Raw genomic sequence first — 263748 nt, forward strand, 5'->3', positions numbered from 1 at the left:
CTCATCCTGGAAGACCTGGTGAGTGTCCGGAGGCCACCCATAAGGGGGGGGGGGTAATGTCACGACCAGGGTTTCTCAGCATGGTGGTCAACAGGTATTACCTGTGAGGTCACTGTGGCGGGGGGCGTCTGGCAGTGGTGCTGGTGTGTGGTGAGGGGCATTGGCTGTGTGTGGTTCTGCGCGGCCATGCTTTCACGTTGGGCTGGTGAGGCCTGGCGGTGCTTCCGTTCTGTTTGGCATGGGCGCCGCCATCTTACCTCCGGCCATGTGATTTGCTCGCCCAATCCTGGTTTGTCACATGCTCTCTCTTGCCAGTCACGGCACAGCACTTGGTATTTAGGGAGGTTCAGAGCCTCACTTCATTGCCAGTGCAACGTGTTTCTCAGCATAGCTGAGAGAGAGTTCCCTGTGCTCACCACCCGTTCCTGTGAAATGCTACCTGCCTGCCTGCTTGTCTGCTCCAACCCCTCTGGACTACCCTGCATTCTCCATTACCTTCCCCTTGCCTGAGTACCTGAGTCCTGCTGTTCACCCTGCACCTTGCCTCCACTGACACTCTGCTGGATATTTCTTCCTCAGTCTGCATACTTCATTAATCAGTCACCACCTGGACAGTTCCCCTTGTCTGCCACTACCTGGACATTTTCCATTGCCTGTCACTAACTGGACTTTTTCCTATTACCACCCCGAGTCCACACCAAAACCAGAACCTCACACCCTGGAAGTTACTGTACCAGGGTCCATGATTTCTCTTGGCAGCCCTAGCTGGACTATAGCAGCATGCTGCATACTCTATATGCAATTGCAAGACCACATTTCATTTCTGCACAGTAAGCATAAAACACGATTAAAGCCTACACACATCCCAACTAATCCAATTTTAATGGGTCAGTCCTGATAGTTTTAATCAAAAGTGGATGTTTCTTGGTGTATAGGGGCGGGTTTTCGATGAATCAGAGGCATGGCTTATTTTGTCTTGGTTTTGCATTTCTAAATGTTGGAATGTATGCATTCATTAATAGTCTGTTTCTCATATAATATAGCCTACTATGGGCCATATTCAATTAGCGGTGAAAAGTCCGAGGTCCGACTTTTCGCCATCATTGCCATTTTTCCTGGGGATAAAGTACCAGGCGCATGCCCGCGTATCCCTGTATTCAATTAGGAATCGGGGAAAACGTGGCCCGGCGGAAAGGTAAGTATTGAAAAGTCCTGTCACTTTTGGGGAAATCAGCCTGTCACCCCCCAAAAGATGGTCTGACATGGGGGATCACTATGGGTACCACCAAATTGGCCAGCCTAAGGTATTTGTGCTTTTTAAACGGTGTCGGCAGGTGCTTTTATGCGTCTTTGTAAAGGCGATGAAGAATAGAATTTAGCAACATTTTTTGGGGAAAACAACTAGTCCCATCAAATCCGGGTACATGAAAATGGGTGCAAGCATATTATGAAGTCCCTAAAGTGAACTTTTAAAATTCTTCAAAAATTTACCTGCCGCAACGAATCGCATTCTAGAAAACACCAGCCGCATACTTGCATACTGCCGCATACTCGCTAGTTTTTTAGTTTGTCCCCCAACTTTTTTTTTTCGCCCCCAAAATGAAACCACTTTTTTTGGGACGTCTTATAGAACTTTTTAAAAACATTTTGACACAGATTACTTTAAGGAGACATTCCAAGGGGTGCAGGGTACTCTTTATAAGTCTGCACCTCAAAACCTCAATTCTGCACTTTTTTTCACCACCTATCCCAGGTTTTTGACAAAGACTTTTCGCATCTGCGAAAAGTCTTTGATATTGAATATGGGGATAAGTGAAAATGGCGAAAATGACATCATTGGCAATAAATTATTGCCGATAATGGACTTTTCGCTCCTAATTGAATACGGCCCATATGTTCTAATGTCACCAAATAAGATAAATTTAACTACAATCCACATCCAGGTAACGCAAAACCACATATATGAACCATATAGACAGGTAAGTAAAATTGCTGCAACATTTTTCACAAATCGAGTTTTGTGGAACTACAGGCTATTACTGTATTTAGCAGTGCACAGCTCCAGCAATACAATCCTTGCTTCTAGTTCTTTTTCGCCATTCCAGGTAACGTAATTCAAAACTTTACTGATACATTTGTATTTCCAGGACTTTACAGTCCGTGAATAGAGCGAAGTAACATTGTTACTGTATCATTCAGCTGTCTGGTATGGTTGGGAAAGGACTGGGGTAATTATGGACATTTTCTTGAATGCAAAATATTGAATATTTCTCACCCCTGTATAGCTAAGGTGAATATTTTTCAGAACAGCTGTGACCATTTAAATCATGCCCTTTTAAACCTGGCAGGCAAAATCTGTATAAATCGAGGGTTTTTTAAATCCCCTGCTTAGTAGATATGCCCCTATATTTGCTGATTTGGCAGTGACTTTATGCTTAATACTTTATGTACTTTGTACATAGCAACCTATTTTATGTGCCACATTATTACCTGACATGTAAGGGGTTACATCACCTGGCTGATCTAGAAGGTGGAGCCAGCATGCAGTGCCTTCACAGGAGAAATGTATATCTGCATCTGTGACTATTCATCAAGGTGTGTGAGAATTTCAGAACTGCATAAGAGTGGTTTTCTGAGTGCCCGATAAAAAAACTCTCTTAAGATTTATGGGTGAAATACTGAAGAAAGAACATCATGCTTTACTTAATCAAGGGGAGGAAAATGAGATGGTAAGTTTGAAGTGTTTTTAGTAGGAGAATTCTCCAATTCTTTGTAGGATAAAAAGGAACTAGGGGTATATTTACTAAAGTGCGGATTTAGAAGTGGCGATGTTGCCCAGATTCTAGCTATTATCCTCTAGAACACATGTTCTCATACTCTGTCCTCAGGACCCCAAACAGTGCATGTTTTCCAGGTCTCCTCACAGAATTGCAAGTGATATAATTAGCTCCACCTGTGAATCTCTTCTCTTCTCCCAGAGATTGGTTAAACTTTTATTTCTCTTCCATGCTGACAATATCTTAATAGCTTTTCAAACAATTACATATGTTATTAAATATATTGACTCACCATTAAGCATTCTAACCTTAGCATGCCACATGTCAGCTTGAGGAGGTCGGATGTGAACAGCCTGTTCTTGCTTGTTGTAAAGAAATGTGAAAGCTGGTTTCGGATCATTCAAATATTTCATGCTTGATTTACAGTCTGTTTGTTAGTGGTATGAAAACACTGGTTTTATTAAGTATTTAAACCTATTAGCCATTGCTATAGAAACAGCATTTTTGGAGTAGACTTTGTACTTGTACTGGAAAACCAAATTTGAGTTTTTGTTTGTTTAAGTTACTTTACTTCTGTTTACCTGCTCAGGAACACACTAGACCAGTTTAAGATGAATCTGTCTCTGCAGTCTCCATAAATGTATTGTCTGAGTGGTTAGGCACGCCTGTTGTGTGTTTTACAACTCAATACTAATGGAGTTATCTCTGTCTATACACCTGTAAAACTCTTATTTCTTATTAGAACTCAAACTGACCCATTCCATCCAGAAGGTATTTGTCTGCTTTCAAACTTGGCAACAGCACTTTTCCTGAATAAAGGTGCCCATCCACTAGGTGATTAAATTGAACGATAACTATATCGTTATCGTTTGCAAATTGTTTAAAAAATGTCTAAAATAACCAGCAATGCGCGCTCCCGCTGGTTGCTTAGACATCTATCTTCGGGCAAACGTGCTGGACAACCTGACGATAACGTCAGGTTCAGCATGTTTGCAGATGATTGATGTGCCTACTCTGACTGACTGCTCATTCAGTGTAGGCTCATCACAGACTGACAAACAACTGCACGGTTACAATGTCGTAATCGTGCAGTCGTTTTGAGGTCTGCTAGTGGATGGGCAGCTTTAGGGTTCGATGTACTAATAAATGTTGTACTGCCACGATTATTATGTCAAGTAACTCGCCGGGGATATTTGAGATTTTAATAAATATATCCTGGCTATGTACTGCGGGGATCTCGCAGGGTCAGTGGTTGCGTTAACCTCCTGTCCCTGCGAGTTATATCCCCAACATTTAGGAGAAGTCTTTCACTGAAGTGAGAGACTTTCCCGGGTGAATCTGACACTGCGTGTGGGCACAGCGTCCGCTTCTGGGACTGGCCGGGGGCTGCGGGGGAAAGTTAGAAAGATCGCTCTCCTGCCCTTGGAGCGCCCAAAGGTAAACCGTAGTTTACACCATCTGAAGATGGTATAAACTACCGGTGCTAAACTCCGAAAAGCTTTGCTTTTTGGAATTTAGTACATAGGGGTCAGATGATAGTCCACATTGATAATAATAGAGATGGCGAACTGAAGTGCCAATTAGCACTTTGCCGTAGATTTCTGTGAAATCTCCTGCATTGTGCCATTAGTACATAGGATTGCTACATAAAATGATGCAGAAACTGCAGTTTCTGCAAAGAGTTTTAAAACCTTGTGGTTTCTGACCAGGAAAGTTTTCTGGAGAAAATACAGTGATATACAATTACTCAGCGTAATATGGAGCTGAACAGCAAAGGCTGTGACCTGGTCATGCCATAATGATTCCTGTGTTAAAGCACTGCATGCATTGTTTTGCCATCAAATTGCTTTGTGGTGACAGGCCCAGAGTTCCCTGTCCACTTCCATTTCACTGAGTGAAAATATCTCAGTTTAGAACTCAGATTCCTGGTCAGAAAAATCAATATGTTCTAAAATGCCTTCTAGACCGACCTCTTAACCTGGGTTCAGTTATTGCATCATGTAAAGGGCTTGTTTTATATTGGTTAATTAGTTTGGTACAAATTTACTAAAGTAATACTGATTGATCAATTCTGAATGAGACAAATATATCTCAAATAGAATGAGTTAGGTAAACATTTTTATGTATTCTGGAATAAACTAATGTAGATGTTGTTTTCTAAGTAACATGATGTGCTCTAATTCACCAAAATATATGCTACATTCAAATTCCTTACTTGCTGAAAAGATTAGCAGCTTTTTTATTGTTCTACCACTACTTTATTTCAGCATTTTTCTGGTCTTCCAGCTAGTTGGGCATAATTTAAATCAAAAGTGCATCAATATGGAATGTATGTAGATTAAGCTGAAGACATGCTCAGTTTGAAATGGTCATTTAAAGCATTATACGAATTAGCCCAGTATTAGAAGATCTTGTAATATTCACAAATTTGTTTTCAGCAATGATTCTATGGTGGACCTGTAGACATTGGCTCCTAATCTCAGCCTTCAGCAACACCATTCACTAAAGCTGGGTACACACCGATCGATATATCATCCATTCCATAGAACAGGCGATATATATCTATAGTGCATCACTTGGTGTGTACAGCAGATATGTCTATGGACGATGTTGTTCAAAGACCTATCTGATCTTCTGTGCAGCACAGAAGATGGCTGATATATCTGAAAGATATATCGGTCATCCAGCGGCGTCACTTACTTTGCTGACACATGGTGCAGTTGGTAGGACAGTGTGCATGCAAGGGGCATGGCCTCGCTCCACAAAGCTATTCCTCCTTATGTGTGCCGATCTTGGGGGCGTGACCGCATGTCACGCTCCCTGTTCTTGGCACACAGTGGGTTTATCCAGCTCTCCGGCAGCTGCTAGGGGCAGCCCACAGCCTCTTCCCTGCGCCTCTCTTGTTGTGGCTGCTTAGTGACACCATCCAATGGATTGAAACCAAAATACCAGAGCAGCTCGGACCACACCTCCTAGTGACGCCAGTGCGGTCATCTGCTGGTTTGTACAGGCGACCCGCTGAAAGCCCGTACACATGTTGCAGGGCTCTGGTAGTGATTGATTGCTCAACTGGGTTGGCAAATTTAAATGCCCGCCCAGTCAAGCCTGGCACATCGGACAGACGATTGATAAGTTTGTATACACTTGCCAATCGTTGGATGGGTTCGCCTGGTGTGTACCCAACTTTAGTCTTCTGTGCTCTGTGTAACATGTGCCTTAGGCAAATAAAAGGAATGAAGCAGAGAAACTGTAAATACTGTTCAAACACACAGTGTATAAACATGTGCACTGTATTATCTTGGTCACTCCATTGACATGGATAAAGTATGTTCTAGACACCACCATAACAATTATATTTGATGACTAGTGATATCACAAGTCAACAAAGATAAGGATATCTTTCCTCTGTTTATTCAGATCACTCGTATTATTATCGACTTTCAACTACTAAGAAAAGATTGGGGCAGTATAAATCTGTTGCATCCTTCTTAGATTTAGGAAAAGCAGCGGCAATTTATTTTGCACATGCTGAAGGCTTTTTTTTACTAATATTACTGAAAGGTGTGAATTTGCAGTGGACCATAACAGACATTTGCGTTAGTTGTCTTATTGTCACTAGACGCATGAAAGACTTATTGTTTTAACCGTAAACCTACTTGTTTCTCTCAGAAGGCTTTTCATGAATAGGTGCATTTTAGAGGAGTAATAGTCACCAAGCAGTGGCTGTTTCACCATAGAGAGTTATATGTGGTATCTCTATGCCTTTTTAGTCTGGCTTCTGTGATGAGATCTAGCCAGAGTTTTTGATTCACCCAAATGGTTATGGAGGCGCTAGAATGTTGAGGTGTGAGAAAAGCGACCTCTAGGATGGTTGTAGAAGAACTGTAAAAGGTAAAGAATGTGTGAGCAAGCTTAAGTATGATTAGAAACATTGTGAAAGAGTTGGTCATATAAGGTAAGTGTTAGAATAGAAGGAACTGGAAAGTAATGCCAGGTACATACTTGGTCAACGGATTGGTCGTTCGGGCGATTTTGGTGTTTATGCAGAGGTGCATACACACTTATCAACCGAACTTTGTCTGGCCAGAGAAACCGGTAGTGATGTCATTGTCAGTGGCTCCTTCAGCCAATATATGTGTCAGTCGTTCACACCGTCTGTGCACACAGATTTGTGCGATATATCTAAAATCTATATTGCCGTGTTGCACGGACAACACAATATATCTGTGAATGACATTGTTCACAGATGTATCTGGTTTACACACTGGCCGATGGTCAGGACAATTATATTGTACGTCACCTGTGTACACAGCATAAGAGTCAGGAAAGAAACAGAGTAGAAAATTATTTTGAGATGGGCAGGATTATAACATAAGGTAAGTGCTAAAAGAAATGAAAAAATTTAATGCATTGTGGTCACTTCAATAAGTAGTATTTGGGAATGATGATCACTTCAAGTAGGATGGGGGCGCCGAATGTCCTTGCACCGCCCCTGCAGGGAGAGCTTCCAATTGGAAGCCTTTGTCACTGCTAGGCTGTCACTGGGTGGCAGATACTGAGTGGGCTGCAGCCACTAGGCAAAATCTGGCACTTTAATTATATGTAATATATTAGTACTACTGATGGTGGTAGATATGATCTAAGGCTGTGAAGAAAATAGTAATGTATGGGTAAACAAGAAAAGGTGATGACTGTTGGCAATATGGGTTTGTGATATGCAATAATGATTTGACATAAAGGGCTTTAGTGTGCAGGATATGGATAGTACTGTAGATAAATATGGATATGTGTAGAAAAATGTGTTGCAGTAATATGTAGCAAGCAGGTAAGGAATGAAAATGGCACAATGAAAATTTAAATGATCTACAGCACAGGTTCTCAAACTCTGGGCCTGATTCAGACCCACTCGCGAGCGGCTGTCCGCTCGCAAGTGGGTCGATGTTATGGACTGAGCATGCGCACGACGGAGGGAGCTCCGTCGTGCGCATGCGCCAGACGCGATGAGCGAAGGAAAGTCCTTCGCTCGTTGTGTCCGATCAAAGGGGGCGTGCTGTCAATGTTGATTGACAGCACGCCCCCTTTGGTGGGCGTGCCGGGGGCGTGCCTCCCTGACGGGGGCGTTCCCACGGGAACGCCTCCCGTCAGAAGCCGGCCCACTGACATCACTAGTGATGGCAGTGGGAGTGATTTTGGCTCTGATAGAGCCAAAATCACTCCGGAGCTTGCGGTTGAAAACCTCAACCGCAGGCTCCGGCTCGCAATTTCGATGGTCGCGATGGTCTCGACCATCGCGGCCATCACAAAGCACGCTCGTATAGCCTGTGGGTGGTGACCCACAGCTATACGAGCGTCCAGGAGGACGCTCCATGAAAATGGAGCCCGGCCCTCATTCAGAGCGTGCGCTCTGCTCAGAGCGTACGGCTCTGAATGAGGGCCTCTGTCCTCAGGACCCCAAACAGTGCATATTTTCCAGGTCTCCACATTGAAACGCAAGTGAGATAATTAGCTCCACCTGTGGAACTTTTAAAATGTGTCAGTGAGTAATGACCGCATCTGTGCACCTGCTGGGTGACCTGAAAAACGTGGCCTGTGTATGGTCCTGAGGACCGAGTTTGTGAACCACTGGTCTACAGTAATGAATGAATAGTATAGACCAGTGGTTCTCAAACTCTGTCCTCAGGACCACACACAGGTCACATTTTCCAGGTCACCCAGCAGGTGCACAGGTGTATTCATTACTCACTGACACACTTTAAAATATCCACAGGTGGAGCTAATGATTTCACCTGTGATTCTGTGAGGAGATCTTGAAAACATGCACTGTTTGGGGTCCTGAGGACCGAGCTTGAGAACCTGTGGTATAGATAAATGGCAGAAAGAATGAATAATTCAAACTGTATAAGTAGTTTTCAGTTAGTGTGACAGGTGTGTGTCTAACACGTTTTGCCTACTAGTTTGTGCCTTCCTCAGTAGGGGGTAAATTTACTATAAAGGTGCGTACACACGGGACGACTGCACGACGATCAGATAACGATCGTTGTCTGATCGTGCTGCATGTGTTGGATGAGCACTATCAAACATCCAACACATGCATTAACCTATAACGACCGGCGATTAACGTTCGCGGGTCCCTATAGTAAACAGGCTAACATGGTCAAAATCGACCATGTATGCCGGTTTGCCCGGGCAACAGATGATGGTCGATAATGACCATTCGTGCCCACGATAGGATCGTTATCGTTGAAATCGTCCACTTTATCTGACCGTGTGTACGCAGCTTAAAGCTTCTAAAACAGACAAGTGGTAATGTTGCCCATAGCAACCAATCAGATTCTAGCTATCATTTCTATATTGCATTCTAGAAAATAATACAGAGAATCTGATTGGATGCTCAGCAATTGTCTATTTCAGAAGCTTTAGTAAATATACCCCTAGGTGTTCTTTCAAGAATGGCATTTTAGAGTAACACTGCGCTGCCTCCAATATAAGGATGGATTAAAACGGGGACTAGAAATAATTATAAATTCACCCAACTAGTTTCGACAAAGAAAGAGGATCAAATTGTATGTTGGACCCCATGTATGAAATTTTACTTATTATAATTCTGATAATAAATGTTGATATTGAAAATGTAGCTGTATATTGCCTAAAAATTACCAGGAAGTCCAATAATACTGTTGAATGCAAAAGATAACTTTAAGACATATTTGCAAATATGGTCTATGGTCAGAGAATTACTGTACTCACAGGTGTGTGTGTGTGTGTGTGTGTGTGTGTATATATATATATATATATATATATATATATATATATATATATATATATATATATATATATATATATATATATATATATATAATATTTTTTTTTTTTTTTTTTTAGGATGTCTTTGGATACAGAACAAGCACCTGTCGTGAAGTTTTGTGCATTTTTGGATATATATTCTCCCTTGGATTCCTGTTGCTTATATTCTACTGGAAACCAGAATGGCATGTGTGGGCAAATTGTGTACCATGTTCGTTACGAGAAGCCAATGTTGTGTTGCTCAGAACCACAGTAAGTTTTCCTATTTAGTTTTTAAATTTACTAAGCAGCCTTATTTAAAAAATAAATAAAACAAAAATACAGTTATAAACATAGCCTGTAAATCAGTGGTTGGGAATAAGCGGCCCTCCAGCTGTTGCTGAACTACACATCCCAGCATGCCTTGCAACAGTTTTAGCATGGTAAAATAGCAAACTGCTGCAGGGCATGCTGGGATATGTAGTTCTACAACAGTTGGGAGGCCTCTAATTGCCCAGCCCTAGTGTAGAGCCTAGACCTTCTGTATGAGTACAAGTGGATATGATCTAACGTTCTATTAAATGTAAAAGGATTATTGAGCAAAAATACTAATGGTATTTTCAGAAAATATAAAGTATTCTGGAAAAAAGGGTGTAATTTGTTTTGTTACTATATAAAATAATCAGTGATATTGATGTTGGAATGTGATGAGTGCTCATGTGGGAAATGGCCTCAGCGCAGAGGTGAGAACCCTCAGCAGCGAAGAGATTAAATAAGCCCCACAGAGTTTGTGAGATGCATTCCATATAGTGATGCATCTATAAAGGGTGCAGGGTGTGCAGTGCACACAGGCCCCTGCTTCATACATGCATACTCTCCCGGAAGTCACCGCAGGCTCCCGATTTTTTTCCAGGGCATCCCCGGTAGAGTAGGCACTTCTCCCTCATTCTGTCCACATCCTAGTGAAGTAGGGAGAATTTCCGCGGCGATCATGGGTCCCCGTGTAGGGGTGGGGCTTAATGACGCGATTCTTCATTAATTGTGTTTTTAGCCCTGCCCCCTTTAAATTTGCGCCAATTGTGGTAATTTATCTAGAAGGGGGCGGAGATTAATTACACGAACCATCAGGCCCCGCCCCCATAACAGCCTACCTGCTTCCTCTTACGGACTTCTCTTGGGGAGGATAAAAAAAAGTAGGCAAGTATGCCCTGGGTCCAGGGAACCCCACCCAGTACACCCTGCACCCAGTGATTCCATAAAAAGCTCTTATAGCATCATATGAGTGAAGGCTTTCTCTTTCATAGCAGTGCTGTCAATTTTTTCTGACCATACAGAAAGATTTTTATCAAGGTCAACTAAAATGAGAAGGCAAGCACTGACCAGACCATAAACCAGGTGTTGACTGTAAAGTCACATGCACCTAATATTTGCACAAAAGTAGGCGGGACATTTCATGGCACTGCCTGGCACTGTGGACTATGGGGGAGATTTATCAAAGCCTAGTGAGATAAAGTGAAGAGAGAGAAAGTACTACTAACCAATCAGCTCCTAACTGTCATTTTACAGGCTATGGGGGAGATTTATCATAGCTTTGATAAATCTTCCCGTATATCACTAGATGTTCAGATATAGGGTTGTATGTAATAGGCTGCAGACTTCAAGCACTGGTGAGTCCCGTGCAAGACTTCCCCATTTTTTTTGAAGTAGCAGTCCAGGGCCGCAACTAGGGGGGGGCTAGAGGTGCACGTGCATCGAGTGGGGATTGCGGGGGGGTGAAAAAGCTGACTCGGCCATCTGAAAATGGCCGCTGCCAAAGAGGAGACTAATGCTAGAGGTCCTTACTGGACCTCTAGCGTCTGTCTCTTCCTTGGCGGCGGCCATTTTTGGATGGCAGTTTTCAGCAGATTCCATGCGGACTAGCCGTCCGCATGGACTCTGCTGAAAACGGCCATCCAAAAATGGCCGCCGCCAAGGAAGAGACAGATGCTAGAGGTCCTACTGGACCTCTAGTGTCTGTTAGCAGAGCGCAATGCACACAGCGTTCCCAGAAGTGCCGGGAACGCTGGCGCTGCAGGGAGAAGATGCTCAGAGCTGCATCTTCTCCCTTCAAATCCCCTGGCAAGGAGCATGGAACCCCATGGCAAGGAGCATGGAACCCCATGGCAAGGAGCATGGAACCCCATGGCAAGGAGCATGGAACCCCATGGCAAGGAGCATGGAACCCCATGGCAAGGAGCATGGAACCCCATGGCAAGGAGCATGGAACCCCATGGCAAGGAGCATGGAACCCCATGGCAAGGAGCATAAATCCCCTGACAACAAGCATGAAACCCCCTGGCAACGAGCATGTAACCCCATGGCAATGAGCATGTAACCCCATGGCAACGAGCATAAACCCCCTGGCAACGAGCAGGTAATTTTAAAGTAATTAGAAGCATTACTGTGGGGCATAAAATGGTGTCGGGCAAATATGTAAGTGTCACTTTGGTAATAGGCATTACAGTATGTGGCATAATGTGTAATGGGCATTATGGTGTATGGAATAATGTAAGTCACTATACCAGGGACGTCTGAGTAATGCACTGCTTTATGGAGGAGCAAGGACAAACTCCAGGTACAGGAAGGGAGGGGGCGCAAAATTGCTGCCTTGCACCGGGTGACAGATATCCTAGTTTCGGCCCTGAGCAGTCATTTAAAAGTTGAAATCAACCTGGTTTTGCCTTTTAAATGACTGCTGCTTTAAAACATTGGGCACTGCAGTCTCGCACGGGACTCACCGATGCTTTTAGTCTGGGGTTAGATCTTTCCTTCATTCCTAAGGGGTGTATTTACTAAGCAGTGTTGGGAGACAGAGTGAAAAGTGATAAGGTACCAGCAAATCAGATCCCAACTGCCATCTCACAGGCTGTGTTTGAAAAATGACAGTTGGGAGCTGATTGGCTGGCACCTTATCACTTTCTTATCACTTTTCACTCTCTCCTAACACTGCTTAGTAAATAGACCCCTAAATGATAGAGTGTCTTTTCAGCATTACTTTAAATCCATAATATTATAGGGTGCATTTAACAACATGTGAAATATCCTATTATACATATCAGAAGAGGGGGGAAAACTGCAGGTACACAAAGGCACCATTTGTTTGATATATTATATTGCCACTTTTTTGCTGCTCTGGGGGTTGTGGATTTCTTTGTGACCTATTATTTCCATTGACCTACTTCCCTGTAAACTGATCCATCTTGTTTCTAGGATGCTTTTAAAGAGCATGCATGGAAGAACGTGCTCTTAATCCAGTTATCGGACTATGGGTACAAGTCATTAAATTCCAGTGATTCGGTCATCAAGAAATCCGTGATAGAACCAGAACTTTGTGTAAGTTTTTAACCTCTTTTATTATTGAAATTGCTGCATATTTGCATCATATATACATAAGAAGCATGTGGTATGACATGAATGTTGACAGTCAGAGGGTTGACATTGTCATTAGGTTTAAAATGTCAACATGTTCAGAATGTCAACATTTAACATGTCAACTCCTAAATGTTGACATGTTGTTTTTCTTTGGTTATTTTAGCCTAAGCCTAACCCTACAAATAATAAAAATAAAAGTTGACATGTTGTTGTTGACCTGTTAAATGTTAACATTCTGAACTTGTCCACATTTTAACCATGACAACCTAAATGCTTATGTAAATATTGATTTTCGTCACTAATGACTTGTCGACATTCTGGTGTAGACATTCTGGCCAGAGGGCCGAAACAGCAAGAGAGCATCTGAAACTGAGGTTTGGAATGAAGCAAGTCACAGAAAACACTGTTCTGCTGAGTGAGTGAGTGACTGCTGTTGCTGCAGGTCCGAGGGCTCTCTGAGTTAGTGAGAACCAATCTGAGATAGCAATGTGTCCTGTTGCTAAGCAGCAGTCTAGAGAGGGGAGGGAGTTGGGGACTAAGCAGGGTCACGCCTGAGGCAGAAAGAGAGTGAGAGACAGCCTCCAATGAACCCATGAAAATGCCCTGGTGCAGACCATAAAGCCAGGAAGGAGTCAGGGGATGCAGAGCTATCAGAAATAAAAAAAACGAAACAACCATCGTAACACCATCAAATGATTTTCATCCGATGGTGGCAAACATGGGACCACCACCATCAAATGGTAAAAAACTACCATCGGAATAAAAACATTAATGGTTAGACTCCGGCCACCACTTCTCCAGCGTGATTTTCCCACTCACTCTTGACAAATAGGTGCCTGTATCCGGGAACAGCACTGACTTCCCATGGAAGTCAGCACTGTTTTTGGACATGGGCACAACGACGAGAAAGCTCAGCAGAAATCTGAAGAAATACAGGGTACATTGTGCAAAGAGGACATTGCTTATCACAAGCTGGGAGGGTTGTGCATGGAGGCATGCGCATTCCACCGCCCCGGGGACATGCTGCTGATAATGCTTACAGTAACTGCAATACAAATCTCTTATCCATGATCCTCCTGCCCTTCCCAGCACATCCTAGTGGCCGAGCCCTAGTCAGCTGCAGGACCGCAATAGTAGGGGGTTGTGACACTGATGAGATGTCAGGGAAGAACTGAGAATCGGGGGTTGTGGTGAGATGCAGGGGACTGTGGTGACATAACGTAGGATGTTATAAGATGACCAGGAGGCTGTGGTGAGATGAAATTGCTCCCGTGCGAAGCCAGGGTAGGCCGCTAGTTACTAATAAAATAATGACCTATTGGACCCTAAATTAACAGATGCTATGTTGTATTACCCTGTAGCTGGTTACACTGCCTTAACATACTGTACATATAAGTGTAAAGAAAAATGGCTAAAATGACACAATATCGGTCCTTTTTTTATTTAAGATTTTCCATATAGCATCTCTACATTTATAGCTGCAAATTTAGCAGTTTAAACCCAGCAGATGTTCTCTAAAGTGTGTTCAGTATGACAGGGATGCGGTCATAATCCCGACTCCGGGGATTTTGGTACTCAGAATGCCGGCGCCGGAATCCCCACACTTGTTAGAAACCCAAAGGTAAGTAGCGTGGTTAGGGCAGGGGCGAAACTAGAATGAGTGCAGAGTGTGCGGTGCACACGGGCCCCTGGGTGTCTCAGCCCTGCACAATTTTCCCAGCATTTTGCGCATGCGCAGTGAGGTAACTGCCAGGAAAATGATGCGACCTGCACAAAGTAGTACCCAGAGTTTACTACTGCTGCGGTCGCTGGTCAGCCATAAGTCTGCTGCCGGCCACTGGGAAGAGGGGAAGGTGCCCCGGACAGGGAATGCACAGGAGTCCCCTCTCTCAATACGCCCCTGGGTTAGGAGGAGGGTTAGCGTTGGGGTTAGGGTTAGGTACTAGGGGGAGGGTAAGGTTTAGGGTGCGGGGAGAGGGAGGTTTGGTTCAGGCACCAGGGAGGGAGGGCTAGTGTAAGAAAAGGGGGAGAGTTGGGATACCAACTGACAGGTGTCGGGATGCCGGCCTTGGATTTCTGACCACCGGGATCCCGAGCGCCGGCATCCTCTACCCAACCTGTATGACAGGTGACCTCCTAAGACTTTAGACAAATTCTCTTATTTATATATAACAATATGGTGTACACTCCTTTTCATGTGTTGATTTAATTATATTTATTAGGTTTTTCATGTTTTTGGTTTATTTCTCTAATTTTACCTAAGTGGCTGGCTTTATAATAATACATGAGTCATCTTATTGTTGCTCACACTATAGCAGTGCAGATATTATATACTTCTTTCAAACTTTTGTGATTTTTATTTTATATTATTATTATTATTATTATTATTATTATTATTATTATGTTACTACAGGTGGAGTCTCCCATATCCATATATTCCGAAATACGGAATATTTTTAGCATGACTGAGAAAGTGAAACCTTTGTGTACATTGAACCATCAGAAAGCACAAATTTATTAAAATACAGTATAAAATAATCTTCAGGCTGTGTGTATAAGGTGTATAAGGTATATGAAACTTAAATGAATTTCATGCATGTACACAAACTTTTTTTGATGCACAAAATTATTAAAAATATTGTATAAAATGACATGCAGGCAGTGTGTATAAGGTGTATATAGAACATAAAAGCATTCTGTGTTTAGATTTCGGTCCCATTCCCAAGACATTTCATTTCACTGGTTCTCGCCTGTTTCAGTGCTTATGTAAAAAAAGGCTGAGGTGTTGTTCCCATGGGGCATATCACACTCTGAAAAGCTTGGTCAATGTTTTTCCTGATGTTTAGGCGTCGGCAGGAGGCTGGAAATATAGGGAAACAGGAGGCTGGAAAGATAAGAGGGGAAGGTAGCTGGAAAGGGATGCCGTCAGTATGCTGGCACTGAATCCCAATGCATATCACAATCCCGGCACCGACATCCCAAACTCCGGGATACTGAAGGTAAGTAGCGGGGTGGGGGGGGGGTCAGGGTGTGGGGTTAGGGTTAGACACTAGGGGGAGGGTTAGACAGTAAGGGGGGAGGGTTAGGTTTATGGTGCGGGGAGGGGTGGTTAGGTTCAGGCACTAGAGGGGAGGTTAGGGTTAGGCACCAAAGAGGGAGGGTTAGCATACCGCTCAACAAATGTCTGTAAGCTAGCCCTGTCGGGATGCCGGTGTCAGAATTCTGACAACCAGGATTCTAACTGCCGGCATCCCATACCGATTCCCATGCCCCCTTGCCTTTGAAACCGGGAGGTTTGAAAGGCAAGGGGGCAGGAGACTGGAGTGCTATAAGGCAGGAAGCTCAGGTGACATGGGGCAGGAGGTGATACAGGGATCAGGAGGCTAGAATGACACGGAGTAGTAAGCTTGAATGACACAGCAAGCTCGAGGTGAAACCGAGTTGGAGGCGACACAGGGCAGGGGCAGGAGAGATACAGGAGGCTAGAGGGGATATGGGGCTGGAGATGACATTGGGAGCTGAAGACGATATCGCGTAGGAGGCTGGAGAGACACAGGTGGATGGAGGGGACATGGGGCAGTAGGTGACACAAGGAGCAGGAAGCTGGAAGAGACGGGGCTGGAATGGCGCAGGGATCTGGAGGTGACACAGCGAGCAGGAGGATGGAGGAGACACAGGGCAGGAAGCTGGAATGTTGCAGGGATCTGGAGGTGACACAGGGAGCAGGAGTCTGGAGGTGACAGTCAATAGGAGGCTGAAGATAACAATGGGCACTGGGCATGTAGCTGGAAAGACACGGGGAGAGATGAGACACACAGCAGGAGGCCGGAGAGGACACAGATGGCGAATCTGGTTGAACCTCTGTTGTATGATAATGACACTAGTTATATTCCTACACAAACAATGGGATTTCCAACATGAATAGTGAAGACACCGTCTGCCCAGGGAGGATCAATTTCTTCAGAGGTTCCACATCGCATAGAGGGCCCGATTCAGACACGTTCGCTAAGCTGCGGACGCACGGTATGGGCGATTATCGCATGTTTCCGTCCGGTAATCATGCGCTCATAGTACAATGACTGGACGCTACTTTGATTGACAGTGCCATTTGTGGGTGGTAACAGGGGAAGGTGCTTGTGAATGGGGGAATGGTCCTGCGAACGCAGGCGTGTCTGGCCATCAAAACTGAGTTTTATGGGTGTGCATAATTAGCAAAGATGTGTTATTGTACACGTCACTTGGTTGTATTTCAGCCTACAGTGATCGCAGTGCTTGCGGCGGGGTAAGGTCTACCGCAAGCGCTGCATACAGCTCCGATGGCTCTTGATGGTTCTGATTGTTCATACACTTCCTGGAGATGACGTATGTTAAGAGAGGAAAGTGGGCGTCTTTATACCGGCATGTGTTCGCTCTGCTGTCGCTCTCTAAGACCCAGAGGGCATCCTTACACCAGACACTGCGATCGTGGAATTTGCATACCTGGACCATTTTAGCTACGAGAGAGCGCAGCTTTGCGTCTGGGTCTGAATGAGCTCCAGAAACCACCAAATAGGTAAAGCCAGGTGTATTTTTATTTTGTATTCACATGCTGTGCCTGTGCCAAATATGTTATAATTGCACATAGTACATGAGCCAGGGTTTTGGAATTGCAGAGAGAGAGTCCAATGAGCTGCAAAACAAAAGATGTGTAAAAGCAACTCCACAGATGACATATTTTGTGTTGCAGATCATTGCTCTGTTCCCTCTCTACAAATCAATAACCAATGCAATTCTATTTGGCACATATACGGTACTATGCAAACAGTCCAGTCACAGTGACCCCACCCCCCCCCTCCCATCTTTCTTATTGCCCCCTTATCATTTTGCCAAGTATCCACCACCATCCCAGTGTCTACCCCCTTCCATCTCCAACCAGCCCACTGCCCCATAACAAGAACCCCTCCCAGCCAGTCCAATCAGTGTCCCTCTTCCTGGCGTCACCCACTGCTTCTACCTGTCACCCACTACCTCACCCTGACTCCCTATTTCTGGCATCACCCACTGCCTCTCTGTCACATTTATGTCTGATGAGAGTATTCTCATCCAAACCATAGATTAATTGTAAAAGTCACCAAAAGCTGAAATAATACTGTCTGAATTTTATGTCACTAGAATTTTCTCTTTAATATGTATGGGTTACTCATAATGCTCTGTTTTGTAGGTCTGTCACTAGAGTGGACACTGTATTGTAAATAGGTCACTATAATGCTCTCTGGGCCTGATTGAGCGCTCGCAACCGGGTCGATGGTGGCCCAGAGCGCATGCGCAAGACGGAGCTGGCTCTGTCGTGCGCATGCGCGAGACTCCGATAGCGACGGGCAATGTGTCGCTCCGAGTCTCGCACCAAAGGGGGCGTGCTGTCGATGTTGAGTGACAGCATGCCCCCTTTGGTGGGCGGGCCGGGGGGGGTGGCTGCCCAAACGGAGGCGTTCCCATGTGAACGCCTACCGTTTGGGGCCGGCCCCACTGACATCACTTGTGATGTCAGTGGAGAGATTCCGGCTCTGTTAGAGCTGAAATCTCTCTGGGGCTTGAGGCAACGAGATCCTACCACATGAGTCTCGTCGCAAGCCCGATGGTCGCGATGGTCTTGACCATCGCGACCATCTTCATGGCCGCTCGCTATAGCTGTGGGTGGTCACCCACAGCTATGCGAGCGGCCAGGAAGCCGTTCAAAAAAAAAAAGAAAAAACGACCGGCCCTGATTCAGAGCGAGAGCTGTCAGAGCATCCGGCTCTGAATCAGGGCCTTTGTTCTTTATATTGGTCACTGGAATGCACCTTGTACTATATATCTGTCACTAAAATACTTTGTGGATTGTGTAGAGGTTATTGTAATGCTATCTGCAGTGGCGTAACTAGGGTAGGGCAGGCGGGGCACGTGCCCTGGGTGCAGTGGGACCAGCAGCATGGGGGGCGTCGCCAGCCACTGTACCGGCCCAGCCTAGTTACCCAGTGTAGTGCCGACCGCAGTGAGTGCGGTCAGCGCTACTCATTTACACAGGACCGGTGCTAGGCTTCGCTGCGCCCAGTGCCGGTCCTGTGCTCCACAGCTGATCCCCGTCCCTCCCCCTGAGTGCTTACCCAATAGCGCCAGGCGGATGGTGGGTGGCCGACTCGGGCTGTGCATTTTTACACACATCACCGCCAGTGCAGCGGCGATGTGTGTGTTAATCAGCAACCAATGAGTCAGACATTGACTGCTGCAGCGCCGACTGCAAGAGCTGGGCTGGAGCTCACTCATGAGCTCCGCCTTCCGGCTCCTGCAGGGGGGATGACTACTACTGGGGGCACTACTGGGGGGGAACTACTGGGGAAGACCTACTATTGGAGGCACCGCATCGGGAGGGGGACCTCTACTGGGGAGGACTACTACTGGGGGCACTGCATCGGGAGGGGAAACCTCTACTGGGAGGGCTTACTACTGGGGGCACTGCACTGTGGGGACTACTACTGGGGGCACTAAATAGGGAGGACCACTACAGGGGGAACTGCATAGGGGGGGGATCACTACTGAGGGCCTGCATAAGGGGGACCACTACAGGGGGCACTGTATAGCGGGGGGACTACTACTGGGGGCACTATATAAGGAGCTTACTACTGGAGGCACAAGGGCCACTGCACTGGGGGGGACCACTACTGGGTGCACTAAATAGTTAGGATCATTACAGGGGGAACTGTATAGGGGGCACTGCATAGGGGGGACCACTGCTGGGGACACTAAATAGGGAGGACCACTATAGGGGGCACTGTGTAAGGGGCACTGGCATAGGGGGCCCTGCATAATGGGGACAACTGCTGGGGTCACTGCATAGGGGGAGGACTACTACTGGTGGCACTATATAAAGGGCACTGCATAGGGGGTACCACTACTGTGGACACTGCATGGGTGGGACTATTACTGGTGGCACTATATAAGGGGCTCTGCATAGGGGGGACCACTACTGGGGGCACTAAATAGGGAGGACCACTACTGGGGGCACTGCATAGGGGGGACTACTACTGGGGGCACTATATAAAGGGCACTGCATAGAGTGTACCACTACTGGGGACACTGCATGGGTGGGACTACTACTGGGGGCACTTAACAAGAGGCACTGTAAAGGGGCACTGCATTCAGGTTCAGAGTGAGGAGAAAGGTGTGTGTCATGTTGACATGCACATTTTTAAGTGACCATGCCCTTTTGACCACGCCCATTGTTCACCCCGTGCCCCCGCGGCGCGCGCCCATAGGGGGGGGGGCTCCATTTTTACATTTGCCCTGGGCTCCAAATACCCTACTTACTCCTCTGGCTATCTGTAATTTTATAGAAGTCACTGGTAGAACAGCTGGGGCCACATGCTTGTGCTTGCCCACCCAGGATGAAAGTTGCCAACCAGCCCCTGTGTGTGGCATACTATGAATTTGGGGTACTACTGTGTGACATACTATTAAATGGGGTCAGGAATGGGCATGTGGTGGGATCAGATGGGCCTGTTGGAGGTCTGAGCGGCATGTGGGGTGGTCTATACATTTTTTTCATAGATTTTGGCAGGGGATGATGGTTTGACTCCTAGGGGCCTATGTAATAGGTTGCGAGCTACAGCCGCTGCGGGAACTCTTTTAAAGGCAAAAGCAACCTGGTTTTGCAGATTTATTATGAAAGTACCAATATGTAAAGGAAAAGGGGGGAATTTTAACTGAACTGTACTCCTTTTTTGGAATGTAGGGGAATAGATTGAAATTTTTAAATATCATTGAATAAACCACAATTTACACTATATGTGGGGAACGAAGAAACACCCAAAGAGAAGCGAGAGGGAAGCAGGCAGTGAGAGATGCAGGGAATGCGAGAGGGAAGCAGGCAGTGAGAGATGCAGGGAATGCGAGAGGGATACAGGCAGTGAGAGATGCAGGGAATGCGAGAGGGAAGCAGGCAGTGAGAGATGCAGGGAATGCGAGAGGGAAGCAGGCAGTGAGAGATGCAGGGAATGCGAGAGGGAAGCAGGCAGTGAGAGATGCAGGGAATGCGAGAGGGAAGCAGGCAGTGAGAGATGCAGGGAATGCGAGAGGGAAGCAGGCAGTGAGAGATGCAGGGAATGCAAGAGGGAAGCAGGCAGTGAGAGGTGCAAGGGAGAGGGAAGGCAAGGTGAACATGGGGTGAATTTCCTCACATCATACTGTATACTTATATATGTTTTATATTCTACTACATGGTGATAAAAGCATCTAAAATTAAACTCATTTTATCAAAATGCCTAAAGCTGCGGGGAAGGGGCGGGGATGTTGAATTTAAGAAATTAAAAATGCTGCTTGCATAAGTATTGAACACATGCAGACTACTACTTGGTAGAACAAAGGTAAATAATCGAAATACAATGCCAGGGGTGTATCTAGGAGTTCGAGCGCCCCTGGCAAAGTAAGGGACTGGTAGTCCCCATGTTTTTGGAATAATTACAGTCTGTACTTATAAACTTCCTACTTGAGGGCACACTGAAGTGACCTGGGCCTGCCTAATTAAACTTACAGCACCCTGGGCCTAATGCCCAGGGTCACTTGCAGTGGCACGGGCCTAATGCCTGCCTATCAGTGCAACGGACCTGAGGCCTGACTAACCCCATGGGCCTATTGCCCGACTACCCTGGTGGTTTAGGGAGAGGTTATTTTATATAAAGGCCTCACACATGGCCTACCTGTTACACTGGGAGAGAGTGCTGTGGGGGAGCTTTGTTAGCTCTTTTGCTTCTCCCACTAGCAACACTCTCCGGTCCTCCGCTTCTTGCTGCATCTGCTGGCTCGTCCTGGCCAATGGCATCTTCCCCTCTTCTGTGGCTGGCTTTTCCTTCTTCTTTTCTTCAGAAGATATTTTTTTGCTCCTTCTGTGCTCCTCTCCCTTTACAGCACCTCACCCCTCTTCTCACATCACAGCACCTCTCTCAGCTTCCCTCACAGCACCCATCAGATATTACAATACAGCACCCCTCTCTGTTCCCCTCCCAGCACAGCACCTTCCCAGCACAGTGCCCCTCACCCATTACAGCCCAACACGATTCCCGTAACTCCCCTCACAGCACACCTGCTAACAAAGCAGCACAGCTTTCCTCACAGCACACCACACCTACCCTCACAGCACGCCACACCTTCCCCTCAGAGTCCTCGGCAGCATTTTGATTTGGACCGCTGCTTGCCAATCATGGCTCGTGGACCAGCAGCCAATTGGGGATGGCCACACATCTGCCCGTGATTGGCTCACGGCTGGTGCCAAATTTAATATTGCCACCGATTACCCCTGATTGGCCGCCGGTTCCGAACCACGGTTGGCTCGCGGCCGGTGCCGAATATAAACAGACGTCCGCAGTCGCTTGTTGACCGGCGCTGGGACAGTGATATACCGGCACTTCACTTCAGCAGCTGGTACTGACATACTTTATTCTAAGGAGAATAAAGATTTAAAAAGCCATGTACTCTGCTATGGAAAAGCACCTGTTTTAGATGCTTTTAAAACATATTGTGAATAAATTATAAGGTACAAGTGTATAGCATATTTCTGTGAAGGTAGCGGCAAGACCTTTGTAAGGTAATAGAATAGTAATAGAAAATTGAATTCTAAAATACCCCTACTTCTTTACAATTTCTTATTCTGACCCAGACAACTATTCTGCTCTAAACTCTAGGTGACCTTGGGCCTGATTCAGAGCCGTTCGCTATTTGCGGTCGTTCGTTCAAAAACAAGGGGTGGCTATTCAAATGATCCGTTCGCAAATTGCAGTCTGTTCACACCTCTAAGTCTGAACGAGCGAGCAAAACATACGCTCGTTTATTTGATAAAAACGCCCCCTGGCCGCACGCACCATACGTCATGTCCGCTATTTATTAGATTAATCGAGTACATCGTACAGCGTATGAACTGCTCGCTATTCTTGTGGTTGGTGTTTTCAACCGCTATTTTGCGAGCAGTTCTGAGTTAAAAAAAACCAAGTGACGTGGTCAATGACGCTGCTGTATTAATTATGCACTCCCTTAAAACGCCCGTTTTGACCTTTAAGCACGCCTGCGTTCGGATCTCCACTCCCCGTTTTCAAGCACCTTCCCCTGTTACCACCCACATACGCCTCATTCTGTCACTCAAAATAGCAGGCCCTCGCTATATTGCGTACCAACGATTTTCAGCCGCACTGACTGGTTCGCGCATGCGTACTAAAAACCGTACGCATGCGCAGATGTGCGAACATCGCTCGGAACGAGCGTACTGCCGCTAGCGAGCGGCTCTGAATGAGGGCCCTTGTTTCTTGATCATAGAAAAGTAAAGTTCTGCAGGTCATTGCATCACATTGCTATGTCCTTAAGTAAACTATGTATCCTTCAATAAACTGTTACCATTAATGTTTCTAATTGAAGCACACCTGGATTTAGAGCCATAGATTTGCTGTAGGAAACATCTTGACTGTCGGAAAAAAAACAGGGAAAAAGTGGGAGCCTGGGGAAATATGGGAGGATTGAATGGCATCAATGTGATTTAGTATTTTCTGAAAACAATACATACCTGTGAACAGCCCCAATTTATGACATGCGAGAAAAAGGACCTTGATTTTGCTCAATATGGGAATGGTTTGGGTACAGTTTGTACAGAACTGGAGTTAACCTTAAAGCCGTTACACACTAGACAATGTCTAGTGTGTACTGACCGCGTTAGCTTTCTATTGTGTTGTATATTATCCCAGTTTTTCAATATATGTGGGTATTAGTGACACAAAGAGCAGGGAAACTAAGGGTGTGCAACAGAGCGCAGGACTCTGTGGGTGGCGCCATGATGCTCGACGGCTCTTGCTTTTTGCTAGCAGGGTGCCTGGAATGGCACCCTGCAGCCAGGATCACAGCTGCGGCACCACTGAGACAGGCACCCTGCAGAGGATGCTCCAGTCAGTGTTGCATTTACTGTTGCTGCCAGCCCCGCAATGTAATGACGTTATGCTAAGAGGGCGGGCCGGCGCATTTAAGCCCTGTCATGGCTCTGACAAAGAGACTACCAATGACAGGGCCATAACTAGGGGTGTGAGAGGGGTGCCATCACACAGGGTGCAAGGCCCTAGAGCCAGCATAGTCGCTGCCCCAAGGCACCAGCATGTAGCTTGCAGGTTTCCTGGAATGGCACTCTGCAGTTAATAGCACTGCTGCAGAGCAGCCTGGAGTGTCCAAAGGGGCGCTCAGAGCAGGCAGCCTACAGAGCGTCCTAAGCAGGGCCGGCTCCAGGGGTTGGAGCACCCTGTGCCGGCTGTCTACACTGCGCCCCAACATCCGAGCATGACCGAAAATGAGTGCGTGGCCTATTTACCATAGACCACGCCCCCTACATTACATTATTTGTAGGCATGCCTGCATGGCACGCCTGCAAACAACGTCAAGCTGGGGGGGAGCCTCATTAGATGGGCTTCCCCTAGTCCTCCCCCTGTCACTGAATGGATGCCGTGCGCATGCGCGCAGCATCCATTCAGACACCGAGATGGGGCACAGCTGCTGCAGTGGGGGTCTCCAACCTCCCGATTTGACCACCCGCAGGCCACTTTGACCCATGGGTCGAACAGCAGGACAGTACTGTCCCACTGAAATCGGGATGTTGGGGAGGGGTGTGCCCTCTATGGGTGGCACCCCTGTTTGACTGCACTGGTCGAACACCCCTAGAGCCGGCCCTGGTCCTAAGGGTTTAGTGGCGGACCTGGCACAGGTTGGCATAGAGCCCTCTTTGGCCCTAAACTATTGTGATATTTTGCACACCATGAATTTTACTTTTTATATCTGTCCTCTCTAATGACAGCTACCATCATGTACTCTCTGAGCAGGTAGCACAACTTTTACAGTGCAGAAATTGCTGTGCGACCGTTAAAATGAAGATGCAGATAGAAGCATTATGACTTTCAAAGAGTCAAAAACTTAGGGGAGCTTTAACCACTCTTACAGTACCTTCCTTTTCCCACTATATCTGTCTAGCAATATTTCTTCATGTGAGTGCTGTCACAAGATTACGTGTGTGTGTGTGTTGGAGTGGAGTATAGAGGGCAGGATAACATAACCTACATACAGGCTTACATACTCTCCTGAAACCTCCTGGAGACTCGTAGTAGAGAAGGTCACCCTCCTGTATCCTGACCACATACTAGTCAAACAGGTGACAGGAGGTGCATGGTGACACAATTCTCAGTGAATTACAAAATCATACAGTAGCCTCACCCAATATGAATAAAGTTTTGATTCACAACATTGCATCATGGGTCGAGGCCAAATGACACAATTCGCCCAGAGCCCCTCCCTCAGTGTCGTCCTGCTTCTCCCTCAGGGCCAACAACAAATGTACCCAAGTATGGGCAAAGATAGATTACATCAGCTCTGAAAATGGAGGTCATATACCAATTAAAAAATTTATAATTATGCACTCTTTAATTAAGATGCCAATTTTTATTTTAAATATATTTTTATGGACACTCTTATCTGAGATTTGGTTTATTTATTTATTAATTAACCGTTCCTTATATAGCGCCAGCATATTCCATTGTGCTTTACAATCGGGAACAAACTAATAAAACGAGACTGGGTTATAATAGACAGACATAGAGGTAAGAAGGTCCTGCACACAAGTTTAAATTTGTTAGTGAAATAGGCATTGATACATGAGGATAAGTGCTACATATTGCATATTAGTCCATCCAGATTGCAGGGGCTCTTGGTGGGCTGTATGATCCAGTCTCCTAGGGTCAGTGGGAAATGAAAGCAAAGAAAGGCATAATATGGAAGTTATGTGTGGAACATGGCTGTCGGAATGGTTTTATGTTTGGGAGGGCGATATATCATTTAATTTTGGCGCCCCCCCCTCTCTCTCCAAATTAATTTTTGCTGAGCCGCCGCGGCACAAAAACTACTGATTTTCCTAGCCAAAATGTTTTTCCCTAAACAAGATGACAGCTGCCCAGCATGGAACGTTAATATCAGAGTGCACTTGCATGACATGGTTTCATTAATTTAAGGATATAACATGATGTCACGTTGGTGCTCCGTAAGATGTTGCAAAATGGATTACCGCCGTGTCTGTTAACGGAGTCATGAGGTAAAGTAATGTATGTGGTGTATGTAATTCGCAGTCATCGCCATTTTACTGTTGTACCTGGCAGATTGACCGGACTACGAACTCTAACTGCAGGATACTCCAATAAAGTGGCCGTGATTCTCCATATTACTGAGTGGACAATGAAACACTGCCGTTGGCTGCCGCTGAGCTGTGTCCAAGTCTCATACCTACCCATGAAGCCACCTCCAGTCCTAGCAGTCCATAATGAGACTCCACCTGTTATTGGCACAGCCAGCCATCTTTATCGCTGACGCTGCCCTCTCATAGGGCGGGAGCAACAGCAGCCTCTGCCCTATGTGTGAGAGCTCGGGGCTGCAGGCATTGGATGTTGCATAACGCACAGGGGAGTGGGAGGAGCAGCTGTCAGAGACCCAGTCTCCCTGGTGCCTTTCAAATGTTTTGGGTGTGCCACGAGCCCCCCCTTGCCCCCTCCCCCCTGTTCTGATGATGCCCCTGGTGTGGACTGTATAGAAGGGATATAGGGGGTCATTCAGACCTGCTCGCGAGCAAAGGACGCTCGCAAGCGGGTCGATGTTGCCCCACTGCGCATGCGCACGACTGAGGGAGCTCCGTTGTGCGCATGCGCGAGACCCGGATAGCGACGGGCTCTCCGTCGCCCATGGGAACGCCTGCCGTCTGAAGCCGGCCCCACTGACATCACTAGTGATTTCAGTGGGAGTGATTTTGGCTCTGATAGAGCCAAAATCACTCCTGGGCTTGCGGCAGCGAGACCCTACTGCAGGGTCTCGTCGCAAGCCCGATGGTCGCGATGGTCAAAGACCATCGCGACCATCTTTTTGGCCGCTTGCATATGCTGTGGGTGGTCACCCACAGCTATGTGGGCGGCCAGGAGGCCGCTCCATTTTCAGGTAGGAGGGCACTGGTTCAGAGCGAGCGCTCTGGTCAGAGCGTTCAGCTCTGAATCAGGCCCATAATTGGGTAGGATAGCTTATGTTGGTTATCTGGATGGTTCTGAAATTCGATAAGCTTGCCTGAAGAGGTGAGTTTTCTGGGAATGTAGGTGCAGCCCAAAAAAAGTCCTGTAACCAGTGAATGGAAGAAGGTAATGATTAGTGTGTATGAGAGACTGAGAGCTTGTGCAGAGCAGAGAGGTCAGTTTGGGAGATTTTTTGTGATAAGAGAAGAGATATATGTTGGTGTGGTTTGGTTAATAGCTTTATGTGTAAGTAAAAGTGTTTTATGTAGAATACAGTGGAGGGACTGACAGAGCAGAGCAACAGACAGTGAATGTTTAGCGAGGAAGATTGGCCTCACAGCTACATTTAAAATGGATTGTAGTGGTGAAAGTCTGTTTTGGGGAAGACCAGTAAGAAGACTATCGCAGTAATCAATGTGGGATATAATGAGTGCATGTATTAGTTTTTGCAATGTCTTGTGTAAGATATGAGCATATTCTATTTTTTAGATGTATGTAACAGGATTCGGAAACAGATTGAATGTGGAGAACAAATGACAGGTCAGTCTAGGATGACACCTAGGCAGCGAACATGTGGGGTAGAGTTGATTGTCGCGTTATCAACAGGGATAGAGATATCTGGTTGGTAACTACTATTGGCTATTGGGAATTTTATTAATTCTGTTTTGGACAGATTAAGTTTGAGGTGACGAGATGACATCCAAGAAGAAATGACAGAAAAACATTCAGTAACACGAACCAAAATAGATTGGTCACAATCTGGAGAGGATAGGTAGATTTAAGTATCATCCATATACAGATGATAATGAAATCCAAAAGACCTGATACATTTGCTAAGAGAGGTGGTATAGATTGAGAAAAGCAGAGGACCTAAGACCAGGGACGTATCTATAATGGGTGCAGGGTGTGTGGGGAACACTGGCCCCTGGGTCCAAGGGGGCCCCGCACCGCACACCCTGCACCCATAATATTACTTACCTCTCCGGAGTCCCACGTCGGCGCGGGCGTCCGGCACTGTAAAACGACTGGGAAATGGCCACTGCAGCCCTTTTTCCGGTGACCTGTGCATACACTATAGACTCGGGGCACACTCTAGTGCCCAGAGTCTATAACTCCAGCTCTGGCCGCACACAGCTCAGTGCGCTGATGGCCACCGGGCAGAGAGGAGGGGGCCCGTGTCGGAGACTGCACACTGGCCCCCTCCTCTCTAGAAACGCCCCTGCCTAAGACTGAGCCTTGCGGTACTCCAACTGATAAAGGAAGCAGAGAGAAGGTGAATTCAGAGAAATGAAGACTGAAAGGGAGATTTCATAAGTAGGATAAGAACCAGGATAGGACTGTGTCCTGAAGACCTAGAGATTGTAGTATTTGTATGAGAAGAGAGTGGTCAACAGTGTCAAATGCAGTAGAGAGATCCAGAAGCATAAGTAGCGAATAATGTCTTTTAGACTTTAGCAGAGATTCAATCATTCACTACCTTAATCGGTGCTGTCTCTGTAGAGTGTTGGGAATGAAAGCCTGACTGAAGGGGGTCCAATAGGTTTTTGTGAGACAAGAATATGTGGCGAGTGTAGGCAAGTCTCTCTAGTATATTGGAGGTGCATGGAAGCTGAGATATGGGACGTTAATTTGAGAAAGAGTTGGGGTCAGAATTCTGTTTTTGTTTTTTTCAGAATAATAGTAATCATTGCATGCTTGTTGAATGATTATGGAAAGATTCCAGTAGAGAGAGAGATATATTACAGATTTTAGTTACGTTTGGGATGAGCACAGGAGACAGAGCTTTATTGATTAGTGAGGATATAGGATAAAGAGGAGAGGAAGTACAGTAGGAATATGAAAAGAGTGTAGAAATGTCATCTTCATTTGTGGGATCAAATGAAGAGATGGTGCCTGAGGGTTCAGGGAATGAAATGAGCAGGTTGTTGGCTGAGGAAGATCATAGCAATTCATTTAGGACCTTATCAATTTTGTCCTTGAAATAGGAAGCAGGATCTTGTGCACTGATAGTAGCTGGTGGGCAGGGTGTGGGAGGTGTAAGAAGTGATTTAAATGTATTAAAAAGTTGTTTGAGCAGAGATGATTTTAAATCTATTTGGCAGTGTCAAGAACCTTTAAATAGGGGTGATAAATAGTATTATATGTTAGGAAGTCACTCCAGAGTATGCGATTTATACTACTGATGTTCAAATTTACATGAGTTTTTGTAGGTGCGGTGTTACATTAGAATACCATGTTTGACAGCTAAGTCTATGTGGAGTGTGATGGGTAGATGGAGCCACTTCATTAAGGGCTATTTCTAGAGTTTGGTTAAGGTGTGATACAGCAATCTCAAGAGACGTCAATGTAGAAATTGGTGAGAGCAGTGTTTGCAAAGAGGTGGAAAGTTGTTGAAAGTTATATTTCTACAGGTATAAGGAGGCTTGGTAGAGCTTAGTAACAGTGAGCTTGAAGTAATGGAGGAGAGCATCTACTTTGATAAAGTTGTGATTGGAGATGGAAAAGCACTGTTAAAGAATTCAGATACTGAGCACAGTCTGATTAAGGCTGTAGCCATCATGATGAGTAGAGGAGTCAGGGCCTGATTCAGGAAGGATCGCAGTTGCTTATACATATGCAATTGGTCGATTGCGCACTGCGATGCATACGCAGAATGCAACAAACTAGCTACTGTGATCGGGACTGCGATCGCAGAGGCTACGCAGACCCATCACAGAGTGATTGACAGGAAGTGCCATTTGGGGGTGGTGATGGGGGAGGGTGAATGCAGGCGTGCCAGTGTGTTTCAACGGTGTTGCAGGGGCGTGCATATATATTCACTGTTACAGCCTACGCAACCTCATAGTGTGTGTGGCTGTTAGCAATTTCTGAGTGAGGTCAGGGTTTATGCAAGTGTGCGTATGGGTCCGATGTTACCAATTATTTTGCTATATTGCAAAAGTACTGTATACGGTTGTGAGTAAGGGGAAGTGGGCGTCCTTATGTTAGGCTGCGATAGCAATGTGAATGCAAACAACTGCATATCACCACTGATCTTACCAACTGCATTGCATGCGTATTAGCAGAATAGCGATCCTTGCTGAATCAGGCCCTCATTTCACCGGGAGAGGAGGTTACAGTAGTTTGGAGGCACAATGTGTGGACTATCACTAGGGATCAGGGCTGGCTCAAGGGGGAGCTGCGCCCTGTGCAGGATGGGACTCTAGCGCCCGCTACCGTGTGCGGATGAAAACGGGGGAGTGGCCTAATTACCATAGGCCATGCCCCCTAAATGACATTATTTGGGGGCGTGCCCATATGGCACACCTCCCAGCAACGCCAGGCAGGGGGTGAGCCCAGCACTACGTCAGTAGCTGGGCTGCCCCAGCTCTTTCTGTCCTGAAAGGTGCACGGCATCCATTCCTCATCTCTAGGGCCAGCTCAACCTCCTGACCGCCCATGGGACACTTTGTCCTGAGGGTGGAACAGCGGGACAGTGCCCAAAAAACAGAACTGTCCTGCTGAAAGCGGATTGGCTTGGAGGGGTGCGCCCTATATGGGGTGGCAGCCCTGTTCAACCGCACTGGTTGAACATGACTCGAGCCAGCCCTGCTAGGGATATTAAAATCACCCATAATGATGGTTGGGATGTCAAGACAGCCAGGTAAATAAATGTTCAAGAATTTGTGTGAGCCATGTTTCTGTTATTGCCAGAAGGATGAGATTGTTTTTAGATAAAGAGGTCATGGATGGCTGATAATTGTTACAAACAGAGCAAGCATTCATAAGGCACATTTACAGTAAGTGATTTTGAGGGTGTTGAGAGCCACGTAATGTGTATGAGGTTTAGCTGCATTTCTATACTGTTGAGGATCAGCTGTATGTGGGTGAGGCCTGGATTTGGTGATCTATCAATCGATCACCAGCTAATAGAAGCAGAAGGAGAGAAAAATAAAGATACAGATGTGTCCACCTATATCTTATCAATGTGTGTTCTTCGCAAAGCAAATCTGCATGTTACAGTGACAGCGGCTGTGACACTGTAATGTAGCATTTCGCATGCAGATACAGCCGCATATATATACATAGATTATATATATAGAATATATATATATATATATATATATATATATATATATATATATATATCTATCTATCTATCATGCCGGATATAATTTCAATCAGCAGAAGCTGCTTGTGTGTGCTATTTGTGTTGCTTTGAGAATAAAATGCATTTGAAGGAAAAGATTTGCATTAAGACACTCGGTGCTACAGAGTCACTCTCCATGGCAGTAGGGCTGTTTAATGTGTAGGATAGTAAGCTGTATGTGGACACATCTGTAGGTGCATGTGTGAATGAATGTTTCTTTGTAGTGACCGCTAACAGGTTGCGGATGTTATAGTCAATGTACAAAGATAAGATGGCAGTGGATTACTGAGGCTGCAACTTGCACAGAGGGGTGAGATGCAGGAATTTTGAAGGATGTTATAGCCTAAAGGCGCATATCCACTACACAACATAAATGGCCAATTGAATGATTACAACATCGTTATAGTTCATTAATCGTGCAGTGAATATGCCGGCACCAACCAGCGCTGCGCGCTCCTGCCGGTCGTTGCCGGCATCTGTCATTGCCTAAACATGCAGGCCATCCTGCCGATATAGTCAGGTTGTGTATGTTCGGGGATGAGGGAGGGTGTCTGCACTAAACGACATATCATTCAGTGTGGGCACTGCACAGCATAATGAAAGATTGTACGATAATTATGTAATCGTACAGTCAGTCATTATTCGTGTAGTGGATATGCACCTGTAGAGGTGATACCATGGAGTGATGTGAATAAAAGCAGTTTGTGATACATGGCTATTTATAAATAATATAAGGAAATGCTAAATTTTAAGTTGAAATTACCTGATCTTAGATGTTGTTCACTTTTAGTATAACTGCTAACTTATACACTTTTGTGTTTTAAACGCTTTGGGGTAAATTTACTAAAGGTCTATTTAAAAAAAAAAAAATAAATAAATAAATCTGTTAGTAAATGTGTAATTTAGCCCTGAAACGCAACATTGGTGTTGATCTATTTAGATCGGTTTTTAACTGAATAAAGTAGGTTTAGGCATCCCTGGGGGGATTTAGGGTTAGGCACCCGCTGGGGAAAGTTAGTATTCGGCTAGGGGGAGGGAGAGTTAGGGGTATGCACCCCGGGGGGGGGGGGGGAGATTAGAGATAGGCACCCCCCAGGAGGGTTAGGTTTAGGCTCTCCCAGGGGGGACTTAGGGTTAGGCACCTCTAAGGGAGGGTTAGGGGGTGAGATGGGTAGGGATATGGACTTACCTGGTTCGTTGGGATTCTGACTGTTCGCCGGGATTACATACCCAACCCATGTTTGAGGTCAATTAAAATAGGTGCGAGTTTAGGCCTGTGAGACTTTTTTTTTTTTTTTTTTTATTTGCACCCCCCTGAGCAGATGAAAAGGTTGGAAAAATCTTTATTTCAAGGTGCACCCCTCCCAGTGAATAATCCTGCACTTGGAGGAGTTTAAATAGCATAGTTTGGCAAATAAAGACATTAGTTTTCAGGTGAATTTCTCTAAAAACCTCAATAATGGGTTAATTGATGTGGGACATATAGTGAAGGTGTAAAGGATGTGGGACGAGTATGCAGAGGTATGTGGAGTTGTTGTATTTATGGGAGTGTTTTATTCCAACTTTTTTTCAAACAAAACAATATTAAAAACTATCAAAAATGACTAAATCAACATATTTCCGTAGTCCAAAATGCTGGAAAGACAATTAAAATGCTTAGAAATGATTGCTGTTATTTTTCATCCATTAATTAAAAAGTGCAATAATCAGGCATTTGACAGCTTTTTGAGAACCTTCCATACTTTTCTTATGGCCACTAACAGCATATGATCATGCTATCGCAGTTGCCGTTTATTGGGAGGTCCAGGATGGTTTCCCCACTTTCTTATGCATTTCTCCAAGGTCGTTTTTTGTAGAAAAGTTGTGCAATCTCAACCCCGACTACCGCAAATTGGTGTTTGTAATGAATCTTGCATTTTTCAGCTGCATACATTCATGAGAAACTCGCTCCTAAGTAGCAGGCCCGCCAAGAGCCGTGTCGGGCCCTGGTAAGAGGGGGCATGGTCTAATCACAGAAGGCATGGCCATGCCCCCTTGAGCAAAAAAAAAAAACCAAGGATTTGGAAATCCCCCCCCCCCCTTTCAAAATCCTGCGTTTGCCACTGATCCTTCTCCCCTGTATCTGGAGAGGAAGTCTTGGCCCTCATCTGGTCCTTCTCACACCCCTTCCACCTACCCCCTTGAACCTATCCCTTCCACCCTCCTCCAATACATCTCTCCTTCTGCCTGTTCCCATCTTGCACACCTCCTCAATTTCTCCCCCTCATCTGGCAGTATCCCTTCTGCATTCATGCATGCACTTGTCTCCCCGATGCTTAAAAAATCTACCCTTGATTCTAGCGCACTCTCCAATTATCGACCCATCTCTCTCCTTAATTTTGCTTCCAAACTCCTTGAGGGTATTGTTTACAACCACCTTACCACTTTTCTTTCTTCCCACTCCCTCCATGACTCATTTCAATCTGGCTTCCATTCCCTCCACTCCACTGAACTGCACTCATGAAAGTCATCAATGAGCTCCTTACTGCCAAATCAAAAGGCCATTATTCTCTGCTGATTCTCATTGACCTATCTGCTGCTTTTGACACACTGGACCACCCTCTCCACCTGCAAATCCTTCACTCACTTGGTCTATGTGACACTGCCATCTCCTGGCTGTCCTCCTACCTATCTCACCATTCCTTTTTGGTCTCCTTTCATAGCTCCTCTTGCCTGCCCCCCCCCTCTCCTTCAAACCACACATTCAGCACCTCTCGCAGTTCTGCTGTTTTTCATCTCAAAAATATTTCTAGAATTAGACCCTTTCTCACCTTCAAGGTTACTAAAACCCTCATCCACTCACTGGTCATCTCCAGCTTGGACTACTGTAACCTCCTCCTAACTGGCCTCCCAGACTCCCACCTCTCTACTCCAATGCCGTCAATGCTGCTGCTCGGCTCATCTTCCTCTCCAAACATTATACATCTGCCTCCCCTCTCCTTCAAGCCCTACACTGGCTCCCTTTCCCCTTCAGAACCCATTTCAAGGTTCTTACACTCACCTACAAAGCCCTCACCCAATAGTCTCCCATTTACCTCCCTGACCTCCTCTCTCTTCACACTCCTGCCTGACCACTTGGCCCAACAATGTATGCTGCCTCTCCTGCCAACTGATTACTTCTTCAGCTCTCATCCTAACCCACTACTACATGCTCTTTCCTCCCTGTCTACCCCATCTGTGTCACGCCTGTTTGTCTGCCCCTCCCCTTTAAATTGTAAGTTCTCACGAGCAGGGCCCTCTTCCCTCATGTGCTTCTCTTTTATACTTTCTTCTACTCCTTACTCCCCACAAGGGCATCAAACACTTGATTGCTGACTCCCTGCTGCTTAATTTGAGTGTTCTAATTGCTAATGCAGCATAGCCTTGTCCTGTAATGTTCTGTAAGTCACTGGTTTCTTGTTCAGTTATGTTTATGTACTTTGTAAGGTGCTGCAGAACACTTGTGGCACCATATAAATAAAGGAGGAGGATGATTATAATAAACAAATCCAAAACCTACTAGACCCAACTGACAAATCAAATACTATTCTAGTATCTATACAATAACACATTTAAAATCAGACTCAGAGGTTTATTTGCTATTCGGCTGGTTTTAAAACCTGGTGCTTCTGCTTCTGATTGTGTTTATGCCCAAACTTTAAAAGGACAATGCTCTTACAAAACATGGTTAGTAAAATCATTGACCTTTTAGATTTCGGGCATAAATATAAATCTAAGCACAGAGTTGAAGATCCTGACGTTTAGTATGTAAACCCAAAATCTGATCGTACCTTCTCGCTCATTAAAAAGGATATGTCAGATCTAACCCCTATTGTTTAAAATCAGACCCCATATTTTAGTATGTAACTCTGGGGGCAAGGGGTTTAGGTGTTTGTTTTTGTGTTAGATTATGCTGTAAGATTTGTGTTGTTCCTTTTAACACCTTTTGTGTTATAAAAATACTGTAAATGATCCATCAGTACATGTAAGACGCTCCAGATGCATAATAGTCCTTTTTGAATGTGGGCAACAGCTGTGGTTGATCAATGTGCTGATTTTACTGGTCACCTCCTTTTTTGCTTTTTGACCTGGTTTATAATGTTAAACCATTAATCACTTTGTAACACAATATGTGTAGGTCTAATGGCATTTTTTTTCTGTGTACAGAAGCTAATTGTAAATAGTCTTTTACAGCATACAGTCAGGTGCATAAATATTGGAACATTGACAGAATTTTCGAGTTGATAGTCCCATTACTTTTGGCCCCTTTAAAAAGTGGGAGGCACATATAGAAACTGTTGTAATTCCTACACTGTTCACCTGATTTAGATGTAATTGCCCTCAAATTAGATCTGAAAGTTTGCAGTTAAAGCACATCTTGTTTGTTTCATTTCAAAGCCATTGTGGTGGTGAATAGAGGCCAAAATATGAAAATTCTGTCAATGTCCCAATATTTATGCACCTGACTGTATATGGTCTATACTAAAAGTACACTTTGTTTTATTTATGCTCGTTCATCAGGGGCACCTTACTAGTAATTTCATATGTACTGTATATTCATATCAGAAAAGGTGTCTCTAAGCTATAAAAAGAATTGTCCAGATTGGAGAAATACACAATGTGCACTACAGATTAGACATAGGGAAGGTCCTTGATTAGACCGTATCGGCAAGCTATAACATCTGTGGTAGAAAACATAAATTCTTACTGCATTCATGTACAGCTAATAATATAATCAATGGTTCTTCATCTTCAAAACACGTAATAATGGCACTCACAGGCAGAGATATATAGTCAAATAAGATGCTAAGTTCATCTTAAAGTATTAGTATTAGAACTTGACACTGTTAGCACTGTTACAATTGTATTTATTTGAAACAAAATTGAATCTGACTGTATCCAAGCAGTTTTTTCTATTACTAAATTTTTCAAGAGCTTAGAGATTTGCTATACTGAGAGTACAGAATACTTTTTCATATATTTGCTGATGTGTTGCACCCGAACTACAGATATTTGTATTTAATCACAATTATAAAGCGGAATGATATCAATCCATGCATATTGTTGATTCCTTTTACATACCGATTTATATTTATCCAGTTTAGGTCATAAATGATCATACATGAGATATATTAGATTTATGTGAAACTGACTTGAATTAGGAGGTACTTTGAGTGGAATCTGGTGATTTCCCTAAGTAGGTAGAGCATAGGTGATAGGTGATAGAATAAATTATTGCTTGTTTTTGCTGCCATACACCTATTACATTAGTAAAATTTGATTTTGTATTTAATTAAGAATCTTGTATTGGTACCTAAAGGGAAACTATTTGATACAGAACCCAGTAATATTTAATACTTGTTTTATTGACACACTTTTCGATATACCTCAACTTTGAATCCTTGGGACTATTTTAAGGGGTAGTATCTATTAAAAAACATATTTTAAAGCTTTAATTACTATTTTGATTAATTATTTTAAGTGTGCCCCCATAAGCCATTTTTTTTTATCCTTCTTTTTTTTCTTTCTTGCAAGAAAATGGAATAAAGAGTTTAGATACTTAATTTTGGGAGTGCCACCAACCAAGAGCTGTATTATACATGTCTTAAAAGACAGCTAATATGTTGGGATCTATTAGATAATTATGTCCAAATTGATCTTGTGCGGACTCAACTTTTGTATATGAAAGGTCCTTCAGCTCTGTCTCCTGGCTAGGGAAAACTCTAAAAGTCCACCACAATTTTTGAGGAACCTTAGCGCTTGCCTTGAAACTTTTGGCTTAGTAATTACGTCAGAGCTCACAGACTGGAGAAAGCTTATAGCACATATTTGAAGGAAGCTTTCACTGAAACCTTCTGAATATAGTGATGATCATACAGGGAATGTATGTTGAGTGCTAGCTCTTAAAATAAGGTTAATAAGGAACCATTATTTTAGGAATGTATACATTTATTGTTTGTTGAATAAAACATTTATTTGATATTCAAAATAATGTACAAAGTCTATGAGCCATAAAGTGTAGAGCACATAATTTTTTCAGCCCAGACACTGCATAGTATCTTAATGTTAATCGCTTTAAATTATGTCTCTTCTGCCCAAAAAGATTAAGGAGGTTGATGAAGTTCACTTGAAACATCTGCACAATTTGAGACACCTGTGCATCGGGATTATAACAGGCATCTGTATCTTGATGCCTGTCATAAATCCGTAGCTGGCATTCCGGCATCAGGATACATTCCGTATGCTTGGTAGGAGCATACTGTAGCCACTCTATAGTAAATTTATCAAGAAGCTGTTTTCAGAGGTTTTAAAGCTGTTGGACAGCAAAACCACCATTTGCAAACATTACTTGCCACAAATTACCATCCTGATTGTTGCGCTGCAGTTTGACAAATGGTTGGAAAACCCACTGGAAATCCTGCCAAACAATACAGGTGTCTCTGATGGGATCTACGCCGGTCACAATCCCGACGGAGGAATAGATTCTACAAGGACGATAGCAACTTACTGGGTACACAAGTCAGGCCATGGCAGAGGAACTAGGAAAAGCAGCAGAGGAGATTAATCCTCTCTTCAGACCTTTTACTAGACATTACGTATCTTCAGTAAGACATTTATTTTGTTGTATTTTCTTGGGACTATTAGGGGTGATATCTGCTTCGGTCTCCCTCTTTCTAGCACATATTACTTGGGCATGTCCTATTCGTTATGACTATGATGGTGTCTGATAAAGAAATTAGACACTTTCAGGGTACAATTAGCTGAGCCAGTGGTTGAATAATTGGATCTTTAGTAGATCCTATTCCAGCGTATTACTGATATCTTACGGTAAATCAGGTGACAACTGAAAATTGTGCTCTGATGTTTGTTTTTAGTTTCTTCTTTCATACCACGCTGGGCATTTATAGTCTAATTGCTCCCACCTATCAGTGTGCAATACTCCATGCTAATGGTAGTGTTATGTTTGACATATAGTCAAAACTTTTGTATGAAGTGACAGGGTGTATGTACAGCCTAGGGCCACAGATTATCCTAATCCACCACTGCTTTTCTGCATAACTATGGGCAGGGGCGGTTTGGGAATTTAAAGTGGCCCTGGAAAAATCCTGAAAGTGGCCCCATGTGCGCGCCGAAGGCGCGCACCTGAGAAAGTGAGTGCGGCCTTGCAGCAAGGGGTATGGCCGCGTGTGAAATGCTATGCCTGCAAGCTACTCCCCTTGCTTTTATCATGCTGGGGGCATGCCCACTGCTGTGGGAGCTGATGGATATGCCCCCAGCACCTCTCTCCAGTGAATAAACGCAGCATGTGAATAAGTGTTTTCTTACCTATATGATTTCTCTGCAAAATGGATCCTCTGAAGAATTTATCCTCCCTGGACAGACTGTCTTGAGTCGGTTTTCACTATTCATGTAGGAGATCACATGGTCCTGAAACCGCCTGTTAGTGTATGAATAAAGCCAATGTCATCAACATGCAACAGAGGTTCTCGTCAGTACCATCCCCCTGTATCTCACCAGCACCATCCCCCTGTCACTCTCCAATACATCCCACTGTCCAGCTCCAGCTCCTCTTTGCCTCCAAGGCCATCTCCTTTTTGCCCCAGCACCATCTCCTCTGTGCCCCCAGTGTCAACCCTCTCCCTACATCACAACATCTTCCCACAGCACAGCAAAATCCTCTCCCCTCACAGCACTCCTCACAGCCCTTTACACCACAGCCCCCCTCATAGCACTGCCCTCCACAGCTCAGCCCCCTCATCACAGCCCTTCACACCACAGCCCCCCTCATAGCACTGCCCTCCACAGCTCAGCCCCCTCATCACAGCCCTTCAAGCCACAGTCCTCCACAGCTCAGCCCCCTCATCACAGCACATCACACCACAGCCTCCTCTGCACAGTACCCATCATAACACATTCCTCCAAAGCTCATCCCCTCATAATAGCCCTTCACACCACAGCCCTTCTCAGGACAGTCGCCCACATATGACAGCCCCCTTCACAGCATAGCTCCTCACAGCTCAGCCCCTCATAACACAGCCTTCCTCACCAAAGCCCCCCTCATCACAGTATCCCTCATAGCCCAGTCTGCCACAGTTCAGCCCCCTCATCACAGCCCTTCACACCACAGCCCTCCTCAGCACAGCACCTCACAGCAAAATCTCCCACATAGCACAGACCATCACACAGCACATTCCCCCTCATATGACAGCCCCCCTCAGAGCACAACACCTCACAGCATAGTCCCCAGCAGGCCCTTAGCACAAAATAACCCCACCCCACACAGACAGATAATCTCTCCCTAGTTCAGCAGAACCCCCATCCCACCACAGACAGACAGTCTCTATTCTCATCATCAATCATTCCCTCCAGGGCCCCCACCCCAGACATCCCTCTCTCTAAACTCCATCTCCCAGCCAAATCAATTTAATATGTCCTACTAGAACATAGTATGCAGCCTGTACTGTTAATATACCCCACTGCACTAAACCAGATACAATATTACAACACTCACCCCACCTAACCCCCCACAAAAAAATGTTTGTATATAAAACACCACAATACATTTACATTGCATCCCAAACCTACGTCCCCTACCAAATTGATTACTCCCTTGCCCTGATAATTTACATCACCTAACCCACCTCACCCCCCTTGATAATTTACACCTCCTAACCCCCCTCACCCTGATAATTTACACGTCCTAAGACTGTCGACCATAGGTCCAGCAGGGAAGACGTGCCTGTCCTGAACTGCACGGGAAGGTGCCCCCTGAAAGGGTCTACCCACCTTCCCCCCCCCCGAGCAAGCCACCTCATCCACACCCTACCCCCGGGTCTTACTCCCAAGCAGCATTGTGTCTACTTATTAAAATATTTGACCCTGCACCTCAGCGTCAGTCTCTCATTTCAACATTACACTGAACACAAACCACCATCTCCCTACCCTGCACAACTAGAGAGCGCACCTTACCCACCCTATATACAGTTCACCTCTCAGGTAGAAATCTGTACTCCCACCTCAGGTGCAGCACTCTCTCCCACACCCCCCCACCCCACACTTCAGTTATACACCCATACCAACACTCTAACCGACCCCCCCTCCACACACAACCTTACCACCACCACCACCCATTCCTTTTATCCCCCCTCCTCCCCCTCATCCACTTACCCACCCGCCCCCCTACTTTCCCCACCCATGAGCACCAGACACACCACATGAGCACGGTTCACCTACAATTAACTGCCACCTCACCCCCCCCGATAATTTACACCTCCTAATCCACCTGATAACTTACACCTCCTAACCCACCTCGCCCCCCCTAATAATTTATACCTCCTAACCACCCTCACCATGATAATTTACACCTCCTAACCACCCTCACCCTGATAATTTACACCTCCTAACCCACCTTACCCCATAGCATGAATATATAGCAATCCTTTGGTACTTACCTGTGTTTGCTGCACTGTAGGAAGCTCTGTCTTTCTGCACCCTCACCCACCGGAATCTGTGTGGAAGGGAAAAGGACAGTCCTTGCAGAACAGAAGGGGGCAGGGACTGGAAGGAGGCAGGGAGTTGGAACCTCACAGTGCTGAGAATATTCCAGGCACAGCAGTAGGGGACGGGGACTCGGGGCGGGGACTGGAAGGGGGTAGGGAGATGGGACCTCAAGCTGTTTGCTTGTGTCATGAGTACATGCCAGGAACAGCAGGAGGGGTGGGGACTCAGGGAGGGGAGAGGAGACCTCTTCTATCCCTAGCAGTGCAGACATCGTGCATACTAGGACTCGGAGGAAGTATATGGTCACTGACAGTGAGTGACACATTGGATAGGTCGGGCAGTGTGCAGAGACATGCTCAGCACAGGTGGTGACTGCACTTAAGTGGAGCAGTGATGTAGCCTCTGCGGGCCACAAATATTGTACCGGCCGGGGACAGTGGACTCAGACAGAGAGGGAGGCATGCACACTCCGTTCAGATAGGAAGTAACCAGTACAGTTACCAACCTGGCTCCCTGCCAGGCCTGCGAATCGATGAGCAGGGGTTGGAACTGTGTAAATAGCTTCTCTGCAGTAGGCTGCTGCTACATGTCGTCATACAGTGTGACAGGCGCAGCGGCAGCTGTAACAGCAGACTCAGCAGCAACTTACCCCCGCGGCCACGCCAACCACCGACACTTCCTCACCCCTCGATGATACCGATGGCAGGCTGGGTGGGTGGGGCTTTAATAGGCTGGCCTCTCTTCTCGCGAGAGAGGCTCAGCCGCAGCCAGGTTGCCTGTGTAAAATAGTCTGTACAGGACAGGAGCCGGATGACGTGAGTCGGGGAGTGGTGCCTCAATTGAAAAGCGGCCCCACAACCAATCGGCCCACTGGGATTCTTCCTGCAGTAAGTAACGGCCAATCCGCCACTGACTCTGGGACATATGAGCATAGTACAGTAGGTGTATGGGGGGAAGTGGTATGTTCATGGGTACAGGACTAGTTGAAGGATAGAAGACAGAGTACCTATTAATGGGATGTGTTTAGACCTTGCTAAGTGGTGTACCACAGGAATAAATATTGGGCACTGTCAATTTAAACCTTTTTATTATTGACCTGGGTAATGTTTCCACATTTACTGAGTACACTAAAGTATGTAGGGTTATTAACAAAGACCAGGACATAAACTTGCCAAAACATGGCAGATGATATTTAATGTAGATGTAAGGTAATGTACTTAGGATGATACACAGTAATAATAACCTATGCTACAATAAATTGAATACATCACAAGAAAGAAGCCAGGGATGGACAATTTCTTACAAAGTCCAGTTTATATACATATTTTAGCAGCACAAAGTGCCAGAGAGCTTTTGTAAAGGCAAATAAACATTTATGGTTGCTTAAAAATGGTGATAAATGCATTTGATTTAAACTACTTCTTGAGTGTAGAGTACAGTTTTGGGTACCACACTGTGCAGGGGATGAGAAGAACTAGAGCAAGTTCAACCATATTAATAAAAATAATGGAAATGCTAAATTCTAAAAAGAGGTTAGACAACGGGTTAATTTTGATTTTGAGGGGAAAAGTTATTTATTTAAGGAAAATATATAATGATTAGTCTCAGGCACTATTTGTTTCAAATGTCATCAATTGCAATTTGCATAGGAAGGGATATTTTACTTTAAGAGGCTACTATCACACAGCATGGTTTAGTACTTCTTTCTCTGGATTATCACAATTAGAGTTAATAAAAGGCTGATATTCATGGTTCTGTGTATTTTATATTTTTTTTTTATGCAGAAAATTCAACCTTAATAACTGTTTAGTTAATGGCACCATTATAAGTATATTTTTTTTAACTCCTGTTTTATTAAAAACTAGCTGGGATACCTGGTGTTGCCCAGGTTTAAGACTGGACCCTGAAGTACACCTGCAGCCTTTATTTGTTTACATTGTCCTCACCTATAACCCCATTCCATAGATCCTGAAAGAACCCCACTGATTGCTAACATGCATGTAAACAGTGGTGTAACTACTGTGGGTGCAAGAATTGCAGCTGCTATGGTGCCTGAGCTGCCGCTGTGATCGGCCACTCCCAGAGCTGTAACTAGACATTTTGGTGTCCTGTGCCAGAAAGAGCATTGGCTCCCCCCCCCGCCCCAAATACTTTCAATGGGACAGTGCATGGTGGCGTGATCACACAATAGTACCATTTCAGATTATACAACCTTGTTTGCATTACTTGGCACAGCAGTACCCCTTATTCATGTTACGCCACATAGTATTGCCCCCTATTCACGTTACGTCACACAGTAGAGCCCCTTATTCACGTTATACACATCACGCCACGTAGTAGTAGTTTCTCATCTCACAGAAACGAACTTCACCCCCATAAGGGCTGAAGTTGTTTTTTTTTTTTTTTTTTTTTAAGACTGAGACAGTTCTGTCTCCATCTCTACAGTGATGTTGAGCCGTTGATATAATCTGCCGCACATTTGCGGCAGCTCAGACAGAGGGCTCTGCTCTGATCAGAGCTCCGTCTGGCAGCCACGCCCCTGGCACGCCCACCAAAGGGGGCGTGCTGTCAATCAACATCGACAGCACACCCCTTTTGGTGCAAGACCCGGAGCGACGGAGAGCCCATCGCTATCCGGGTCTCGCGCATGCGCACGATGGAGCGCCCTCCATCGTACGCATGCGCAGTGGGGCAACATCAACCCGCTTGCGAGCGTCCTTTGCTCGCGAGCGGGTCTGAATGACTCCCTCTGTTCTTTTCAGTGTTTGAGGGGAGCTACCTGCACTCAGCAGCTGTGGGAGCGGGCAGCACTTAGTTGCACTGTGCTCCAGAGTGGTCGCACTTAGCTGCACTGTTATGCAGCAGAAGTGTGCCAGGCAGATGGGGGCTTCCAGGTATAGATGTTGAAGAGTGTATGTATTGTGTTTGTGCGTGTGGTTGTGTATGCATGCATGCATGTGTGTACTGTATATACATTGTATGCATATATTTGTATGTGTGCGATAGTGTATGTGTGTGTGTGTACAGTCAGGTGCATAAATATTGGGACATTGACAGAATTTTAATATTTTGGCCTCTATTCACCACCACAATGGCTTTGAGATGAAACAAACAAGATGTGCTTTAAGGCCCTCATTCAGACCCACTCGCGAGCGGCTGTCCGCTCGCAAGTGGGTCGATGGTCCCCACTGCGCATGACGGAGGGAGCTCCGTCGTGCGCATGCGCGAGACCCGACGAGCGAAGGACTTTCCTTCGCTCGGAGTGTCTCATCAAAGGGGGCGTGCTGTCGATGGAGACTGACAGCACGCCCCCTTTGGTGGGTGTGCCGGGGGCGTGCCCGCCAGACGTAGGCGTTCCCAAGGTAACGCCTACCATCTGAAGCCGGCCCCACTGACATCACTAGTGATGTCAGTGGGAGTGATTTTGGCTCTGATAGAGCCAAAATCACTCCTGGTCTTGCGGTTGAAAAAACCAACCGCAGGCTTTTGCTCGCAGTTTCGATGGTCGCAATGGTCAAGACCATCGCGACCATCATCCTGCATGCTCGTATATGCTGTGGGTGGTGACCCACAGCTATACGAGCGTCCAGGAGGACGCTCCATATTAATGGAGGTGGGCCCTGATTCAGAGCGAGCGCTCTGGTCAGAGCGTCCGGCTCTGAATCAGGGCCTAACTGCAGACTTTCAGATTTGATTTGAGGGTAATTACATCCAAATCAGATGAACGGTGTAGGAATTACAACGGTTTCTATATGTGCCTTCCACTTTTTAAGGGGCCAAAAGTAATGGGAAAAACTAAACAATCCTAAATCTAACTTTCACTTTTTAATACTTTGTTGCAAATCCTTTGCAGGCAATTACAGCCTGAAGTCTGGAACGCATAGACATCACCAGACGCTGGGTTTCATTCCTGGTGATGCTCTGCCAGGCCTCTACTGCAAATGTCTTCAGTTCCTGCTTGTTCTTGGGGCATTTTCCCTTCAGTTTTGTCTTCCTCATGTGAAATGCATGCTCAATCAGATTCAGGTCAGGGGATTGACTTGGCCATTGCATAACATTCCACTTTTTAGCCTTAAAAAACTCTTTGGTTGCTTTTGCAGTATGCTTCGGGTCATTGTCCATCTGCACTGTGAAGCGCCGTCCAATGAGTTCTGAAGCATTTGACTGAATATGAGCATATAATATTCCCCGTAACACTTCAGAATTCATTCTGCTGCTTTTGTCAGCAGTCACATCATCAATAAATACAAGGGAACCAGTTCCATTGGCAGCCATACATGCCCACTCCTGAGACACTACCACCACCATGCTTCACTGATGAGGTGGTATGTTTTGGATCATGAGCAGTTCCTTTCCTTCTCCATACTCTTCTCTTCCCATCACTCTGGTACAAGTTGATCTTTGTTTCATCTGTCCATAGGATGTTGTTCCAGAACTGTAATGGCTTTTTTAGATGTTGTTTGGCAAACTCAAATCTGGTCTTCTGTTTTTGAGGCTCACCAATGGTTAACATCTTGTGGTGAACCCTCTATATTCACTCTTGTGAAGTCTTCTCTTGATTGTTGACTTTGACACATATACACCTACCTCCTGGAGAGTGTTCTTGATTTGGCCAACTGTTGTGAAGGGGTTTTTCTTCACCAGGGAAATAATTCTTCTGTCATCCACCACAGTTGTTTTCCGTGGTCTTCCGGGTCTTTTGGTGTTGCTGAGCTCTCCGGTGCGTTCTTTCTTTTTAAGAATGTTCCAAACAGTTGATTTGGCCACACCTAATGTTTTTGCTATCTCTCTGATGGGTTTGTTTTGATTTTTCAGCCTAATGATGGCTTGCTTCACTGATAGTGACAGCTCTTTGGATCTCATATTGAGAGTCGACAGCAACTAATTCCAAATGCAAATGTCATACCTAGCACCAACTCCAGATCTTTTACCTTTTTTAATTGATAATGAAATAACGAGGGAATAGCCCACACATGTCCATGAAATGGCTTTTGAGTTGATAGTCCCATTACTATTGGCCTCTTAAAAAGTGGGAGGCAGATATAGAAACCGTTGTAATTCCTACACCGTTCACATGATTTGGATGTAATTACCCTCAAATTAAATCTGAAAGTCTGAAATGAAACAAACAAGATGTGCTTTAACTGCAAAGACATTGTGGTGGTGAATAGAGGCCAAAATATGAAAATCCTGTCAATGTCCCAATATTTATGCACCTGACTGTGTATGTGTGTGTGTGTATATGTATGTGTGTGTGTGTGTGTGTGTGTGTGTATATGTGTGTGTATATATATATATATATATTGCAACTGGAACAGTAATTATAGGGATCTAGTGTAGCAAGGACAGTGTCTATTGTTATATTGGAAAATAGTTAATCAGCATAACAGAGACCACTTATTCCATATTTAAAACATTACTGGGACTCCAGTGAGTACAGAGAATATACACAGTATGAATTCCTTTTTAAGTGACATACATTTTTTTTTTTTTTTTTAAGCATTTCTCTTTTGTAAAGGTCAGGTCTGTGTAGATGCAGCTCATATTGCAGAAAGGTGATCTGAGTGTGTGTGTCTGGTGGAGAATAGGTGTATTTGTGAAAAATGTGTAATGCTGTGAGGCTCCTGTTGTTCTGACGCTGGTTCATTTTGGAGCATGCATACTGCAGGGATAGGTGGTGCTGTTAAAGGGCGAGTGCAGCGGGGGAGCAATACTGAAGGTTCTGCTGTTCAGTGAGGGGGAGGGGGAACACAGCGCTGGGGGGTGCAATATTGAAGGAGCTGCTGTTCAGGGGCTGTAGGGGGCTGATACTGAAGGTGCTGCTGATCGGATGTGCGTGCATGGAGAGACAGTTATTTACCAGCACTGCTGGAGCAGATGTCTGTCCTTCTCTTCTGTCCCACTCGCACTCCTACAGTCAGCTGTTGCCCTGCCCACCCCAAACACTATTGGTCTCTGACCCACTTCCCCACTGCTGCCATTGGCCCAGGGCTCTGTCTGGGAGACAGTACTCTGGAGTGCATAGATGAAGCCTGGGTGCACCGCAAGTGACATGCGGGTACTCTGTAAATATACAGATTGTGGTGGCGGCCGGTTCCACCCCAGGGCATCCTGCACTCTGTGAGCCGGTATCGGCCGCACCCCCTTAGTTACAGCCCTGACTGCTCCCCCTGCACCCAGTCATGCACACAAGGTGTCATTGGTGTTTATTTGGCCCCGGCCTGCCAGCTGATTACAGCTGGCACACCGGCAGAGACGGTGCTGTCGGTTGCAGGGCAATCAAAGCTCACAGACCGGCAGCCAATCGGCAGTGGCAGCTCCTGATTGGCTGCAGGTCTGCCAGCTTCAATTGGCTCATGACTAGTGCCAGATTGAAATTGTGCTGTCTGTCCATGTCTGCTGGTGCGCCAGCTGTAATTAGCACCAAATCCTCACCACCTGGCTGCTGATGACACACGAGGAGGTGAGAGACTGCTAGAGGGACACAGGTAGGTGAGTTGCTGCAGGGGCATAATGTGTAAGGGGCATTACTGTGTGGCATAATGTGTATGGGCACTACAGTTGTATGGAATAATGTGTTGTATGGGCCACTACTACTATGTGGCATAATCTGCAAAGGGCATTACCTTGCAGTATAATGTGTAAGGGGCATTACTGTGTGGCATAATGTATAAGGGGCACTACTACTGCATGGCATAATGTGTGTATAAGGGGTACTACTGTGTGGCATAACACAGGTTGGAATGAAAACCTGGTAATGTATGGGAGCAAATGACAGTTGATCATATGGTTTTAAACACTGGAAAAAAGACAAAAAAAATTGTTCAAATTGGTTAAATTTGTGTGTTTTAACCAATTTGTCTGAACAACCATTTTTGGCTGTTTTTCAGTGTTTGTGAGCAAATGGACAATTGTCATTTGCTCCCATACATTACCAGGTTTTCATTCGAACCAGCCAGACTGGACAGATATCTGACAGAAAATTGTATAGTGGATGGCCAGCTTTACTCTGAATTTAATATGAACTTGCATGAGTCATAAAGTTTGATACTTGCTCAGACTGTGAAAGGGATACTTTTGAGCTTTCACTGCCAATTTCCACTTGAGCCAGCTTGGCAAACCTGTGTAATTTAATTTAAGAGTGTCCCCATTTTAAGGGATTGTGTGACAGTGTGTGTCCCTGATGATGAAGTTCAAACCTAGGAAAAATCCTAATCTTGGTCAAACTACATCACCATGCCATATTTGGTGGAGCTAGGTCCAAAACTGTCGCCGTGTATATAGGAGACAGACGGACTTTCTCACTTATTATATAGATTAGTAACAGGTTTTAAGAGATTGCAATTAACCCACTGCAATTAGTATTGATTTTTTTTGTTCCATTTTTCTTCCAAAACATAGTTAAGTCTAGGCATTCAGACAAGTTAGGGCCTGGTTCAGATCTGCACGCAAATGCCAAAGCCGCTGCGATTTCATGCAGAAAGCGATTGCGAAATGTTAATGACTTGCTTGTCATCCACTGCATAGAGACACCTGCTGAAAGCGTCTCACATCCGATGCTCAAGCACAAAACTGTATGCAGATCAGGTGGCCATCAGCCATCTGAATACGTCTAAGCTGTCGCAGACCTAGCAGGTGTCCAGTCACACAGAGGGCTCTCCTGCCAAGAGCAAGAACACATTGACTGACTAATGGACGCCCAGAAAGCAGTGTTTTAAATGGTCAGACACTCCTGTGTTTTTCTAACCTCCCCCCCCGTTACCTCCCCCAATTGCTGACTACCTGTCATTCACTTTGCGAGTGCATCCTCTGTGTGAGCGTAATCACAGTACAATCACTGCACATGCGCAGTACGGCGTCCATGTATACACAATGGCTAACTCCTCTTCTCATACTCCTGAACCATTTCTTGTTTCTCAGCCTTACCTCCCTGCTCCCCAACCACAACATATTTTCCTTCAGCTTCATATTCCCTCCTACTCCACCACCCCAGCCCCAAATCCCAATGCACATGGCAACAACTAAATACCCTTGCCCCAATTCTCTTCTCATCTTGACTAATACCACTCCAGTCTCCTATAACTACCCTTTCTGAACAACCACTTTCTGCCCTGATCTGACTTTTTTAAAGTAAGGCTATATACCAAATAGTGAATGGATACTGTGTCCCTTTATTTTCAGATCACTCATTTCCTTGTGACACAATGGGTGGGCTTATGTTATGATATAATACACTATGGGCCTCATTTACTAACTAGTTTTATCACCAAAACGAGTGATAAATGTCACTGTGTAAGATAAATGGTGCTCCAGCCAATCAGCTCCCAACTGTCAACTGTTAGAAAAATGATAGTTGGGAGCTGATTGGCTGGAGCACCATTTATCATACACAGTGACATTAATCACTCGTTTTGGTGATAAAACTCATTAGTAAATGGGGGTCTGTATGTTTTCATGTATTTTTTGAATGGTTGTCCTGGGTCATTGTGAGGATACAACTCCTAGCGCTTATAGAAACTATTTACTAATGTGATTAGTATAGATAAGTTTACTGTGGTAAATTTATTAGGTGTTTGCTGTAAGTATGTTTTTCTATGATGTGCTTATATTCTAAAATATATTTGCTATTATCACAGCAGCACATTGTGAGGTTTGAACGTATCACTTTCTTTGATTACTCCTATTAGGCACCTATCTGTCCACCCTGTAGGTTTTTTTATTGCATCAACAAGACTGATTTAATTCTCTTTCGTCGCATATACTTCATACTTCTCAAACCTTATCTTCTGCTACTGATCTGTACCTCGCCTCCTCTCTGATAACCATTTCACACTCTTGCCACTTATGGAATTGCCTAGTCAGACTTTCCCCCAGCCTTCATGTATTTAAACAATCTCTGAAAACCGTCTTTAATCTGGTATTGTGTGTACTTTATTGGAATCGACTCATAGATGAAATGGCAGCTGGAAACACTGAGGCTAATATTAAATTAGTTTCTAATGTATCATATTTCTTAGCAAAGTTGTGTAGTCTTAATCTATTTTTAAGTGGATTTTGCAGCATTCTTCTGAAATTTGAAAAGAAGATACTAGTGTATGTATAGTAACTAGAATACACGTGAATAATAGAAATAATTATGACTGAGTAGATGTTCCAAGAGTGTGGATAATTGTGCATTGATATGTTTTTTTCTTGCTTTTGTTAAAATTTTGATGTGCAGGTAATCACATAAATAATTGTACACATTGAAAAGGCAAAATATTGGACACTGAAATGTACAATAAAAAGTTTACTCCATCAGGAATATATATTAAGTGCCGCAGGCCACAATTGCTGTGTTTACTGTATGTAACATTAATGTGTTTTATACAATAACATTCCTTGTGTACCTTGAAATAAAAAGAAAAATACATTGTTAACTTGAAACTCTGAATAAACCCAGATTGGTTCATTGAAATTTCATGTGTGGCAGCTTTATTCCTTCTTAATACTTTGCTAACATTATACTTCTCTGATTTCCCTAAATCAAGAGAAGTACAAATTCACCTTGTAGTACATAGATTACACATAATTTATGTATCCTATATGTTATATATTGTGTCCACATTTATAAAGAACAATGCTACCAGCAAAACCTGCAGTCTAATTTAGGGAAGGTAGACAAAACTGCATGTCCAAACGGAAAGTGTCCCTACATCATTAGAACTTTAGGGGCCTATTTATAATCACTGTTCGTGTTTTTAGTAACAGGTCTGTTCATTATTATTATTAGGAGCCCGATAGAGCTTCCTATTATTCAGCAAACTGAAGAAACTGAAAGTTCTTGGAATTTGCCTGCAAGAACCAATGCCATCTTCAGATAGCATTAGTTCCCAGGGCCACAGAGCTTGGTCAGATCCCTCTCTGGTCAGATCCCTCTACATTGAGTGTCCTGCAGCCGTGCACATGTGTGAACTTAGGTTATGCATGTGCATTGAGGATCCGCTAGGATAAGTATTACCTGTGCGGCTCCCTACCTTTTGGAACTCTCTCCCTATCGGACTCCTCACCTCTCTACAAATCAAACGAACCCACTACATCATCAAAGCCATCCAGCTCTCATCCTAATCCACTGCTTCACGCTCCTTCCTCACTGTCTACCCCATCTGTGTCACCCCTGTCTGTTTACCCTTTCCCTTTAGAATGTAAGCTCTCACAAGCAGGGCCCTTTTCCCTCATTTGCTTCTCCTTCCCTCACTCACACGATCATCCCCACAAGGGCACCTTACACTTGTTTGCTTATTCCCTGCTAATTATTGAGTGTTATGATCGCTAATGCAGCAATGTTTATAAACCATGTTCTTGTCTTGCATTGTTTTGTACTGCAAGTCACTGTTTTCTTGTTTGCTCATTTACATTGTAAGGTGCTGCTAAACCCTTGTGGTGCCATATAAACAAAGAATAATAATAATATTATTTTATTTCATTTTAACTTTTTGTCTACATATGGTCTTCTTGGCAGAGCATAAAGCAAAGTTCAACCCAACATAATTTATTCTAAAATATATTTTAAATTGTAAACCTAAAACTTAACTAGCATACAAATGATCGTCAGTATATATTACAGTTTTGCTTAAATATAGAAGCTCTGATGAGGTTTTGTACATAATGTAAACTTGTAAGCTATATTTGTATTTAAAGTGACCCTCTTTAAACTGCCTTTAACATACAATAAGGAGGCACTTCTAAAACAAACATAATATACAGTATTGCAAGTTTGTATATAAAGGTAATTATTAATTAATAAAAAAAGTTTCTATTTGATTGCAGTTGCTTCTGCCCATATGGGATTCCTAAATAACCTGAGGTAATGAAGCACTAAATTGTATGATAAAATCCCTGAACCACACAGTTACTAAAATATTTGACTCTTTAAAACTCCTTTCCATTTGATTTATTTGGGGAATGGCTATAGGAAGACTATAGCAGGGCCTGAAACAGAGGCCAGGGTTTCATTTAGCCTTAGTGGTTGGTTGTGACTTAGCTGCTTGTTGCTGTATTTTTTCATATGTATAATATGTCTGTGCATTGTACTTCTGTTTAATTTACTTGAAAAAAGTTTTTATCATTCTATATTAATCTGATAAAATATTTTTGCTTTATATAGGTTAGATATATACAGGTGCAGAAAATCCGCTACATATGGGATGACTATGAGAAGCAGTTTACTAAATCTGGGTATGTTTGTGCAAAATTTATACTTTGCAAGAAATTATCACACTTTGCCTGCATTATCCATTTATTATTATTATTATTATTATTATTATTATTATTATTTCAGTGTCCTGGAAGATCATTATACTTGTGCATCTATACATGAACATTTTGGCCATGGGTTTACAAAAGAAGAGCAGGATGTCAGGTGAATATATTTAGTTAATTTGCAGTATGGCCATTAGCCTGCCATTTCTGGAGCATGAGAATAAAGAGTGATTTAAAGGTAATAACAATCTTATATTTCATTTTAAGAGCTAGAATCTTGTAAATATTCTAGAAATACAAATGTTGCAGAAGACTTCTGTTAAATCAATAGGCATCATACACAGAGCATCTAGTAGTTTTCTGAAGCTTAGATATCAAATACATTAGAGTTATTTGTGCCTTCAAAACAAACGCTCTATATTGCCTTAAACGTTCAAAAAAACATAACTGCTCCTAGCATTATGGACCATTCGCAATTATGCTTAAATACTGTAGTGACCAGATGGATATGCTGCACCATTGTCATATTTATGGTTAGACTGAAATCTCCTACATTCCGCTACAATCCAGTACAGAGGAATTGCAGGAACATTTGTAGCATTGCATTATGTCATGGTCTTTACATGCTGGGAAAAGTAAAACTGTCAATTCTACGTTAGGTTACTACTGAATGTCTGGGACCATCCTTTAATCATAATACGTTCTTAGGTTCTCTCCCATGGTGCTAGTTTTTTCAGCTTCATTTAGTATGTCCTGAAACTAAGGTGACATTGGCGTTGTGTTGTTGTCATGCTTCATATTTCTACAGTACATTTTATTATTTCATTGGGCTTTTTGCGTACATAAATATTCTTTATTATATATAGTACCCATCAATGGAGCCAAAACTGTTTATGGAGAGAATTGGTTGGTAACCAATCAGCATAATCTCTGAAGACATACGATCATATTTGCAGAGTTAAAAAGACTTCTACTAACCAACATGTGCAATTTGCACTAGTTAGAGCTCATTTAAGTATCTTGTCCTATAGCATGGGTGCAAAGTAGAATCATTTTTTGTACCTTGCCCATATACAGCAAGGAATACACCCATCCACCCAGCTCATTTTATCAACATTGCACGGCTAGGCTATAGTCAGTATTATGGTAATGTGTTTATCCATGCAAGCTTCTGTTGCTGTTATATTTCATATGTGAGTACTGAGTGTGTCATTCAATATACAGCACAACTATAAATTGTACTGTAAGTTTAATGATTGATACATTTTCAGTTCACATTTTTATTTTCAATGTGATTCCTTACAGGAGATTTATCTGTGGACTCAATATCATCGATGTGGGAGTTGTTCCAATATGGAAACTACTTTTTAAAGAGGTGATATTATCTTTATACCTCTCTTTAAAACTTGTTTGATCTTGTTCATTAATAATTAATTAAACAAATATACACACTAAAACCTGTAATTATATCTTCATATTCCTAGGTGCTTATCATTTAAAAGAACTGTGCCCATCCCTCTCTACTGCACAGTTTCCACATACTTATGTAATGACAAATCTTCCTATAGGACGTCACATAAATTCTTGGTCCTGTTCACACAGAGTAAATTACTGCAGAGATTACCACATACCAAAGAGGAATATGGTTATTGGCGAGTTGGGGGTCCTAGTATTAGATTTAATATTACAAATAATAAGGCCTGACAACAAGGAAAAGCACCAGGGACACACTGACATCTATGACTTGCAAGGTTTTCTCATGTGGTCTTTCCAGAGAGCGCCTCCAGTAGAGAAACAATTGAGCTATTTTGGAGTAGAACTGAGAATTGAGGATGTGGTGTAATTGTACATACTATGCAGCCCCCAGGACATAGGTGGCACCCAGAAAAGATATTGCAGGTACAGGTCATACAGCATGTATGACCGCTGGGGAAATACTAGTCTGACATTATATCAGCAAGGCGTGACACACCATATTAGGTTTTCAAGATTACAATTGGGAAATAATAGCACAAAGAAAGAATGACAAACTGACACAACATTTGTCATATCTACTGAAGCCAAGAAAACATAAATTTGCTAAGTTACCGTACAAACAGTATTGAATCAGCATTAGAATCCCATTTTATTTATGTATCTCCAAGTCACAGTCATTACAGTTATACTGTTTGAAATTTAATGAACTGTTTAGATTTTTCAATAGTATAAATATAATATCTTCATATTACAATTTAATTTCCTTTTTCTTAGGTGCTAAATCCTTTCTACGTGTTCCAGCTCTTCAGTGTATGCCTTTGGTTTGCTGAGGCGTACATTGAATATTCCGTGGCCATTATAATCATGTCGCTAATTTGTATCTGTCTGTCTGTGTACACCCTGAGACAGGTAAGTATTTTTATTTGTTTTTCATGATTTTGCTGTGTTGTTCTGTAGGGAGGCTAGTTGTTTTTTTTTTTTTTTTTAGACCGTTCTTAGGAATTGTGCTGATATACTATATACTAGATCTTTGTTTTATTTATGTAAACTGAATAGTGACTATTATTATTAAGTAATAGTGTCTTTATGATCTAGAATCTATGCATGTGAAATATTTATTTTAACCATAATACTGTATATTAAAAAGTGTGTGTGTGTGTGTATATATTATATGCAGTCCTTTGCCCGGCACTCCTATTAAATGTATAGATGCTGGGTGCTCCTTCCAACAGTCCTGAGACTGTAACAATATCCGCAGCAAAGATTAGAAAGGCACTCTCAGACGTATATGTAAATAAACCATCAACACCGCATACACATGCGGTGTTGATGGTTTATTTACATATACGTCTGAGAGTGCCTTTCTAATCTTTGCTACGGAGATATATATAATTATTAGTCTTGGTCAATAAGACTTTTTTAAACTGTTTTCCTATTACCTGACAAAGATCTTCCAGACAGTAATTGTATTACAGTATATACCTTGCTTTTACTCATCTAACGTCTCGCACGTCTGCTTCCCCCTATTTACAGCAATCTTTTAAACTGCACAAACTAGTTGAATCTCATAATAACATCAAGGTTTCTGTATATGGAAAACAGAAAGGTGAGTTATGTGCAGGAGGAGAAAAACACTTTTACCTCAGATGTTGTTTTTATTTTTTTATACATTTATTTAATTATATTTTAAAATGCTGTTAATGTTAACAGAAAATGCCTTGGCTTATTCAAAGCTTTAAGAATTTCTAATTATATATACTTTACAGTAACAAATGAAGTAGTGTAGTATATTCAAAATGATTCAGCTTTTACTTTCTATATAATGCACTCCAGATCTGGAACTAGAGTGTACAGTAGTTGGGCTGTAGAGCCCGGCATCTGAAGCTGCTCCTATATCAGCTAGCATAACATTTTGAAATTAAATGTAAAAGTAGAAGAATAATTTTACATCCAATTAACACTGGTTAAACCATTCTATAAAATATAGAATTTATTTTTTTAAATGAACATTAAACCTAAAATAAATGTATTTATTAATATCTCTGGAGATGGCATAAGAAGCTGGAGGAGCAATGATGAGCTGCTCAGGGGCAGAAGTTAGGCGAATGGAGTAAGCGTAGCGCTGCAGCTGTCAACCCAAGAGTAGTGCCAAATGCCAACGCAACAGTGTAGGGTTACAGACCAAGACCCTAAAATTACTAGACAGCTGGGTTTATATACTAACTAGACATGTGAGCAGACTCCTCGTGTTTTTGTGTTGGTTCTAATTCATCAATGTGTTTTTGGTTTTGGAAAAACCACTTTCAAGTGTTTTTGTTCAGATTTGGTTTTGGATTCCTTTAAAAATAGATGAAAAATTGATGAACCGCTATTTTGGACCTGTGTACATGCAATCCAAAACCAGAGTTCAGTTTTCTGAACTGACTGCAGAACCGAACCGGGGGACTCTTCGACTTGGAACTCCAAGTGATTCCCAACCAGGACTCTATTAGACTCTGAACCCCTAAGTTCTGGTATGTTTGTATTTCAGGAAAACTGAATCGAATACTAACATTATGAGCAGAGATACAGATGTGTACACTGATGCTAGAGAAAATGTACTGCTGCGATTCTCTTATTGCGATAGCATGTCGAGTATGGAGGAAAAAATGCTTTATTCAAACAAATAATTTTTTTTAAAATACACATAGTTTTTTTCTTTTTTATATTTTATTTTACTACTTTTTAAGCATATTTATTTTTTTTGTACCACAAATCCAGGCTTCCAGACCAGGGCAAATGTGTGACTTGGCAAAGCTTATTTCTGCATTCTCATATGCATCCATATGCACGGCCGAGGAATCTGTTAAGCTGGGTACACACTGAGCGATGTGTACCCTGCAGATATGTCGAGCTGACATATCGGATCATGGGTACACATCATAATGAGGTAACACAGACGAAACAAGGTATTGTTCCATCCTTCCATTACCTGCAACAGGGCAGCTTGCAATATCATCCGGTTGGATGTGCAGCACGACCAACTTAACAATGTCACAAGTGTCCGCGGGATCACACATATTGGCCATACACACTGAGCGATGCGGACGATATGTCATTCCGAATCGCCCTGAAGCAACATAACATGCCGACAACGCTCCAGTGTGTACCCAGCATAAGTTAAGGCTTATTGCAGCCAGCCAGTATCTCCTGGGAGCTGCGGATCATTCAGGTAACATTTTCTTTTTAAACTGCAGTGATCAGGCTGAGTTTTAGATACTCAACCTTATTGTCACAGACTAATTAATAAATAGACAGGAAGAGGAACTTAGTTTTTTTTTCTTTTCTCTGGAGGTATTCTGTGTCAATGGAAAAATATAAAAATATTGTGGGATAGATGCACAGGGCAACACAATCTCTGCAGGATTACTTTAGATAATAATTTAAATAACCACATGAATGTAGGAAGTAAGCTTGGTAAATACATATGACAACAATGCTATAGTAAGCAAAAATAACTATATGTATCTTCCCTATGCTGAACTTGTGGGCAAACCAGCATTTGTTTCTATAATGACAAAACAATTAAGGAATGTCAAACAATTTACAGTGTCTCATTGCCAGTAGAGTAGATATATTGCTGAGTGGGAAATGTCTATAGCAGGATCCGAAGCAATCATACAGTACATAGGTATACCCTCTGTATGACTACACTACTAAAGTTGAAATAAATCACATTATGTTTACTACATTTATAATTACAGGGCCAGATTAAAGGGGGGGGTGCAACAGGGGAAGCAGCCCCGAAGCCCCCACACACAGTAGCCCCCAAAGAGAGTCTGTGTGACCCTGCCAAGAACAAGTGTCCAGTGGCACCTATTTCCGGATGGGAGGTCAGCTGCCGTGACTGTTCTTCAGTGCATGCAGCAGCACAGAGCAGCTCCCGATTGACTGAGTCCCCTCATCTGAGTCACGTGGCACGTCACGTCAGTGACACTGAGGAGGGGGGTAGGGAGCAGCTCTGCCAGAATTGGAAGGATGACCGAAAAATAATCAGGGGAGGGGATGGAGGTAGTAGGGCTCCGTGTGGCTTTGGGGTGTGGTGTGTGTGTGTGTGTGTGTGTGTGTGTGGGGGGGGGTGTTTGTGGGCTCCATGTGGCTTGAAGGGGCTCCCGCAAGCTTTAATCTGGCCCTGTATAATTACAATATATAAAGCTAGGTTCACATTCAGAACACTTGCTATAATAGTATGTTATAAACCGTTTGCAAGCACAGGGAGGGGAAATATAGGAATTCACAGTCTAAGTAGAAGTAACTGTAACAGGACAGAACAGTGGTGTAATGGTTGGCTCTGCTGCCTCTTAGCACTAGCACCATGGGTAAGATTTCAACCAGGGTCCTTTCTACATGGAGTTGGTAAATTCTCTCCATTCTAGTTTGGGTTTCCTCCAGTTACTTCCCAACCTCCACAAAACATAATGGTATCGCACTGACTAATTTCGTGTGTACAATGCCCTCCCACACACAAACTGTTTCTGCTGAAAATTAACCTTAGTGTATATGTGTGTGTACATCATGTGATAGGCACGGCCGGACTGGCCAGCTGGCAATTCTGGTTAATATCAGAAGGGCCAATAGGCTGTTCTGTCCATCTGAAGCCCTGGGCAGCTTGGTCTCCCAGCACTCTGCACGGTCAGGATGCTTAGATAAGGTGTGTGGAGATGCCACGTCCCCATGATGTGTGGCCATGCATTTGTCACATGGCCACACTCCTTTTTCCATGCTCGTGCCCTGGATGAATGTTAGCCCCAGTCTTTTCCTGGTGGTAGGGAATATACATTTTAAACTCTACTGGGGCAGGGACTGATGTGAATGATTACATATTCTCTGTAAAGCGCTGTGGAATATGTGTGCGCTATAGACCTAAATGGTTATAAATACATATTTTATTTGCTATACTTTGTATATAGGTTTCCATTATTGGTGAGGTAGCCTAAATTTTTGTTAGAGCTACAAGATGCTTTATTAGATTATTCATCAGCACCTACAGTTTAATAAACAGATGTAAGTGATTACTGCAGGAAGGCACCTACAGTAACTTTCTAGGCAGTGTGATTTTGTGCTGTGTTCCTTGCTTCTCTGTTTCAATGTCGTGTTACAGACAAGTCATTGTATTACAGTTTACACTGTGTACCCGGAATACATCTGAGTTCTTGTTCATGAAGTGTATCCTTTTGTCCTCAATTACATAGTATTTGAACTTTCTGATTAGTATTCTAATATTTTTATAGTCCCTTTTTTAAAGTCACCCATTTCAGTAATGATCCGTAAGATGTGTGATGAAATACATAAGAGCATTTAGATTAATCCATTTGCTGCAGAGGACGAGTGGGGCTCATCCTCCACAGTGATGGGTACCTGAAAGGAAAAAAACTAAATCCAGATGACTAGTGGGTACTTGTGTAGCTGTGGCCAGGCATTGGGAAGTGCCAAAGTTACCTGCAACAGCAATGCCATCACTTTTGTGAAGGAAAAAAAAATAAAGAAACTAAAAAGGTGGAGGGAGGGACTTTAGGTCCCTATATCTCCCTCACTCTGGCACCTCTCTCTGTCAATGCGGTAGTTTTTCTAGTTTAATAAGGTAGCCCAAAAAAATCCTACCATATTATAATCTCTCATCCACAATCATTACCTGTTCCCATTTACAGTTACAGGACTTTTTCAGGCTACACCCTCTCCATGCAATAGCCTTCTACACAAAACAAGACTTTCTTCTACCTCCAAACCTTCAAGAGTCCTTTTGAAAATCCATCTCTTCAGGTTGTCTAATTCCAGAACCACTAATGTAACCTCCATAAGCTATTCTACTAAATACCTGCCCTCTACACAGTCTAGACATAACTTTACAGATTTCTCTTTCTACACTCACACATGAGTGTACCCCAGGCCAACATTCCTGAGTAACAGGATCATAAAGCCCACCATGAGAATCTGCAATCTGGCTAGACCAATATACAATACAGTATATAGTACTTATCCCTGTATATCAATGCCTATTTCCCTATAGATTGTAAGCTTGCGAGTAGGGCCATCTAACCTCCGTGTCTCTGTTATTACCTAGTCTTGTTTTATTACTGTTCGATTACGGTTTTCTTCCAATTTGAAAGGAGAAACAGAGTTTACTGGTGCTATATGAGTAAATGTTAAATAATAATAATAAACATGGCAAGCATTAAAGTGAAAAGTCCACTGAAAAAAAAAAAAAAAAAAGGTATGAGTTGTGTGAGTATTGTATAAAAGAAAAAAAATCAGTGATATTGATAATGGAATGTGATGAGCAAAAACATAAAGTGACCTCAGCACAGGGTTGAGAAAACCCTCAGCAGCAAAGGGGTTAAATTAAAAATGGTAAAAAAAAAAAATTGCAATTACAAACCAATAGATTAATCCTGATACCTAATTAAAGCACAATGTTATATACTGTACTGACACAGTTTATAATTGTTTCATTATTTTATTTTCAACTTTATTTTTATACTCCTTATGCACTTTAAAAAAATCTGTTTTATGATTTGGTTGCTATGGGCAACATCTCCACTTCTAAAAACTCTCACTTTAGTAAATTTACCCCTTTTGTCTTTCTACCAGTAATCTAAGCATTAACTACCTAGTGGTGTTATTATTCATGAACTAGTATTTACTAGTATTAAAGTAGTATTTGGACCTGGGTTACTTCAGTTTGTCCCTTCAGCTCCCGTCCCAGTCACTCCCGCTGTTTTCCTGCCCCTCCCTGCTGCCACCCCAGCCCCCTGACCACAGTCGCCCAGCCCCCTCTCTATTTTAATACATTTGTTACAAAAAAGGTAGTCATTTTAAAACCCTGTATTATTTTATACATTAATTTAATTGTATTATAAAACTTTTGAAACTATAATTTTTGATTAATGACTGTAAAATGTATAAATCACCAATATATGTAAAGATTTAAAAGTTTAAAATGTTAAATTATGTTTTCACCAGATCACTATAAAGGGTATCAAAGTTATGTAGTTTTGGAATCTAAAGAGCCTAATTATGTAAAATTGTGTTAAAATGCTCTAATTTCTCTCTGTAGGGCTGTAAATAATCAGGTGAAATTTTTTTAAAACTTATGTTATACCGGAATGTTATATGTAGTACTACCTCTAGTGAGGATCCTTCTACAAATTCTCAACTTGATTAGCTGCCATGAGACAGCACTCTTGTGGTTCACCTCTCACTCCTTCTCTTTCTCTACACATGTCACAATCTCCTCTCTACCCCTTCCCTTTGGTGTCCCCAAAGCTTCTGTCCATGGTCTCCTCCTCTTCTCCACTAATTAACTCTTCAGTCGGCAGACTAATCCGCTCCTTCAGCCTTCAAAACCACCTACAGTATCTGCCGAAGACACCCAAATCTACTTCTCTTCACCTGATATCTCCCCTTCCATCCTCCCCATCACCAGCTGTTTATTGGCTATTTCCTCTTGGGTGCCCAGATTATCCTTAAACTTAATGGGCAAATTTACTAAATGGTGCGTCCTAAACCCCGGTGGTTTGGTGGTGATTTGGCGGTGGCTTTGTTATCTGCAGATTTACTAAGGCCAAAATCACTGCAAAACCGTCACCAAAACAAATTTTTAGAATAGCACAGGGCTGTCATTTAGAAACCGCCACCAAACTGCCGGGTTTAGAACCGTACATTTTGGCCAATATCTCTAAGACCGAATTCATTGTCTTTCTACCAGCCAAGATCCCTCTCCTCCACCCAGAGGTGTAATAACACCTGAAGGGACCAGGGAGCAGAGGGCCCCTCCTTTGCGCATTGCACCTGCTATACATTCTGCTGTCTGCCTTATTGCAGGATGTATTATCAGATTCAGAAAGATTTTTAAGTGCAGAGGTTTGCAAAGGCTCTGGCACTGTGCTAGACTTTGATCTCCTGTGCCATCTTTCTAAATATATCACATAAAAAGAAGTCGGTAAGCAACCGGTTAGCTAAATTTGGCATTTAAAGCATTAGAGGTGAAACTTTGTCTTCCTCTAGATCAACACAATTCTAATTTTCTAAAAGGATAACCTTGATGAACTGATCTTTTCTTTTCTCCAACCCAAACAGTTTAACTTATTCAATTTGCATGTCTCTACTTACTGCAGGTGTTTATGAGGAAGAATCTCGTCACTTGGCTCCAGGTGATATCTTAGTGATTAAAAGAAACACAATCCTGCCCTGTGATGTACTTCTCATTAGCGGAGGCTGCATAGTAAATGAAAGTATGCTTACAGGTACAGTTTTCACTCAATTGTAATTCAACTTTTCATATTTTGGTCCTCCGCCATATTCTCAAGCAACATCACACTTGGCTCTGTACTGAGCTTTCTACTGTGCTGCAGATGGGTGTGGTCACCTTTTTCCTATCCTTGGGAAAGGGATGGCCATCTGTGGACAGTCCATTGATGTCACCATAGATGGTTCAGTGATTACTATTGATGACACAAAACCCCCTATGATGAATCATTGATGGTTTGCACCCCTCTATGGCCACTGCTGCCGTAGGGAATGGTGGCCTGCGGGTCAATTAGAATGGGGTAGATGGCAGAGAATCATTGGATCTCTGCCATCGAAGGCAAAACAATTGCCCATCGGTGGTTAACGATCGATTATTAACTATCAATGGTCGATGGCCATCCCTACCTTGGGGAGGACTCCAGGGCATGAACAGGTTGTAAACTAGCACCAATTAATCTGTAACTATCATATAGTATACACAACGCATACATCCCTATGCAAGAGGATTTCCACATATTTCCATGTCCTTATGAAAAAAATTTTTTCACCCCATTATGTCTGAATTTAAGGTAATTGGACTGGTGAACTCCAACAGTATAATAAAACTACATCATAAAGTAACATAAACAAAGCACATTTTTATTCGCCACTTTAATCCTGTCACATGATGCATTCTCATTCTGCAGTGAGGTTCTCATTACATGTAGGTCCTTGACACTTATAGCAGTTGTAATCCGGTTAGCTCAGTTTTGGTCATGTCTTGTCACACAGTTTATTTAATAAAACAGAAATACCCAATATATGAAATATGAACAACTGACAAATCTAAACTTTTGCAGGATCACATAAATACACATACAGGGCTGCTGAGATGACATGCGGCACAGTTGGGGGGCATGGATCACCCTGTAATTGACTCTGGGCCTGATTCAGACCCGCTCGCGAGCGCACAGCTCTATTAGAGCAGGAAGTTCACTCGGGCTTGCGAGAGCAGAGACCCTACCACAGGGTCTCCTCGCAAGCAAGATGGTCGCGATAATTGCGACCATCGCCAGGCCGCCCGCAAAAACTGTGGGTGGTCACCCACAGCTTAGCAAGCGGCCTGGAGGCCAAAAAAAAACAAACCCTGCCTTGATTCAGGTCGCCTCTGAATCAGGCCCTCTGTTAGCAGTGTGCGTGACGTTGCTCAATAATTGGTGCATGATTATGCCTCCCTTACTTTCCTGAGTCCTGAGACCCTGAAAAAGCAGAGTATTTTGTAACTGCCAACAAACACTGACTAAAATGGAGCTGATATGTTAAATATTTAAAGACTATAAACCTATAAAATACCAAAAAGATTCTGGGCCTGATTCAGAGCCGCTCGTAAGCGGCCGCTCGTTCGTTCCGAGCGATGTTTGCACAACTGCGCATGCGTACGGATTTTAATACGTATGCGTGAACCAGTCAGTGCGGCCGAAAATCGTGTGCTCGCTAAATAGCGAATGCCTGCTACTTTGAGTGACAGAATGAGGCGTTTGTGGGTGGTAACAGGGGAAGGTGCTTGAAAACGGGGAGTGGAGATCCGAACGCAGGCGTGCCAAACAGTCGAAACGGGCGTTTAATGGGAGTGCATAATTAACAAAGCAGCGTCATCGACCACGTCACTTGGTTGTTTTATAGTTAGAACTGCTCGCATGATTGTGGTAGGAAAAACCAACCACAAGAATAGCGAGCAGTTCATACGCCGTCCGATGTACTCGATTAATCTAATAAATAGCGGACATGACGTATGATGCGAGCGGCCAGGGGGCGTTTTTTCCAAAATTACGTTCGCATGTTTTGTTCGCTCGTTCAGACATAGAGGCGTGAACAGACTGCAAAGAGCGAACGGTTAATTTAAATAGCCAGCCCCCTTTTCTGGACGAGCGAGCGCAAATAGCGTCCGGCTCTGAATCAGGCCCTCTATTCGGTTCAGCAGAAATGCATGTACAACTTCTGTAGTTTTATATGAGTAAAGACAGAAATAAAAAAACAGGGAATTGCTCTCCACTGATATGAATCTTAGTGGGGATATAAAGCACAATAAAAGCTTACATAATATATTTTGTAACTGCCCCACCACCAAATCTCTGCCCATGTGTACCCTTGCATGTGTTTTATGTCTGTACCATGCTTCTACAAAGATTTGACTAATAAATGTCTGGCATCATTTCATGTTATGGTCGCCAGATTCGAACAGGAAAGGGAGCTGAGCGCATATGTCATTTAAGTTTCTACTAGAGCTTTAAGTCGCGTATCCACTACGCGATGTTACTGAGCGATTGCACAATTTTGACATAGTAATCAGGCACTATCATGTCGGAAACGACCAGCGATGCGCGCTCCTGCTGGCCGTTTCCAACATCAATTATCTACTGAACATGCTGGTCAATCTGCTGATAATGACAGATTGCCCATGTTCAGAGATGATTGATGTGCCTACACTGAACGATCAATCGTTCAGTGTAGGCACTGCAGGGTAACAGCAATGATGGTACGATTACAATATTGAATGTACAATGTTGAATGTAAACTCCTATGAGCAGGTCCCTCTACCCTCTTGTGCTTCTCCTTACTCTACCTTCATCTACTTCTTACTCTCTAACAGGGCACCTAACACTTGATTGCTTTGCATTGTTGCTTATCTGGGTGCTATGGTCGCGAATGTAGCAATCTATATTATCCCATGTCCTGTAATGTACTGTACTGTACTGTAAGTCACTGTAAATCAATCTGTTTTTTTATGTACTTTGTAAGGTGCTTCGGAACACTTGTGGCACCATATAAATAAACAATAATAATAATAATCGTACTGTCGTGCCGCCGTCGCCTACTTGATGTGCGGCATTAGACATTTATGGTATTAATACTTTATGTACTACTTATGCGTTTATATTTATATACTATTTTCAGATAGTTATTTATTAGAAATAAACATGGGTACTATTGTGTTTGGTGTTTGTTTTAATTTTCTTTGTGCTAGCATGCCTGTAGTGCACATCTGTGTGATATTATTAATATCTTTGTTTTCATTAATTGTGCATATATGGTGATGGATATTGCATTATATTTGTAAGAAATGCATTTTTCTCTGTCTATACCTAATTTGTCATTTCATGTGAAATTTGCATAACATGCCTGGTGTAAAACATCTTAGTTGTACTGAGTTATAAAATATTGAGATTATTAGTTGCATTTGCCTGGATTGTCTGAGTCAAATGTTGTGGGTTCCACCTGTATTAGTGGCTAATTCCTTGTAACAAGGCACTTGACTCGAGCCTTTAAATGTTATTAAATTTCTAATTTAAATGAGATTTACTGTATACCTGTCTTTAATTATAAGGTGAAAGTATCCCAGTTACCAAGACACCACTGCCAAATACAGACAACACAGAGCCGTGGAAGGTTCATAGTGTGCATGATTACAAAAGACATGTCCTTTTCTGTGGCACTGAAGTTATCCAGACAAAGTCTGTGGACCTTGTGAAAGCTGTCGTAATGAGGACAGGTACTGTTGTAATAATCCCTCAGACAAAGACAAATGTATATCTTATGCTCAGGCAAAATGAAATGAATAAAATCCTCAAATTATTGGTATAAATTTAATGAAATGCTTTTTACTAACAGTGTACCCAGAGAAAATACAAATTAACCACCAAAATAAATAAAGTTCTGGAAAATTAAATTTGTATAATAGAGACATATGTTCTTATTGTATTCTAAAAATATTTAAAATAGAATCACTGTTGATCTGAAAGCAATGGGTTAAATGAACTGCCTGTGATAAATAGACACTGCTTATACTTAAGGTCAGAGGTGGAGCCTGTAGCCCAGGCAGTATACAATCGGGAAGCCGGCTGCCTTAATACCAGCAGACTGCTTCCCGACTGTCATATCCCGGCGAGGGATGAAATGCCGGGCATCTAGATGTAGACGCCTGACATTTCCCCGACGCCGGGAGACCGGCGCCCGGCATACCGATCGAAGGGATGCCGGGCGCCGCGAGCGGACAGCCGCAGGGGGGAGGGTTAGGTTTAGGGCACCCGGGGAGGACTTAGGGTTAGGCACCCCCCCCGGGAGGGTCAGGCTAGGGGGAGGGAGGGTTAGGCACCCCCCCGGGGGACTTAGGTTTAGGTAGCGGGGAAGGGGGTGTGAGGGTTAGGCACTTGGGGGGGAGGTTAGGGTTAGGCACCCCTAAGGAGGGTTAGGTTAGGTTAGAGAATACTTACCTATCCACGATCGGGATTTCCAGCGCTGTCGGGCTTCTGCTGCCGGGAACTCTGTTGTTGTCGGCCAGGCGCAGACTGGAATCGAACCGATTCCGCCCAGTCACCTGGAGCATACGTGTACTAGCCCCCCTCCTCCTCCCAAGTATGCCAGGTAGGGGGCATGTCCAGCATGTAAGGTCAAATTAAAGGAAAATAAAAATAAACATTAGAGGCGGTATCAAACTCTGGCATGGTGGGCATATATATTTCAACCCACTAAAGCAATTTTACTAAGAAAATATATACATCAGTAAAATAACCTTAATATAAGCAATGTTACATTATATGCACTGTAATATAATGCCACCAATTCACATTAAGACACATATAGTGCCCAAAACTCACATGCCACACAATAGTACCCCGATTCACATTACTGCACACAGTTTTGCCCCTTATTCACATTATATTAGACAGTAATGCTCACAATGCAAGTTGTGCCACACAGTAATGCCCCTTTTTCACGTTCAGCCACAGTAGTGCCCCTTAATTGCATTATGCCACACAGTAGTGCCCCTTATTCATATTATGCCACACAGTAGTGCCCCTTATACACCTTATGCTACAGTAGTGCCCCTTATACATTTTATGCCACAGTAGTGCCCCTTGTGGGCATCAGTGCAGACAGGCCTCACCAGACTCACTGCTCAGGCTCTTCCCAGTCACAGGCGCCATGACCTGGGCTCTTATTCACAGCACTCTGCTCAGGCCTCCACTAAGCAGCAGGGACACAGTCCTCTCCTTCTGTGTGACTGATGCTCAATTCATGCGACCCAGGCCAGCTGCTATCCATGCCAGGGTGGGAGGTGGGACCCAGTTAAATGGAGACAAAGAGCAGGAGCTGGGGCTGATGATGGGAGGGAACCACCTCCTCCCTCTTTATTATCATCCTCTGATGAAGATTTAATGAAGAGGGAAACCTATTGGATTCTGGCACTGGATACTTTAATACCGAATGTTCTGAATGAAGGGATAGAAATTACCCCCTTTTTTAAATAATGAAGTTTATTAAATAGCATATGCAACATTTTAGAATAACTTCCTCTGCATAACCTATGAAAAGCTGTATATGTATTAGGATATGTATGGCGTAGAGGATGGAAAAATAATAATTGTAAGTGTTTATTACAGCTATATTATAATAATTTTTTTAATATATTGATTTGTAAAACTTCCTTTTTTATATATGTATAATTGTATAATGTATAGATTTATATGTTTTTTTAGTTCTGAGCATGCGCACATTGCGAATAACTGGAATTGGACGAGTAGAAACTGTGTCCGCCTAGCACATACAAATGATAATGAATGAAGTTGAACTAGGAGGGTGTAAGCATAGTGGTGTACACCCCCCCGCAATGATTGGCTAGGTCAGCCTTTGTATAGAACGTCGTGAAGCACCGCCCTCTGACGAAGTCTCTGACGAAACGCGTTAGGGTGGGGCTTCTGTGACGTCAACTACACAGACCCTCGGCGCTCTGTGCACTTGATCGGGAACGCACAAGGTCCGACCTGCAGCGGCCTAGCAGCAGTGTCCAGCGTCAGGGTGTGTGAGCCCGGCGGACTTCCAAGACAGTGTCCATAGCAGATATCTGGTGGAGTATTCTTATATCAAATCACGTGGTAACCAGCCCACACTGTTTTTAATGAGGTACGAGCGGTACCATGTGATGTCTGTTATATTAGCAGCAGATGCTTTATTAAACCAATGTTTACTTTGCACTATGGAGCGCTCTTCTTTTATTATATAGTAACAGATCTATTGGACCTAGACTCTGGTCATTTAAAGGAGAGCTGCGGTCCCTGGACAAACAGATTAAGGACCTGGTGTTATTATATAAGATTTGTTACACTAGGAATCATTCCAGTGTTTTCTTGCTGGACTCAAGTGAGACTTAATGTTTGTGCTACAGTGCATGGTTTATTTCAAGCGTAGCTTCTGATATATATAGATATATATCGAGATAGATATGATATGATTTCTCTTAGATCTCCCCTCCTCACACAGAGTGCTTTCTCCTTACTCTGCTCTCCTCCCCTCAAACACACACAGCACTCTCCCTCACTTGGATCCCCCCTCACACAGACCTCCCCTCCTCACCCAGACCCCCCTAACACACAGAACTCCCCACTCACTCAGATCCCCCCACACAGCTCTCCCACCTCATATCACCTCTTTCACACAATACTCCCTTCCTCAAACACAAAGCTTTTCCCCTCACTCAGACCCCCCTCACCGCTCCTCACATAGACCCCCCTCATACACATACAGCTCTCCCCCCTCACTCAGCTCCCTACTTTTATATAGCTCCCATCCCTTCAAACACACACAGACCTCCACGCTCACTCAATTCTCCTCCACGTCTACTCTGATGTCCACAGTCACATGGTTGCAGGACACAGGAGATCATCTATCTGATGGGGATGGATCACCTGCTGAGCCTGAAGCACATAAAGAGATCAGTGCCTCTATACTGGGGGTGTGGTGTGGGCGGAGCCACAAGTACAGCTCCTCCCATGCCATGCCTCCTATCTGGAGGCACTGATCTCTCTATGGGCTTCAGGCTCAGCAGGTGATCTGCCTCCCCCCTGTTGGATGGCTTGTTTTATCCTGATTAAACCTTGGTACAATCCTGCCTATACCTTCTAAATCCTGCCTATACCTTCTAGAATTGTTGCAATTTACGTAATGAGTCGCACAGTAAATAAATTTCTTCAGACTTTGAATGGGTTTCCAAAGCACAAAAAGTTATTATTCAACATAAAAACAGATGGTTACATGCTGTGATCTAAAGACAATTAGCGCAAATAAATCATACAGACCCAATGTACAGTTGTTATATATGCACGCGCTCTGGCCCAGATATCGGCATACGCAAGAAACCTCCGTCAACAGCATCAGCAAGAAGACTCCCGACTGGGGTCAGAGAGCGCACATATATACCCTTGCAGGGATTTGCAAATACAATAGATAAGTTTGGCATTATTCCATTGGTTCTTCTTAAAGGTGTCTTGGTTACAGGATCATTTATTGGACAATTTCAAATGGACATAAAGGCCTCCAACCGCCCTTTGTATCCTTTTTCCCCCTGCATGCAAATCTAAGCTGGTAACATTACAGAGTACATTTTTAATGTTTTAACTCTCTATAGTCCATAGTTTGCAGACGCAGGTTCCGATCATCTCACCGATGGTACCGGAAATCTGTGGAGACACAGTGGATCAGCACAACACCAGACACGGTCTGCTTATCATGTACTAAACCTTAGATAGCAAATAGTGATTATTAATGTTGTGTAATAAAGGTTGAATAAACCTTGAATATTACACTTTAATACTACCCTTCATGTAATTTATGTATGTGTAAGTGTAAGAGAATATTGCATTAAGCTGCTAATATTCGTGGTGTGTTTATTTGCAGAGTGAAACAGCGCAACTGTGCGTAATGTGCGGTGTTTATGCATGTGAGTCTGTGTGTGTGTATGTTTTATACATGTAAGTCTATTTATGATGGATTTACTATGTGTGTGTGTGTGTGTGTGTGTGTGTGTGTGTGTGTATGTATGTGTATATATATATATATATATATATATATATATACATACATACATATATATATATATAATATGTGTGTGTGTGTATGGCAGCACAGACGGTGTAATGGTTAGCGTTACTGCCTCACAGCACTGAGGTCGTGGGTTCAATTCCCACCACGGCCCTACCTGTGCGGAGTTTGTATATTCTTCCTGTGCTTGCGTGGGTTTCCTCCGGGTACTCCGGTTTCCTCCCACACTCAAAAAATATACTGGTAGGTTAATTGGCTCCCAACACAAATTAACCCTAGTGTGTATGTGTGTGCGCATGTGATAGGGAATATAGATTGTAAGCTCCACTGGAGCAGAGACTGATGTGAACAGCCAAATATTCTCTGTAAAGCGCTGTGGAATATGTGTGCGCTATATAAATAACTGGTAATAAATAAATAATATATATCCCTCACTAACATATATTTTTAAATCTATAATGCAAGGTGTTACAAACAGCTAGGTTCACTTTCAAGCAGGGTGGGGACCCCCAGCTGATTGTCGTTGCCACTGCATCTGGTAAGCAAGACCTCTGACCATTGTTAGCTCAGACAAATTCAATTTTGCATATCAAAGTCTGGGTTATATTTCAATTGCCACAGCCATACTTGTAGGGCGTTTACCAATTTATATGTAAAACACTCACAGTATCCTGGTGTATTGGTTTTTTTTAATTACTTTTCTCAGACATGTATACAGGAGCTGTTTCTTGTTACTAACTAAACCCTGCATGAATATTGTATTTGTCAGTGTGAGAGTGTTGTATATTATTCACTATTAAGTGTTGTGCGAATGTGTGGATACGTGCACACACTGAGTGCGCGCGCACGCAATGTTACATCGTGGATTGTACCAACATAAATCGGGCAGCGGACTACCAAATCGTCCGATAACAGTTGAATTGCGGTCGCATGCAATCATTCGACTTCAACAGTCCACCCTTTGATAGCCAATCAACTCTGATTTTAAAATTAATTTAGGCTTACATTATGACATATCATTTTAATGTTATATTATGGGATGGCACAAGGTGGTTCTTAATCCATCAATAATGTGTTTCTAGGAGGGGACATACAACTACCATTATACGCACACTGCGGATCTTGGGAGATCATGGGAAAGATGTGGGGATGCACCAATCCTATAAAGGAAGTCTTGAGGTGGAATAGGGACTTACATTATTTGGAATGTTTTAAAATAACATTTTAACAATACATTTTATGCATGTCTAAATATAATACATTATACGATAGTATTTCCTAGTTCAGGGTTGTAATGCAGTTCTACATTTACCTCAGTATTCATATTGTCACTACTGACCACCATCATAATTTCATTCTTCCGGTTTACCTTATCTTTACATTTTTTACACTTCAACACAGTAGGAACACACCTGACACATATGCCAATTACTATGATGACAACCAGTATGAGGATCAGAAGTTTACCTATGCTTGCGATCATTTCCTGGACCCACTCTCCTAGACCTGAGAACCATTTCACTGGGTTCAACCATGAAACCCATTCCTCTACCTTCTCCTCTATTTCAGCCACTGAAGCATTATGGTTTTTTCGAAACTCCCGTTTTAGCTGCAGAATTTCATCCATCTTGTGGTCTATTACCTCCTTAGGGTCGCTGGTATCGTTTGTAATATAAGTGCAACACTTTACTCCAAATTGGGTGGCCAAAGTTACGCAATACTCTCCAGTGACAGCTGTTAAATAATTTTACACTAGTCTGTGTTGCACTAGTTCTTTCTTGTACGCTTGCAACTCCCTACCTGTATACCTGTATGTGTCATCATACAGCTCGGTGATATTATCTATTAATTTATCAAGATCTTGGATATATCTAAAATTTAGTGTACCCCGAGCGATCCTGGTGGGATCCAATGCTACTAAAACTTGAAAGCCAGTTGTCTCACTGATTAACTGAGTGGCTTTATGCACATCACCAGGTATCATATTTCTTTTGTCTCTGTGTTCATACTGTGTATGAAGATATGGTGTTGGTATGTTTTTATGAATACCAAGCATTTCAACATGTGTGAGGGTCATAACCTCTGGGACTACTCTTTCCAGATAACACAAACCTTCGGAACTCTGAGAGAGACACTTATACGCTTTCCTTCCACATATAAAATATACATCATCGGGGTGAACATAGGGAATAGTATGCATCATGATCATCAAACACATTTTCCTCACAAATGATCCTATCTAAGGTTCTCCCATCTGGCAAATACATGTTTCTGGTTGTATAATCTTAGCACAGTACCCTTCTGGTATTCTACCAACCATTTCTTTGGTGTTACTCAGTGTATATTTATACCGGAAGTATCTTCCACCTGACCTAATTTTGCGTAACAGTTCATAATTCATAGGCTCATGGTCAGCTCTTAGTGAGAAGGTCATCGTCTGATTATTCCCAGTCACCTCCCAACTTCCTGGTGCATTGGAGTTGGTGATGTTTAAACATAAGTGATTTGTCTACTTGATACTGGTGGAGCTTAAAATGGGGTGGTTTGGTATTAAGAAATTTTCCGTCCAGTGTCTTCCCTTTTTGCAATTCTAGGATTTCAGAGATATTTAAAGGAAAGGGCACTAATCCTACATTATGCTGTCCTTGTGGCATGTGAGAGCACACCCAACGGTCGGTTTGGTTCAAAATTTTGCCCACCATGGTGTGATAATCCTCTAAAGGATACCAATCCCAATACTGATTATACTTGGGTTGACACTGTTGGATGCATCTCTCATCAATTACGGACCCACAGAACTCACACATAAAATAATCCTCAGACGATAGACCTTCACACTGTCTCCAAGTATCCAAAATCAGCAGATCTCGTAACAATTACAGTACTAAGATTGGTCAAACACTCCCCTGATTGGCATAGCACTCCTCCTTTCGACCCTACTCCATTAATTCTGCCATTAGCTCTCATCTCCTCTATCAGTCCGCTGTCACAGAAACCAGAAATCCCCGAACAAACCAGGATGATGGAAACTTTGGAAGAGAATATAAAAATGAACACAGCAGACCAGTCCATCACTGCAGCAAGGACCTGCAAATTTATTTAGCTCAGGTATCTCACTACAACCTTTTTAATCCTCCCGGAACAAGCTTGCGATCGTCATGTCCTCATTATCAGCCTCATCTCCGCCTTGTTTCTCCACCGGTTGGTTGACCTTTTTGCAGTGAGTGGAATGGACCCAGGTATCTCTCTCGGCCACCTTCAAAGATGTGGTACTCATCAGCAACACCTGATACGGACCCTCCCAACGATCAGTCAAACAACCTGAATGCAAGAAATTTCTGATCATAACATATTCTCCAGGTTCAACATCATGACCATTTGTTTCAGGCGTATCAAGTGACAACAATTTCAGTTTCTGCTGTTGCTGTTTTAACTGTTTACTCATTGATATAAGATACTTTACAGTTACCTCGTTGTTGCCTTTCAAATCTTCCTGCGGACTTATAATCAAATGAGGTTGTCTACCAAACAGTATTTCAAAGGGGGACAGATTTAGAGGGGGTCTAGGAGTGGTCCTTATGCTATGTAGGACCAACGGTAATGCTTCTGGCCATCCTAGTCCAGTCTCTGCCATGATTTTACTTAGTTTGTTTTTAATAGTTCCGTTCATCCTCTCCACCTTGGCACTGGCTTGTGGTCGGTAGGGGGTTCGAAGTCGACTATTAATACCCATCAGCTTACACATACTTTGAAAAACATCACCTGTGAAATGAGTACCCCTGTCACTCTCGATAATTTTAGGGATACCGTATCTACACACAAACTCCTGAACAATTCTTTTGGCAGTGGACGCAGCAGTGTTAGTGGCAGCTGGGTATGCCTCAACCCAATTGGAAAACATGTCAGTGCACACCAATACATACTTGAGATTCCTGCAGAGTGGTAATTGGATGACATCAATTTGTATTACCTGGAAAGGTCTGTCAGTTGGAGGAATGTGAGATGGTTTAGTAGGGATCGTTTTCCCAATGTTTTTCCTCAAGCAGGTCAGACAGGACATTGCTCTCTTTTCCACTTGAGAAGAGAAACCCGGTGTCCACTAGCATGCTCTCACCAATTTGCACATACCTTGCTTTCCCAGATGAGTCAGACCATGCGCTGCCTCAGCCAGGCTGGGGTAGTATGCCTTGGGAGCCACTGGCTTACCTTTTTCATCCCTCCAGAGCCCAGAGGACTCTTGCTCACATCCCTTGGACCTCCTGACTGACTTTTCCTGGGTAGAACACAAATTTTGCATCTCAATTAATTTCAGCATATCAATTGTTTGGAAAGTCATGATTTGTTCAGTTGGTACATTCATTTTTAACCCTGCTGCCCATTTTGCAGCTTAGTCTGCCCTGTTGTTGCCCAGTAACACCGGCTCATTTTCACATGTATGGGCTTTACACTTAATTACTGCCACTGCCTTTAACAATTGGATCGCTGTTAATAGTCCTTTTATATGTTTGGAATGTGCTATTGGTGTGCCTGCTGCTGTCATAAATTTTCTCAGATGCCATAAGGCACCGAAATCGTGTACTACTCCGAAGGCGTACCTAGAATTGGTATAGATATTAGCAGATTTACCTTTCGCTAATTCACACGCTCTTTAGTGCCACCAGTTCCGCCACTTGTGCCGAGTGTGGTGGGCGTAAAGGTTCAGCTTCTATGATGTCTTCGTCATTTACAACAGCATAACCTGTACATAATTCTGTCAGTCTGTCTATGACAACTCCCATCCATGTAAAATGTCACATCTACATTTTCTAAAGGTGTATCCTGTATGTCAGGTCTTGCAGTAAAGGTCTGATTCATATATTCCATACAGTCATGTGCATCAATATACCTGCAGAACTCACCTGCTGCCAGTGGCTCACCTCTCTCCACTCTTTGTGCATCATGTTGCACATATGGTAAATACGAAGCTGGATTTAAAGTACTGCACCTTTTGATGGTGATGTTTGCACTTGCTATTAAGGCTAGTTCCCATTTTGTGAACCTAGCTGAGGAGACATGTCTGGTTTGGGCAGAGTTTAGCAAAGCAGATACAGCATGGGGAGTATAAACAATCATATCATGGCCTAGTACTACATCCTCACTCTTACTGACCAACAGAGCAGTTGCTGCTACACTTCTTAAACACGTTGGGAGTGATCTTGCCACAGTGTCCAACTGTGCACTGTAGTATGCTATGGGCCTACTGGCATCACCATGTTTTTGTGTGAGGATGCCTGCTGCACACCCTTCAGCTTCCATACAATACAAATCAAAAGGTTTTTCATAATCAGGTATTCCCAATGCAGGTGCTTTTGTCAGACTCTCCTTAAGATTAATGAAAGCCTGCTCTGATTCCTCTGTGTGTATGACATGATCGGGCTTTGAGGAAGAGACTAAGGGCCTGATTCTGACCCACTCACGAGCGCTAAGCGCTCACAAGTGGGTCGATTGTGCCCAAGTGTGCATGCGCACAACGGAGGCGCCTCCGTCGGGCGCATGCGCGAGACCCGAATAACGACTGGGTAGCCGTTGTTATCGGTCTCACACCAAAGGGGGCGTGCTGTCAATGGTGATTGACAGCACGCCCCCTTTGGTGGGCGTGTCGGGGGCATGGCTGCCCAGACGGAGGCGTTCCCATGGGGAAGCCTACCATCTAGGTCCGGCCCCACTGAATCACTAGTGATGTCAGTGGGAGTGCTTTTGGCTCTGATAGAGCCAAAAGCACTCCTGGGCTTGCGGTAGCGAGACCCTACCGCAGGGTCTCATCGCAAGCCCAATGGTCGCGATGGTCTTGACCATTGCGACCATCATCATGGACGCTCGCATAAGCAGTGGGTGGTAACCCACAGCTATGCGAGCGTCCAAAAGGCTGCTCCAATATTAGGTAGGAGGTCTGGTCAGAGCGTCCAGCTCTGAATCAGGCCCTAAGTCCTGTAATGGCAAGGCCAAAATGGAAAAACCTGGGATCCACATTCTGCAGTATCCACACATTCTCAAGAAGGTACGAATTTGCTATTGGTTCTGCGGCAGTGTCATGTTCTGTATGGCCTGGATTCTGTTGTTTGTGAGATGTCGTAACCACTGAGTTAGGCAGTGTCCCAAATATTTAACCCTGGACTGGCATTGCTGTAGTTTGTCCTTGCCAACCTTGTGTCCTGTTTGCGAGAGATGAAGCAGCAAAAGTTTAGTATCATTTAAACATGACATAAATGAATCAGAACATAACAATAAATCGTCCACATATTTTATTAGAACAGATCCATTGGCAGGTTGAAAAGATTGTAAACAGTCATGTAAGGCCTGGGGAAAGATACTGGGGCTGTCTATGAAACCTTGGGAAAATCATGTCCATGTGTACTGTACACCCCTGTATTTAACGGCGAATAGGTACAGTCAGGATGAAGAGGCACAGAGAAGAAAGCAGAACAGAGGTCAATGACAGTGAAATGGGTTGCATTTGGTGGGATCTGCATGAGAATGACGGCTGGATTTGGCACTACGGGAAATTGGCTCTCTACCACCATATTAACCCTCTAAGGTCTTGTACCAGCCTATAACCCCTCCCACCACTCTTCTTTACAGGAAAGATGGGACTGTTGGCTACACTAGCTGTAGGAACTAAAATTCCCTGCTGTAACAATCGCTAAATTATAGGATAAACCTGTAATTCTACCTCCTGTTTTAATGGGTAATCCAGTGTCCTGTCCATCCTTGGTCCAAAGTGAATCTGGAATGTGGGACAACATTTGATCTACCTGAGATGGATTTTCACTTAAACTGGTATAGTGATACATTATCCTTTGCGGAGTGTTCAGCATATCCCTCACCTCATGCGCAACTCTCTCTGGGATATCTAAAAATACACCATCAGGGGTACAATATATGACACATCCCATCTTACATAACAAATCCCTTCCCAGTAGGTTAGTAGGAGCTGCTGCTGCCAGGAGAAAAGAATGTCTGGTATGCAATGGCCCGATAGTGACCTCTGTGGATTTTGTTAAAGGATAAATTTGCACTTTACCCGTTATGCCCATTGCTGGTACTGTCTCATTGGTTACCTGTAAATTAACGGGGGATTTTATCACTGACCTGGTCGCCCCAGTGTCTACAAGAAAAGTTATTTAGTACCAGCTACATCAACCATCATTACCGGTTCTTCCCTAGCACTTCCCATTAACCTGACTATCTGTAGACTACAGGTATGACCTGGCCCCTAGCGTTGACTCCCACTCTCCAATAAAGCATTAACGGCCACAATTGGAGCTGGTGCCTGTTGGACATTTGCTGGTCTCTGTGTATATCCCTTATGGGGATATCCAGGTACTCCTGGATATCCAGGTGGTGGTGGGTATGGGTAAGGATATTGAGGGAGATATGGGGGTTGTGGATATTACGGGAGTTGTGGTTGTGTGTGTTGAGTGGGGTATGGCTGTGTTTGCGGTGGTGATGGATTAGTGAGGACGTGTAGCTGTTCAGGTGCAGGTGTGTCTGCTGGCTGTGATGTTACAGTCATTCCTTCTAGAGCTTGAATACTAACAGCCATTAGTTTCTCGCTCTGGATCTCTCTCTTTTTAGAGATGTTCTTGTCATGTTAAATTGTGGATTCTATGAGGGTGTCTACAGTGACTCCCCTCCAGTCAGACTGTGAGGTCTGAACCCGGGTCTTTAGGTTCTCTTTAAGACCATCCATGAGTACAGTGACAATCATTCCCCTGTGGTGAATGCTATCTTTAATATCTTCTAACCCAGTGTACTGGGTGATAGCCTGCAGAGCCCGGTTACAATAATCTACTGCAGATTCACTCTTTCTGTTTTATGGTGAAAATTTTTCTCCAGTTAACTACCACTGAAAAATATACACCCAATTGAGTTACAATGCGGGAAATGTTACCTTGGTTAATTTCATCTGTTAAGGGAACATCTCCATCCAATACACAATCCGTGATAAATTTTGTCACGTCGGTATTGTGTGGAAGACAAGCCCTTAACACCACTCACCAATCTTTGTTGGTTGGCTCGTGAGAACAACCCAAATTTTTCAAAAATCTTTGACATTTGGCTAATTCCTTTTTGGGATCGGGGAAATCATTCATTAAGGAATTTAGCTCCGCTTTTGTCCAAGGACAATGCATTGCTACTTCCCTTGTGGGCACTACACCGTTTGCATCCGCATTCCCATTTGGAACAGTTATTGTCTAGATGGGATGCAGACCGGCCGCACTGCTACTTTTGACCTTATTACCTGGCGGGGGGTTTAGTCTGTTACTGCTACGTATAGAGTTAACAACTTCCTCTACGGGTGCAGTGGATGTTAACACTTCCTGTACTATCACTGATGGAGATGGCGGCACCACTTTGGCTTGCCGTGGTGGAGCATCTAATGTGTACAGCATGGGAAATGGCAGACATAACAATAGGCTCATCATCCACATCATAAACATTTTCCTTATGGTTACTTAAGAGAGGGTACAAATTACTTGTTACATTTTTATGTTTTTTTTTTTTCAACAACTGTACCTGCACCCCCGTCAGCATAGGGCGGCAGTGGTGCGTGTGAACCACTGGCAATACCTTCCACAATGCTACCATGCTGCACGTTTGCGCCATCTTGTGGCTCGCATGCACTGCAATTTAGCGCTGCGGGTGTACTTTCTGGTAACGTGCTCGCGACGCTTGTTTGCGTCGCTTGCACACCTTTAAGCACACATCTCCCTCATGCTGCGATAATTTTAAACATTCGTTATATTTTACCTTTTTCACTCGAGAACGCACCAGACTGATGGTATCTCGGACATTGTTCAATACATCCTTATCAAACCTACCAATTCTGGCAAACGGTCTAACACTCCTCATCGTCATCTTAAACCATACATCACAGTACCTAATTGCATAAGCACCATACTTAGTATGCATAATATGGTGTGCCGACCCAAGCGGCGCCTCCATTATTAGCACATCATTGTCTAACAACTCTACTGTTTGCGTGGCTCCCAACCTGGGACAACCACTACGTTTTTCAATAAATATTTAAACCGGTGAAAGACACTCAAGACACTCTTGACCTGTGGACGTCTTTGAAAAAGGGTGTATCCATAAACCCTATGGAAGACCTCTAGACGCCTCACTCACCTATGGAAGAAAAGCTGCTTCCACGCAGAAATCCCTTTTTGACTACCTTTCAACTGCTAGGGAGTAATACTTACCCTTTGTTTTCCAGTTGATTTCGTCCACTCTCTCATCAGTTCACAATTTAGCCAAAACTATGTGGTTCAATTACAGTGCTCAAATAAGCCTAACCGATTATTGAATACTGTAATCACACAGAGAGCCGAACCCTAACAAAGATAACAACCCATACACCTGCCTTGTGTATAGTAAATGGTAAGCTGCTACCGAGTTACTAGGCCGCTCCTTACGCCTAGCACTTAAGGGTCCTACGATAACCTTAACATTTAGGAACCGTGTTACACCCTAAACAAATACTCACTGTTACACACTTCTTTCCTGCGCAGAATATACACGTTAACCAAGCTATTGGCAACACTTGAAAATGCAATTCAATGGCTTTGTTTAAAACACATGGCAGCAAGGCTGGAAATACGTATACGCTATTGTGCGACTAGTCGCGTACACAATAATGCGACTACTACACAACACATATTATGACTCTTACGCTATAATGCGACTTAGCCGCATACACAATAATGCTACTTCCCCTTTTTAACACAATACAAAAATACAAATAAAACCTATCGATGAAGGAAAACAAACTTTTTCCTCCCTCGTCCCTGGATTCTAATCAGCACTCCTTTTCCACAATAACCGGCAGTGTGCTCTCAGCTCTCGATGGCTAAATGCTTCTCCTGTTATGGCACCTCCACCCCTTTGCTGAGAGACAACTGATCGAGTGTTACCGTGTATCAGATGTGATTCACTCAGCAGAGCCCCCAACTGTTATATCCTGATTAAACCTTGGTACAATCCTGCCTATACCTTCTAAATCCTGCCTATACCTTCTAGAATCGTCGCAATTTTAGCGTAATGACTCGTACAGTAAATAAATGCCTTCAGACTTTGAATGTTTTTCCAAAGCTCAAAAAGTTATTATTGAACATAAAAACAGATGGTTACATGCTGTGATCTAAAGACAATTAGCGCAAATAAATCATACAGACCCAAGGTACAGTTGTTATATACGCACGCGCTCTGGCCCAGATACCGGCATCAGCAAAAAACCTCCATCAACAGCATCAACAAGAAGACTCCCGACTGGGGTCAGAGAGCGCACATATATACCCTTGCAGGGATTTGGAAATACAATAGATAAGTTTGGCATGATTCCATTGGTTCTTCTTAAAGGTGTCTTGGTTACAGGATCATTTATTGGACAATTTCAAATGGACTCAAAGGCCTCCAACCGCCCTTTGTATCTTTATTCCCCCTGCATGCAAATCTAAGCTGATGACATTAGAGTACATTTTTAATGTTTTAACTCTCTATAGTCCATAGTTTGCAGACGCAGGTTCCGATCTTCTCACCGATGGTACCGGAAATCTGTGGGGAGACAGTGGATCAGTACAACACCAGACACTGTCTGCTTATCATGTACTAAACCTTAAATATCAAATAACCTTTATTACACAACATTAATAATCACTGAATAAACCTTGAATATTACACTTTAATACTAGGGAACCTTTCATGTAATTTATGTAAGAGAATATTGCATAAAGTTGCTAATATGCGTGGTGCGTTAATTTTAGAGTGAAACAGCGCAACTGTGTGTAATGTGTGGAGTTTATGCATGTGAGTCTGTGTGTCTGTGTGTGTTTGTGTGTGTGTTTTATGCATGTAAGTCTATTTATGATGGATTTAATGTGTGTGTGTATGTATGTATGTATGTATGTATGTGTGTATATATATATATATATGTATGTGTATATATATATATATATATATATATATATATATATAAATTATATTAGGGGTGAGCGGGTTCGGATTTCTGAAATCCGAACCCCCCCGATCCGAGTCAGGCTCGACTTTTCCCGCCTGACTCGGATCTGAAATCGAGGCAAAACGTCATCATCCCGCCTTCCGAGTCTCGCGGGTTTTGGATCCTATATAAGGTACCCGCGTCGGCGCCATTTTCTCACTCGGCTGTGGACAGTGAAGAGGGAGGGTGGGAGTTAGGGCTGTGTAGTGTAGTGTACTGTAGTGCTGCTGTTGTCCACTACTTCAAAGTCCATAGGGGCTGGCTGTGTTGTGCTGTGCTGCTGTTGTTAATAGGGGCTGTGTCCACTACTTCAAAGTCCATAGGGGCTGGCTGGACTGTGTTGTGCAGTCAGTTCTCCATAGGGGCTGTGTCCACTCCAAAGTCCTGTGCTGTGTCCCAGTCCTAAAGGGGTGCTGTAGTGTTGTCCAGGGGGTGCACTGTCCATCAGGGGTGCTCCCCCCCAAGTGCTAAAAAAATAATATATTTTCTGTGTTTGTGAATTGTGTGCGCAGTAGCCGCACGTGCATCAACAAAGTAGTGCCAAGCGTGCGCCTGTGTCATAAGTAAAGGGCCGGCTGGCTTGACCGTTAAGGGTGCTGTAACCCCCGAAAGTACACTCCAGTCCAAACCAAAAAAAAAATTATTTTCTGTGTTTAGCCGCACGTATATATCAAATTGATATAACATAAATGGAGGACCAAACTTTCTCCGATAAAAATAAAATAGAGAAAGATCAAGAACCACTTCCTCCTAGTGCTGAAGCTGCTGCCACTAGTCATGACATAGACAATAACATGCCATCAACGTCGTCTGCCAAGGCCGATGCCCAATGTCATAGTAGAGGGCACATACAATCCCAAATGGCAAAGTTCAGGAAAATGACCTTGAAAAAGACATTTAAATCAGCTGAAGAGAAACGTAAACTTGCCAATATGCCATTTACGACACGGAGTGGCAAGGAACGGCTAAGGTCAATCCCTAGTATGTTCATGACTAGTGGTTCAGCTTCACATGACGATGGAAGCCCTCCTCCCACTAAAAAAATCAAAAGAGTTAAGCTGGCAAAAGCACAGCGAAGAACTGTGCTTTCTAAGAAGATATCACAAATCCCCAAGGAGAGTCCAAGTGTGGTGGTGGTTGCGATGCCTGACCTTCCCAGCACTGGACGGGAAGAGGTGGCTCTTTCCACCATTTGCACGCCCCCTGCAAGTGCTGAAAGGAGCACCCACAGTCCACTTGCTGATATGCAAATTGAAGATGTCACTGTTGAAGTACAACAGGATGAGGATACTGGTGTAGCTGGCGCTGAGGAGGAAGTTGGCGAGGAGGATTCTGATGGTGATGTGGTTTGTTTAAATCAGGCTCCGGGGGAGACAGTTGTTGTCCGTGGGATGAAAAAGCCCATCACGGTCATGCCTGGGCAGAAGACCAAACATTCCACCTCTTTGGTCTGGCAATATTTCTATCCAAATCCGGACAACAACTGTCTTGCCATATGTACCATATGTAAAGGTGAAATAAGTAGGGGTAGGGACGTCAACCACCTAGGAACATCCTCCCTTATACGGCACCTGCAACGCGTTCATAAAAAGTTACTGTCAAGTTCAGAAACTTTGGCTAAGACCGTAAGCAGTCCAGGGACACCTAAATCCCGTTGTCCTGTTGTATCCAAGCGCCTGCAAACCACACCGTCAACTCCCTCCTCGTCAATTTCCTCCTTAGTCAGGATCGGAAGTAGTCCTGCAGGCCATGTCACTGGCATGACTGACTCTCCTATCCGGGATTCCTCCGGAGGATCCTGCATTGCTACGCCTACTGCTGCCGCTGCTGCTGTTGCTGCTGCTGGGAGTCGTTCATCATCCCAGAGAGGAAGTAGGAACACCACTACTTTTACTAAACAATTGACCCTCCAACAGTCCTTAGCGAGGAGGATGAAGTACGACAGCAGTCATCCTGAAGCAAAACGTATAACTGAGGCCTTGACTGCTATGTTGGTGTTAGACGTGCGTCCGGTATCCGCCATTAGTGCAGTGGGATTTAGACAATTGATGGAGGTAGTGTGTCCCCGGTTCCAAATCCCGTCTAGATTCCACTTCACTAGGCAGGCGATACCGAGACTGTACAGAAACGTCAGAAAAAGTGTCCTCAGTGTCCTGAAAAATGCCGTTGTACACAATGTCCACTTAACCACGGACATGTGGACAAGTGGAACAGGGCAGACTAAGGACTATATGACTGTGACAGCCCACTGGGTAGATGTATCACCTTACGCAGCAACAGCAGCAGCGTCACCAGTGCCAGCATCTCAGAAACGCCAGCTCGTTACAAGGCAGGCTACGCTGTGTATCACCGGTTTCAGTAAGAGGCACACCGCCGACAACCTCTTAGAGAAACTGAGGGAAATCATCGCCCAGTGGCTTACCCCACTTAGACTCTCCTGGGGATTTGTGATATCTGACAATGCCACCAATATTGTGCGGGCATTACATCTGGGCAAATTCCAGCACGTCCCATGTTTTGCTCACACAATAAACTTGGTGGTGCAGAATTTTCTGAAAAGCGACAGGGGCGTGCAGGAGACGCTTTGGGTGGCCCGAAAAATTTCTGGCCACTTTCACCATTCAGCGACTGCGTGCCGAAGACTGGAGCGCCAGCAAACACTCTTGAACCTGCCCCGCCATCACCTGAAGCAAGAGGTTGTGACGCGGTGGAACTCAACCCTCTATATGCTTCAGAGGATGGAGGAGCAGCAAAAGGCCATACAAGCCTATACATCCACCTATGACATAGGCAAAGGAGGGGGTATGCACCTGACTCAAGCGCAGTGGAGAATGATTTCCGTGTTGTGCAAGGTTCTCCAGCCCTTCGAACTTGCCACACGTGAAGTCAGTTCAGACACTGCCAGCTTGAGTCAGGTCATTCCCCTCATCAGGCTTTTGCAGAAGCAGCTGGAGAAAGTGAAGGAGGAGCTAAGACGGAGCGATTCCGCTCGGCATGTGGGACTTGTGGATGAAGCCCTTCATTCGCTTTGCCAGGATTCCAGGGTGGTCAATCTGTTGAAATCAGACCACTACATTTTGGCCACCGTGCTCGATCCTAAGTTTAAAGCCTATGTGGTGTCTCTCTTTCCGGCCGACACAAGCCTGCAGAGGTGCAAAGACCTGCTGGTGAACACACTGTCAGCTGAAGCGGAACGTGACACGTCAACGGCTCCTTCTTCATTTTCTCCCGCAACTGGGGCTGCCAGGAAAAAACTTAGGTATCCTAAGCAACCCGCTGGCGGTGATGCAGGGCAGGCAGGACCAAGTTTGAACATCTGGTCCGGACTGAAGGACCTGGCAACAATTTCTGACATGTCTACTGTCACTGCATATGATACTGTCACCATTGACAGAATGGTGGAGGATTACATCGGTGACAGCATCCAAGTAGGCATGTCAGACAGTCCATACCTGTACTGGCAGGAAAAAGAGGCAATTTGGAGGCCCCTGTACAAACTGGCTCTATTTTACCTGAGTTGCCCCCCCTCCAGTGTGTACTCCGAAAGAGTGTTTAGTGCAGCCGGGAACCTTGTCAGCGAAAGGTGTAGGAGGTTGCTTCCACAGAATGTGGAGAAGATGATGTTCATCAAAATGAATTATCAGCTCTTCCAGGGAGACCAGCCTCCAGAAGGTACAGAGGGACCTGTGGTGGTGGATTCAAGTGGGGACGAGTTAATACTTTGTGAGGATGAGGATGTACACACTGAAGAGGGTGAGGAATCGGTGGATGAGGAGGATGAGGATGACATCTTGCCTCCGTAGAGCCAGTTTGTGCAGGGACACATTAATTGCCAGCTTGTTTTGTGGGGGCCCAAACGAACCAATCATTTCAGCCACAGTTGTGTGGCAGACCCTGGCGCTGAAATGATTGATTTGTTAAAGTGTGCATGTCCTGTTTATACAACATAAGGGTGGGTGGGAGGGCCCAAGGACAATTCCATCTTGCATTTCTTTTTTTTCTTTGCATTATGTACAGTTTGGGGCCTAGTTTTTCAAACTGCCATCCTGTCTGCCACTGCAGTGTCACTCCTAGATGGGTCACGTGTTTGTGCCGCCCACTCGTGTCGCTTAGCATAGTCATCCAGCTACCTCGGTGCAACCTTTTGGACATAAAAACACTATTGTGAGGTGTGAGGTGTTCAGAATAGACTGGAAATGAGTGGAAATTAAGGTTATTGAGGTTAATAATAGCATAGGAGCAGAAAAACCTACAAATTCTGTGATTTTAGCTGTTTTTATGCTTTTTTCAAAAAAATACAGATCCAAAACACGGAAGGGTGGTTTTGGCAAAACCAATCCAGATCCAAAACACGAAGAAAGATCCAGATCCAAAACCAAAACACAAAACACGAAAAGTGGCCGGTGCACACCCCTAATATATATATATATATATATATATATATATATATATATATATATATATATATATATATATATATATATATATATATATATATCTATATCCCTCACTAACATATTTTTAAATCTATAATGCAAGGTGTTACAAACAGCTAGGTTCACTTTCAAGCAGGGTGGGGACCCCCAGCTGATGTCGTTGCCACTGCATCTGGTAAGCAAAACCTCTGACCATTGTTAACTCTCAGACAAATTCAATTGTGCATATCAATGTCTGGGTTTTATTTCAATTGCCACAGCCATACTTGTCTATATACAGAGCTTCCCAATTTACATGTAAAACACTCACTGTATCCTGGTGTATAGTTTTTTTAATTACTTTTCTCAGACATGTATACAGGAGCTGTTTCTTGTTACTAACTCTAAACCCTGCATGAATATTGTGTTTGTCAGTGTTAGAGTGTTGTATATTATTCACTATTTAGTGTTATGCGAATGTGTGGATACGTGCACACACTGGATGCGCGTGCATGCAATGTTACATCGTGGATTGTACCAACATAAATCGGGCAGCGGACGACCAATTAATCCGATAACAGTTGAATTGCGGTCGCATACAATCATTCGACTTCGACAGGCTCCACAGGGACCACCCTCACTATGCCCCTGCTTAAGGCAGAGTTTATTATAGTCCATTACATCATTTCATTTTTTCAAATACATTTCTGAGTGCAACTCTTCCAAGCATTAATTATAGTTATTCTAGATTTCCCCAATCCTAATAGTTGAATATCTGCTAATAACATATGAGGTCTATGGATTGTTTGTGTATACAATTAATTTATACTACAATAAATGTAGAAATGTTTTACTTATAGGCCCGTATTCAATTTAAGGCGAAAAGTCTGGATCCGCTATACTTTTTCGCCGATTACCTCATTTTCGCCTGTTTTGCTTTTACCCCGTATTCAATTTGAAAGACTTTCCACCTAGGCGGAAAGTCAATGCAATGTATTAGGCGAAAAAGTTTTGCCTATGAATAGCAGGCAGAAAAAGGTGCAGATTTGGGGTTTTGGGGTGCAATGTTGCGAGAACCCCCTTGCAGCCTTCAGACAGTCCCCCAAAGGTAAACTGTCAAAAATTGAGTTTGAAAAAGGGGGCGAAAAAAAAAAAGTTGGGGTACAAAGTTAAAGACTAACGAACTTGACTCTGGGGGTTCCCCAAGTATGCCCCAAGTGTGTTTTTGATTGCAAGTGCTTGTGGAAAGTGGATTTTTCAAGATTTTTTCAACTTCACTTTAGCAACTTTTAAATATGCTGACCCACATTTTCAAGTACCCCAAATTTGCTAGGATAAGTTATTTTCTGGAAAAAATACTCCTGAATACTATTCTGCACCACAAAAACGCTATTTACCAGCTATTGAGCCCGTTTAAAAACTCCAAATACCTTCAGCAAGCCAAATCGGGGGGTAACCATAGCTAACCCCCATGTCAGAGCATCTTTTGGGGGGTGTCAGGCTGATTTCCCCAAATCTGACAGGAATTTCCACTTGTTCAAGTTTCGCCGGGTCCCGTTTTCACGTACTTTCAAATTGAATATGGGGTAAAGCGGGCACACGCGCGATACTTTTCCGCCTACAAAACAGGCGAAGTAGGCGAAAAGTCCGGGCCGCAAAAAAGTATCGTGGCTTGGTTCAAATTGAATACGGCTCATAATGTTAAGTAGTCATTAAAAATATGAGATATGGTAAGAACTTAGCCTTGTTATCTCTATTTCTACGAAGTCCATAGGGTTCCACAGGATACCTTGGGGTATAGGTGTGACGTCAGTCGCTGGGCACCATAGAGTTAAGCTTTTCAGCCTCCCAGGATGCACTAGGGTCCCCCTCCTATACCCCGCCACCGAGCCAAGGCACCTCAGTTAGTTATCAAGCCATAGGCCGGAGGAGGAGAAGGAAAAGAGAGAAAAAAGATCTGGACACATACAAGAATCACGTTCTCACCAGAGGGAGACGGAAAACCGGTGACCAGAGTAAAGCCCATCTGCAGTACAGGTGCGACAGGGCGGGAGTCCTGTGGAACCCTATGGACTTCGTAGAAATAGAGATAACAAGGGTAAGTTCTTACCATATCTCATATTTTCTACTTCAGGGTCCATAGGGTATCCACAGGATACCTTGGGGATGTCCCAAAGCTGTATCCTTTAAGGGTGGGGACGCTCCTGTGCAGAAAGGAGAATCCGCCGCCCGAAGGAAGCATCCTGAGAGGCGAAGGTGTCAAACCTGTAATACCTCACGAAGGTATGGACAGAGGACCACGTAGCAGCCTTGCAGATCTGGACTGCAGAGGCACCACGTCGAGCTGCCCACGAAGGACCCACAGACCTAGTGGAATGAGCCTTCAGAGAAAGAGGAACCGGTAGGCCTTCAAGAAGATAAGCTTCAGAAATAGCCATACGGATCCAGGCTGCCAAAGTTTGCTTTGAAGCAGGCCAACCCTTTTTACGGAAGCCATAGAGGACAAACAAAGCGTCCGACTTCCTAAACAAAGAAGTGCGGTCAACATAAGTCCTTAAGGCCCGCACAACATCCAAAGAGGCCTCACCCACGGAAAGACCCGGTGAGTTAAAGGCCGGAACAACGATTTCCTCGTTAACATGAAACTGGGAAACAACTTTGGGAAGAAACTCGGGCCGAGTGCGGAGCACTGCCCTGTTCCCATGAAAAACCAAGAAAGGGGGTCTACAAGAAAGAGCCCCTAACTCAGAAACACGTCTGGCCGAAGCAATAGCCAGAAGGAAAACAGTCTTAGCTGTTAGCCATTTAAGATCCACTGAGCTCAGAGGTTCAAACGGCGGTCCTTGGAGAGCCCTCAGGACCACAGCCAAATCCCAAGGCGCCACAGGTGGAACAAAGGGCGGCTGAATGCGGACAACACCTTGCATAAAGGTGCGCACATCCGGGATTGTAGCAATCCTACGGTGAAACCAGACAGACAGGGCCAAAACCTGTACCTTCAAAGAAGCAAGGCAAAGCCCATGATCTAGTCCCGCTTGCAGGAAGGCGAGAATCCGAGACAGATGAAACTCCCGCGGTGCATAACCTCTCGGTTGACACCACTGGAAGAACGTATGCCACACGCGATGGTATATCCTCGCGGAAGACTGTTTCCGAGCTCGCAACATGGTACGCACCACAGAGCTGGAAAACCCCCTGGACCTCAGCATGGCCGTCTCAACAGCCACGCCGTCAAAGACAGCCGAGTCAGGTCTGGGTGCAGACAAGGACCCTGAGACAGAAGGTCCGGTCGTAGTGGCAACCGCAGAGGACCGTTGTCAACAGGACCCAATTTGGAACCCAGAACGGACGTCCCTTGTTGAGGTGGGTCGTCTGTAACCACCAAGCAAGGGACAGGCGAACCTCCGGGGTGAGCACAATCGTCTGGGACTTCAGAGACTGAGTCAGCCCGTTCCACTTGGACAGGATCAGGTGCTGCAGAGGTCTGGAGTGAAACTGGGCGTATTTCACCATGTTGAACACCGACACCATGGAGCCCAGTAACCTCATCGCCGAGTGTAGGGACACCCGGCGGCTGTGCAGACAACTGCGCACCCTTGACTGTAAAGCAGAGATCTTGTCCTCCGTCACGAAGATCCTTTGCTGTCCCGAGTCCAATAAGGCTCCAAGATGCAGAATCCTCCGAGACGGGATTAGAGTGGACTTCTGCCAGTTGATTAGCCAGCCGTGCCATTGCAGCAGTGCAATGGTCAGGTCCAAGTGGCGTAACAGGAGCTCTGGAGATCCTGCCACCAATAACAGGTCGTCCAAGTACGGCAACATGCGGACTCCCTGCAGCCGCAGAGAAGCTGCCATGACCGCCATCACCTTGGTGAAAACACGTGGTGCTGTCGCCAGGCTAAAAGGTAACTTCCGAAACTGGAAGTGGTCGCTGCGGATTGCAAATCTGAGGAACTGTTGATGGCACAAAAGAATAGGGACATGCAGGTAAGCGTCCTGTATGTCCAATGACACCATGTAGTCCCCAGGTTCCAGCGCCAGAATGATGGACCGTAGGGTCTCCATCCGAAACTTCGGAACCCGCAAAGACTTGTTGAGTGCTTTGAGGTTGAGAATCGGACGATACGACCCATTGGGTTTCTGTACCAAAAAAAGATTTGAATAGAAACCCTGGCCCCTCTGGGAGAATGGAACAGGCACTATAACTCCAGCCTGGAGCATAGTGTGCAATACCTTCCACAGCTCCGTAGCCTTGTTCCGGTCTGATGGTAGACCCGTGGTGAAGAATCGAGCCGGGGGTCTGTGCTGGAAGGAGAGAGCGTACCCGTGGGAAACCACCTCCAGAACCCAAGTGTCTGTCGTAGTGGCTGACCAACACTGGGCGAACTGCAGCAGGCGGCCTCCCACCCTGGGATCCCCCAAAGGGAGGCCCGGACCGTCAGGCCGCAGGCTTGTCATCTGGCTTGGGGGCCGTACGTCTGGTACTCCATGCCTGCTTCCGGGGCTTGGCCGATTTCTTAGGGCCAGCCTGTCGAGGAAACGACTGTGGTTTGGACCTGCCCTGGGCCCTAGATGACCGAAAGGATGATGGCCAGAACCAGAAGGAGCAGCGGCCGACGGGAGACAAGCCGATTTGGCTGCCGCCAGCGTGGCCACAATCTTATCCAGATCCGGACCGAAGAGAACTTCTCCGGTAAACGGCAACGCCTCCAGACCCTTTTTGGAATCTGCGTCCGCCTTCCAGGATCGCAGCCACAAGGTGCGACGAGCAGCCACCACTGCTGAAGAAATTCTAGACACCAGAGTACTAATGTCTAGGGCCGCCTCGTTGATATAAGTGGCCGAATCACGGAGATTGCCAATCAACTCCGCCTGTTCGGCCGGACAGTCGGAATCAAAAGAAGCCTCTAATGAATCCGCCCAGCGCTCCATCGCTCTGGCAACCCAGCAAATGGCCATAGCCGGCCGTGCTGCCCCCCCCCGCAAGGGAATAAGCGGACTTCAGGCAGATCTCCACCTTGCGGTCCGTAGCATCCTTAAGGGAGAACATAGATGGCATCGGCAATGTGGCACTACGGACAAGACGGGTCACGTGAGAATCCACCTGTGGAGGGGATTCCCGCTTTGCAAAATAATTATCCGCGAACGGATAAGCCACCGCCAGGCGTCTCTGCGGCTGGTATCTTTTGCCAGGCTGTTTCCACGCCTCCTCTAAATGGTCCACCAACTGACCCGAAAGAGGAAAGACTGTGGCATCGCCCTTCACATCTTTGAAAAAGGCATACTTAGATTTAGCCGCTGGGGGAACTTCGTCCTCAATCACCAAGGCTGTGCGGACCGAGTTAACCCACGCTGGCTCCTGAGAACCCGGGAGCGGGGAAATAGGGAGACTGTGGGGTACCACCAATTGTCGTGGGAACCCCTGCATGGGTGACGACACCACTGACTGCTGGGACAAACCCATCGGTGTAAACGTGGGCTGCGGAGCTAACTGGCCCACTAAGGCTGTAAGCGCTTGAGCGAAACAAGCCCAGGGCTGCTCCTGTACCAGTGCAGTAACCGTAAGAGGCCGCGCCATAGACAAACACTGCCGGCAGAGGCCCTCCGCGCTAACCCTCCCCCTCCGCTAACGGTACTTTACACGTAGTACACTGTAGCCGGAGGGGAAAATCACTATCAGACATGATGGCACCACGTATGTGACCCCTCTCACCAATTGTATATTTAAGAGGCGAGAGACCACCCTGCAGCACCGCACCGCACCGCAAGGGCTTAGCAGAAAAAACAGGGACAGTATAAAGCTGACAGTTTAGAAAAAAAGTTACAGGCAGCAGCGCTAGCACAGTCACATACAATGCAAAGAAATATCAATTCCTGCACTAACAGCGCTGATCACTCAACTACACAGACACAGGGCCTGGTAGGACACAGCGCTGCATACACAGACCTGACCCAATCGGAGGAGAGGTATGCGGGGGGACCCAGACCACGATGCTTCCAATGCAGGCTTCCAGCAGCGTTCACCATGCTTCAGAAAAGATGGCCGCCGAGGAGCAGAGAGAAGGCTGGCCTGGGGGAGGAGCGCTGACACAGGGCCAGTCAGCACAGTGCAGAGAGGGCTGTGTGCAGCGGGGGAGGCGCCGACTGTGAGACAGGGAAGGCACGCTCCCCTGGCATGCATTTAACCCCTGGGACGCCGCAGCGCTACCGCTCTGCTGCGGTCCGCTGTCCCAGGGGGTAGTGGAAGCGCAGGTTGGGCGCCTGGCTCCACGCTGCAGCCAGTCCCCAGGGAGCCCCCTGCCTGGGGACTTAGGACCATGTGATCAGCGGGCACCCACCGCGGGACCCCGCTGCTTACCTCTGTCCCCCTTGAATCCGGCCATGGTCCGGAACATCTGGGGTCACCGCTAGCTGTGACCCCAGATGCCCACCAGCATCACTGGATCAGTACCGGCGTTCTGGTACCGGCGGGGTGTAGGGAAGACAGCATGGACGTCAGGACTGACTGTCCATGCTGTTCATCCAGATGTGCAGCCACAGCTGCATGAAGAAAAAGCTTCAGGGGCTCTTCTAAGCCCCCCTCTAACAGGTGCCTCCGACTCCGGCCGGGCACCAAACGAAACTGAGGTGCCTTGGCTCGGGGGCGGGGTATAGGAGGGGGACCCTAGTGCATCCTGGGAGGCTGAAAAGCTTAACTCCTATGGTGCCTAGCGACTGACGTCACACCTATATCCCAAGGTATCCTGTGGATACCCTATGGACCCTGAAGTAGAAATACTCTTTAATATCAATAAGAGATGTACAATGCATCTCGTATTCTGTGCGATCACCCCGACACTTATTGCATGCATGGTGACATTTATTAACACAGATATGCATAAATAATTGCACAAAGGATCGCTCTGTCAGAGCTGCACTTTGCATTGTGAGGACTACCAGGTTTATGACCCAGGAGTCCTATAGTGCATGTATGGCTGTTGTCCTGTGCATGCGCAAGCAGTGGTTTTGTGTGGAAAGTACGCCATAGGCTTCTATAGGCAATGCCATCTATAAATGGCATTGCTTATAGGCTTCTATAGATCATGTTGCCTATCTGGTACAAGCTCCAGAATGTTTCTGTTTCTGGAGCTTGATACATTTGGGGATTGTGGCCAACCTCGCACTTTTTTGTTAGTACATCCCGTCTTAATTGTTTTAAGAACAGGCACAAGGTTGCACTTCAGCTATAATTCTGCAGGCTGATTGTTGGCCACAGACATAAAATCAATATAAAATGCCTTTTGATAGGCAAGTTCCTAAAATGTGAACTTTATAGGGGAGAAATAAGTTGTTGTTTTTAATTTTTTTAATTACTGTATCTATTGTATTATAAATACATACAAATCACACCTTCAGATACTAGAAGTTTCATCAGAAAACTTTTTATAGCACTGTAAAAATAAATTTAGCATCCGTTTACTCATTATTAGTCAAATCTAAGAATCAGGGTGGATATTATAGTTTGTTTGACTGTCAAATTATATTGTTTGAGTCTCACAATCTTGCCGTAGAGTGGGTATGAATAGTAATAACTGATGAGCACCTACTCATGAGTGACTCCCAAAGTCTCAAAGATGCATGGTGCAGTATACAAAGCCAGATTAAGATAGATTGATTTTTTTTTTTGGGGTGTGAGGGAGGGGGCAACTAATTTGTGGGAGCAGATACCAATAACATTGTAAAAATGATATATTGGAGATGTTTACAATGGTGATTCCTGAACTCCCCTCCCGATTCTCTCACAGTCCCCCTAACAGTACATAGAACATCCCTGTGACTGCGGTACAGTAAACAGAGCATCCCAGTGACTGCCACAAAGTAGAGAGAGCATCCCCGTGCCATACAGTAGACCAGTGGTCGGGGAACAGGGGTAAAGTACCCCACATGGGGTACAAATAAAATTCCTAGGGGTAATGGATGGACAGCCGGGCATGCATATGAATCATTCTGTGCATGCCCGGCTGTCCGTCCATTACCCCCGGTTGTGCCGAAGGGAGGCTCTAAGCCAGATGCCTGCTGAAATGTTATTACCAGCGGGCGTCCGTCTCCTTCCATGCAGCGCCACGTTAGCTGGAGGCTGAAATTCTCTTCTGAGCTCCAGCTTCCACCTCTCTCCATGTGCATTATGGGAGAGACCTCATGATGTCTCTCCCATAGTTTCGAGGAGCAGCCGGGCAGACAGGACAGCGGCTGATGCAGGAGCGGGGATTAAGGTAAGTGTTTTTTAATTTTTTTTATTTGTACAAGCGGCACTACAGGGTCGTTATATGGGGGCACACCTACAGGGGCATTATATGGGGGCACTACTACAGGGGAATTATATGGGTGCACTGCTACAGGGGCATTATATGGGTGCACTGCTACAGGGGCATTATATGGGGCACTGCTACAGGGGTGTTATATGGGGGCACTACTACAGGGGCATTATATGCGGGCTCTGCTACAGGGGCATTGCAATGGGGGCACTACTACAGGGGCATAACTATGGGGGCACTACTACAGGGGCATTATATGGGGGCACTACTATACGATTTCCTTCCTTTCAAATCAAGGGGGTAACGTTGGCGTATCTAGATGTATTTTGGGGTAAAAGGAAAAAAGTTCCCTGACCCCTGCAGTAGACCGAACATTCCTGTAACTGCTATAGAGTACACAGAACATCACAGCAACCACAATGTCCCACACACAGCATCTCAGTGATCGCCATACAGACTGCCATACAGTACACATAGCTTTGAAGTGACTGTCATACAGTACACACAGAACCCCTTGACTATCATACTGTACACACAGCATCCCATCAACCAGTATACAGTGCATTGACTCACATTGCAGAAGCCACAGCTCACAATGGTATTAGAAACTCTTTTTGTACAGTTAATTATTCATGAAGTGACCTGATATTATTTGATTTATTTATTTTTTAAATGTGAAGTTGTGTGAAAAGGGCTTATGAGCTGTGAAGAATACAGAGTCAGACAAACATTTTAAAATAACAGCTCTACATGTAACTGTCACAAAAAGGCCAGGTATTTGTTTCTGCAGGATATATGAACAAGACCAGCTTACCTAATAGGCATCTTCAGTGAGAACCTATACCTGGCGGCATGAAGAGATATATATGTTCAGAAACAAAAATTGCTATTCCAAATGGAATGCAACAAATGTATCTCAAATATTGATACTTTGAGCCATATTCAATTAGAGGCAAAGTTTTCGCCTGTCCGACTGTTCGCTTTTTTTGCCTGTTTCAGAGACGAATTTATTCCGTGCTCATCCCCGCTTTTCACCTAATTCAATTGCAAAACCGGCAAAAACGGAAATGGGCGAATGCGGAACAGGTGAAAAGTACTGAAAGAATTGGGGAAATCAGTCTGTACCCCAGAAAAAGATGCTCCAACATAGGGAATCAATATAGATGTGTACTAATATCCCTAATAAAGCTATTTTGCATACTTAAGTTGTGTAAATTGCTTGCTATTAGCGTCTTTGTAAAAGTGGTGAAGAATGGCATAAAGCTGTATTTTTTGGTGAAAATAAGTAGTCCTGTCAAATTTGGGGTGCTTGAAAATGGGTGCAAGCATGTTTTTATGTCTCTAAAGTGAACTTTTAAAAAACGTGAAAAAATCCACCTGCTGCATGCACCTGCAATCCCAGAAACACCTGACCCATATTTGTGGACCCCCAAGAAGTCTTTTTCGCTACTTTTAATGTTTATCCCCCGACTTTTTAAATTTTCACCCCAAAAATGACATGTCTTTTTTGGGGTGTTCTTAGGTTTTAGTTTCTGTTTTTTTTGCGTATTTGTCCTTTGGGGGGCTGTCCCAAGAGGTCTGAGTTGTTTCCCCACGTTTGCACCCAAAAATAAAGATTTTGCATTTCTTTTCACCAGCTATTGATTGGAGAATCATTTTTGGAGAATTGTTTCCACTTAGGCGAAATTGTCATGGAATTGAATTTGGCGAAATTTTTTTTTTTAGGCAAATTTTTCACAAAAAAACAGGCGAATATGGTTTATTGCCTCTAATTGAATTTCCCTCTTAGGGCGGGATGTAATAGAGGTAGAGTCTGCTGGAGGTGCAGGATGCAGACTGATCTCGATCGTTTTTTTAAGTTGCAGTCATTTACAAGACAAAGCAGAACTGGCTTTGCCTTGTAAATGACTGCAACTTTAAAAAAACGATCGAGATCAGTCTGCATCCTGCACCTCCGGCAGACTCTACCTCTATTACATCCCGCCCTTAGTATATTCACACTACCTGAAGTTCAGTAAGTTTGCTGTAATAGGCTTCTGATAGTATTGCACATATCTCTTCTATTATCAGACACACACTGTTATTATAAATGATTAATCGTCCGTATTAGTCTAAAGGTGCATACACACGGTTAGATTTGACAGATGCACGATTTTACAAACGATTTGAACGATTTTTGACTGAAATCGTCCAAAACTGACTGCAAACACATCAGATGCCAGATATTGTTATCTGACCATCGGAAACGCGCATCCTTCATCGTTGAAGCCTCACATGTCAGATTTTCCTTCAGATATGAACGATTGAACGATTTTTAAAATCGTTATCGTTCAGATCTGAAGAAAAATCCGACCGTGTGTATGCACCATTAGAGATATGCTCTCATATCAAGGTTGCCATACATTTAATCAGCGTGCACATCATCTGCTAGATTAGGATAGTGTGTGTAATAAATTGAGAGATATCAAATATTCAGCCTTTCATCTAGCGTGTGTTTGAAGTAAGTATTCACCCTTTAAATCTACATGTATATTCATATAGCTGGATGCATTCAGGCTGTAATGGGTAAATAGTTGCAATGTTAAATATATCTATTATTAAATTGAAGGTTCCAACACCTATTCAGCCCTTCTCCTAACAGAAAGTTGTCTGCCAGGTTAATACGGTGTGAGTGAGCCTGCACAACATCCGGCCCCATCTCAGTCTGGCTGAATATTGCATGCTGTATAGTCGCAGTGCGTGTAAAGGTGCATATCCACTACACGAGTGTAGACCGACTGTACGATTACAACATCGTAATTGTTCATCATACTGTGCAGTGGGTAATGTGCCCACACTGAATGATAGTTATGAATTCCGATGCCTACTCCATGTGACACCCCAAGAACCCAGCTAGCGAGATTTTCCGCCAATAACAACCGCCAGTTGTTCCCTTAGAACTAGGATCACCAGTACTTAGGCAGCCGCCTGGACTTTTGCTCGACGGAGATACAGGGGAATTCAATAGGTAAAGAATGTACAGTTAGGACTGACACAGTTGATGATGACAAGGATATCGATGGTACGGATGTTGTGAGAGTACAGTTTGTTTTTTTGGACAATAGCTTGGGAGCCGATGGTGTGCCGATGGTGCGGCAATAGCCGTAGATGAACAGTCTAGGGTTAGCAAATGGCTGTGAGAGCCAATGGTGCGGCAACTGTGCCGATGTTGCAGCGATGGTGCCGATGTTGAGGCAATTGCCGTAGATAAACAGTCTATGGTTTGATAATGGCTTTGAGAGCCGATGGTGCGGCAAGTGTGCTGATGTTGCAGCGATGGTGCCGATGTTGAGGCAATTGCCGTAGATAAACAGTCTATGGTTTGATAATGGCTTTGAGAGCCGATGGTGCGGCAAGTGTGCCGATGTTGCAGCGATGGAACTGCTTAGAGTGGCTAAGAAGCCAAATGAAGATTGGTGGTAGCATGGGAGCTACAAGGAGCGGCTAGGAAGCCGTATGGTGAACGTTGGCAGCACAGAGGCTGCTGGATGTGGCTAGTAAGCCGTTTGGAGATTGGTGGTAGCACGGAAGCTACTTGGAGCAGCCAGGAAGCCATTAGAAGATAGCTGAGCAGAGGGCAGCACGGGGGCTGCTGGATGCAGATAGGAAGCCATGTGGGAGTTCAGTGAACAGGAGAACAGGAACAACCTGACTCTGCAGCCAGGCTGAGGTAACTAACAGACACTCTATAGTCGGCACAGGTGCAATAGATCAGTGAGTATAAATAGGCTGAAGTCCCAATCAGGTTTGCACTTGTGGACTACACATCACTTCCTGAGTCATGCCGATCTCCTAGCAACAGGAAGAACTGGAGTAACCCCCATCCTGTCTGGGCATACTGTCAGAAAGTGTCAAGTTGTGACCACAACTTGTAACAGTACCCCCCTCCCCCCCTTGACATGGGGTTGAAAAACCCCCAGAACCTGGTTTGTCTGGAAACTCCTGAAAGAAGCATCTTCTCAACTTTGGAGCATGTAGTGCAAAATTAGGAACCCAGGAACGTTCCTCCGGACCATAGCCCTTCCAGTGGACTAAAAATTGTAGACGACCCCTGGAAATTCTAGAGTCCAAGATTTTCTCCACTATGAACTCGTGTTGACCATGGACCATGACCGAAGCATGCCTGGAAGAGGACCGGTTTCAGCAAGGAACAATGGAAAGTATTATTAATATGGAGAGAGTTGGGCAATTGAAGTTTGAAGGCTACTGGGTTCACCTGTGAAATAATTCGGAATGGACCAATAAATCTGGGACCCAATTTCTGTGTGGGCTGACTGAGCTTGATGTTTTTGGTGGAGAGTCAAACCAAATCACCTTTCTTAAAACAACATGACCTCCGATGCTTGTCAACAGATTCTTTGGAGCGGAGAGATACCTTCCGTAGGCTTTGATGAACCTTGCCCCAAATATGTCGGAGCCGAGAGACAGAAGAAGAAGCTGGCAATCCGGAGTCGAAGGCATTTGACCTTGGATGTTGTACTGTAACACATAAGAATGGGGATACAGAAGATGCAGAATGGCATGAATTATTAAAAGCAAACTCTGCAAGCGGCAGATGAGATACCCAGTCATTATGACACTTGGAAACATAGCAGCGTAGATATTGTTCCAGACACTGATTAACGCGCTCAGTCTGTCCATTCAACTGAGGATGGTAACCTGAAGAAAGACTAAGCTCAATGCCCAGAGAGGAACAGAACACTCTCCAGAACTGTGCCACAAATTGTGATCCTCGATCTGACACGATATCAATCGGTAAGCCAAGTACCCGAAAAATGTGTTTAAGAAACAGCTGGAGAGTTCCTTAGTGGAAGGAAGTTTTTGCAATGGTATGAAATGTGCCATTTTGCTAAACCGGTCCACCACCGTCCAGATAACAGAACATCGAGCACATAGTGGAAGGTCAACGATGAAATCCATGGCGATGTGAGTCCAGGGTCTCCTAGGTATGGAAAGTGGAAGTAACAGACCAGAAGGAGCCGCCCGAGGTGTTTTATTATGGGCACATACCTCACATGCCAAGACAAATTCATGCACATTTTTGTTCAAAGACTGCCACCAAACAGAGCAGGAGAGTAATTCTAAAGTCTTACTGATGCCAGGATGACCAGCAACTCCAGAGGCCTGAAAATCCAGAAGAACTGCTCTTCTAAACTTCTCTGGGACAAACAATCGACTAGAAGGCTTCTCTGGAGGTGCTTCCGATTTGACATGCCCGAATGAGATCTACCAGATTTCGGGTGAGTGCACAGTGGAAGAAAGAGTCAGGAATGATAGCTTCATCTGACCTGGATATCTGTTGAGTAGGTCCAAAACTCCTGGAAAGGGCATCAGCCTTGATGTTCTTGGAACCAGGTTGGAAGGAGATGAGAAAGTTGAACCGCGTAAAAAATAAAGCCCAACGTGCTTGCCGGGAATTCAACGTTTTAGCGGACTGAATATAGGACAGGTTCTTGTGGTCAGTAAGAACCAACATTTGGTGTTTGGCCCCCTCCAGCCAGTGTCTCCAGTCCAAGAAAAACCATTTAATAGCTAGTAATTCTCAATTTCCTACATCATAATTGCATTCGGCAGAGGAAAATTTGTGAGTAAGTTGCACCCATGTGCATTCTTTTCTATCTGCAGGATCTTTCTGTGACAAAATGGCTCCAGCTCCTACTTCAGAGGCATCTACCTCTAAGATAAAAGGAAGGTTAGGTTAGTATCAGGATGTCGAAGAACAGGTGCCTGAGTGAAAGCAACCTTGAGAGTTTTGAAAGACTGGATCGCCTCAATTGGCCAGTTTAAAGTATCCGCTCTTTTTTTGGTCAGATTAACAATGGGTGCCACAATGCTGGAAAAAGATGTAATAAATCGTCGGTAATAGTTAGAAAAGCCGAGGGACCACTGGATGGCCTTAAGGGAAGTTGGTTGGTCCCACTTAAGTATGGCCTCGACTTTTCCATGATCAATTGAAAATCCCTGGGACGAGATTGTATACTCCAGAAAAGAAACCTGAGTGATGTCAAATTCACATTTTTCCAACTTGGCGTACAGATGGTTCTCCCGCAATTTTTGGAGAACCTGTAATATGTGGTGGTGATGATGATCCAGTGAATGAGGAAAAAATTAGGATGTTGTCCAGATATACGACCACAAATACCCCCAAAAACTCACGAAAAATGTCATTGATCAGGTCCTGAAACACAGCTGGGGCATTGGATAATCCAAACGGCATGACTAGATACTCATAGTGTCCAGAATGAGTACTGAAGGCCGTTTTCCACTCGTCTCCACTCTTGATTCGAATCAGGTTGTATGCCCCTCAGAGGTCAATCTTGGAGAAGACATTAGCCTGATGCAGTTGATCAAACAGTACCGGAATGAGAGGTAACAGATATGACATTTTTACCGTAATGTTATTGAGTCCTCTATAGTCAATATAGGGACGAAGAGATCCATCCTTCTTGCCCACAAGGAAAAAACCAGCTCCCAATGGTGATTTTGAGGGACGGATGAATCCTTTAGCCAAGGCATCCTCAATGTACTCTCTCCTAGCTTTGTCCTCCGTTATAGAAAGGAAATACAACCGGCCTTTGGGTAACCGCCTAGACCACAGATAGGAATTTCTTGTTCCAAAGGGACAGCTGGTACTCCTAGAGTGCGAAAGAAAAGAAAATCCATAAAATTGCCTGCTGCCCCGTTATCCAGGAAGGCTGAAGTAGACAAAGTGGAATTGGCGAGCTGGATGACTGCTGGGATTAAAATAGAATTTTTGAAGGAAATGGACACCAGGCCTAAGTGAAAATCCTTCCGAACACTTAGGCCTTGTCTTTTACTGGTCTGAGTGGACAGTTATTCACCGTGTGCCCCTTGTCACCGCAGTACATACAGAGGCCAAGAGACCGTCTTCTGCGTCTCTCTACTGATGATAGGCGAGAGGTGCCAATCTGCATAGGTTCCTCTGTGACCAAGGATGGAACCCAAGTGGGAGAACGAGGCGATCTGACTGGAAGATCTTGTTTGCATTCCCATAACCGCCGGTCAATCCTTATGGCTTGTTGCATGAGGTCATCCAAGAACTCAGAAGGTGAATGTTGCACAAGGATGTCCTTGATGGCCTCAGAAAGACCAAGATGATATTGGCTGCGTAAAGCTGGGTCATTCCAACCGGAGTCAGTAATCCTCTGCCCTCTGGCCCTGTTTGAGAGCACGCAATTTGGACAGCCAAAGCAGCATGGTCCGGGTCGTCATACAATACGCCCAAGGCCGTAAAGAAAGCCTCCACTGACTGTAATGCCGCGTGAGTAGAAGGCAGTCCGAAGGCCCAAGTCTGTGGGTCCCCCTGAAGGAGAGAGATTACCAGTCCCACTTGTTGCAACGGTGTCCCTGAAGAGGCCGGACAAAGTCGGAAATGGAGCTTGCAACTGTCACGAAAGTTTAAAAACTGTCGGCGATCCCCAGAAAACCGATCTGGCAAATTCATCTTAGGTTCTAGATGAGGAGCTGTGTGCACAGGAGAACGGTTCTCTTCAACTCGTGTAGTGAGTTCCTGGACTTTCTGGGTAAGAGTTTGGATCTGGGCTGCAAGCATCTGAGCAAGATTCTGTTCCTGCTCCATGAAGCAGAAGCTACAAGTCCGACACAACACTTTCTGTAACTATATCCTAGTGTATCAACTATTATTGTTTGGGCCGACTATAATGTTACGAATTCCAATACCTACTCCATGTGACACCACAAGAACCCAGCTAGCGAGATCTTCCGCCAATAACAACCGCCCGTTGTTCCCTTAGAACTAGGATACATTCACCGGTACTTAGGTGGCCGTCTGGACTTATGCTCGAGGTAGTAGCGGCTCACATGGAGATACAAGGGAATTCAATAGGTAAAGAATGTACATTTAGGATTGACACAGTTGATGATGACAAGGATATCGATGGTACGGATGTTGTGAGAGTTCAGTTTGGTTTTTTGGACAATAGCTTGGGAGCCGATGGTGTGGCAATGGTGCCGATGGTGTGGCAATGGCCGTAGATGAACAGTCTAGAGTTAGCAAATGGCTCTGAGAGCCGATGGTGCGGCAACTGTGCCGATGTTGCAGCGATGGTGCCGATGTTGAGGCAATTGCAGTAGATAAACAGTCTATGCTTGGAGCGGCTAAGAAGCCAAATGAGGAATGGTGGTAGCACGGGAGCTACAAGGAGCGGGCAGGAAGCCGTATGGTGAACGTTTGCGGCACAGAGGCTGCTGGATGCGGCTAGGAAGCCGTTTGGAGATTGGTGGTAGCACGGAAGCTACTTGGAGTGGCTAGGAAGCTATCTTTACCGGATATATAGTTGGTGAAATATAATAAAATAAAATAAAGAGAGAAGTGAAAAAGATAAGAAAATGTGACTTAAAAATCTATTAAAAAGAAACCTTTTTGTGTTTCCAACTATATGCTTTTGAAGTAAGTTTGGGTATGTGTTTATCCGGTAAAGATACCGCTTTATGAGTCATCCCTCTCTGTTTCATGTGAGTAGGGTACGTTTTCTTCCTGTGTATCCCTGAAGTGTATATGATTTCTCTGAGAAATTGGGTTGAAAAGAAACTGTTATAGGTTTCATGCCACACTGTTTATAAGTGAGTGTGGTACGTTATTCCACTATCCTATTGAAATTTTATTACGGAATTTTGTGGTTACTGCATACAACTCCTCAGAAAACTATTCTACACATTTTTGTTCTTGTCCTTTCTGTCGTTTTATATATTGAGTGTTTGAAGAGGATCCTCCGAAAGAAAAAAAAGCGACAAGCAAAAATAAAGTGACAAGCAATTTAAAGGACTACTTTCCAGCTTAAGTATATTGTGGTTGATTAGCGCTCTTATGATACTATCTATATTTTATTACATGTAAATTCCTTCTTGTATTGGGCAAGATCAGATAAGATCTTAGAGCTGCTTTTTGGAATCTGCGCCGTGAGTGTTCCAATAGAAATTTTTTTACGTAGGTATATAACCTGACTGTAGTTGGTATTTGAAAAAGATGTAATAAAAATAACTGAATTGTGGTGCCACCCTGATATTTGGGCTACCCTCACTGAGTGACAGACCATCTCTGGAGTCCATCGCTGTCTGGCATACGGCCACCGTCCACTACAGGCAGCCCCAGTCATCTGTGACACGGCAGCCGGCTCCTTCCAGCAGCGACTGTACCACAAGACGGGCTGAGCCAGGATGGACATCGGCGTGGACAAAACACCTGAAGGTTGTACTATCACTTTTTCCACTCCACCTATTGTGCTAATTAGCGTGACTTCATTTCACACTGGGACTCCAGTAGTGATTCAATTCACAGTAGCGGAATCTAGCTACTCAGATCATTCATCTGTGGAACTCTGAACTTAGCCCATTCAGCCACATTGTTGCATTTATCAGTGGTGCTAATCAGATACTTTGTGTTGTGGAACCTCAGTTTTTTATTGCTACACAATTCAGTTATATTTATTACATCTTTTTCAAATGCCAACTACAGTCAGGTTATATACCTGCTTTAGGTCATTGAGATACATTCACTATTCACATGCATGTGGTATAATAGTAGGTGTTGTTGTTGTTGTGGTGGTGTGTGTGTGTGTATATATATATATATATATATATATATATATGTGTGTGTGTGTGTGTATGTATATATATATATATATATATATATATATATATATTAGTGTATCGCTTTGTATTTATTAAACTTTTTTCAAATTATCTTCACAAGCCTCCGGTTTACTAACAGACAGCAAACCTGATGTAGATGTTTAAAATTTATTTCATATTATATCATACATAGAGTGATTAGACCAATGTGCATTTTGCGCCTTGGCTTTGGGCCTGATTCAGAGCCGCTCACAAGCGAACAGAGCTCGTAAGCGGCTCGATGTTTGGCCACTGTGCATGCGTCGCATCTGGCGTGCACATGCGCAAGTCCCCCCGAGCGACTGAACTTCAGTCGCTGCGGGACTCGCTATCGATGGTGAGTGACAGCTCGCCCCGTTTTGTAGGGGGGGGTGGCTGCACAAACGCAGACATTCCCTTAGGAACGCCTGGCGTTTGTGGGAGGACCTACTGACATCACTAGTGATGTCAGTAGTGAACTTCGTGCTCTAGTAGAGAAGGGAGTCCACTCGGGCTTGCGGCAGCCAAGACCCTACCCAAGAGTCTCGTCTTCAGGCCGATGGTCACGAAAATCGTGACGGTCTCCAGCCTGCTCGCACAAGCTGTGGGTGGACACCTACAGCTTTGCCAGTGGCCAGGAGACAAAAAATAAATAAACGCCCGCAGACCCTGCGAGCTGCCTGCGGCAGCGAGCGGGTCTGAATCAGGGCCTTTGTGTATTACCAATATAGGAAGTTTCAAGTTATACACATAGCAGATAAGAAGTAATTTGTTTTTAATAGATTTTTAAGTCACATTTTCTTATCTTTTTCACTTCTCTCTTTATTTTATTTTATTTTATTTTATTTTATTATATTTCGCCAATAAAAATTCTTGATACAATACAAGTCTTTTAAGAAGTAAACATTAAAGGTTATGTTTTAAGAAAATGCTGTAGTACATGTCCTATTTCATAAAAAAAATTGTTACAGTAATACTCCAAGAGTGCACCAAGAAGTCTCATTCATTTTTTTTTCTCATGTGATAGATACAGTAAATTATGAACACAAGCTGTATGTTCTGTCTTCACAATTTGAATTACTGTAGCATAAATGAGGTTAGATGTGTAAGAACTGCGTCAACAAGTAACCGACTTTCTGCAAGTGGCATTTCACAGAAGTGAAAATGGAATAGGTACCAAATAAATGGAAGTATTTAATGTGCAGACCCAATATCCACACTGTTCCCTGACCTGTAGGGATATGCACTTGGATAGTCTCTAGCTTCTGTATAATGTATTGAAAATACATAATAGGGTGAAATAACAATGACTAATGCCATCTATTGAAACCTAGACTTCTGTTTAATTTAAAGATTATATGTGTAGTGTGTGACAATGTAAGGCACACAACATCATACAGTGTATCCGGAAAGTATTTACAGCGCTTCACTTTTTCCACATTTTATGTTACAGCCTTATTCCAAAATGGAATAAATTCATTTTGTCCACAAAATTCTACACACAGTACCCCATAATGACAACATGTAAAAAGTTGTTTTTGAGATTTTTGCAAATTTCATAAAAAAACAAAGAAATCACATGTACATAAGTATTCACAGCCTTTGCTCAATACTTTGGCAGCAATTATAGCCTCAAGTCTTTTTGAATATCATGCAACAAGCTTGGCACACCTATCTTTGGGCAGTTTTACCCATTCCTCTTTGCAGCACCTCTCAGCTCCATCAGGTTGGATGGGAGCACAGCCATTTTCAGATCTCTCCAGAGATGTTCAATTGGATTCAAGTCTGGGGTCTGGCTGGGCCACTCAAGGACATTCACAGAGTTGTCCTGAAGCCACTCCTTTGATATTTTGGCTGTGTGCTTAGTGTCGTTGTCCTGCTGAAAGATGAACCACCGCCCCAGTCTGATGTCAAGAGCGCTCTGGAGCAGATTTACATCCAGGATGTGTCTGTACCTTGCTGCATTCATCTTTCCCACTATCCTGACTAGTCTTCCAGTTCCTGCTGCTGAAAAACATTCCCACAGCATGATGCTGAAACCACCATGCATTACTGTAGAGGTGGTTTTGGCCTGGTGATGAGTGGTGCCTGATTTCCTCCAAACATAATGCCTGGCATTCCCACCAAAGAGTTCAATCTTTGTCTCATCAGACCAGATAATTTTGATTCTCATGGTCTGAGAGTCCTTCAGGTGCATTTTGGTAAACTCCAGGTGGGCTGCCATGTGCTTTTTACTAAGGAGTGGCTTCTGTCTGGCCACTCTACCATACACGCCTGATTGGTGGATCGCTGCAGAGATGGTTGTTCTTCTGGAAGGTTTTCCTCTCTCCACAGAGGAATGCTGTAGCTCTGACAGAGTGACCATCTGGTTCTTGGTCACCTTCCTGACTAGGGCCCTTCTCCCCCGATCATTCAGTTTAGACGGCCGGCCAACTCTAGGAAGAGTCCTGGTGGTTCCGAACTTCTTCCATTTACGGATGAAGGAGGCCACTGTGCTCATTGGGACCTTCAAAGCAGCAGATATTTTTCTGTACCCTTCCCCAGATTTGTGCCTCAAGACAGTCCTGTCTCGGAGGTCTACAGACAATTCCTTGGACTTCATGCTTGGTTTGTGCTCTGACATGCACTGTCAAGTGTGGGACCTTATATAGATTGGACATGATTTTGAAAGGCATACACCTATCAACTGAATTTACCACAGGTGGACTCCAATTAAGCTGTAGGAACATCTCAAGGATGATCAGTGGAAACAGGATGCACCTGAGCTCAATTTTGAGCTTCATGGCAAAGGCTGTGAATACTTTATGTACATGTGATTTCTTAGTTTTGCACTGTACATCACTCATCAGTCTGAGGGCTTGGGGTTGCCCCTTATCACTTATTTATCTCACCTCTCATCATTTATCGCTACTCATACTGTACATCACAAACCTGTTTTATTCTGACGAATGTTGATGATAATGTCAACCCTGATTTTGAAGTTTGTCCAATTTAGGAAATCACTTAATTTCACTTTTTCTTATGTATTTCTTCCTTATTACATTTATTTCCGATCATATATTTTAATTTCCATTATAGGCTTTAATACAGCTAAAGGTGACCTGGTGCGTTCCATTCTCTACCCTAAACCGGTGAATTACAAGATGTACAGAGATGCTTTGATTTTCCTTTGTACTCTGATTGGTCTATCCATGATTGGAATGATATACGCTATCTGCGTATTTACTCAGCATGAGGTACGGTACCTTTTTATATTTCTTGCAACCTTGAGATGGAACTCTACTGTGAGTAGGTTATTCTATATAATGTACACTACTCTAGGAGTTGCTAGGATATCCTCCCTCTTCTCACCTACTAAGCCAGCAAGGTGGGTGGGGCGGGTGATGATGTGATTTGATGTGAATCACCTCATCATTGCTTCATTATTTATTTATTAACAGTTATTTATAAAGCAAACACATATTCCGCAGCGCTTTGCAGAGAATATTTGTCCATTCACATCAGTCCCTGTCCCAGTGGATCTTAGTCTATATTCCCTACCACATGCTCACACACATACATACTAAGGTTAATGGGGCCAATTAACCTACCAGTATATTTTTGGAGTGTGAGAGGAAACTAGAGGAATGCATAACAATATATTATGCTGTGTTCATTAAAATAAAACAAATGCAAAACAATTGTGCATATAGCAAACTTAATGGAAGATAGCATAGCTATAAATGTCAAAAGTTGACCTAAACTAGAGTTATATAGCCACACATGCAAACCAAGTTGTTACCAATTTATCAGTGTCTTAAAAGGTTTCTTAATTTACAAACAGTACATAGTGGATTTTTGAAACTGTATCTTAAGAGTACTCCCATCAAACTGCCCAGTTATCCATTGAAATGACTCCAATATCTGTGTTTTGATGGCAATTGTACTTCCAAGTGCGAATGTCTGTGCTAGTGTCTACCTAGCAAGGTGTTGGGATAACAGAGCCTCAATTGAACACATTCCACCAAACACTGAGCAGCGGTTTCTTTTCTTTTTTATTAATAATAATAATAATAATAATAATATTATTATTATTATTATTATTCCTTTTTTGTTTGTTATATGTGAATAATCTCTTGCTGATTCCATGTAAGCTGTTTTTTCAATCTCAAACAGGAAGACGCTGGAGAGGTTGTGAAGAAAGCGCTAGATGTCATTACGATAGCTGTTCCTCCTGCCCTGCCAGCTGCCCTCACAGCAGGGATTATCTATGCCCAGAAAAGACTGGAGAAATCAAAAATATTCTGTATCAGTCCCCAGCGTATCAACCTCTGTGGAACTGTTAATCTATTCTGCTTTGACAAGGTACCACATTAGGCCTTTTGTGTGAAAATAAATAGCAATATTGATTATATATACAATATGACTCTTATTTTATTGCAATTTCTATTTAGTTTAGAGAAAATACACTGGCCTGATACGGAGTCGGTTGAAAATTGGGCATATTGGGTAACTTTCGTTGTGTGCCTGGCAAATAAACTGTGCACCTGCCGCTTATTTGTATACTTTTTTTTTACTAATCATTATCTGCGCACACTTGGAGCTACCCTATAGTAGGTGCAAAAGCTACAGTATGCCTCCAGGTAGGACTGCTGATGGTGACCTGCTGACAGGTGTAAGACTGTACTTAGTAGCTAACTGTGCTTCTTACACCTTCAGCTGCAATTGCAGTTTAATCTTTAGTAAGAATCTACTTTGGTAAAACTGTGCTGACTTTGCCCACATTTACTGTGTAATGCTCGCCCATTCATGGAACTATTGTCCAAGTTCCATCAGGCTCTACATGATTCTGAGTAGCATGGATCTCTCTTTACAGAAGCTAATGGCAAGTTTTTACATACAGCACGTGCGCAAAAGCAAATTTACACATCTTTGTATTTCGGGGAGGGAAGTTGTACATAACCACCCTTACTTGTATGACTGTCATGGGAGTTTTGTGGTAGTGTCTGGGTGTGTATTAAACTTTCCCTGCTTATGGGGAAGGGCAGATTGTTTCAGATCCTGGGCCACCTTCATGGGGGTGGCAGGACTACCGAGCCCGTAGTCCTGGGCCCAGAGAGAGCGGGTCAGGGTGGCAGCAGTGCAGAACTGCAGATATCCACCAGCAGCCAGGGTGGTACTTCAAATATGGCATTGGCTATGAGCCAATCACAGATTGCGGACCGGCAGCCAATCGGGAGCGGCCAGTGCCATGATTGAAATGCAGCCGGCACTGTTTCTAGCTAGCTGCCGGTGCATATCTGCACCGCTGCCACCCAGGCCCCCGCTTTTTCTGGACCAGTTGAAGAAACCAGGTAGCTTGGTAAGTATATAGTCCCTATCCTGTCCTCCCTCCACCTAATCCAGCCTTTCCTGCCCTGTGCCCCCCGCCATTAAGGTCCAACCTTCCCCGACCTGTGCCCCCCCCAGGGGGCCCTGCCTATTTTATCAGTACTGGGCCCCACAATTTCTGGTTGCAGCCCTGGATGTATCTCCTGCACATGGGGCTGGTGCAAGTGCAGATACTAATGATGACAGTTGCGGTGGCCAGTATAAGATCGCAGCATGGGTTTCCACTTGTACAGACATGATCCCCTGCATTAGTTGAACAGATACTCGTATAAGGTACTAAATTTAGGCTAACACCGTTACCCGCAATTACGGCCAATTTATGTGCGGGTCTGAATCCGCCCCTTTTTGTGTATTATTATGAGTAAATACCATCCTAGATAATTCTGAATTATTATGGTCCTGTGTATGGACCTGAACAATAATCGTTCACGGTCAGAAAACTGCTGAAACACTGTCAGAATCCTTTTTTTTGGTTATCAGACCTGTCCAATCCTCCCGACTGTTGTTCAGCTAATGCCAGGCAGTGAGTGGAGATCGCCTCCATAGATGTGGTAAAATTTGGATCCTTCACCAGTTTCTGTATCTGTGGGCCGTCAAAAACCTCTGCCTTTCATTTTTCAATACTAAGAGATGAAAATGTTCGACAAATTTACGTGAAACAATCGCCTGACAATGCTTTTACAAATTGTTTAACTAAACCCAGTTTGATATGGAGAGGCGGCGGTATGATTTTTTTTCCTGTCAATTAAGGGTTCATGAATGATGTTGGCTTCTCCTACAGTTATAACTTCTCTTGGAGGCCATACGGTTTGCTGCCAGTGCTTTTGTTTTGCATGACTATCCCATAAGCATATGTGACAAGGATACTTAGTATATCCACTTTGCTGCCCAAGAAGAAAGTTTACCATTCTTAAATCGACACAAACAGACCACCGATGCTGAGAATAAGCAATTTTTTCTAAGACTAACTTGATACTTTCATGCTGTTCCTTAAGTTTTGTTGAATGACCGATCGACGCAAATGTATTCCCATTGTGCAGTAATACGCATTTTAATCTCCTTTTAGAACTATCCAAAAAGAGCCGCCAGTCTTCTGCCGATATTCTGGTAAACCCATCATCCGGAGAAGTTCCGGAATATTGTTGCAATACACAAGATTGTTATCTTGGCTATAGAACAGCAGTATGGCTTGCTCTCTATTTTAATACGCCGTTATAGTAACATCCGGCTCAAGACAGTGCTTTTCTTGAAGTCTGGATGCTAAAAGCTCAGCTCCTTTTTTCAATAAATTCACGTCATGAATTAAATAGTTTAGTTCCTTTTGAGAAAATTTGTGTGGAGTAGAGGAACTTTCTTCAAACTCACTTTCATCTGTGTTGTCACTTGCATTGGATGAAATTAACATTTCCACATCATCGCATTCAACTTTGCGCAAAGAACTGAATGATGGTACAGGTAAATCTTTGATATGTGGTATCGGTTGTTTTGCAGAATTCATACTTTGGTATTCCCATTTACGTTTCTTATTTGATTCATACCCTTCACATTTACAGCACAAAAATAGCAGTCACTCAAGTGATCTTTGGCTCACACCACATCATAGGTATGCCGAAATTAAGTCCTTTTCGATTACCTTTAGTCCAATTGCGGAGTGATTCCACATAGTTTTTACAAACTTTGTGGGTCACCCAAATCTTGTTTTGCTGGCGTATGTGACGTCCAAAATAAGCCTGATATGCTTGTTTTAAGAATACAGTTATGTTTTTTCTTTCTTTTGCAACACTATATTTGCCACAAATATAACAAAAAACATCAGGATTGTTAGTACACCGCGAAGAACTAATTTTTACAACAAAAATGTTTTGTTTCACACATTCAGTGCTAACTTCCAACAATAGCCGAGGACGTACTGAACAAAACAAGCCCCACTGGCTGAAAATTGGTTGTGGTGGGACAGAGGGCCGAACAAAGGAACAGGAGGCGTGGAACAGCTCTTCTCTGTATCCTGGAAGGAGGCATGACTGTGGTCTGAGGATGTCCCAGCAGGCTTAGCAGTGCATTGCCACGCCTCCTCCCAGCGTCCGTGAGGAAATTTAAATGTGTTGTGTCTCAAACGTGGCTACTTTATACGTTATCACAAATAAAACAATTCTTGTTATTGTTGAAAGAGGGTAGTGGTTAAAAAAGCAAAACTAAGTCGATTCTGTTAAGTAAAGCGGCCTAGACTAGTAAGGTACTTCAAATGGAGAAAATAATTGAATTTTATAATTTTTCATTTCATTTGAAAACTGGAACCAATTCAGCTATAGCGAAGATCTAATGCGAAAATAGGACCTGCGAGTACTCTCAAACCAAACTTAAATCCTTGGCAAGAAGAAAAATATATTTTTTTGTTCCCCAGTGTAATACATCTGCCCCTGTGTTTGAAAAATGACAGGAGCTGATCTGGTTGGTAATTTTTCATTCTCCAACTTATCACTGTCTAGAGCTTAATACATCTGCCCCACTGTGCAGAAGTTGCCCTTATCATTCAATCCGCTTTCTCGCATCGTCTAACATTTATCTAGCACAATCTATAAAATGACAGCTAGAAGTTGATTGGTCGCTATGTTCACGTTATCTCTTTAGAAGATTTGATACATCTCTCCCTAAATATGTTAATATGTATTCTTTAGGTCTGTTTATTTTATGTAACTGAAGCTAATTTCACCTTCATGGTACCCCTTTACACGGTTCTTCTCTTACTGACACTTTTTAAATATTCTAAAAGCGCAAATAAAATCATAAAACATTTTTTCTCCTGTTTGACTTGTTTAGTTGTGTGTTTTCCTCTTCTGTATTTCCTTAGACTGCAATTTATTAAGGGAAGTCTATTGAGACCTTACCCACTTGTTCATGCCCTTTTTTTGAAAGCCAGTGCCTTTTTTACATACTCGCTGCCTGCTGGGGGGTGATGCATGGTCACATTATCCGGGTGCCCGGAAAAACCTGGGTACTGTGTACCAGTTGCCCCCTCTTCTTATAATTGTCATATTGTACTTCTGCACATTTTCCAGACTTTATAAATAAAGCTTATCAAAATGCTGTTATCCATGAGCAAATTCATATAAGCTGGTAGTGTGGTATTGTTTATAATGCTAATGGAAGTTGTCTATCCATGTGCATTTGCTTTAGGTTTTGCATTGTAGTGTGGGTAAAGTTATATATGCTGATATTGTTGTGCTAATTTTTTCTAGACTGGAACCTTAACAGAAGATGGTCTGGATCTCTGGGGAATAGTCCCTTCTAATGGATATAGGTATGCTGTTAAAAAGTGCTACCATGAATTAACATTTTCTCTTTCTAATAATAGAAAAGTACAGTATGCTATTCTGGCCATTAGTTCCACCGAAAGTTATTCTAATCGGTTTCTTTCCTTTCTTCTGACAGCTTTCATAGCACTGTTCTGTACTGAGAAGTATTACCTCTGCCAGACTGCTGTGAGAGGGGGTTGAACAGGGGATTACATTGGTTATGTACTTTATTTAACACTGTCATCTGGACAAATCCTTATTTGATGATTATTTGCATTCACAGCAGGTCCTTAAACGAAATTCATGAAAATGCAAAGTAAAAAAGTAATCCAACATAATACACAAATGCAGTGAGAACCTTGTCTTGCTTTCAGTTAATATATTACAATAAGTATGGGTGATATTTATGGAAAGTGGTGCAAACATTTTAGCCCTTAGTAATCAAACTGGTATTTTTCAAGCACTGTCTAACAAAAACTAAAACAAATATTTAAATGCTGAAACACACAGGATGTAGTTATGTCCCATTCCAAACACACAACATATTTTTATTGTGCACAGGTTTTCAGAAATTCTTCCTTTTGCTCCTGTAAATTGTTGATCAAATGGAGACATACAGTATCTGTTAATTTTCTGCCACCTATGGCATTGGGAATCCTGAGTAACTACTTATAGCACATAATATTTTTTCTATCTACAACACCACAGTTTATAAATGCTATCCTTAATCTGACAATTGTCTGCTGTTCAATGATCCTGCACCTGAAATAAATGCAGTCTCTCTGCAGTGTACAGTAGTTGGTATATTGCATCCACTGCAGATGAATGTAAGGTTACCTGTGTGAGCAGATTCAGGAAAAACCAGTATAACGCTGACTGCAGGAATGCTTTCATCTTTTATCCTTTCTACGTACGTATATACTGTATATAAAATGTTGCTTGAACAGATGTCTCTGCTGCAAGAAAGCATTTAGTACATGTATAGACTTGTTGAGATTTGCTACTAATAAGATTTGTGCTGATTTGTGTGCATGTTATATTTGTAGGTTTAGGTTGCCTGCTGTAATAACACCATATGTGGCATATGGAAAGTACAGCTACAGTAACCCGCTGACATGAATTCTTTATTTTGCTTTTTAGCATTACTGATTTCATAATATATATCCTTTTTCTTATGCTGGCAGTTGCATTCAAAATGTGGTCCTCTTAAAGCAGAGGATGCAGTTCGGAGGGAAAGATACCTTCTACCATTGTTAATTTAGGGAGTGACATGCCAGAGGAGGGACCTTATTTGATATGCATCAACCCTTTTTTTATGTTTAAGGAAAATCCTGTAATAGCACTGTTTGAAGGGCAGTGTGTGTCAGCATACTACATACAAGCAACCACTCTGCACTTATGAGCATATGCAGGAGTGAGCGCATAAGTGGTATTTACTAAGCGTCAGTTTTGCTGTCAATTTGAAATCAATTGGTATCGACGGCAGATTGTAGTCTTAAAAAACAGTATTTATTATGCATCTGTTTTGACTGTCATTTTTCATCCACAGTCAATATCCCTTGGATTTCAACCCCCTATTACGCCACAACTCTGACGTAAATCCACTGTCAATCTGCAGGGGGTCTAAAGCACTACACAGATCACTATGATCTATGCAGGCTTTGCTTTTTGAATACCAGACCTTGGCCTCAGAGCCTAGGCTGGCATTGAAAAATAACAGGGGAAAACAGCATGCCCCCCCGTCTATCTTCAAGTAACCAGCACTAGGCTGAACCAGCCAGGGCTGCTGAGGCTATAGCAGGGGGACACACAGTGTTGCGTCCTACTGCCATAACAGCAACCAGCCCAGGGCTGAAATAACTAGGGAAGTGGGAGCCCCCAAAAAATGGGGTCCCCCCAGCCCTAGCACTATCAGCTCTACTCTGCACCCCCTGGGCTTTGGGTGCCAAACCACAAGTGCCAGCATGCCCAGATATTAAGGGCCTGCTGGCACCTGTAATCCATCTGTAATAAGAATTAAACAAAATACAGGACCATACCGAATATTATAGTATTTTATTAAATCGCATCCACGAATCTTGGAAAAACAAAAAATGCTGCTACTGCTCCACCAGGAGCCCTGTTGCGAATGAGAGTCACTTGGGGACACTGTCCATAGGAATGAATGAGGTTGCACTGATTAGTCAGTTTGCCACAGGTTTCACGCTCTGACCAATTAGAGTAAATCCGGGGTTTCTATTCTTCTAGCTAAAAACAACATACTGAGCTGATTTTCTATTGTGTTCTAAAGTCTGCATTTTCGGCGGATTCCCGTCAGATTTGGCTTTAGTAAATCAGCGGATTGCAAACCCCCGGGGATCGCCGAAAACTCAAAATCTGGTGTTTAGTAAGTTTACTCCCAAGCCTTAGTTTGACTGATGGTCAGTGCTGTATATCAGTGGTTCTCAAACTCTGTCCTCAGGACCCCAGACAGGTCACGTTTTCCAGGTCACCCAGCAGGTGCACAGGTGTGCTCATTACTGACTAACACACTTTAAAAGAACCACAGGTGGAGCTTATTATTTCACTTGTAATTCTGTGAGGAGACCTGGAAAACATGCACTGTTTAGGGTCTTGAGGACTGAGTTTAAGAACCTGTACTGTATATTATTCTGCTGACACTAGCAAATTTCAATATAACACTTGATTTTGGCTTCAGTCACTTTTATGTAATCCCCTTACTTTTACTGATGACAAATCAATTTAGAACTTGTTACCACAATTTTATACACTTCTCCTAAATGACTTGTGGATGTGAGACTTTGTTTCAGTAACTTTTCTTGTTACTAATACCCCTTTACACCGGAGCTAAAACCCGGGTTATAGCAGGGTTAACCCGGGCAGCTCCCTGGTGTAAAAGGGGAGAGGGTTGGATCGCCGGGTCGAGTGACCCGGCAATCCAACCCAGGTAACTAGCAGGGCTTAACATGGGCGTAGCCTGTGAAACCCTGCTGGGAGAACAGCGCACTCCGGGTCACGATGACCTGGAGTGCGCTGCAAGCCGGCCGGTTGGTCTGGCTTCAGTGGCGCTTGGAGATGACATAATCTCCAGGCGTCCACTTTCATGCCGGGAAAGCCGTGTCTATGCAGACCTGACTCCAGTTCCTGAGTCGGCGCCGGCTAAATTCTGGGTCTGATCCGGATAGGAACTTTGTTCCAACTCCGGGTCAGACCCGGAATTTTGGTGGAAAAGGGGTATAATTCAGTTCTTTGCCTGATCTGCACATTGGGGCCAATTTACCAATATTGTGAAATCTCGTCCATATTAGATATAATATTTTATAGCCACATACCATGGCAATAATAAATGATTTTAGCATGGTTTATCAGATGTTCCTTGCTGCGACATGGGCTCTGATAACCGCTCGTCCCAGTAATAAAGTAAAGTGGTAGCAAAGGGGAGAACTCAATTCAGTCCGCTGTTGATGGCGCTGGGAGGGAGCTCCCGGAGCTATTCAATTCAGCGCGCTGTTTAGTCTAAAAGAGTGCCGTGCTAAGCCTCGCGGCAGAATAGCTCCGGGAACTCCCTCCTGGCGCTATTCAACTTCCGCTAATATGAATCACCCCTGAAGAGCACTTTACAAATCACCATCCTGATTATTTCACATAAAGAATAAATATAAAGATATTTATGAAGCTGTGGTAGTTGAGTGAGACGAGCTACCTCAAATTGCAGGCATTTTAAGGTTTCTTGTCTCAGCATGTCTAAAACAAACAAAAAAAAAATGTAAATTAAAGCAATGTTAAAAAGCTTCAGTAACAGTCCATGCTACTCAGAATTGTGACTGGTCTCTGAGGGGAGTGTGTTCTGGACAAACGTCATCATCCATTGACTAGGTATTTTGTTGCCAAAAAGCAGTGGTTCTCAAACTCTGCCCTCAGGACCCCACCCAGGTCACGTTTTCCAGGTCACCCAGCAGGTGCACAGGTGTATTCATTACTCACTGACACATTTTAAAAGATCCACAGGTGGAGCTAATTATTATACTTGTGATTCTGTGAGGAGACATGGAAAATATCACTGTTTGGGCTCCTGAGGACCGAGTTTGAGAATCTGTGCCATAAAGCATACTGCTATAAGTAATTCAATGTGCATTCATTGTTTGTGTTTTCTAACAATTTTGATAACTCTTTTTTTTTTTAAATTTAGTTTTCAGGATATAATTTCACTAACAGATGACGCGTCTCTATCCTGGGGGCCTCTGTTGGGAGCGCTGGCTTCCTGCCACTCATTGATTGTGTTGGATGGAAAGGTTCAGGGAGATCCACTGGACCTGAAGATGTTTGAATTCACATCTTGGGTGACTACTAATGTCTCTCTTACATTATCACACTGTAACATTTTCTGGAACATTCTCATTTTAATTTTCTCGAGCTAGGCGAATAGTCTTATCAGAAAATAATGTCTAATAAAAAATTACCCCTTAAGACATAGAGGACGTGAAATAGCTGGACAGTAAAATTAACAACATTTTATATCTGACAGATTATATTATACAGTTGTTTTATAATGTTGTTTTTCAGGATGTAATGTTTTAAACGGTTGCAAATTATAATTTTTTTATAGGTTATTGAAGATGCTCCAGATGATAACTCTGAAGACTCCATGCAATCAATGACTGTGAAACCAGGTCCTGATGCAAACAAAGTAAGAATGCTTCACAGTTGCAGTATTATCCAAGCAGGCTAAAGCTGGCCACACATCTAAAGATTATCTGTCCAACCAGCCAACTAGTTGATTGGTTGGTATGAAAGCAAATGACAATCAGCAATTTGCTCCCAAATGCTGGAAAATGGGCCAAAACTGTTGTTTGAACAAATAGTTTAGATCAAACATTTAACAAACTTGTCTGAACGACCATTTTCATTCGTTTTCTGGCATTTAGGAGCAAATTGCTGATCATCGTTTACTCCCATAGGTTACCAGATTTTCATTCCAACCAATCAACAAGTTGGCTGGTTGGATGCAAGTTGGTCTAGTGTGTGGCCAGCTTTAAGCTACAAGTGTTATTAACCCCTTCAGTGATGAGCACAAGTGGGACTCATCCTTAGCACTGCAGAGGTTCAAATGGATGAAGAAACTTAGCTAAAAGTTCCCCTTAATAATTGCAGTTGCTGGGAATGGGCAGGACTTGCAGGCATTACACTCAAAACATTTTTAGTCAAGAAGTAATGAGAGAGGATTGAAAGTGCTATGCATCTCCTATTCTGTCTACCCTAGGGTCCATTCATCATCACTTAATGGCCCATTACCTAAAATTTGCTTTCGTCATGTGCAACGGGCCATCCATCATCAGGGGTCCGATAGGAACACCTGATATCCAACAAAATCCAAAAACTTAGTGTTTGCCATCTTCAGATGGTGCTAGTTCTCGGAGCCCCGCTCCCTCCTATGGGAAAGAGTTCCGGGGATGCAAATGGGAATCCAAACTGCTCCCTCTGCCGCATCCCCACTGCGTGACCAGCCGCTCTGCACATGTGACCTCAGGTCACACATGAGCAGAGTCCGGCCATGGGGGAGCAAAGTAATCCTTCTACTGAATTAGCAGTGTTACTGATTTTGGGGACAGATGCTTTTCGGAGCAGTTGTCCCTGCACCAAAGCAATGCTGAATTGCGTTTAATAATAATCCCCGTGGCAAGGTAGATACTTAATCATCAAGGGCAGCCTGGCTCCCAATGATGAATAGACTCCATAGAGAAAAACAGTAACTTTTGAGTGATGAAGCCCGGAGTAACTATTCATAAGTTGTAACATAGGACACGAAAAGCTTAACACACTGAACATTTCAGGAGGAGATAATAACAGGATCTATGGATTGGGAAAAGCACTTGGTTCTAGTAGCAAACCTTCCAAGACCTAGAATCTAGGCATAGAATAAAGTGGTTCAATAATAAGATATTGGACCTGATTCAGAAAGGATCGCTTTTGCGATCACAGCTCCGTAACCTCACACAGATCCACTGCGAAAATATGCTTATGATTGCAATCGCAATGCCGTCGCGGCCTTACATTAGGACGCCCACATCCCCTTATGCACATCTGTAATACTTAGCTCAATAGTGAAACAATCGCTAGCATCGAGTACTATTGGTCCTTCACGTAGAATTACAGCAGCCCTGACCTCACTTAGAAATTAGTAACTTCATTGTACGCAGTGGGAGCTCAGACTGTGATTCCTATCGCAATGGCTAATTTATGCACGCCCATGCAACGGCGTTCAAACGCACTGACACGCTTGCTTTTCTTCAACCACTTCCCCGTCACCACCCGAACGGTGCTTCCTGTCAATCACTCTGCGATGGGTCTGGATAGTCACTACGATCGCAGTGGCCAGTTCGCGCACTGAGATGCATGCGCAGTACACAACAATCGGCCGATTGCTTGCGTATTAGCAACTGTTATCATTGCTGAATCAGGCCCATTAAAGCTGACCACATAAGACACTGAATACAATGATGACATACAGTATATTAATGCTGATTAATGTATACAGTATGAAAGGTTATTTGACACCTTTTTAATGCACTGCACATTATATTTTGATCTATAAAACAATAATAAAATAACAAATGTAATATTGATGACTCAATTGCTGCAGTATATTATTGGCAAGCATAGCATTTGAAACTGTTTAGTTTTTCATTCTATATGTTTCAGTTAACAAACTTAAAAAATGAGGTGTACCAGATATACAGTATGGTCTGACGGGCACTTGATTTAGCTACTTAAGGAGGTATTTTTACCAAAGTTTGAGTTTAATAGATTTTGATAGATATCAATGAAAATCGATCAACATCAATGTTGTGTTTCTGGGACTAACTCACACATTTACTAATACTTTAAAAAAAAAAAAATCACAAATTATCTGTTAGTAAATGTGTGATTTAGCCCCAGAAGCACAACATCAATGTTAATCGATTTTAATCAATTTTAATTGATTCTTAAATCGATCAAAAATGATTAAAAATCGACCTTTAGTAAATATACCCCAAAGTATTTACATTTATATATTTTTTTCTCATAACTAACTTGTCCTGGCAAAGTACGCAATCACTGATTCTTGAGGATGTGGGTTATTTAAGTATACTTGTATAAGAAGGGTAGGGGTATTTTTTAAATCTGATGTAGAAAGGATGAGGTGGGGGTAAATAACAGTTTAGTTACCCATGTTGGAATCATTATCTCAGGGTTAACTTTTTACCATTCTGTCAAAGGCCAGGTATGCATTCTGATATGTATCGGAATGATATATATTCTCTATATAGCTCAGTGTGTACACTCAATAACGCGTTTGTGCGTCGTCAGCGGTGTTGCCTCATCTGACGTGCTGCACGTCAGATGGGCCGACCAAACTGACGAAATGGCATGCAGGTAAATGCCGGCCGTACACCATATCGTGTGTACTGCATGGGGTGTCTGATCGGCTGGGATACACGTCATTCTGATGTACACCCTGCCAAAAAGGCTCAGTACACCAAGTTTAAAGTGCGTCATGCCTTCTAAAGCTATGAATTTAAACTTTATTTAATTATTTTCTAAAAGTTTAATTTTGGTGTCAAATGTTTGATAAAAAACCATCTTTATGTGAACAATTACAAGACACAGGGCAGGATGTACTTTGCATCGCATCCGCGATATGATATATCCCACCTCTCATCGGGTACATACCACTGTTGATTACCGCGGTATGTACCTAGAATACCCGATAAGATCTGTTCTTTACGATGCTCCCGGATAGAGGGACTTCCTGATTTAACACCCAGGAGTCCCTCTGGGGCATGCACAGAAGGCCGCGGGGCTGCTGGAAGGGATCGATTGGATCCCACCCAGGGGAGGCTTCCCAAAAAGAAGCCCATAGGCTTTTCTTCGGTAATGCCACCTGAAGATGGCATTACCCACCTGGACTTTATACATATGGAAAATGCGGTAAACCCCCTGAAAACGGCATTTTCCCCTTTAGTACATCCCGCCCATAACATGGTGTGTACTGTATACTGATAACCTCTGAGGATTTTGCCTTAAATTAGTTTTATTCCTTAAACAGAAAATTTATGCTTTCAAGTTAAAAATCCATTTCAGATGATTTGTGGAGAGAATATGCCCTTATATTGTGCCTATAAATGCCTGATTTTAAGTCAACCATCTTCATTTTCTGCTTAAGGAATAACATGCATTTAAGGCATAATCCTGTGTCTACCGATGATTGTAGGTCATACTTGCTTACTTTTCAAAAAGCATTTCAGGGAGATTGTGAAAACAACACCTATGTGCGTAGTGGTGTACTGCGACATGTGAGAGGCGTGTCATGAAACTGACTAATGGTGCATACACACGGTCAGATTTTTCTTCAGATCTGAACGATAACGATTTAAAAATCATTCAATCATTCATATCTGAAGGAAAATCTGACATATCTGACATGCCTGAACGATGCGCGTTCCCGATGGTCAGATAACGATATCTGAAATCTGATGTGTTTGCAGTCAGACTTGGATGATTCCATTCATTTTAATGCAGTCAAAAATCGTTAAATCGTTCAAATCTTTGGTAAAATCGTTCAAATCATTCAGTCGTTCATCTGACAGATCTGACAAATCTGACTGTGTGTATGGTCCATTACATCCTAATGTAAACAAGCCCCAAAGCAGTTTGTAAAATCTATTTGTTGATGAAAACACACTGTAAAACACAATACATGAACAAGCCCTGAAAAGTATCAAGGGCTCAAAGTATGTAAGTGGCCACGAGAAACCTTACATGAAAATGCATGTAGCCATAGGGATCATTGTGCCTTATAATAACCAATGCAGGGAAATGGCACTGATTGTACCATTTGAATGTATTTATTTCTGATTTATTTTTTCCCCTCCAAGTATATAACTACTTCATAATGGGGGTAAGGTGCAATCAGGGATATTGTTAGATTCTTCGGGGAGCTTGCTACTCTTTCAGGGAGTCTCCCTGACAATGAGGGAGAGTTGGCAAGTTTGCTGTGGGTGTAAGCACAAAATGATGTATTATGCACATTGCAGCCTGATGGACACACATAACTTCTATTATGTACTTTTATGGTAACCAGGTCTCTGTTGAAGGCGTTGTCATCTTGCAGCAGTTCCCATTCTCCTCAGGCCTGCAGCGCATGTCCGTTATAACCCAAACTCTCAATGGTAATGAATACGCTGTGTACATGAAAGGAGCCCCAGAGATGGTGGCCTCGTTCTGCAGACGAGACACAGGTAGGTATATTAATTCCACTTTTATAATCTTGCACTTTACTAAATATACCCCTAGGGGCAAGGTTGCACTGTACATGGTAATCTCCATCAACCACTGCAAACTTGTGCTCATCAAGCATTACCACAATTTTGTTCCAATACACTTTGGAGGAAATGTAGAGAGATTTAGATGTGAGAGGGGTGTGTCCAAATTCAAATCAAAATTTCGGTATAAATATAAAGCTGTCCAGCATCTGTGGATTACATGCAAAAGCTGTCAGTATTTACCCTACATGCAAAATAATGAAATGTATTTGCACCCCTTGCATTGCATCATGGTTTGTCCAGGTGCACCGTTATGAAATCCATTGAGTCCTATAACTTTACAGAAGAGGGTTTTGCACAAGGCTTTTGTTTTGTGCTTTGTAAATCAACTCAAACCTATAGTTTGCACAAGGCTGTTGCAGAACAGAAGATGCTTATTCAAAGAATTGAAACAAGTTTCATATATAAACTTTGTGAGGTATTTAACACCACAATCATGCTGCGACAATTGTATAGGAGCCTTGTATTACTACTGTGGCTAATGGAGGAATGTGGTCCTTGCCCTTTGTATGTCTGAATCTGTGGCTTCTGCATGATCAGATATATCTACTTGGATCATGGCATTGACCTAGACACAACCATCACTGCCCTCACAAACACAATCACACTAGTAGATGCATTACTGCCTCACACAAGATCAATACTCTCCTATCTGTACTGCTTTGAATTTTTGATGCTATGGTTGGCTATGTGTTGTCCTATGACTACCCATCAAAACTGAGGGCATGATAGTCAAGGAGGAGTTTTTGTATACTTTCTCAGGGTGCTCTATGGGTGTCTTATGGGTTAATTAGCTTCTGACAAAATGGATCCTAGTTTGGGTGTGTATATGTATATAGTAGCTGTACAGTGCAGCATCCTGTGATAGGTGCTGTGTAATAGTAATACAGGTAATAATTTATGGTATAAAATATCAATGTAGCCCATAAGGGCTTAGAGGAATATCCAGTTTTAAATGTATAGAAAATCTAAGTGCAGCATGTCCTTAGCATTAATAGTAGTAATAATATGAATAACTAAAAATAACAATTAAGAATACATTTATTAATTGTAAATTGTTGTTCTGTCAAACAGTTCCTATCAACTTCTTAGATGAGCTGGAGCTGTACACAAAGCAGGGATTTCGGGTTATCGGTCTGGCATACAAATCGTTGGAGATAAATAATACCATAAAAGTGTCTACTTTAAAACGGTAAAGTTATATTAGTATGTATTATAGATATCTCATACATTGATACACTTTAATATAAATTAGTTTCCACGGAGATTATGGGAATAATATATATCATCTAAACTTCAGTAGCTCAATGCTATTTTGTTTTGGTAATCGAGAAGCACGTGTTTTGTTCCAGAACAGTCCGTTTCCCATATGTGCAATGTTCTGCCAATTAAGTTTTTGTTTCCGTTTTAATTCACCATTCCACTGATTTTTGTCATTTTGTAGAATTATATAGACTGGATAGAGTCAGGAAAATGACCATTTCATTTGTTTATGTGGTATGGTCAGGGGCGGATTGGGATTGAAAACTAGCCCGGGAAGTTTATAGAAGCAGCCCTAATGGGGGTGGGGTCTGTCATGAGGGGCGGGATTCTCCCTCCTCATAGGGCCTGATTCTGAAGGCCCCCACATGGAGTGATATAGTGGCCGATCCAATGGTTTTGAACGGTATAGTCGCTATACTGTTCCGTGTGTTGGCATGCTATCGTCCGTGGTGCGCTCCCATGGGGTAGTCCGTCGCTGCTCTAGATCTTTCTGCATGTTGAATTGATCTGGGGGATCGCCTAACGATCCCATGCAGCGCTATGCAGGTGGGAGAGGGGGGTGCTGGCATATCGGGCGGTCGGGCTGCCCGATATGTCTGCAATCAGATCAGCCATCGCATTGCAAGGTGCATATCACACCGTGTTTGGGGCCCTTGAGTCGGAGGCAGTCGCGGCCTTCCTTGCTTCTTTTGATGCAGTAGCGTCTGCGACTTTATGCTAATGCAGCTACAGTGCCCTTCACTGGTGTACATTTGTGCATTCAAATGTGTAAGGACTGAGACGCTCGCTGTCAGTGTCTACAGAAGCTGTAGAAGCTAGGTGCAGATCATCCGTCTGTGTATGGCCTTTAACATGAGCAATTCAGTGTCTCTGTGCAACCGCTTTCAGCAACATGCTCATATCACTCCACTTTCTAAAACACTACACTACATGGTGCGTGGAAAATGGGGGAGTGAATGTGCGAACGCAGGTTTATCTGTGCGTTCTAACAGCGTTTCATGGGCATGCATAATGAACATGGAAGCGTCATTGTACACATCACCTGGTTGTATTTCACACTGAAGTGATCGCAGTGCTTGTGGAGGGGTAGGGTCGACCTCAAGGGCTGCGAGCAGCTCCGAAGGCTCTCGATGTTACTGATAAAGCATACACTTCCTGGAGATGACGTGTGCTGCGAAGGGAAGGGGCCGTCTTTAGACATAGTTGACGTCCTCTTGCCTGGCTGTGCAATCGCTTCCTATGCATATATTTGCAGCAGAGCGGCTACGTGCAAACGAATCTAGCGAGCGGGTCTGAATCGGGCCCTGAGCCCATGGGCCCCTACAGGAAAACAAACACACACATTACCCTCAATAGGAAAACAAACACAATTGCCCCCACAGGAAAAAATAAAACACATTGGTCCCCGACAAGAAACAAAATTGTCCCCCACGGGAAAAAAAACAAAACACACACAGCCCCCACAGGGGAAATGCACACACATTGGCCTACACATTAAAAAATAAAACACATTGATTCAATTATTCCTCCCACAGGGAAAAAAGAAATAACACAAACATTGATTCCCCCACGCCCTCAGCACCTAATCACCAGCCTTGTCACCTCATCACAATTTTCTGCTCCTCAGCCCCTCACCCCCATTTTTAGCCCCTTGCCAACTCAGCCTCACCATTCCTCAGCCATGTGTCTTCTGCTCCAAACCACCTCTTCCTCTCCCCCTCTCCCTTGACACTAGGCATGCAGGTAGGCAGATTTATCAACGTTTACAATACTTACTGACTGTCACACTACTGTGACACAGTCAGAACTGGCGGGCCGGCGCTGGCTCTTGCTTCTCCGTGACTTCTGTGTGCACTGCCACTGACTGTGCAGGGCTGCAGGGTGCTGCTGTGCATGCAGTCGTGCAGTGAAGGCTGCAAAGGTAATGGAGGCGGGCCGAGGACGGGCTGAAGGCGGAGCCGTCAGTGGTGACTGACGGCTCTGCAAAGGCTTATGGGAGGAGCTGCTGCTGGTGGGCATGCGCAGCAGCTCCCACGGTGGCCATTTTTCTTTAACTACACAGTCACACAGTAACGCTGCGCGATCAGAGCTGGGCTCCGATCGCGGCAGCGGCAAGCGGAGCAGAGCAGTAGTCAATGAAGGGCAGCTACACAGGGACCGGCCCAGTGTCACAGCGGCCCAATTCGCCGCTGGGTATGGTCAGGTACACTGGGAGCATATCCAATTGCGGGGTGAATATTTGAAAAACTCCACGGCACAGGGTTTTGCTATTCAATAAGGTGCCTGAAAATGGTACGCCGTAAATTCTATAGAAACCGCTGCGTCTTTTTTATTTTTTTTTTCTTGCAACCCCAGAGCAAGTCTGATTTTTCCTAAAATCGTTATTTCCTAAAATCAGACTTGCTCTGTGGCCCTGACGACATCCCCCCCAGAGGACTAATTAAGCTATTGGAAGTTTCCAATTAGCTCAATTTAGTCCTTAATTACTCGCCTTCCAAATCAATGTCTTCCTCCAGCATCAGGAGCTGGCTCTTCTGTAGCAGGGTGAGTATGTCAGTGTGTGTGTGTGTGACCCCTCCCCCCCCACTGTAAGGGATGCTGGAAGAACTAGCAACCCTGGAGCCTACCAGCAGCCCCTGGGATTCCCAGCAGCCCCCTCCCTAGTGAGAAGATGGAGGGGAGGCCACCTGGAGCCACAGAGACCCCCTGACTCGTAAATATCTTTTTATTTATTTATTTTCACGTGTGACCACTTTTTTCTTTTTATTGGATACCGCGGGTATCGGGAGCGGCATACCAGCGGTAATCTTAAATTGGGTGCAAGGTTTTTTTTAGTTCAATAAACCTCTCACCCAATTGTATATGCCCCTAAAGCAGTGTTTTTCAACCATTATACCGTGGCACATTAGTGTGCCACAAGCAGTTGTCAAGTGTGCCGTGAGGTCAGTGCAGTAAGAGCTGACTTTACTTGTACTGCTGCCCCAGGCAGTGTTGGGATCTTGTGATTTTTTTTTTTCTCTTTTTGTCTGATGGTGTGCCTTAGTAACTGTAAAATCTTGTACGGTGTGCCGCAAGTTGAAAAAGGTTGAAAATCACTGCCCTAAAGGTCAAATTCAGAATTTTGTTGCCAAATACGGAACAAGTTTGTAATATTTTGCTGAACTCTACTCTGCATAAAACATGAGCAAGATTAGAGAGTTGTCTGCTTTGCCCTTGCCTGAATTGCCTTTTGTGACACTGGAGACTTGTCTATAAAACTAGTGTTAGATCCACTGCACGCAATTCGGTCACTCACTACCCCAAGCTGTTGTATTGTTTATGATTATTCAAAGTAGAGCTTTGGGAGGAGATGTCGGGGAATACTGGGCAAAGGCTTAAACAATGGCATTCTAGTACAGTTTAGCAAACAGAGAGAGTAACATTTTCTATATATAGGTGCTAAGTTAATCTACATTTACTTCTTAATTTTCCACTGCACAAAGCAAGTAGGGTGAGTGATGAACGTCAGGGGTGGATTTGGAATTTAAAGTGGCCCTTGACAAATTTCAGAAAGTGGCCCAACGTTGGGTAACTAAAAGCGCAACTTACTGACTTTTCCTTGAAAAGGGGCATGTCCTTATGAGAAAGGGTGTATTATGTGAAATACCATGGCTGCGAGCCACTCCCCTTATTTTCGTCACACGGGGCATGCCCAGTGCACCAGGAGCTGCTGGGCATGTCCCCAGTCTCTCTCTCTCCAGTGAATAGACACCCTGCGCATGTGCATAATATCTATTCAGTGGGTGAGAGGGGGCTTCCCAACCTCTTCCCGACCGCAACGGGAGCTCTGTCTCACAAGACAAGGATGGTCTCATCTTGTGATGTTAAGAGATCCGCCACAGGCCACTCTGCTTACTATGACAAACGTCAGTACGCTGCCTATCATGCAAGTGTGTCACTACTTGCAGGGTCGGGCCTAGACCAAGTAGAGCCGAGGGTGAAATGTCTAAAATAAATAAATAAATAAAATCTTTACTAATTTTTGTGAGTACTAAATAAAAATACACCTTACCTATATTGTGGTTTCTCTGCAACGGGGAACCTCTGAAGAATTTGATACTTCCTGGACAGGCAGTGTCGGCATTCACTATTCATGCAGGAGAGCACATGGTCTGGAAGCCGCCTGATTGTCTAGGAATAAAGCCAACGTCCTCATCATGCAATAGCGGTTCAACCAGATGGTATGCAGTCGGGATGCCGACGGTCTGCACTGTGAGGCACTGTATAGCAAGAAAGTGGACACATTACTTGTGTTTAGTTGAGATCATTGTCTTAATAATACATGCAATGTTACATAACTGACAAATTGTATATTTTATATTAAAGCGATGAGGTGGAATCTGACTTGTCTTTCCTTGGACTTCTGGTGATGGAAAATCGGCTTAAATTGGAAACCAGGCCAGTATTAAAGGAGCTTTTTCATTCCAGGGTCAGAACTGTTATGATCACAGGTATGATTACAATCACATTTATACCCTGATGACTCTCTCTTCATGGTTCAAATGTTAGTACATGACATTTCCATCAAGAAGAAATGACACCATTTACAGTATTTTCTAATATTTATAGATTGTAGAGGAAAATGATGAAATACCTTTATAGTTCAGTGATATATTATATAGGTGTCTACAGTAATTATAGTATTGTGCCTAATATAACTTCCCAATTTCATACATTCCAGCATTGACACAGGTGTAGAGCAGCCCACAGGGTCCCACTAGTAGATGTATAACAAGAACCTCTCTTCCTTCACTAAGTAGAAGTATATTATAATAGGCCAGGAGAGCACAGGTCATGGAATTTCGCAACAGAGAGAAGCTATTTTCCATGTCAGCCCTGTGGATTGCTCTATATATGGACATGGCAGTCATTGCGGGAACTTGTAGAAATGAATTGCTAGAAGAGAACCTGCTGTTTTTATTTATTTTCTCCAATCATTATTATTTGAAAAATGGTAAAACAGATGATCTTTCTGTATCCAAATATTGGTGATATGATGGTAAAAGTCATTACACACTATGGGGAAGGTGTATCAAAGCTTGGAGAGAAATAAAGTGGAGACAGGGCACCACAGGTCAGGGGGCGCTGTTTGGGCCTGTCAAATTTCTGTTTATTATCATTCTTGCTTGTAGCTTCCTCTTAGTTCATCCCCAACATCTCCTGGCCTCTCCTATCTCTTCCCTGGCCCTTCCCCATGAAGCCATGGACCTTTTTTGGGTGCATTATGTCCCTTTGAAAAATGAGGGGGGCACCAATTCTCTTTCTGGCACAGGGCACCAAAAAGTCTAGTTACGGCTCTGGTTATTGGGTAGACACTGTTGGAAACTGCTGCAAATAATGACTCTCACCATCTCACTATGCTCTGCCTGCCCATGCTGTACACCAGTATAAAGCTGTGAGAAGCTGGTGGAAAGTAGGGGGCTGGTGATAGATAGCAAGACTGACTGCTGTCTGAGTATACTGAACTGTATAATCCTCATGAGACATTAATGTGATTTAGGATTTCTAAATAATTTGAATTTTACTACAATCCTTCTAACTTTTTTGTAATGCATTATTATGTGCTGTCATTGTTAATCTGCATTTTGCCACATTCACTTTTCAGTGTTTGTGTACAGTAACAAACTTGGGTAACATTGCGATGTTTGCTCTTCAGGTGACAATCTCCAGACAGCGGTCACTGTTGCTAAAAAGTCTGGGATGATAAGTGAAGCCAGCAATGTTATCCTGGTAGAAGCCAAGGAGCCCAGTGATTCTAGATTAGCCTCTATCACATGGACTCTTGAGTATGGTGTGAAGCCAAAAAGTTTTGATGATGTGGTAAGTAACGTTGTATTACTGATAACCAGCAACAGTGTTTATATACGAAAAAAAAAACTTCTATAAAATTCCTTCCAAGTATCCTTGTCAACTACTTTCATACATCCTACTAGAGATGTGCGGTTCGGTTTTCCTGAAATACGAACACACCCGAACCTAGGGATTCTGAGTCACCTTGAGTCCCAGTTTGGAATCACTTTGGGGTTCCGAGTCAAACTAAGTCTCTGCTGAGGACAGCTGTCAGTTTAGAACTTGTATTTAAAACCCAAACTCTGGTTTTGGATTGTGTGCAATCAGGTCCAAATTACATGATATTGGCTTATTTGATTGAATTATTATTATTATTTTTTTTTTTTTTAAATGGATGTCTTTTTTTAAGGAATCCAAAACACTCGAGGGTGGTTTTGCCAAAACCAAAACACGATGATGAATTAGAACTAAAACCACAACACGGGGGTCTGCACACATCTCTACATCCTACACATATTAAGGTTATGTCAATGGCATTTTTATGCTGCAGAGCATACATACTCATTGAAACCAACATTAACACTTTTAAGATAAAAGATACTACCAAAAAACTAGGGAGAAAGACAGTAAAACTTTTATATATTTTTATTGTCTGAAAGTACATGTTGATGAGGAGTATACAATAAATTTGGGAAGAAGGTTATACTGTTAGAAAACATTATTTAACCCCTATATGAAAGCTGCACTATCACCTATATATTTCTATTAATGTATTCTTCCACTAGTTTGGGCTAGGATTTTGATTGACTTCCTGCTTACAGTACATTCCATGATAATGACCACATTTCCCTGGGAGATACAGCTGTATGGAGCAGTTGCCAGGACTCTGTCTAGGGGGAGGGTCATGTAAAGATGCCTATCCATTACACGACCTGAAAAAATGAACGTCTAGCATTCAGTCCTTCGGGTCGCCAGGTGCGGTGCCAGCAACGAACGGCGTTCACTGAACGTCTTTCAGTGCAGGATCTCGACCTCCTATCTGGGAACATGTGGAACCTGACTATCGTCGTCAGGTTCACCAGCATGTTCCATAGATAGCCTGGGTTGGCAAGGACCCAGCATGTACGCGCATCGCTGGTCCTTGCCGGCTATCCATTACATGACTTTGTGAATAATGCGATCGTGTAATGGATAGGCCCCTTTAGAAAATTTTTACAGTAGGTGGGAATGCAGTTTCAGAAGGCTGTGCCGTGCTAAATTGTCATGAGTAAAAGCTGCATTATGATATGCAGGAAATGACTGGTAATATATGAATGCATACAGTATCCTCATTAACCAATGTTATAAACAGGAGATATTTACCTAGAGAACAAGCGCTCATCATAGATTGGACTGAACTGATGCAGGTCATTGACAGTTGAGTTTCCACAATATGATTAGTTGATATTTGTAAATTTTTATTTCTCCCCTTCCATAATTGAATTACCTTGTACTTAAAATTTGTTTTTGTTGTATACGTAAGGTACTGTACAGTATATTCTGTATTTGTTAAAGTTTTTTCCATACAGTACCATATGTACAATTTCAGCTGTAGCAATGGTCAGTAAGCACATACTAGCTAAAAATAATTTAAAAAGGAATTACTAAAATAATCGTGTTTAAAAATAAATAAAAAAATACCGTAGACCAATTTATTAAATGCATCGAGAAATGGTGTGTGCCTATGTATTATGCTCGTTTTATAAATTATGTACATAACCTGCTAATATTATAAGCATTCATATTGGATTTATAGGATATTTATATTGACATTCAAGATAAAACAAAGCCGGAAAGTGAAAAGGCTCCCTATTATTTTGCCATGACTGGAAGCACCTATCAAGTTATATTGCAGCATTTTAGCAATTTGCTACAAAAGGTAATTGTGTCTATTTCTAAGACTGGTGGGTTAGGATCAGGATAATTAAGCCATTACAAACCATAATAGATTCCCTGACTGTAACCCTAATTACATTATTAAAACTTGATATTATTTTGTTTGAAAATGACTTGCCACAAAGTTTGCTAGCATATTGCACACCTCTTGAGGGAGATCTAGTGGGTTGATTTTGATAGAACATGTTTATTTTATACTTGCCCTAAAACAGTTGTGTCACCCCATAGAATGCTTGAATTTTACACTTTGCCTAGAAAATATATGTAAGTGTTAGGGTTGGGGACACAAGTAACTATTTTTATATCCTGCTTTGATTGTATATTATTATTTTTGTGTTCCACTATTATTTGCGTCAACTCCTACAGTATGTTGTGTGCTGATTTGTATATTTGCCAATGTGTATTATAGTAGTCTATCTTGTGTGTTGTGTGCATTATACTATGGGCCAATTCCATTCAAGGCGATGTGCTGCCTAGCATCACCGCAGTGTTCAGTTGCGCGCATTTGCACTTTTTATGGCAGCTCAACATCGCCAATGATTGTGCGCACCTCTATGGTGTGCGAAGAAAATGAGCAATGTTTCTGGTTGCCATGAATTCCGCACCCCTACCCCCCTTCCTATATGTCTGGTACAAATACAAACAATACATGCTGTGTGTTAAATATTGCAAATGTGCACTCTGTAATCTATTCTACTGTAGTATGTACAGCTGCCCAGTACTACTGGTAGCTACTGTCATGTTGCATGGCCCCTTTAAAAATACCAAAACAGACACGTTGGCTTTCCATCAGTCAATGTTTCTATGAATGTGAATCAGTATGACCTTGCTTTACTTTAATAGTCATTTAATCCACACATTTCAACATTTTGGGCTGACGGGAAATGGGAATGAAACAGCGTTTTTAAGTCTGTATGTAATGTATAGTACATGCTATAACCTGCTGAATGTGCCTTCTTTCTCCTTTACAGATACTGATAAATGGAACAATTTTTGCTCGAATGTCTCCAGGGCAAAAATCAAGCCTTGTTGAGGAATTCCAAAAATTAGGGTAAATTATATTTGGTTAATGACCTTGTTCTGTCTCTGTAAAATCTTCCTTACAGTTCTAAGTGCAGGGAACACTTGTACTTTACGAGGGGTGTGCAATAAGTTTCCGAAGGTAAAAAAAGTATTATATTTACAAACAAAGTGTACATTAAATTTTTTCAAAGTATTTGCAAGTGGAGTCTATGCAAAGTTGCATGCGCTCAGACCACTTGGTGAAACAGATGGACCAGTCCAAAGCTGATATGTCTTCTACATGCTGGATAAAGGTCTCCATTGCAGCTTCCGGTGACCCAAAACGAATCCCATGCCCCTTGCTCTTGATTTGTAGGTACACAAAGAAATCGCAGGGGGCCAGGTCTTGACTGTACGTCAGATAACCAGGCTTGTGGATGCACTCATGGGCAAGAAAATCCACCACTGGTGGGCAGGTGCATAGTCATGATGGAGAAGGGCACTATGGGCCTGATTCAGACCCACTCGCGAGCGGCTGTTCGCTCGCAAGTGGGTCGATGGTGTGCACTGCACATGTGCACGATGGAGGGAGCTGCGTCGTGCGCATGCGCGAGACGCGACGAGCGAAGGACTTTCCTTTGCTCGTTGTGTCTGATCAAAGGGGGCGTGCTGTCGATGTTGATTGACAGCACGCCAACTTTGGTGGGCGTGCCGGGGGCGTGCCTGCCAGACGGAGGCGTTCCCAAGGGAACGCCTACCGTCAGAAGCCGGCCCCACTGACATCACTAGTGATGTCAGTGGGAGTGAAGAGCCAAAATCACTCCTGGCCTTGCGGTTGAGAAACTCAACCGCAGGCTTCTGCTCGCACTGGCGATGGTCAAGACCATCGTGACCATCATCCTGCACGCTCGTATAGGCTGTGGGTGGTCCAGGAGGACGCTCCATAGTTATGGAGGTGGGCCCTGATTCAGAGCGAGCGCTCTGGTCAGAGCGTCCGGCTCTGAATCAGGGCCTATGACTGCAAGTTCTTGGATGGCACCTGAACATGGCTTCCAGTACTTGTGGCAGGCATTGGTTGGTGTATCAGTCCCCAGTGATGGTGCAATCCTGCTTGAGTGGTATGGTAGCTACATGAACAGTCTTGGCCACAAAAACAGCCACTATCTGCTTGGCACACTGCGCTCATGTCGGAACTTTTGTAGTGGTGCACCTCCATCTTGGGTCCACTGGGCCGACTGTTTGTTCTCCTGGGTCGAAACTGTAGATTCAGGATTTATCGCCACTGATGATCTCCCAGAGTTTGAGTGGGTGTGATATGTGTTACCAGCGGGCGCATGGCCGGCGGTTCAATTCCCGACAGCGGCTACCCGACAGCACTGGAAAACCCGATCGTCCTAAAGGTAAGTATCAACTAACCTAACCCCCCTAACCCTAACCCTCCTTTGGGGTGCCTAAACCTCCCCCCCTTCCCCGGTGCCTAACCCTAACCTCCCCCTGGGGGTGCCTAACTCTAACCCTCCCTCCCCCTAGCCTAACCCTAACCTCCGGGGGGGTGCCTAACCCTAATTCCCCCCCGGGAGCACTAAACCTAACCTTCACCCCCCCACGCGGCTGTCCGCTGCAGCGCCCGGCATCCGCTCGATTGGGATGCCGGGCGCCAGTCTCCAGACGTCGGGCAAATTACAGGCGTCTACATTTAGTCGCCTGTCATTTGTCCCTAGTCGGGATAAAGCAGTCTGGAAGCCGGCGGTCGGCATTTACACCATCGAGTTCCAGACTACATCCCGTTTGAGTGACCGACATCAAACCTGGCCAGCATGTTGCAGCCCCAAGTCACCTGAGTCTCCTTCTGCTCTCTAGTCAGCTGATGGGGCAACCAGCAGGAAAAGATTTTCAGGGAGTATCATGCAGATGGATCCTGATGAGATGCCTATCTCCTTCTCTAAGTGGGCCATGGTCACCCTGGCATCCACCTCAACTATGGCTCGCACGGCAGCAACATTGTCCTTGGTGATGGCGGACACAGGTCAGCTGCAGCGCTCCTCATCTTCCAGGGACCGTCTCCCGTGCCGAAATTTTGTGAAACACTCAAACACAGTGGTTCAGGACAGTGATTCCTCTCCAAAAGCAGCTCACAGTTGGTCAAAACTTTGCTGCTGTTGCAGACCACTCTTGTAGCCATAGAAGATCATGGCTATCCAGTGGCCTCTGTTGAACTCCATAAGGAATTTGGGAAGAAAGTGAACAAGCTGACTTCTTCAATGTGCAGTGCTGCTTATATATGGTTCTGTGCCATGAAATTTCAGAAAGAACTTTAGTCAGAGATTACAGGACCTGAGCCAGACCCGCTCGCTAAGATTCATACTCTCGCTGCTGCCGATGGTATGCAATGTGTATGCATCGCAGTGCGCATGTGCATACCTTAGCGAAAGTTCACAATGCATTAGCTCGCTGCGCATAGTCAGCCCAGCAGAGTGAGTGACAGACGGAAGCCGTTTGCAGGTGGTAACAGGGGCTGGTCATTAAAAATGGGGGAGTGGAGGTGCAAACGCAGGTGTGCCGAGGCATCTCAACGGTGTTTTAGAGGTGTGCATAATTAAAAGACAGCATCATAGCACACGTCACCATGGATCGAAAGAGTGTTCTTTGTCAAAATGCAAATCCTGATGCTGATGCTTTGTAATTGGTGAACTCTAATTGGCTGTTCTCATGCTCTGACCAACCTGAGTGCCTCCATTCATTTCAATGGGAATGACAGGCTCTTTATGCATGTTATTTGCATTGCTGGCCCGTAGGGGCAAGCTGAGCATTGCAGTAGTAGTAGTTTTTTTTTTTTTTTGGTGAAGTCAGAACTTGAATATTACTTGGTCAGAAGTGGACCTTACCATTGGATATGTATAAGTAATAAAAGAGGATGTATGTGTCGGGGTGTTCTATTTAAAGTGTTTATTTAAAGGGACAGATCGGAGCTGAAAGGTATGCAGGAGATGATATCTCTTGCATTATCTTTATAATAAATAGCCCCGATCCTTAACATTTTCACCTACTGTACTTTTGTAGAAATTAAGTGATGATGAATGTACTCCTAAAAGCTCTGCACTATGTAGACACCTATTTTATACTCTGTTGATTTCTTAAGGAAAAAAAAAGGCCACTAGAGGGACCCGTAGACCAAAATATATATTTTAACTTTTAAGGAGCAAATCTTTCTTTGGTCACCTGTATATAATTTAATGTCAGCGCTGCATGTTATAACGCTGAGATAACCAATTGCTCAACTCTTTCTGGTTGCTGGTTCCGTGTATAAATAAGATATTTAAAACACCAAAAGTAAACATAATATCCACATCTTCATTACTAACTAAATATTTAACATTAAAAAAAAAAAGATCTACAGAACTGAATCTTCTCAACCCAGGATGCTCTGTATAGACAGAAATAGGATACAGCTGATTACAGGCACATGAGTGTGTAAACTTGAGGCAACAACACTGCTGTAATATTGTTATGCATGGGAGGGATGGAGTAGTGATTTGCACTATTTACACCTAAACTACGCTGGTTGGGCTAAATATTGATGAGCACATTGTGCTACATTAATAAACTACATATTAAACTCCAACTATGGGCTAAAAGTAATAGCCTTTGAGTTTTCGATGCTGTGGGGCTTTATGCGAGTTTCCCCGCTTACAAAAATGGGGAGACTCATATAAATCCCAGCAGTCGGAAACTCTGAGGCCATTACATTTAGCCTTATATATTTTAGGTGTTATACCAACAAGAGTGGTAGATGGAAAGACATCTAATCTACGGAATCAAATTACAGAACCAGCCCAGATCATTTGGGTTAATAACTGGGGCTTATCACAATAACTATTGAGTATAGTTTATTATATATATTAGTCATACTATACTTAGGAGACCATACTAAAGTGGAGTGTGGGCATTCTTGTGGATACACTATAACACTACCGAACAGGATATATTACCTTTATTTAATATACTATAGGAGACAAAATTAAGTGGATTATGGATATTAGAACTCCTACAGAACCTCTCTGCATTGGATATAGGGCCTGATTCATCATGGATCGCGACAGCATACGCAGATCAGCCGATGGTGCGACCCGCACATGCATATGCACTGCACTGCGATCACCTACGCAGATATAAAGCCATCACAGACCGAGGGATAGGACATCAGTGTTTGGGGGTAGTGATGGGGGAGAGGTCAGAGTAATGTATGTCATTACATGGGCGTGCGATATTGTTGTTCAGCCCCCAAAAGTTCCAATACACAACAAGGGGTGTCACAAAGAGTACATTAAATAAAACACAAAGGAAAGCTCTACTAGGGTAACATATGCATATGTGCATACCAAAAAGCAAATACATGTTCTCTATATAAATCTTGCTTCTATTTTTTTTTTTTACTTGATATCAGGGATGGTGGGCATTGTACCTCCAAAGTAAGGGATATATAGGAAACAATAGTATAGTACTGTACAAGTGGAAAATATTGTAGTGGGTGTATAATAGTGATAGTATGTGTACCAAATGGTTGATACAAATCTTATTACAGTAAAAGTATGGTTTTTATAGATTGTTTCTTTGACAAACATCAATCTCAAAAAAAGAAAACTGGTGTAGTAAATTTAAACTTCTTACAATTTAGCAATTTGTGAGTTTGCTTATGCTGTAGTCTTGCCTATACGCATATGAGAAGAATTCAGTTCATCCCTTGGTATTCCACATATCAAAAAATGTGTGGAGTCCAGTCGCACAGGATTAGATAATAAATACTTATAATTGCCTAAGTCCCCTGTATATACTATTATGTCAAAATTGTATAGAGGGGTGCTACCATTAACACATAAAATATAAGCACACAATGAAAGGACGGGATTGGAAGTGTCAACTGTGGTGCACTAATAGTTAAAATATAACTGTTATTAACAACATTTTAATATATAATAATTTTTTTTTTAAATGAAGAAGCGAAAATTAAGGTAACATTTAGAAAGTGAATGAAGAAAATATTAGTGTGACTCCTTTACTCAGTTTAAATCATATATTTGGACATTATCTTCAAAAAAAGTATATATACAGCAGGTAAAATAAGTATTGAACACATCAACATTTTTCTCAGGTAACATATTTGTAATGGGGCTATTGTAATGAAAATTTCACCAAATGTCAACAACAATCCATGCAATCCACACATGCAAAGAAATCAAACCACAGATGTCCATAAATTAAGCTATGTGTAATAATATGAAATGACACATGGAAAAAGTATTGAACACGCTTACTGAAATGTTGGTAATAACAGCTTCAAGACACCTCCTGTATGGAGAAACTACTGGCATACATTGCTCAGGTGTGATTTTGGCCCAAACTTTCACACAAACAGTCTTCAAAACTTGCTGTTTAACTCAAGAATACACCATACCATGTGACTTTGACTAAGGCATCTTACATGTGGGATTACACTATGATTATTTAAATACAGTACCAAGGTATATTTTCACCGTAATATCTCTTTAATCCTATATAGTAATGCATGTGATTTTAGATGGAACAAGGGTTAATATTGAAAGACACGTGAATATATATATATATATATATATATATATATATATATATATACATACACCGTTTATGAAGATCGTTTAAATCCTATATTTAGACATTGAGTAAAGGCATCACACACAGTGTATTTTCATTTATCTAATATTTCCTTCTTTCACTTTCTAAATTTGACCTTTCATTTTCACTTTTTTATTTAAATATACATATTAAAATGTTAATAAAAGTGATATTTGAACTATTAGTGCACCATAGTTGCCACTTTCAATCCTGTCCTTTCATTGTTTATTCCACATGTCATTTGGAATCTGAACATCTTCTTCAGCATATTTTCATGTACAGATGGCACAATGTTGCAACACCCCCATGGGTAGCGATTTGTACCTTTTTCATAAATTGTGCATCCTATTTGCATCGTAGCCGCATACAAATTCACTCGCAGTGTATGATGCACAGTACATTAGTACTTTTGTTGGAATTGCTATACAGTTGCAGATTAAGCATAACAATATGTGAGGCAAGGCATAGCATGGCTCTTCATTTTGAAATTATTTTGACTTTTTTACCAAGATTCAGGGGCGTTTTAAGAAAGGAGGGGGCCCGTGTGCAGTCTCCATTTGGGCCGCCACCTCTCTGTCAGCGGCTCAGTGGCACTGAACGCTGTAGATTCTGGCTTCATGCCAGAATCTACTGTGCATGCGCGGGTCTCCGGGAAAATGGCGCTCGCGCCAACTTTCCTGGGGACATCTTTTCTGCGCATGTGCAGATCACTGGGAAAATGGCCGCTGCCATTTTCCTGGTGAGTGTTTGCTGCTCTGCAGCGCCAATCCAGCGCTGCTGAGCAGCGCATCGCAATCGGCAGAGAGATAAGTATAATTACCTATGGGTACAGGTTGTGCGGTGTGGGCCCCCCTGGGCCCAGGGGCCCGTGTGCACCGCACACCTTGCACCCATTATGAAGACTCCTATGCCAAGATTAGTGACGTATGGTGCATACACATGTAACGATTTTTTGAACGATTATCGTTAATGACGTCGTTTAGCGTTCAATCGTTGAAAACATCGTTCAGTTTGATGAACGTTTATCGTTCATGTGCATTCCCGTTTGTAGTTCATTCTGACTGACCAACTGAACGAATTTTTTTTAATCTAAGCACTTCAAAGTAATGAGTATGCAACTCATTAAAATGGTTAATCTTGTAATGTTTGCACCTGTGTGTGTGGTGTCCTGATTATTATTATTATTTTTTTTTCTGTAGGTATTACGTCGGTATGTGTGGTGATGGTGCAAATGACTGTGGTGTAAGTAAGAAAAGCACAATGTGTTATGTTTTCCTTTGTTAATAGTCTGTGCAATTCCACCTAAGCAGTTATTCATTCCAGGCCCTGAAAATGGCTCATGTAGGTATTTCTCTATCTGAGCAAGAAGCATCTGTGGCTTCACCATTCACTTCAAGCACTCCCAATATTGAATGTGTCCCACACCTCTTAAAGTAAGTTGTTTTCTGATCTCTTATTTTCTGTACAGAGTTTCTCAATCCATTCAGTCAACCATTAAATTCATGTATTAAATCTCAGTTAAATTCATATTATTTTTTTCTTTTATAATTGTTTAACAATGAGAATAACGCAGTGGTAAATTTCCATTTTCATTCTCTATAATTGGCTGATTGTTGCTTAGGTTGTGGGTCATTCTCAATACTCCAGTTACAGAGACTTGTCAACTTCAGAGCTCCGGGAAATGGGTCAGAGGGCATGGTGGCACCCATGAGTTGTGCCTAGCACTCTGAAGCACTAGACTGCCCCTGTACTCCCTTATCTTCTAACAACCATTCATTGCTGTGCAAACCGGTCTCTATGCAGAACAGTTTTAAAAGGAAGAAATAGTCAAACGTTCTACAAATCTGTCCAGATCAGGGCAGAATTCTCAAGCTCATGTGTGAAAGTTCATGCAGTATTATTTTAATCATGTTGGTATGTCTGCTTCTAATAGCCCATCTCTTTCACAATCACCTTTGTCTTGCTCATTTTAATTAGCGCACTCATAGTTTGCTTGTACTCACCTGTCAGTCATTACCATCCATAGATTATTTCCATGGGTACTACGGCTGTTGCTTAGGATGGGAATGGCAATTTACTGCAAGTCTGCCAAATGGCAGCAACAGCCATGCCCAAGTCTTCAAGAACATTCATTAAATCTGTCATCCTTTTACTGTCATCCATTTAATGCATTACTCTATCAGTTGTGTTTGTGTCCGAGTTAATGAAAATATCTGCTCATTATGTATGGGATGTAGCTATCTGAATTGTGAATGCATTTACATGAAATAGTGACATTTTGCTTTGTGGAATGAGATTACCCAAATTGGATTATGAAAATATGAGAAATATTGAAGGCTGATGAGCATCTGATAGAGGGCAGTAGGCAATGGCAGCTCCAGATGTGGGGCTGCAATACAGTCCAAAATTCAAATAGGGGAGCCACACTAACTGCCAGTGAGTCCTGGCAGCCGATGTTTGGAACAGCAGTTGATGTGACTCCTCTATTTGAATTTTGGACTGTGCTGCAGCCCCACCTCTGGAGCAACCACTGGTGATAAGTCATTACAGAGATTGAAAGCTGTGTGGAAGAAGTACTGGAGACTGGCATGAGAAGAGATTATAATGGAGGAGACAATGTAGATGGGTACCAGCAATTGGAAGGTGAATGGCTCTGGTGGCAGTGGAACTCCAGAAACGGGCATCCTACTGCAAAGACACCAGAAGAGGAAGTCAAATTTCAGCTTTTTAAGCTCATTTGAGGAGAGAAAATAAAAATAGTTTGTGAAAAGGATGGTCTGTAGGTGGAACTCTTGAAGTGACCATTTTACTCTTTCCACCATCATCATGTGCATTTCCAGTCACACCCACAAATGTACACAGTAGTGACAGATTGTATTTCCATGGGCAGTCCACAAAGCCATGATGTAAGCATGCAGCTATGAATGTGCCACAAGGAGAAATAGACCTCATTGTGCACATAGAAAAGTTATTCACATCCGCATGTTTTGTTCTTAAACAACATTTATTCTTACACATTTCTAGCCTCATGGTGGACCAGGTCCTTGGGCATATTCCACAATAAACTGAAACATTAGAACATCCTACAGTAAAAATACAACAGTAAATTCTGACTATTTACCATCATTCATTGACTTATAGCTGTGCTGTTTTTCAGGGAAGGAAGAGCTGCTCTAATTACCTCCTTCTGTGTATTCAAGTACATGGCGCTTTATAGCATGATCCAGTACTCCGGTGTGCTGCTGCTTTACTGGGTATGAATATGAAAAGTTTTGTCAGAAGTGCATACAGGTCTTTACATAAGTAGCAGTGGGCAATTCTACAGTCCTATTTTGTAGCGTTTGGGATCTACAGCCACATCTCATGGTAGTGGTGAAAGAGTTGGCATGAAGTCTCCTATTTCCTGTCTGGGTTGCTATTAAACTTTTATATTCTTTTTCCAGCTGTTAATGCCTTTAAAACATATATGTAATTATGTACCAATACATAGTTTTCACATGATGAATGTTTAAGAAATAAGCCTCTGCCTGGTTCTCAACTAGAGATACATTATTCAGTTACAGTACTCTACTATAAACTGGATTGAATGTTTTAAGTCACTGGTTCCCAAACTGGGTGCCTCGGGTTCGTGGTCTAGTACCAAATAGATGTATTTTTAGTTAGTTTGACAGGCAAAACCAGTGCTAATGACTGCCAATTAAAAATATGTGGACAAAAAGAAGCGCAGCCCTGTCAACCAACACATAACTGAACAAAAGGGTGACATTTAAGCATAATTTGCTTAATTTAATTATTGCTGAGTTTTGGCCCATGGGTGCCAAGGAAACTCTAGGGCGTCATGATCCAAAAAAGTTTGGGTTAGGTCATTGTATCTCGACATTGGTGCTCAAGGCACACAAACAGTCCAGGTTTTAAGGCATACATGCCTACCCTCCCAATTTGGTCGGGAGCCTGCCGAAAATTGGGTGACACTCCCGACCTTCCAGGAAGGCAGGTAATCCTCCCGGCTGCTGCCCACCCCTCCTATTTCCCCCCGCAATTACCTTTGAAACCCCCGCAGCGGGGGGAGGTGGTGACGCGATTCACGCTGAATCGTGACATTTTGGCCCCGCCCCCTGCTTCACAATGCCTGTAATATCGGCATTGTGTAGCGGGGCGGGGCTAAAATTAAGCAATCGCGTGGCCCCACCCACAAATACTTGTAGTCTGGCCAGCCCCCGCCTCCTCTTGCTGGCCATGCCCCCTGTCATGCAGATCTAGCTGCTCCCACCTGGAAGGGGCAGCAAGAAAGTCGGCAAGCCTGTTTTAAGGTCAGCCATACTTGAGCACAGGTGACTTAAATATCTGTGCTCAAGCATGGATATCACTAAAACCTAGTGGTCTAAGTTGCTTTGAGGACCGTAGTTGCGATATACTGGTTTAGGCAAAGCATCTTCGTAGAAACAAGAAGTTGAATATGTAATGTAGATAATCTGAGAAATGTAATTATTACATACTAGTAAAGGGACTGAAGTCACCTCAATCTACCCCAGGTCCTGCCCCACCCCCTGCTCGGTCTGGCCACACCCCTTTTAGCGTCTGCTCTGTCCCTTTCTCTGCTGCTTTGTCTAGAAGATCCCCACCCGCTCTGTACCACATCCCTTTCCATACTTACCCAGGGCTAGATCTGTCCCATCTCCCTAGCAATGGGAACTGTTGGGGTGCATGCTCATGTTGGAGAAAGACTTTACACAAATATTATATAAGATGTTTTTGCTGACAACAGTTTTATTTATCACAATATTTCTACAAAAGGTGTTTCACAAAAATATTAATTACAGGGCAGGTGTGGCACCAGGTGTAAGTGTGTGAACTACTGCTATAAACTAAATAGCAAAAACAATTAAATAATGCAGGTTATATTTTATATGTAATTATCACATATTCTTTTAGGGAATATATGGTCTCATTCAGACCCGGTTGCAAGCGTCAATGCGCTCGCAACCTGGTTGATGGTCCCCACCGAGCATGCGCACGATGGAGCCGACTGTCATGCGCGAAACCCGGCTAGCGGCGGGCGCTCCATTGCTAAGGGTCTCGTAGCAGATGGGGCGAGCTGTCAATGTTGAGTGACAGCTCGCCCCGTTTGCTGGGCGGGCCGGGGCGTGCCTGGCTAAACGGAGGTGTTCCAGTCGAAACGCTTGCCGTTTGGGGGCGGCCCTACTGACATCATTGCTGATGTCAGTGGGGAACTTCCTGCTGAAACAGAGCAGGAAGTTCCTTGGGGCTTACGAGAGCCCAGACCCAACCTTAGGGTCTGGTCGTAAGCCCCGATGGTCGCGATGGTGATGACCATCGCGACCATCACCCTGGTCGGTCGCTAGAGCTGTGGGTGGTAACCCACAGCCTAGCAATCGATCAGAAGGTAGCACTTTAAAAAGTAAGTGGCCGCACTCATTCAGAGCGATTGCTTGCAGCAAGCGATCGACTCTGAATGAGGTCCATAGTTCTGACACTGATTAGAACATAGCTGTAATCCAAAAATGGCATAGAAGTCTGGTGAAAATCAAGTTACTTCTGAAAACATTGTAGTTTAGTCACCATGTGTTATCTGCATCAATCAGGTCATCACAACCGTTATGAGGTGTGCACTATCTTTTTTGCCATTTTTGAATTAATATTACATTAGTGGGGGAGTGAGCGCTGTGGAGTGCAAATTTGTTCCCTAACTCATGGTGCACCTATTTATACAGTATTATTGAATTTAGAGATGACCTATCTTACCACCATCATTTTTCGTAACAAGGCTGTACAGAATTATTATGTAAAAATATCTAAATTTATCAAATTTAGGGCCCCATTTAATAACAAGTCTTATTACCAGCGGCATATTTAGTTTAGTAGGCAGCAATACTAACAGGGCTTAAAGTGGTCCTGAAGAGGTGTTGGAACTCCTCTCTTCCCCCCCCCCCCCCTTCCCCTTGCTATGCTAGTCTGACAGGCCACAACAAGTGTGGAAACTGTTCTTTACACATACACTATTGTGTATAGGAAATGAATACTCTAGGGGCTATGACAGTGTAAAATACTTTTCAGATGCTTTTTTTTTAGTACTCTAGCTATCAGCTGAGACTACAATGTTAGATCACTTAAAAAGAAAAAAAAAAGTTCTATATCAGTGTTATTTATTAGCCGTGCCTGATTTTTTCTTATGGGGTCACCACAAACTACAGTAGTCTGTCACTTGGATGCCTAATGTTTTTTTGCAACCCCTATGTATTCTCTTTGCTTGATTTTTTTCCTTACCTACTGTATATGCTGGTTTGTCTGAAATGAGGAACCTCTGAAGAATTTCAGACTCCCTAGGCAGACAGAGTGGCTCTGTCTGTGGGACTTCTGTACAGGGACTTGGCGGAGGTGGAACTATGGCCCTTAATCAGGGCGCTCTGATTCAGGGCGGGAGCTGGGCTTTTTTGTTGCGGCCTCTTGGCGGCTCGCATAGCTGTGGGTTACCACCAACAGCATATGTGAGTGGCCAGGTGATGGTCGCGATGGTCAATACCATTGTGACCATCGGGCTTGCGACGAGACCCTTGCGGTAGGGTCTTGTGGCCGCAAGCCCCAGTGGACTTCCTGCTCTAGTAGAGCAGGAAGTCCACCTACTGACATCACGAGTGATGTCAGTAGGGCTGCCCACAAACTGCCTCCGTTTGCACAGCCACCCCCCCCGCCCCGCCTTCCAAGCGGGGCGAGCTGTTGATCAACATCGACAGCTGCCCCTTTTAGATGCGAGCGCCAGAGCGAGTGCTTTGTGCGCTCGCTCCGCGGCTCGCGCACTGGGCCACCATCGACCCGCTTGCGTGCGGGTCTGAATCAGGCCCTATGTCCACCTACCATTAGAGGTGACAGAACTCCGTTCCACCCCATTCCTGCCCACTTTAACGGGATGTAGTCTGCATCACGGCATGCGGGATGCCGATTGTCTAAATACCGGCGCCGAAATCCCGACAGGTTGGGATTCCGGCACCAGCATCCCGACCACCAGCATCCCCAAGGTAAGTAGCAGGGTTAGGCATTAGAGGGAGGGTTAGGGTTAGGCACTGGGTAGGGAGTGTTATGATCGGGGTGCGGGGAGGTTAGGTTTAGGCACTAGGGGGGAGGTTAGGTTTAGGCATCGGGGAGGGGGTGTTAGGTTTAGGGTGCAGGGAGGGGGAGGTTGGGTTTAGGCACTGGGGGGGGCGGTTGGAGTTAGGTGCCGAGTAGGGAGGGTTAGGGTTAAGGTAGGGGTTGGGAAAATACTTACCAACCATTTTTATTTGTGTCGGGATTCAGGCTGTCAGGATGCTGCTGTCGGTATTCTGTACAGCGGCATCCCGACAGCCGGCTTTTCATACCCAACCACTAGCGCACGCGGAGGGGGGGGTCTGAGTACTCAGAAACCCCACCTGACCATCCGAAAAAAAAATTCAGAGATGGAGACAGCCTTGTCTCCGTCTCTGGCCGTAGCCAGGATGGTTGCACAGAGCGGAGAATGCTGCTGCAATTTCTATTTGCCGGGTGCCCACTGCAGTGTATATCAGCGGCGCACCCGGCTGTCCCACTGCTGTAAGGGTTCAGTAGGTACATCTACGGTAGAGGATCTATCCACAACCCAGCTGTGAGCTCTGCCTCCCCCGGCTCCCGCATGGCGCACTGGCTTTAAGGGGAGACGTCATGACGTCTCTCCAGTGACTCGCTCAACTCCCATGGTGCATAGGGATCAAGGAGTCTCTCCAGTGACTCACTCAACTCCCATGGTGCATAGGAGGAGCTGTTTGGGTGCGGGAAGGCTGAATGGCACTGAGGCTGACTGCATAATCAAGTCAGGTCAATCTCTTGTTAGTGTTGGCTGGTTAGGTGGTATGTGTGTGCTGTATCTGTGTGATGTACGAGTGTGATGTGTGTGTGACATTGTAGTCCCAGGGGGGAGGGTGTTTGTGATGTGTGTGTGTGTATATGTGTGTGTGTGTGTTTGAAGTCTCGGGGAGAAAGTGGGGAGGGTGTTTGTGATGTATGTGTGTGAGTCATAGGAGTCCCAGGGAAAGGGGGGGGGCTGTTAGGCACCATGGTTGTATAAAATAAAAGTAATATCTGCACAGCCATTGTCAGTGTGGTCCAATTGGCCAGGTGAGTGCTGTGCATATGCAACATCCTGGGAGGGGAGGAGGGTGGGATATAGTAATGCAAAATACGAATAGCTCTGGAGTTTTTTTTTTCTTTGTAAAAAAACTCTATCACTATTTCCCTATTTATTTATTTATTTAATGTGAACATTAATTGGTGAATAATGATGGGGAAGGGTGGGGGGCACCGATAATCTTTCACGCACAGGGCACCAGAATGTCTAATTGCGGCACTGAAAAAGAGGGAGGATCATCACGGCCACCCAGTATCTTGTGTGTGTATGTTATGTGTGTATGCTGCGTGTGTGTGTGTGTGTGTGTGTGTGTGTGTATGTGTATATATATATATATATATATATATATATATATGTCAGAAATCCACTGCACTCGCCACTCCTAGACTTGGGGTGCAGACCTGCACTCGCCATTCCCAGGACTGGGGTGCAAGTGGCCTGTGACCACATTGCTTAAATAAATAAAATCAGAAAACCCAGCACTCACAATGATGTATAAATAAATAAATAAACAAATAAATAAATAATGGGGATTTGGTTCATGGATTGATCAATGCATTTAAGCCCACAGCCCACATCACGGGACCCCACTTTCTGCAGGTCCTACACTATCCGTCACACTGATGGAAACCTGGTAGCTGCTATCACATAGTTTAGACTGAAAAAATGTTACCTGGTTTAAAGCTCACCTGCCAGCTAATGGCTTTTAAAGGTAAGGCAGTCACCTGACATAGCTTCTATCACACTACCAAAAAGACAGCTGACACAGGTTAATATAAATGAGTTTGCACATGGGGTGCATGAGAAAGCTATGATCACAAAAGGTTAATTAAAAATTAACCGCATAAACAAAGTCAGAAATCCACTGCACTCGCCACTCCTAGACTTGGGGTGCAGACCTGCACTCGCCATTCCCAGGACTGGAGTGCAGTGGATTTCTGACTTTGTTTATGCGGTTAATTTTTAATTAACCTTTTGTGATCATAGCTTTCTCATGCGCCCCATGTGCAAACTCATTTATATTAACCTGTGTCAGCTGTCTTTTTGGTAGTGTGATAGAAGCTATGTCAGGTGACTGCCTTACCTTTAAAAGCCATTAGCTAGCAGGTGAGCTTTAAACCAGGTAACATTTTTTCAGTCTAAACTATGTGATAGCAGCTACCAGGTTTCCATCAGTGTGACGGATAGTGTAGGACCTGCAGAAAGTGGGGTCCCGTGATGTGGGCTGTGGGCTTAAATGCATTGATCAATCCATGAACCAAGGCCCTCATTCAGAGCCGTACGCTCTGAGCAGAGCGCACGCTCTGAATGAGGGCCGTCCTCCATAACTATGGAGCGTCCTCCTGGACGCTCGTATAGCTGTGGGTCACCACCCACAGCCTATACGAGCGTGGAGTTTGATGGGCGCGATGGTCGTGACCATCGCGACCATCGAAACTGCGTACAAAAGCCTGTGGTTGAGTTTTTCAACCACAAGGCTTGGAGTGATTTTGGCTCTACCAGAGCCAAAATCACTCCCACTGACCTCACTAGTGATGTCAGTGGGCCGGCTTCTGATGGGAGGCGTTCCCATGAGAACGCCCCCGTCAGGGAGGCACGCCCCCGGCACGCCCACCAAAGGGGGCGTACTGTCAGTCAACATCGACAGCACGCCCCCTTTGAAGAGACACTACGAGCGAAGGAAAATCCTTCGCTCGTCGCGTCTGGCGCATGCGCACGACAGAGCTCCCTCCGTCGTGCGCATGCTCAGTGCAGATCATCGACCCACTTGCGAGCGGACAGCCGCTCGCGAGTGGGTCTGAATCAGGCCCCAAATCCCCATTTATTTTATTTATTTATTTATTTATTTATACATCATTGTGAGTGTTTAAACATGGTGAGTGCTGGGTTTTCTGATTTTATTTATATATATATATATATATATATATATATATAATATATTTTATAGGCACACACAGCATATGGAAACCCCCCCCCCCTAAAAATCCTGTGTTTGCCCCTGCCAACCCCACTTTAACCCCTGGATACTAACATGTATATGCATTTGAAATTACTTACCCCCCCAGTGAGGTTCAGTGACCTCCCTCCTTCTCTGCTGCATACTCCTCTCTGCCGTTGGCAGCCTACCACTGCCTGCGACTGGATACTGTATCATGTGCATTCACGATGGCTTGTCTGCACATGCGCTTTTACCTGGTGGGGACACAGCAAAGACTGGATGGCTTCTCTGAACAAGAAAAGGCTGTTACTGGGTGCCCATTGCTGGTGATGGAGAATGTATTGCTCTTGCCATCTATAGATTGCGTAAGCCAAACAGTGACAAACAGCGGTAATCTTAGTTTCCTGCTGTTTGTTAAATATTGAAATGAGGACATAACCCCTTTCGCGAGTGCTAAAGAGTTCATGTCTTGTTGTTAAATGGTGCTCTTAGTTTCTACAATTTCCTCTAATCCATATGTAAATGGTCAATTGAATCTACTTTGTCCATCCATCTGAGATTTCATATATCTCAGAACAAACTGTGGCTTACAATTCTGTAATAAACAAATGGATTATATTACTTTACTGTACCACACAGGCATGCCATCAATGTTCTACTGTACCATTCCGACATACCATCAATGTTCTACTGTACCATACCTGCATACCATCAGTGATATACTGTACCATGCAGCCATGCCATCAGTGTTCTACTGTACCATACCTGCATACCATCAGTGTTATACTGTTCCATGCAGCCATGCCATCAGTGTTATACTGTTCCATGCAGCCATGCCATCAGTGTTATACTGTTCCATGCAGCCATGCCATCAGTGATATACTGTACCATGCAGCCATGCCATCAGTGTTATACTCTACCATGCAGCCACGCCATCAGTGTTATACTGTACTTCAAAGTGAACTTTGCTCTCACTTCAGTACAAATAATCACACATTTACTTATTATTCCTTTTTAGTTACTTAAAAATGCATTGCATAAAGTAAGCATTTTCATTTGATTTGTATGTTAAGTGATGAAACAGATTATCTTTAATGGGGTTGTTAATGATCTGTTTATTGACTTTGATGCCAATTTTTAACTATTTCCATTTTTTTCCATCAGAAACAAAGTTCTTATTCAAATTACCAGTTCCTTTTCCAAGATCTGGCCATAACTACTATAATCAGTGTGACTAGTAAGTAATATTAAATATATATATATATATTTTTTTCTTTTAATTAGCAACTGTGCCTATAACTTTCCAGTGTACTTCTTATAGTTTATTACACTCTGTTTATAATCAGTGTTAGGTGTAGGTTAAATGATGAATACTTAGGGGCCTATTAAGTTTCCGCATAACTGAAGTAGCGTGCCTATGTATCAGCGCTATCTCTTGCATTAGGCAAGCTAAAGCTGTGAACTCTAGCTCCCATTATTTGAAAAAGGGCTGCAGTATGGGCTGATTTATGAAGGCTAAAAAGTTTTTAGCTTTTCATAGCTTGGCCCTGATAGCTAATGCCTATGGCAGAGGTTCCCAAATGTGGTCCTCAAGGCACTCCAACAGTTCAGGTTTTCGAGAGACCCATGGTTGAGCCCAGGTAGTTAAATCAAATTGACTGAGGTACTAATTAAGTCACCTGTGGTTTAAGCATAGGTATCTTTAAAATCTAAACTGTTGGGGAACCTTGAGAACCATGTTTGGGAACCTCTGGCCTGTGGGCTACAGGATCTGTGCAGAGGGATCTTCCTCTGTGGCTGCTGGACTGTGTGCACACGCTGGATATGCACGTTCAGTGTTATCAGTTCCTTTGCCACTTTGATAAGCAAGCCATGAAGATGCTCTCAATGGGGCCAACTCTCCGGAATTATTGGATGCATTGTTCCATAGTATATTGGTGATAACAGAAGTTTAACAAGCAAAAATGTGAGCAATAATAAGTAGGCCCCTTAAAGTAAATGATAATGGATTGGGAGAATGTTGTATAAAGATTCAATGTTATAACTTATTTGTTCATTATTCATATTGTACTTATATTAATTATACATGTATATTTATGTTAGCCAAATGTCTTTGTAACAGTGAGTCTGAATCATGCGTATCCGAAGCTTGCCCCGTATAAACCTCCAGCACAATTGGTCTCTCCCCCGCTGCTCCTCTCTGTGGCATTTAACATTGTCCTCAGTCTTATTTTACAAATCTGTGGCTTTGTCATTGTACAACAGCAGCTCTGGTACAGAGACAGTAATATCTTCTGGTAAGTTACCATCTTTCAATTCCTCTTTCTTCCTTGCTATTTTCTAGACTTAATCATTTAATTGAATGTATCTAAAGCATATCTAGCAATATTATTTAACTGATTCATAATTACGTTGTATTGTCACATTTTATGTTTACTCTACATCGATGTAATAAAATAAATCTAATACATACATTTTATGGTTAGTGCTCCAGCTTAAATCAGTTTAGAGGTGCAATTCACTAAGGCAGGTTTTTTTTTTAAGGATAGTCAGACTTGAACAGAAGTGTCTTAATTAGTACTGAATTTATTTTGATTTAACCATCTGTGCTCAAGCGTGGATATCACTAAAACCTGGACTCTTAATGTGGCTTGAGGACCGAGGTTGGGAAACACTGCACTAAGGGCCTGATTCAGACCCACTCGCGAGCGGCTGTCCGCTCGCAAGTGGGTCGATGGTGTGCACTGAGCATGCGCACGACGGAGGGAGCTCCGTCGTGCGCATGCGCGAGACGCGACGAGCAAAGGACTTTCCTTCGCTCGTTGTGTCTGATCAAAGGGGCGTGCTGTTGATGTTGATTGACAGCACGCCCCCTTTGGTGGGCGTGCCGGGGGCGTGCCTCCCGGACGGGGGCGTTCCCAAGGGAACGCCTACCGTCAGAAGCCGGCCCACTGACATCACTAGTGATGTCAGTGGGAGTGATTTTGGCTCTGATAGAGCCAAAATCACTCCGGGCCTTGCAGTTGAGAAACTCAACCGCAGGCTCCGGCTCGCAGTGGCGATGGTCAAGACCATCGCGACCATCAACCTGCACGCACGTATAGGCTGTGGGTGGTGACACAGCTCCATTTTTATGGAGGACGGCCCTCATTCAGAGCGAGCACTCTGCTCAGAGCGTCCGGCTCTGAATGAGGGCCTAAGGCCACAGGGACAAGCAGAAGATAAAGTAAGTGGGATTAGAACAACATGTAGCCAATCAGTGTTTAGTAGAGAATAACTGAAATCGGGCAGCACTTGCATGTCTCTGGATATTGTAAATTTTAAGTGCCAAGGGCTGGACCGATATGTAGCCAATTGGAACATCTACCCCATCATCAGAGTAGTAACCTAAATATCCTAGCAAACTGGTGCAGGAACATTATAACACAGGTTCTCAAACTCTGTCCTCAGGACCCCAAGCAGTGCACGTTTTCGAGGTATCCTCACAGAAACACAAGTGATAGAATTAGCTCCACCTGCGGATCTTTTAAAATGTGTCAGTAAGTGAGGAGTACACCTGTGCACCTGCTGGGTGACTTGGAAAACGTGACCTGTTTGGGCTATTTCACACACACTGGTTTTGACCGGGCAGGCAAAAAAACGGCCAAATCCGGCCTGTTTTTTTGCCGGCGATCAGTGCCTTTCACATGCAACTGCTTTAAGAAGTTTTTAATGTTATAGTTTGTTTTCTTAATGTAGTAGGCATGCGCAGCAACTCTATTCAAAGATAATACTAGTTTATAGACCATAATTGAAAACTGTACTACAAATAAAACTACTAACCATATATATCTTTATCCTCGTCTCCCAACTAGAGATGAGCGGGACCTGTTCTCAGTGAACCAGACCCACCCGAACTTCCAGATCCGAGGCGAGAACCGAGCTAGGCTTGGGTTTTCCCGCGTGACTCTGATATCAAAACGAGGCAAAACGTCATCCTCCTGCTGTCTAATTCTTGTGGGTTTTCCATTCTATAAAGGTCCCGGTAATGGGCGCCAGTTTCACTCCGGGTGTGGATGGTGAACTGAACAGACGTGTTGCTGTCACTGTCTGTGTCAGTGTGTTGTCCAACTTGTCCTGTCGGGATCTGGGACTGAAGGCTGGTGCTTTGTTGTTCTTAAAGGGGCTGGGGCTGCAGTATATAAAGGGGGGCTTCAGTGGGTGCTGCAGCTGCTGTATCACTTGTCCTGTCAATCAAGGGGCTGCTGCTGTGTTATTATACATAAGGGCTGTTGTTGTTGTCCTGTCCATCAAGGTGGCTAGGGCTTCAGTCCATAAAGGGCTGCTGTTGTCCAGGGGTGCTTTTCCCCAGTGTAAAAAAAATAAGGTGCTTTTTTTTTGTGCGTTAGCAACTTAGCACCACTATTATTGTTTGGTGACACTGCTGTCCAGACCACAATTTATTGTCAACATATTTGTGACTCTGCAGGTGGTCTGTCCGCACTCTGCAGGTGTGCTTTGTTGTCCATAAAGAAAGGGTGTTGTCTGTGTTGTTCATCAAGGGGCTGCTGCCTCATTCAGGGGTGCTCTTCCCGACTGTGAAAAAAATAAAAGTAAAATTAAATTAATAATATCAATCCACAAAAAAAAAAATATATATTTTTATTTTGTGTGTGTGCGTTAGCAACTTAGCTGCACTATTATTGTTTGGTGACACTGCCGGCCAGACCGCAGTTTATTGTCCAAGTATTGTGACACTATATAGCGCAGTGTGTTATTCTTATTCATAAATCTTGTGACACTGTAGGTCATTGATACCGCAGTGTAATATTTAAAATTGGCATAAATTGATGTGTGTGCTGTACCACACTTCATTCGTTTGGTGATATGGAGAACAACCAGTTAAGACTTGAGAGGAGAGCAGGAACCACATACTAGTGCTGTAGCTGCTGCCAGTGCCACCAGTCATGACGATACTAGTCCATCTACATAATATACTAAAGCCGATGCCCAAGGGAATACAGGGCTTAAGTCAGGGCATCTAAAATCAAGAACCAATCTTTTACAGTGGTAAAGAAGAAAACATGAAAGGGAAAGTTAGCTGCAGAAAGACATAAAATTGTCAATATGCCAGTTTCACCACATGAAGTGGCCTTTATTTATGACTGGTGGTTTTGCCTCTTATGATGATGTAAGCACAAGTGAACATGCTGACATAGAAATCGAGGATGCTTCTGTGGACATGCACCAGGATGAGCAGGATATTCGTGTAGCTGACACTATTGAGGATGTTGATGATGAGGATGTTGTTTGTGTAAATTAGGCACCAGTGGATGAAACCGTTGTTGTCCATGATAAGGAAAAGCCCATTGTCATGCCTGGGCACAAGACAAAAAAACTTGGTTGTGTTGACTCATCTGCATCATCAGTGGGTTTTTTTTTGAGAGAAAGTTTAGTTTTTTTCTCGGCAGATGCACTTGCTGGAGAAACTGAAGGAGAAGCCACCACTGCATCATGAGCCACTTCAGCTGACTATTTGCTTACCAACAACTCTTTGCTTCTCTTAAGATCTGTGTCGGTTGGGAAGAAAGGCGCCATGTCCTCATCCCTTCTGGGATGAAAATCCACTCCCAGCAGCAGCAGCAGGTATATCCCTCAAGGATTCTCAAGAAAGACACAATGTAAGACTTAAACCTTAAATCTTGCATTTGCTCTGTTCGGCTTGTCCACATATCTGTGGCTAAGTGGACAATGGGTACAATGGCATTTTGGAGGCCACTAAGTTTTTTTAATGTCCTTGTACAGGTTGGCAAATGCTTTCTAGGGAAGTAGAATCTTTGCAAAGGATTGTTTAACAGTCAATTGTTTTGAAAGCACTATTAGTAGTCTTCCTGGTTCCCTTCTGGGATGAAAATCCACTCCCAGCAGCAGCAGGCATAGCACTCAAGGATTCTTCTGGGGCAAGGACTGATGTGAATGAGTAAAATATTTTTTGTAAATGCCTCCCCATCCTCATAAATTTGCTTTGGAATAAAAAAATGTAATCAAATTTACTACCAATCAACTCTTCCTGTCCCTGCCTTCAACTACATAAATACTCCAACTCCCTCAGACCTCTTGAATAATGAAAACATTTGTTTTCTGTTGTGCCATGTTGGAAGTTGAACTGCCACGTGTTTGTGCCGCCCACTGCTGTCACTTAGCTTAGTCAGCCAGCTAGCTTGGTGCAAATTTTGGGCCTAAACTGGATGAAAATAATATTGTGAGCTGTGAGGTGATCAAAATTGACTGGAAATGAGTGGAAATGTAATGTTTATTGAGGTTAATAATACTGTAGGAATAAATAAAAAATAAATGATGTGATTTTAGCAGATTTTATCAATTAAAAAAAAAATACAGATCCAAAATCAAAACACACAAGGGGTGCTTTTGGCAAAACCAAATCTAGATCCAAAACACAAGGATATACAGAACCAAAACCAAAACATGGGGGTTGGTGCACATCTCTACTCCCAACATATTGAAATCTTCTTTCAATTCAAAGCAAACCTCTTGCCACACCTTTTTGAGTGGCATTTCTATCTGTTATATATATATATATATATATATATATATATATAATCTATCTTACGTTTTGTCCCATAAAACTGGTCTGGCGTCTACTAATGATATAAGCCTCTCAGTATCTATGTCAAAGTTGTCAATCATGTTGACTTTCAGGTACCACAACATTTGGAAAAGATGGAGTTGTAGGCAAGCTCAGAAAAACCTGGTGTGTGTGTGTGAAAGCAAACATAGCAACATGTACTTCACTGACTTGCAGCGATTGCATGGCAGCCGTCCTTGTCAGCGGATATTCCCGGCTATAACACGGCGACTGTGCCATGACCATGCCGTCTGAAAGGACCCATCTATTTACACAGTTCACTAAAAGTAGTACACTGACGTTTTTTTGCCGGCCGGTTAAAACCAATGTGTGTGAAATAGCCCTTTGGGGTCCTGAGGAGCGAGTGTGAGAACCACTGCATCAAACACACTATTTATATGAAATGACACTTGCACATCCAACGTTACATCCTTTACTGTACTACTTGGCTCCATTGTAGCAAGAACAACCACTGGATCCCCTAGTTGAACATGGGACCTGATTCAGAGCTGTACACAGTTACAAACTGCTACATACACAACTGAACGTCCCCAGATGTGAGCGAGCAAAAGTCTGGCACTCTCTCTTGTGCACCACCCCTCAAACTTTGCTTGATTCTGTGCGATATAGCACGCTGAAAAAGTTGGATCACGTATGCAGTAATTTGTGCAAAAGCAGCCAAAGAACATTTCACAGCATTTGCATGCACCTAAACATCTCTAGTTTGCTGACCTTATCTCTGATACCAACATTCCCTTTGTTCAATTACCAATGTAACCAGACCAATTCAATTTGTTATTGCATCAGACACATCACTGAGTGCTGGCTCAACAACTCTCAGCATACTTTAATTAGTGCCTCATAATTCTAAATTGTTAGTAGACTATTGTTATTCACTGTTTGTTGTACTGAACACTATACAAACACTTTGCATATCTATCTAAATATCTATAGTAAATGGAAAAAATAAAGAAAGAACAAAGCACCTAATAGTGTATACTTTGGCTCGGATTCTGAGATGGACACTAAACCAGTTACTGTTTTGTGCATATCTGATGATTGGAGATCTGCACATGCATAGGATCCACACTGTACAGTACATGTGCAGATCTCTGTATGCAAAGATGGACACAGTGCTCCCTAAGCCACAGCATGATTGCCATACTAATGCATCTTTTGTGGCGGGGAAGGGGTAGAGCTGGTCTGTGTTACCAATAATGGGGCTAGATCAGACAGAAGGCACAGGTGAGAGTCTTTCTAATGAAGATGACACCTGCAGCTTTTGCATATTTTTACTACGCCAACGCAGCGTGGTGTATCATCATCCATCTCTAAATCTACTATGCTGCATATCACCCAGTGGAACTGTGACTGTGCAAACCAATCATCTCTCCGCAGCTTCCTATTGGTCTGTGGGGTCACATATCTGTCAGGCAGACATCTTACGCTTCTCACATATCGCCACAAAAGGGCTGTTTATGAAAAATAGGCCCAAAATTGTCAAAGTCAAAATTAAGCCTGGTAAATTATTGGTAATTTTTCTGTAATACAAAGCCGGAAGCATCACAAAGAGATTAGTCTGTGATATTTCTGACTGGAATCCACTGTCTAAAATTGAGAGAAAAGGCTCTTTTAAATGCTTCTCTATTGTGATAAATACTGACAGCAATACAGTCTAATACCACCTCCAAAATGTCATCTTTCTTATAAATTATTAATTTTAATGTCTTAATATGGGCACAAACACTTTCTAGATAGGGGAAATAAGGACTTTTTATCTATCTTTTACTATTTAGAGTTTGGACAGGATGAAACTTTAATATACATCAACTGCCATAATGTATGTGACCTTTAGGACTAAGCTCAACTGCACACTGTAGCTGCATGTGACTTCACAACAAATACTGATGACATCACACAGCTACTTGTATAGCCAATGAAACCCCTGAAGCTCTGTTTTCAAAAGCTACAAACTGTACAGTCACATTTTGTGATACTGCAAGTTTGTTTTATTCTTGAAGAGCCCTATTGTCTTCTGACATAATATGGGAACAAGTAAGAGATAAAAACCTCCAGACAAAGCACGGAGATGGAAAAACCAAGGAAACTAGGCCAAAAAAGCAGAGGGACACAGAGGAAAGGAGGCAGGCCAGGCAAAGCCAGCCAAGATAGAGGTGAGAATAAACTACACATTTGCATCAGGTTTACAGAGAGGTTGGGACAGGTTTGCTGGATTTTTAAAAAAGAAAAGAGATCAATTCATAAGAGCATGCAGCAGATGTCCCAGATTTTGGCGAGTGAGACACAGGAGAAACGTTGTCGTTGCTGAATATCCAGGGGAGGGGTGCAGTCATTGGGCAGGTCAGACAAACCTTTAAAAAAATAGATGACCAAAAAGAAATTGCGCAAAGCAGCTATACAGATATGCTGGGAGAGGTTTGCTGGATTTGTAAAAAGAAGAAAAATCAATTCATAACAGCAATTAGCAGAGGCCAACCAAGCATCCCACCGGTCCAGCAATGGAGGTGGGCATAGTGCTTCTCTCTTCTGCAATCACAGCACAGACACTGTCCCTTTTAACAGTGGAACAATTTACTTTCCACTCACTGCTTGGAAAGGGAGGTTATGGCAAAGTGATGCTGGCAACAGATGCTATTCATAGGGAAAGAGTGGCAGTGAAAATCTTAAAGAGGAGGGCATTAATAAAAATCTTAAAGAAGAGAGCAATAATAGAGCATGAGAGCAGTTTGGTTGAGTGTTGGGTCCTTGAAATGGCACATGAGAGCATTTTTATGATCCATGGTTATGCAGCCTTCCACACAGAGAGCTATCTATACTGTGTAATGAAATTGGCTGTCCGGGGGGATCTGTTCGATTTTGTGAAAACCTCGCTGGTGGGCCCAACTACAATAAAATGTATAGCTGCTGAACTGGTTTGTGGATTGCAGTTCATGCATTCAAGAGGAATTCTTCACCCAGACCTAAAATTGGAGAACATTTTTGTTAACCACAGATGGTCATGTTAAGATCACAGACTTTGGTTTGGCCCTGTTGAATGCATATGGAGAAACAAATGCCAATGTACTTGGTGGGACCAATGGCTATAATGTTCCAGAAATTATAACTTCCCAGCCATACAGTGGTTTTATATCTACTCACCCTACAAAAGTACCCTTTTAAAGGCGAGTCCGCTTCAGTGGTAAACACAATGATCCTTACACAAGAACCAATTTATTAAGGGATTACTGATCCTGTAAAAAAGGACATTATAGAAAAGCTCCTGCATAAGGAACCATCCCTATGGCTCGGGGTAAATGGCAATGTGTGAAAACACCCCTTCTCTTTAATTAACTGGGCAGCGACAGAGACTGGAAAAACAGCATCCCAGTTACACTGCACAAGGACTCCATGGATCTAGATGAAAAATGGGAAATTCCTTTGTCCCATAGTGAAGTTTTCAAAGAAGCAATTACTACCTGACAGTACATCCCTGGAGATGCACTGTCTGCTGCCTCCCCCAACCTAGTTTACATCCCTGGAGATGCACAGAGTGCCACCTGCCCTGTCCTTGGTTAAGTCCCTGGAGATGCAATGTCTGCTGCTTGCTCAACCTCGGCTACATCCCAGGAGATGCACTGTCTGCCACCTGCCCCAACCTCAGCTATGTCCCTGGAGATGCACTGGCTGCTGCCTGCTTGACCTCTGCTACATCCCAGAAGATGCACTGTCTGCCGCCTTCCCTGACCTCGGCTATGTCCCAGGAGATGCACTGTCTGCTGTCGGCTCAACCTTGGCCATGTCCCAGGAGATGCACTTTCTGCCATCTGCCCCAACCTTGGCTATGTCCCAGGAGTTGTACTGTCTACCACCTGCCCAGACCTTGGCTCCATCCGTCATCCTTGGAGATGCACTGCCTATTGCCTGCCCCAACATCGGCTATGTCCCTGGAGATGCACTGTGTTCCAACTACCTCAACGTCTGCTACATCCCAGGAGATGCACAGTTTGCTGCTTGCCCTGACCTCAGCTACATCCCAGGAGATGCATTGTCTGCTGCCTGCCTCCACCTCTATGTCCCTGGAATGCACTGTCTGCTGCCTGCTCGATCTTGGCTACATCCCAGGAGATGTACTTTCTGCCACCTGCCCTGACCTCGGCTACGTCCCAGGAGATGCACTGTCTGTTGCCTGCTCAACCTTGGCCATGTCCCAGGAGATGCACTTTCTGCCATCTGCCCCAACCTCGGCTATGTCCCAGGAGATGCACTGTCTGTTGCCTGTCCCAAACTCTATGTCCCAGGAAATGTACTGTCTGCCACCTGCCCTGACATCTCTCATCCCTGGAGATGCACAGCCTGCCGCCTGCCTCGACCTCGGCTACATCCCAGGAGATACACTATTGCCTGCCCCGATGTCAACTATGGCTCTAGAAAAGCACTGTCTTTCACCTGTCCCAAAGTCTACTACATCCCAGGAGATGCACTATTGATTCTTTTACTGAAATATATACATTACCCAATTATTAAAGTAAAAAAAATAATGGTGTCTTTCTTAAATATATGTGGATTTACTATGCATTAACCCCAAAACAGGAACATTGTGGAAGGAATAACAGCAAGGAATGGTAGGGCTAAAAGAAGCTTTATCCCTAAAAGGTCAACAGAGATGAGTTTAGTAATGGTGTACATAATATAATCTATTTGAAAACATAGAGGGCCTGATTGAGAGGGGCACACAAGCAGATAATGTTTTAAGTCTGTGCATATAAATAATTTGGGGTCCCCCTCCCAAGGATTAACCAGCCGTAATTCTTGTAGTTCTACAGGTGTCTGCATGCTGGGGTAGGCTTGCTGGGACCTGTAGACCCATCCACTGTAAAGAACAATATTTTTTTCTAACTTTAACACATTAACCCTGCACCAACCACCACCAGGAGTGCAGGGAATAGTCCAAAGCTGGTTAATCCTCAGGAGGGGGACCCCAATTTATTTTTGAGGTCCCTACTTTCTGAGAATTGCCAGCCCAGGGCTGACCTGGATAGGGTTGGTCTACATTATGGAAAAGGGACTCCAACTGTGTGTCTCGCTGCTATAATGTAATGGAAAATAGGATGGACCAAACACCGTTTTTTCCCCCTGATATTCCATGAGCAGACCAGGCTGAAAGGTTCAGGGCTGGTTATGGATTTTTTGGGGAGAAACCACACTGTTTTTCATATGCTTTTAACCTTGAAAAGCCAGCACAAATCATAGTGATCTGTGAATTGCTTCACCCAAAGTTGCCTGCCTCAGTCAGGTCTATTATTTGGGTGATTTATCAGTCAGATTTTTGTTATAATTTTGAGCATGTGACCATAGTTGCAGGAACCTGATTTAGAAAAAAAAGTAATGTGATCACATCCAAGATGGCGGAATTCATGTCCCAGAATAGTGGGAATTGCCAGGAGCAAAACACCAGCCAGGTGTGCAGGTGGATGACCATATACCTGGCCAGGAAAGACACAGATGATCGTGAGTTGACACAGCCTGGTAACAGGGACTCTGACCCTGATGTTTTGTTACATTAAGCATTTAATGATATATCACGTTACCATACGGTGGATCGCGTAGTGTGTACGGAGATGTAATATAATGTTCTATCATTATGCCGTGTTGCTGGGTTGGCACATTGTCAGTTATCCGCTTAAGACTCACTAATTGTGAGTCAGAGGAGGCAGGAAAAGGAGAGCCATGGGGGACCATAGGGTGCCAGGTGTGATGTGGGTGGTGGAGGGTTGATGTGGGCAGATAAAGGCATGACATGGGTACGCAGTGGCAGAGCTTCATGAAGGACCGAGAATTCAGGACAACACTCATCCGGGAGGACCAGGCTTACAGGCTCTTAACAGATTTTACCATTTCTGAAATGTCCAGAGAATTTCCAGATAAGTGGTAACCCTGCCCGGTGGACAACAGACTTTAAGTATTATGGCCCTGCAGCCCGAAATGTAACACAACACATTACATCAGCCTGTAACATACAGGAGTGGACACGTTCAATCAGTATTAGATTGCATGAGAGCATTTAGCAACGTAACAGTATATCACTGTAGTTCACCCTGTTGACTGGTTTGCATATAACATGTCTACATTTTATATATAGCTTGTCAAGGCATCATCCAGTTTGTATAATGGTGCCCAGAGGCATTGCCTGGTTTGGTGACATCTGATGAGGCACTCTCTGACCCCTTTCGCATGTCGAAGTGCGTAGCTCGTGCTTGCAAGACAACGCTGACTGGTGTCGCATTTTGTGGACATGACCGTGTGTCACACCCCATCCTAGTCACTCTGGGGGCTTGCTCAGCACTGGAGCTGCTGGGAAGCCCCTCTCAGCACAGTGTGGATGATGTGCACACGCGTCACCCATCACCCTGCTGCAGCGCTTCTTAGTGACACCATCCGAGGGAGTGATACCAAAATAGCAGAGCAGCTCTGCTATTTTGGTGACACCCAATGTGGCCTGCACCCCCTTAGTGACGCCACTGATAATTCTGTACCATCTTTTATCCTACCTGTCCTCTGTTTTCAGCCCTGCCAATATTACATTGGTGATCTTTCAGAATTCCGTTCTGGCCTCAAAGGGGGAGTGTTTGTTTACTATTCTTTCCCGATTTTAGTAGATCCTATTTAAAAGGTAAATATCGTTGAGGGGACATAAGTTTATTCAAAAGTATACTGTTGCATAAAATATATCGCGTATTGTTGTATTATTTTTCTGTTTATTTCATAAGCTCACTTTCATGAATACGAATACCTTTCACACATAGCCTAAATACCCGACTTTTTGCCTGGGCAGGTGCACCAACCCAGGACTACTGTATAATATGTGTGAAAGGGGCAGACCCAGGTTGGAGTCCCGGATCCACTGCCCTGCTCTGTACCAGGGGTGTGGACTGAGCCCCGTTAAATTAACAGGTTGATAGACCTGTGTATTTCCCAGGTCGTCAGTATGAAAGGGGTATAAGTAAAAATTTGTATATTCCCCTTTCCCTGAGGATGCTATTTATATTGCTCTTGTATTATCTTATCCTCTTTATTTTCTTTTTTTTTAATCTCTTTATTTATCATAGTAAATTTCAAAAATATCAACAGTACCATAACCAGAAACAAATAAAACATTTCTACTAATAAATGGGGGTTATCACTTATATTTTATTTTTATGTATGGGGTCATAACTGTTTATATTAAGAAAACAGTAATTTTTATACTTTCCATGATAATTATTTTCATTCGCTTTTCTTTCCTTTGCTATGTATTATAAGTATGTGTATTACATGTAATACAAGCCAAATTATTATGCAGTAATATAAGCCACATTGAGCAAATGATTCCTCTTATGACTGGTAGAAAATAGTGGCAGGACTAAACACATTTTATGTTTTTAATAGTTAATATCACCAACTGGTCAAAATGGGATGTAGTCGGCATCTGTCTAAATCCTGGCGCCGAAATCCTGGCACCAGTATCCCGACCACCAGAATCCCAAAGGTTAATATCAGCAGTTAAGGGAGGGTTAGGGTTAGGCACTAGGGAAGGGGGGGGGGTTTAGGCACTGGGGAGGGTTAGGATTAGGGTGCGGGGAGGGGGAGGTTAGGTTTAGGCACCGTGGAGGGAGGGTTAAGGTAGAGGTTAAGGTTAGTGCTAGCATACTTACCTATGGGTGTTGGGATGCCGTTGTCGGTATTCTGACCAGCGGCATCCCGACCGCTGGCAATTCATACCCAACCCGGTCAAAATACACAGAGAAGCGGTCTACGAAAAAGGATACTGCTATAAAGCCAGGCGCTCTCCACATCTTGTTGATATAACAGTTGGTATTTGCATTTGGGTGATGCACCATCTTCATGCTTTTCTGTTGCTCTTTTTGTTGGTATTTTGCAAAGAATACCCACAATTTTTGCAGCATCTGTAGACTGACAATTTGTCTGTGAAGACTGAAATCACTGAATAACTGGTTCAGGCCAAAGGATTAAAAATTACGTTCAAAGAAAGCTTACAAGTATTGAAATAATATTAGTGCCTGTTGCCTCTTATAAGTGAATTACCAGTTAAATGTTAAAGTTTATTTGAGTTTTTCCACAGAAACTGCATGCTAACGTGTGCTACAGGGACCTTCTGTATTTTGCGCAGTAAACTTACAAACATGTTTTTGTATTGTTGTAAATGGTGTATTTTTAGATTTGTGTTTTTTTAACCACCAGGCTCCATGAAAGCATATGCCTAAAATTGTATTTCATTCTGTAGATTATTAATTTTTGCAAAGAAAACGTAAATAGAATAAAAAAAATAAATACATACAAATATTCCTATATTGCGCAGTATTAAATATGGCAAATAAAAGTCCTGGTGATATCTGTTTTTTGTTGTCTAGGAGATCTCTTCCCAAAGGTTTCTGTGCATACATAAAAAGAGATCGGAGGTGCACAATGGTAAAGTGCATTTAAAAAGTCAAATCTTACTGAAAAACGATTAAGAACCACTCACATATAAAGTAGTGATATATACAAATATCACAAGCAGCGCATGACTTGATCAGATTTGACTTTTTAAATGTACTTCACAATTGTGGGCCTCCTATCTCTGTTTATGTGTGCACAGAATTAAAAATGTATATCTTTGCCTCCTACAATGGGCTCCATTTCCCATCCATAAGATAGATGGTGATGGGCACAGGGGAAAATTGCAGGACTTGGCAGGTGTGGTGGCATGGCCAGGGGAGAGGGATTCTCCATCTTTGGGCTTCAGCAAGGAACCGGCTTCAGCTGGTTCCTTGTGAAGACCGCAACAGAAACAGAAATGTTACTATACAGTAATTGCACATGTAATCTCCTTAAAAAAATAAACTCTTGCAGGATAAATACATTTCACACAAACAGGACAGGACAGGACAAAATTGTGTTTTTTTGGAGAAAAAAAAGACTGTTCTGCTACATATATGAAATACTTGGAGCTCCATTTATTAGCTATACATATTCCCTTTAGCACTCGCTAAAGGGGTTATGTCATCTTTTCAATATTTAACAAACAGCGGATTACCACTGTTTGTCACTGTATCGCTCTCCTTTTAAATGGCAAAAGCGATATGGTCCCCATGGGGTAAAACGGTCATGCACATACGCAGACTGACTCATGCATACGCATAACATATAAACCAATCGCTTGCAGCGTTAGGCTACCAGCACCTGAGCTGAGGATGCTGATGAGGAAGGGGACATTGCTGGACCTCACCGGCATGGTAAGCAAAGCTGCATACCGGTAGCATGTTTGTTTGTATCACTGTGATACTAAATGAAATATGCCGCTGGTATTTATATGTTGATAAATGGGGCCCTATGAATATCAGAATACTCTATCAACCATGTGTGTACACAAAATGGCCTCAGGCTACAGATGCAAACTTTCTATGAGCATTCCTGCACACTGCAGACCACCACCACCACCTCTAAAAACTATTATATATATATCAAAATATATATCCATATATTATTTATCAAAGAATACACTTACGACTATTAATCACTGACCTTTCCAGAACTACGGCTGCCTGCGCATTTCCTCTCCAACTGCACAATCGAATGCCAGGGCTGTAGCTCCCGACATGGGTGCCTCTACACTCAGTAGTACGCCCCCACCTTAATGCAGTTATTAATGAACGGGATGCAAGCCCCAGCCTGTGGTCCATAACCGCCGTGAAGGCTCATGCTTGCTGAAGATTGCGGCCTCATGATGGCAATGGCACACTGATTGGTAGGTACTATTTAAGGTATGGTGTCTTTGCTGAGACATGCGGGAGTAAACAATGTTCCATATCTTCATGTTACTCAAGGTTCCTTCAGAGTCCTTTTGCAGCAACATTTGCACAATTCATTGAACACTTTCAGTCTTTTGGTTGGATTGTGAACTTTCCCAAGTCCAAGTTTACTCCATATCAAAGAATGGTGTTCTTGGTCTCTTATTCGACACCCACTGTCAGCGGGTATTTCTTCCCCCACAGAAGGTTCAGGACCTCCAGTCAATGGTTCGGTCACTTCTGCATTTGACTTATGTCTCTGTCCTTTGGTGTATGCAACTGTTGGGAAAAATGTCATAAGAAAATACAAATAGGAACTGCCCCTCTGCGCCTTATATTAAAACAAGGAATAACACTTATCTTTTGATTATAAAGTCTGTAATTTTCTTTAGACCACAATATTCGCAATTACTTGTAATAATGGGAAGTGTATCCCGGTAATGGCACATGTAAAAATATAAATATACAAAATCTAGTGCTGCATGTTCACAAGTAATGTCTCTTTAAAACATAAAATTATATATCAGCATCATCTCTCCAGTAAACAACAAGAAATTATTCCAAAAAGAGATGAAAAAATAGTACAATTTAATTGAAGAAAATCCAAATCACGCAGTCCAAGCAAAGACAATGCGATGTTTACAACTGATACATAATGGATGCAAAAATTGTAAATATCGCATTGTATTTGCCTGGACTTGGGATCCCTCCCTGATTTTGCTATGGCATTATTTAGTTCTTTATATGTCTGTAGATTTTGGTTCTTTTTTTGATTCTATACTTCCTCCATGCAGCTTTGCTAAACAAAAACTGAAGAGCTGCTGGAGGGGGAAGGTGGGAGGGGTTAGAGTTTGTTTTTAACTCTTTTAGTGCCAAACACCTTGAGCCACACTCTAACCCAGCTGTAATGCAGTGTCCCCCAAATGCAGATGGACTCCTAGGAAGGGAGTTTACTGTGAGTAAAAAATAAAATTTTTTATTGATTAAATATTTTGCTTGTTTTTGGAGTGTTCCTGGAAAAACAACCACCATTATTTTCCCCCTTTTTCAGGGGAGGCTCCCAACTCCAGGTGTTTTGTTTGACAGGTGCGTGCGGCGGCACAATGAAGGCCACCATAAACATTATCAGTGCCATCAACCTGCACCAGTTACCCCTTTCTCCATGTACTCATCAGGAGTACATCTTTAAATCTAGCATGCAGGAGCAGTCTGCTCTTCTATTCCAAGGACTGAGGGAGACTGTTGCCAAACTGCCTGGTCTGGAAACAGATATGGCAAAAGCCGCACAGCCCTCCAGCAGTAGAACCATTCCCCAGCACTGGTTAGGCAGATCTCATTCATGGCCAGGGCATAAGAAGTTCGCACATGAAGCAGCCCCCTTGCGGAGCTCAGCCTGCTGCGATGCAAGTGACTATACTGTGATTTTTTGCCAGATAATTGCCGAGATGCCACATATTTAGTTATGAAAATGTTGCCATTGTCTTTTCGATCATACCTTCTTGAATCTCACACCAACAGTTTTCTGGTTGTGCTGCATTTGGAGTAGGTAGTTGACAGGCATTTCAAGTGCTTGTTTTTTAATATAAAAAACTTGTTCAAATACTAATTGGAGTGATACAAAAAATATATATATATTTATTTTGAAAACAATGTTGTATGTGTGGTAATACTTAGAATTAATATTGATTTTTGTGCATGCTTTTTCTATAAGGTAAATCAATGTTATTATGTTTGATCATTTTTACAAAATTATAAGGGTTATCTCCATGAGTGTGTCGGTTAAGATAAATTAAGGGCTTTTTTTGTGTATACAAACATACTAGGTTGGGAAACGTGGCCAAAGTATGATGGGGTTTTTCGTGTTATAGACAAATGATTTTCCCCATTAATAAGGTCTGGCTTCACAGGAAATATATGCATCCACAATACTTGTAAGGTGCTGAGAAACGGATAAGAATCACATGTTCCAGACTATTGTTTAAATGTTCACAATTTCTAGATAACATTTGCAGGTAATTTGGCAACAATAGAAGCTTTTGTGTTACTAAAGGAATATTGACATTTCACAGTAACTGTTGGAAATGTGTTAGTACTGTATATGGTTGAATCAAATTGGCTGTTAACATTAGCTTGGTGTGTATAGGAGTCTTTTTTTAGATGCAGAGATCCTGAAGTCATTTTAAATGAGTTAATTACAAATAAAAGATGTTTACAAAATGAAAGCAGAGAAACACTCATATCATTTGTGGGCAATGAAAGTGGTTATAAAACCAATGTATTAGTAAAACAGCAAAGTGAGCTAATAATTGCATCTGCAGTTGTTCGAAGTGCACAGATGATCGATGGTTCACTATATCAATCATTATTTGTGTCACGTTCTGCGTAAGCCCAGAGCTACTCAGACAAGGTGCCTCAAATTTACAACTATAACACGTATGTGCTGTGTTCAGACACACCCATGGCACACTCATGCGAACACTCCCCGACTCCACCCGGAAATTCACAATGGTCTACTCGGGCCTTTACGATGAAAGAGAAATTGTGATTGCCGTCTCATTGTCCAGGCTGCGCGAGCGCAGTGAGGCACTCCTCTGTGTTTTGCGCATGTGCAGTGAACAAAAATTACTCCATTGCCAAAACATCTGTTTAAGCGTACAAGCCTGAATCAGGCCCATAGAACACAGATGCACGTCTTACACATTTTCAGTAATATTAATTGAAATTATTGTATTTTGAAGATTTTGTCTTTTTAAATTTTAGGATTGCTACAAAAATGTATTTCTTAGCTGGAATATGAGGTTTCAGGGCTAAGAATAGGTGTACATTTTGGTCTGCAGTATGTTTGGAGTCAAGATTTGCATTCAGACTAGTAATGTTTTACTTTTTATGGGCTAAAATCAGGGGACCTGAATCACAGGCGCAGGTTATTTGCGTGCGCTCGCTCTGAATCAGCGCATCCCTATTTTTTTTAATTCCAGCCTCCAGGCTGCTCGCACAGCTGTGGGTGACAACCCACAGCTTGTGTGAGCGGCCTGGCGATGGTCGTGATTATCGCGACCATCGGTATTGCAAGGAGACCCTTGTGGTAGGGTCTCAGCACTCGCAATGCCAAGTGGACTTCCAGCTCTAATAGAGCCGGAAGTCCACTACTGACATCACGAGTGATGTCAGTAGGGCCGCCCACAAACTGCAGGCGTTCCTTCGGGATTGCCTCCGTTTTTTCAGCCATCCCCCCTACCCGCCTACAAAACAGGGCGAGCTGTCGATCAACATCGACAGCCACAGCGTTTTGCTGCGAGCTCAGGAGCGAGTGAAGGTCTCACTCGCTCCGGGGCTTGCGCACCGACCCGCTTGCAAGCGCTATGCACTCGCAAGTGGGTCTGAATCAGGCCCAGAGTTTCATCTGATGAATTGCCTGTAATTAAACACATTGAGTTAGGTGATCTAGTAAGTGGATTTGTGTGTGTGTATATACCTTACAGTAAGTGCGGTGCAGCCATATTTAATTAGAGTGGTGGTATACTTGATTCAAGGATATCACCAGGGCCCTAAAGCTTAAGGTCCTTAGTTAATAACAGGGAGATCACAAATTTAGAGTCCCCTGTGTCATAGTTAACACCAGCCCAGGCAGACCAGTACATGGTTGTTGTGGGGCAGTGGCGTAACTAGGATCTTTGGCGCTCAGAGCAAGATTAAAAATGTCGCCCCCCCCCCCACTGTGTGCATGTGCCGAAGGGGTGGGGAGAAAAAGTGGGTGTGGCCATTGAAAAATGGGGCATGTCAACATATGCCACCATTTCTCGTCACTCTTGGAACATTCTTTGCATCCCATATGCACCTTAATGCCCCCAGTAGTAGTGCCCCTTATACAATGCCCCCAGTAGTAGTGCCCCTTATGGAGTGCCCCTTATGAAGTTCCCTCAGTAGTAGTGTCCCTTACACATAAGGCACACAAAACTATACTTGCCTGAATCCCCGCTCCTGCGCTCGCCGCTGTCCACTCCTCCCGCTCAGCACTATGGGAGAGACGTCTCTCCCTTCACCCACTGCGGGAGCTGGAAGACAGAGCTCATGAGTGAGTTCCAGCCCGGCTCTAGCCCTGGGTGCAACAGCCAATAAGAATCTGTCTGAGTCTTATTGGCTGCTAAAAAAAACACTCCGCTGCTGGGTAGTACATTCACTGTCATTGAATGTACTACCTGGCGCCAGCAGCGTTGTGTTTGTTTTACTGTGTAGTGCCACAGAACATATTGATCTGGATGGCGGCCATCACGCCCCCCCCCCCCCCACTCCATGCCACCACTGTATTAACATGAATTATTAACATTGACATGTATTCATTCATGTTAAAGATTTATTTGATTATTTTGGGATTGCTGAACTAACTGATCATTGAATTTGGTGAAAAATCAGTCATTTAGTCCTTTTGTACTAACAGCTGCATTAGTTTTTTCATGCTGTAAAATTACTGTCCCTCAGTAGTGAACACTGGCATGGCCTTTTTTGCACAAAAGACCCCGCCACTAATGGTAGCAGTTTCTACTATCGCTCGCCATCCTAAATCATTATGCCTGACAGAGGCGGGCCTAGGCATAGGCAATCTAGGCAATTGCCTAGGGGCATGCATTCCAAGCCTAGGGCCGGCTCAGCTTGACAGCTAGCAGTGGCGGGACATGGACGGGCGGACAGCGTCAGTGGCTCTCCTTTGGCTGCCTTACCGTGATCGGAGCTCTCAGCTCAGCTCCTTTCAAGCGGCAGCTCATACAGCTAGCAGCAGCTGCAGTGGGGAGCAGATGCAGTGAGGGCAGCAGGCAGTAACAAAAATGGCCACTGGAGGAGGGCTGCTGCACATGCCCAGCCACAGCTCCTCCCATGGGCCTTTGCGGAATCCAGCAGGCTGAGCCTGTCTGCAAAGAGACACACAGTTGAGCTGAGCATAGTAACTGCAAAGTCCAGGGAGACTGAGGTGATGAGATCACAGTTTTATTAGCCAAGTGAGTGCTGCGCAGGAGGTGCGGGGAGGTTGGGGTGTAACAATGTGAGGCATAATGTGTAAGGGGCATTACTGTGTGGCATTGTGTATAAGTGCATTACTAATGTGTGACATAATGTGTAAGGGATATTACTCTGTGGCATTATGTGTACAAGGTGCACTACTTGTGGCGTTAAGTGTATAAAAGACACTACCATGTGGTGTAATGTGAATAAGGAGCAATACGGGGTTTTGTAATTGAATAACTACTGTGTGTTATGGGAATAAGGGACACTATTGTGATGCGTAACGTGTATAAGGTAAAGGGGTACTATTGTGTGGCATAACATGACTAAAGGACACTAGATGTCGTGTAATGTGAATATGGGACACTACTGTGTGACGTAACATGAATAAGGGACACTATCCTGTGATGTAATGTGAATAAGGTTGCACTACTGTGTGGTGTAATTTGAATTGGGGTTACTATTGTGCGGCCAGCACTCGCTGTACCTATTTAAAATATGGGGGGTGGGAGCACCAATATTCTTACTGGCACAGGGCACCAAAATGTCTAGTTACATCTCTCTGGATGATTATTGCTAGAGGGGTAATGGGTGTTGCTGGGTGGAACTAGTGGCAGTGTTAGGGGGCTCCAGCCAAAATCTTGCCTAGGGCTTCAATTGATTTGGGCCGGCCCTGATGCCTGAGCATGATTACGAGCAAAAGACTGACCCCCTGATACAGATTACACATTGTAATTAGAGATGTGAGCCAACCTCCATGTTTTTGTTTTGGATCTCGATTAACTTTTGGATCTGTATTAAATTGGAAAAAAAATCCATGGGGTCCTTCTATGGCTCAACCAGCACCGAGCACCTAAGCTGGTCCTGGTTGTGTAAAATGAGGGGGGAAAACAACATTTATTTTACACAACCAGCACCGGGCTCCTTAGCCATTCTTGGTTGTTTAAAATATGGGGGATAAATTACGCTTTCTAGCTGGGATGTAATGCCACAGCCAGGGGAAACGCTTATATTGTTACCCCTGACCGAAGCATTCCACATCCAGCGGTCTGTTACCATGGTAGTGTCTGCTGGTTGGATCCGACAGTCTGCACTCCAAAACACACAAGAGATCTGACATTGCAAAGGTGTTTTGCCCTGTTTTTGAATCTGGAGCAGGTGAAAAGATCCGAGCCAGGACCCGGATCTACCCAGAGCAGGTAAGTTCGGGTGGGTTCGGTTTCCAGGAAACTGAATACGCTCATCTCTAGTTGTAATGTCCAGTACTGTATTGTTTCAGTTGATTATGGCTGAAAATTATCATCTTCATCTATTGTGCTAGTATAGATGATAAAACCTTAAATAATTCACTTCCCAAAGAACATGGGTAATAAAAAAAAATGCCAGCACATTCTCACGGTGGATAATTGATTATGGTGCTTTATTCAAATTAATGGATGCTACAAATTTGTAGAAACACTTATTTTATGTTTTCTTACAAAATCTTCAAAAATTATAATACACTTTTTTATTTTCTAACCACAGGGCCTGCAATCCAGTTAATGAGACTTACTCGTATAACATAAGTAGTAGTAGTAATTCTACTACACAGGGCCAGCCTGCACAGTCTGAGTTCCAGAGCTATGAAAACACCACTGTTTGGCTGCTGGGCACTTTAAATTGTCTAATTATTGCTTTTGTATTCTCAAAAGGAAAACCATTCAGACAGCCTATATATACAAACTGTAAGTATGACTTCTTATCCAACTGAATGGGAATTATCAAACGCTATTTTAATATAGGTTTCCAGTTAAAAATGCTCCCTGACTACTCTCTACAACTACAGTAGTTTATGTTTGAATATTTATTGGTTGTTTCCTTACAGTGACTGTGTTTAGTTTATCAGCATCAATACACTAGTATCAAGCAGGGCCAGATTAACAATGGGGCAGATGGGACTTTTACAGCCCCAGGCCTCCACATCAAAATAGACCCATCATCATGATAGCATAATGACCAGCCACCCAGCTGGCCACACAATCAGCCATCATTCACAATTATTTAATTTGTATTTCTATTTTCCTCAAAAAATACTGCAATTTTTCTACATACAGGTATTTAGGGAGACCTTAGGACTGACGGTGTAGGAGGTGTATATCATGACATGGCACTGGTCACACCACCTCCACTTTGAACAATAGATCTGTGATCATTTTAAATAATAATACATTTATTGTAGAACTGCTCTAATAAATAATGAATCAAACTGCTAAGGCAGAAATACAGAAGAAGAATAATTTTGATATTTAATCTAAAAAAAATCTACATAACAAATCATAATATACATGTACATAAGCACAATTAAAGAATATATTTTGTATTATACCCCTTTTACACCAGAGCAAAAACCTGGGTTTTTGCTGGGTCTACCCAGGTCGCAGCTCAGTGTAAAAGGGTCCCTGAAAAATAACCTGGGTCAAGTGGCCCTGCAATCCAACCCAGGTAGCTACCAGGGATGGACCCGGGTAATGGTGCAGTGTAAACGGTGCAACCCGGGTTATCTGACCTGGATCATGCCTAAAATTAGTTGATTGGTGGCTGTGGAGCAGTCACCTCCCACTTTTAATGACCTTACAGGTTTAGCAGGGCAGACCTGAGTTCTGTGTGAACAGGGCTGACCTGGGAGTAACCCAGATGAAAGGTGCAGTGTAAATGGGTCTGACCTGGGTCTGACCAGGGTTGGAACCATGTCCAAAAACCCAGGTTGGACCTGGGTTTTTGGTGGAAAAGAGGTATTAGTGTCTTAGATCTTGGTTTGTAGTTTTCTGCATGATTAATGTATGCTTTGTTATACAGGATAATGATAGAGCAATACAGAAGTACCGTAGCATTTAAATTAAGGGATTTGTCAGAAATTACCTAATTTTTTTTTTCTTCTTTTCCAGATTTCTTTGTAATAACAATTATAATCCAGTTTTCAGTTTGTCTGTTTCTGCTATTTGCAAATATTGATAACTTATATATTGCTATGGACGTGAGTATTACAGTATTTTCATAGAATGCACAATACCTACCTACGTGTTTTCATATGCTTTGAGAATTAGAAAACATAGCAAGGTTAAATGTTAAGCTGGCCATCCACTATACAATTTTCTGTCAGATATCTGTCAAGTCTGGCTGGTTGGAATGAAAACCTGGTAATGTATGGGAGCAAATGACAGTCGATCATATGGTTTTAAAGACTGAAAAAAAAAAATGTTCAAATTGGTTAAATTTGTGTGTTTTACCCAATTTTTTTTTTCAGTCTTTAAAACCATATGATCGACTGTCATTTGCTCCCATACATTACCAGGTTTTCATTCCAAACAGCCAGATTGGACAGATATCTGACAGAAAATTGTATAGTGGATGCCCAGCTTTTCTTCTAAATTATTTAAAGTTCAATAATCTACTCCTTTAGTGGAATAGACAAAATAGTGATAAGAACACTGTATAATGAAAACATTCAGAAGGACATTGAGTCACTGAAAGGTCAATTTGGAACAGAATGTCATTAGTTTAAAACTTGATCAGTTGATAAAGTTAGCCGCCTCGGTGAAGTCCTGTTAATGGATTATCATTTGGGCTAACTGCACATAGCAGCAAAGGTTTAAGCAGTCCCCTGTGTGATAATATGGAAAGATATCCCTGCATAGAAATCTTAACATTGCAGATGATGTAAACTGTTAATTGCACATGGACTATAATATGTAGGGGTGTGCACCAGCCACTTTTCGTGTTTTGGATCTGGATCTTTCTTCGTGTTTTGGATCTGGATTGGTTTTGCCAAAACCACCCCTCCGTGTTTTGGGTTCTGGGTTTTGTGTTTTGGATCTGTATTTTTTGAAAAAAAGCATAAAAACAGCTAAAATCACAGAATGTGTTGGTTTTTCTGCTCCTATGCTATTATAAACCTCAATAACCTTAATTTCCACTCATTTCCAGTCTATTCTGAACACTGAACACCTCACAATAGTGTTTTTATGTCCAAAAGGTTGCACTGAGGTAGCTGGATGACTATTCTAAGCGACACGAGTGGGCGGCACAAACACGTGGCCCATCTAGGAGTGACACTGCAGTGGCAGACAGGATGGCAGTTTGAAAAACTAGGCCCCAAACAGTACATAATGCAAAGAAAAAAAAGAGGTGCAGGATGGAATTGTCCTTGGGTCCTCCCACCCACCCTTATGTTGTATAAACAGGACATGCACACTTTAACAAACCAATCATTTCAGCGCCAGGGTCTGCCACATGACTGTGGCTGAAATGATTGGTTTGTTTGGGCCCCCACAAAACAAGCTGGCAATTAATCTGTCCCTGCACAAACTGGCTCTACAGAGGCAAGATGTCGTCCTCATCCACCGATTCCTCACCCTCTTCAGTGTTGTGTACATCCTCATCCTCACAGAGTATTAACTCGTCCCCGCTGGAATCCACCACCACAGGTCCCTCTGTACGTTCTGGAGGCTGGTCTCCCTTGAAGAGTTGATAATTCATTTTTATGAACATCATCTTCTCCACATTTTGTGGAAGCAACCTCCTACGCCTTTCGCTGACAAGGTTCCCAGCTGCACTAAACACTCTTTTGGAGTACACACTGGAGGGGGGGCAACTCAGGTAAAATAGAGCCAGTTTGTACAGGGGCCTCCAAATTGCCTCTTTTTCCTGCCAGTACAGGTACGGACTGTCTGACATGCCTACTTGGATGCTGTCAATGGTGACAGCATCATCTGCAGTGACAGTAGACATGTCAGAATTGTTGCCAGGTCCTTCAGTCCGGACCAGATGTCCAAACTTGGTCCTGCCTGCCCTGCATCACCACCAGCGGGTTGCTTAGGATACCTAAGTTTTTTCCTGGCAGCCCCAGTTGCGGGAGAAAATGAAGAAGGAGCTGTTGACGTGTCACGCTCCGCTTCAGCTGACAGTGTTTTCACCAGCAGGAGACACCATATAGGCTTTAAACCTAGGATCGAGCACGATGGCCAAAATGTAGTGGTCTGATTTCAACAGATTGACCACCCTGGAATCCTGGCAAAGCGAATGAAGGGCTTCATCCACAAGTCCCACATGCCAAGCGGAATCGCTCCGTCTTAGCTCCTCCTTCACTTTCTCCAGCTGCTTCTGCAAAAGCCTGATGAGGGAAATGACCTGACTCAAGCTGGCAGTGTCTGAACTGACTTCACGTGTGGCAAGTTCGAAGGGCTGGAGAACCTTGCAAAACACGGAAATCATTCTCCACTGCACTTGAGTCAGGTGCATACGCCCTTCTTTGCCTATGTCATAGGTGGATGTATAGGCTTGAATGGCCTTTTGCTGCTCCTCCATCCTCTGAAGCATATAGAGGGTTGAGTTCCACCGCATCACAACCTCTTGCTTCAGGTGATTGCGGGGCAGGTTCAAGAGTGTTTGCTGGCGCTCCAGTCTTTGGCACGCAGTCGCTGAATGGCGAAAGTCGCCAGAAATTTTTCGGGACACCCAAAGCGTCTCCTGCACGCCCCTGTCGCTTTTCAGAAAATTCTGCACCACCAAGTTTGTGTGAGCAAAACATGGGACATGCTGGAATTTGCCCAGATGTAATGCCCGCACAATATTGGTGGTATTGTCAGATATCACAAATCCCCAGGAGAGTCTAAGTGGGGTAAGCCACTGGGCAATGATTTCCCTCAGTTTCTCTAAGAGGTTGTCGGTGGTGTGCCTTTTACTGAAACCGGTGATACACAGCGTAGCCTGCCTTGGAACGAGCTGGCATTTCTGAGATGCTGCTACTGGTGACGCTGCTGTTGTTGCTGCGTAAGGTGATACATCTACCCAGTGGGTTGTCACAGTCATATAGTCCTTAGTCTGCCCAGTTCCACTTGTCCACATGTCCGTGGTTAAGTGGACATTGGGTACAACCGCATTTTTCAGGACACTGAGGACACTTTTTCTGATGTTTCTGTACAGTCTCGGTATCACTTGCCTAGTGAAGTGGAATCTAGACGGGATTTGGAACCGGGTACACACTACCTCCAACAATTGTCTAAATCCCACTGCACTAATGGCGGATAATGGACGCACGTCTAACCCCAACATAGCAGTCAAGGCCTCAGTTATACGTTTTGCTTTAGGATGACTGCTGTCGTACTTCATCCTCCTCGCTAAGGACTGTTGGAGGGTCAATTGTTTAGTAAAAGTAGTGGTGTTCCTACTTCCTCTCTGGGATGATGAACGACTCCCAACAGCAGCAGTGGCCGCTGTAGGCGTAGCAATGCAGGATCCTCCGGAGGAATCCCGTATAGGAGAGTCAGTCATGCCAGTGACATGGCCTGCAGGACTACTTCCGATCCTGACTAAGGAGGAAATTGACGAGGAGGGAGTTAATGGTGTGGTTTGCAGGCGCTTGGATACAACAGAACAACGGGATTTAGGTGTCCCTGGACTGCTTACGGTCTTAGCCAAAGTTTCTGAACTTGACAGTAACTTATTATGAATGCGCTGCAGGTGCCGTATAAGGGAGGATGTTCCTAGGTGGTTAACGTCCCTACCCCTACTTATTTCACCTTTACATATGGTACATATGGCAAGACAGTTGTTGTCCGGATTTGGATAGAAATATTGCCAGACCAAAGAGGTGGAATGTTTGGTCTTCTGCCCAGGCATGACCGTGATGGGCTTTTTCATCCCACGGACAACACCTGTTCCCCCGGAGCCTGATTTAAACAAACCACATCACCATCAGAATCCTCCTCGCCAACTTCCTCCTCAGCGCCAGTTACACCAGTATCCTCATCCTGTTGTACTTCAACAGTGACATCTTCAATTTGCATATCAGCAAGTGGACTGTGGGTGCTCCTTTCAGCACTTGCAGGGGGCGGGCAAATGGTGGAAAGAGCCACCTCTTCCCGTCCAGTGCTGGGAAGGTCAGGCATCGCAACCGCCACCACACTTGGGACCTCATTCAGAGCTGGTCGCACAGAGCGTGCGGTCAGTCTGAATGAGGGGAGGACCTCTTGAATTTTCAAGAGGTCCTCCTTTGCGGTGGTAAGGCTGTGGGTTAACACTCACAGCCTTACGACCGCCTAAGGTGATGGTCGCGATGGTCAAGACCATCGCGACCATCGGAGCTTACAACGAGACCCTATGGTAGGGACTCCCTTGTCATAAGCCCCGGAGAGCTTCTGGCTCTGTCTGAGCTGGAAGCTCTCCACTGACATCACTAGTGATGTCAGTGGGGCTGCCCCCAAACGGTAGGCGTTCCCATGGGAATGCCCCCGTTTGGGCTACCACCACCCCGGCCCGCCTTCCAAACGGGTGAGCTGTCAGTCAACATCGACAGCTCGCCCCCTTTGGATCGAGACCCGCTACGACCGGCGCTGTCAGCCGTCGTGCACATGCTCTGTGGGAGGCCATCGACCCGGTCCGACTGCATCGGCGCTAACGAACGGGTCTGAATGACCCCCTTGGACCCTCTACTATGACATTGGGCATCGGCCTTGGCAGACGACGTTGATGGCATGTTATCGTCTATGTCATGACTAGTGGCAGCAGCTTCAACACTAGGAGGAAGTGGTTCTTGATCTTTCCCTATTTTATTTTTATCGGAGAAAGTTTGGTCCTCCATTTATGTTATATTGATATATACGTGCGGCTAAGGTGCACACAAAAGCAGAAAATATTTTTTTATTTTTGTTGGAGACTAGTGCACTTTGTGGGTTACACCACCCTTTAAGAAATGAGCCAGCCGGCTCTTTACTTATGGGACACAGGCGCTGCTTTGTTGATGCACGTGCAGCTACAGTGCACACAATTCACAAAGACAGAAAAAAAATAATTTTTTATTTTTTGTGGAGCGCACTTTGGGGGTTACACCACCCTTTAACAGACAGACGCACGCTTGTCGCTGCTGCTTTGAGGATGCAGGTGCATAGCCCACACAATTCACAAACACAGAAAATATTTTTTTATTTTGTTTGGAGTGCACTTTGGGGGTTACAGCACCCTTTAATGGTCAAGCCAACCAGCCCTTTACTTATGACACAGGCGCACGCTTGGCGCTACTTTGTTGATGCACGTGCTGCTACTGCGCACACAATTCACAAACACAGAAAAAATATTTTTCTTTTGCTCTTGGGGGAGCACCCCTGATGGACAGAGCACCCCCTAGACAACACTACAGCACCCCTTTAGGACTGGGACACTGCACAGGACTTTGGAGTGGACACAGCCCCTATGGACAACAGCAGCACAGCACAACACAGCCAGCCCCTATGGACTTTGGAGGAGTGGACACAGCCGCTATGGACAACAGCAGCACAGCACAACACAGCCAGCCCCTATGGACTTTGGAGGAGTGGACACAGCCCCTATGGACAACAGCAGCACAGCGCAACACAGCCAGCCCCTATGGACTTTGGAGGAGTGGACACAGCCCCTATGGACAACAGCAGCACAGCACAACACAGCCAGCCCCTATGGACTTTGGAGGAGTGGACACAGCCCCTATGGACAACAGCAGCACAGCACAACACAGCCAGCCCCTATGGACTTTGGAGGAGTGGACACAGCCCCTATGGACAACAGCAGCACAGCACAGCACAACACTACACTGCACTACACAACACTACACTACACAGCCCAGCCAGCCCTAACTTCCACCCTCCCTCTTCACTGTCCACAGCCGAGTGAGAAAATGGTGCCGACGCGGGTACCTTATATAGAATCCAAAACCCGCGAGACCCGGAAGGCGGGATGATGACTTTTTGCCTCGATTTCAGATCCGAGTCAGGCGGGAAAAGTCGAACCTGACTCGGATCGGCCTCGGATCGGGGGGATTCGGATTTCAGAAATCCGAACCCGCTCACCCCTAATATGTATGCAGGATATCAGCAATTCTCGTGCATCTTGGTGCAAAATAATTTGACTAGTAATTAGTATATTAAAATCATCTGATCTTTAATATTTTATAGTAATCAGTTAAAATTTTAGTTTATATGTGTTTATCATTGTTTCCTCTAGCTCGTATGTACCCCACTCCTGTGGAGAGGTGTTATTATAATTATGCTGCTCATCATATTGACGGTTTCCTATATTTCAGAGGTAAGTGACCTGCTGAGCCAAACCAAGACACTGATGTACAGTAGTGCTGGTTTCTAATCTGACATGATTCACACTGTGTATATTATTAGGAGAGACAAATCTGGAGAATATAAGTGGAATAAGACAAATACGTACTGTAGATCTATATTTTGCACTTTTTATAGCAAATTATTTTTCTTGCTACAGTAACTGTTAGTGTCCTCTATTAATTGTGCTTGGGCATCTGTTGAGTGACTGTTAAATAACTATGTACCTCATGATGGGGGAGACCTTGGAGAGAGATAAAGTTGAGAGAGAGAAAGTACCAACTAATCAGGTCCTGTCCTTTTTCAGGCTATGTTTGCAAAATGGCAGGAGGTGATTGGTTAGTACTTTATTGCTCTCCATTTTATCTCTCTCCAAGGCTTAGTGCATCGCCCCCAATATCAATAGCTGATGCAGCATAGAATCTCTTGCTCTCCAGTCACCACCAAGGGGAGTTGGTAAATGGCCGCAGTTCTTGTGTATGATGTGCCACCCGGGTGATTGACCTTTTAGGACTGAAATCACCTCATCTAGGGATTTTCATAGTCTTTCACTAATCTGCTACACCTGCTGGGTTCCATGTGCTGCTTTAGATAAGAGCATCAATATTTCTGTAGAAAATACTGCGTTTGTAAGCACGAGCATTGCAAACAATTCTAGTTAAGCTTTACAAAAAACCTTGGGGTCAATTTATTAATGAGTTTTATCACTCACAACGAGTGATAAAACACACTGTGTATAATAATGGTGCTCCAGCCAATCGGCTCCCAACTGTCATCTGTTTGAAAAATGTCAGTTGGGAGCTGATTGGCTGGAGCACCATTTATCATACGCAACAAGTATTATCACTCGTCGTTAGTGATAAAACTTGTTGATAAATGAGGCCCAAGGGGCCTTTTACAGAGCATTAATAGTTCTCAAAGCTTCCCTGCACATATTGCACTACTGTATCTTTACATTATTTTACCAAGTGTTTATGCCTCAGAATGCTGCAGGTAACATCCAAATTGATACCAAGGGATAAATTTACAAAACAGCAGTTTCGCAAAACCGTAGGGGTTTGCATCCTGTTGCCTCGCTAAGGACAAAACCACAGCAAAAAAACTTTTAAGAAGCCACATCACTATCTCTGTTTATTGCCATTGAAACCGTACAGACCACCAACTTTTTATTAAAAAATACCCAAAAATTAGTTGCCTCTGACAGATGAGATGACACTGATAAGGGCTAAACCATAATAACCATCGCTAGACCACAAGATCTTTATTTCCCCTCTTTTACTTAATTCCCAAGTTCCTTTTATTAATTTGACAAATTATGGGAAATATATAGTATTGCTAAAAAGCAATGCATGTAAGTAATAATTGTGTATTGAGGGACATGTATTTTCCATTCCAGGAATTTATCATTGAAAATAGAGCGCTCTGGAACTTGCTGAAACGGCTGACTAGATATAGATCAAAGAGTCCTTACAAGAAACTACAACACTTATTGGCAAAAAATCCTGAGTGGCCGCCAGTCAACAGGAAAGACCACGCCATCCCCACTGACCTGGCACTGACAAGCGAAATAGGAGACTATATTAACCCAACTTTTGAGATCACTGAAAATGTATAATATAGTATATGATTTAGAGAATAGCGTATCAACCATAATTTGGTAAGCCCATGGGTTATATGTCTGGCATGTGACCTCCATTTTTAAAATTTGACAAATAATTAAAACATTCACCAACTACTGAATTTCAAGAAAAATGTGCATCAAAATGTAGTTAAACTTTAAGAAGCAATATCAAGCTGATAATTCAATTTGATCACTCCCCCGTAACATTAGCGCTTCTAGAAATGCTTGATCATTTTTGAGAAAGCATTTTAATTGATTGTTTAAACCTTATTTTTATTGACCTTATGTAAATGATGGCAGTGATATAGCCTTATTTCAAAATCTCATTTGTGTAGACTACCACAAAAGGATTTTAGTGCCACAAATGGTTACATTTACTATTTTTAGAATGTATGTATTTTTAATATTCACCAAAGAATTGAACGTCTCCATTGTTGCTGTGAAATTTAGTTTTTTACATTTTACAGAAATAAGGTTAAAGAAAGTGAAAGGTCTTCTACAGAAATATAATTCTTATAATAAAGTAATAATGAAAACTTCTCCACACTTGTTCCTTATAGATAACTTTTGCATACTTATCCTTTGATCTACTTTATTAGCTACAACTGTGTTAAGGTTCAGGTTTCTAAACCTAAAAATAGAAATTGTAAGGATCATTTGTAAACAGCAAATGAGTGGAGCCACAATGAACGCTTATTTGTATGGTCTCAGGCTAGTTTTGCTATCTCAAAACAAAATCTTGGTTTTACAAGTAGTTGCAAATTTCTTTCATGCATCTGATAATCTTTGGACTGCAATGAACAACATTGATCTGCCCAAGTCTTCAAAGCAGGCAATGTAAATGTATCCACTTTGCCTTAAAACTAGCTTCAATTGAGTTAAGGTAGACCCGTGACATCACAAACTGCATTCACCCTGCTGTTTTCAACTTTACATGTCACAAATGACTGTGGGCATGATTTAGTATGGATCGCAAAATGCGAATGCAATAGTGATTACGCACACAGTCTCACTGCGAAGATATGCTAATCGCTATGCCGTTGCAGCACACCATAAGGACGCCCACCTTATCTTGCACACATCCGTAATACCTAGTAAGACTGCGAAACCACCGGTAACAGAGTACAATCTGAGCCTCACGCACACTTGCACAAGATCTGACCTTACTCAGGAATTGCTAACCTCATTCCATGCAGTGAGTACAAAAGCTGCGTATGGCATCGCAGTGCCTAATTTATACACGCCCCTGCAACGGCATTCAAATGCACTGGCACGTGTGCATTTTGCCAACCACCACCCTCAAACAGTACTTCCTGTCAATCACTCTGCGATGGGTCTGTCTAGTCAAAACATGACAATAGGCCAATTGCGTGCGTAATCACGATCCTTGGTGAATCAAGCCCATTGTTTGTGTCATTTTTTTGTGTGTATTTTTATTTTCTATAGCAAATACACAATTAAGATAATTTAGGAATATGTGACATTTCTATTTTTAGTCAGGAATTTGAAGTAAAGGTTTGATGTTAAAAAAGAAAGTACAGGTTGAGTCTCCCATATCCAAAATGCTTGGGACCAGGGGTATTATGGATATCGGAATATTCCGTATTTTGGAATATTTGCATACCATAATGAAATATCTTGGGAATGGGACCCCAATATACACACAGAACGCATGTATGTGTTATATACACCTTATACACACAGCCTGAAGGTAATTTTTTACAATATTTTCAATAATTTTGTGGCTTAAACAAAGTTTGTGTTCATACATGAAATTCATTTGTTTCATATACACCTTACAAAACACAGCCTATAGGTCATTTTATACTTTATTTTTAATAATTTTGTGCCTCAAAAAAAGTTTGTGTACATTGAACCATCAAAAAGTAAAGATTTAACTATCTCAGTCATGCTAATAATATTCTGTATTTTGGAATATTACATATTTTGGAATATTTGGATATGGGAGACTCAACCTATATTACTGTATATCTGTAAAAAAAAGTGTTTGTAGATCCAGAAAACTGTATCTGATGATGACCTCGTTTTATGTTTAGGATTCTTTTCATCTGCCCATAAATAAAAGATGTATAGACAAAATGTTGTGTTTTTATTTTACATGCATTTCCACTTACAAAAAATCCCGATTTATGAACTAGTTTCACTCTGAGGAAGATGATGGTCCCAACAGCATTACTTGTGTGTGCACAGGGTCGGATTTGCCCATAGGGGTACAGGGGGAATTCCCTGAGGGACAGACCCCCTCCTCTAGGGGTCATCTTCCAGACTGTGCACTGAATTGTACAAAGTTACTCTATTGGAGGGTCAGTTACCTTATGGAGCAGGATCATAAATATTGATTGGTGTTCTTATCTACCCAAATATTTGTCTAATGGTTAGCCAAGCAACTGTTGTGGCTGGCCACTCCCCCTCTAGTGATACCTTCTAAGCATGGGCTCCTAGTACTGTACTCACCCTGTGGTTCCTTTGTGCCCCAGTCCGACACTGTCTGTGCATGTGTCGGTGGCAGGCATGATGGAGAGTGTGTCCTTTTAAATTCAACTAAACAATCTGAGCTAAGCTTGAGAAAGCCGAGCTGATAAGACCATGGTTGAGCGAGTTCGCATACTGCATACCATATTATGCAGCGTTTTACAGCAAATATTTAGACTATATATTTAGTCCTTCACAACAGTCACTGCCCCAGTGGAGCTGACATACTATATTCCCTATTACATGGACACGCATAAAAATTAGGATCACAGTTTTTTTATTTAAAATCCACACAAGCAAGAGGAGAACATACAAAAAGCCATGGTTTGGATTTCAACCCATGACCTCAATGCTGCCTGTCAAGTCAGAATGCAAATTTTGAAAAATAGGTGAAATATAAATTGCAAAAGACAGATTATACTTGATCAATTAAAACAAAGGATTTATGTACATAAGTTATTTTCACTCACCTTTCTTTTATTAGGAAAACAAGGTTTTTTAGCATCGAGGAACTTGGAAAAGCATCCATAAAATTGCTCATAAGCATTTGGTGGTGTTTTTCCTGATCCACATTGAATTGAATGAGGACATGTTCTAAGTACATTTAGGGGCTGATCCTGATGGAACGCATAGCTGATATTTTGGCTTTTCATGACTGTCGAAGTCAGATAATTGGATGTGATGGTTTGCAATTATTATCTGACTATCTAGTCTTCTATGGGCTGATAAAGAGCAAATCGGACGCTACTCTGCGTCGGCGCAATGCAATGCGCACAAATGCATATATGTATATTTATATTTATGCAAGGATTAGTCAATTTATGGAAAAACAGGTTCTGTGTATGTCTGTACCAAATAATTAAAATGCACACAGATATTGGTATGCGCAGAGGAAGACCATTGTCAGAAACCTGCATATATTTGGCAATTGTATGCCTTTTGTTCAGTGCTAATGTAGTTAAGAGGAACTGACATTTACTCTCCAAATAAACCAAGGAAAGACATTGTTGAGCTATCAGACTTCATCACTCCTGCAAACATCTGCTCATCACCTCTGAAGCAGAACAACCATTTTGTTAATGTTAAATATGCCAGAAATTGATAAAGTTAGGGATATATATATATATAAATATATATATATACAATCCAGAAATGGAGGCGCTCACGAGTCTTTCCTTAAATCTAAAAAACGTCCTTCATTCCTACGTACGTTTCGGGAGTTACCCCGTCGTCAGGGACAGTCAATGTACAAAGCTAAAACAAACACACATATAAATACCCATAACCCACCACTTGATTAGCACTAATAACATTGCTCACCTGTGGAGCGGCAGCCGGAGAGCTGCATCCATCACCGGCGCAATCCAACATCGCGTCGCCGACGGATGCCGTCACCAGCCCCAGCCCGCCACGTGAGTGCTGCATACAGTTGCCAAGCAACAATACAACAAGTAAATAAAACCATACTTGGAGTCATAGAATTTGCCGGGCTGTAAAATACAATGGTTATGGCATATTACAATACACCATACAGTAAGCAATCTGGCACATACACTTATACGCCTATTTACAGACCACCTAATAAACATATACAAATCAATTATCGGTCAAATTGCACTGATGATACCATAACTGAAGGAGTGTATCCAACCTACATTATACACCAATCGTAGATAATAGGCATAAAATTAATATGCACATAGGGCGGTATTCCGCCAACTAGTGAGCCCCAACAATCCCCCATACAGGTCAGTGGTATTATATTTTAACAACCATCAAAGGAAACAGTCATATTAATATATTATTACAATGGGCTATAGAAAACATTGTAGGCCCAGAGACTCATTTAGGCCTCTAGGGGCCAATGTTCCCAATGTGAAAATCCACCTTGACTCTTTTCGTAGCAGTTGTTTACCCCTATTGTCACCTCTGTTGGAAATTGGTACGTGGTCAATCAGCATAGCTCTCAAATTTGCGAATCCATGTTTTGCCTGCATGAAGTGTCTAGCCACTGGTTGGTCACTATGGCCTGTATCAATCGCTTGTCGGATGGCACTCCTGTGTAGTGCCATCCTTTCCCTGAACTTTCTTTCTGTCTTGCCCACGTAGTTAAGGCCACATGGGCAAGACAGAAGATACACAACGTGAGTAGTGGTACAAGTCAATGCATACTGAATATCGTATTTCCTCCCCATATGGGGATGAGAGAAAGAGTCACCCACCATCAAGGATCTGCATGTGACACATCCAAGGCAGCGATAACACCCTCTTTTCTGACTAAGAAAGTGGGTAGATTTGGTGTTACTCATACCCGTAATATCCAATTTCACAACTCTGTCCTTTAAATTCTCTATCCATATTGATGATAGGCCACCAACCCTTAGCTTTTTTGTTGAACCTGTTGCTACTTGTAGTGTATCTATTAATCCATGGAACTTTCTGAATAGAACTGTTCTTAGTACTGGCTGTAGGAATTAAAGTGACTTCTCTTGGAATATTGAGTACTTTCTTCTTTAATCTCTCTAGTTCTTGTCTTTTATAGCCACGGGCCACAAATTTCTCAAGTATACCCTGTAAGACAGAATCTGAGTAGAATCAGAAACAATACGTCTGGCTCTCAGGAATTGTGAATAGGGTAAACCTTTACGTAAAGGGATTGGATGAAAGCTATCGTGACTTAATAAAGTATTTCTATCGGTGCTTTTGGAAAACAACGTAGTTACCATGCACTGATTGATGATGGATATATCGACATCCAAAAATTGGATCCTTCCTTTACTGATATTGTATGTGAATTTGATCACACTTGAGGATGCATTATGTCCATCTAATAAGGCCCGAAGTGCTGTTTCAGAGCCTTGCCACAATATAAGTAAATAGTCTATGTACCTATAATACAAAAAGACTTCCTTCTATCAATGTATGGACGTGTTTGTGTTTATGTTGGTATAGGTATTTATGTAAATACCAGTATGGATATATATATATGTGCTAAACTGGATCCTATTCTAAAAGACGAATTAGACAATTACTCTTCACTACAATACCTTCTTCTCCCCCAAATGTTTGTCTTCACCCTTTGTGTTCTTCCCTTCCCCCTGTCTTGTCTTGTTTCGTTATTTCAGTCATTTATTATTATTAATCTATTACTTCTTATTGGATAATTGAGCAGTTAATTGCGGTGGATGTCCTCTTTTCTTTCTGATATTTTTCCACAACATTTTGGGATGATCGGAGGGGAAAGAGTATGTTCTTTGTAAACTCTTTTGTTGATATAATTTCTGATAAAGAATTATAGATGAAGTGATATTTACCCTACTGATGTACGTTATTTGAAATACAATTTCTCTATCTTAATTCTCACCTTACGAGGTGTAGGTTACCTTTCCTATCTTATTGTAATTCACTCAATAAAACTCAATAAACTTTATTAAAAAAAAAAAAAAAAAAAAAGACTTCCTTCAACAATTGACCTCAATCGTACAGTAGACCCTGTTCTATCTGATGCATAAAGGCGTTAGCATACGATGGGGCCACATTTGACCCCATTGCACACCCCGCCCCCTGCCTATAATATCTCCCATCAAAAAGGAAATAGTTACTTTCCAAAGTTAGTCTTAATAACTGAAAAAAGAAATCTATGTGAGGACCTTTATAATGTGGATTATTGGTGATAAACTTTCTTACAGTCTCCACACCTGCATCATGTGGGATGCAGGTGTACAGGCTGGTCACATCAGCACTGCACAATAACAAATCTGTGCGCAAAGTACCCATCTTGTCTAATGCCAACAACAATGTAGTGGTGTCCTTGAGGTATGACGACAATTGTTGTATACATGGATTCAACCAGGAATCCAAATATACAGACACAAGTTGATATAGGGAACCCCGTGCAGATATAATAGGACGCCCCGGGGGATCCACTAGACTTTTATGAATCTTGGGCAGTGTGTAATATAGTGGCACTATTGGATGACTAACAGTTAGTGCTCTCTGTAATTCCCGTGTAATGATGTTAAGTTCCACTGCATCATCCAAAATGCAATCTAATTCACCCTTATAGGTAATCGTAGGATCCTTTGGAAGAAGTTCGTATGTAGCGACATCATCCAATTGTCGTAAACATTCCTTTTTATAATTAAGAAAGTCCTGCACCACCACAGCACCCCCCTTGTCCGCGGGGCGAATGATAATGTCCTTCCTTAGGGATAAATTGTGCAATGCATCCCTCTCTTCCTTAGATAAATTTTCCCCAGTGTCATGGGTAGGATCACGGTGATTACTCTCCTCCTCCAATAGGCGGGTATGTTTTTATTGCTGCATTATGTGTAGACAGATCAAAAGTAGAACGAGGTTGTAGCCTTTTTAGGGGTTCAGGAATCTGTGTGTCACTATCCATTTTCATAGAAGATCTTCCAAAATGATCCTTAAGACGCAATGAGTGGTTAAACCGATACATAACTATTTTCCATTGAAAAGGATCAATTCTCTCTGTAGGAACGAATGACAGACCTTTTGACAATATCCAATGTTCCATCGGGGATAAGGGAGATGAGGATAAGTTGATTACCACCTCCTCTACCTGCGTGGTGGTTTTTTGCCGAGATTGCCTCTGGCTCTGCCCCGCCCTCCTCCTTCTAAAGGAAAGACTCGTGAGTGCCTCCATTTCTGGATTGTACTATTGGTTACCTCGCTCAACCTGGGAAGGCATCGGAGCATTTGCACTGGATTAATAAAGGAGTGCCGGGATTGTGATTACTTTTATATTTATATATATATATATATATATATATATATAATATATGTATGTAATTGTCCGGCACCCACATTCAAATTTGTCCTTATCACTGGGGTGCTATCCAGGGGTGCTTTTTCAGCTTCCCGTATATATAATTATGCAATCATCTCCCGATGACGCGGAGACACTCTCCAGACTTGGTTTGTAGTTGCAATATTAATCAGCTTTATTATGCATACCAAATTAATTTGCCGACGTTTCGGTTCTTGCTGAACCTTTATCACGGCATCAATATTCTTAGCATCAGAGTTAGTTAACTAAAGTATGGGTAGATACAGTAACATCAGCTAATGGTCTAACAGGTCCTCTCATATAGACTCAATGTTGAACAATCAGATACCAACAGATAATAAACAACAATAATTATTCATAACGTAAAAAGTGCCCAATCTGTGATCCATACTTATGTATGGATATCAATCTACTGTATAATTAGTGCATACCTGCACCCATAGTATATGCTTAACATCAACTGTTCATACATGTAAATTTCTAAATAGGTTATAACAAGTAGCTGTACACTCTGTCTTTTATGTATCTAGCATGTTTTGGCTCAATAGTTAGCTTTATGCATAGAAGTGGCATTATGTGATGTTTAACCGATGGCTGAATAGGTTATTTAGTAATGTGTATATTTACCAAATCTCCAATGTGTACTTGGTAAGTATGTAGGACAAACGATAGCTATTAGTAATGTGCTAACAGCTATCTGATTCCATGTGTGGCTTAATGTCAGCTGCTGATGATGCTATAAGAAAACAGAGCTGTGTCTTACCTGCTTGTCATGGTTCTCTGCTATGGTATGCCGTCCTGCTGCTGGATCAGTATGGGGCTCTGCTGCCGGTATTTGTACTCGTCTACCGGAAGTGCGTCACTCGTGCCTGGCCGAAACCGGAAGTGCACGCGCGCCCTGTTAGTAACACGCTCAGTTGCTGTTAATACTCAGCGGGGGGTATAAATAAATATGGGCACGGTCCTAAGACTTGTACAGTGGCTCAGTTTGTTGTTTTATGTATAGAACTACTCAGTATAAATCCCGGAAGTGGGGCATATAGTTCCGATAACCGGAAGTGGGGCATGTTACCATATCAGCAGGAAGTGGGGCATGTTTACATGTCCACCGGAAGTGTGGCATGCCTGATAACTACGTGCACTGCTTTAGTATGATAAATGTATTAAATTATCCAAGTATGTAGTATATTCTGTGATGATAAGTGATATATATGCACATATAGAAATATGGGGATATTTATACTTATAAAGCACACATCACCTATTCACCCAAGCATTTCACTAATGTCCCTTGTTTAAGCTTATTTTGTATTTTGTACTGTAAATGTAAAGCACTTTGAGTCCTTTAGGAGAAAAGCGCTATATAAATAAAATTATTATTATTATTATTATTATATTACCATATGTTGATGGTAACAAATCATGGTGTACTAGTATGATTCATATGCTAGGTGAGGACCTGTGGCCAATTTAGCATTAGTGATAAACTTCATACACACTAGTAAAGGAGGGTGCATAGGTGTTTCTGATATATATTAGACATGTTGAAATAAAAGATTATATATGTACTTAGAGGAATATATTCAATGGGCAATACTCATTAAGTCCACGAGGAGCAACAGTGTCCATCTTATGGATCCAATGACTTTTTCTTTTCTTAAGGCTGGATAATCTGTCTCCTCCAAATTCAGGTGGCGGTACCCAGTCTATTAGTTTACACTGTGGAGGAAGTGGCGTGCTACTGGTTTATAGGATTGACCTGTAGATAATGCTGCTCTGATAGATGCTCTATGGTTAGCCATCCTCTCTCTAAAGTTTCTAGAGGTTAGTCCCACATAATATAGGCCATAAGGGGCATATTAGTACGTAGATCAGATGGGCCATTCTGCAATGTAGTTTCCACTTGATTTTTATTGCTTTCCCTGTGTGGGGGTGGGCCACAGTAGGACCGGTAATCATGGAGCTGCAGGTGGTGCAACCTCCACAGCGGTAGCTCCCTGGTTTATGTTGCATTGTCCTGATGATGGATTCTCCCGCTCCCGGATTGAGTGTTGGCCGTAATAGGAGTTGCTTCAGGTTTGGTCCTCTCTTGTAGGCCATCATCGGTGCCTGTATGTCACGAAATGGTAGTGTCTGATCTGTTTTAATAATAGGCCAATAGCGTTTAACCGCTTTTTCAATCTGCGAAGTTGTGTTATTATATTCAGTCACATATAATAGTCGCCCGTTGTTCGATGGCCTCTGTGTGGGATTGGTTATCTTATACATGGCTTTGTTCAGGCATTTGTTCAAAAGAGACCTAGAGTATCCTCTTTCTTGAAGTCTTTGCTGTCATCTCTGATAGTTGCGTATTCATGTTATTCATGTCTGTATTATTACGTAGTACTCTGAGGTATTGAGAAATTGGTAAACTGTTTTTTAACGCAGGTGGATGGTGACTCGAGGACATTAGAAAGAAGTTTCTCTGTAGGTTTACGATAAAGGGTATGGCCTAATTTTTTGCCCCCACGGAATATTGTTACATCTAGAAAGTCCACTTTGTTTGTATCAATATGGTAGGTGAATTTTACAGGGTGTTCAAGTTGGTTGAGTTGTGTGACCATTTCTATGAAGGTGGTTTCTGACCCATTCTATATTAGGAAGATATCATCAATAAATCTCAAAAACAATAATATGCATTCACCATATTTGGGCAGTATCACTTCGTTTTCATATTTGGCCATATATAAATTTGCATAGGCGGGTGCTAGGTTTGACCCCATTGCTGTGTCTGAGCGTTGGAGGTAGTATTCTTCTTTATATTTGAAATGGTTGTTATGAAGGACCAATTCTGCTAGATTGAGTAGGAACTTTGTGGGGGCTTGGTGGGTTTGGGTCCCTTGTATTGCCTGTTCCATGGCTGCGAGCCCTTCTGTGTGTGGAATGATAGTATAGAGAGAACATACATCCATTGTTGCTAGTAACACATCACCATCAATATTAATACCTGCGAGTTTAGTTATGAGATCTCCCGTGTCCCTGATGTAGCTGGCCGTTTGTTGAACAAGTGGTTGTAGGAAGTAATCCACGTAAACTGCCAAGGGCTGTAATATTGATCCTTGGGCCGAAATTATCGGTGTCCCTGGTGGTTTGTCAAGGGTTTTGTGAATCTTGGGGGTCGTGTATAGGATGGGACATCTAGGATTACTTGGCAGGAGCTAGGCATATGTGTCCTCGTCCAGCCATCTTGCTGATAATGCTTGTTTTAATATCATCTCAACCTTCAATTGTATTTCTGCCATTGGGTTGTACCCAATGCGTTGATATATACTTGTGTCGCTAAGTTGTTTTGTTATCTCTTCATCGTAATCCTTCCAATTCTGGACCACTACTGCTCCCCCTTTATCTGCTGGCCTTATATCCACTTGCTCATTCCTGCGAAGATCATTCAATGCTTGTATCTCACTGTTGGTCAAATTATTGAAATATTTGAATGGTTTCTTCTCTGTAATATCTTGAGTAATAAGTCGAAGGTAAGTTTTGATGCTGGCATTACTTGAGGGGGGCTCAAATTTAGATGGTTTCTTAAATGGGTTTGCGTTTTGATCCCTGCTCGTGTTGGTGTCTTCAAAATGTTCCTTGAGGTGGAGTTTTCTACCAAACTTGTAGTGCTCTATTGTCCACTTGAAGGTATCATATCTATTAGTTGGCACAAACGTTAGACCTCTGGAGAGCAGTGTGTATTCCGTATCCGTTAATTTATGGTCCGAGAGGTTAAAGACTACACTTATAGCCTCCAGACTTTTCCTTTTCTTTTTACGTGCGTAACTGCATCTCTTCGGATGGGGTCTACGTTTGGTAAAGTTACCGGATTTTCGTCTCTCATCTGGCTTCTCCCTAAAAAAGCGTGTGGTGGTCTTGCCTCTAAGTTATCTGTGTCAGAGGTTGTCCCTGAGGATCCCGTATCCAGTGGATATACTTGTTTATGCCTCCTGAAGGTGGGTCTGTTGGATCTTTGGTTTCTTGCTGCTCCTGATGTATCTCCAAGTAGCCACATGTATACTGTATGGTTCTTATAATCTGTAGATACTGTGGTTAGTTTCTTTCTTTTGAATGCTGTAAGTTCTCTTCTGTAGCTTTCTACCTGGGTGTTTAGGCGTTCAAGCCAATTTGTTGTTTTATCCTCCTTCAAGATATTAATGCTGGAAACAGGGAATTGTTCCAACTCAGATTTAACTTTCTTTTGTTCTTGTCCTACCTCTTCGACTACTAGGACGATGAGGTCAAGGGAACACTTGTTTAGGACACTACACCACCTACTACAAAAGACTGGATTGTTCCTGCCGATAGTTGGCATGTTGTTGATTCTAAAACCTCTTGGTATCTGTTTATTCCTATGATACTCTGATAGGAAATTAGACCATACCCTTTATCGTAAACCTACAGACAGAAACTTGTTTCTAATGTCCTCGAGTCACCATCCACCTGCGTTAAAAAACAGTTTACCAATTTCTCAATACCCCAGAGTACTACGTAATAATACAGACATGAATACGCAACTATCAGAGATGACAGCAAGACTTCAAGAAAGAGGATACTCTAGGTCTCTTTTGGACAAATGCCTGAACAAAGCCATGTATAAGATAACCAATCCCACACAGAGGCCATCAAACAACGGGCGACTATTATATGTGACTGAATATAATAACACAACTTCGCAGATTGAAAAAGCAGTTAAACGCTATTGGCCTATTATTAAAACAGATCACACTACCATTTCGTGACATACAGACACCGATGATGGCCTACAAGAGAGGACCAAACCTGAAGCAACTCCTGTTACGGCCAACACTCAATCCGGAAGCGGGAGAATCCATCATCAGGACAATGCAACATAAACCAGGGAGCTACCGCTGTGGAGGTTGCACCACCTGCAGCTCCATGTTTACCGGTCCTACTGTGGCCCACCCCCACACAGGGAAAGCAATAAAAATCAAGTGGAAACTACATTGCAGAATGGACCATCTGATCTACGTACTAATATGCCCCTGTGGCTTATATTATGTGGGACTAACCTCTAGAAACTTTAGAGAGAGGATGGCTAACTATATAGCATCTATCAGAGCAGCATTATCTACAGGTCAATCCGATAAACCAGTAGCACGCCACTTCCTCCACAGGGGACATCAAGTATCATCCCTCAAGTGTAAACTAATAGACTGGGTTCCGCCACCTGAATTTGGAGGAGACAGATTATCCAACCTTAAGAAAAGAGAAAGTCATTGGATCCATAAGATGGACACTGTTGCTCCTCGTGGACTTAATGAGTATTGCCCATTGAATATATTCCTCTAAGTACATATATAATCTTTTATTTCAACATGTCTAATATATATCAGAAACACCTATGCACCCTCCTTTACTACAGTGTGTATGAAGTTTATCACTAATACTAAATTGGCCACAGGTCCTCACCTAGCATATGAATCATACTAGTACACCATGATTTGTTACCATCAACATATGGTATTATGTGTGCTTTATAAGTATAATTGTCCCCATATTTCTATATGTGCATATATATCACTTATCATCACAGAATATACTACATACTTGGATAATTTAATACATTTATCATACTAAAGCAGTGCACGTAGTTATCAGGCATGCCACACTTCCGGTGGACATGTAAACATGCCCCACTTCCTGCTGATATGGTAACATGCCCCACTTCCGGTTATCGGAACTATATGCCCCACTTCTGGGATTTATACTGAGTAGTTCTATACATTAAACAACAAACTGAGCCACTGTACAAGTCTTAGGACCGTGCCCATATTTATTTATACCCCCCGCTGAGTATTAACAGCAACTGAGCGTGTTACTAACAGGGCGCGCGTGCACTTCCGGTTTCGGCCAGGCACGAGTGACGCACTTCTGGTAGGCGAGTACAAATACCGGCAGCAGAGCCCCATACTGATCCAGCAGCAGGACGGCATACCATAGCAGAGAACCATGACAAGCAGGTAAGACACAACTCTGTTTACTTGTAGCATCATCAGCAGCTGATATTAAGCCACACATGGAATCAGATAGCTGTTAGCACATTACTAATAGCTATCGTTTGTCCTACATACTTACCAAGTACACATTGGAGATTTGGTAAATATACACATTACTAAATAACCTATTCAGCCATCGGTTAAACATCACATAATGCCACTTCTATGCATAAAGCTAACTATTGAGCCAAAACATGCTAGATACATAAAAGACAGAGTGTACAGCTACTTGTTATAACCTATTTAGAAATTTACATGTATGAACAGTTGATGTTAAGCATATACTATGGGTGCAGGTATGCACTAATTATACAGTAGATTGATATCCATACATAAGTATGGATCACAGATTGGGCACTTTTTACGTTATGAATAATTATTGTTGTTTATTATCTGTTGGTATCTGATTGTTCAACATTGAGTCTATATGAGAGGACCTGTTAGACCATTAGCTGATGTTACTGTATCTACCCATACTTTAGTTAACTAACCCTGATGTTAAGAATATTGATGCCGTGATAAAGGTTCAGCAAGAACCGAAACGTCGGCAAATTAATTTGGTATGCATAATAAAGCTCATTTAATATTGCAACTACAAACCAAGTCTGGAGAGTGTTTCCGCGACGTCGGGAGATGATTGCATAAATATATATATATATATATATATGAACAAAGGGGGGAACAAGGACAAGCGCCTGATAGCGTAGTAGTTAAAAATACCATGAATTAAATGTGTATATATACATATGCACATACCATAGATATACTTGTACGTGCAGGAAGCCTACCGAGAGGCGAAACGCGTTGGTTTATACACCATCCCTATGCATCATCTATACCTACCTTATATGACTTTTGAATGGACTCATACTAACTGTACCTGGAGGTACCCCGACAGGAATTGATCGCTGTGACTTATAAGATAAGCTACTTTTTCTTGTTTGTTTTGTGTTTGATATGTGTATTTTTGCATATTAAGACTGAATATTTACAAAATATACCACACTATGGAAGCAAATTATTCTGCTCCAGTAAGGTTGTAGCTATCTGGTCAGTGATTTCCTGGGCGGAGAAACATAAGGTGAAGGTCACATCTGATGTGGAAACCTTTTGAGTGCAATCTAAGGATTGTTTCCTTATATGCTTAACATACAAGTATATCTATGGTACGCGCATATGAATATATATATATACATTTAATTCATGTTGTTTTTAGCTACTACACTATCAGGCGCTTGTCCTTGTTCCCCCCCTTTGTTCCTAGATTGTTCGACCTACCATTCGGCATTTTCAAGACTAAGCTGCCACCTGCTTGCTAAAAAGGAGTATAGTGACACATAGTGTTAGAAGGAGGTAAAAGGCTTCCAGTAGTACCACCTACCCTTGAGACTGAACAATTTAAGGAGCAGTGCCACAGATCTATACTATTTTTGTCATATATATATATATATATATATATATATATTTACCCACCACACACTGATTCACATAACAAGCACACATAGACGCCCACGTGCGTCCTCACATACATACATATGAACACTTCCTACACCAATACACAGATGCACATATGCGAACGCATATGTATATAATGGTTCTTATTTGCAATAAGTTAATAAAGATAGTTATTAAAGGTCTTTTTAACAACTAATTATGATGCAATGTATACGTAACTAAGATCTAAGGTTTAGAACATAGTAGACATGTCATGTTTGGTATTATGTTAAATCCCTGTTTACTTGCAGATCTCCGGTTCTGTTGGCAAGAAGATCGCATCATGCGTCTGCAAGTTATGAACTATAGGGAGTTATTGGTTAGCATGTTAACATTTTGTATGTAGTGTCTGTAGACAGTTTAACCAGTTCTTCGGCGGGAAACTACACAAAGCAACTCTTGGAGGACTAGGACATACCCCTGATGACACCGTATGAACTATCCAATGATCAGAATGACCAGGAGCAAGGACCAATGGAATCATGCCAGCTTGTCTCTCTTGTTCTATCTGTGACCTGTAAGGTATATAGGCTAGTGCTCTAGACACCATAAGGGAGTCATTTCCCTTCTTAGATGACCACAGGCTTTAGGATTGATGACTGAGAACTGGAATCCAGAGGGCTAGCGTATGTATCGGCTGTACCTTTTGTATTTACTTGCTTTTTGCATTAATTGTTTAGATCAAAGCGTGTTATACTTTTTCTTGCAAAATACAACTTTTTGCACTTTGGAACCACAATTGGATTGGAAAGCAATTCTTTCTTAAGCGACTTGTAGAGCTAAATAGCGACAATTAGGTATACCGATTAAGGGGTATCCAAAGATGGGGGCTCATCAGTTTTGAGGTCACGCTACCAGAAATCACTTGATACTACCGGATATCGATTCCTCAACAAAGGGTGGATGTCACATACGGGTAAGAACACAATGTGTTCTAAGCCTGTCTTGTACTCAGTGTTGTGAAATTGAATATCCATCTTTTTGGTGATCTAAGGAGCTCTGATTAGGACTTAGGGACAAGAAAGAAAAATCTGTTTCTTTTATTGTCATTTTCGCGCTGCAAATAGGCGATTCGCAAATAGCATATGCATCTTCTCGGTAGTGCTACTGCATGTTTAAACAATTGTTTTGATAGCTAGTCTTGCATGTGTTAGAACACCTCTTTATAAGTACTGCCAAGGGGGAAGTATTTTTCTGGCCAGAAAACAAAGGTATCTGAATGTGAACGTATGCTTGTTGTGAAAAAAGGGAAAGAAAAACAGGAGAGGTTTTTCTTCACTGTCGGTACACGGCAGGAGAGACCCGATAGAGTGTGATGAGGCACAATGACTACCGAGTAGGTATACAATAGCAGGTATACTGGCAGCGTAAACAGGGATTGCTGTTTCCAGCGAAAACCAGAAAGGGGTAGAATTGATATATCGGTCAGTTTGTGCACAGTGGGTGGAAATGTGTGGACGCACTTGTGAATTCATCCACCGGCCGAAGTCTCTAGCGAAAGTAGCTAAGCATTGTCCCAAATGGGTGCTAAGCAGTCGCTAGGGGGGCTCGAGGAAATACTGCTAATGAATGGGCCTGCCAGGTCGGCAAGGTATATTATGAATGTGAAATATAGCGCATACACGACCGTATACTGTGACAAATGGGTGAAATTGACCAAAGGATGTGTGAAACCCTTTCCTAAAGTTGGTAGTTTCGATTTGGAAGTATTGAATAATGTTAGAGATAACATATGTTTAGTGAAATCACTGAAGAAACGAGTAAAATACAACGACTGTTTAAAGTTGTGCCAGCACAAAGGGAACACGTGGTTGTGTGACGTGCAGGCGATGCAAAACCGCATCATGCACGTGACTCAAGGGAGCGCACACGCACCGTAAGGTAGCTCTTCCCAAGGTAAAGGGGGTCGCGCATGCGCACCTCCACCACCTTATGCGGTTACAACCCACAGCTTAGCTTGCGATCAGGGTGATGGTCGCGATGGTCATCACCATCGCGACCAGACCCTAAGGTTGGTTCTGGGCACTCGTAAGCCCCAGGGAACTTCCTGCTCTGTTTGAGCAGGAAGTTCCCCACTGATATCATCAATGATGTCAGTGGGGCCACCCCCAAATGGCAAGTGTTCCAACTGGAATGCCTCCATTTGGTCGGGCACGCCCCCAGCCCACCCAGCAAACGGGGTGAGCTGTCACTCAACATTGACAGCTCGCCCCGTCTGCTACGAGACCCCTAGCAATGGAGCGCCCGTCGTTAGCCGGGTCTTGCGCATGCGCACGATGGAGCCGGCTCCATCGTGCACATGCTCTGTGGGGACCATCGACCAAGTTGCGAGTGCATCGGTGCTTGCGACTGGGTCTGAATGAGACCCTATGTCCTGTTTGACTTGCTTGAGGAAAAATGTCGGGAAGACAATCCCTACCGAACCATCCCATATCCCTCTGACAGACAGACCTTTCCAGGTAATACAAATTGATTTCATTCAATTACCACCCTGCAGGAATCTCAAGTATGTATTTGTTTGTACTGATGTATTTTCTAAATGGGTTGAGGCATATCTAGCTGCCACAAATACTGCTGTTTTTACTGCTAAAAAGATTATTCAGGAATTTGTATGCAGATACGGTATCCCTAGAATCATAGGAAGTGATAGGGATACTCATTTCACTAGTGATGTCTTCCAGAACATGTGTAAGCTCATGGGTATCAATAGTAGGCTTCACACCCCCTACCGAAAGCAAGCCAGCGCCAAGGTGGAGAGGGTAAACGGTACTATTAAAAATAAACTGAGTAAGATCATGGCTGAAACTGGGTTAGGATGGCCAGAAGCCTTACCGCTAGTCCTCCATAGCATCAGGACCACTCCTAGACCTCCTCTTAATCTGTCCCCCTTTGAGATACTGTTTGGGAGACAACCTCATTTGATTATAAGTCCACAGGATGATCTGAAGAGTAATAATGAGGTTACCGTGAAATATCTTATAAAAATTAGTAAATGGCTGAAACAGCAGCAACAGAAATTGAAAATGTTATCACCTGATATGCCAGAAACAAACTGCCATGATGTTGAACCTGGAGAATTTGTTATGATCAGAAATATCTTACATTCAGGTTGTTTGACAGACTGGTGGGAAGGTCCGTATCAAGTGTTGCTGACAAGTTCGACAACCTTGAAAGTAACAGAGAGAGATACCTGGGTTTGTTCCACTCACTGCAGAAAGGTCTACCTACCGGTGGAGATACAAGGTGGAGTCGAGACAGATGACGTGGACCTGTCTATTGCGAGCTTGTTCCGGAAAAGCTAGAAACTGCAGTGGAACACCTGAGCTAGAGAAATTTGCAGACCACTATTCCAGCAATGGAGTGGCGGGCTGGGGTTGTGTTTCTACTTCCTTCCAGGGTTCTCATTGTCCTTGTTTGTTTTGGGATTTCCTGTTTCTGTGATGGAGGACAGTTGACGGAGAGGGAAGCGGATGGTGATATCGATGGAGTGGGGTCGGGAGAAGGAGCGATAAAACTATCAGGGCGGTATTTGGTCAAACTCAGTACAGTAATTGTTAAGAGATCTGTTATCCTAGAAACTCAGAGTCAGGGCCTGATTCAGACCCGGATGCTATTTGCGGCCGCTCGCTTTCAAAAAGGGGCCGGATATTTAAATTGAGCGTTCGCTCTTTGCGGTGTGAGGACGCCTCTATGTCTGTGCGAGCTTCCGCTAAATGCGCTCGCTATTCTTTCAAGACTCCCCTTTGCCGTTCGCAAATCACGTCATCTCCTGTTTTTATTAGATTAATCGAGAACATCGAACGGTATCTGAACTGCTCACAGCGCTTGAGGTAGGAATTACTTCCCGTAATCACTGCGAGCAGTTCAGGCTAAAAGACTATCAAGTGACGTGATAGATGATGCTCCTTTGCTAATTATGCACTCCCATTAAATGCCTTTTTGACCGTTGGGCACGCCTGGGTTCGCACAACCACTCCCCGGTTTTCAAGCACCTTCCCCTGTTACCACCCACAAACGGCACATTCTGTCACTGAAAATAGCAGCCCCTCTGTGTTTTACGAGCGCATGATTTCCAACCGCAATGACTGGTTTGCGCACGCGCATTGCAAACCATATGCATGCGCAGTTGTGCGACCATCGCTCAGAGCGAGCATGCGCACGCTTACGAGCGGGTCTGAATCAGGCCCTCAATGTGAAGGGCTATAGTCTGAGGAGTGCGACCTGTGGATCCCTAGTTGATGAAAAGTGCATCCAAAGGTGCCAGTCCAAGAGTAATCTGTATTTGGGCGAACATCCTTTAGAGGATTACCATTCCTTTAGTGCGTAAGGTCTTAAACCAGACTGAATGTTGGGTTTGCACTCATGTGCCTCAGGGACAACATAATGTAGGATTAGTACCATTCCCGTTAAATGTCTCTGAGGTTCATGAATTACAGGGGGAGAAATGGTGGACAAGATATTTAACATATCTAGGCCCCCTAATTTTAGACTCTACCAGTACCAGTTAGATAGATCCCTGTTATGCTTAAATATCACCAATTTCAATAAACCAGGAAATTGGGAGGTGACCTGGAACAATCAGACAATTACCTTTTCACACAGAGCTTATAATGAACCAATAGATTCTGAACTTGTATGCAAAATTATTGTAAGTGGTACAGGTACACGCGTAGTTATGTTTGGCAGAGTACCAATAGGGTACTGTGCAGATATTCTACAACCAGAAATGTGTACCAGTCAAATGGAGGAAAGAGGGGCAGGATCCTTCGTTAGAACAATGTGTTCCATGATAATGATGTATTCTATTCCTTATATACTCCCAGATGATATGTATTTTATATGTAGAAGGAAAGCGTACAAGTTGCTCGCTCCGAGTTCAGAAGGTTTATGTTATCTTGGAAGGGTGGTACCAGAAATTATGACCCTTACACATGATGAAATGATTGGTATCCATAAAAACACAACATCTCCATACCTTCATATGCAGTATGAGCATCGTGACAAAAGAAACATGATTCCTGGTGAAGTACATACAGCCACACAATTGATTAGTGAAACAACTGGCTTCCAAATTTTGGTAGCACTAGATCCCACCAGGATCACTTCGGGGAACTTTAAATTTTAGATATATTCAAGACCTGGCCAAATTAATAGATAATATCACCGAGATGTATGTTGACACTTTCAGGTATACTGATAAAGAGCTACAAGCTTATAAAAAGGAGTTGGTACAACATAGACTAGTTTTAAACTATTTAACATCTATTACTGGTGGATACTGTCTGACGTTGGCTACCAATTTGGTGTCAAGTGTTGCACATACATTACAAATAATACTAGTGACCCTAAAGAGGTGATTGACCGGAAAATGGATGAAATCCTACAACTGCAGTGGGAATTTCGGAAGGACCATAATATTTTGTTGTATGAGACAGAGGTAAAGGTAGAGAAATGGTTCTCTTGGTTAAACCCTGTAAAATGGTTTGCCGGTCTGAGTAGTGGGTACAGGAAATGGTTGCTAGCATAGGTAAACTCCTTCTACTCATACTGATTGTCAGTTTATTAATTGGGTTAAGTGTCAGATACATTACTGCTGTGTTGATGTATGGAAAACGTACCACTAAGGTAAACAAGAAAAATTAAATCATGATGGTGGTGAATAGCGGTGATATGGGTACTAAGGTTACTAAAGAACTGCATTACAATCCTGACATTGAATGTGACTACAGATAATAATATGCGAATAGGCTAAGTCATGTATAATAATAATTATTGTAAATGGTCCATTAAACATCCTAGATAATGTAGTCTCAATTCCCCCAAACTTCCTTTATAGGTTCGATGAGATCTCACATCCTACCCTCGGTCCCGTATAGATCCGATGAGTGCGTATAAGGGTTGTTTTACTCTTCTTGAAACATGATTAATGGTTCAATGACCGACTCATGTCATACCGTTTAGAACATTGAATAATACATTTTTATGCATGACTGGAAAGGTTAAGAATAAAATGTGATGGTTTATGTTTACTATCAAAGGAGTCAGATAATTGGATGTGATCGTTTGCAATTATTATCTGACTATCTAGTTGTCTATGGGCTGATAAAGAGTAAATCGGATGCTACTCTGCGTTGGCGCAATGCACACAAATGCATATATGTATATTTATGCAAGGTTTAGTCAGTTTATGGGAAAACAGGTTCTGTGTATGTCTGTACCAAATAATTAAAATGCACACAGATATTGGTATGCGCAGAGGAAGACCATTGTCAGAATCCTCCATATCTTTAGCAATTGTATGCCTTTTGTTCAATGATTATGTAGTTAAGAAGAACTGACCTTTAGGGCCAAATGTAATAGGTAGTCTGTTTTGGTAAATTGCGAGTTTGGTGCTAAACTCGCAATTTTTCACAACTCTCCAATGTAATAGGGTGTCTGTTCACTAAAACTCGCATTTTCCAGAGTTACTAAAACTCTCCATTCTCAAACTCGCATCCAGATGTTTTCACATTGAAAACAATAAACTCGCCCAATGTAATAGAGTGTCTGTTTCAGACTCGCAAAAAAAAGTTTTCCAAAAGTCCCCAAATAATAGACCTGCTTCAGGCTAGCGACTACATCCTGAGCAGGTCAGATTAACACAGAAACATGCACATATCCATGAGATATGTACATGTTTCTGTGTGTACTTATGTTAAATGTTTTAAAAAAAACAAAACGTGCACCCCCTCCCCAAAAGCATAACCAGCCCCTTTATAAAGCCTGTTCTGGTTCTTAAAATACAGGGGCCAAAATGCATAGGGGGCCCCTGTATATTAAGAACCAGCACAGGGCTATGTTGAGCTGGTCCTGGTTCTGGAAAATCAGGGGACAAAACGAGTAGGGGTCCCCTGAAAATTCCAGAACCAGCACCGAACTCTTTCTAACGGAGGGATAATGCCACAGCCAGGGAAAACCTTTCACCGGTTTCCCCGGCCAAAGCATTACCCCTGACTGCTAGTCAGTCAAGGCCGGGGATCCCTGGGGAGTTGGGTACCCCCCCAATAAAGGGGTACCCCTCTCCAGGGCACCCCAGGCCTAGACTGATAGCCCGAGGCTATCCCCGGCACCCTAGGGCGGTGGGTGCCGGGTTGATAGTGTAAAGTGTAAAAATAAATTTTCCATATTGTCTTTATTTGTAGAACCACAAGTACCAGCAAGCCTCCCCTGCATGCTGGTATTTGGAGAACCACAAATACCAGCATGCGGGGCATTAGGGGCCCGCTGGCACTTGTAGTTCCACAACTAAAGAAATACATAAACTAGGGGTGAGCGGGTTCGGATTTCTGAAATCCGAACCCCCCCCCGAGCCCCTCCGATCCGAGTCCGATCCGAGTCAGGCTCGACTTTTCCCGCCTGACTCGGATTCTGAAATCGAGGCAAAACGTCATCTTCCCGCCTTCCGAGTCTCGCGGGTTTTGGATCCTATATAAGGTACCCGCGTCGGCACCATTTTCTCACTCGGCTGTGGACAGTGAAGAGGGAGGGTGGGAGTTAGGGCTGGCTGGGCTGTGTAGTGTAGTGTAGTGTAGTGCAGAGTAGTGTGCTGTGCTGTGCTGTGCTGCGCTGTGCTGCTGTTGTCCACTACTTCAAAGTCCATAGGGGCTGGCTGTGTTGTGCTGTGCTGCTGTTGTTAATGGGGGCTGTGTCCACTACTTCAAAGTCCATAGGGGCTTGCTGGACTGTGTTGTGCAGTCAGTTGTCCATAGGGGCTGTGTCCACTCCAAAGTCCTGTGCAGTGTCCCAGTCCTAAATGGGTGCTGTAGTGTTGTCCAGGGGGTGCTCTGTCCATCAGGGGTGCTCCCCCAAGTGCTAAAAAAATAATATTTTTTCTGTGTTTGCGAATTGTGTGCGCAGTAGCCGCACGTGCATCAACAAAGTAGTGCCAAGCGTGCGCCTGTGTCATAAGTAAAGGGCCGGCTGGCTTGACCGTTAAAGGGTGCTGTAACCCCCAAAGTACACTCCAGTCCAAACCAAAAAAAAAAAAAATTTCTGTGTTTGTGAATTGTGTGCGCAGTAGCCGCACGTGCATCAACAAAGTAGTGCCAAGCGTGCGCCTGTGTCATAAGTAAAGGGCCGGCTGGCTTGACCGTTAAAGGGTGCTGTAACCCCCAAAGTACACTCCAAACCAAAAAAATATATATTTTCTGTGTTTGTGACTTGTGTGCACTGTGGCTGCACGTGCATCAACAAAGGAGCAGCGCCAAGCGTGCGCCTGTGTCCCATAAGTAAAGAGCCGGCTGGCTCATTTCTTAAAGGGTGGTGTAACCCACAAAGTGCACTACTCTCCAGTAAAAATTAAAAAATATTTTCTGTGTTTGTGTGCGCTTTAACCGCACGTATATATCAATATAACATAAATGGAAGACCAAACTTTCTCCGATAAAAATAAAATAGGGAAAGATCAAGAACCACTTCCTCCTAGTGCTATTGCTGCTGCTGGGAGTTGTTCATCATCCCAGAGAGGAAGAAGGAACATCACTACTTTTACTAAACAATTGGCCCTCCAATAGTCCTTAGCGATGAGGATGAAGTACGACAGCAGTCATCCTGAAGCAAAACGTATAACTGAAGCCTTGACTGCTATGTTGGTGTTAGACGTGCATCCGGTATCCGCCATTAGTGCAGTGGGATTTAGACAATTGATGGAGGTAGTGTGTCCCCGGTTCCAAATCCCGTCTAGATTCCACTTGCATCCTCAAAGCAGCAGCGACAAGCGTGCGTCTGTCTGTTAAAGGGTGGTGTAACCCTCAAAGTGCTCCAAAAAATAAAAAACTATTTTTTTTATGTGTTTGTGACTTGTGTGCGATGTAGCCGCACGTGCATCAACATAGTAGCAGCGCCAAGCGTGCGCCTGTGTCATAAGTCAAGGGCTGGTTTGGACATCTGGTCCAGACTGAAGGACGTGCCAACAATTTCTGACAAGTCTACTGTCACTGCATTTGATACTGTCCTCAAAGCAGCAGCGACAAGCGTGCATCTGTCTGTTAAAGGGTGGTGACACCCTCAAAGTGTGCTACACAAACAATAAAACTATTGTTCTTTTTTTTTCGGTCTTTGTGAAATGTGTGGGCTGTAGCCGCACTTGCATCCTCAAAGCAGCAGCGACAAGCGTGCGTCTGTCTGTTAAAGGGTGGTGTAACTCTCAAAGTGCTCCAAAAAATAAAAAACAATTTTTTTAATGTGTTTGTGACTTGTGTGCAATGTAGCCGCACTTGCATCCTCAAAGCAGCAGCGACAAGCGTGCGTCTGTCTGTTAAAGGGTGGTGACACCCTCAAAGTGCGCTCCACAAACAATAAAACTATTGTTCTTTTTTTTTCGGTCTTTGTGAAATGTGTGGGCTGTAGCCGCACTTGCATCCTCAAAGCAGCAGCGACAAGCGTGCGTCTGTCTGTTAAAGGGTGGTGTAACTCTCAAAGTGCTCCAAAAAATAAAAAACAATTTTTTTAATGTGTTTGTGACTTGTGTGCGATGTAGCCGCACTTGCATCCTCAAAGCAGCAGCGACAAGCGTGCGTCTGTCTGTTAAAGGGTGGTGACACCCTCAAAGTGCGCTCCACAAACAATAAAAATATTCTTTTTTTTTTTTCCTGTCTTTGTGAATTGTGTGGGCTGTAGCCGCACTTGCATCCTCAAAGCAGCAGCGACAAGCGTGCGTCTGTCTGTTAAAGGATTACATCGGTGACAGCATCCAAGTAGGCATGTCAGACAGTCCGTACCTGTACTGGCAGGAAAAAGAAGCAATTTGGAGGTCCCTGTACAAACTGGCTCTATTTTACCTGAGTTGCCCCCCCTCCAGTGTGTACTCCGAAAGAGTGTTTAGTGCAGCCGGGAACCTTGTCAGCGAAAGGCGTAGGAGGTTGCTTCCACAAAATGTGAAGATGATGTTCATAAAATGAATTATCAACTCTTCCAGGGAGACCAGCCTCCAGAACGTACAGAGGGACCTGTGGTTCCAGCGGGGACGAATTAATACTCTGTGAGGATGATGATGTACACACTGAAGAGGGTGAGGAATCGGTGGATGAGGATGACATCTTGCCTCCGTAGAGCCAGTTTGTGCAGGGACAGATTAATTGCCAGCTTGTTTTGTGGGGGCCCAAACGAACCAATCATTTCAGCCACAGTCATGTGGCAGACCCTGGCGCTGAAATGATTGGTTTGTTAAAGTGTGCATGTCCTGTTTATACAACATAAGGGTGGGTGGGAGGGCCCAAGGACAATTCCATCTTGCACCTCTTTTTTTTCTTTGCATTATGTACAGTTTGGGGCCTAGTTTTTCAAACTGCCATCCTGTCTGCCACTGCAGTTTCACGCCTAGATGGGTCACGTGTTTGTGCCGCCCACTCGTGTCGCTTAGCATAGTCATCCAGCTACCTCGGTGCAACCTTTTGGACATAAAAACACTATTGTGAGGTGTGAGGTGTTCAGAATAGACTGGAAATGAGTGGAAATTAAGGTTATTGAGGTTAATAATAGCATAGGAGTAGAAAAACCTACAAATTCTGTGATTTTAGCTGTTTTTATGCTTTTTTTTCAAATAAATACAGATCCAAAACACAAAACCCAGAACCCAAAACACGGAAGGGTGGTTTTGGCAAAACCAATCCAGATCCAAAACACGAAGAAAGATCCAGATCCAAAACCAAAACACAAAACACGAAAAGTGGCCGGTGCACACCCGTAACATAAACAAACATACACCGTGAAAGTATAATTTTAATAAAACATACATGCACACTCACACATACTCACCTAGTATCCGAAGTAATCCATAGGGGTGTACCTGAAAAAAAAATCCATACTCACCTCTCCTATGCGTCGATCACGTCCTCTTCTGCAAGTAGGCAATCCAGGGGTTAAAATAAAAAAACGTTGCAACATTGTATCATTGATGTAACCACAAGATTAACCTCAATTAATCTTGCGGCTACGATGTAGCGGTTCCCACAGTAGACGTCTATGGGGATTTCTCACCATAGACGTCTATGGAACACACAGGCTGGCCGCATTCAGCTAATCAGAGAGCTGCTCCGACGGAGATGCTCCCTGATTTGGCTGGCGGCCCCTTCACTGACGGGGCACACGTGTGCCCCGGTCATTTACGTGGAGCAAAGGTATGCGTACACACATACCTTTGCTGTGTCCGTATGGTTCAGTTTTTTTTCGTTTTTTTATTTTAACCCGTGGATTGCCTACTTGCAGAAGAGGACGTGATCGACGCATAGGAGAGGTGAGTATGGATTTGTAGTGCTGACAGGTTTTACTTGTGTGGATGAGCCCTAACAAACATATTCTAGAGATCCACTTTAATATCAAATCTATACCATAGAGTCTGGGAAACTATAGGGTTGGGATTGTGAGCAAGCCTCGTATCGGCGAAACGCGCGTCAGACTGACACTTCCGGGTCACGTGATGCGCACACGTGACTCCGGTCTTCCAACTACACACAGCGGCATGCACTAGCGACACTGACAGCACTGCTGACTACACCATGACCGCATGCTGGACAGGTAAGTGGCGTATACCCCCTGCACTGCCCAGCGCATCAGGGCAGACGGCCACCAAACCTGCCAGTTTAGTCCACGGATACTTACACACATTGTGCTGGACCTCCCCTCTCATTTCCATCAGCAGCATACTTTATCCATCGAGAGGGATAAGAAGTCGATTGCTCTGTATTCCTAATGTGACACAATATCAATGAGGTCCTGCAGGGTGTTTCATGTGCTTTGTCTTGGCTAGTTCTTTTGAAGTTTATCTATGTGAGGTTTTGTCTATAATATTCAATATTTTATTAACCCTATGATAGTATTATACACACAGTATATGATCTACTTTGATGATATAATCTTTCTCATATAGTAACTTCTTAATGCATGTAGGCATCTATATTTGCTTAACTCTCCTATCAATGATAATTGCTTCCTATTATAGATATGAGCATGTAAGGTGGAGTAATATGCCTAGACTGTGAGTTAATTGGTAAAATATTGTATTGTGGCTAAAGGCACATATAAATATTCATATCAATGTAACATTATCTCGCCTGGCTATCTATCACCCACAGCGGAGATCATATCTCCCCTGATTGAGATTTATATATGTATTATTTGTTTGTTTGTCAATTGCTGTAATAATCTTTAGACTGTGAGGTATTTGGGGCTAAAGGCACATATAAATACTCATATCAATGTAACATTATCTCTCCTGGCTATCTATCACCAACAGCGGAGATAACATCTCCTCTGATTGAGATTTATATATGTATTACTTGTTTGTTTGTCATTTACTATAATAATTTTAAGATTGTGAGTTATTTGGTAAAATATTGTATTGTGGCCAAACGCACATATAAATATTCATATCAATGTAACATTATCTTGCCTGGCTATCACCCACAGCAGGGATAATATCTCCCCTGATTAAGATTTATATATGTATTACTTGTTTGTTTGTCAATTGCTATAATAATTTTAATATTTATTCATTAAAAGTTAATTTTTTTATCTCTAATACCTATAGTGTGCCCCCACATAGAGTCTCTGTTTCTTTCACTCCCATGATCTATATGCTACATGCTGACTCTGGGGAGCACCACAAACTTCCTTATTGATAGGTCTATCAGACTGTGGTCTCATGATCCATTATAGGAGTATTATTGCACATGAATATGTGCGTATATATATTCAGTTTGTATAAGGTATATTTATGAGATAACATCAACCTTATAATAGTGAGCATCTTCTCAGTGCGGTTCCAGTATTTCTTTTTGTGTAAACTGAAGAGTAACCAATCTGTGGGTAATCCTATAGGTAGGACCTCTAGAACCCACCAGGCTAATCCTAATGTGATAACGCCTCTGCAGTACATGATGATATTTTGCCCCATTTAAATCTGTGCTGTATACATGGTTTCTAACAAATGTATTTTAAATACTTGAAGAATTAGTAAATCTAAAGTACAAAGGGGTCTATGTTCTAAGCCTTGGAAAGAGATAAAGTGGACAAAGATAAAGAACCAACCAACCAAATCCTAACTGTCACTTTACAGACTGTTTAAAAAATGACAGGTGCTGATTGGTTGGTACTTTATCTCCATCCAATTTATCTCTCTCTAAGTCTTAGTACATACACCCCAAAGTGTGGTAATAAGAAGTGATATGTTATAACACAACTATTTAAAAAACAATTTGGAAAGAATAATGGCACCATTGATGAACATTTCTCACAAAGATAATCCCAAGAAATAATCCCTCTATTTATTCAGTTAATAATTTGAAGGTGTAGCCACTCTAACATTTAGTTAGTTTAATTACATTTCAGCGCAGGAAAAGACAAGAAGGTAACTGCTTGAGCTTTACCAGTTAAGTGTATAATACAAATGCTGTGTGTTTCTTCTCTATTGGGTCTGTTTATTTTGTTCACTATATTCAAAGCCTATTAACATATATAATTTTGTCTTCTTTAATAAAGACTTATTAACATCCAACTTTATATTGTATCTCTATTTGAGGTTACAATTTACTGTTATCAGAAGCGTGACTGGTTATATAGCCTACTGGGACTTTTCCCGGTGGGTCGATGGCCTATTGGGGCTACCTGCACTGGAGAATGCTGATGACTCTGATTGCTGGTGGCTGGTACTTCCCCTTGAACCCTCAATCTCCTCTCAACTTCCTGTATGCTCTGCCACCAGCATGTATTTACAGCGGGGTCAGGGAGAGGCATAAGCGTAACTACCATAGGTGCAAAAGGTGCAGCTGCTTGGGGCCCAGAGCTTAGGGGGAGCCATCTTCATTGTCAAAATTACATGTGTTATATATATTTTTCACCAATGGGTGATACATAGGAGCCCTTACAAACTTTTGCTAAGGGGCCTTCAAATACCTAGTTATGCTACTAGGGAGAGGTGCTGTGTACTGCAGTCATGCACTAAGAGTTTCTGCTGCTCCGTTCCAGCATGCACACTGTGCTTCTCAGTGTCCATAAGAAGGGAGCATGGTGCTCCGATTTGGTTAGTCTTCCCTTACACCCATAGATATTGACATGAGGGAAAGAAATAGATGGATCCACCACTTTCTCCCAAGTCTCCTCCCCTTCAGACTCCGCACAAGCTGCAGCACCCAGTCCTTGGGTAAGCCTATAGTCACCATGGTGAAGGAAATAGATGACTTCCAGGATCCCACTGTCCATGGTAAGAGACCTCACTTTCCCTTCTTCATCCTGGGGCCGGTCCCTCCCTGTACATGTGGTTAAGTGCTGCATGCAGAGCCAGTAAGGTTGATTACAGAAACCTAAGACAGGTTTAATGAACTCTGAAATAAGTTGCAGGCACATAAAGATGGGATTCATGATCTGTTAGATGGGGGTACAGAAACTTATGGATGGATGTTGAGATTGGGATCATTGTCAGGTAGATTAAAGTGCAAGTATATACATGGAGGAATTAGGGATGTAAAGATGGGGTTCATAGTGAGTCAAATCATGGTGTATGGCCATAAAGCCATAAAAAAGTGAAAAGGATGGGGTTTGTGGTAAAGTGGGGATGCAGTAACATATGGTGGCTCTGTGAATGTAGAAATTGGTTTATGACGCAAGGTCAGATTAAAGTTGTAATGACAAAGGGATTGACCTAGAAATACAGAATGAAATGTAGATAGGGGTGTATTGGCCATATACCCAACTGGGACTTTGGAATATGTTGTGGGCCCTATAATGCTTTTTGTATTGTATGGTGGCCACTATGATGCTCTAAGGTTTGGTTACATTTAGGCACAAGCAATGGGATTTTATACTGCTGGGAAAACTGTATATGAATGCCACCTACTTTTGTGTTGTACCTGCCTACAGTTTATTTGGTCCCATCTGCTTGAGGCCACTTTGAAAAATGTTTACATTTTCCAGGGCCATTCAGGTTTCCGAATCCCTGACTGTTATACAGGCTAATGTATATTGGTACATCTTTAATTCTTTGGTATTATATTTTTTGGGAAGCACTGATAAGCTTGTATATTCAATCATTTTACTTAGTTGTGCAGAGAACATTTATATGAAATTACTTTATATACTTTAGTTCTACTATAATTCATGCACTATTATGTATCTTGTTGTTCATGTATACTTTTAACAGGACACTTCCCTTATAGACAATTCCTGCATATACTGTAAATTCCTTATTCAGTCCAGTTACTGGTTCCTTATAGTGTACAAGTAATCAGACATAATCATGTCTGATAATTAGCACATCACTGTTCTTTTCCTACTTGACCACAACTGTCGTCCTTCAACCCTGTAGTACATAAGATAAATAGCTGAATTATTTTATATTTACTTGATTTAATATTTATACTTTACTATCATTTGGCTTTACTTATCTGGTTTTTAATAAATATTTCACAAATACATTTCAATAAAAAAAAACAAATAAAATATGTTTTAAGCTTGGTACATCTCAATCAGTGCATCACACATTCATACTTGTAAATGGTAAATAGCAGTTTAATAAAAAGCACTATGGGGATGATTCAGTACTAGACGGAATTGCAAAGCTGCACACTTGCAGCTTTGCAAGTCTGGCCTTGCCAACATTCAAATGCAGCAGGAGGTGTCTGACACCACCTGCTGCATTTGCGATCCCAGTACAGCGTGCAAGGCCGCAAGCTGGGATAACCATTGCGACCATCGGTCGCGCTGGTGGACAGCGCCAGGCCGTTGGGCTTACTCAGACTGGCTAGCTTGTGAGGCCAGAAAACTGCGTCCATCGATGCCCCCGTCCCTGTCAATCAGGCAGAGGCATAAAAGGGTCTGCGTGCGATCACGCAGGACCCATTCTGAACATTTGCAGAACGGGTCCTGCGCACTTGCAGATTCCCGATAATTGGGAATCTGCGTTCACCATTGCATGCTGAATTAGCCCCAATGTTTGGCTCAGTGGCTCTTTATTGGTAAAAATATTTATGTTCTATTCTTATTCTACTTCTTTTAATACATCATATCTCACTGGCTTCTCTGTCATTATTACAGTAAGAAATGTTTTTCAGCAACGAACATTATATTGATTAGCAATACTGCTATACATACATAATTATTATTCATGCTGATTAATGTTGAAAACAATGGCATTGAGAACTGGGTCATTGAATAGAACATTTTTTTTATGGTTATTTTTCGACTATATAAGCAGTGATCAGTAGTATAAATATTTTTTAAATACCAAACATAAAATGTAGAAAAAAAAACACCTTTTTTTATTTTAAGAAAACACTGCTCACTTATACTTATCGTTCATATGTTTACATATAAATCCTAGGGGTAAATTACTAAGATGGGAGTTCTATTAAGAAGTGATGTTGCCCATAGCAACCATTCAGATTCCAGGTATTATCTGCTAGAAGGTGCTAGATAAATGAGAAGTAGAATCTGATTGGTTGCTATGGGCAACATCACTTCTTAAATAGAACTCCCATCTTAGTAAATTAACCCCCTAGTGTAATTACTGTAATTGTAATTCTCATATTTGTCACTAGAGTGCAGCCTACTATTGAAGTTCCTCATTATTAAGCCTGATATCTATTCTATAATTGTTGTTTTTGTAAAAACCATATTGTGGACAATACAAGGGATTTACTTATATTTGGTAAAACTGTGATTCACATGGAAGAAACATAAGACCCCATTTATCAACGATGGTAAACAGCAGCAAAATTTTTTGTTTAGTATCACTGTGATGCAAATTAAAAATGTAGTGGTATTTACGAATACTTACCCCAAGGTCCCGCAAAGTCCTCCTCCTCTGCGAGGTCCTCCACTGGGCCAGCGACGGGGCTCCTGTGTTATGCTCATGCGCAATGGTCCGTCTGCACATGTCCATGACACGGGGACCCGGGGGTGCCTTAGAAGGCTTTGCTGAGGCCGGAAAGGCACGGCCAGGTCTCCATTGCCAGCAATGGGGGGTCCACATCACTCTCGCCATCCAAAAGATGGCGAGAGCGATACTTGACAAACAGCGGTAATCTTAGATTACCGCTTCTTGTTAAATCCAGAAAGGGGGGCATAACCCCTTTAGCGAGTGCTAAAGGGGTATGCTTCATTGATAAATGGGGGCCATAATGTTCTGTTTGTTGTAAAACACATGCATTCCGTTACATAATAATAATAACACTAATATAACAAAACATTGTTCTAAACTTGACTTTTTGGAACAAAAGTGTTTTATTCAAGTCAGTGGTTCTCAACACTCATGGATTTCTGGCTGTGGAAGCAGATGGAATAATTACAGACGAAGCAAAATAGAAGAAATCCATAAAACATGACCTGTTGGTGGGACTGGAGTTGAGGAGTCCAATGCAAGTTATGCACTACCTACGTTTGTCCCAACTATTTTGCCTTTGGTCTCCACCCATTATGTCGGTAAAACATTTGAATGAATAGTAAAAACACTAATAATATTTAAAATAATTGTATGGTTTTGAAAGTGTAAGAAGTCTACAGTGAAAGTTGCTGTCTCCAGCTTCTGAAACAGACATTATAGTAATTGTTAAACATCTCTGTAAAAGCTGCAAAATACCTGTATTATAGAATATAGTTTATGTTCAAGTTTTGGCTTAATATGTATTTGTAACCTCCTTATATTAGAGCAACATGTAAGGGAAGCATCTCTAGGTTACACAATTTTGCAGTGAAAAGCAGAGCCATAAAGAAAGTTAATATTGACAGTCTTGTGAAGAGTAATAATCCTGTATGTGAAACAGGGCATATATGCAACTAAGTAAAAATTTGTATTGCAGATGAATTTGTTTGTAAGGAAGTAAATTTAAATTTGTGTTACACTACAAGGCATGAAGCAGGTAAAACAGCTAAACAGAAACTGAAATTAAAGATCTGTGCAGAGGATGAATCTGAATCTCTGCTGATGAAACTTGTTCATCATATTTTCAATACTCAACAAGCGGATACCCAAGAAGATCCAAGAAATAGGAATATTATTAAAGTGGCCTATAGACCTCAAACCCATGAGATAAAGTTTATGGGACAATGGAATAAACATTTGAGTATGTTACCAGGACAAGAGAGTCGAGAATCTGAGATTGTCAGTGCTGGTACGTCCTCGGGTGACATAAAGCAAAGGTCTAAAGATTATGATGTTGGTGGCTCTTTTAAAGAAATTGAGTTACAAGTGAAGCATGCCAGTAGCCAATACAGTTCTTCAAGGTTGAAGGTTAGCAAGGTTTTAAGCTGAAATTGGCTGATTTGTGTGCCTATAAGAAGTTTAAGCAAGAGAAACATTGATTCTGTTAGGAAGAAACATAGAAAAAGTCGTTCTTTGTCTGAAATGGAAGGGTCTAAGGAAAGGTGTGTTTCCGACAACAGAAGAGTACAGGTGGAAGGTCCTTGTTTCTGTCCTCTGATGTGAGGAAAATATACAGTCAAAAATAGATGATTGCCGCTATACAGACTATCTGGTTAGATGTTCAAAGAAAAATATTGGAATGGCAAAAGAAGCATAAAAGGCTTTGTTTGAAATATGTTAAAATGGAGAAAATTGTTGCGAAAGTTGAAATTAGTGTCGCACAACTGCTGGGCAATTTACGGAAGCATATAAAATTTCATAAGGTCAGATAAAAAAAGAGACGCAGGAACTTGAATGATGAGTCCACCAGATGACAAGAGTCTGGATGATATTTGTGGATATGATGAAGGGCCCTGATGCAAAAAGTGAAGAGGGACTTCATTATAGAAATATCCAGAAAATCTGTGCCAACATTTCTTCTCCGCATATCTCATTGCAGCCTGCTTCTATTGTGCCTAGCACTCAGTTCCAACATCACCTGCAGCCTACTTCTATTGTGCACAGCATGCAGTTCCAACATCACCTGCAGCCTGCTTCCATTGTGCATAGCATGCAGTTCCAACATCACCTGCAGCCTACTTCTATTGTGCACAGCATGCAGTTCCAACATCACCTGCAGCCTACTTCTATTGTGGGGATTAGGTCACAATTCTGGCAAAGGGGATGCCAGTGCTTAGAATACCGGCAACAGAGTCCCGACTATTGTCAGAATCCCGGCGCCGGCATCCCAAAGGTAAGTAGGTTAGGAGGAGGGTTAGGGTTAAGCCACATACACCCTTGATGATTTTTATGAACGTTAATGATATCGTTCAATGATATATCGTTCATATCGTCCAGTGTGTATGCAGTGAACGAGCAACAATGCGCGCTCCAGTGGGTCGTTTTACGATGTTTGCTGTCGTGCAAACATGCAGATCAATTGGACGATATCATCAAAAAGTGCCTTTTCAAGGATGTGGCAGGATGACATCACTGAACGATATTGTTCAGTGTGTACATCCAATATCTTTCACCAATATCTTTCAGCACATAGTCTAGTGTGTATGAGCCTTTAGGCACTAGGGGGAGGGTTAGGGTTGGGCACTAGCTGAGAGGTTTAAGGTGCAGAGAGGGGGAGATTAGGTTTAGGCATCGGGGAGGGTTAGGAGTAGAGGTAGAGGAAGGGTTAGGATACCTACCGACACGTATCTGTATCCTAACCCTGTCGGGATGCCGGCATTGGGATTTTGACCGCCGGGATCTAGAGCGCTGGCATCCCATATCCAACCCCTATTGTGCACAGTATGCAGTTCCAACATCCCATACTGTCTGCTTCCATTGTGCAAAGCACACAGTTCCAACATCAACTACAGTCTGCACGCAGTCCCAACATCTCTTGCAGCCTCCTTCTATTGTGTATAGCACGCAGTTCCAACATCACCTGCAGCCTACTTCTATTGTGTACAGCATGCAGTTCCAACATTACCTGCAGCCTGCATCTATTGTGTACAGCACGCAGTCCCAACATCTCTTGCAGGGTCCTTCTATTGTGTATAGCACGCAGTTCCAACATCACCTGCAGCCTACTTCTATTGTGTACAGCATGCAGTTCCAACATTACCTGCAGCCTGCATCTATTGTGTACAGCATGCAGTTCCAACATCACCTGCAGCCTACTTCTATTGTGCACAGCATGCTGTTCCAACATCACCTGCAGCCTACTTCTATTGTGTACAGCATGCAGTTCCAATATCACCTGCAGCCTACTTCTATTGTGCACAGCATGCAGTTCCAACATCACCTGCAGCCTGCTTCTATTGTGCACAGCATGTAGTTCCAACATCACTTATAGTCTGCTTCCACTGAGCAAAGAACTCAGTTCTAACACCACCACTGGCCTGCTTCCATTTGTGCACAGCACCAGGGGGAGATGAAGTATCCAGCGATATGGAGAAGAAATTGTATCAGCCCCTGTCATTAAAGGTGCTGCTATGTACAAAATAGCAGCACTGTTGTGCAGGGCAATGTATGAACGGTCAGTGACACTGATTGTTCCGACAACTGCATCACTAGGCTGATGCGCTGTGTACCCTGGCAGGGATCGCCGGAGGGGGGAGTTTTCACTCCCCCACTCTGGCAGATGAGATGTTTATACATCTCAGCTGTAGTGTTTACTCCTTCGCCTCAGTAAAGAGGCGAAGCAGAAAGAATTATAGCAGGACGATTTAAACATTTACCCCTCAGTTCTGACACCATCAGCAGCCTACCTTTGCTGTGCTACAGCAACTAAGTCCAGCAATCCTACAACCTGACTCTTGCTAACACCAAGGCCCTGATTCAGAGCCGGACGCTCTGACCAGAGCGCTCGCTCTGAATCAGGGCCCACCTCCATTAAAATGGAGCGTCCTCCTGGACGCTCGTATAGCTGTGGATCACCACCCACAGCATATACGAGCGTGCAACAAGATGGTCGCGATGGTCTTGACCATCGCGACCATCGGACTTGCGAGTGAAACCCTGTGGTCGGGTTTCACAACCGCAAGGCCAGGAGTGATTTTGGCTCTATCAGAGCCAAAATCACTCCCACTGATATCACTAGTGATGTCAGTGGGGCCGGCTTCAGACGGTAGGCGTTCCCATAGAACGCCTCTGTCTGGCAGGCACGCCCACCAAAGGGGGCGTGCTGTCACTCACCATCGACAGCACACCCCCTTTGATGCGAGACTCCGAGCGACGGAAAGTCCTTTGCTCGCCGGGTCTCGCGCATGCGCACGACGGAGCTCCCTCCGTCATGCGCAGTGGGGAACATCGACCCACTTGCGAGCGGACTGCCGCTCACGAGTGGGTCTGAATGACCCCCCAGTTTCCATTGTATTTTTAGTCTGATCCAGATTTTCCCTATTGCTATCTCAGGTTATTCTCATACCTGCATCAGTCCTGTATTCAGTTGCCTTAAGTCTCCACCTATAGAAGTGGTCTCCATAAGGAGTAGCATTATCAGGCCATCTAGCTTCATTTACTCTTCTGCGCCTGCAGCTAGCCCCAGGGGTCCCGATCTGAAGAAACAAAGCTCCTATGCTGTAGCATAATACAATCGGTTTTCTTATATAGAGAACCAACCTATGACCATTTTAGATTGTAATAACACATTGATATATGTATACTCCTCACATATATATTTACATAAACATGAACTAGACAACCATATGCGAGTCATCTTGCTAAATTATATTATGGTTTATGGAGACACATTTTAGTCTGCATTAGTTGCAGGGATAACCTGAAAATTGGAAGTTTGATACATCAGCATTTTCGCTGTGAATTAATTACATAAAGTAGGTACACACTTGTACAATCGTTTTTGAGATCCAATTTTTTTTTGTTTACACTTGCAATCCAAAGTCCAGATGAACATGTAGATTCGAGCGTTCATACTCTAACAATGTACCTCTGGATCAGTGACCTCATTTTTTTAAACTGTCTGCTAAAAAGGTCATGACTGCAGGAGCAACAGCAGAAGTATTGGACAGAATGGTCGGTAATGCATATACACTGTCCAACATTGTACCATGCAGCAGATGAATATTAGGATGCCAGTAAAACCATTTCTTCATATGCAATCTGTTTTTTTCTGATAAAACAAGATCATAGGTGTTGTAATAAGATTAGGCAGGGCAGTATTATAGGAGGGGTGGACGGGGCGGTCGTCCAGGGGCCCCCACACCTTGGGGGCCCCCACACTGCCGCAGATATTGAGTGGAAGCTGGCCACTCACCCTGGCCGGCTCCCGGCAGAATCACACAGACAAACAGCGCACTGACAGTCAGCGTCAGGACACTGCTTGATGGACCTCTAGTGACTGTCTATAGAAGCCCCGCCCCCTTGTTGACATATCCCCGTGATTTGCGGGTGCTTGTGTAGGGGCGGGGCCTAATGTAGTGAAGTGCCCGCCCGCATAAGAAAGCTGATGGCTCCTGCAGCTGCAACAGGTATGTGTCCCCCCTCCCTCCTGCTCCTTCCTTCTCTCGCTCTCCCCCTCTGTCCATTCCTTCCTCTCCCTCCATTCCCTTACTCCCCTCTCCCTGTCACTCTTTCCCCTCTGTCTCTTTTCCCTCTCTCTGTCTCTCTTCCTCTGTCCTCCCTCTCTTCCAACCCTCTCTCTGTCTATACTGTGTGTGTGTGTGTGTGTGTGTGTGTGTGTGTGTGTGTGTGTGTGTGTGTGTGTGTGTGTGTGTATAATATATATATATATATATATAATTATGTATATATTATAATATAACAATAATTTCTCTTATCTAAATAGAAAGCATGTCCTTGCCACACTTCAGAAGGGATGGCTGACAGTTTTTCACATGTGGGAGGCAGTATCCATATCCCTACAATGAAGTCTGCTTCATTTAATATATATATATATATATATATATATATATATATATCTCCTCTAGCTATAAATATATCTCATATCTATCTCTAGCTATCTCATATCTACCGCATATCTATCTATCTATGTATATCTATCTTAAATTATATATATATCCTATCTATATATTTATATTCCCCACTCAAAATCCTGCATTTTTTTCCCTGGCAGTATATTAGATCATGGCCGCTATGCTGCCGGGAGTCGGTTCCCAGCAGTGTCACAGATATGATGTAGTATGCTGCGACTTTGCCAATCAGTGGAGAGTCCAGAGAAGGTAAGGCTGGGTACACATTAAATGATGTGTACCCAGCGCAATGTCTCGTGGGGCGGGTCCTGGCATTGGCAAGTGCATACACACTTGCCCATGTCGGGAGCGATGGTGTAACAGCAGGGTCATGCTGTATTCAGCAGCATGGCCCTGCTGATGATATTGCTCTTTGGACCTGCTTGCAGGTCCGATGGGCGACGTCAGTGACATAGTGGGTACACACTTGCCGATGTGGACGCTATGTTGTCCAATCCGCCGAATCGGACGTCATATCGTCTAGCGTGTACTCAGCTTAAGGGGAATAGTAGTTGCTGATTGTTATTGATGGGGCCCCCACAACTCAGTTGCCCCGGGGCCCCCACAAGCCTTAATCCGGGATGTGTGCCGGACCATTTTTGCCGGATTTGGATTTAGTTCTATTTCATCGTCCAGATTTGGATTTGGATTTGCCAAACTGCAGTGACTGGCTTTGGATTTGGATTTGGATTTTTTTTACAAAAATAGACAAAAAAAGCTAAAATCACATAAATTGGGCTTTTTTTTCTTCCTAGAGTATTAACCTCAATAACATTAATTTCCAGTCATTTTCAGTCAATTTAGACCAACTCACAATTTAAATTATAGTTTTCACCATTATTTGCCAAAGGTTGCAGTGAGCTGGCTAGTTACCAAGCGACAGAGCAGCGACAGACACCACACTTTAAAGCACATCTATGACACATTGCCACACAGCAGTGGCAGAAATGAAAGGTAGTGCAAGATGGAATGGTCCTTGGGCCCTCCCACCCACCCAGTGGGGTACGGCCAGCAGAGTCACAGTACTTGTATACACAGGTGGCTACAGCCCAAGGAGTCAGTGCACAATCTTATTCACATTACACCGCACATAGTGCCCCTGATTCACATTACACCATAAAGTAGTGTCTCTTATTTGTTACAACACGCAGTAGTGCCCCTTTTACACAATTTCCACAGTAGTGCCCCTTTTACACAATGTCCACATTAGTGACCCTTATACACAAAGCCTACAGTAGTAATGCTCCTTTTACAATGCTCACAGTAGTAGTGCCCCTTACACAATGCCCACAGCAATAATGTCCCTTACACAATGCCCCCAGCAGTGGTGTCCCTTACACAATGCCCTCAGTAGTAGTGCCCCTCAGTATGCCCCTATTAGTAGTGCCCCTAGTTGTATGTCCCTAGTAGTATGCCCCCAGTAATAGTGCCCCTAGTAATATGTCCCCAGTAGTAATGCCCCCAGTACTAAGCCCCTAGTAGTATGCCCCTCATTACAAGTGCCCCTAGTAGTATGCTCCCACTACAAGTGCCCCCAGTAATTGTGCCCCCATTAGTTATGCCCCTTGTAGTGTGCCTCCAGTAGTTATGCCCCTTGTAGTATGCCCCCATTAGAATAAGTACCCCCAGTAGTTATGCCCTTTGTAGTGTGCCCCCATTAGAATAAGTGCCCCCAGTAGTTATGCCTCTTGTACTTGTGCCCCCTGTAGTATGACGTCTCTCCCATCACCCGCAGAGGAGGGAGCTGGAAGACGGAGCTCATGAGTGAGCTCCAGCTGGCTCCCTCCGTGCAGCAGCCAATGAGAGTCTGCCTGACTCTCATTGGCTGCTATTACACACAGCTGCTGCTGGCGGCTGTGTGTTTGTTTCTGTGTAGGGCAGACCACTGTCACTGCGTTCTGCCCTACACTAGAGGTGAAAAGAATACCTGAGTGGGTATAAACAGGCGCTTAAATGTGTTGCTTTCCTAGCAGCTACTAAAAAAATGGGGGAGTCACTCCCTAAAGATACAAAATCACATGCAATAGAACAAGTAGCGCTGGTGATATATAGATATTATATATGACATAAACTGTGGTAATGAATATATAAAACAATTTATTATAAAAATGTTGCTGATTCCACGATAGGATATAACCAGTCAGCACATAACATTAAAATCATGAATTCTCACCCATAATCTCAAGTCTATAATGAAACTTTGATATAAGATTTTAGTAGGGTACCATCGATGTTGCCTCAATTGGGGACTGTTCTTTAGATATTATCCCTGGCTGCCGCTAGAGGAATGTCCCTTAAGATGTTGTAATCCAATTGGTGGGTCCTCAGATGATGCGGTCTCCTGTATGATATAATTGCTGCTTGGTAAAGTGCCTAGTGCCGCTAGAGGAGTGTCCCTTATGTATGATAGTTCCAATAGTGGGACCTCAATTCATGCGGTAGCTGGACAGCAGATTCCTGGATGCAGCACAAATTATGTTAAACATATCACTTAGTCCTCGGCTTCAAGGACTAGTGTAATGGATAAGCAGCAGGGTCTGCTTGTAACAAGAATATAGTCTCCCAAATCGCTAAGTCCTTAGCTCCAGGAGCTGCTGGAATGAGAGGTGATGGTACAAACGATGTCCCAACAAAGATCTATGGATTAGGGTGATGTCCAAGAGAAATCCTGACGCGTTTCCCTGCGTCTAGGCGCAGCTTTATCAAAGGTCTACACTAGAGGTGCCCTGACGTTGGATTCTCTTGCGAGAATCCAACATCAGGAGGCTGCCGTTCGGCCCCGAACGGGGATCCGAGTCAGGCGGGGAACACCTGAACAGGGTTCGGGTGGACTCGGATCCCCTATGTTCGGAGCGGTTTGTATTCCACAGAATCTGAACCGCTCATCTCTAAATAAGACACCTTCTAACACACAGCAGCCAGAAAAACAGCACACCAGTCCAGGGTTTTCATGCGCATTAGCCGGTGCTAGTTTTTATTGTGCAGAAATAAAATGAAAATCATAAATCTAAATCCTAGCTCATCTGGGCACTAACTAGACAATAACTTCCCCCTCTCAAAAGTGGTAGAGCCTACTGCCCTTACCACAAACATAGGCATATGCACATTACGTACAAGAAGTATAACACAGTGTCTCTGAACAAGCCTGCCTGCTTGCTCTCCCCAGGTGTGAGACTCTGAGCCATAGTCCTAATACAGCTTATATGAGGCTCTCCCAGCTTCAGGCACTGATTATCCTGGAAAAGCCGAACTGGCCCTGTCGATAGAACCCTCCGTTCACTCTCACATCCACATCCCCAGGACCCATTATCCGGCTTTTGCTCAAAGCCCAAAACACCAACAAAGCAAATACAGACTTTCCTGGGGTTTTAAAATACATAGGTCAGAAACCTTGGACAAATGTACACTCCATTTAGCACTTCACCAGCACAGTGTGTATGACATCTCATGAATAGGTCGGGAACTGAAGATCTGTCAGACACTACTTTAAATGCGTGTACCTAGCTTTATACATCAATTTGAATAATATTCTTACAGCTATTGAATTAATCTGTCTTATTAAGCCAAACTACATATGCAGTGTCAACATATAAAAGACTACTACTAAAAAGCCTCTTTGCATAATACCTATAACCAGCACATTATTATAGTAACTTCTAAGGAACACCTGGTTAAACAAGATAGATCATGTCTATCTATTAACGACATAATAATATATATTATAATAATGAGGCTATTAATATTAGGTATATAGCTGCCAAGCAGATGCTTTCTTTCAATATCCTTTACTTGTCTGTTGTCACTATATATTATGTTTTTAATAAATGTTTTATTATATTACAATTGGAACCAAGTGTACCTATCTTTAAGGTAACCATAAAAGCTATTCTTATTCCTTTTCTAAATGTGGTCTATTTAAGAACCTACAAGGTTGCACCACCCTATTCATATTATAGGAATATAGTGTGATTTATGAAAAAGGGATATTCATTTATTATTTAAATAAACTGGGAGAAATGGTTAATTTTTGAAAATTAATACCTGTACAGTGCTATACTACATCAAAAATTAGCATCCACAATTGTTCAGAGTATGTTTATAATATAATAAAATATATTCCATCGATTTGATATGTCCCAATTCTGTTTTGGTGGAGCATTGTCTGTAGTTAATAGCTATGACAAAGTTTCAATGATCTTGATGATGTTGCAACAAAGGCATTAGCAATATGTCATACAATTTACATTAGAATATTTCATAACTTCCCATTAATAGTCTTCTAGGACTAAAAAAAACTTTAATTAGGGCATTAATTTGAGCATAATCCTAACGTCAGAACAATTTTCACATTCTCTTCACACCATTATGCCAAGGGCAATGCTGCAGGCGCAAACACAACTACATTTTGTACTTTTGTTACATGACTAAATTTTCCATGACTAATTTTTAAAATGTTCTCTTTGTAAAATCATTCTCATAGTGGAGACTGATAACAAAACTGGATCAGAACCTCTATATACCCCTGCCTATACCTTCTAAAATCCTTCCTATAAATCTCTAAGAATAACGCTAATTTGCGTACGCAGTCTGACCGCAAATAAAGACAGGAGTGGAATCTGTGGTTCCAAAGCACAAGTATTATTCAGGTAAAAGTACAGTCAGTTACATGCAATTGATACATACACAATTTAGGCGTAAAAGGAAATAATACAGACCCAAGTACAGTATACATACGCTGCGCCTCCGGACCCAGAGATAGGCCTCAGAATAGAGACCCTCAGTTCATACAGCAATCAGCATGGACTAAAAAACCAGTATTCGGGCACACATATTTATCCCCCTCAGACTAAAACAGGACAATGGGGAAGTTTCTTGCTGATGTCATTGGTTCCCAGAGGAGAAGCATATGTTACAGCACATTTAACAGGCTGGTTCAAATAGACTCTCCCTGCCTCTAACAGCAGGGGAATCTTTCTAGTAACGCCTTCTGTACATTCCAATAGTTAAACATTTTGGTGCTTGTAAGTTCTGCGATCTATAACTTGAGTTTGCATGATGCGATCTCTCCACCGATAACACCGGAATGCTGTAAAAAGCGTACGCATCAGAACAAGACCAAACACAACTTGCTTATCATGTATAATACCTTCGTTATCAAAAACCTTTTATTTCTCAGCATTTAAACTAACTTAACCAACTTAAATCATACATTTTGATGCTTATTGAACCTTATGTGTGAATATAAAATGTGTGGGTATTCAGGGTTTGATATAAGGATGCTAGTTAACTTGGGGCAGATGCGTGCGCATAAAGCTAATAAAACAGCGGTTTCATACAAAGTCTTGTGCATTCGCTAATATGCGACTAGTTAATAGCGCTCTTGTGAGTATTACTGTGTGTATGAAAAATGATGAAAGAAGCGATCACATAGTGCTAATATAAATATCGCCACATGTACTAAAATGTGAGTTTACCTAAAATGGCGCTTAGGCGACCATTCGCAAAATGGCGTCTTCCGATCTTATTTCTAAAATGGAATCTTGCGGCCATTCGCAAGATGGCGTCGCTGCGATTAAATTTTAAACTGAACTTGTCTCAGCCAATTATTCAGCTTTGACAGTCCACCCTTTGATAGCAAACAACATGCTATCAAAATCTGCTATTAAATTTTTTTTTTATTTTTTTTAGGCTTACATTTACATATTATTTAGTGTTATTATGGGATGGCACAAGGTGGTTCTTAATCCATCAATAATGTGTCTCTTGGTGGGGACATAAAACTACTATTATATGCACACCGTGGATCTTGGAAGATCATGTGACAGGTGTGGGAATGCACAGTATTATAACAGCAGTTTCATTCTTTCATTTCACTCTGTTTTCACATTTTCCACACTTCAACACAATAGGAACACACCGGACGCATATGCCAATTACTATGATGACAATCAGTATAAGGATCAAGAATTTGCCTATGCTGGCGATCACTTCCTGGACCCATTCCCCTAGACCTGAGAACCATTTCACTGGGTTCAGCCATGACACCCATCCTTCTATCTTTTCCCCTGCTTCAGCCACTGATGTGTTGTGGTTCTTACGAAATTCCCACTTTAGCTGCAGAATCTCATCCATCTTCTGGTCTATCACCTCCTTAGGGTCGCTGGTATCATTGGTGACATAAGTGCAACATTTTACTCCAAATTGGGTGGCTAACATTACGCAGTACCCTCCAGTAACAGCAGTTAAATAATTCAACACTAGCCTGTGTTGCACTAGTTCTTTTCTGTATGCTTGCAATTCTCTCCCCGTGTACCTGAATGTGTCATCGTACATCTCGGTGATATTATCTATTAATTTAGCAAGTTCCTGGATATATCTAAAATTTAATGAACCCCTAGCAATCCTGGTGGGATCTAGGGTGACTAAAACTTGGAAGCCAGTTGTCTCACTGATTAACTGAGCGGCTTTATGCATACCACCAGGTATCCTATTTCTCTTGCCTCTGTGTTCATATTGTGTGTGAAGATATGGTGACGGTGTGTTTTTATGTATTCCCAGCATTTCAATATGTGTGAGGGTCATAACTTCTGGGACTACTCTTCCCAGGTAACACAAACCTTCGGAACTCGGGGAGAGCCATTTGTACGCTTTTCTTCCACATATAAAATATACATTATCGGGGAGAACATAAGGAATGGTATGCATCATAATCATTAAACACATTTCTCTTGCAAACAATCCTATCTCAGGCTCTTCCATCTGGTATATGCAAGTTTCTGGTTGTATTATTTTAACACAATAACCATCTGGTACTTTACCAATCATTTCTTTGGTGGAACTCAATGTATACCGGTACCTAAAATGTTTCCCACTTGATTTAATTGAGCGTAACAGATCATAGTTTATAGACTCATTATCAGTTCTTTGTGTGAAGGTCATTGTCTGATTATTCCCCATCACTTCCCAACCTTCGGGTTTATTGGGGTTGGTTATGTTTAAACACAAAAGTGATCTATCTACTTGGAATTGATAGAGTTTGAAATGAGGTGGTTTGGATGAGAGGAATTTTCCATCCAATGTTTTCCCTTTTTGCAGTTCTAAAATTTCTGTGACATTCAGTGGAAATGGCACCAACACTACATTATGCTGTCCCTGTGGCACATGTGAACATACCCAGCAATCAGTTTGATTTAACACTTTGCCTACCATGCTGTGATAATCCTCTAAAGGATACCCTCCCCAGTACGGGTTATATTTAGGTTGGCACCATTGAATACAGTTCTAATCAACTAGGGACCCACAAAACTCAGAAATACAGGAATCTTCAGACGATAAACCTCCACACCTTCCCCGAGTATCCGGAATGACAGCTCTCTTAACAATAACAGTACTAAGATTGGTCAGACACTCCCCTGATTGGCATTGCACTCCTCCTGATTCCACTCCATCAGCACTGCCATCAGCTCCCGTTTCCTCAATCGGTCCCCCATCACAGACACTGGATATTCCCGAACTGGCCAGGATGGTGAACACTCTAAAAGAGAATATGAGAATGAACACAGCAAACCCGTCCATTTTAACAACAAGTCCTGCAAAATTTCTCTCGGTTCAGGTATCTCACTACGACCTTTTCAATCCTCCCGGAACAAGCTCGCGAGCGACAGGTCCACACTATCAGCCTTGTCTCCGCCTTGTTTCTCCACTGGTTGATTGACCTTTTTGCAGTGAGTGGAATGGACCCAGGTATCTCTCTTGGCCACCTTCAAAGATGTAGTACTCATCAGCAGCACCTGGTATGGGCCTTCCCACTGATCAGTCAAACAACCTGAATGCAAGAAATTTCTGATCATTACATATTCTCCTGGTTCAACATCATGACAGTTAGTTTCAGGCATATCATTAGACAACAATTTCAGTTTCTGCTGCTGTTGCTTTAACTGCCTCCTCATTGATATAAGATACTTTACAGTTACCTCGTTGTTACCCATCAAGTCTTCCTGGGGACTTATAATCAAATGAGGATGTCTGCCGAATAGTATTTCAAATGGGGACAGATTCAGAGGAAGTCTAGGAGTGATCCTTATGCTATGTAGGACCAAAGGTAATGCTTCTGGCCATCCTAGTCCAGTTTCTGCCATGATTTTACTTAATTTATTTTTAATAGTCCCGTTCATTCTCTCCACCTTGGCACTGGCTTGCGGTCGGTAGGGGGTATGAAGTCGGCTATTAATACCCATCAACTTACACATATTTTGGAACACATCACCTGTGAAATGAGTACCCCTGTCACTCTCGATGATCTTAGGGATACCGTACCTGCATAAAAATTCCTGGACTATTTTCTTGGCAGTAAACGCAGCAGTATTAGTGGCCGCTGGGTAGGCCTCAACCCAGTTGGAAAATATGTCTGTGCACACTAGTACATACTTAAGGTTCCTGCAGGGTGGTAATTGGATGAAATCAATTTGTATCACCTGGAAAGGTCCATCAGTAGGTGGAATGTGGGACGGTTCGGTAGGGATTGATTTCCCTATGTTCTTTCTCAAGTAGGTCAGACAGGACATTGCCATCTTCTCTGCTTGTGAAGAAAAACCTGGTGCGCACCAGTATGCCCTCACCAACTTGCACATACCCTGTTTACCTAGGTGAGTTAGACCGTGTGCTGCCTCAGCCAGGCTGGGGTAATATGCCTTGGGGGCTACTGGCTTACCATGTCCATCCCTCCAGAGCCCAGAGGACTCTGGCCCACATCCCTTGGACTTCCAAATGGATTTTTCCTGAATTTAACACAAACTTTGCATCTCAATTAATTTCAGCATATCAATGGTTTGGAATGACATAATTGTTTCAATTGGGGAAGACATTTTTAACCCTGCTGCCAATTTTGCAGCTTCATCAGCTCTGTTGTTGCCCAGTGACACCGGGTCATCCTCACATGTGTGGGCTTTGCATTTAATTACTGCCACTGCTTTGGGCAGTTGAATTGCTTCTAAAAGATGTTTTATATGTCGGGAATGTGCAACTGGCGTGCCTGCTGCTGTCATAAAATTTCTCAGACACCATAGAGCCCCAAAATCGTGCACCACCCCGAACACGTACCTCGAGTCAGTGTAAAAGTTAGCAGATTTGCCTGCTGCCAGTTCACATGCTCTAGTCAGTGCTACTAACTCTGCCACCTGGGCTGAGTGAGGATGACCGAGAGGTTTAGCTTCCATGATGTCTGTGTCATTTACAACAGCATAACCTGTACATAATTCACCTGTGTCTGTTTGTCTATGACAACTCCCATCCGTATAGAAAGTTACATCCACATTCTCTAAAGGTGTGTCATGTATGTCAGGTCTAGCAGTAAAGGTCTGATTCAGATATGTCATACAATCGTGAGTATCCTCATGTCTGCCAAACTCACCTCCCGCCAGCAACTCCTCTCCTTCCACCCTTTGTACATCATGTTGTACATATGGTAGGTATGTTGCTGGATTCAGCGTACTGCAACGTTTGACAGTAATATTTGCAGGAGCGATTAGAGCTAGTTCCCATTTGGTGAACCTAGCCGAGGAGACGTGTCTGGTTTGAGCTGAGCTCAACAGAGCAGATACAGCATGGGGAGTGTAGACAATCATATCATGGCCCAATACTACGTCCTCACTTTTACTCACCAATAAAGCGGTAGCTGCTACACTTCTCAAACAGGTGGGGAGTGATCTTGCTACCGTGTCCAATTGGGCACTGTAGTATGCTATGGGCCTACTGGCATCACCATGTTTTTGTGTAAGGACACCTGCAGCACAACCATCGGCTTCCGTACAATATAAATCAAAAGGTTTTCATAATCAGGTATTCCCAATGCAGGAGCTTTTGTCAGACTATCCTTAAGATTAAGAAAAGCCTGTTCTGATTCCTCAGTGTGTATGACACGATCGGGCTTTGAGGAAGAGACTAGTTCCTGTAAAGGCAAGGCCAAAATAGAAAAACCTGGGATCCACATTCGGCAGTATCCACACATTCCCAAGAAGGTACGAATTTGCTGTTGATTCTGCGGCAGTTTCATGTTTTGTATGGCCTGGATTCTATCATTTGTAAGATGTCGTAACCCCTGGGTTAGGCAGTGTCCCAAATATTTTACTCTGGATTGGCACGGTTGTAACTGGTCCTTAGCCACTATGTGTCCTGTATACGAGAGACGAAGTAACAAAAGTTTAGTATCATTCAAACATGACATAAACAAGTCAGAACATAGCAATAAATCGTCCACATATTGAATTAGAACTGATCCATTGGTAGGTTGAAAAGCTTGTAAACAGTCATGCAATGCCTGGGAGAAAATACTGGGGCTGTCTATGAAACCTTGGGGCAATCGTGTCCATGTATATTGCACACCTCTGTATGTGAATGCGAATAGGTACTGACAGTCAGGGTGGAGAGGAACAGAGAAGAAAGCAAAACAGAGGTCAATGACAGTGAAATGGGTTGTATTTGGTGGGATCTGCATCAGGATGACAGCTGGATTTGGCACAACAGGGAATTGGCTCTCTACTACCTTATTAACACCTATAAGGTCTTGCACCAGCCTATAACCCCTCCCACCACTCTTCTTTACTGGAAAGATGGGACTGTTGGCTACACTAGCTGTACGAACTAAAATTCCCTGTTGCAATAATTGCTCAATTATTGGAAACACCCCTAGCTCTACTTCCTGTTTTATTGGGTACTGGGGAATTTTTGGAGCTTGCCTACCGCCTTTTAAGTTTACCATTACTGGGCTTACGTTTGCCATTAATCCAGTGTCCTGTCCATCTTTTGTCCAAAGGGAATCTGGAATTGGGACAACATTTCATCTACTTGTGATGGATTTTCTTTTAAAACGGTAGAGTGATACATTATCCTTTGAGGAGTGTCTAACATATCCCGCACCTCGTATACCATTCTCTCTGGGATATCTAAATATACACCATCAGGGGTGCAATATATAACACATCCCATTTTACATAACAAGTCTCTGCCCAGCAGGTTAGCAGGAGCCGTGGCAACCAGTAGAAAAGAATGTCTGGTATGCAACGGCCCAATACTAACCTCTGCAGACTTTGTTAAAGGATAACGTTCCACTTTACCTGTCACACCCATTGTTGGTATTGTCTCGTTGGTCACCTGTAAATTAACGGGAGATTTCATCACTGACTTGGTCGCCCCTGTGGCTACAAGAAAAGGATATTCAGTACCAGCTACATCAACCATCAAGACCGGTTCTTCCCTAGTACTTCCCATTAGCCTGACTATCTGTAGACCACAGGTATGACCTGACCCCTAGCGTTGGCTACCATTCTCCAATCAAGCATTTACGGCTACAATTTAAGCTGGTGTTTGCTGAACATTTGCTGGTCTCTGTGCATATCCCTTATGGGGGTATCCAGGTTTCCCTTGATGTGTGGTCCATACTCTTTTTACTGTACAGTTTCTACTTAAGTGTCCTGTTTGTTTACAATTAAAACATGTCCGTAATTCAGGTGAAAGCATGTGTTGTTGTGAAGTTTGAGCAGAGGGTAAAGGTGGTGGATATGGGTAAGGATAGGGAGGGTAAGGGTATTGTGGGGGGTAAGAAGTAGGTGGATATCCTGGGACCTGTGGGTGCATTGGGTTAGTGGGATAGAGTTGTGTTTGTTGTTGAGTGGGGTTAGTGAGAGCAACTTGTTCTGACATGAGTGTGTGTGCAAGTGCAAGCGTGTCTGTTGGCTGTGATGTTACCGTCATTCCCTCCAGAGCTTGTATACTGACAGCCATTAATCTGGGTCTCCCTCTTTTTTGAGATGTTTTTGTCATGTTCTATGGCAGACTCTATGAGGTTATCTATTGTATGTCCCCTCCAGCCAGGCTGTGAGGTCTGAACCCGAGTTTTTAAATTCTCTTTTAAACCGTCCATCAATATTGTGACTATCATTCCCCTGTGGTGAATGCTATCTTTAATATCTTCTATCCCAGTGTACTGGGTGATAGCCTGCAGAGCCCGGTCGCAATAGTCTTCTGCAGTTTCACTCTCCTTTTGTTTGATTGTGAAGATTTTGTTCCAGTTAACTACTACGGGAAAATATACACCCAATTGAGTCACAATGCGAGAAATGTTATCTTGGTTTACTTGGTCTGTTAAGGGAACATCGCCATCCAATACACAATCCGTGATAAATTTTGTCACGTCAGTATTGCGTGGTAGACAGGCCCTTAACACCACACGCCAATCTTTATTAGTGGGCACATGAGAACTACCCAAATTTCTCAAAATTTTTTGACATTTGGCTAATTCCTTTTTTGGATCAGGGAAATCATTTATGATGGAATTTAGTTCTGCTCTTATCCATGGACAATGCATTACTACTTTCCTCATGGGCACTACACCGTTTGCATCCACAGTTATTGTCCGAATGGGATGCAGACCGGCAGCATTGCTACCTCTGACCTGGTTACCTGGCTGGGGGTTTAATCTGCTGCTGCTACGTATGGTATTAACAATTTCCTCAATGGGTGCAGAGTGTGTTAACACTTCCCTTGCTGTTACCGATGGAGATGGCGGCACCACCCGTAATTGTGGTGATGCAGCATCTATCACCTGCACAGCATGGGAAATGGCAGACATTACAATAGGCTCATCATCTACATCATAAACATTTTCTTTATGGTTACTTAAGAGGGGGTACAAATTGCTTGTTACATTTTTATGGGTATTTTTGGTAACTGTACTTGCACCTCCATCTACATAAGGCACATAAGGTGGGGGAGGGGAGCGTGAACTGCTGGCAATACTCTCCACTACGCTACCTTGCCACACGTGCGTGCCAATTTGCGGCTCGCCCGTATTGCAACTCAGCGTCGTGGATGTATTTTCTGGCAATGCGTTCGCAACGCTAGTTTGCGTCGTTTGCACATTTTTAAGCCACGCATCCCCTTCATGCTGCCATAGTTTTAAACATTCAAAATACTTAATCATTTTCTCTCGGGATCGCACCATGCTGATTTGATCCTGGACATTGTCTAACACATTTTTGTCAAAACTACCAATTCTGGGAAACGGTCTAACACTCATCCTCGTCATATTAAACCATAAATAACAATACCTTATTGCATAAGTACCATACTTAGTATGCATAATATGACGGGCCGATCCAATCGGAGCCTCCATTAGCAGCACATCATTGCCTAACATCTCTATTGTTTGCATGGCTCCCATTCTGAGACAACTCCTACGCTTTTCAATAAAAATTTAAACTGGTGAAAGACAATCAAGATACTTTCACTTACCTGTGGACGATTTAAGTCGGCGGCGCCCACACACCTAGATAAGATTTAGTAAGGCAACTTCCACACCTAGATAAGATTTGAAACAGGCAACTTCCACACCCAGGTAAGTTTTAGTAAGGCAACTTCCAAACCTATGAGAGTTTATATGTCGGCTACTCTCATGCACCTCTATACAACAAAGACAACATGTACACCTGCTACTGTGTATAGAACGGTAAAGCTGCTTACCGAGTGACTAGGCTAACCCTTGCACCTAGCCCTTAAGGATCATACGATACCCTTAACTTTGTTCAACAAGTATTCACTGTTACACACTTCTTTTTCCTGCGCAGAAAAATACACGTTTAACCCAGATATTGGTAATAGAAAAAAAAGTAAACTTCAATGGCTTTGTTCAAACACGTGGCAGCAGAACCAGAAGTGCGTATACGCTATTGTGCGACCATCCGCCTACACATTAATGCAACTACCACACAACCGTATGACTTTTTAACTGCATACGCAAAAATGCGTTTTAGCCGCGTACGCAATATTGCGGCACCCATCTAAACACAAGGTTCTATCAACAGAGGAAACAAACTTTTTCCTCTCTTATCCCTGGATTCTAGTCAGCTTCCTTAATTCACACGGAGACGGATAGCGATCTTTCAGCACAAAGCGGTTACAGGCAAACCCTGCATGTGGCCACTCCACCCTTTGCTGAAATATCGATGACCGTATGTACCGTGTGAGCAGGTAAGTGACTTCTTTACGAGCCCCCAACTAACGAAACTGGATCAGAACCTCTATATACCCCTGTCTATACCTTCTAAAATCCTTCCTATAAACCTCTAAGAATAACGCTAATTTGCGTACGCAGTCTGACCGCAAATAAAGACAGGAGTGGAATCTGTGGTTCCAAAGCACAGGTATTATTCAGGTAAAAGTACAGTCAGTTACACGCAATTGATACATACACAATTTAGGCATAAAAGGAAATAATACAGACCCAAGTACAGTATACATACACTGCGCCTCCGGACCCAGAGATAGGCCTCAGAATAGAGACCCTCAGTTCATACAGCATTCAGCATGGACTGAAAAAACAATATTCGGGCACACATATTTATCCCCCTCAGACTAAAACAGGACAATGGGGAAGTTTCTTGCTGATGTCATTGGTTCCCAGAGGAGAAGCATATGTTACAGCACATTTAACAGGCTGGTTCAAATAGACTCTCCCTGCCTCTAACAGCAGGGGAATCTTTCTAGTAACGCCTTCTGTACATTCCAATAGTTAAACATTTTGGTGCTTGTAAGTTCTGCGATCCATAACTTGAGTTTGCATGATGCGATCTCTCCACCGATAACACCGGAATGCTGTAAAAAGTGTACGCATCAGAACAAGACCAAACACAACTTGCTTATCATGTATAATACCTTAGTTATCAAAAACCTTTATTTCTCAGCATTTAAACTAACTTAACCAACTTAAATCATACATTTTGATGCTTATTGAACCTTATGTGTGAATATAAAATGTGTGGGTATTCAGGGTTTGATATAAGGATGCTAGTTAACTTGGGGCTGATGCGTGCGCATAAAGCTAATAAAACAGCGGTTTCATACAAAGTCTTATGCATTCGCTAATATGCGACTAGTTAATAGCGCTCTTGTGAGTATTATTGTGTGTATGAAAAATGATGAAAGAAGCGATCGCATAGTGCTAATATAAATATCGCCACATGTACTAAAATGTGAGTTTACCTAAAATGGCGTCTTGCAATCTTATTTCTAAAATGGAGTCTTGCGGCCATTCGCAAGATGGCGTCGCTGTGATTAAATTTTAAACTGAACTTGTCTCAGCCAATTATTCAGCTTCGACACTGATATTGCTGCCACCAGGGCCGTAACTAGCTATGGGCGACCGATGCCATCACACAGAGAGGCTCTGTGGGCGGCACCATCACCACCAAACGGCCATTGCTCCTGGCTAACAGGGTACCCAGAACCCTGCAGCCAGGATTGCTGCTGCAGCAATCCTATGGACACTCCAGATGGGAACCCTGCACACTATATGCAGCTGATCGGGCATCAACGCCGCACTTACTGGAGTTGCTGGGCACTCCCCCTTTCGCGACATGACGTTGCGCACTTAGTGGACGGGGCCGGCACAGGACGCTGATGTTCCCTAGAAACTGCTCTGGCTGGCGCAAGCCTCTCTTCTGGTACACATTTGCTTTTCAGCACACAAGCTTGTTCCTGGGGACAGGGTACTTTTGTCTGAGTCAGAGCAAAAAGTGCACAAAACTTCAGCCTCAACAAACTGATTCTAGTTCCAATTGTATAGCATTCTCTAGATCAGTGGTTCTCAAACTCTGTCCTCAGGACTCCACACAGTTCATATTTTCCAGGTCACCCAGCATTTTAAAAGATCCACAGGTGGAGCTAATTATTTTACTTGTGATTCTGTGAGGAGACCTGGAAAACATGCACTGTTTGGGGTCCTGAGGACTGAGTTTGAGAACCTGTGCTCTAGATCAGTGTTTCCCAAACTCATTCCTCAGTGCATTGTTTCCAGTTTTCATAGCAGATGCACAGGTGTAGTCATTACTCACTGACACATTTTAAAAGATCCACAGGTGGAGCTAATTATTTCACTTGTGACTCTGTGAGGAGACCTGGAAACCATTCACTGTTGGTGCTTCCTGTGGAATGAGTTTGGGAAACACTGCACTAAATAAATTATTACTAGGGGGTATATTTATTAAAGTGTGGGTTTTTTGAAGTGGAGATGTTGCCCATAGCAACCAATCAGATTCTACTTATACCCCTTAGACTCTGTTTGCTATGGCCAACATTTCCACCTGTTCCTTTTAGACATTTTTTTTATAAATCTCCACTTAAGACAATAATTTATAGAATCTAATGTAATTTAGCAACATCTTAGAGCCACAGATATGAGAACATTGCAATTGAACTTCAATACACTCACAGCAAAATAAGAGATATGGATTCCTACCTATCTATACACTCTAAAATTGTTGCTGTTTAGCGTTATGAGTCGCACAAGAAATAATTGCTTTCAGACTTTGATTGTGGTTCCAAAGCACAAAAAGTTATTATTCACCATAAAAACAGATAGTTACATGCTGTGATCTAAATACAATTAGCGCAAACAAATTATACAGACACAAGGTATAGTCGTTACATATGCACGCGTTCTGGACCCAGATGCCGGCATCAAAGATGAAACCTCCAGCAACAGCAAAGCAAGAAGACTGGCAACTAGTTTCAGAGAGCCCACATATATACTCTTACAGAGATAGGCAATACAATAGAACAGGTTGGCATGATTCCATTGGTTCTTCTTCCTGGTTCTTCTGTTACAGTACAGTTTATAGGTCAGTTTGTATGGTCACAATCCAGCCTCTAACAGCTCTTTGTGTCCATTTTCCCGCTGCATAATAAATCTAGGCTGGCTGCATTACAGGAAACATTTCAATGCCTAATTCTCTATGATCCATTACTTGCAGTCACATGTTGCGATTTCTTCCCAGATGGAACCGGAAATCTGCAAAGACACATATCATGCACTAAACCTTAGATATCAAATAACATGTATTTCACAACATTACTGATAATGAATAAAACCTTAAATATTAACCTTAATGCTAGGGAACCTTTTTAAGTGTGCCGTGTGTAAGTATTGGGGTATTGAGAAAAGACGCTAGTTAGCGTTGTGCGACTACATGTTTGTGGAGTACACCGTGGTATGTGTTTTGCAGGGTTATTCATATTATATGTTTTAGTAACTGTCTGTATTTATATAATGAGGACTTTTAACATCTTTCTATTGCGGGGGAATCGCACAATGTTAAATAGCATCGCCGTGGGTACTTATAATGTGTGAGATTTGCTAAAATGGTGCTGGACGGCCAGTCGCAAAATGGCGTCTTGTTGCCATTCGCAAAATGGCGTTGTGCAGATTTAATTTTAAACAGATTCTGTCTCAGCCAATTATCCAGCTTCGACAGAGATGAAGACCACTACTATAGACTACATCATAAAAGAGCTACAAACATTTAGCAAAACAACAATCAAAGATAGAGAATCTGATCAAACGAGAAAACTTTGTAGAAAAATTGTAACACCCAAAAAAAAATAAAAAAAAAAATGTCCTTGATGGAGACTTCCTTTAAGGAAACCTGGTAAACTAGTACACCAGACTTTAGGCTATCCTGCTCAAAAGTGAGTAGTAACCATTGCCAGAGGCATTCAAAATAAAAGCAGCACAAGCTATTTACATTAATCTGGCGCTCCAATTAGCCATATCTGATTTTGAATTCCTTTGGGACAGAGTTGTAAGCGACTGCAGTCCTTGGAGAAAGAGAGAGCCATCGGAGAGTCTCAAACTGGAGGCGTTCCAAATAAGTACCATCAGATGATTTACTATTTGTGCTGGGAGTACAAGGACTGAGACTACTACTTGGGCGAACATTGATTAGGATAGTGGGGATGAGCCATGAAGATTTGCTGTGTTTGCATCCTGTGTAGGCACGGGTTCTGTACAGTTCTATTGTTCCCTCCATCCTCATCTGCAAAGCCATTCGGAATTTCCCTTGCTCACTCCTATGTCAAAGTGTAAAGATATCTTCTATTATAAGAGAGTATACATTCAGACTGTATACAAGATGGTACATGGTTCCCGTAAGGTTGCATAACATCTACCTGCATACATTCAATTATTGATAGAGACAGGATGAGGACAGGGGATCCTTCCTACACATTTGGTGGGGCATTTCTGGGGTGACATAACAGATCTGATCAATCGTGTTCATGTACAATTACCACAATAACCTGTGAACATGCTTTTGTGACAATTAGGTAACTTAATAAATCTTCTGGCAAATAGTTTGCCATATCTGTAAAGTAGCCATGCTTCAAATTGCCTGTGACTGGAAGAAATTCCTTCAGCCTATGACTCCGAATTCCAATAGAGAACTGTGAGGTTCTGAATTTGTTGTGGACCCGGGGTGGTGATAGGAGCAGACACAGAAGCAGACTTAAATGAAAAGGTGGAGTTTTTAATAAGTGACTTAGAAGATATGGGAATGGCAAATAAAAAGTCCAGGTATAGCACTAAAGTGCACTTGATAACTGTAGTGGGGGTTAATTGGAAATGTCCAGATAGTGACAGGCAGGAACAGTCCAGTAAACAAATATGGTGAGCTGTAATAGAATGCAGATATGATGAGCTGTAACGAGTGCAGGTATGGTAAGCTGTAACAAATGCAGGGTGAGGTAATGAAGTTCAGCTGGGAGTGAAGGAGGCAAGGTGCAGGGAACAGCAGGTTCAGGTACTCAGGCAGGTGAGAAGGTATGTGGAGGGTGCAGGGTAAATCCAGCATGTTGGAGCAGGCAAGGTTCAGGTTAGGAGCGTAACAGACAGGCAGGCAAGGCGCAGGTACTGCTGAGAAACACGTTGCACTGGCAAGGAAAGAAGGCTCTGGACCTTCCTAAATACTCAGTGCCGCTCTGTGACTGGCTGGAATGAGCACATGACCTACCAGGATTGGAGAGCCATAATCACATGGCCGCAGGCAAGATGTCGGCACCCATGCCAACAGAACGGAAACACTGCCAGACCTCACCAGGCCTAGTGACAATGTGCCTGCACAGAACCACGCGCAGCCAATGCCCCTCGCCATACACCAGCACCGCTGCCATAACGACCTTACAGGTAATACCCGGTGACTACCATGCCAAGAAACCCTGGCCGTGACAAGAACATCTATGCAGAGATTCTCAAACAGATACGGAGTTTGCAGTCTCAGAGACATACATTTTTAAATGTGTTTTAAGCATTTGATTTCCAGATATTTTAAAGGTATTTTTATGTATTTGTAGGATGTTTTCACTAGTTTGTTAGCTAATTGTAAACATCAATGATTGATTGCTGAACAATGTAAATGGAATGATGCAGAATGGCATTCGGAGCATAATGCCCTAAGATGAAGATCACAGAGCAAGATTTGTTGGTGGAAGTGAAGAATTCTGGCATGTGACCTAATAAAGAATATTTGCCTAATGAATTTAAGCACTGCATAGTTGTGAGCATGGTTCATCAGATTGCGGGCAGCATGTTGTACATAAGATCACTCCACTTCTACATATAAGTCAGATCTACTCTCTATTATCACCCTCTAGCAAGAGATGATAAATGTTTGACATCACAGTTAGCAAAACCAATATACACACAGTGCAAAAATTCCAGACTTTTTCAAATTTCAAAACAAAGTGCAGTCTGGTTTATTTTTGTCAACTGATTTGTGTGGACTTTAACAGGGGTATTCAATATGGGTGCGATAACATCGTTTTTACGTTAATATCGCAATTATGACGTCATCACAGGTTTTACTTTTACACCCTATTCAATTTCAAAGACTTATCGCAGTTTTGACAAGTCTTTGATAAAAAACGGTGATAACTTTTCACCATTGAATAGGTGTCGAAAAAAAGTGCAGAATTGGGGTTTAGGGGTGCAGGCTTAAAAAAAATAGCCTGCACCCCTGAGAATGACATTTAAAAAAGAACTGTGTCAAAAAAAGTTTTAAAAAAATAGGGACACCCCAACAAATTAATTTAAAAATTGAGGTGCAAAAAAAAAAATGGGAAAAAATTGTTAAACAATAGGGAAATAGGTTCAGGGCTATTCTGCAAGTATGCGGCAGATGTTTTCTAGAATAGAATTATAGCGGCAGGTGCACAAATGCAGAATTTTTTAAAAATTACTTTAGGGACACCAAAATATGCTAGTACCCATTTTCATGTACCCCAAATTTGATGGGACCACTTAAAAAAACGAAAAAAATAATCTAAGTGCTCTTCTGCATCACTTCTTCAATGTCGGGAAAAAAACACCTGCTGCAGCTATTTAAATCCCCGACTTTCAATTAAAGGCTAAAACGGGGGTACCCATAGTGTTCCCCCATGTTTTTACAACTTTAGGGGGGTCTTACAGTTATTTTAAGGAAAAATTCGTAACTTTACGCAAATCCAACTTCGGAGTTTCCCGTTTTCGTTAATTTTATATTGAATACGGGGATAAGCGGGAGCGCGCACCAGACTTTAACGCAGAAAAAAACTCCGATATGAAACGTTAACTTCGACAGTGAAGTTAACGTTTCATATTGAATACCCCTCTTAGAGTCTTGTTGTAAAACTATTGCATATGGTAAGAGCACAAACATACAGAGTCTAGTTTGGCTCATGAATCTTTAGAGCTCCACAGCAAACTTTGCTCTGTAATATATAGGGATCTATTTATTAAACTGAAAAAAGCCCTTTCAGAGATCTCTATGGGGACAAAAGGCTATACGCAATTTACATAGAGAGGAAAAGCATTGCTTTTCGTTGCTGGGTAATGCCAGCTAGAAATGGCGTTACCCTATTTCCGGTAATAGGGACCTGTAAAACCAGAACAGAGCCCAGGATTGGCAAATTGCTGTCAAATTCTGTATCGCCAAAATGTTAAGTTAGCGTCAAAAATTAATAAATAGATCCCTTAATCTGAAAAATTAGTTTCCACATGAGGAAGTTGTGTGTACACTTTATGGTGTATTACATTCTAAGTATATAGGCAATGTTATTTACTGTGAAGTTGGAATAGTATATTCTCTAGCTGAAGTAGGAGATGCATAAATGTAACACTTTCAGTTCACAGAGGTCACTTGGCATTCATTTGAGTTTTAGCCTTCATTGACAGTACAGAGTCAAACCCATTATTTTGTATAGCCACATCCTTGTCTACTAAAAATGTGTGCATGTGCGATGTACACCACAAGTTTATTTACTTCAGGATGGGGTGCGTTGGTGACGTACATATAAACTTCACCCTAAAGCCGGTTTGTCAGGGAACTTCCCTGATTATGATAGGGTTTCTTAATAACAGATGTTAATGAAGAGGCCAACTGATTATGCAGCAGAAGTATGCATAGTTGCTATGTGCCAAAAACTTAATGCAGGCAGTGATGTGCAAATAATGAAATACCAAAAACAGCTAATTTCCTTTTATGGTGTGTGAAAAACTTACAGCTTTGTAAGATATGAGATATTGCTCAGAGGTTGGTAAAAAAAAATCATTAAACAGCCTTTTATATTGACTGCATTACTGGATTAGATGTCTGACTTTGCAGACAGTTGCTATCAGACTTGTGTGAAAAGTGTATTATTGTGTTCTGATTATATATTTGCCAAACTAATATTGTCTTTTCTTTCGACTTATTAAAGATTGACAACATAATTCTTACCTCCCACCTGCCAACATTCTTTAATAGTGTTTTAAAGTGTGCTCCTTTCTCCCCACAAGCCCTTGGGGCACAAATCATAGAGATTCATAAGGAAGGTAAAGATCCCACTAATTGTGCCCATTATAGGCCATTATTAGTATTGAATACTGATATTGAGCTTTATTCTAAAATTCTGGCAACCAGCTTAAATTCCATCTTGCCTCAACTAATTCATAATGATCATGTGAGTTTCATTCCCTACTGACAGGCCCGAGATAATACTAGGCGGATCATCAGTCTTGTCCGTGCCATCAAGTCACAAAAGTGTCCTGCTCTCTATATCTGGTTATAAGATCAACTCCCCGAAGACAGGATCTCTCTCCTTTTATATCCCTAGCTCTCAATTGGACTTTCTGATGCATCACAACTAACTTGAAGCTTGGAGCTGTGCATTCATTTTTTTGCCTATGAACATATCAACATCATGCACAAAGATTCAATTTTGTTCTAAATCCTGAGTCATCGAGCTGGGTGTGTCTGTCAAATAGGTAGACAGCAAGTCTGGAATTGATATTTCGACTTTTGACACTCATGAGACATGTGATATCTTCTGATATTTCTTTAGACAACTTGGTGATAATGCAGGATTACAATAATATTTGATTAGTTGTAAGATGTATACAATAAATCTTTATCTGAGAAATAGACCCTGGTCTTTTATCTTCTAATCAATAAATTTATCAATCAATGCTTTACCTGGCTTCCACTGAATAGTACTTTACCTTCATTAACCTGTGCTTGCCTCAGGCCTCTGATCTAGTTCTTTATTAATGAAAACATTCTAAAGGAACATACTGTATATTTTATATTAGACTGCCATCCTGTCTGCCACTGCAGTGCCACTATATTTCCTAGATGTGCTATATTCTATTTTAAATTGCCATGTGTTTGTTCTGCAGCCTTGTCAGTTAGTTTAACCAGTCAGTTCACTGCAGCATTTGGCCAATATGGGTGAAAACTGAAAATTATATTGTGAGCTGTGAGGTGGTCAAAATTGGTTGGAAGGACTAGAAATTTTATTGAGGTTAATAATACTGAAGGTCCAAAAACAGGCCCAAATTACTTGATTGTAGCTGTTATTATCATTTAAAAAATAAATCCAGACCCAAAACCAAACACCAGAGTGTAGTTTTGGCAAAACCAAAACATTTGTGGCTTGTTTTGGCAAAACCAAAACCAAAACACGAGGGTCCACACACATCTCTAATTATAGATAAGATTATTCTAACTAACCACTGAATTAATTTGCCTCTCTCTTTGTCCTGGAGAATCGCTGACATCGATAATGTCCGATTTCCTAAATTGGCCTACCCTCTACAAATACTTTCCCTATTCTTATCTACGTTAGATGACAAAAAATGTACTACTGCCTTTCAGAGATTTATATGGAATCATTAAAAATCCCAGAATTGCTAGAAATAGATGAATGCAGCCAAAAACCAAAGGTGGACTGGGAGTCCCTGATGTACAACCATTCTCCCAGGCAGCGGCTTTTCGGTACATCTCCAACTGGTGTCTATGCTAAACTCACTTCACTAATTTAGCACAAGAAGAAACCTTATGTTCCCCCTTCTATCTTGCTGCTCTCCTACATACCCCTCATTCTAATCTTCCTAAAGGAGTCAGTTCTAAACTATAATTTAAAGATAATTACAAAGCCTGGAACATGATCCTCAAGCACATGAGATCAAAACCTCATTTCACTAAATATTTACCACCAGGACCGGCTCTAGCCCAAATTTTTTGGTAAGCGCATATATTTTTTGGCGCCCCCAGGCATATTGTTACGCGTGCCCAAACAAATTAAGGGGCCGTGGTCTCATGGAAAAAGCCATAACCATGACACACACCCCTTTCTCGTCACTCTGGGAACAGTGCTTTCCATTCCATATGCACCTTAATGCAGTCCCCCCAGTAGTGCCCCTTATACAGTACCCCCAGTATGAAATGTCCCCCAGTAGTGGTCCTCTTATGCAGGCCCCAAGTAGTGCCCCTTATACAATGCCCCCAGTAGTGGTCGCCCTTATGCAGACCCCCAGTAGTGATCCCCCCTATACAGTGTCCCTTATACAGTGCCCCCAGTAGTTGTTCCCCCTGTGCAGTACCCCTTGTGCCCCAGGAGTGGTCCCCCTTAGGCAGTCCCCCAGTAGTGCCCCTTATATATTCTCCCCAGAAGTAGTGCTCCCTATGCAGTGCCCCCTGTAGTGGTCCTCCCTATGCAGTGCCCCTTGTGCCCCAGGAGAGGTCCCCCTTATGCAGGACTCCAGTAGTGCCCTCAGCAGTGATCCCCTCTATGCAGTGCCCCTTATACAGTGCCCCCAGTAGTTGTCCCCCCTGTTCAGTACCCTTTGTGCCCCAGGAGTGGTCCCCTTATGCAGGCCCCCAGTAGTAGCCCCCCCTATGCAGTGCCCCTTGTGCCCCAGGAGAGGTTCTTCTTATGCAGGACTTCAGTAGTGCCCTCAACAGTGATCCCCTCTATGCAGTGCCCCTTACACAGTGCCCCCAGTAGTTGTCCCCCCTGTTCAGTACACCTTGTACCCCAAGATTGGTCCCCCTTATGCAGTCCCCCAGTAGTAGTCCCTCCTATGCAGTGCCCCTTGTGCCCCAGGAGAGGTCCCCCTTATGCTGGACTCCAGTAGTGCCCCCAGTAGTGATCCCCCCTATGCAGTGCCCCCAGTAGTGGTCCCAACTGTGCAGTGCCCCTTATATAGTGCCCCAGTATAGCCACCCCCATGCAGTGCCCCCAATTGTGGTACCCTTTATGCAGTACCCTTTAAATAGTGGCCCCAGTTGTAGTTCCCCCAGTATTGCACTTTATATAGTGCCCCCAGTAGTGGTCCCCTGTAAGTGTGCTCCCAGTAGTAATGCCCCCTGTTAGTGTGCCATGCCCACACACACACAAAGAAAAAAAACACAATACTTACCTTTAGCCCCGATCTTGCATCCGCTGCTATCCGCCGCTCCTTGGAACTATGGGAGAACTGTCATGACATCTCTCCCATAGTGCCCGTGGGGGGGAGCCAGAGGCCGGAGCTCAGGAGTGAGCTCCGGCTGTCGTTGCCAGTGGTGTGGGGGTATGTGACGGTGGTGGTGACGGGGGGGGTGGGGAGAGGAGGAGGAGAGTGGCAGTGGCAGCGCTAGGGTGTGGGAAGGACTGTGGTGCTGGGGTCCGCTGCCCACAGCGCCATCTGCTGGCTGGCACTCTACTCAGCTGTGTAGTTCGCATAACGGTCGGGCCGGCCCTTTTTACCACTGTTTTTGCACCCTCACTCACTATTTCTGCCTGGAATGACAGTCAGGGGTGTATCTACCCATTGGCCAGGATGGCACTCGCCAGGGGCGCCGGCCGAGGGGGGGGGCGCCGTCCGGCAGTGCCTCCCATGGTCAAGGGGTAGAAATAGACAGGACTGCCGCGGAGTCCCAGGTCCCTATGATGTCCGTCCAGGGCCTGGGAGCCGCTGGTGAGTGAGAGGGAGAGGGAGTCACCCACCCCCTACTTCCCGGCACCACCTCCTCACCCGCCCCGGCACCTCCCCGCCCGTTGTCCCCGGATTCTCCCCCACTCGGCCTGCCCGGCAGCCGCGGCTGACTCTCCCTCTCACATGCTGCCGGGCATCGGGGAGTGGAGGATGAAGGAGGGTACCTGACGGCTGCTCCTGTGCGCCTGACAGCGGGACACCCGGGCTCGCAGCTGACTCTTTCTCACATGCCACCGGGGAGCGGAGGATGAAGGAGTGTACCTGCCGGCTGCTCCTGTGCGGGCTGATACGGGGACACCCGGGCATCCATCTCACATGCCGCCGGGAACCGAGGAGCGGAGAATGTGGGAGGGTACCTTCCGGCTGCTCCTGTGCGGGCTGACAGCGGGACCCCAGAGGTATGTGACAGAATATACTGTGACAGGCTGAGTGTGAGTATGTGACAGGGTGTAGTGTGACAGGCTGAGTGTGAGTATGTGACAGTGCGTAGTGTGTGTGTGACAGGGTGTAGTGTTACAGGTGACAGGGTGAGTGTGAGTATGTGACACAGGGCCGGATTAAAGGCAGGGCGACAGGGGCGGTTGTCCAGGGGCCCCCACACACAGGGGGCCCCCACACACTGTCCCCGACCCCTGGCCACATGCCTCAGGACAGGTCCGGCTAATGTTGGTCGCGATCTACTTGAAGCTCGCGGAGCTCCTGCATGTAGATCGTGACCAACTAACTGAGAACGCTGGCCTCTGATCGCTTCAGAGGCCAGCGTTCCCAGTGATTCATAGAGTTAATACTGGGGGCACTACTTTAGGGTGCACGACTACAGGGGGCCCCCACATGTTTGTTGCCCAGGGGCCCCCATGGAGCTTGATCCGGCCCTGATGTGACAGGATGTAGTGTGAGTGTGTGACAGGGTGTAGTGTGAGTATGTGACAGGGTGTAGTGTGAGTGTGTGACATGGTGTAGTGTTACAGGTGACAGGGTGTAGTGTGAGTGTGTGACAGGGTGTAGTGTGAGTACGTGACAGGGTGTAGTGTTACAGGTGACAGGGTGTAGTGTGAGTGTGTGACAGGGTGTAGTGTGAGTATGTGACAGGGTGTAGTGTGAGTGTGTGACAGGGTCGAGTGTGAGTATGTGACAGGGTGCAGTGTTACAGGTGACAGGGTGTAGTGTGAGTGTGTGACAGGGTGTAGTGTTACAGGTGACAGGGTGTAGTGTGAGTATGTGACAGGATGTAGTGTGAGTGTATGACAGGGTGTAGTGTTACAGGTGACAGGGTGTAGTGTGAGTATGTGACAGGGTGTAGTGTTACAGGTGACAGGGTGTAGTGTGAGTATGTGACAGGGTGTGGTGTTACAGGTGACAGGGTGTAGTGAGAGTATGTGACAGGGTGTAGTGTTACAGGTGATAGGGTGTAGTGTGAGTATGTGACAGGGTGTAGTGTGAGTGTGTGACAGGATGTAGTGTGAGTATGTGACAGGGTGTAGTGTTACAGGTGACAGGGTGTAGTGTGAGTATGTGACAGGGTGTAGTGTTACAGGTGACAGGGTGTAGTGTGAGTATGTGACAGGGTGTAGTCAGGGCCGCAACTAGGGGGGGGCTGGAGGTGCATATGCATCGGGTGACTGATTATGCAGGCACCAATGACCGGCAGGGGCGGGCGGCATGAGAGGTGAGCCCCGTGGCCAGCAAACCTGGTTTACAAAGCCCCGCACTTAATACAGGACACTCGCATGATGATATACAGCGGGATACTCGGCGACGGCGATCACCTGTCCCGTGGGCGTAGCCAACAAACCTGCTTCTTATCGCCCGGCGCCCCGCACTTAAACTGGGACACTCGGCAGCTCAGCTGTTTCTTGTACTGTGTAGCAGCCGCCGAGGAACAACTACACAGTCAGAGTCTCGTGAGATGATGACGTCATCATCCCGCGAGACAATGACTGTGAGCTAGGGGGCGGGGCCTTTTCACTGCCAATTGTCAAGTGACAGTGTGAGTAAGTGTGCACCCTATCTGCCCAGCAACCCACTATATAACCAATTATAAACACCCCACGTTAACTTATTAATGTAATTATTAATGTAACCTATATCTATATAAATTTTATATATATATATATCTATATCTATATATAGATATATATATATCTGTATATATATTAGGGGTGAGCGGGTTCGGATTTCTGAAATCCGAACCCCCCCGAGCCCCCCCGATCCGAGTCCAATCCGAGTCAGGCTCGACTTTTCCCGCCTGACTCTGATCTGAAATCGAGGCAAAACGTCATCATCCCGCCTTCCGAGTCTCGCGGGTTTTGGATCCTATATAAGGTACCCGCGTCGGCGCCATTTTCTCACTCGGCTGTGGACAGTGAAGAGGGAGGGTGGGAGTTAGGGCTGTGTAGTGTAGTGTAGTGTAGTGCTGCTGTTGTCCACTACTTCAAAGTCCATAGGGGCTGGCTGTGTTGTGCTGTGCTGCTGTTGTTAATAGGGGCTGTGTCCACTACTTCAAAGTCCATAGGGGCTGGCTGGACTGTGTTGTGCAGTCAGTTCTCCATAGGGGCTGTGTCCACTCCAAAGTCCTGTGCAGTGTCCCAGTCCTAAAGGGGTGCTGTAGTGTTGTCCAGGGGGTGCTCTGTCCATCAGGGGTGCTCCCCCCAAGTGCTAAAAAAATAATATATTTTCTGTGTTTGTGAATTGTGTGCGCAGTAGCCGCACGTGCATCAACAAAGTAGTGCCAAGCGTGCGCCTGTGTCATAAGTAAAGGGCCGGCTGGCTTGACCGTTAAAGGGTGCTGTAACCCCCGAAAGTACACTCCAGTCCAAACCAAAAAAAAATTATTTTCTGTGTTTGTGAATTGTGTGCGCAGTAGCCGCACGTGCATCAACAAAGTAGTGCCAAGCGTGCGCCTGTGTCATAAGTAAAGGGCCGGCTGGCTTGACCGTTAAGGGTGCTGTAACCCCCGAAAGTACACTCCAGTCCAAACCAAAAAAAAAATTATTTTCTGTGTTTGTGAATTGTGTGCGCAGTAGCCGCACGTGCATCAACAAAGTAGTGCCAAGCGTGCGCCTGTGTCATAAGTAAAGGGCCGGCTGGCTTGACCATTAAGGGTGCTGTAACCCCCGAAAGTACACTCCAGTCCAAACCTAAAAAAAAATTATTTTCTGTGTTTGTGAATTGTGTGCGCAGTAGCCGCACGTGCATCAACAAAGTAGTGCCAAGCGTGTGCCTGTGTCATAAGTAAAGGGCCGGCTGGCTTGACCGTTAAAGGGTGCTGTAACCATCGAAAGTACACTCCAGTCCAAACCAAAAAAAAATTATTTTCTGTGTTTGTGAATTGTGTGCGCAGTAGCCGCACGTGCATCAACAAAGTAGTGCCAAGCGTGCGCCTGTGTCATAAGTAAAGGGCCAGCTGGCTTGACTGTTAAGGGTGCTGTAACCCCCGAAAGTACACTCCAGTCCAAACCTAAAAAAAAATTATTTTCTGTGTTTGTGAATTGTGTGCGCAGTAGCCGCACGTGCATCAACAAAGTAGTGCCAAGCGTGCGCCTGTGTCATAAGTAAAGGGCCGGCTGGCTTGACCGTTAAGGGTGCTGTAACCCCCGAAAGTACACTCCAGTCCAAACCAAAAAAAAAATTATTTTCTGTGTTTGTGAATTGTGTGCACTGTGGCTGCACGTGCATCAATAAAGGAGCAGCGCCAAGCGTGCGCCTGTGTCCCATAAGTAAAGAGCCGGCTGGCTCATTTCTTAAAGGGTGGTGTAACCCACAAAGTGCACTACTCTCCAGCAAAAATAAAATAATATTTTCTGTGTTTGTGTGCGCTTTAGCCGCACGTATATATATCAATATAACATAAATGGAGGACCAAACTTTCTCCGATAAAAATAAAATAGGGAAAGATCAAGAACCTCTTCCTCCTAGTGCTGTTGCTGCTGCTGGGAGTTGTTCATCATCCCAGAGAGGAAGAAGGAACATCACTACTTTTACTAAACAATTGACCCTCCAACAGTCCCTAGCGATGAGGATGAAGTACGACAGCAGTCATCCTGAAGCAAAACGTATAACTGAGGCCTTGACTGCTATGTTGGTGTTAGACGTGCGTCCGGTATCCGACATTAGTGCAGTGGGATTTAGACAATTGATGGAGGTAGTGTGTCCTCGGTTCCAAATCCCGTCTAGATTCCACCTGCATCCTCAAAGCAGCAGCGACAAGCGTGCATCTGTCTGTTAAAGGGTGGTGACACCCTCAAAGTGTGCTACACAAACAATTAAAATATTGTTCTTTTTTTTTCTGTCTTTGTGAATTGTGTGGGCTGTAGCCGCACCTGCATCCTTAAAGCAGCAGCGACAAGCGTGCGTCTGTCTGTTAAAGGGTGGTGACACCCTCAAAGTGTGCTACACAAACAATTAAAATATTGTTCTTTTTTCTGTCTTTGTGAATTGTGTGGGCTGTAGCCGCACCTGCATCCTTAAAGCAGCAGCGACAAGCGTGCGTCTGTCTGTTAAAGGGTGGTGACACCCTCAAAGTGTGCTACACAAACAATTAAAATATTGTTCTTTTTTCTGTCTTTGTGAATTGTGTGGGCTGTAGCCGCACCTGCATCCTTAAAGCAGCAGCGACAAGCGTGCGTCTGTCTGTTAAAGGGTGGTGACACCCTCAAAGTGTGCTACACAAACAATTAAAATATTGTTCTTTTTTTTTTGGTCTTTGTGAAATGTGTGGGCTGTAGCCGCACCTGCATCCTTAAAGCAGCAGCGACAAGCGTGCGTCTGTCTGTTAAAGGGTGGTGACACCCTCAAAGTGTTCTACACAAACAATTAAAATATTGTTCTTTTTTTTTCGGTCTTTGTGAAATGTGTGGGCTGTAGCCGCACCTGCATCCTTAAAGCAGCAGCGACAAGCGTGCGTCTGTCTGTTAAAGGGTGGTGTAACTCTCAAAGTGTTCCAAAAAATAAAAAACTATTTTTTTAATGTGTTTGTGACTTGTGTGCGATGTAGCCACACTTGCATCCTCAAAGCAGCAGCGACAAGCGTGCGTCTGTCTGTTAAAGGGTGGTGACACCCTCAAAGTGTGCTACACAAACAATTAAAATATTGTTCTTTTTTTTTGGTCTTTGTGAAATGTGTGGGCTGTGGCCGCACCTGCATCCTTAAAGCAGCAGCGACAAGCGTGCGTCTGTCTGTTAAAGGGTGGTGTAACTCTCAAAGTGCTCCAAAAAATAAAAAACTATTTTTTTTATGTGTTTGTGACTTGTGTGCGATGTAGCCACACTTGCATCCTCAAAGCAGCAGCGACAAGCGTGCGTCTGTCTGTTAAAGGGTGGTGACACCCTCAAAGTGTGCTACACAAACAATTAAAATATTGTTCTTTTTTTTTGGTCTTTGTGAAATGTGTGGGCTGTAGCCGCACCTGCATCCTTAAAGCAGCAGCGACAAGCGTGCGTCTGTCTGTTAAAGGGTGGTGTAACTCTCAAAGTGCTCCAAAAAATAAAAAACTATTTTTTTAATGTGTTTGTGACTTGTGTGCGATGTAGCCGCACCTGCATCCTTAAAGCAGCAGTGACAAGCGTGCGTCTGTCTGTTAAAGGGTGGTGACACCCTCAAAGTGTGCTACACAAACAATAAAAATATTCTTCTTCTTTTTTCTGTCTATGTGAATTGTGTGGGCTGTAGCCGCACCTGCATCCTTAAAGCAGCAGCGACAAGCGTGCGTCTGTCTGTTAAAGGGTGGTGACACCCTCAAAGTGTTCTACACAAACAATTAAAATATTGTTCTTTTTTTTTCGGTCTTTGTGAAATGTGTGGGCTGTAGCCGCACCTGCATCCTTAAAGCAGCAGCGACAAGCGTGCGTCTGTCTGTTAAAGGGTGGTGTAACTCTCAAAGTGTTCCAAAAAATAAAAAACTATTTTTTTAATGTGTTTGTGACTTGTGTGCGATGTAGCCACACTTGCATCCTCAAAGCAGCAGCGACAAGCGTGCGTCTGTCTGTTAAAGGGTGGTGACACCCTCAAAGTGTGCTACACAAACAATAAAAATATTCTTCTTCTTTTTTCTGTCTATGTGAATTGTGTGGGCTGTAGCCGCACCTGCATCCTTAAAGCAGCAGCGACAAGCGTGCGTCTGTCTGTTAAAGGGTGGTGACACCCTCAAAGTGTTCTACACAAACAATTAAAATATTGTTCTTTTTTTTTCGGTCTTTGTGAAATGTGTGGGCTGTAGCCGCACCTGCATCCTTAAAGCAGCAGCGACAAGCGTGCGTCTGTCTGTTAAAGGGTGGTGTAACTCTCAAAGTGTTCCAAAAAATAAAAAACTATTTTTTTAATGTGTTTGTGACTTGTGTGCGATGTAGCCACACTTGCATCCTCAAAGCAGCAGCGACAAGCGTGCGTCTATCTGTTAAAGGGTGGTGACACCCTCAAAGTGTGCTACAGAAACAATTAAAATATTGTTCTTTTTTTTCTGTCTATGTGAATTGTGTGGGCTGTAGCCACACCTGCATCCTTAAAGCAGCAGCGACAAGCGTGCGTCTGTCTGTTAAAGGGTGGTGACACCTCAAAGTGTTCTACACAAACAATTAAAATATTGTTCTTTTTTTTTCGGTCTTTGTGAAATGTGTGGGCTGTAGCCGCACCTGCATCCTTAAAGCAGCAGCGACAAGCGTGCGTCTGTCTGTTAAAGGGTGGTGACACCTCAAAGTGTTCTACACAAACAATTAAAATATTCTTCTTCTTTTTTCTGTCTTTGTGAATTGTGTGGGCTGTTGCCGCACTTGCATCCTCAAAGCAGCAGCGACAAGCATGCGTCTGTCTGTTAAAGGGTGGTGTAACCCTCAAAGTGTGCTCCACAAACAATAAAAATATTCTTTTTTTTTTTCTGTCTTTGTGAATTGTGTGGGCTGTAGCCGCACTTGAATCCTCAAAGCAGCAGCGACAAGCGTGCGTCTGTCTGTTAAAGGATTACATCGGTGACAGCATCCAAGTAGGCATGTCAGACAGTCCGTACCTGTACTGGCAGGAAAAAGAAGCAATTTGGAGGTCCCTGTACAAACTGGCTCTATTTTACCTGAGTTGCCCCCCCTCCAGTGTGTACTCCGAAAGAGTGTTTAGTGCAGCCGGGAACCTTGTCAGCGAAAGGCGTAGGAGGTTGCTTCCACAAAATGTGGAGAAGATGATGTTCATAAAATTAATTATCAACTCTTCCAGGGAGACCAGCCTCCAGAACGTACAGAGGGACCTGTGGTTCCAGCAGGGACGAATTAATACTCTGTGAGGATGAGGATGTACACACTGAAGAGGGTGAGGAGTCGGTGGATGAGGAGGATGAGGATGACATCTTGCCTCCGTAGAGCCAGTTTGTGCAGGGACACATTAATTGCCAGCTTGTTTTGTGGGGGCCCAAACGAACCAATCATTTCAGCCACAGTTGTGTGGCAGACCCTGGCGCTGAAATGATTGATTTGTTAAAGTGTGCATGTCCTGTTTATACAACATAAGGGTGGGTGGGAGGGCCCAAGGACAATTCCATCTTGCACTTCTTTTTTTTCTTTGCATTATGTACAGTTTGGGGCCTAGTTTTTCTAACTGCCATCCTGTCTGCCACTGCAGTGTCACTCCTAGATGGGTCACGTGTTTGTGCCGCCCACTCGTATCTCTTAGCATAGTCATCCAGCTACCTCGGTGCAACCTTTTGGACATGAAAACACTATTGTGAGGTGTGAGGTGTTCAGAATAGACTGGAAATGAGTGGAAATTAAGGTTATTGAGGTTAATAATAGCATAGGAGCAGAGAAACCAACAAATTCTGTGATTTTAGCTGTTTTTATGCTTTTTAAAAAAAAAATACAGATCCAAAACACAAAACCCAGAACCCAAAACACGGAAGGGTGGTTTTGGCAAAACCAATCCAGATCCAAAACACGAAGAAAGATCCAGATCCAAAACCAAAACACAAAACACGAAAAGTGGCCGGTGCACACCCCTAGCATATATGTATATATATATATACACACACACACATCTATATATATATATATATATATATATATATACACACATACTTAAATGTCCCGCTGCCTTCCTATATAGTGACACTCAGGACATAATAAAATCCTTAAACAGGGCGGCATTCGTAAATAAATAAAAAACTTGAGGCAGGGTAAAATGAACCCACTTGATCCTGCCTCATGTTTCTTTTATTTGTACAAGTGCCGTCTGTTTCAGGATTTCCAAATATCGAAGTTACATTGGGTGCCAGGATGCAGTAGCAAATATATTTGCAATATGCTGTAATAAATACTCAGTTTCGGCTTCAAATTCAGAGTACATTTTTTTTTGGTGCGTAAAGTTAAAAAAGGTTGCAAAGATGTCGAAGAAACCATCGGGAGCTGAATACAGGAAGAAGGCGAGGGATAGAGAACAAGCAGCACAACGTTCATCATCCTTGATGTCGTCATGGTTAAGCGACAAAAAGTCCAAGACAGGTGCGTTAAAAATATTTGAGTATTATAACACTAATTTAAAATGCTTTTACTTGAACTTCAGGTGAAGTTCAAGCAGTTTTGGTGTTTCATTATATTAGTCGGACGACCGCTTACTGCGTCACCTTCTTCCCAAGGCCATCCTGTATGTATTTTTAACAAAAACGTGGTTGTTATTTGGTATAGCAATTTTCATACCTTTAAGTTTAGTTTTAAGTTCAATGCAAAGTTTTTAAAATGGAATGTTTTGTTTAGCCTACATGAAAAATGAAAGATGTGTTATAGGATGATTAAACTTTTTTTAAGGTGAAATGGAAAAGAGCACAACACAAGAGGAGGTCAGGGACCCACAGGCAGATACTTCAAGCAGCCTTACAGACATTCACAACCAGGACTCCATTCCTGGAACCTCAGCAGGCTCACAAGGAGTTAGTTGCAGGGAATTCGCTTTTGATTTCACTGACCCAGGTACGTGGCCAAGTACAGTTTCCGATCCTGAGAGATGTTTCATCACAAGAATGAGAACAGAGACACAACATGATCCTGATCTTAGTGGAAGCATGAGAGACGGAAGACATCTCACAAAGGATTGGTTTTTTAAACAACTTCCAAATGGGCAAAAAGTAAACAGATCATGGCTAGGCTATAGCCAAACAAAAAATGCTTTGTTCTGCATTCCATGTAGGCTATTTTCACATTCTGCATCGGAGAAAAAATTGTCCTATTTGGCTAAAGAGGAAGGTTTAACACAGTGGAGAAAGCTCAGTAACAAAATCCCAGACCACGAGAACTCACTACATCACAAATCATGTTTTTGTAATTGGAAAACTCTTGAAACCTCCCTCGGAATCGGTGGTATAGACATAGAACTTCAACACCAGATAGCTAAGAAAGAAAAACATTGGCGAGCAGTCTTGCATTGTATTATTGATGCTATTATGTTCTTGGCCAAGCAGGGGAGTCCCTTGAGAGGATCTCAAGAAAGCTGTGAGTTTGGGAACCCCAAAAGTGGCAAATTTCTAAACACCATAGACCTTATATCACACTATCACGCTCCTTTGCGCGAACACATAGAACGGCACAAGAAAGGACAAGTAAGCTACTTTTCTTCAGCGATTCAGGACGAATTCCTAGAAATAATTGCAGGAAAAGTAAGACAAGATATACTGAATGATATAAAAGAAGCTAGATATTTTGCACTCATGTTTGATTGCACTCCAGATGTGAGTAAACTTGAACAAATGACGGAGGTAATAAGATATGTTAAAGTAAGTGAAAATGACCCAGAAATTTTAGAAATTTTTATTGACTTTTTTGTAGTTTCTGACAAGACAGGCCTTGGTCTGAGTTAAGAAATCCTCAAGAAAGTACAAGCTGATGGTTTAGACATGAAGTATTGCAGAGGTCAGTCATGTGATAATGGAGCGAACATGGCTGGAGTTTATAAAGGCGTCCAGAGAAGAATACTCCAAGAAAACGAATTGGCATATTTTGTGCCTTGTGCTGCACACTCACTAAATTTAGTAGGTGTACATGCTGCTGATGTATCTCCTGAAGCACAGACCTTCTTTGGGACACTTCACTCTCTCTATCTCTACTTTGCAGCATCAACTTCAAGATGGGAAATTTTGAAGAAACATGTCCCAACCTCACTAAAATCACAAAGTAAGACGAGATGGTCAGCGAAGATAGAAGCCGTCGAGGCAGTGTACAAACATTTAGATAAAGTTGTGAAGGCCCTGGAAGAATTGGGGACCGGCCCTCTGTCTTCTGTAGAAACTAAGGCCCTCATTCAGAGCCGTACGCTCTGAGCAGAGCGCACGCTCTGAATGAGGGCCGCCCTCCATAATTATGGAGCGTCCTCCTGGACGCTCGTATAGCTGTGGGTCACCACCCACAGCCTATACGAGCGTGCAGTTTGATGGCCATGATGGTCGTGACCATCGCGACCATCGCCACTGCAAGCCGGAGCCTGCGGTTGAGGTTTTCAACCGCAAGGCCCGGAGTGATTTTGGCTCTATCAGAGCCAAAATCACTCCCACTGACATCACTAGTGATGTCAGTGGGCCGGCTTCTGACGGTAGGCGTTCCCTTGGGAACGCCCCCGTCAGGGAGGCACGCCCCCGGCACGCCCACCAAAGGGGGCGTGCTGTCAATCAACATCGACAGCACGCCCCCTTTGATCAGACACAACGAGTGAAGGAAAGTCCTTCGCTCATCGCGTCTGGCGCATGCGCACGACGGAGCTCCCGCCGTCGTGCGCATGCTCAGTGCAGACCATCGACCCACTTGCGAGCGGACAGCCGCTCGCGAGTGGGTCTGAATCAGGGCCTAAGTCAGAGGCAAACTCTCTGTTGAAACACATAAGCAAGTTTGAATTTATAGTCGTCACGTGTTTTTGGTATGGAATCCTAAGAAAGATCGACCGTGTCAGTCAGTATCTACAGAGAGATGATGTAACAGTTGACAAGGCAGTAAGAAATATACGTGGGCTGATAAATCTGATTCAGTCAGCGAGAGATAGTGCGCTGTCTGAAGCAATAACCGAGGCTAAAGAAATAGCACACACTAACAATCTTACAACTGATTTTAAAGAAACTAGAAGAAGAAAGAAAAAGAGGATGTTTGTTGAAAGTGAAACTGCTGGTGATGATGAATCTAACATCTCACAGGAAAAATTGTTTAGGATATCACTACTGGAAATTATTGATCGAATAATAGGTGAACTTAATAAGAGATTCCTAGCACTAGAAAAAAATCAATAACAAATTTGGATTCCTACATGGAATGGAAATACAGAAAACAGAAACAAATCATCTGAAAACACGAGCAAAGAAACTGGCACAAATGTACAAGGAAGATTTAAATGAAGAAGAATTCCTCCATGAAATTGAGAGTTTTAAATTTCATGCATTGGAAGTCGATGAAAAAATGAAATCATCTCCTCCAGCGACCATCTTGACACTTATTTATAAACATAGGCTTGAAGAGGCATATCCTAATGTCACTACAGCACTTAGAATCTTTCTAACACTTCCAGTCTCTGTCGCCTCAGGGGAAAGGAGTTTTAGTAAATTAAAACTTATTAAAACCTACCTAAGAAGTACCATGGGTCAAGAAAGGTTAACAAACCTCAGTATACTTTCACTTGAACACAAGAGAGCCTCCAATCTTAGCTATGAAGATATTGTAAAAATCTTTGCTGCAAAAAAAGCTGGCAAAGTGCAGTTTTGAATTATTTTGGTGTGCCTGTGTGTTGTACATTACAACCAATTTGTTCTGTCGAAATTTATAATTTTAATAAAATAATTTGGACATTTGATGGTTCTATTTAAGAAAATTTAATGAATGTTTTTAAGGGATGTACATTAAATTTATGTCAGAAAAGGCCATCTTATGATGGGGAGGGGGGGGGTTTGGGGGCGCCATATTACTGTCTAGCCCCTGTTGACAAAAATCCTAGTTTCGGCCCTGGTGTAGTGTGAGTGTGTGACAGGGTGTAGTGTGAGTATGTGACAGGGTGTTGTGTTACAGGTGACGGTGAGTGTGAGTGTGTGACAGGGTGTAGTGTGAGTACGTGACAGGGTGTAGTGTTACAGGTGACAGGGTGTAGTGTGAGTGTGTGACAGGGTGTAGTGTGAGTATGTGACAGGGTGTAGTGTTACAGGTGACATTGTGTAGTGTGAGTGTGTGACAGGGTGTAGTGTTACAGGTGACAGGGTGTAGTGTGAGTATGTGACAGGATGTAGTGTGAGTGTATGACAGGGTGTAGTGTTACAGGTGACAGGGTGTAGTGTTACAGGTGACAGGGTGTAGTGTGAGTATGTGACAGGGTGTAGTGTTACAGGTGACAGGGTGTAGTGTGAGTATGTGACAGGGTGTAGTGTTACAGGTGACGGTGAGTGTGAGTATGTGACAGAGTGTAGTGCTACAGGTGACAGGCTGAGTATGTGACAGGGTGTAGTGTTACTGTAACTGGCAGGTGAGACATGGGGGCTGGCTAGGGAGAGGTTTTAAGTACAGTGTGTGTATTTATACAGAAAATATGGGGGGAGGGGGTGCGCCATTCCATTACTTTGCCATGGGCACTCGGACCCTAAATACACCTCTGATGACAGTCCAAGAGGAGCAAACACCTCAGGTGGCAGATTTTAGGGGCAGCCCTGGAGCCCCTGAGTAAAATCTGCTACTGGTTACTATTATTACATTAATTGCATTCATAACATTATAACTGCATTATTGTCTGTGCATTGCTATTGCATTATTATTCTATTCTATTTTGCTGGCAGTTGCATTCAATTCTTATCCTATATAGACATTGCTGTTGTATTATCCAACTTACATCCTGTTTGAAGTGTTTGCTTTTGCTACGTTCAATGCACAAACTCTTATGGTTTTACCGCTCCATAATTGTTGTTCTGAGAGATCATTTGCAAATACTACCCCCTAGTCACAATGTGTCAGTCCATGGATTACCAGGCCTTAACCCTAATAAATGTGCAAAGTAGCTTCTCCCCTTTACCTGTGAATATGTGTTCCTGCAAGTGGTTTTAGAGAGTTCGGTAGGGATTTCCAGAGTCACCCACAAGTGGACCTTGTAAGGACTGACAAGATGGTGGAAGCACTGTGTTGAAAAGAAATCCTGGAAAAGGTGCGACAAATCTAAATGTGAGTTTTATACCAATTGCCCTGCTGGGCTTATTTTTTTTATCATGTATTTAGATGATTATGGAACAGATATGGAATTTGCAGTCTCATAGATCAACATATTTAAATTAAAAGTTTGAAGCATCTAATTTTCAGATAATATATTTATAATGTGTGGATAATGTTATTAAGCTAATTGAGAACATAACAGATTGACTGATGAACAGGATAATTGAGGATGGCATTAAAAGCAGCAGGATCTTAAGATAAGGATCAAAGAGCAAGATTTTTTTGGAAGGGAAGTGTTGTGACATGTGACCTAGAAAATAATATTTGCCTAATTTAGTCAAACCCCACCCACTAACAAACATGCTATGCATGAATGTGACTTACCAGAATACAGGCAGCATGTTATTATATATTATATTACAATCCTTTTACTAATCCCATACCATGCCACCTCCTAATGAGAGATGCCAATTAGTAAACCAATATATACATTTTTGAGTTTCACGCAAAGCACAATCTATTTTATATTTGCCAAGTATTTTCAGCAATCTGTAGGACTCTTTTGGTAATACTAGTGTGCCCAGGGCACATTCCGAGGGCAAGGCACATGCACAAGAAGTGAAAAGAGTCATTCTGACATGGTATATACAGTATGTCCTTGGAGCTCCACAGTCAGCTTTGCTCTATACTATTTAATATAGAAAATTAGGTTCCATGTTTTGTGGACCCTGTGTAGTGAGAACAACACATTTATAGAAAAAGTCTGAGTCCACAACCAACAAGAACTGCAAGATTTACAAAGGTGGAAATGGAAGCACTAAAATGGTGGCAGATAAGCAGATTGAATCTACTAAAAAAAAACATGAATAAAAAGAGCAGGGAATCAATATGGACTGTAAATAGATCATTATTACTGTAGTCAGGAGAATTATGCTTGTAAACTAAACTACAATATACAAAGCAATAATAGCTGGAGCCAAATACTTTATGACCAATGTAAAAAATAAAAGCACTCGCTTTACCACCACCTACTGATTCTGGTCAATGGTGTTTAAATGTGGAGTGCGCTACAGCGCCTACTCCATATTTGTCACATAAGTGAAGCATTTTACATAACCAAGATGGCCATCATCTTGTCTTCCACGCATGCCGTCCCCATATCGTCACTGTGTTAGAGTGGAAAATGGACAATTTCCAATACAGTACTGAAAATAGGAATTCAGAGACAGTTGTCCTATAACTCGAATAACCAGTACGTCAGCTGCTGTACAAATAGCATGGTATAAATATTACAGAGGAAATATTATATATTATATATATAATATATATTATATTACCAGCTGAAGTACCTGGCATTGATTATGTAATGCTGTCCAAATCCATCCAGTGGAAGACCCAGAAGAGGCTCCCTGGGTCAAAGTTCTGCCGGGCGTACTCAGTCGTGAGATTTGACTGGGATCTCGACCACTCCATTAGGCATCCCAGACCAATTGCCACCCTCTGTGAAGTTTTCATCCCATCCTTCCAGTGGAGGGCCCAGAACAGGCTCCCGGGGTCAAAGTTCTGACCAGCGTACACCAACGGGAGGTCCGACCGGGTCCTCAATCCCCTAATATGCCTTCTGGGATCCAATGTTACCACTCTGTGACGTTTCCGTACAAATCCATCCATTGGAGGCTTAGAACAGGCTCCACAGTTCAAACTTCTGCCCACAGTACACCAACGGGAGGTCCAACCGGGACCCTAACCCGTCTAAAACCTGGCCAGGATCCAACTGAACCACCTTGCATTGGTTTCATCCCAATCGGTGCAGGGGTGTCCGAATGCACAACCGGACAGACAAACAAACAAACAACCAAATAGACCAATGAATTTTATATATATATAAGATACGTCGCCTTCTCGCTATGTGGTATAATAGCTTACTTTTTTTTATACTAAATAACTTTGTAAGAATTGGCAGTTTTACCTTGAGAGCTGTGGAAGATATTTGCCAACAAACAAGCAAACATCTTTTGTCCAGGAATGATGATGTTCGTCCATGTAAGATGACGTTTAGCCTCTTTCTGAGTTCCGTTTTTTTGGAGGAAAAAATCCGAACTCAACGTGCAAACTCGAACCTATCCGAGCCTGCACATCCCTAATATATATATATATATATGGTTCGCATGTGCAGAACGAGTCCTGCATGATCACATCTAGTGCCCCCAAGCCCCAGCATGACTGATATGCTGTGGCCATTTGGTGGCAGGAAGTCAGTGGCACCGGCCTGCGTTCCCAGAAATGGGACATGCCGCACTGTTTCCTGGGAAAGCGGAGTCCAGGGTCTATGTCGGAAGACTATGTTGATCCGATGCTTGAGGCGTCTTTTTCCCTCAGATGCTACCTGCCGCATTAGCATATTATTTGTATTATATTGCACAGAGGCTACCCTGCGGCTGTGCAATACTTTACATACTGGATCTGAATCAGGCCCATTGTCCATTCATCACTTGATCAATGTGCATTATTTACCACATTTTGGTACCTATACACTTAGGGTCACCCTTGTTTAAAAGAAGGGGTTCTACTCTTTCAAACTAAAGATGGGTACACACTAGGCGATGCCTACCCAGCCCAACATCTGGAGCAATGGGACATGACGGGGGAGCTGGCATCGTTAAGTGCATACACACTTGTTGATGCGTACAGCGACGGAGCAACAGTGGGGTCCATGCTGCATTCGGCTGCATGGCCCTCGCTAATGACATCCCACGTTGGCCCTGCATGTAGGGCCAATGGAGGATATTGCTGACGATGCACAGGAGTGTTCATTGTCAATGACATAGCGGTACATTCTAGACGATGTGCCCGATATGTCAGTCCGATCTGCCAGATCAGACGACATATCGTCTAGTGCAGAGGCGGATTTAGACCTCATGGGGCCCTAAGCAAGATAGTTTCAGGCCCCACTCCCTCAACTGCATACGATTTTACACACACACGGCCCCCATAGCCACACACACATGGCCCCCATAGCCGCATACACACACTGCTCCATAGAGGTACACACATGGCCCCCATAGCCTCACACACACACGGCCCCACATAGTCTCACACACACGGCCCCCATAGCCTCACACACACACGGCCCCCATAGCCTCACACACACACGGCCCCCATAGCCTCACACACATGTCCCCCATGGCCGCACACACACACGCGGCCCCCATAGCCGCACACACACATGGCCCCCATAGCCGCATACACACACGCGGCCTCCATAGCCGCATACACACAATGCTTTTATAGCTGCACATACACGCACGCCCCCATAGCCGCACACACATGGCCCCCATAGCCTCACACACACACTGCCCCAAAATGCCGCACACACATTTTGCCCACATAGCCTCACACACTGCCCCATAGCCTTACACACACACTTCCCCATTGCCACACACACACACTTCCCCATAGCCTCACACACACACTGCCCCATAGCCGCACACACACACTGTCCCCATACAGTAGGTGCAAGCACACACACTGCAAGCACACACTGCCTTACTGACTCTGGTGCTGTCAATATTTCACACACTTATATAGGGACCAGTCTTACATTAAATAGAGGAATAAGTCCATCCAACACTCCTTTATGGTTAAGAAAAGTCTAATTCCAACCGACTTTTTCCTTCCACTTTTCCCCTTATCTTCTTAATTTTGAAGAATAGGAGATCCCAAAAAAGACCTTTCTCCTCAGTATTTTAAAATACTGAGTATTGTAAAATATAAGGCATATCGCATCAATCAGGATGCACACAAATTTGGGGGTAATACCAGATGTGGAAACCAGGGGACTTGTCCGATGTTTAAGATAATAGGAGAACAGGGAGGGTTTCCGGACACCAACCCAATCCTCACTCTGTCCACCAGGTCATCAGTCCAAGTATTCCACCACCTCCACCCACTTAACGCGTTTCAGACTGCAAAGTCCTTCTTCAGAAGCGTGGTGGTTTAGACTCCTAACCGGACTTAAATACCCTCTCTAATTAGCAATGTATTAATGTATGTTCCCGCGTTTCCTCACAAGCCACTCCTCCTCTGGAAGTGGCGCGGGGCATAAATTCCGGTACTCGTGCGTTCCATTATCCTGGAAGTCGTCATTAGTACGCGTCCTTTAGAGTCCCGGAGCAATGACGTACTTCCGGTTTCTAGTTCATTGCGTTCCAAAGACCGGAAGTCCTCGATCAGAATGTATTTCGATTAAAAGTCCCGGATAAAGTGCATTGTATAGGCAGGAGAACATAAATAAAAAGAAAAAAACACATATATAAACAAATAGAAGGGATATTAAAAATAGAAGAATTGGTTAAAACAATATTGTCTACAAAAAATCATAAAAACCATTTAAGTTCAAATTCACCATTTAAAGCACCAGGTACAAGCGTTTTAAGTTTATGAATCCACCTCATTTCAGATTTTGAAAGACTTGCTTCCAAATCCTTTGTCCTCCATGTGGGGTTTAAATGTTGTATCCCCCAAAATGATTTTAACTGGCAAGGATTCGATCCATGAATTAATTTAAAATGTGCAGACACTGTATGGGTTTCTAAACCCTTTTTAATATTGTATATGTGTTCTGCCAGTCTTATTTTTAGATTAGGTTTTGCCTATATAAACAAGACCACATTCACATTCCAATCCATAAACAACATTTTTAGAGTTACATGTAATGAATTCTTTTATCGGGTAGTCAATGCCTTTTGCTTTAAAATGTTTAATTTTAGGCTGACCTTTCACCATTCTACACATAGTGCACAATCCACATCTGTGGAAACCTATACTTCTAATGCTCACTCTTGAATTGGTATCAAGGGCACTCCTCACCAATTTATCCTTTAATGAGGGTGCTTTTTTATAAATAAATGATGGTTTATTTGGTATTTTTACACCAATAATGGGGTCTTGCATTAGCATCTTCCAGTGTTTTCTAAATACTGCTTCTATTTCTTTATGTTGAGAGTTAAAACTACTAAGGAAGGACCACTCAAATTTACTGACCTTGTTTTCTTCATTTCTATCATTCCTATTCGTCAAAAGGTCAGTCCTATCTATATTATTTAATCTATCCTTTGCTCTCTTTAGGGATTCTTTATTATGCCCCTTGTTTAGGAAGCAATCGGTCATTTCATTTAATTGTAAAGCACATACTTCGGGTTCAGAACAATTTCGCTTGACTCGCAAATACTGACTAAACAGGATTCCTTCAAGCCAGTTATCATGATGTTGGCTATCCCTCATGATGTAACTATTTGAGTCAGTATCCTTTCTATATATTTTAGTATGTAATTAATTGTTTTTTACATAAACAATTAAATCTAAGAAAACAATCTCCTGTTTGCTAATCGAGAAAGTTAACTTAATGTTAAAATAATTTTGATTTAATAGCTGACAGGAACACCCCTTACTGACAGATGCCACTTTCTGACACAGACTCCTTACTGACACAGACACAGTTACTGACACACCTCACTGACACAAACACTTACTGACTCGCACACACTTATTGACACAGACACCACTTACTAACAAAGAGCTTACTGACACAAACACAGTTATTGACAGACACTGCTTACTAACACAGATACTGCTTACTGACAGACACACTTACCTACACAGACACCTCTTACTGACACAGACACTAACACACACTTATTGACAAACACACCACTTACTAACAGACACACTTGCCTACACAGATACCTCTTACTGACACAAACACACTTTGCTGACACAAATACAGCTTACTGACACAAACACCACCTAGTGACACAGGTACACTTACCTACACATACACTCCTTACTGACATGGACACCCCTTACTGTCAGATACAACTTACCAAATACTGACGATTCCCCTTACTGACACTACTTTAATGGCACATTATTATACAGTACATACTTACTGACAGACACCCCTTACCGATACAGATACAACTTTCTGGCACACACACAAAACATACTGACACAGAGACCACTTACTGACTGATCCCCCTTACTGACACACACACTTACTAACACTGACACCACTTACTGACACACACACATACACACTTACTGACACAGACTTATTAATTTATTATGCATCTACACACACAGCACAAGAAGAGACACAACCTCCCCCCCGCAACCCCACCTCCCCACCCCCACACCCCCCACGGCCCCCCACCCCCACTTCCAGACTATAGCAGGTTGGTGCTAACCTTTCCTCGTAGGCAGCAGCCTTCTCCTCTTTCCCTCTCTGATTGCTAAGGTGTTGGGGCTCCTGGAGCAGGTATATAGGAAAGGTTCCTGGACTGCACACCCTGAATATATATAATGGGAGGTGCTACCTGATGAGACTAATTGCAGGCACAGAAACAGACAAATCTCAGGTGCACAACTCCAACTGTTTTACACTGCACTTTTCTTACTAGGGTAGTGCCCTGGGGCGGCTTAGCTGGGCTAGTTTGGGGGTGTCCTGCGCTCTGGATTTGAACCCTAGTATGTTAGGGACCTGCCCTAAAGAGGTTACCTGGATATGGTGGGTAGGCCCATAACCTTGGCCATGATTATGCTAAGAACCACTATTGATTGCAAAATTGAATTGCATTTATATATTATCATTAATTTGGAGTTGTGCACCTGAGATTTGTCTGTTTCTGTGCCTGCAATTAGTCTCATCAGGTAGCACCTCCCATTATATATATTCAGGGTGTGCAGTCCAGGAACCTTTCCTATATACTCAATTTAATGTGCTTTATTGCACACCTGAGGTAAAGGAGATGCCCTCAGTCTGGATTAGTACCCCTCCCTTATTGGTTTAAAAGCATGGAGTCTGGTAATGTATATGCACTCTAGTATTAGGCACAATTCTAGGTAAGTCCTACAAGTTATATACTGTAGTGCTACTTTGGTTCATTTATGGGGCGTGGATCCCCCTGGATTGCTTTGGTTGATCTGTTTCAGGGCACCGCATTATAACACATTTTTCTTTTATAACACATTTTAACCCTTCACTGTTTGTTTATTATACATGTATTTCACTTTTTTATTTTCATTCTTTATATGCTGCTGTGGCTGCTCTTAACTATCTCTTTTACACTGTATTTTTCTTACTATGGCGGTGCCCTGGGGCGGCTTAGATGGGCTAGTTTGGGGGTGTCCTGCGCTCTTGATTTAAAGCCTAGTATGTTAGGGACCTACCCTTAAGAGGTTACCTGGATCTGGTGGGTAGGCCCATAACCTTGGCCATGATTATGCTAAAAACCTCTATTGATTGCAAAATTTTATTGCATTTATATATTACCAGTAATTTGGAGTTGTGCACCTGAGATTTGTCTGTTTCTGCTCCTGGAGCAGGTCCCTGCATACAGCACGAGCAGCATTATGTTGGCAGCAGGCAGATGCAGGGCGGCCTGGAGTCAGGAAGCCACACCACCCCTTCAATGCACTGCAGACTACAGTGCAGAGTGCAGACACTGTGGGAGTATGCACTGTATTCCTCTGGGGACGGTTTAAGGAGGCACAGAAATGGATTTCCGACTACATGCTATTTACTTTTGGTCATGCCCCTTGGGACCCGCCGTGCCCTAGGCGGTCGCTTATGCTGCCTTGTGGCAAACCCGTCCCTGGCCTAGTGTGTACTCAGCATAAGGGTGTGAATCATATATGTACGCTAATTCAATTACAGCTGCGATCCCCTACACAGCTGCTAAATATGCTAATGAATGCAGCCGCCTGGAAATGTATTATAACACCTATCGGGAGCTTCACAGATCCAAGCAAGTGTGTACAAACACACAGCAGTGGTCAAATATTCTTCCAAAATCGACCCTCTGAGTAGTCCTATGGTAGACACACACAAAAAAAGACAAATCACAGATGCACAACTCCAAATTACTGATTATATATATAAATACATTTTGCAATAAGATGTTTGCAATAAATAGAGGTTTTTAGCATAATCATGGCCAAGGTTAAGGGCCTACCCACCATATCCAGGTAACCTCTGTAGGATAGGTCCCTAACATACAGGGGACAGGGGTTCAAATCAAGGGCGTAGGACACCCCCAAACCAGCTCAGCCGAGCCACCCCAGGAAATCGCTCTAATGAGAACGGTGAAGTGAAAAGTAAGATAGATAAGAGAAGCTACAGCTGCATGTATAGAGTAGAAAAGTGATATTACATATATAATAAACAAGTAGTAACAGTGTTAAAATGTGCAAAAAAAGGGAAATGTGTTATAATGTGATGCCCTGAACCAGACCAACCAAAGCAATCCAGGGGACCCACGCCCCAAAAATCAACTCAAAGCTGCACTACAGTATATAAATTGTAGGATTTACCTATATTGTGCCTAATACAAGTGTGCATTCACAATGCCAGACTCCATGCTCTAAACCAATGGAGGCGGGGTGCTAGTCCAGGCTGAAGGTGTCTCATGCAAAGAAGCACACTAAATGTAATATATGGGAAAGGGGTCCTAGACTGCACACCCTGAATATACATAATGGGAGGTGCTACCTGTTGAGACTGTTAATGCAGACACAAAAAAAAGACAAATCACAGATGCACAACTCCAAATATACTGATATATATATGGATTTCAACTTCTATTTAAAAAAATTATTGCAAAATGTATTTATATGAATAATCAGTAAGTTGTGCATCTGTGATTTGTCTTTTTTTTGTGTCTGCATTAACAGACTCAACAGGTAGCACCTTCCATTATATATATTCAGGGTGTGCAGTCTAGGACCCCTTTCCCATATAATCCTATGGTAGCACAGAATGGTCACTGGAACTGAGACACTGGCACCAAATTTTCTGTGTACGGGATCACAGTAGTAC

At 43.2% G+C, this 263748-nt stretch overlaps 1 protein-coding gene across 1 annotated transcript; it reads left to right on the forward strand.

The window, feature by feature from the left end:
- The first annotated feature begins 2564 nt into the window (after positions 1-2564).
- Positions 2565-181038, forward strand: ATP13A4 (ATPase 13A4). The gene is made up of 30 exons (XM_088444816.1): positions 2565-2729; positions 9660-9833; positions 12810-12932; positions 51838-51908; positions 52012-52092; positions 53238-53307; positions 54183-54317; positions 54942-55014; positions 61562-61690; positions 65059-65223; positions 106040-106197; positions 107117-107305; positions 111568-111629; positions 115814-115964; positions 116231-116311; positions 120746-120902; positions 122061-122178; positions 126615-126739; positions 127945-128108; positions 129874-129996; positions 130985-131064; positions 137864-137906; positions 137988-138097; positions 139822-139918; positions 147923-147995; positions 148881-149055; positions 169733-169932; positions 171133-171221; positions 177221-177301; positions 178724-181038. The coding sequence occupies exons 1-30, from the start codon at positions 2667-2669 to the stop codon at positions 178940-178942; spliced, it is 3579 nt and encodes a 1192-aa protein (XP_088300942.1). The 5' UTR covers positions 2565-2666; the 3' UTR covers positions 178943-181038.
- Positions 181039-263748: the final 82710 nt, after the last annotated feature.

The sequence above is a fragment of the Taudactylus pleione genome, unplaced genomic scaffold (assembly GCF_031769625.1).
Source record: "Taudactylus pleione unplaced genomic scaffold, aTauple2 ptg000372l, whole genome shotgun sequence".
NCBI lineage: Eukaryota > Metazoa > Chordata > Amphibia > Anura > Myobatrachidae > Taudactylus > Taudactylus pleione.

Coding starts and splice junctions, on each gene's coding strand:
- ATP13A4 (XM_088444816.1), top strand. CDS start 2,667: ATGGGTGAAATACTGAAGAAAGAACATCATGCTTTACTTAATCAAGGG. Junction 55,015..61,561: donor TGTATATGGAAAACAGAAAG/GTGAGTTATGTG, acceptor TACTTACTGCAG/GTGTTTATGAGGAAGAATCT. Junction 106,198..107,116: donor GCGTATTTACTCAGCATGAG/GTACGGTACCTT, acceptor AATCTCAAACAG/GAAGACGCTGGAGAGGTTGT.